At 38.6% G+C, this 272,288-nt stretch overlaps 1 long non-coding RNA gene across 1 annotated transcript; it reads right to left on the bottom strand.

Moving 5' to 3' along the window:
- Window positions 1–87,554: 87,554 nt before the first annotated feature.
- On the bottom strand, window positions 87,555–240,440 carry LOC122684394. The gene is made up of 3 exons (XR_006338023.1): window positions 240,332–240,440; window positions 222,399–222,525; window positions 87,555–87,658 (listed from the first exon to the last, which is right to left on the bottom strand). It is a non-coding gene; the product is annotated as an uncharacterized LOC122684394 (long non-coding RNA).
- Between the last annotated feature and the right edge of the window lie 31,848 nt (window positions 240,441–272,288).

The raw sequence follows: 272,288 nt of genomic DNA on the forward strand, positions 1-272,288 counted from the left end.
TCTTTCCACAAAGACTATTTCTAGAGCCTCTGCCTTCTTCCTAAATGATTTAAAACTTTTTCTTTCCTACCTTTTATTATTCCTCCCTCCACTGAAAAACCAAAAACAAAAATTTGACCAGCACAGAATAATATATTTTCCCAATTACCCAGGGAATGAAGATGAAGATGGGTGTCTAATCCTGTGTAAACAACCACTTCTGCTGTCCATGGTGAATACTCCCAGGGGTCCTTTCAACTTGACATCTTTGTCTCTAAGTCTTCGTCTCCAAGTGTCTCATAACTGGATGGTTCATCACTGCTCTTCCCATATCTCCATGTCGCTATAGGTTGATAGGCTCCTTCCAGCCTCTGAGTCTTCCTACATGTTCACCTACAGCCGAGAGCCAGGGGACATCTAAGGGGAGAAGCTGAATTCAGTCAACAGAATTAGGAGGAATAAGGCCCATATCATTCTTGACACTAAATCACACTTTATTTTTTAACATTTAAATTCTATCCAACTGGGCATTCCATTCCATTTCAAGTGCTAAGCTTTTTCTCGAAGATAAATTCTAGATCACTTTGTCCTCCTTGTTGTCACAAGAGTTAAGTGTTTTTGGTTCTAAAAGGGGCCATTTGAATAAAACATGTGCCTCCTTAGGTAAATTGTATGTCCTCTCTATGGACTGCATTGCAGGCTGCAGTGTCCATCTTCTACTTTTTTATCTCCTCTTGAGGAGTCATATTCCTTTTTTGGAAACCATGATTTTTTTGAGAAATTAGAGCGGATTGAGCTGTTTTCTCCTGGCTATTATCAAGGCTCTAAACTATATTCAATGAGCTATCTTCTGATCTGTGGGTCAACTCTTCATAACTCCTTCAGTTTCATGGTTTTAAAAAATGTTCTGTACTCTAATTCAAATCTTATGTTTTATAAATAAGAAAAACAAGGCCTCTAAATTAGGTTAAGTGACCTACATAAGATTACACAGCCAATTTGTGGAAGATAGTGAACAGTACCCAGATATTTATTATTTTCATTTACCACTCCATAAACAAAATAATTTTCCTATAGTTCCACAGATAGGTATGTGGAGATCATGAACATCCACTGAATATGTTTGAACCCACTTTTGTGTTGGGAAATCTCTCATGTTTGTACAACTATGGCACTTTCATCAGAGGACAGCAGTCCACCAGCATCACGATAAGCTCCTTATCCTCTCGTTAGTAAAGATAGCTGACATTTGCACAGTATTCTACATTCTTCATATAAAGGGCTTTCACACCCATGCTGACATTCTGCCCTTACTCTTACCCTACGAAGTTGATATTATTAATATTTCTGCTCTATAGATAAAGACTCCAAATATTCCCAAGTAGAAACCTACTTATTGCTCAAGTCATTGCTCGAGTCACATAACTTCACATTCAAGTAGTCCTTGCTTTAGCTTAGGATACATTTAGGCCTCCTGCAAAACTGATAGATATGTCCGTACCCTCTTAGCTGGAGTACCCTGAGAGAGGAGTTCTAATGGTTGAGAAACAGTAACAGCACAATCTGACTTCATATTTTTGCCCCACCCAGCAGAACTGGCCAAGCATACATATGTGCTTAGAAGTAAGTTTTGATTAAATGGTGCCATAATTATTGGCCCCCAAGTCTTTACAGTGATGAATCCTACATTGTGGTACTCCAGACTTTAAAGTTTAAATTGGATTTGAGTAAAAGCAGCTACCATTCCTATTAAATTATTTCTGACAAAACATTTTATAAACAAATAAGCATCTAAATAAATATTTGTTTTAACTTCTAGTTTATGAATCAATTAATGCACACAACTCAGCAATTTTTCCCCCTCAAGATGACTTTTATTTATACTTTTACATCTTCAAGAAAGTTTTCAGCTATTTATAACTACATTTTATAAAATTGCTTTGCTGCTAGAGCCAACATAAAAGTGCATGTGATTTATCTTCACAATATTTTCTTTCTTTCTTTATCCATATGAAGTCTGGCTTTTCAACAGAGCTGTTCTATCATGAGAGGATAATCTGATAATTCTATTGAAGTGTACAAAAATATGAATATTTTTTAAAATAAAAAATAAATATATTGAGGGCAGTTTTCAACGTACATTTTGCTAGTGGTGCACATTAATGGTTTGTGCTAATCCTGAGAAGAGACTCATATGTGGTCACCTGACTTGAAAATAAATAAAATCTCTCACTGCTCTAAGGTACCCAATGTAGAAAGAAATTTTATACTCAAAGCATTTGAAAAATCACCAGGATATCATTAATAGAAACACTCTTTGCATAGAGCCATCAAGAAATCCCATCAGCATGGAGTTGTGAGCATTAAAGAATCACCTGGGTGAGGCACAGAAAGATGGAACCCCAAACAGACCAGGGGGAGAAGGATCGCCTGGGCAGAACTGCAAAGAGAGTGGGGTCTGGCCTAAGCGTTGCTCACCCACCCCCCTCCCCTACCATCCCTCCTGTGAGTATTCTGCATCCACATGCTGCCCATGAAAGTCACCTCCTAAACATCATTTCGTTTCTGCTCTAGTCCTCACCTCTCCTTTAGATGCTAGTCCTGGAGGCAACCGCTCTCAACTTCCTGACTCCTTAGAAAGCAGTCTGTGCAATGAAGTTCTCCAAGGGGTTCATGATTGATCATTCGGTCAACTGATCATTTGCCCCTGATCACAGACTCCCCATGAAATGCGATGCTTTGGCCCAAAGCCTTAGCCCAAAGTGCTGGCAAGGGTAGAGAGAGGTTTTGACTGTTAGCCTTGTTAGTTGTGGTAGAGCAAAAAAGCTCTAAAAAATCCAGAGATCTGGATTCAAGACCTGGTTTACCATCAGACAACTTTCCTCATTTTAGATCTAAAAGCCACTTGCCTTGCCGTCATGTTTCCATCTAAGAAATGAAGACTTACAGGTTGTTTTATGAGAGAAAAAAGTAAACTGCATTATTTATATTACTGCCAGCATTACAGGAGTTTAAAATCATGTTTGCATCTAGTGCATTTGTAACACTACTAGTATTGCTTTCACATATTAATAATACCAAATGTACAAGCAAATCAGGATAAATTAATTTTCACCCTTTTTTTCGGTTTCTTTTAAAAGCAAAAGATTCATATATAATGAATACTGTCAAATGTATGTCTTGGTCTTACAGTTGGTTCTTGTTAAAGGACTATGCTTAGTCATTCAGTCATGTCCAACTCTCTGGGACTCCATGGACTGTATTGCCCGGCTCCTCTGTCCGTGGAATTCTGCAGGTAAGAATACTGGAGTGGGTGGCCATTTCCTTCTCCAGGAGATCTTCCCAACCCAGGGATCGAACCTGAGTCTCCTGCATCATAGGTGGATTCTTTATACTGTCTGAGCCACCCAGGACTAGGAAGACGCAGATGCATGGAAATGAGGAGCTTGTGTCCTGCATCTCCCCAGCTCCTTCTGTAGCCAGGGGTGGATGCAGGGCACAGTGGGCTTGGCAGAGCTTGCCAGGCAATGGAGAGTCTACCCGCAAGCTCTGCTGGCTCCCAGGCCTGTTCCTTCCCCAGCTGTGCAGTTCAAAACTGCTGATTCATGCCCCTGCTCCCAGCCTAATGACCATGAACACGCTCTGATTTTTTTTCTTTAGGCACATTTTCTTGGTAACCAGGCGGATGATGTGCTAATGCAAATTGGCAGACTTGAACTGAAAGTACAGAAGCTGGATCTGCCATGTGGAAGAACAAAAGACAAAAGAAACTTCCAGGCTGCCCTTCTGCCTTGGGTTTCCATCTCTGGCACACAATAAGTGCTCAACAGAGACGTGGTATTCAGGGGAGACCTGTGGTAACCGCTAGGATTTTAAAACACGATGAGCCATCACTCTTTTACTTGAAAATAAATTTTCTTTGAGCCCTTTTAGTAACCTTGCTTTCAGAGACTCTCCTGCTAATTTCTCTCTTTGTGTGGAATAGCTCTGGGTCAGCAGCCTCTACTGAATTCAGTGAGGCAGAAAGTCCAAATTTGCCTTTTCTCAAAATCCATCTTGGCCCCAACCTGGCCGCATCTCGCTTCTGAGTCATATAGCAAAGGTTCATTGGAGGTCACCTTAATTCCATGGACTAATTTGGAGCTTTAATGTATGGCTGTTGAAATAATGTTTAATCTCTTCTTGTCAGCTGGCTGGATGATACAATAATATTGTCCTGTGTTGCTGTACAAGTGATTAAAGAACAAGAGCAGAGTGAGGCCTGCTTTTCTACTGCTGCCTCACAGGAAAGCACAGAAGGTATTGCAGAAAGAACGAGCCTTCTGCAACATACAGATATTCCCAGAAAGACAATTCCAAATCCAGCTTATTGCCTGTGTTTTCACTGCATTGCTGAGTGAAATGCCAGGCTGCGGGCTCCTGTTTTATTAAGGTTCTCTTCTAGCTGACTGAGACTCACCTATTTTCTGACCATAGACTTGGAATTTGTTGTAAAGTGAGGGAACTGATGTGAACCAATTGAAATTCTGCAAACAAATTCAGCTCAGATTTGCAGTTGTTGTTTCTATTCTGAAATGAGCTTTTTCTTTATTATCCAGGAACTTGTCAGTTAGGTGGGTTGGGGTGAGTCTATTTTAAGATGTTAAAACTGGTAAATAAATCACCTTGGGTAATTTCATGCTGAAAACGAAACCTCCTGTTGATGAAAAGGAAGATGTTTGGTTTCGATTGGAAAGGTCACGGTCGGTTGCTCTGCTAAGCTGATTTTAAAAGTGATATGGTGATAGGCCCAGGAAAGGGTAGAAAATCCTTACAAAGCAAAATGAAGATGAGGCTTTTTCTAATCACAAGGGAGTAAGATTCAAACCAAAGTCTTAAGAAGGAGATCATCTTAAGATCAGAGAATTAAAGGTTGGCTCTAATGAGTTTGAGTTTTTCTTAACAGGTTATAACTCGTTGTTTCCTTAATCAGTTAGGCACCTAGAACAATCTTGAGATAGTTATTACCACTCTATAATAAAAATACTAGCAATAAAAAGTTTTATTTTTTCCTCTGTCCTGCAGAATGCCAAATCTTAATATCATCCAAATAACTAAATGCCTACTTTACCTTTTGAAGTGATCCACAGCTGATAGTATACCATAAACCTGTATTGTTGATAAGGATGGTTGTCAGATTAGCCCTAGAGATCTCATTGGATGAAGAGCCAGGAGGAAACAGCAACTGCAATCCCTCCAAGTCCCTAAGGTTGTCAATAAGTGGCACCGTGGGCTTTATCTGAAAGCCAATCACCATGAACCTGGAGTGTTCTAAGCACCATCCACAAGGAGTATCCGGAAGATTAAAGGGGAAAATTATATTAAAATTACTATCTCCACTATACAGATGAAAAAAAAAAAAATGAGCACATCAGTAACACCTCCCTATCCTGACAATCAACTGAACTTGAATCCATTTTTTCTATACTTGTGCCTTAAATTGAACATCTATCAGATCATGCCACTTCTTTTGGCCTAGGGAAAAGAAGAAATAGAAAATTGGATAAACAAGCACAAAAGCTGCATTCTGAGGTTAAAGAGAAAACCAAGTTGACACAATAGGAGCAATTTTCCAATGACCTGTTGTTTGAAGATTGAGGAGTAGACATGGGTTCCAAGGAAGCACCAAGAAATGAGTTCCATTTAAAAAGTAATGCTTGACTCAGAGCAAGGATATTGAACAAAATTCTGAAAAGTTGATCCTGACATGTGTTTCTTTCTTCTGGGTTAACAAAGGAATTAAGTTCCTTATTCTTCCCACTAAAGGAAAAGTAAATTCACCTCTTCACAAGTGTGTTCTCATATTCCAAGTGGTTGAACAGCAACAACTGATTAACATGGAAATGGTCAAAACAGCATGTGTTTCATAATTCAAAAACATGACCAAGGGAAGAAAAATGTCTTGGATTGAAATCGTGCTTGTTTTCAGACAGAATATGTGAGAAGAGAAACAATAATAAAGGCAAAGATTAGGAAAATATGGAAAAGACGGCAATAAAAGTGGACAGGGTAGACCTAGCTTTGGCCTGGGCGCATTGACCTCTCTGATTTTGCCCTTGACAATGGCTACCTTGAGACCTTCTGTGCCCTAGTCCAGTGAATTCATTGTTTCCTGGAAGCTCTTGTTACCGTTAGAGTATTGGAGCTGTGGCCTAGCTCCGTTCAGAAATCCCCACTCCATGTCCAGTTTGTAAAATATGTAGAAATATAACAACTGAAACAGCCCACCAGGTAAGTGTTACTAAAATTAACTCTGGAGAACTGACCAAGACGTGAGAAAGAGAAAGTACTTATTTAGCGTTTTACTGAGCAAGTACTGTATGTCAGTTATCATACCAGAAACCTCCAACCTGTTTTCTAATTGAATATTCTCAAGAAGCATGTAGGCTATGGAAATATACTAGAAACTGAGAATCAGGGAGGTTCAGTTACTTCCCCAAGGTTATACAGTTGTAAGTGAAATGACTGGGGTTCATTTCCACATGGGTTTTAATTTCCAACTAATACAGATACAAGTTTATTAGTTGGAAATTGAAATGGACATGAGTTTGAGCAAACTCTGGGAGATAATGAAGGACTAGGAAGCCTGGCATGCTGCAGTCCATGGGGTTGCAAAAAGTCAGAGGAGACTTAGAGACCAAAGAGCAAAGATACAAGTGGAATTTCAGCACATGTAATGCATGTATGCAAATATTTCAAAATGTATGATAATTACTAACATCATTGTTATAAAATTGTAATGGATCATCCCAGGCCAGAACTTAATGCGGCAAAATTTCCCATTGAGGCATCTATCATTTTAAGTACAGTGAGATATTGACAACTAATTCTCAGTGAGAGAAGTTGGGGTGACTCAGGGGTATAGAATCTGCCTGCAATTCTAGAGACATGGGTCCAATTCCTGGGTGGGGAAGATCTCCTGGAGAAGGAAATGACAACCCACTTCAGTATTCCTGCCTGGAAAATCCCATGGTCAGAGGAGCCTGGCAGGCTACAATCCATGGGGTCACAAAAGAGTCAGACACAGGGACTAAAACAACAGCAATACGATGGTAGTTCATTTGTGTCACACACAATTTTACATGTAAACAATATTCTCATAAATATGAATGTTCACATCTCTCATTTGTTTCCCTGACATATTCTGCATGTACATGTATACTAATAGTGCCATTAATGTACTGACTTCAGGTTAGATCAAAAATAGAGAAAATTAGTTGGTAAGAAAATGTCAAAACCCCTAAAAATGGTATAGCAAGTGATTTCAATGGATCTGCCTACTATTATCATCTATTCATTAATTTATTCATCTATTTACTACTGAGTGTCTACAATAAGCCAAGTTGTTGGCTCTTACAGCTAAAGTAGAATTTACCCCTTTGTTGAGATAATTAATAAGGTTATGTTGGAGAAATCTCTTTCATAACAAGGATGCATTAACTGATTCTGAAGATGTTTGAAATTATTAGAGTAATTGTTGGCTCACTCTTGAGTGACTCTGTGCTTATTGGAGATTAAGCATTCATGCTTTTCAGGTGACACTTTCCAGATGTCAGCAATTAGTAATAATTATTAGCAATAATTTAAATCACTATCATTTATCTTGCTATATAGGTTGAAATTTGAATAATATTTGGTTGTTTAAACTCTAATGGAAGCATAATGAAATGGACCCTCTAGACACCACCTACTTAGTGGTGCTACTTGGGGAATTCATAGTAAAACCCATCCATGAGGGAATCGATACCAGTAGCCTGCACTATATACTACCCAGGACCCCAGAAGAATGGGAATACATAAGGGAATGGCAACCTTAAGACCTGCATCCAACTCTCAGTTTGCAAGTTCACTCAGCTCTCTGAATTACAGCTTCTTCACCTGTAATAATAATGACTTTGCTGATATCATTGGGATATTACAAAGATCAAATAATCTAGGGTCAATGAAAATGCTGCAGACACTGTAAAATGATATATTAATATAAAATATTAGTTTTGTGAAAATGCTTCAGGAACAGTAAAATGAAATATTAACATAAAGCATTAACTTTGCAATTAGACCTTAAAATTTTATTTTTCACTTTATAAACATATTTAGGTTTATTTAACATAATCTACTTGCTCATTTTTTTTCTTTTTTTTTCATTTATTTTTATTAGTTGGAGGCTAATTACTTTACAATATTGTAGTGGTTTTTATCATACATTGACATGAATCAGCCATGGATTTACATGTATTCCCCATTTACTTGCTCATTGTAAGCAATCTACAAGATTCAGAGAGGAAGTAATATTATATAAAGGCAAAGATCCAAGACTGGAATTGGTTAAATTTGAATTCCAGTCACAGAATTTATTGGCCAAGAGTCCTTAGCCATGTTACTTCTCTGAACCTGTTACTTCATCCGTAAATCCCACATGACAATACCTACCTATGTCAAAGGATAGTGTGTATGCAAAGCATGAGGTTCAGTCGCTTACTATGTAGATACAATTAATGAGAATTACTACCATCCAGTCTCATCTATGGCAAATAGATGGGGAAACAATGGAAACAGGGACAGACTATTTTCTTGAGCTCCAAAATCACTGCAGATGGAGACTATAGCCATGAAATTAAAAGACGCTTGCTCCTTGGAAGAAAAGTTATGACCAACTTAGACAGCATATTAAAAAGCAAAGACTACTTTGCTGACAAAGACCCGTCTAGTCAAAGCTATGGCTTTTCCAGTAGTCATGTATAGATGTGAGAGTTGGACCTTAAAGAAGGCTGAGGGCTGAAGGCTTGATGTTTTTGAACTGTGGTGTTGGAGAAGACTCTTGAGAGCCCTTGGCCTGCAAGGAGATCCAGTCTATCATAAAGGAAATCAGTCCTGGGTGTTCATTGGAAGGACTGATGTTGAAGCTGAAACTCCAATCCTTTGGCCACCTGATGCAAAGAACTGACCCATTAGAAAAGACCCTGAGGCTGGGGAAGATTGAGGGCAGGAGGAGAAGAGGGCGACAGAGGATGAGATGGTTGGATGGCGTCACCGATTCGATGGACATGAGATTGAGCAAGCTCTTCGAGATGGTGAAGGACAGGGAAGCCTGACATCCTGCAGTCCATGAGGTCGCAAAAAGTCAGACACGACTGAGCAAATAAACAACAAAAACAATTTCTGTTACTACCAAGTTATAATAGTCCTTATTCTTTTCACTAACCATAGTTACGAATGTCCATACGGCTCAAAAATTGTATCATATTCTTCTAGTTTTGCAGTCTGTTTATTTTGCTTTTCTGATCTCCTCCCAAAAGCAGGGAATTTGCCACCACCATAATTGTGATGCAATTGTACTGGGTGGGTGATTAACAGGTGAGTATTACAGGTATTTTTTGTGCTAGAGGCTATGTCCCACAGAGATATCTGAACAGCGAGTCTGGTTTGAAAGGTAAAACAAGGAGAAGGTCATGCATGGTTGGAGACATGTGCTTGTTAAGGTGCCTCTTATCAAGGTTACAGCCTGAGTTTTGTATTTTATATTTTCTTTTTCTTGAAATAAGTGTTTTGAAAAATATTATCCCACCTGGAGGAATCTGGTAATTGGTAAAAGGAAGGCCTGTCTGAGAAACAAAACACTGCTGCAAAGAATCTAATTTAGTATCTTGACTTTTATTCATTTTTAATATAGAATTTCATGGCTCATCAAGGAGTAAGCCAGTCTATCATAAGAAGGTGTCTTTTTGTTCATTTTAGAAATGTTCCTGCTGTTATGTGTGTGTGTGTTTGAAAATTCAATACAATTTACACAGAAGAGGACTGACACTCTGTTCTCTTTCCCCTCCTCTCGTCGAAGTTCATTGTCTTTGCCCTGAAAATCCCTCTCACAGTTTTACCAATTCCTTCCTGCAGCCCACATTGAGTGTCAGAGCTTAGCAACAATCATCATTTCATATTAAATTTATAGCTCAGCTAATATGATGGAATGATCTACATGCCAGAATCTCTTAATTTCTTTTCCTTTCCTTTACACAACTGCAGACGGGAACCAAATGCTCAGTCAAATATCTTTGTTACATAACTGACAGGAGGTGAGTGTTTTCCTGTTTCTCTTTTCTCGCTCACCCTTATTCTCTGTGTCCCTCTCTATTTATAGAACCAGCTTTAATCATAATTTACCAGTGTGCTGAGGGCACATCAGTGATCGTCCAGATGGCTCAAACCCACCCGTGAGAATACATTTCCTTTCACATTTGATCTTAGAATAGCCAATATGTTGCTAGCAAGCACTGACTAAGCAGTTGTTTAGACAGTTGATCTGTCTCTTTGCAGTTCGTTTCCATTCACCTGCTTTATGATCATGAATACTAATATTCCTTGATATTATATGTCCCCTATGAATCTCTGTATTTTCCCCTTTTAGATTTTCCCTTATGCTTAATCTGTGGGTCAATATGAGGGAAGCCTTTAATTATAATATTAAAATACACACACATATATGTGTTATTATTTAAACAAGCTTTTCCTTCCAACATATGTTATAGATTCTGTAATGAAAGTCTTAAACTTAATGTCAAAGAGTGCTGGGTATTTATTCTAGAAGCATTTCTGAGAAAGTGAAAACTATATCTATAAATAAATGAAGAGAAAGATGGGGGAGAGAAAGGTATTCTATTTCACATGTTCTTCCATTTCCTATGAACAAATTCACTGCCAAAGTGTTTAAAATAGTTATATAATACCAATTTGGTTACTGTAACAAAGTACTCATTCTATCAGTGCAGATTCTGCATTACTTTCATTTCAGAATAATGGTAAACAAATGCTCCAGAATGATGCTAAGAACTGTAAATAAGTCAGTGATGGCAAGGTGTTTATTATTAATGGTAATTTGCATATACATAGTAAATATCATATGTATATATTGTAGGGAGCAGTATATGATAAAAGATTCTCATCCTATCACTTTTTCTGATCTAAAACCAATTAAACAAAACAGAATAATATTTTATTATAGGTAAAAATACTCTCTCTAGCTTGTTTGAATTGTCATTTTTTTATTGGGCCATATTGGAACCATGTACATGGAAATACTATGAAAATTCTAACAGAATTTAAGAATGTTATGATATTTATGTTCATATGTAAGGAAATATAAAAGTTTTAGTTTTCAGTGCTACTCTAAGTGTCCATGGTAATTCTGTTCTCTACTATTTACTCACTTATTTTTTCACCTGATGTACCTCCTTTGTCCAGCACTATGAATGTGTTTTCAGGGTGGGAGTAGGTAAAAAGAAAATTAAAGTAATGCTGAGAAAATTTCAAATGAATGGGGAGATAAAGCATTCTGCTTCATATGGTGATTATCTTGGTTCCTTCCACGTAGGAAGAGGGTCAGAGTTGATGTAGATAAAAACAGAATGTAGATGGTTTTCAATGCTATACTCAGGAACTTGGATTTTGCCCATTTTCTATAGGTAAATGGGAAAAGTGATATTTTTTTGAGCAGTTAAGTATCACATGTTATTGAAATTTCCTTACATATTTACAATAACCAGTGTGAAGGGTATCATAAGAGAGTGTGAAACTATAGACAAATACATTAGGAGACCATAAGCATAGTCAAGGTGACAGATGAGAAGGGCCTGAATTAAGACTAGAAAAGTAGGAATTTAAGTAGATACAATTTACAAGACTTAGGAATGATTAAATATCAAAATCAGAAGAAAGATACAAGTCTAGGTTGACTCTTGGCTTTTTGGCTTGAATGGCTTGCTGAACTTCTAAAATCAGGAATGCAGGAGGAAAGGTAGGTTTGTGGAAGACAATGAGGTCAGTTCTGGACATGTGAAGTATATGAAACATGTCTCCGAGGCAGATAGTTGAGACACAAACGTCTTAAGCTCACGAGGGAGAGACCTAAGATGGATAAAAAAAATTTCTTGGGCAGATTTGATAATCATTGGCATAGGTGACTCTTGAAACTCAGAGAGAAATGATCTTGCCCACAGAGGCTCACTGGAGGAAAATCAATGCCCTGGAGAATACAAACACTTAATCCATCATTAGAAGAAGAGAAATTAGGAAAGGAGGAATTTTCAGATAGGACAGAGGACTACCAGGAGAGAGTCATGATTCAGAAGGGAAGGGAAAAAGCAATTTCAAAATTAAATAAGATAAGGACTGAATGATAACATTGTCTTTGCCCATAATTATGTCATTGGTAAACTTTGCCAGAGCTAATTAGTATGGTAGATTGCAGAGGCTATGACCAGTAAAATTTAATATGCACCAATTTTATCAATGGATCAAGTCATCACTTCTAAACATTACACAGAAATAATTTATTCAAAAGAATAGTTCATTTAAAAATGAAAAAGTGGGGGGGAGGAGCCAAGATGGCAGAGGAGTGGGACGGGGAGACCACTTTCTCTCCTACAAATTCATCAAAAGAATAACTGAATGCAGAGCAAACTTCACAAAACAACTTCTGATCGCTAGCTGAGGTCATCAGGCGCCCAGAAAAGCAGACCATTGTCTTCCAAAGGAGGTAGGACAAAATATAAAAGATAAAAAGTGAGACAAAAGAGCTAAGGACGGAGACCCGTCCAGGGAAGGGAGTCTTAGGCGGCCTTGCTTGGGCTAGGGTCCGGGCCTGAGTGCCCTGAGGACAATCGGAGGGAGCTTCTGTGAGGTGCCAACTTGAACTGTGGGAGACCAAAAGAGAGAGAGAAAATTAACCGGCCGGAACACACTGCCGGCCGTTCGCAGAACAAAGGGACGGAGAAAGTCCTGAGAAGAGCTCGCAGGCTGCGGACCGGCCCAGCCCCGCCGGAGCCAGGAGGCAGGGGGGAGGGGAAGGTCGCGGCGAGACACAGGGCGCAGGCACCCGACCGGCGCGGGCGGGGACTGGGGCTGGGGACGCGGAGGGCGGAAGGCGCGCGCGCCCGAGTGGCGCCAGCGGAAACTGAGTCTGGGTCCGCGGAAGGGAGTGGGCGCGCCACACCTGGGGATAGCGCGCCCATCAAGCCCCTCGCTGCCTGGACCGCTCTGACGGGGAAGGCACAGAGAGCAGGCGCAGCTTTTCCTTCCGCGCTTTTGTGTAACACCCGAGGGCTGGAACCTAGCGCAGCGCGGGGCGCGCTCCATATAGAACAGCCGGGAGCCTGAGCAGCGCAGACGGAGAAAGCAGCGTCAGCCCCTCCCGGCAGCGCCAGTCCGCCCCCGCAGGGCCAGCCCCTCCCCGCAGCGCCAGCCCCGCCCCACAGCGCCAGCCCCTCCCCGCAGCGTCAGCCCCTCCCAGCAGCGCAACGGAACTAGCTACCTGAATAAGAGTCCACCTCCGCCGGCCTGTGTCAGGGCGGAAATGAGCCTCTGAAGAGACCGGCAAACAGAAGCCAAATAAACAAAGGGAACCGCTTCAGAAGGGACTGGTGCAACAGATTAAAATCCCTGTAGAAAACACTGACTTCACCGGAAGGGCCCTGTAGATATCGAGAAGTGTAAGCTGGAACGAGGAGCTATCTGAAACTGAGCCGAACCCACACTGACCGCAACAGCTCCAGAGAAATTCCTAGATATATTTTTACTTTTTTTTTTCTAAGTAAGGAAAAAAAAAATTTTTTTTCTTTTTATATTTTTTCTTTTTTATTTTTTCTCTTTTATTTTCCTTTAAAATTCCCTATTACTCCCCCATTACTCCTTAACTTTCATTTTCATAGATTTTTATGATTTTTTTAATTAGGGGGAAAAAAAATTTTTTTTTTCTTTCTTTCTTTTTTTTGTTTTTTTTTTCTTTTTTTTCTTTTTCTTTTTTTTTCTTTTTTCTTCTTTTTTTTTCTTTCCGTTTTCTCTTTTATTTTCTATTTTTCTTTTTCTCTTATTTCTTTTAAAGTCCTCTAGTACTCCTCTACTACTCTTCATTTTCATTTTCACTACACTATAACCTTACAAAAAAAAAAAAAAGAGAAGCCCTATCTTTAAACCGAAGATTATTCTCTCCCAATCTTGACTCTCTGTTTTCTACCTCAGAACACCTCTATTTCCTCCTTTCCCCTTCTCTTCCCAATCCAATTCTGTGAATCCTTGTAGGTGTCTGAGATACGGAGAACACTCTGGGAACAGACAGCTGCGTAGATCTGTCTCTCTCCTCTTCAGTCCCCCTTTTTCTCCTCCTGCTCATCTCTATCTCCCTCCTCCCTTTTCTCCTGTTCATGTAACTCTGCGAACCTCTCTGGGTGTCCTTAACAGGGGAGAATCTTTTCGCCATTAACCTAGAAGTTTTATTATCAGTGCTGTATAGTTGGAGAAGTCCTGAGACTACAGGAAGAATAAAACTGAAATCCAGAGGCAGGAAACTTAAGCCCAAAACCTGAGAACACCAGAAAACTCCTGACTACATGGAACTTTAAGTAATAAGTGACCGTCCAAAAGCCTCCATACCTACACTGAAACCAACCACCACCCAAGAGCCAATAAGTTTTAGAGCAAGACATACCACGCAAATTCTCCAGCAACACAGGAACATAGCCCCGAATGTCAACATACAGGCTGCCCAAGGTCACACCTAACACATAGACCCATCTCAAAACTCATTACTGGGCACTCCATTGCTCTCCAAAGAGAAGAAATCAAGTTCCACGCACCAGTACACTGACGCAAGCTTCCCTAACCGGGAAACCTTGACAAGCCAATCGTCTAACCCCACCCACTGGGTAAATCCTCCACAATAAAAAGGAACCACAGACCTCCAGAATACAGAAAGTCCACTCCAGACACAGCAATCTAAACAAGATGAAAAGGCAAAGAAATACCCAACAGGTAAAGGAACATGAAAAATGCCCACCAAGTCAAACAAAAGAGGAGGAGATAGGGAATCTACCTGAAAAAGAGTTTAGAATAATGATAATAAAAATGATCCAAAATCTTGAAAACAAAATGGAGTTACAGATAAATAGCCTGGAGACAAAGATTGAAAAGATACAAGAATTGTTTAATAAAGACCTAGAAGAAATAAAAAAGAGTCAATTAAAAATGAACAATGCAATGAATGAGATCAAAAACACTTTGGAGGGAACCAAGAGTAGAATAACGGAGGCAGAAGATAGGATAAGTGAGGTAGAAGATAAAATGGTGGAAATAAATGAAGCAGAGAGGAAAAAAGAAAAAAGGATCAAAAGAAATGAGGACAACCTCAGGGACCTCTGGGACAATGTGAAATGCCCCAACATTCGAATCATAGGAGTCCCAGAAGAAGAAGACAAAAAGAAAGGCCATGAGAAAATACTCGAGGAGATAATAGCTGAAAACTTCCCTAAAATGGGGAAGGAAATAGCCACCCAAGTCCAAGAAACCCAGAGAGTCCCAAACAGGATAAACCCAAGGCGAAACACCCCAAGACACATATTAATCAAACTAACAAAGATCAAACACAAAGAACAAATATTAAAAGCAGCAAGGGAAAAACAACAAATAACACACAAAGGGATTCCCATAAGGATAACAGCTGATCTATCAATAGAAACCCTCCAGGCCAGAAGGGAATGGCAGGACGTCCTGAAAGTAATGAAAGAGAATAACCTACAACCTAGATTACTGTATCCAGCAAGGATCTCATTCAGATATGAAGGAGAACTCAAAAGCTTTACAGATAAGCAAAAGCTGAGAGAATTCAGCACCACCAAACCAGCTCTTCAACAAATGCTAAACGATCTTCTCTAGACAGGAAATGCAGAAAGGTTGTATAAACGTGAACCCAAAACAACAAAGTAAATGGCAACAGGACCACACCTATCAATAATTACCTTAAATGTAAATGGGTTGAATGCCCCAACCAAAAGACAAAGATTGGCTGAATGGACACAAAAACAAGACCCCCATATATGCTGTCTACAAGAGACCCACCTCAAAACAAGAGACACATACAGACTAAAAGTGAAGGGCTGGAAAAAAATATTTCATGCAAATGGAGACCAAAAGAAAGCAGGAGTCACAATACTCATATCAGATAAAATAGACTTTCAAATAAAAGCTGTGAAAAGAGACAAAGAAGGACACTACATAATGATCAAAGGATCAATCCAAGAAGAAGATATAACAATTATAAATATATATGCACCCAACATAGGAGCACCGCAATATGTACGGCAAACACTAACGAGTATGAAAGAGGAAATTAATAGTAACACAATAATAGTGGGAGACTTTAATACCCCACTCACAACTATGGATAGATCAACTAAACAGAAAATTAACAAGGAAACACAAACTTTAAATGACACAATGGACCAGCTAGACCTAATTGATATCTATAGGACATTTCACCCCAAAACAATCAACTTCACCTTTTTCTCAAGTGCACACGGAACCTTCTCCAGAATAGATCACATCCTGGGCCATAAATCTAGTCTTGGAAAATTCAAAAAAATTGAAATCATTCCAGTCATCTTTTCTGACCACAGTGCAGTAAGATTAGATCTCAATTACAGGGAAAAAATTGTTAAAAATTCAAACACCTGGAGGCTAAATAACACGCTTCTGAATAACCAACAAATCATAGAAGAAATCAAAAAAGAAATCAAAATATGTATAGAAATGAATGAAAATGAAAACACAAGAACCCAAAACCTATGGGACACTGTAAAAGCAGTGCTAAGGGGAAGGTTCATAGCATTACAGGCTTACATCAAGAAACAAGAAAAAAGCCAAATAAATAACCTAACTCTACACCTAAAGCAATTAGAGAAGGAAGAAATGAAGAACTCCAGGGTTAGCAGAAGGAAAGAAATCTTAAAAATTAAGGCAGAAATAAATGCAAAAGAAACTAAAGAGACCATAGCAAAAATCAACAAAGCTAAAAGCTGGTTTTTTGAAAAAATAAACAAAATTGACAAACCATTAGCAAGACTCATTAAGAAACAAAGAGAGAAGAACCAAATTAACAAAATTAGAAATGAAAATGGAGAGATCACAACAGACAACACTGAAATACAAAGGATCATAAGGGACTACTACCAGCAGCTCTATGCCAATAAAATGGACAACTTGGATGAAATGGACAAATTCTTAGAAAAGTATAACTTTCCAAAACTGAACCAGGAAGAAATAGAAGATCTTAACAGACCCATCACAGGCAAGGAAATCGAAACTGTAATAAAAAATCTTCCAGCAAACAAAAGCCCAGGACCAGATGGCTTCACAGCTGAATTCTACCAAAAATTTAGAGAAGAGCTAACACCTACCTTACTCAAACTCTTCCAGAAAATTGCAGAAGAAGGTAAACTTCCAAACTCATTCTATGAGGCCACCATCACCCTAATTCCAAAATCAGACAAAGATGCCACAAAAAAAGAAAACTACAGGCCAATATCACTGATGAACATAGATGCAAAAATCCTTAACAAAATTCTAGCAAACAGAATCCAACAACATATTAAAAAAATCATACACCACGACCAAGTGGGCTTTATCCCAGGAATGCAAGGATTCTTCAATATCCGCAAATCAATCAATGTAATACACCACATTAGCAAATTGAAAGATAAAAACCATATGATTATCTCAATAGATGCAGAGAAAGCCTTTGACAAAATTCAACACTCATTTATGATTAAAACTCTCCAAAAAGCAGGAATAGAAGGAACATACCTCAACATAATAAAAGCTATATATGACAAACCCACAGTAAGCATCACCCTCAATGGTGAAAAATTGAAAGCATTTCCCCTGAAATCAGGAACAAGACAAGGGTGCCCACTCTCACCACTACTGTTCAACATAGTGTTGGAAGTTTTGGCCACAGCAATCAGAGCAGAAAAAGAAGTAAAAGGAATCCAGATAGGAAAAGAAGAAGTGAAACTCTCACTGTTTGCAGATGACATGATCCTCTACATAGAAAACCCTAAAGACTCTACCAGAAAATTACTAGAACTAATCAATGAATATAGTAAAGTTGCAGGATATAAAATTAACACACAGAAATCCCTTGCATTCCTATATACTAACAATGAAAAAACAGAAAGAGAAATTAAGGAAACAATACCATTCACCATTGCAACAAAAAGAATAAAATACTTAGGAGTATATCTACCTAAAGAAACAAAAGACCTATACATAGAAAACTATAAAACACTGATGAAAGAAATCAAAGAGGACACAAACATATGGAGAAACATACCGTGTTCATGGATTGGAAGAATCAATATTGTCAAAATGGCTATTCTACCCAAAGCAATCTATAGATTCAATGCAATCCCTATCAAGCTACCAATGGTATTTTTCACAGAACTAGACCAAAGAATTTCACAATTTGTATGGAAATACAAAAAACCTCGAATAGCCAAAGTAATCTTGAGAAAGAAGAATGGAACTGGAGGAATCAACCTGCCTGACTTCAGACTCTACTACAAAGCCACAGTCATCAAGACAGTGTGGTACTGGCACAAAGACAGAAATATAGACCAATGGAACAGAATAGAAAGCCCAGAGATAAATCCACAAACCTATGGACACCTTATCTTTGACAAAGGAGGCAAGGATATACAATGGAAAAAAGACAACCTCTTTAACAAGTGGTGCTGGGAAAACTGGTCAACCACTTGTAAAAGAATGAAACTAGAACACTTTCTAACACCATACACAAAAATAAACTCAAAATGGATTAAAGATCTAAATGTCAGACCAGAAACTATAAAACTCCTAGAGGAGAACATAGGCAAAACACTCTCCGACATAAATCACAGCAAGATCCTCTATGACCCACCTCCCAGAATATTGGAAATAAAAGCAAAACTAAACAAATGGGATCTAATGAAACTTAAAAGCTTTTGCACTACAAAGGAAACTATAAGTAAGGTGAAAAGACAGCCGTCAGATTGGGAGAAAATAATAGCAAATGAAGAAACAGACAAAGGATTAATCTCAAAAATATACAAGCAACTCCTGCAGCTCAATTCCAGAAAAATAAATGACCCAATCAAAAAATGGGCCAGAGAACTAAACAGACATTTCTCCAAAGAAGACATACAGATGGCTAACAAACACATGAAAAGGTGCTCAACATCACTCATTATTAGAGAAATGCAAATCAAAACCACAATGAGGTACCATTACACACCAGTCAGGATGGCTGCTATCCAAAAGTCTACAAGCAATAAATGCTGGAGAGGGTGTGGAGAAAAGGGAACCCTCTTACACTGTTGATGGGAATGCAAACTAGTACAGCCACTATGGAGAACAGTGTGGAGATTCCTTAAAAAACTGGAAATAGAACTGCCATATGACCCAGCAATACCACTTCTGGGCATACACACTGAGGAAACCAGATCTGAAAGAGACACGTGCACCCCAATGTTCATCGCAGCACTGTTTATAATAGCCAGGACATGGAAGCAACCTAGATGCCCATCAGCAGATGAATGGATAAGGAAGCTGTGGTACATATACACCATGGAATATTACTCAGCCGTCAAAAAGAATTCATTTGAACCAGTCCTAATGAGATGGGTGAAACTGGAGCCCCTTATACAGAGTGAAGTAAGCCAGAAAGATAAAGAACATTACAGCATACTAACACATATATATGGAATTTAGAAAGATGGTAACGATAACCCTATATGCAAAACAGAAAAAGAGACACAGAAATACAGAACAGACTTTTGAACTCTGTGGGAGAAGGTGAGGGTGGGATGTTTCAAAAGAACAGCATGTATACTATCTATGGTGAAACAGATCACCAGCCCAGGTGGGATGCATGAGACAAGTGCTCCGGCCTGGTACACTGGGAAGACCCAGAGGAATCAGGTGGAGAGGGAGGTGGGAGGGGGGATCGGGATGGGGAATAAGTGTAAATCTATGGCTGATTCATATCAATGTATGACAAAACCCACTGAAATGTTGTGAAGTAATTAGCCTCCAACTAATAAAAAAATTAAAAAAAAAAAAAAAGAAAAAGTGTTTGCATATGCAACATTAAAAATTGATTTTGAAATTACATTTTCCAGATGAAAATTCCTTCAAGTTAAAAAAAGTCTGATTAAAATAACTGTATTTTGGGAATATGAACCCCCACATTTGACCACCACACATCAACTGAAGAAGGACCATCTCTCCTTCTGTATACAACTAGAAAGGTAAACAAACACATAAAATAATGTTTTCAGACATTAGACATCAGGCAACATAAGGCAGTCTCTCCAAAGGAGGGACACAAGAAAAATGTAATCCTTGTGATGTGTGGGGAAGAGACTTTGCAAAGGCAATCCAGAGTGCCTGAGAGTTAAACAAATTTAAAGGATTTTAATAGGTAGAGAAAGGGTCACTGTAATTTGGGAGAATGATATAAAGTGATATGAGGCAAGAAAGCATATGTGCAGCAAACAGTACAATATCACTTGGGTTCATTTCACAGACTTTTGGGGCTAGACTTAAAACATGTTGTTGTTGTTTAGTGACTAAGTCATGTCCGACTTCTTGTGACCCCACAGACCCCTACTGCCCATCAGACTCCTGTGTCCATGAGATTTCCCAGGCAAGAATACTGGAGTGGGTTGCCATTTCCTCCTCCAGGGGATCTTCCCAACCCAGGGATCAAAGCCAGTCTTCTGCATTGGCAGGCAGATTCTTTACCACTGTGCTACTTGGGAAGTCTTTAAGAGGCTTAAAACATAGATGATGTCATAACCATGGAGCACCTTCACCTCGAAGTGAGAGAGTTTGGATTTTATTCCATAAGCAGTTGTTACATTAATGAAAGTTTCTGAGCATGAGACTAGCAGAGTCAAAAAAAGATTTTGAAATCTTGATCTCATAAAAGCTATTTGGACTGGAGGGAAGAAAGTTTAGTGACAGAGAAGATAGGAAAACCCTGCAATGGTCTGGTATGGTTCTTTGGGAGTGGAAAGAAAGACACAGTGCCCAGAGGAACCTGAGGTTAGAGTCAAAGGACAACAGCCACAAACCTAATCACATTTTATAAATATTAAGATTAAAAATATATAATCTACTGCAGACTATACTGTCTAAGCTCAGAAAGAACCTGAGCTGGGGTAGAATTTTACTAGTAAATTCTTACCTATATGAGAAGATAAATATTACTTCCATTTATGACATGCAGAGACATTACTGTGCCAACAAAGGTCCATCTGGTCAAGGCTATGGTTTTTCCAGTGGTCATGTATAGATGTGAGAGTTGGACTGTGAAGAAAGCTGAGTGCCGAAAAATTGATGCTTTTGAACTGTGGTGTTGGAGAAGACTCTTGAGAGTCCCTTGGACTGCAAGGAGATCCAACCAGTCCATCCTAAAGGAGATCAGTCCTGGGTGTTCATTGGAAGGACTGATGCTGAAGCTGAAACTCCAGTACTTTAGCTACCTCATGTGAAGAGTTGACTCATTGGAAAAGACCCTGATGCTGGGAGGGATTGGGGGCGGGAGGAGAAGGGGACGACAGAGGATGAGATGGCTGGATGGCATCACCGACTCGATGGGCATGGGTTTGTGTGAACTCCGGGAGTTGGTGATGGACAGGGAGGCCTGGTGTGCTATGATTCATGGGGTCGCAAAGAGTCGGACACGACTGAGTGACTGAACTGAACTGGACTGATTGGTATGAAAAGACCTAAATTTAGTCCCAAATATCTGTGCATAAAAATTATTTTAGGAAAAAGTCAGGAAGCCCTCTCCCACAATTTCTAAACTTGAAATTTTTTGTGTTGTTTTTAGGCACTCGTTCATGTGACCCCATTGACTGTAATCTGCCAGGCTCCTCTGTTCATGGGATTTTCCAGGCAGGAATACTGGAGTGGGTTGCCATTTCCTTCTCCATGGGATCTTCCTGACCCAGGGACTGAACCTGCACCTCCTGCATCGGCAGGCAGATTCTTTACCACTGAGCCACCAGCTAGGTTCAAGTAAATTTATAATGGGAAGCAACTAACATACACACTGCATGTTCACTAAATTTTAATTGATTCTAGGAAGTTAGATGATTCAGACATGATCAGTGCTTATTAAATCAGATATATTTAATGATAGCCATAGTTTTTATTATTTTGCTCTCAACATGAAATTTGACTAATATATTTTTCTCTCCTCAATTAACCAAAGTTCATGTACACATATCTCTGAGGTAGCTTCTAATCCCCTGTGTTTCTCTAGTGAATGTTTTCAAGGGACTAAGGCAGACAAGAATTTGATGTGTTGTGATTTTACAGCAGTAAACAAACCACAGTAAAGAAAGCAGCAATTAACATTGTGAAATTGTTAACACCACAATTGATATAAAAGAATTTTTATGACAACCAGCCTGAAGAAAGACTTTCTATTTCCATGCTAGTCTTCTTTAAACCAACAAACAAAAAAATCAAAACAAACAAAAAATGCTTAATAAAGGACTAGTCAAGACAGGAAGGATTATTCTGAATACTTTCAGAGTTTGTTCATTTGGCTGAACACAGATAATATGCCCTCTTCCACGCATCCATTTGTTCAGCAAGCATATGCAAAGCACTGCTCTCCTGGACATTGTGCAGTGGTTTGAAGTGAATGAGATCCAGAGTCTGCCACAAAGGGAAGAAGAACATGTACTCATATGACTTCAGAAAATACTATAGGCAATACTACAAGCAAAAGATTCCCTTAAAACATCCCCCCATGCTTGCAAACAATGATTTTCAAACATTGTGGAACGGAACGAATCCATAAAATCCTAAAGTTTTTGTTTTACTACTTATATAAAATTTTGTTAATTTTAAATATTTCCCCTGCCTGATGCAAATGTCCTCTCCTTAAGAACTAGTATTGCACAAATCTAGTGAGCATTTACTGTCTGACAGATACAATTGTGGTAAGAGCTGCCCCTTCCTGGATAAAATCAGTCTAATGGTTGGACACCTATTCTCAGGTGGTGCTAGTGGTAAAGAACCTGCCTGCCAATGCAGCAGAGGTAAGAGATGTGGGTTTGATCCCTGGGTTGGGAAGATCCCCTGGAGAAGGAAATGGCAACCCACTCCAGTATTTTGCCTGGGAGATCCCATGGACAGAGGAGACTGGAGGGCCACAGTCCATAGGGTCACGAAGAGTCAGACATGACTGAAGCGACTTATCATGCATGCGTACCTTGTAAACCAAGTGGGGATGGGTGGGCTATGACAGTACCAACTGCTTAGTCTGAGGCGGGAGAGGTAATGGTTAACAGACATAACACACAGGATTGCACTACTGTGAGGCACGCGTGCGTGCATGTTAAGTCACTTCAGTTGTATCTGACTCTTTGCAAGGCTTTGGTCTGTAGCCCATCAGGCTCCTCTGTCTATGGGATTCTCCAGGCAAGAATACTGGGCACATGATCTAACAGAGATGTGTGCATTAGTCAAAGAATATCTGGTTGACTTTACCTGGGTGGTGAGCAAGATCAGAGAAAAGACATGTCTGAGGAGACAGCTCCTAAAAATTGGTTGGTTACCAGGCAGCAAAGGAGTTACAGTAGGTGGTTACTGCAATATGTTGATTTCCAAAGCATTCAGAAGTACATCAAAAGGGTAAAATGCTTGAAGCAATTTAAATAAAGAATTAAATATTTTATTTTACTATTAAAATATTTCAAGCAATTATCCAACTAATTGATCACAGGCTCTTTTCTCCCATGAGTTTGAATTGCTAACAAACCATCCACAATCCACCAAGTATCGTGAGAAATGGGGGAAGAGGGCCTTGCTGCAGGAAGAGTGGGGAGAGTAGCTCCCATTAGGTAGTAGATTTTTTTTTGTTTTTGCTTATATCCTTTCATTGAGCTTTCAAAACAACTCTGGCTGGTGCTTTGCCCATTTTACAGATGAGAAAATAGAGGTCTAAAGAATTGTCACCAGGAAGTATACATCTAAAATCTGAATCCAGACAACTTTGTCTGATTCCAAAGTTCATGCTCTTTTTTACAGGGTATTCTTTGCTTCATTCACCTTGACCTTTTTTCATTCTAACCTCTTCAGTAAATACATATACAAAAGTTCCATCAGGGACCTAAAAGAGCTACCTGCAGCAATACTCAGCAAACCTTTGCTCGAGATTGGCCAGCGGAACCTTTGGGAGAAAAGTCAGTGGATTACCAACTCTCTCTCCCTCCTCCTGCTTTCTCTCAGTCTTGGTAAAATTTGGAGCAAGGTGTTCCTCTTGCTGCTGTGGTCTTCAGCCCCAGAGATCTGATAAGGGTCAGAGGACCAGGGAGGACAGTGGAAAACGAGCTACTAAGAACTAGGCTTTGTGTAAGGTTTTAAGAGAAAGGAGAAAAGATCTTGAGGCTTCTACTTTGCCCAACTTTGCTTCTCTAGGCAGAAGGTAAAGAAGGTTACAAAGCAAAAAGATCTCAAGAAAAGGTCTTGAGGCTTCTACTTTGCCTACTTTGCTTCTCTAGACAGAAGGTAAAGAAGGTTCCAGAGCAAAAGCCCCAGGTAGGAAAAAGTATGAACTTCCTTGTATTAGCACCTAGGCACAACCGGAAGTGGCCGGATAAAGCACAGGACCGGTAGAGCTGAGGGATCCAGGGTGTGCATCGTCAGAGGGAGGGACAGTTGTAGCAGCAGATAACGCGCAGCCAGTCTTCCCAATCAGGGAAATTCATGAGAAGGATGCCCATCCCTAGGTCAAGGGTAGACTGTTTTTATCGCTTCTTATCTGGTCTCTTGGGGGCTTCCCTGGTGGCTCAGGGTGGTAAATAACTCGTCTGCCAATGGAGGGACCATGTCTTCCATCCCTGGGTTGGGAAGATCCCCTGGAGAAGGAAATGGCAACCCCCTCCAGTGGACAGAGGAGCCTGGTGGGCTATGGTCCATGGGGTCGCAAAAAAGTCAAACACGACTGAGCGACTAACAACAACAATTTGAGCTCTTTCTCCAGCGTTCTCTCTCTCTTCTTAACCAGGACCAAGACACTGTTCTGAAACCTTCAACAGCTTCTTTTTGTTTACAGAATGACCCATGCATCCGGCAGGCTTTCTGTATGCTCTATGGGGTGGCACAACTTCTTTCAAACTAGCGCCCTACTCTTGCAACACGTGCTCTCCACCACATTAAATTGGTGTATGTTCCACTTCTAAACATTTTTTGCCCTTTCCCACCTCCATGTTTTCACTCTCTGTATTACCTCTACCCAAACATTTCTCTTTTATTTCCCACTCTCCTGTTCTCTCTGAACCTTATACACAGTATAGAGCACACAGAAGTTGCCCCATGGAAACTGCATGGGGGTTACACATTCATGTCTTATCTCCTTTATATATATTTTGTAAACTCTTGAAGGCCAATAAAATATCCATAAAATCCATTATTCCAAGACATAATTCCTTGTACATAATACATAATAAGTAGTCAATATATAACCCATAAATGAAAATGTTAGAAAGAAATGATGACAACATTAACTAAGCAATTTGAAAGGGTCATTTGCCAGCCTCTAGTCGAGTGGCTTCCAAATCCAGGAAACCAAATTCCAAAGAAATTAATGATCTTAATCTGCATGAGAACTAGTTGAACCACAGTCAGGACTAATAGTAATAGCTAACCTCATTTGATTACCTATCATGTATCTGGCACAGCTATAAGATTTTACTTATTTTGACTCTTTTGACATTTTAACAATAATATGAAGTACTTAAGAGCTCATTTGATAGGCAAATAGAGTCGCACAGAAAGATTGAGTAATACATGCCAAGTCAAATAGCTTTGTAAATAGCAGAATCAAGATTTGTTCAAACTCAGACTGATTCCAGAGTACCCATACTTAACCATGACTCCACTCAATTGAACCTTCTATTAATCCAGTATCCATCCTACTATGCCATTTCATCCCCACTTGTTAGTTCAATAGGGCATAAAGATATTGGCTGACCCACAATCTTTCTGTAAAAGGAAAGGCTTGGAAAGATCACACACATATCTGTATTTACTGGTAGGTATCACCAATAAAGCTAATAAAAAAATGAAGTTAGTTCAAGCTAACAAGTGATGTGATTCCAGCTGAGAAATGAAGTATAGACCCTACTTAACAAATTTAGTCTTTTGGTCTTCCTCACAATAGGTAATAAGCAGATCTGTTCTTTGCTAAGACATGACTTGGATTATTTTATTGTTGTCTACTTTACTTTGGCCACTTGATGCAATGAACTGACTCATTGGAAAAGACCCTGATGCTGGGAAAGACTGAAGGCAGGAGAAGGGGATGACAGAGGATAAGATGGTTGGATGGCATCACCGACTCAATGGACATGAGTTTGAGCAAGCTCTGGGAGTTGGTGATGGACAGGGAAGCCTGGCATGCTACAGTACATGGGATTGCAGAGTCTGACACGACTGAGTGACTGAACTGACTTGAGAGGGAAAACAAATTATACTAATAGTGCTTGTGGAGGTGTTGGGGTTTATGTTTTTTTTGGTCTTGATGGTGGTGGTAACCATATCTTAATTCCAAATTTTTTCTGTGTATGAGTAAGCTTATTTTCTAGAGCTTCAGAAACTAAAGTCTGTCTCAGGGAAGACTGTTTTGAATTGTTTTATGCTTAGTTTTCTCTGCTAATTAAATTCCAGTTTATAATTTATTAGTGTTCCATTTTTGCATTCACTGTATTTCTGTGTGAGCTATTTACAGATTAGAATTTTGAAATTTTCTCAAGGAAATATAAACCTTGCCTTTCTGTTAATTATAAGAGCAACTGTGACCACAAGATAATTCTGGAAAGGCAATTAAGTAGTGCTTCAATTTCCTCCAAAGTTGGACATTTGTAGTTAAAATCGACAAGTCTTGGAGATTATTCTATCCAGACTGCAGCTCATTGGAATCACCCTCTTCACAAGATCTTTTCTGTCAGCCTCTGCTGTCCCAATGTGGCTAAAGAGATTCTCCAAAAATATTAATGCTAACTTGCTCCTGTCCCTCCACTTAGAGCCCTTCTGTGCTCTCATCCACCATCTTTAACATGGCTACCTCTTCACACGTAGACCTTTTTTATCCTCACGCTGCATCTCTCACCACCTCAGGTCAGAGCATTCAACTCACCACCATGCTATAATTTTTTCAAATGAAAGTCTGGAGAACAAAATCTAATGCTTCTTCCTCATGACCATCTCTCAAATATTCAAGTGTAGCTATTGTGTATTACCTAGTTTTCTATTTTCCAGGTTAATTTCTCTGAGTCTGGCCATTCTTCAATAATTATACCCTAATGTGTGCAACTCTTGGTAAAATCCGATAAAACTGAATCCAATATTATAATAAGGTCTATGCTGTTCAGAGAACAGTGAGCTTTTACTTTCCTTGTTCTGGGCACTAAATTTTATTTATGCGAAACAAAATTTCATAAGCCTTTTCATCATTCACATCCACTCAATTTGCCCTGGCCAACTAAAATCTTACATTAATTTGCATTATATTAAAGTTCCCCAAATCTGCACTTTGCACTTATTGTTTTAAACAAAGATATGGTCATTTATATTCATTTTTTTTGTTGCTGCATTGCATCTCATTAATTTTAATTCATTATTTTATGCTACTAAGATGTTCATCTTTTAGAATCTTATGTTTATATCTTTCAAAAGTTGAATAAATTGGCTGTCTGCATCATCATTCAAGTTATGGATAAAGTTCAAAAGCACATATTCAGTTTGAAGGCAGCTGATATATGACCAAAGTCATATTTCATTGTCTCATCATGAAGAATTTTAAAGACTATATTTATAACAAATATACTTTACTCAAGAGTATCAAATCACATGACATATTCTTGGTGAATCCATGTTAGTTCTTTGTGATCCAAAAATATCCTCATAATCCTATTTGAAAGTATATTAAGCATTGAAATCACATATATGACCCCAGCAGCCCTTTTCCCTTTTAGAAAACTTAAAAAAGAAAGAAAGAAAAAAATCTGAGGAATCTCCTCTATTTTCTGTAAGTTTTTGAAGATAATTTATAATGGCTTCACAATCGTATCAGCAACTTCTTCCTTATGAGAAAAATATGCTGTAATCATCTACTCACCTAGATTGTTATTTGATATTTTTCTTAACCACAGTGACTCTGCTCTTCCTAATGTGAAAATTATTCCTCTTAATAGAGAAGATGGAAGTAAAGCAGGAATTAGATTTCTAAAGTCTGAATTGGTCCTAATGTAGTTTTACCCATATTTTCCTAAATCACACTAAATGAAAGCTAAAGAATGCTCAAAATTGTTATTAAAAAAAACAAACATTATTTTTCTAACTCAGTCCCCTCCAGCAGCACTTCAGAAAGCCATACCCTGTCTTCCAGCAGGTCCAAATTTACCCAAACTCATTAAAGAAGGCCCTGGGATGTTTCGAGAGAACAGCATCGAAACATGTATATTATCTATGTTGAAACAGATCACCAGCCCAGATTGGATGCACGAGACAAGTGCTCCGGCCTGGTGCACTGGGAAGACCCAGAGGGATCGGGTGGAGAGGGAGGTGGGAGGGGGGATCGGGATGGGGAATACATGTAACTCCATGGCTGATTCATGTCAATGTATGACAAAACCCACTACAATATTGTAAAGTAATTAGCCTCCAACTAATAAAAATAAATGAAAAAAAAAAAAGAAGGCCCTATGGATTTTCCATGAGCTTCTGAATGTGTGAATGGATGAATTCCTTGATGGTGAGTGGGCAACGGTGATGCTTTCTCAGGGTCATTCCTGCTGCCCTGTCCTTCCTCGGTTGCCCCTGTTATGATGACATAGTCTCTGCATGCCACCCCAAAGCCTTCTGCTGCCCTGCCGCGAGTTCACTGCCCAGGTAACCATGCTTTCTCTGGCTCCTGATCCTGACTGCTCTAATGTCACTTGCTGCTTCCTTGTCTTGTCTCCTTGACACAAAAAAAAGTTACTTTGCTGAAGGGGAGAAATGCCTTTCACCCACAACAAGCTGTGAGCATGCTGTGACTTCCTCCTCTTTCTGAGGTTCTAACACAAATCCCTGTGAGCGAAGGTGACGACAAGCTGAATAACACACACCCAGGCACACTCCCAACTCTCCCTCTGAACTTCTCTGGTGGTGAAGTTGATAAGAATCCTCCTGCTAATGGAGGGGACATGGGTTTGATCCCTGGTCTGGGAAGATTCCACATGCCAGCGAATGATAAAGTCCCTGGATTCAGATACTGAATCCAGACTCTAGAGCCTGTGCTCTATACAGAAGCCACTGCTATGAAAAGACTATGCACTGTAATGAAGAGTAGCCCCCACCTTCTGCAACTAGAGAAAGGCTGCACAACAAGAAAGACCTAGTGCAACCAAAAATTTTAAAAATATAATAAATAAATAAAAACCAAACTGTCTCTCCCATTGGACACAGATTCATTATTTTTCAGCACTTTCCAGGATCTAAATTTTCTACTACATTGGGCCAAGACTAATCCAAGATAATCTCCCTACTTCAAGGTCAGTTGCTCACCAAATTTAGTTCTATCTGCAACTTTAATTCCCCTGCCACATTACTTATGAGGCCACTCCACCTGCCATCCAGTGGGCCATATCCGGCCAGAGGAAACTTGGACATGACCAGGCTCTAAGCTCCATCAACATTCAACTTCAAGGAACATATTTCTGAGTGGTCCTCTCCAGAGCACCCATTATATCTCTAGGAGACCTATTATATTTCTCCTACCTCTTAGAAATAATGACCTTGTAGAACATCTCTCCAATCTCTGACCCTTCCTTGTGATCCTTGTCCATGGCTGGTGAGTTCAGAGTCACAAAATCATTTCTGTAGCATCTTCTTTGTAAAGTCTGCATAAGGAGATCTACTTTAAAACTGGCTTGGTATTTAAATTTTATTTTATTGTCGTATTGGTAGAAATTTTGCTTTTTGTATCCTGTTACATGGTCTCTTCAATAGTTCAATATTATACATGATTCTGCAATGAGTGTTCTTGTACTTATATAATTTCATAAATATTCAAGATGTTAGATAAGTATAACAAGTGGAATTAGTGGCTAAAGAGTCCCCATTTTGACTTTTGATGGATATTGCTAAATTATGTCACTTTCTATTCCTACTTACAGGTATACACTGATTTACAGTCTCAGAAGCAAACAATTAAGGAAGACTTTTTCCACTCTACCACCAACTAGGCATGATGTCTATCATTTGTGCTTTGTCTATTACATTGATGCTAATTTTTTATTGCATTTCTCTTCTTGTGATTAGAAATGGACATGTTATATTTGTGAGCTATTTGCAATCATCGGGGTTTCCTGGTAATTTTAACTGACTTAAGAACCCAAGTAGCATGAAGCCAAGTGTGGGTGTAACTAATATTGAAAACCTTCCCAAGAGAGAGAATCAAGAAAAAACAACGTGAGGCAATGAGACTCAGTAGCCAGAACCATGAAGCCCCAGACTCTGCTGACACTTCCTGATCCTTAGAGATTTCACTCTGACCATTTACAGCTTGAAGAGTGATGATTGTGAAGATCTTCTTATGACTCTAATGCTGTCTCTTCTCTCAGTGGAGGATATAGAAGCAGAGGCTCCATTCAATAAACCTAGAAGTCTCCCTTTGATTGGGGCTGTGTGAAAAAGGAAGAGTGAATATTACATAATCTTGAATTAAGAAGGATTATTCCTAAGAATGATGACCTACAAGCAATCCTTAAAATGTGTCAAAACTCCTAATTACAAGTTCATTGTATTTAAATGTTCAAAATGGATGGGAAAGATACAACCAAACTAATAGTTCAGACTATTTCCAACCTAAAAACATTAAGGAGTCTATAAATATCAAAATAATATTGATGCCTACTTACAAAGCCTTAAATTTTGTGTTCATTCTCAAGTTGGATAAAATGACTATAATACTCTCTGTTATTTCAGATGAACATTGACATTCAGTGCCCTTTACTGTGAGATCTTATACAATTCAAGTTCTATATTGAGCATATAATTTATGTCCAATGACACGCTCTCTTGAACTGCTTAAGGAAAAAGAAAAGACTTCTTCAATTCCTTTCCCGTGAAAAATATAGGGCCAGGAAATGAGAATGCAGACTTCAGGTATTTTGATCTATTTAGAGAATCCTCAGTTCTGAGTAATGCAATAAATACAATTTTGTGACAGTATTTAATGGTGATTAAATGCTGGATCAAGAAATATCACAAGGATAGAATAATTTGCTATGTTTGAATAAAACTTTTGTTTTAAAGGCTCTTCCTCAACCAGCAAAATCATTTTGCTCAGATGATTTTTTCCCACCCTCTTATTGCATTAGCACTGTCTGTCTTCAAAATAGTACAGGTAGTCCTTACTTTGCCCAGTAGTCCAGGGCCATATAAATGAGCATGCAAGTTGAGACTACACAAAGTGATCTTAATCATTAAAAGATAATTTTAAAAAAAGATTTTTAAAAATGCTTGTCAAAACTTTAAAACTCTCTCACCATAGTTCATAAATGTATAGGGAAATATGCATGTGTGCTCAGTTGCTCAGTCACATCTGATTCTTTGCAACCCCATGAACTGTAGCCCACTAGGCTCCTCTATCCATGAGATTCTCCAGGAAAGAATACCTAGAGTGGGTTGACATTTCCTCTTCCAGGGGATCTTCCCAACCCAAGGATTGAACCTGTGTCTCCTGCATTGACAGGCAGATTCTTAATCACTGAGCCACCGGGAAGCCCATAGGGAAAGATGGTGGTGGTGCTTTAATCTAAAAGTCATTTCTAACTCTTGTGACTCCGTGGACTGTAGTCCACCAGGCTCCTCTGTCCACGGGATTCTCCAGGCAAGAATACTGGAGTAGGTTGTCATTTCCTTCTCCAGATCTTCCTGACCCAGGAATCGAACCTGGGTCTCCTGCATTGCAGGCAGGTTCTTTATCGACTGAGCTACAAGGGAAGCCCAAGGGAAAGATAAAAGAAAATAAATATAATATTTATTCAGTACATTGTATTTAAAATATTAGAACTGTTGAGAATTTAAAATTATTTCTTTGGGCTTTTATCAAGAGTAGTTTGAACAGTGTTTGCTTCTCCTTGTCATGAAATAACTTTAGATAAGTTATTATAAAGAGCATTTTCCTGCTTTTGGGAATTGTCTTAGCACTAAGTTTTGATCAGCTTCAAATATTTTAGACTTTGTGATTTCAATATTGCGAAATATCACTGAGAGTTCTTTTTACGTGAGGAGGTCACTCTCTCTAAGATCTTTATCCTTTTTTGTCACAGCTTTATCCTTTTTGTCACACTTTCTTCTTTATGTTGATAAGATCACCTTCACTAAGTTTTCACTCAGTTACTCTTGCATATCTAGTCTCTTCAAGTGGGCCAGTGTCAACATTCCCCACACCCTGCGCTTTCTTCTAGAGCCCCATTTATGCTCATTCAGTATGCTATGACTTGTCTCTTCATTGCATTTTCATATTTCTGCTCATTATCCATTTGTGGAAAATGTCATGTGGGTCTTTCACTGGGAGACAAGGAAGCAGCACAACTGCATGCTTTGCTGAATAATGGACACGCAGTGATCGATCTCTGACAAATTCTGAAAGAAGTACCATGATTGGTTACTCATCGGGATGGGCATCTGTTCAGTGAGTGCGGACTGAAGGGCAAGCAGGAAGTCTGCACTCTGCGCCTGCTCAGCTAACACGCTATAGTAACTGAAATTTGAATCTTGTTGTTGGAGACCTAATGCTAACTAAGCCATGATTATTTGAATCTTGTTGTTGGAGACCGAGTGTTAACTAAGCCATGATAACTGAACTCTGTACACAAGGGAACTGGGAAAAGCAAGGACTGACCTACTATATATAGAAATGTTGTATTTATTTCTTAATTCATAAGGCCTGTCTTTTGGTAGCAATTAAAAAGCTTCTTTTAAAAATATTGCACAACATCCCTTGGAATCTGAAAAGAAATGATACAGATGAACTTACTTAGAAAACAGAAAGAGATTCATAGAGAATGAACTTATGGTTGCTGGGAAATGGGGGTAGGGGCGGAAAGGGATAGTTAGGGAGTTTGGGATGGACATGTACAACTGCTATAATCAAAATGGATAACCTACAAGGAGATGTTATATAGCACAGGGAATTCTGCTCAATGTTATGTGGCAACCTGGCTGGGACATGAGTTTAGGGGAGATGGATACATGTATATATATGGCTGAGTCCCTTCACTATTCACCTGAAACTATCACAACACAGTTAATCGGCTATCCCCCAATACAAAATAAAAAGTTTTTTAAAAGCTCCTTTTTCAAGGTGTAGTTTAAGAAAAGGGGTGAAAAGAAAAGTGGAAAAATACTAGGATGTGACAAGAGGTCAATCCTATATACATTTGTACATTTCACTTTATCAGATGACGTATATAATATTGATTCTGTCAGGCACTTTCCAAAACTTCACAAACATCATTCCTTGTAACCATCTTAACAATAATGAGGACGTTACTATTATTTTCATCATCTTAAAAGTGAGAAAAATAGGAAAAGGAAGATAAGTCACTTGCCTAAGACTACATACTTGTCAATGGCAGAGCAAGATTCAGACCTAAGCAATCTGGCTTTGGAGGCTGTGTGTTCAATCACTGCACAATGCTGTTTCTGCCATTAGCCTGTGTTACTAAGTCTGCAAAGTAACGCATTAACAAGTCATTGCTCTTCCCGGTACAGTTAGGTGTATCTCATTTATTGTAGTTTATGACTATAGATATAAAATTCAGTATACGAAGCTGATATTATTTACAACAGAGATTACTAAAGCTCCACAGACCTTAGGGGAGACATGGTGCTTCTTCTTCTTATTTTAGGGGAGCCATGAGTGCAAAGGGAATGATTTGGAGGAAAGTGAGACATCTCATGCTCAGAATCAACTACATCAGCAGGTCAGAAGGTTGAAGCTCTTATCATGAAGCTCTACATGACGGTAGAAAAAAAAATCACTGGGGATCATGAAATGAATAAATTACTACTCCATTTCTACCCAGATTACAAGGGTCTCCTTAGGGAAATATTTGAGCCAACATTACTGAAATTTAAATGGCACAGATTTTACTTTGCTTTGCAAACAACCATCCACCTTCCCGACTACTAAGCCTGAAAATTATAAAAGTAAATTTTAATGAACCTGAAAAACATTGAAAAGAAAAATAACTCTATTAAGTAAGCACAACTGATACAGCACTGCAAGTTCAAAAACATTATCCCACTTCTCTTGTCAAATCTCTGTTTGGAGAATACTAGTAATCAGATAACTTAATCGGCTTCATTGGAATTGTGGTTAAAGATTAAAATGGCTGTTTATTTTTAAATGGTTTTTGTCTGTGTGTGTGTTTCACGGCCACTTCCTGAATGTCTCCTTGGTGCCTAGCAACTGCCAACCATCCAATTTTCAGTGCTAACTTTTTCTCTCTCTGACAAATAAAAAGAAAAAACCAAAATGTTATGCAGGTTGTTACTAGAAATAACTTTGCTTCATAAAACAATATGAGTGATCTAGAATAAGCCATTCATGAATGTAAGGTCATGGTGAAGAGCACAAGTGGAGGGTCTGTTTCTCAAGGACTTTTTCTTTTCAATTTCCAAGAGCCAGGTCCACTAGTTATAAGAATAATTTTATTATCTATACAAGAGATCCTGGGTTCCTGAGTGAGTTCAGTGAGAAGGAGGAAGAAAGGAGAAATTCAGTACTGAAGAATGAAGTGATTTGGGAATTATCCATTCTTTGGAATCTTCTGTCAGTCTCTTCCTCTTCCTTTGAATAATTAAAAATTATCTGAATCTGAAAATAAGCTTGTATGATTTTAAATAAACAGTTAACACATAAAAAATAATTATATGATATGATAGAGGTGTTTGTTAGCTAACACTACAGGGGTATTCATATTGCAATATATATGGAATCACATTAACACATTGTACATCTTAAACTTACACAACATTATATTTCAAATGTATCTCAATAAAAACTTAAAAAAATTTTTAAATGATTACAAAAATTACTGAGGAAAAAATTGGTAACCTTGTGTGCAGGTGTGGGAGAGCCCAGTAAAAAGCATACAAACTGGAAAGAAGAGACAGGCTTGTGTCCCAGGCAAGGAAGCTAATCAATGAAGACAGCAGTTTCCATTAAGATGAGAAAATCGAGCTATATGATCTCTAAATTCACTTTAGGCTCCAAATTTGAATAATACTACAGAAGCGCTTTCATTATTTCAAGGTCATCCAATAACTGTAAATCCATTAGTTCATGCCACTTCATGCTGAAACACTTCCATTGGTCTTCCATTTCTCTTAGAATAAAGTTCAAATTCTTTACCATGGCCTGAAGCCCTGAGTGATCTGTTTCACCCCATTCATGCCATCATCTGTTCACACACCCAGCTCCGTTACTCAACTTGCTAAGCTTATGTCCATCAAGAAACTTTTGCCCATCACTTTCTTTAAACATTCTATGCTCCGCATTCAGGCTTATCAAGACTGCCACCTTCTTATCCTTCAGACCTAAGACTAAATGTCACCTTCTTTTCATAGAGTCTTTCTTTGTCCAGCTGAGGCTTTCCTTGTCCGGCTGACCTAAGGGAGATTTTCCCCAGTTAATCTTTATCACCTACCCTGTTTTAATTTTTCCTGTAGCACTTTATACAACTTGCAATGATCTTATTCATTCACTTGCTCTTTATCTGCTTTCTTTCATACAAAAGCATAAACTATGGGAGGACATGAATCTTCCCCATCTTATTACCCCATGTATTCTCTGGAACAGTGCCTGGCAGAGAGCAGACACTAAGCAAGTATTTTGAGAATAAATTAATGATCATATATCATTTACTGATGCACTGCCAGTGCCAAAACACAATGCTAAATATACTTTTTTTAAGTGAAAGCATAGAAATTTTTTTTTAATAGAAAAACATACATTCCATAGACTGAACTCAGTCCATCTCAGAAGATAAGGCAGCCCTGGAATGTAGGCGTGGTTAGTTTTTATGAGCTGGGTAATTTCATGGGCTAATAAGTGGGAGGATTATTCCAACTATTTGAGGAAAGGCACAGGTATTTCAAGGAATTGGGCCACTGCCCACTTTTTAACCTTTTATGGTAGGCCTCAGAACTGTTATAGTGCTTGTGGGCACCATTTAGCATATGCTAATATATTACAGTGAGCACATAATAAGGCTCAATATGTTCTTCATGTAAGTGAGTGAACTTGATCACCTTATAAAGGTGTCTGTATGAATTATTTATTATGTGTTCTGTATTTCTTTCCTAGCACTGCTATAACAAACTAACATAAGTGTGGTGGGTTGAAGTACCACAGTTATTATTTTATAGCTCTGAAGGTCAGAAGTCTAACACAAGTCTCATGGGGCTGAATTCAAGGTATTGGCAGGGCTGCATTCATCCTGAGATTCTAGGGAATAATCTATTCTCTTGCTTCTTCCAGCTTCTAGAGGCTGCCTACATTCCTTGGCTCATGGCCCCCTTCCAGCTTCAAAGCCAGCAATGGCCAGTGAGTCTTCATCATGCTAAGTCACTCTGACACTAATTCTCCTGCCTCCCATTATCATTTACCAGGGAACCCTGGGATTCTATTGGGTCTACTTGGATAATTAGTCTTCTAATTATCTAATTATCAGAATAGTCTTCTCATCTAAAAATCCTGAATTTAATCACATTGTCAAAGTCCCTCTGCCGTGTACCATGAAACATTCACAGGTTCTGAGGATTAGGACATGGACATCTTTGAGGGGTCATTCTTCCGCTTGCCACCTTGCCATTTGGTGTGATTCTGTACACAAAATACCCTTGTCTTGGGTACTCCTACAGAAACCTCTTATCTTTCAAACACGTGCTACGTGGTTGCATTCTGGAGAGGAATTCCCCATAAATAATCTTGTCTCTTATTTTCCCACCTCTGTGCTGTGGCCTAAGAATGTGAGTAATACTCACTTCATATAACTTGAGCAAAGGGTTTTGACTGCTACCTCTTGTGCATATAAACAGCCTAAAAATGAGCAGACTTAGCAGACAATGACATCTCTGGGCAGACTAAACATCCATTTCTGTTGCTGGTAGAAGATAATTACGAGAAAAGAAAACACATTCCATTCTCATCACCAAAATTAGAAGGACAGCACCACTGTATATTGTAAGAAGATAGAATTCACTGAGAGTCAAGCAAATTGCATCATTATGAGAAGAAGCCTGGGAGGAGCAGGATGACAGGCTCCAGAACCAGCATCAAGCTAAAGCAATTCTCTTCACTGGCCCAGGGTAAGTCAGCCTGCACAATTAAGCAAACCCAGGGGCCTAACACATTAACTTGCCATCGATATATCCTATCTGCCTTGGCACAAGCTAGTGTTTCTGGCATTATTTATGAAGGCAGTCTTGCTATATGTGCACGGCATGCAGCATTGTTCATAGCAGGCTACTGATTATTGTCAATGAATAATGCCCCAGAAGCTCCTAACCCTTTGTGCTTATGCCTAATAACTAAATCAGCAATAGCTGCTTCTCTGTGCTCTGCTTAAGATGCTAGCACAGCCATAAATAAACTACCAGCGGCAGGATCCATTTGGCGTTAGTGTCTACCACCGCCTAGTTACAAGTTCATATTTTTTCCCTGTTATACTATAAACAGTGGTCACTGCTAAGACTTTTTTTTTTAAGGTGATGAACTCTACCTATGGATATCAGAATTTTCTGAAATCTTATATTGCTTGAATTATCCAAGCCAAAATAATACATCAGGCCTTGTTTGGGAATTTACCCGGAGGGATGGGAGGCCTAACCGCAGCAAACTGGGAATTCCTACAGTCATTCTCTCTGAATTATTAAAAACTGCATGGACATTTATCTTCTAACATTCAGAGGGGGCTTGGACCTTTTTCTCCTGCCAACCAGCACACCTTGTCAGAGAACTTCAGAAGAAGCCCGTGGACCTCAAAATTTGTACTTCATAGCCCAGTTTGATAAAGACTAATATCCCTCAAAGACAAATATCCCTTTCCCTCTTCCTGATGACCACATAGAAACACTACCAAATTAAAAGGAAAACTGGTACTCCTTTGGCTAAAATACCATGAGGGTAATCTCTGTGCCTGATGCCTTGTAAACGTCCCTAATGAATATCATCCAAATTCATGCAAGAAGCAAGCATTCAAAAAGATGTATGCACCTTTTCCATGAGATCCCTAAAGGCACTGCTTGATTTATGACTCATGCTTTATGAAGACAGTGCAAACAGCGGGCCACGGATGTTAAGAGAGGGAAGCAGAGCCGGAGTCCCAGACAGAGCAGTCCTGTTCGTCAACTGCAGTGATGAGGGCTGTCACCACTAAAGGGCCCAGGAGTGCCCCCTCCTTCCCTGGACTTTCTCTGACCTTGTCACCTGATCAGGGTGAGTTAGTTTCCTGAGATGCCAACACAAATGACCACAATCTGGGCGACCTGAAACACCAGACATTTATTTTTCTCATAGTTCCAGAAGCCAGGAGTCCAAAATCAAGGTGTCACAGGGCCATGCTCACTCTGAAATCTCTAGAGGAGACTCCTACGGAGGCAGGAGATAGATGGCTCCAGGCTGAATGGTTTCTCCCCTGTGGCCAGAAACTGCGTAATAGCAAAAACTCCATAAAAGCAGGATGATGGAGGAGGCTGAGCCCTGCACAGATAAGAGATAAAAGACTTCATTTTCCTCATTCTCAAAGTCAGGAGATCTCCCTAACTACACGTATGCAGAAAGACACTTTAGAGGTCAAAAAGAGAGGGGGCGTCATCTCATAGTAAGTGATATGAACTACCCATAAACCTTTTCATTAGAATCCATCTTGGCTAAGAGATGTGCGTGCACACACAGGAGGACTCTGAGATACACCAAATGTGGACTCAGAGTCAGGCAAATCAAAATGATTGGCCAAAGGAGACCTGGAAGAAATGTCCCATTAAAGTCATTCAAAATGCCACAAGGGTGTAACTCAGCAGCTCTCTCTCTCTGAGCCCACACATGTGTCTATCTACACATACTGTACTCTTTTTTTTCCCACCTAATAAACACTTTGTTTCACTACTTTCCATCTTTTGTGGGAATTCTTTTCTGCAAAGCCTAAGAGCCAGGGCCTTTGTCACTGACCATTGGTCTACTACACATGTTGCTTCCCACTCTTTTGAATCTCGGATGCACAGAATTGAACAAACTATGCACCACTGACTCAATGGACATGAGTTTGAGCAAGCTCCAGGAGACGGGGAAGGACAGTGAAGCCTGGCGTGCTGCAGTCCGTGGGGGTAGCAAAGAGTCAGACATGACTGAGCGGCTGAACAACAATGAACATAAAGACCGGTGAAAACAACACTCAAGAATTAGAATTTTTTTAGCTTGCTCTTCGCACATTATCTGTCCTAATTATTTCGAAAACTAATAACTAATAATCTCGAAAACACATTTTTAAAAATTTTAATTGGAGGATAATTGCTTTATAATATTGTGTTGGCTTCTACCGTAGGGACAAATTGAGAAAGTCTAAAACACATATTTAATGGCTGCTTATTATTTCATGTTATACATGCATTGTGATTAATTTAGATCATCCAATCTTATGGACATATAGACAAGGTCCAGTTTTAATAAAATAACAAAGCAATGTATAACTTTATTTATAAATCTTGACTATTTCTGATGTTACATCAAAATACATTTCTTAATCAAAAGACAGAGATGTTTTGAAGTTTTTGATACATAAAACTAAACCTCCAGCTTATAGCAATTTACAATTCCACCATCTGGTTCATTATTCTCTTCAAACACGATTAACTGTGTCAACTTTGACAAACTCAAAAGACAATGTCACAGCATTCCCATTTGCATTTCTTTGATTGCTAGAGATGTTTGAGAGCCTTATCATATATTTATGAATCATTATACTTCTTTTCAAAGAGTCCCTTCAAATTCTTTACCTATATATTTCTATCGGGATATTTATCTTTTCAGTAATTCATTTGTTCATTTAACACATTTCTGTTGCATATCAACCATGTGCCAGACAGTTGGCTGGATTGAGGGAAGAGAATGTTAGGGTCGGAGGCGGGGGGAGATGGTGTGCTGGTTTCTACCTTCATGGAAAATTACATTCATTTTCTCATAAATTTACAAAGTCTCTTTACATATTAAGGCTACTAACACTTTGTCATGTGCCACTAATATTTTTGCTAATGCATCATTTTCACATATGGTAAGTACCATTTTATGGAAGTTTGGGGGAGAGATTATTTGTAACTGGGATCAGGGTGAGGGAGGAGGAAGAAAGGAATTTATTCTTTGAAAGAATGCTCTCATCAAAAATGTCGAGCTATTATTCTTCTCATTCACTGGTGTTTTCACTCTTTTCATGTAATTTTTCCATTTGGTCTTTATTTTGATTTATGATATCAGGTTTAGGAAACTTATTCTTTTCCCAGTCCCTTGTATTAATGATCGGCCATTTTCCCATTGTTTAGAAGCTCATGTTTATCATTTACAATATTTTATTTTATTTTATTTTTTAACAGTAGCAACTCTTTTATTTGGTCCTCATTATACATTTACAATATTTTATAAACATCTGAGTCTGTTTCTAAGTTTTCTGTTCCATTCCATTGTTCTGTTTTTCTTAAACCAATGCCACAGTATGCATTATTCAAGTTTTATAATATGTATAGTACAGGACAGTGCAAATTATAGCATTTTTTTAAAAGTTTCTTGGCTATTTTCACTCTTTTCTTTTTCCTCATCCAGGATAACTTTATTATAAACACCAAAAATACACAAATAAAAACCTCCCATGGAGACTTTGGAATTGTCATAATTTCCCTTTAGACTGTAAACCATATAAAATGCCATTCACTTTCATCCTCAGTTGCTAAGCAATTCTTCCTAATTATCCTTTATTCCACAGTCCCTTAATATACCTGAGGTTATGGCTCCACCTCACAGGATCACACTAAATAGAACTGTCAACTCGGGTCATTTGTTTCAAACTCAGCTTCATAAACCAGGAGAGTTGTAGGAAGAAAGGAAAGTTGCTTAGAAATTAAGAGGGGGAAAAAAAAGACAGCTTCAAAAGCAAATTGTATAAGCAAGGTAAGTTTATAAATCAAGAAAAATAAAAATTCACTTAACCTTTCCTTTGTACTGATTAAAATAGTACACATATTTTGATATATTTTACTGAAAATGCAAAGTATTTTAGATATTTTTTAATTATTAAAAGATTTGCTGGCTAGTCTGGTCCAATATAGCATTGCTCTAGAGAACAGAAGTAAATAGAACTTCCCCAACATTCTTATTTATAATAAACTCTAAAAAATGCACTGGGTTCAGATAACCATCTCCCAAAGCCTTTCACTAAGAACACCTATGCAAGTTTTAATTCTTTCTGAACTTTCTACTTGTCCCACGTTGTTGCTGTCCCCAGCTGTACGATATTTGACATTTGCATGCATACAAGGAAAATGATTGTTTCAATCACTTCCTTATATACATGCTCACAAAAGTACAAAGTATCACAAGCAAATGTATGTTACCATTTCCATGAGTCTTGGGGAAAGAAATTAAACAGTGAACTCACTTAAAATTCCCAGAGAAAGTTCTGGAAAATCAGTGGATAAAAAAAAAAAAAGTCCAACGAAATTTTACTGTTGCTGTGTTCTATTCAAGAACTGGATTGAAGCAAATCAGGTACCTCTTAGATAAAGCATTCAAGCTAATTCCAGTGGAAAATAAAGGCTGCATAAGTCTGCCGTGAGGCAGAGAATAAAGGACCAGCCATGGAAACAGACAAACACTCTCTGAACCCTTCTAAGTGCTGTGTATGTTCTCATACACACTGATCTCAACCTAAACCCCCTGGTTGAGTACTTAGTTTCTCAGCCCCAGCCCCTCTGCCTCTCTGGTGTTTAGCATGAGACTAGGACTTTGAAGGGTGAAGTGCAAGTATTGAAGAACTACCCCCAGCTCCTCTATATTTCCGGGCAGCTCTTACATAGCACCAGGAAGCCTAGTCCCATCTCAGAAAAAATCATAACTAGGGATTCCTCCAAGGGTCTCAGGACTTGAGCATGCCTCTCATGTGTTGTGGAGGGGTCCTTTGCAAACACTGTTGTTGAAAATATCCATGTAAGAACTGAAGTGCTTAATGACCTACAGAATCATAAAGTCCCTGATCAAAAAACCTGCCTCAACCATGTAGGCATCAGACTGAGGTTGTAAATATGCAATGGTCACTAGACCCTTAATTCCAAGTAGCTCCTCTTCAAAATTCTCTTTGCAAAACTTTTGAAATGTCTTATTCTCCCCAATTTCAAGTGACAATCACTCTATAAGTGGCTTTAATTTAATTTATATGTAAATGAAATTATATTTTCATTTTCATTTATGTTTCAATTGAAGCTGGAAAAAGTCACTATGTCAGGCTTATTAAAAGCCAAAAGATTGAGTCTTCTTATGCAGACTAAAGACAGAATTTTAAATTATATTTATACTTTCCAATTTAGTAAGCTGATTATATTAAATTAGACTTGTGACATTTCCTAAAATGTCTAGAGTTTTCTTATTCAGCAAATTTTTCATTCACATTGCTTATTAAGAGCTCATGAACTTATTGTTTCACATTTTCTTTTTTTCTGATTCCACACTGAAATCACAGTCATCACAGATTTTCTTGGAAATTTCAGGAGATATCTGTTCCTTTTAACACTGCCTTGTTAAATACAAACCTTACCTGGACTTCATGGATTCACTTATGTCTTATGGTTGCTTTATTGATATTTCAAGTCATTTTTACAGTTCTTACTTTTCCCTACATCTTTGTCATAGAACATTTTCATTCCCCTGGTGTGATATTCCAATAGAAGTTGACAAAACTTGGAATGACATAAAGACTCCAATGTACAGGGTCATGCAATTACAATTATGTATACTTCTGACCAATTAAATCATAAATGCTCAGGAATACATAATTTATTACCTTTTCATGCACTGAATCAATTCAAAATAGATGCCTTGAGTTCAATGTTATTTATAAGTAGTCTAAGGTTTTAATTTTTTTTAAATAAATAAAAACATACCCAAAAATTCAGGTAGGTCTTATAAACAATAACTAATATTTATACAGCTTTTTTTGATGTACCAAACATTTATATTATCTTAGTCCACTTAATCTTTACAACGACTTGAAGTTAGACATACTTGAAAGTGAAAGTGAACGGCACTCAGTCATGCCTGACTCTTTGCGACCCCATGGACTATATAGTCCATGGAATTCTCCAGGCCAGAATACTGGAGTGGGTAGCCTATCCCTTCTCCAGGGGATCTTCCTGACCCAGGAATCGAACCAGGGTCTCCTGCATAGCAGGCAGATTCTTTACCAGCTGAGCTATCAAGGAAGCAGCCCTCTGTATTTGCAGAACCATTGGAGATGGAGGGCTGACAGTGTTGCTATTTCATATAAGGGATTTGGGTATTTGCCAACTGGGGTATCCACAGAGAGCCTTGGAACTGATCCCCTGCAGATATCAAGAGATAACTGTACTACTATCACAGCTTTCACAGATGATAGAGCTGAGGTACAGGAAGGTTATTGCCCAAAGTCACATAACTCCAGTGGCAGAATCCAGATCCAAATTCACATCACCTGACTCCAAACTCATGTTTTTAACCAAAATGCAAAGTATATTCCCAGGCAGTTTCCATTCAAGTATTACCCAAGAGCCTGACCTTGCTAGACTTCTATTATCAGATGAGCTATGACTAATTCACATAGTTATGCAGTATGGAATTCAGTCTTGCAATAATGTCCGAAGCTCTATCTTGGCCTGAAAGTAATAACTGACATGCAGAAGGTCCTAAGCCACAAAAATTGTAGGGTTTAGTATATAGAAATATAAGAAGCCCAGTTCAGTTTGGTTCAGTCGTTCAGTCGTGCCCAACTCTTTGCGACCCCATGGACTGCAGCACACCAGGCCTCCCTGTCCATCACCAACTCCCTGAGTTTACTCAAACTCATGTCCATTGAGTCGGTGATGCCATCCAACCATGTCATCTTCTGTCATTCCCTCTCCTCTTGCCCTCAATCTTTCCCAGCATCAGGGTCTTTTCAAATGAGTCAGCTCTTCACATCAGGTGGCCAAAGTATTGGAGTTTCAGCTTCAACATCAGTCCTTCCAATGAACATTCAGGACTGATTTCCTTTTGGATGGACTGGTTGGATCTCCTTGCAGTCCAAGGGACTCTCAAGAGTCTTCTCCAACACCACAGTTCAAAAGCATCAATTCTTCAGCACTTGGCTGGAAGAAGCACAAGCTGGAATCAAGATTGCTGGGAGAAATATCATGACCTCAGATATGCAGATGACACCAGCCTTATGGCAGAAAGGGAAGAAGAACTAAAGAGCCTCTTGATGAAAGTGAAAGAGGAAGGTGAAAAAGTTGGCTTAAAGCTCAACATTCAGAAAATGAAGATCATGGCATACAGTCCCATCACTTCATGGCAAATAGATGGGGAAACAGTGGAAACAGTGCCTGACTTTATGTTTTGGGGCTCCAAAATCACTGCAGATGGTAACTGCAGCCATGAAGTTAAAAGATGCTTACTCCTTGGAAGGAAAGTTATGACCAACCTAGATAGCATATTAAAAAGTAAAATGCAAACTAGTACAGCCACTATGGAAAACAGTGTGGACATTTCTTAAAAAACTGGAAATAGAACTCCATATGACCCAGCAATCCCACTTCTGGGCATACACACTGAGGAAACCAGATCTGAAAGAGACACGTGCACCCCAGTGTTCATCGCAGCACTGTTTATAATAGCCAGGACATGGAAGCAACCTAGATGCCCATCAGCAGATGAATGGATAAGGAAGCTGTGGTACATATACACCATGGAATATTACTCAGCTGTTAAAAATAATTCATTTGAATCAGTTCTAATGAGATGGACGAAACTGGAGCCCATTATACAGAGTGAAGTAAGCCAGAAAGATAAAGAACATTACAGCATACTAACACATATATATGGAATTTAGAAAGATGGTAACGATAACCCTATATGCAAAACAGAAAAAGAGACACAGAAATACAGAACAGACTTATGAACTGTGTGGGAGAAGGTGAGGGTGGGATGTTTCGAAAGAACAGCATGTATATTATCTATGGTGAAACAGATCACCAGCCCAGGTGGGATGCATGAGACAAGTGCTTGGGCCTGGTGCACTGGGAAGACCCAGAGGAATCAGGTGGAGAGGGAGGTGGGAGGGGGGATCGGGATGGGGAATACGTGTAACTCTATGGCTGATTCATGTCAATGTATGACAAAACCCACTGCAATGTTGTGAAGTAATTAGCCTCCAACTAATAAAAAAAAATTAAAAAATTAAAAAAAATAAATAAAAAGCAGAAACATTACTTTGTCAACAAAGGTCCATCTAGTCAAGGCTATGGTCTTTCTAGTAGTCATGTATGGATGTGAGAGTTGGACTATAAAGAAAGCTGAGCACCAAAGAATTGATGTTTTTGAACTGTGGTTTTGGAAAAGACTCTTGAGAGTCCCTTGGACTGCAAGGAGATCCAACCAGTCCATCCTAAAGGAGATCAGTCCTGGGTGTTCATTGGAAGGACTGATGTTGAAGCTGAAACTCTAATACTTTGGCCACCTGATGCAAAGAGCTGACTCATTAGTAAAGACTCTGATGCTAGAAAAGATTGAGGGCAGGAGGAGAAGGGGACGACAGAGGATGAGATGGCTGGATGGCATCACCGACTCAATGAACATGAGTTTGAGTAATCTCCGGAAGTTGGTGACGGACAGGGAGGCCTGGTGTGCTGCAGTCCATGGGGTCTAAAAGAGTCAGACACAACTGAGCAACTGAACTGAATAGCTTTCTTTAGAGTCCAACTGTCACATCCATACATGACTCCTGGAAAACCCATAGCCTGGACTAGATGGACCTTTGTCGGCAAAGTAATGTCTCTGCTTTTTAATATGCTGTCTAGGTTGTCCATAACTTTTCTTCCAAGGAGATAGGAAGCCCAAGCAAACCTGATACATAGGCAAACACAGCTTTTTTTTTTAATATACATACGTTCAGACCTCTTATATGGTTATGTCCCTACATCCTCTCTCCTCCCAACCAAACTGCTCCCCTGTGATAGCAACTCCTCAGGCCCAGTGCCTAAGCCATGTGACTGAGTAGTCTGAATTACAAGATAACCCCCATCCAAAGGTTTAATCCATTTCTTTATATTTCAATTGAAACCTAAGTCACAGAAGCTAGGGTATTTGGATGCCAAAGCATGAGCAAAATCTGTCACAAACTCCAAAGCATCATTCTCACTCCCACAATTCTCCTGGTCCCGAATTCTCAGTGTAATAAAAATATTCAAAACTTCATATTAAGAAGAATATCTTTCCCATTCTATTGCATTCTGGGTACTCAGTTTCAATCATAAGACATAAAGAGCTGATGGATATGGTCTTTGAACATCTGAGGACAGAATTTAGTCCTGGAATCTGTGTATCTGATAGCCTTAAAGCCTACACTGAGAATCAGGCCAAAATACAGGATTTCATGTTAAATTAATTACAGGGTGAGCTTCCCATTACTGAGTTCACAGTGGCCTTGAAAAATATTGTCCTTCGGGGTATGCCAAGTCAAAGTCATGCAAAGTGCTATTTAATTGATGCATTGAGCTTAAAAGCAGCCAACTCCATCATATTAACCCTGTGTTGGTCACATCAGCAATTGCTGAATAAATAACTTGTTGGCTGATTGACTGAAGGGATATTGGAAAGGTACTGGGTGATTCTTTCTACTATGTAACAAGATGTCCTTTGCAAAGATGAACTCAGCAGGTCAAGAGAAAGCAATTGGGGGAGCTGCTGAAAATTATTCATAAGAGCCAAAAAGGAAGAGAAACACATTATCTGCATTCTCTGCTGGTTGTATAAGCACTGGAAATGGAGTTGTCACAGCAGTGAGAACAGAGGATGTGGCACAGGATTGAGAGGAGGCTTGGATTTTTGTCCTCTGCCAGTAACCCTGTGGGAGGCCATGGAAAAGTTCATGCAAGTTCTCTTTGAAGGTTCAGTTAAACATTGTCTAAGGTCACTTCTGTTTTTTAACTTTTCTCCTGACTCAGGTTTCTATGCATTTGAGCATCAAGAAATTTTAGCTTCCTGCCTCTTCTCAAGTATTGATTTGTTGTTTTCATTCTTCAACTTCCTAAGTAGATTCCATACTTGAAAAAAATGTCAATTTCTTATGAATATCCCTACTGCTAAGTGAGTTCAGCTAGCTAATCAGTATAGCCCTAGAGGTATGACACAATCAATCCTTCTTATAGCCATTCACTCTTTTAATTCAGTGAATGCTGAAATTATAGTCAGTAAATATTTAATATGTATTAAGGACCAACTACATATCATGCACTGAACCAGGTTGCCATTTCCTTCTCCAGGGGATCTTCCTGACTTAGGATTGAACTTGCATCTCTTGCATCTCCTACATTGGAAGGCAGATTCTTTACCACTGAGCCACCTGGGAAAACTTAATCAGTCAATATTTATTATTTATTAAGAACCAATTACATGTTATGCATTGAACCAGGTGCTGGTGAGAAGATTGCTACTCTCAAAGAGCTTTCAGTCTAGGTGGAGAAATAGCAATGTAGACAAGAATTTCACCAAATTGCAGAACATGCTGTAACTGCAGTGTTTACAAAGAGTCGTGGTAGGCTAGAGGGAAGGTCACCATCTCCTATCTGAATCAATCAGAGAAGTCGTGCGCTGAGCAGAGACTAAGCTGAATCTTGAAAGATGAGGTTGTCAGAAGAGCTAAAAGAAGCATTCCAGGACGAAAACACAAGATTATTTTGCAATAATACACACAACTGATAAAGGCTTGAGGGGAAAGGGAGTTGGGGAGGCAAAAGAGGCCACATCAATAGCTAAAAATCTCAGAGAGGAGAGAAATGAAGAATCAAAGTAGGAAAATCATCAAAACGTATTAAAATAAGTATCTGTGTGGTGGGTTTAATTTTCTTCATCTGTTACTATTTTGGGAACTTCATTTAATACCAGTTAAATTTTGATTCCTTTTATCTAAAGCATATAGAGTTTCCAAGAAAACAACTCTCTGAATATGGTTTTCCACATTTTCCATATTTATGGAGCAATACTTTGGGAAAAACAACAATTCTGATTCAACCCTTTGCCTAAATTCGTAACCTTTCTGAGCTGCAAAAGTACTTAGTAGTTCTTATGTTACTGTACAGTTTTTTTATTGTTAAAAAGTTAGGTACACTTTAAAAGAAAATATCCTATTACAGTAGAAAAATAGAAAATTGCTGATTGGTAACCTTCTTATGAAAATTAAATTGTCCCAATTGGCATAAAATCTCTGGGAATCTATCAGTACCCAAACGTCTAAGCCCTTTATGGGCCTTTGATTTGTTAATGCTATAATTTCTAATTTGTACCCATTTTAAACAGAGTTTTTAAAAAAGATGTAAAAAAATAAAATAAAATAAATATGTGTGTTTGTGGGGCAAAGCTTGAGGGGAGATTAAGAACATGAACCCCTGCCTTATAGAAGGTCTCACTAAACTGCACAGAGAAGGCCACAGTCATCGACAAGTCAGTCTTTAGAGCTGGACATTTGGTTATAGCATCAACCAATGAGTCTGTATTGAGTCTCCCATCTTCCTTAACACTAGGTCTTCACAAAGCTTACTTTCCCATGACCCCCAAACTAAAGCTAGTGAGTTTTACCCCTTCCTTCCCCAGCAGGTACTCTCCATTATGTGACCCCATCAATTACAACTTGTAAGTACATTGTCTATTCACCTGTTTATTTACTTTGGACTTGAAAAAATATGGTTCCTTCCCACTGATTCTATCATTTGAACTTTAGTTTCTGTTCTTGGGTAAAGAATTAATTACTGTGCACTCCAAACCTGGCAGTGCCTAGACCAGTGTTTGGCATATCAAAACCAAAAATCCCTTATTAATATCTTGGAGCAAGAACCATATATTCTCCTTATACTGCACTAACCTTCACAACACTTCATATTCCCAGGTGTTTTGGGGACCCTTCTGGTATAACCTTTGGGACACTTCAGGTCTGACCCTTCAAAAAATAGTGGTGAAATGTGTGATTTCATGTTTGTACTACCTTTTGCATTTTGAAAATCCCTGAAGTTGCCTCTTAAATCCTAATGAAACCTCTTTCCCTCTATGTTAGAATGAGTTAAGGTGCTGGAACAGACACAGATGGGAAAAAACGGTATAATTAGGAATCAGCAGAATGGATGGCTTTCCTATTTGTATTTTATGGTTCCTTTCATTGAGTATATAATGTATGAGCCTTGGTATAATAAGTAATGTGATCATCAATTTTAATTTTGCCAGCCTTTCATTTGACTATTGCTGTCATTCCTCTCCAAATCTTCAAAGAGCACTGCCAAAATAATTATCCCAGGCACCAGATCTTTCTCCTATAATAGTATCACTGAATCTGATCAACCTATTTTCTTTGCAACTTAGAATCATAGGTGAAGAGCTGTTGCACTCACTCTGATAATCATCTTTCTCCAAAAGCACAGATTTTAAAAGTGGTAATTACAAGTTGCATATTCTGTATATAACATTGAATACAATAATTAATAATATGAATAAACAGTCTGTTCCACACTGAAATTGTTCTAGAACTCCTGCCTCTATTCAGTAAAAGCACAGTTTACATCTTAGTTGAAAACATAGGAAAAGAAAGCATTCTCAAACTTGGCCATTTTACCAAAGGATCTCTCTGATGTTTAAATGTTTCACCTTAAAATAACTCTAAATCAAGAGTCCACTGAACACTGAAGAATTGACGCTTTTGAACTGAGGTGTTGGAGAAGACTTGAGAGTCTCTTGGACTGCAAGGAGATCCAGCCAGTCCATCTGAAAGGAAATTAGTCCTGAATATTCATTGGAAGGACTGATGCTGAAGCTGAAACTCCAATACTTTGGCCACCTGATGCAAAGAACTGACTCATTTGAAAAGACCCTAATGCTGGGAAAGATTGAAGGCAGGAGGATGAGGGGATGACAGAGGATTAGATGGTTAGATGGCATCACCGACTCAGTGGACATGAGTTTGAGTAAACTCCAGGAGTTGGTGATGGACAGGGAGGCCTGGCGTGCTGCAGTTCATGGGGTCTCAGAGTTGGGACGACTGAGCAACTGAACTGAACTGAACTGAAGAGTCCGCTTCTTTCCTCTAATGTTGTATATTGCACATTTTTATTGCACACAAACTGAGTTTATGCAGAAATCAGTAGTTAGTGCTGGAATTCATGAATAAATGTTATTGCAGTAAGTTTTTTAGTTCAAGGGAGATGCTTTCAACACAAATTTATACGGCCAGATTTGTTGAGTTACCAACTTCAGTGAATGTTTATAGTCTCAGATTTTACCTGAGATTCCCAAAGTAATAAAAAGGCAAGGCATTTTTTATTAGGCTGGTGGTTATTCCCTTTTCTCTAAAATTTGAAGAAATTAATTTAATATCTGATTATTACTTTCTTACCTGATAGATGTCTTTCCCCTGGATCTTTCCCAGTTATACCAATGAAGTTATAAAGGAAAACTATGCAAACTGTGAGTTCTTGATTTTTTACATAAATTCACAGGGCAATAGACAGAATTTCTATTTTGGCATCCTTGGTGGCCCAAATCCACGTCACTCATCATTTTCAGGTTATTGTTTTCCTCACCTAATCCTACCACGCATATAATTCATAAAGGACCCCACATTGCATATTGCCTCATCTGTGCCTCTGAAATGAATTTATTATCAAATTTATTGCATTTAGTGACAGTACAAAATCCTAATCTAAATTCATAGTTATTGTGAATATTACTGACAACATACACTATACAGTTCAATTCTTTTTAAACACTTTCAGACACATGCACATGTGCATACACCATGAGATTATAAACAGTGGCATTTCGCACGGCAGGCAATTATTTTCTGAATAATCAGTGCCCATTAATATTCTCATAAGTCATTGTGTTTACAAATAAATGCAACAATAAGTTAACAGTATGAGTCCCCAGCTGACATGCAGGGCAGTAAAGAATTCTTATTCACCATTTATCCAATGCCTAGAACAGTGTCTGAATTTTAAAAGTATTTTTTAAATGAAAAAATAAATTCTCTATAAATATTTTATATTTAAATATTTATATTTATCATATAATTATATAAATATAAATATATTTATTATGCATAAATTCTCTTTAAATATTAAGAATTTCGCTTTTGAAATTCTTTTCTAGTAAAGCAATGTATAGGATGGTATGTTTGGCTTAAAAAAAAACAAAGTTTGACACATTCGTTTGACACAGAAACAGTAGCAAGATAGGAAGGATCTAAGGTGAACATTTCCCCTCTATAGGAGAATCTATAATTACCTAAATGTTGAAAAATCACAGTGATTTACATGTGCTGGAAAACCTTACATGCAGTAAGTTGTAGTAACCAAGGAGATCGGAGTGGACTAGCAGACACGAAGGGCAGAGTGAAGGCAGGTGTGTACCCTAAACTGAAACTGTCTTTGGAACATGCGTCTGAGGATGATGCTCTTATATGCTCAGCTCTAAGGACCACAGTTATCTCTTTGCTTGAAGGTATTTGGTCTAACATATCAGTTTGTGGGGGCTTCCCAGATGGTGCTAGTGGTAAAGAATCTGCCTGCAAAGCAGGAGATACAGATTTGATCCTTGGGACAGGAAGATCCCCTGGAGAAGGAAACTCCAACCCACTCCAGTATTCTTGGGTGGGGAATACCACGGACAGAGGAGCCTGGCAGGTTACAGTCTATGGGGACACAAAGAGTCAGACACGACTGAGCACAAACTCGCACACATCAGTTTGTGAAGAAGAGCATGCAGTGTGTCTGGTTCATGGAAAAACACAGTTTTTCACAATTTGTTAACTCTTGGCCAGCTCTGCACTGGATCCACTGTTACGGTAACACTCTCATTTTCTCTCTTAGGCTGAACATGTCTGAGGTCTACAACTTTCCCTTTTGTGTGCGATGAGTATGAAAACAGAATAATGGAAACATGTGACACATTTGTTCTAACAAAGCTTCCTAGCTAAGTAATTCATGACATAAAACAAGGAACTTGATTTTCCTGTTTATTCTGCTCACCCTCAGCCTGGTCTGATTCCAAAAGTCTCAGTGAGGTTGACCCTTGTGGTCCAGGCTAACTCTTTAATCTACAGTCCAGGCCCTTTTCTCAGATCTGCGGCAAGGGTGTCGCTGGGGTTTTTATTGTGCTAAAAAGAAATTCTAGGTGGATAGGGACCACTTTCAGATTTTTTAACTAAACCGGAAGATGTCTGCTTGTGGACTCAAAAAATTATATTTCAGAACTGCTAAAGAATCCCATGACATCTTGGAACGTAAAGATAGGTATATGGGGTGGGGGGAAGAAAGATAATCATAAAAGAGAAAAGTACGGTGGAAAAACAGAAGTCAGAAGTTCACACTTCGGGGTTTTTTCCATCCTTCAGCTGTTTTTACTTGCTAACTCTTCCATCTATTCATGGGTGCTGCGTAGCTCACAGCCAGGGTGATTTACACTATGCTGGTTGCACTGTCAGCTCTGGTTCCACATTTCCCTTCCCAGTACAGCTAGAAAGGTGTCACTGGAAAAACTAAAATACTGCATGTGAAAGTCAAAAAGGAAAGCACTAAGTGGGACATCTAGCCTAGGGGAGGGAAGGCCAAAGAAAAGCCAGGTAATAGTATTCAGACAGGTGCGAGGTGCCTGCAAGTATCTGCTGACCTATGTTTTCAGTAAAGATTGAACTAAACTGAAGCCTGTCGTTTCACCAATTGAAGGAACTTTGGAATTTATCTGGCTCAGCATCCTTACTTTAAAGCCAAGACATTTATGGTAGAGACATAACCCTTAGAGGCTAAAAAGCTGAACTTGACAATCCACATCTATCCCACAAAGGAGATTGATGTACTGAGGGCATGGTCAAACTAACACTTTATAAATCTGTTTTCTATTATGCAGGTGATTTCAGGTGGTACAAAGGCAGACATATATTTTACTAGTTGTGTATTTACCTCTCCCATATATACTTTGAAAAATAGAATCAGCATGGCAATTCAGTAATATATAATTTCCTGTAAGTGAAAATAAACAAATCCCATGATGTGCCACGCTCTCGGAAATGTGGCCTAGAATTTGTCCTTGATCTTCATTGCACCATCCCAGCCACCTCCTTAGAAGTGAAAAGGGCTGGAGTGGAGGAAATAGAGCTTCTTTGAGAAGCCAACAATGGGGAAGATTTTCTTAATATCTGGGGTCTTCATTTTAAGGGAAATTGGGTTACTCACTGAGGTCATAGGAACTCCTCTGAAGGTATCCCAGGAAATGATTAAATCAAGCCTTCCTTGAAACTATGAGACATTTGATGAACTTTGTCACATTTCCATCCATAAGTGTCTGTTATTATTGAGAAAATGTGAAACCCAATAGTACTGCCAAAACAGTAATGCTACATTTAATATCTCACGTGTATCAAAGTGTTAGTCATTCAGGCATGTCCAACTCTTTGCAACCCCACAGACTGTAGCTTACCAGGCTTGGCAGACAAATCAAGTATTAATTAAGCCTCACATTAGATGATCCTAATTTCTCATTACAATTTATTGATTGGGTAGCAGTAAAACAAGAAAAGAATAAACAAACCATGAGAAAAATCTAGGTTTGGGAAAAATATTTTTATCATTATTATTTATATAAACTACACAGACTAACATTCCCCTTAAATCAATACAAGCGTTAAATAACAGTATTTCAACATTGAGCTTCAGCCTGTCTGTAGTTAAAATGAGTGAAGAGGAGAAGCACCAAAGTTAGGTCTTGTTTCTTTTACCAAAGCTAAGCTTGACCTAAATACTCTGTGGCACTTACGAAGACATGGTTCCATACGAAAGTCAGCTCGACTGACTGTTTCCTACCACTGAGCTTGGAAAGGAGTCCAGCAGTAACTGTGGACCACTCTTCTGTGTGTGTGTGTGTCTGTAGCCCAACAGGCTGAGCAGACAAATCAAACCTCACATTAGATAATCCTAATTTCTCATCACAATTTCATCATCTCATCTCATCGCAGTCTCAGACACAACACTAAATTGTGTCTGATTCTTTGCAACCCCATGGATTGTAGCCCACCAGGCTCCTCTGTCCATGGGATTTCCCAAGCAAGAATACTGGAGTGGGTTGCCATCCTCTTCTCCAGGGGATCTTCCTGACCCAGGGATCAAATCCAGGTCTCCTGCATTGCAGGTGGATTCTTTCCTGTATGAGCCGTCACGAAGCAATATGTCTGTATCCCATCCTCCAACGGATCTTCCTCAGTGCAGTGGTGTCAATGTACCTGTGCTTCTTGCCTATGAATTCCACTCAATCACATTAAAAGAATCAATACTATTTGGCTACTGATTTTCATAAATGACTATAGAACTTAGTTTTTCAGACCTGAGAGATTCGTGATGGACTCAGCCTACTCTCAAAAGATGATCAGAATCCATAAGTTCCTGCTTAGTCACTTCTCAAGAACATCAGTTGCCTTCTAAGATTTATTCCAAATCTCCTGGCAGAGGATACACTGCTATGCTTTTTTTAAAAATTAGTTTTAGGCCACTAAATATAATTTATACCCAAGCTCTCAGGCCAATTACTCCTGGAAAAGTTTTCTGTTACCAAGATAATGTGTCAACTGTCTTCTAAGATAACAGTACAATTGACCTGTCAAAATACACCTTGTATTTATAGAAAATATGTTACCTTATTAATGGTTTAAATTTAACTGACTTTCCCACTACTCACTACTCCCTTCTTTATTAATGTGAGACACAGGACAGTTTAGGAGCCTATGAAGTCTGTAAAGGGTTTTATGTCTTTTGAAGAGGTAGCTCAGGGGTTACTTCGAAGATCAAAACTTTCAGTAGAGTTAGCATAATAAATTCTTGGGTATGCAGTGAAAAATTTATAAGTGAAAAAAAAAGATTTGACTTAACCTATAGCCACAAATTATATCTATACATAAATATATATATAAGATACTTATATATATGTTTATTATTAGGCAAAAGTCATCAGTAAAATTCTGTGATCATGCAAATTATAAAGACAAAACCAGAGACATGGTTAAGCACGTACTTTTCTCATTTTCCTTTGTACAATAGTCTCTAATTTGGAACAGTAGTAATAAGTCAGGCTAATCAGTTTTCTTACCAAAATAATAAGCATTGATTGAACTGAAGAATTTTCTATTTATGACTCACTGTGCCTGCTTTTAAGCATTTTGAAAAGCAACATGTTTCTTGCAAAGTCATCATTTGATCCAGATGTTAAACGGATTCTCTAGGTTAGATCATCCAGCCATGTAATTGAAACTTGTTTTACTTTACAATTCAGCTCATCATATTTCTTTTCTACTATCTTTGGTTTCTTTGACTTGATGTCAGTTGACATAATTATGAACATTGCCTTCAATTGCGTATATGAATTTTGTCTGTTGGGATCTCAACTCGACAAATTCTAAATACTGGAAAGTGAAATTGAAGTCGCTCAGTCGTGTCTGACTCTTTGCAACCCCATGGACTGTAGCCTACCAGGCTTCTCCGTCCATGGGATTTTCCAGGCAAGAGTACTGGAGTGGGTTGCCATTCTTTGATCGTATGGCCTCAAACACCTGCTCTGCACTGGGCTTCGATCCCTGGGCTTGGAAGATCCCCTGGAGGAGGACAGGACATGGCAACCCCCTTCAGTATTCTTGCCTGGAGAACCCCTATGGACAGAGGAGACTGACGGGCTACAGTCCTTAGGGTTGCAAAGAGTCGGACACGACTGAGTGACTAAGCACAGCACTGTACTGGTGACTGGCAGACTTCATGTCCACTCCACCCTTTCCCTTGAAACACAGGTCTATATGCAATTGCCCACTTCACATCTCCATCTAGATATACATTAGGCATTACAAACTTAATATGACTAAAACTAATGACTGATCTTCACCGTCCTACCGAATATCTTCTCCCCCTCAGTTCATTGCAACTCCACTCTTCCAAAGTCTTTGCCCCAAATCAGTGGCTTCCTCTTTAAATTCTCTTTCCCTCACGACCCACATTCAAACCATAAGTAAATTCTATTCATTGCTGTTGTCCAGTCACTAAGTCATGTCCAACTCTTTGCAACCTCATGGACTGCAGCACTCCAGGCTTCCCTGTCCTTCACTGTCTCCAGGAGTTTGCTCAAACTCATGTCCATTGAGTCGGTGATGCCTTCCAACCATCTCATCCTCTGTCATCCCCTTATCCTCCTGCCTTCAATCTTTCCCAGCATCAGGATCTTTTCCAGTGAGTCGGCTCTTTGCATCAGGTGGCCAAAGTATTGGAGTTTCAGCTTCAGCATCAGTCCTTCCAATGAATATTCATTCTACCTTCAAAATAGTTTCAGAATCTGGGAACTGTTCACCAAGTATACTGCTGCTGAGCTAGTTCAAGTTTCCATTAGCTCTTGCGTGGATTATTGGGATAGCCTCCTGCATGGTTCTTTCTTTAATCCTTATGTCTTACAGTTTATTCTTACCATACAATAGCCAGATGGATCCTTCTATAAGTTAAGTCATTCTATGCTCTTCTCTGTCTCCAAAGCTGTAATGGTTTTCCATGGCATTCAAAGTAGTGGACAAAAACCCAATACAACCTCCAGGGTTCTACGTGATCTCTCCCCAACCCCTGCCCTCAACCGTTCTGAGCTATGCCCTGCTACTCTCACTCCGGCAGGGATCCAGGTATCTGGGTTGTGAAGAAGGAGAGGATTGAGGAATGAACCATGATCATAGGCAAAGTGTTTAGATTCTATGGAGGGCTTTTTTTCCCCAATGAGTTTTCTGCATGTCTGATTTATGATGACAGGGAGAAGCTTGGTTACAAAGAGAAGCAGCACAACTCCTGGCCATAGCAACTGTGCACTCACTGCCTCCTCCCAGGACGAAGATTGTGTCTCTCATGTTTGGCATTGTGTATACTAATGCAGCACCTAACATATAGCAAGAAACTAAAACAGATGCGACGTACGCTAAATTGCTAGAGAACACACAATTCTTTCAATAATTTTGGCAAATAGCCTTTTGGAAAAAATCATGTCAGTGGTATGCCATACCCAGTATCCATTACTTTCATGCTAGTTAGGGATGGGCTCACCAACACCACAACATCCCTAACACTGTTAGCATGGTAGTTCCTAGGTTCCCTTGTTAATAATCAGGACATTTAATTTAATGCTAAGTTATGTAAGTAGTTGAGAGACCTCATGTCTAAGCTTCGTTTTCAGGATTTCTGAATGAGAAACCGTCCCAACACAGCCCTTATTTGTGAAGAACGTGTTCTCCATGTCTTCGAGTTTTCAAGCAGTTTCTTGGTAAAAGTTTCTAAGCCAGAATATCTGTATATTCTCAGTGAAATTTCCCAGAATTTGTTTCCTGTATGCCACTGACCCCAAAGAGAACTCTTTTTCTACATGCTAAAAAGATAATTTGCATGAAGAGCTGTTCCTTTCATTTATGTGACAAGAAATCATGCAGGCTTACTGACTAGAAACTTCTCCTGAGACATTTCAAACATCAAATTGAGAAACACATTAGGGAGTTTCAGCATGAAATTTCATATCCAATATGACCCAGTATCAAGTCACCTAAGAAATAATAGTAATGAAACAGTGTTTGGAAAGGTGATGCAGCTATGAAATAGCATAAGCATCTATTCTTTTTCAGAATATAAAAATCTCTTTATAAATGTTAACCTTCAATCACGACTGGATGGTAATCAACAGTGCAATATCTGTAATATTTCAGCAGTTACAAAAAGTCCCAGTTTAAGCGTGGCCTGAATGTAAAGATTTTATGATGACATATATTTAGGTCCTACCAACTGAAGGAATGTATGTTTTATATTTCTCATTTTTCACATCACTAATTTATTTTACCCCAGGTGAAATAAAAGAACATCAGAAATCAAAATAACTAATCTTAAATGGTACGGACCTAACAGAAGCAGAAGACATTAAGAAGAGGTGGCAAGAATACACAAAAGAATTGTACAAAAAAGATCTTCATGACCCAGATAATCATGATGGTGTGATCACTCACCTAGAGCCACGCATCCTGGAATGCGAAGTCAAGTGGGCCTTAGGAAGCATCACTACAAACAAAGCTAGTGGAGGTGATGGAATTCCAGTGGAGCTATTTCAATCCTAAAAGATTATGTTGTGAAAGTGCTGCACTCAATATGTCAGCAAATTTGGAAAACTCAGCAGTGGCCACAGGACTGGAAAAGGTCAGTTTTCATTCCAATCCCAAAGAAAGGCAATGCCAAAGAATGCTCAAACTACCGCACAATTGCACTCATCTCACACGCTAGTAAAGTAATGCTCAAAATTCTCCAAGCCAGGTTTCAGCAATACGTGAACCGTGAACTTCCAGAGGTTCAAGCTGGGTTTAGAAAAGGTAGAGTAACCAGAGATCAAATTGCCAACAGCAATCATCGAAAAAGCAAGAGTTCCAGAAAAAACATCTATTTCTGCTTTATTGACTATGCCAAAGACTTTGTGTGGATCACAATAAACTGTGGAAAATTCTGAAAGAGATGGGAACACCAGACCTGACCTGCCTCTTGAGAAACCTGTATGCAGGTCAGGAAGCAACAGTTAGAACTTAGAACAGTTAGGACATGGAACAACAGACTGGTTCCAAATAGGAAAAGGAGTTCGTCAAGGCTGTATATTGTCACCTTGCTTATTTAACTTATATGCAGAGTACATCACGAGAAACGCTGGGCTGGAGGAAGCACAAACTGGAATCAAACATTGCCAGGAGAAATATCAATAACCTCAGATATGCAGATGACACCAGCCTTATGGCAGAAAGTGAAGAAGAACTAAAGAGCCTCTTGATGAAAGTGAGAGAGAGTGAAAAAGTTGGCTTAAAGCTCAACATTCAGAAAACTAAGATCATGGCATCTGGTCCCATTACTTCATGGCAAATAGATGGGGAAACAGTGGCTGACTTTATGTTTTTGGGTTCCAAAATCACTGCAGATGGTGACTGCACTCATGAAATTAAAAGACGCTTACTCCTTACAAGAAAGTTATGACCAACCCAGACAGCATATTAAAAAGCAGAGACATTACTTTGTCAACAAAGGTCCATCTAGTCAAGGCTATGGTTTTTTCAGTGGTCATGTATGCATGTGAGAGTTGGACTATAAAAAAAGCTGAGCACCGAAGAACTGATGCTTTTGAACTGTGGTATTGGAGAAGACTCTTGAGAGTCCCTTGGACTGCAAGGAGATCCAACCAGTCCATCCTAAAGGGGATCAGTCCTGGGTGTTCATTGGAAGGACTGATGTTGAAGCTGAAACTCCAATACTTTGGCCACCTGGTGTGAAGAGCTGACTTATTTGAAAAGACCCTGATGATGGGAAAGATTGAGGGCAGGAGGAGAAGGGGACCACAGAGGATGAGACGGTTGGATGGCATCACTGACTCAATGGACATGAGTTTGAGTAAGCTCTGGGCATTGGTGATGGACAGGGAGGCCTGGCATGCTGCAGTCCATGGGTTCGCAAAGAGTTGGACATGACTGAGCAACTGAACTGAGCTGAATCTTCAACTTTTCAAAAAGTCCTCAAAGTAGCCAGTTTTTTCATAGTGTTATCTGCAGTATCCGTTGTATGCATTATCCCCTCTATTTCTAATACTTTTCTACCTTGTTAAGAGAATTCCTACTCCTTCTTCAAGGATTCCTTCAGGTGTCAATCCCTGTTCTACCTCCTCTGAGGAACTTCCCACTCACCACTGCAGCCTTCACTAGGGAATCATTTTCACTTTCCCTTCTGGCCTTAACAGTGTTTATCATATTTATTCCATCCAAACTTCCCAGGTGGTGCTGGTGGTAAAAATCCACTTGCCAATGCAGGAGCTGCAAGAGATGTGGGTTTGAAACCTGGATCAGGAAGATCCCCTGGAGAAGGAAATGGCAATCCACTCCAGTATTCTTGCCTGGGAAATCCCACGGACAGAGGGGCCTGGTGGGCTACAGTCCATGGGGTCGCAAAGAGTCAGACATGACTGAGCAGAGAATCTTTCTTACTAGACTGTGATCATCTGGATGCCAGAGACCATTTCTTTTAACCTCCAAATTCTCAGTGCAAAACAGACAAAGCGTTAAACAATGTTTGTCTAACAAGCAAACAAACCTTCCCTTTTATAGAATCTATGCTCTGCAATCTTGAATATGTAGTGACATACCACTGTGATCTGAGCCACAGTCAGAATGGCTCTGCTGATGAGCAAGTCACGCTCACTGTGCATTTTCTGGCATCTGGGCTGATGTTCCTGGCCAGAATTGACTTCATATAGATCGAGGATGGCCTTTATAGGAGAAGCTGCCCTATCAACTTCAGGAGCAAAGAGTATTGATCTTTCTTAAAAGTGGGATCACACTATCTGTTCTCATGTAGATTATTTCTAGCAAAATCCCATCCTCACTGAGACTTGCCGGACAGTGGAGAACAGAAGGGGTCATCAGTAACCATTTCCCACCCATTTCTTTTGTAAGAAAATTACCTTAAACCAATTATCTTTAAATCGCTGCTGACCTCAAACCAAAGCAACAAGGTGACCGAAGCCTTGACCCACCACCATGCTCCCAGCGCACAGAAACTCTAGACTGTGGCTTTACATAAGCATTGACCCCAAAGGCACAAACCAGTAAAAGGATGGCACTGACTTGAAAATCAGAGACAATGAGTTTAACTGGTACAGATACTAATTTCACTACTCTCAAGAACATTATTTCATCTCAACAAGTAAATATGTGCACCAAGATGCTTTCTTGACTTGGTATTCCTGCTCCATCTGAAGCACTTTGCAAAGGCCAGCAAATACTTTGGCCCTGGGAGGGCGCGGTAGTAGTGGCTTTAAAAATCCTAGATCAAGCTGGTGAGGAGGAGACAAAGAGGGTGTCTTTGGGTCAGGCTCCAAAACACAGGTTCATTTTGTTAGTGTGACTGATATGTTGTGATTCTATTAGAAACACTGAGAAGGGGGATACTGGATTTTTCAGGAGTCTTCACATGCTAATAATTGTTCACCACTGACAGTTGAACAATTTAACGCATTGGAAAATAAGTCTGTATTTCAAATCCTCTACGCTGTGGAACTTAGTGTTCCCAGCTTGTTCTATTTTTGCCGTTGGACCATTTCATTTTGGAGACACACTTGGGGAAGATGACAGCATTAATTTAGCTAACAACATTCATTTTGTTTTCATTAGTTGTTTTTGTAGTTTCATATTTTGATGCTGAATCTGATAAATGTATAATACCCAGAGGGTGCCTCTGTTTGTATTAATAAGAGCATCTCATTCACACTTCATCAGTGATAGAACAGCTCAGCTCCACTGTCAAAGGAGCATGAATCAGAAACAGTTCATGAGAGGAGAGATGTTTATCCTGCAGATGGAAACCACAGGGAGGGTGAGGTGAGGTGGGAAGTGCAAGGCACTCTGTAGGGAGAGTAGACATGGGTATTCAAAACAGCTGACGTATGCAAGTCAATGAAACCAGCTAAACCTCAGTCATTTCATCTGCAAAATGGGTATGAGTCAGTTATGCTATAAAAAATCTATGATTCTATAACTATATACTTGCATACATTGAGTTTATAATGGTATAAACACTATTTAATTGAGCAACAACGACCCTTGTGATAACCTAACAGAAAACATTAAAAAGGAGAAATGTATGGTGCAAATAAATTTTCTAAGTCAATAAATTATAATAACCATTTATTGAATGCTTGTGTGACAGACATTATGCTTTTTATTCGTGTTATATTACTTAATCACCAGTATCAGACTGGGTAGCATCACCGACTCAATGGACATGAGTTTGAGCAAATTGTGGGAGATGGTGAAGGACAGGGAAGCCTGGCGTGTTGCAGTCCATGGGGTCTCAAAGAGTCAGACACAACTAAGCAACTAAACAACAACAACAAATCATATGGTTCTATGGGTATTTCAACCTTATTTAAAAAATTCAAAAATCTAGCCTCAAAGGTTTTAGGTAGCATGCCAAGTCATATAGCTAGAACCAAAAGTCGAATCCAGAACTCTGTCTTCCAAGCCCAAGCATTTACCTACATCTCCTCTGAGTTAAATTCCACAGCAGCTACATTTATAAAGTTTCATTTTTCAAGGGTACATTGCAATCACAAATGCCTATCACCATGCCACACAATTGACACACCATTTTGTCATCGAATTGAATGTCCATCATATAATTTGTTCTACTACACTACACAATTGCTAGAACAAGGGGGGAAAAGGTAGCCTTGGAAATAAAGGCTTTGGGAAACATTCTAAGAAAGAAATAATAAGTGCTTGAATTTATTTTATCATTTGTTTATGACTGTTGACTCAAAATGCCTATGTCTGGGAAAGCATGTCTATCCTTCCTTTAATACCCTCAACACACTAGATGAAATCATCTTTACCTGTGTGTTTACCTCACTAGACTTAATATTTCTGAAAATGAGGGCCTAAGACTTATTTATCTTTAAATTCCCAGTAGGTAATCCAAGTTATATATAGAATAAACAATAAACATTGGCTGTATACATAATTTAATGAAAAAGCATTTTCCCCAAACCAATTTATCCTGAAAATTCACCTTGGTATCTCTTCCTTTGTGTGTCTCTCAAAAAACAAACAAAAAAGTAAAAAAAAGAAAATGTTTAATTCCACTTGCATAGAAAAGAGAAAGTAGCTAAGGCAGAAAAGGAAACTGAATATTTAAAATAAGGTTGAGCTTCCATGCAGAGGAAACAGTGCTATCAGCCTGAAAATAAACCTTACTGAAAGTGAGGTAACCTGAAAACTTTTTTTTAATGCATATGTTCCTTATTTGATATAATTTATAGGAAAAATTTTAATAGTGTTTTCTATGAGATGACTTATAATGACTTCGAGTAATTTATCCAACTCTACCAAAAGAAATTTTGAAAAGTAGGCCGCCATTGTTAAGATCCTGATGACTGATGGGAACTGAGCCCATTAGCAGCTGAGTGAGCTTGGCCTGAGAAAATACCAATGAACCCATTAATTCTTAAATTATGGTGTGAAGACTTAAAGGTGTGAAATGAGATCAGAAATAAGAGTTCTGCTGTCATGGTAGGATCCTTATCTTTGATTATCTTGGGGGCAGGTAGGCTGTCTTGCTCTCTTCCCCACTCCCCTTCCTCATCAGTATCCTAGAGTAAATAATATCCCAGTAAAGTAAACATATATGGAAAATAAATCTACAGTTATCCCAGGTTACATTTCTCATATATTTAGAGAGCATGTCGACGTCAGTGGCCATGATTCATAAATAAAATGACCATTGCTCCTTAACCATGCTCTTAAAATTGTGTACAAAAATAGCTACTTTAGTTAAATCCCTGCTGAGACCTTCTGTTGTCTTTGATGATTCAGAAGGACTGTTTGGTGTTTAAAATCTTCAATGCCTTCTTTTCTAGTCTTTTTTTTTTTTTATTATTGTTTTGCATGGGAGAATAGAAAAGTCTAAGTCGTACTGCCAGGGACTCACATTTGCATAATTTCTTTTTTCGATGCAATTTAAAGGTGCCATCTTATGATGAAGAAAAAAAAATGAAATCAGTCTTTGGCACAATGGGAATAATATTGTGTAATCCATAATAATTTTGCATAAAAGTATTTAATTTTAAGTGATTGTGATAACATCAAGTGGTACTATCTTTGTATTTCTCCTGCTTTCATTAAATTGCTCTTTTAGCTGTGTCACTAAACAGACAGAAGTATTGATAGGTATCTGAGCTTGTAAAAAATCAATGAGCAAAACTCATTGTGGTTTTTTCCAGTTTCTCCCTGCCCTAGATCTCTCCTCCCTTTGCTGCCTTTCTCTGTGGCCCAGGAGACAGATCTTTGCCCTTGCATCAGTCAGGCTCCAGTTAGTCCCTAGAGGGGCAGTCAATGGGAAGCACTCCTCATAGCAGATTAAAGGAGGAGAGGGGAGTAAGAAGGTTGGGAAAATGTTTCCCTCTCCCTCTCTGCTCTGAGTGGCACCCCCAGCCCAACAACTACAGCTCCTTCTCATTTATCAAGCTCTCTCTCTGATTCCAGATACATCATTTTCTCCCCATTTTCCTTTAAACCAGGGTGTGGTATCAACTTCCCGCTGTTGCCACTCTCTGTGTCTAATACCCTTCCCCTTTCTACCCAAGTAAGTTACATCCTGCATTAAATTCTCTTTTATTGGAGTTTAATCTGTTTCCAACCAGGTCTTGACTGATCAAATTGTGAACTTGAAAGTAGATCAACTTAAACTTTTCCCATTCCAATCGCTTAACTCTGTTGAAATAGCTATGAAAATAACACCCCTTCTTTTTGTGTAATTGAGGCTGAAGTGAAACAGGTCAACAGTAATGTAGCCAGAAGGGATCCTTAATATTGGTAATCAGGAAGCATACTGATGGTCGTGAATGTTGTACACTGGAGAACTGCATCTCCTTGCTCCCACTTTGGGGTCACCCTTCTTGCTAATCTGAATGGGACATCATCTGCCCTTTTACTGTAGAGAGAACAGAGAAGGAAAGAGCAATACTCAAAGGTTAGAGAGCAGTGCCAGAGAGGTAATACCTTGGAATCTGAGACAAAAACTCAGTAACACTGATCAGGTCTTGATTGAAAATTTTTTACATTTTCATCAGAAATTTTTTGCATTAAATTGTTAAAATACTGCATTTTAAAATTATTCATCTTGGTTACTGAGTTTTTTGGTACCCCCTTGTATTTTATACCCAAAGTGAGTGCCTCATTCACCTCCCCCTAGTCCAAACCTTTTTAGAAATCGCATGAAAATGGAAAGTTGTTGCAAATTGAAGGACAGCCAAGGTTAGACTGTAGTAGTTATTAAAGATGCAAATTTGGAATTCAGACACACGTGAATTTTTCCCCTACCACTTACTAGTTATGACCTTGGACAAATTTCTTAAACTCTCCCAGCCTCAATTTCCTCATTATAAGTTGAAGATAATAATATAGGTCAACAAACCCTAATCTATATTACAACATGTAAGGAGTTCTTAGAACCAAATGATCGTTCATACCTTTGGCACAAACTAATTTGCAGCAAATTCTGACTGAATTGAAGTAAGGCAATTCATAGTCTGTATTTATCCTATACATAAAGCAAATTACCTATGGGGTACTGCCTCAGATCTCACTGGGGGTGATAAAAGCTAATGTTAGACTCACCATTTAGCCTGTCTGAAATCTGAAATTTCTGAATTCAAACACTTAGATGAGGCCAAGTGTTTCGGATAATGACTGTGAACCTGTCATAGCTCTCTGTGAGGATTCAATGAGATGCCACATGAGAGGACATCAGAGTGGACCTCCTGCTGACACGTGCTGGAAAACGAACTTTCCCAGAACCCTGGAAACTCAGAAGCAGAGATTCCATTTTAGGCCCAGACACAGCTTGCTGGCAGATGAGAACTTGCAGACACTGAGTTGGGTTCTAGAGGCAAAAAAGTTATAAAAATCCTTCCAGAAAATGACGTAAACCCTGACTATTAAAGGGCAGTGACATGGCAAGAATGAAGATGTGTCCTCTTTGTGTGGCCAGGGCCCCAGGCAGCTATAGGCTCTTGTTAGATTTTGGGGGGAAGCCAAGGAAGCCATGCTGGCGTATGCTGTGTCTGCTCCTATCCTGGGTGGCTCCCTCCCTTCTGATCAGGTTTGCATCTTTGGCTAATTAAATTAGGGACTTCATCTAACTGCGCAGTACTGCAGTATGTGCCTTGGGAGTGGGTCTCTTCCTATCCATTGTAACCTGGCTGAAGCACTGCAGTGCTCAATAAACATGACTTATTAATGTCATCTTAATCATGATTGTTTCCTAACTGGCAACAGGCATTTTTCAAAATTGAAGCTTTCTTAGAAATCAGTTGATTTACTGTATAATCTTTGAGCAATTGCAGATGCAGAGACTAAAATTTCACTGTAATTATGACTAAAAGCTTGATTGAAGAAAGTGAAAACGTCATCCCAGCCTGGGGAGGGATGGGAACTATATCAGCAGACCATGAATGATGAAGAGACATCTAGACTGGACTATAACAGAGACAATTCCTTTAATGTTAAATGACTAAGGATTTTATCAATTTCCAATAAGAATTAGAAATTAATTTCAAAGCCTGCTGTATATTCTTCAGAATTACTTATTTTTAATTATGCTTAAATTAACTGGTAAGAACAGTATAGAGTTTTTATTTCACAGGATGAGTTTAGTCACTCTCATTTTTTTTTTTTTTTTGCCTATCCATTGTCTTCATAATTTTGATGATTAATCTGATTGAGGGCCCCATCTGCAACTTCAATCAGAATTATAGTGCTCAGAATGGGCAACACAGATTAGAGTGACTCTCAATGGTAGCCTTGTATCAGGCAGGAGAATTACTTGTGAAGATGACTCAATGCATGGATACAAACACCCCCTCAGATTTGCTGCTGATGTTAAGAGGAGTTTGTTTTCTTAACAGAGTCATCTGACAAGATGAACAATGGAGCACATCACTTGACTTACTGTCCCTCAGCTTTATTTATAAAATTAGGAATTTGAACTAAAAGATATTTTCAATTTATTTTCTTTTTGCAGAACTCTTTCCTTGCATTACTTTTAATTGGGAAGCCCAAACATAACATAAAAATAGAGGCTTTCTGTTTGAAGTGGAAGTTGAGGTACAAGTGACCCTTCTTATCCCTAGAGTGTCCGCCTCCTCTTAGTATAAGGTTCCAAAAGGTCTTATGAGAATCAATGGGCTAGATGGTTCCTAAAAAAGAATCCTTTTTGCTCTAGCACTCTCTAAATTCACAAACCTATGAGACTCTAATAGTTACCATTTACTACATGTCTAATGTTTAAGGCCTGTAGTAAGCATTAATACGCAGTATCTTAATTGAGCTTTAGATAGACCTTTTGCAGGGAGAAATATCAATATGGTTGGATGGCGTCACCAACTCAGTGGATATGAATTTAGCAAACTCTGGGAGACCGTGAAGGACAGGGAAGCCTGGCGTGCTGCAATCCATGGAGTAGCAGAGTCGGACACAACTGAGCCACTGAGCAACAAGAAGAAAGACTTTGCAAGGTAAGGATGATTTATCCCCTGAAACAGAGTAAGGAACTGAGGCTGTAGAGTGAAGTCACACAGCCGGCAGGTGCATCTCCAGGATTCAAGCTCCGATCAGCTGGTCCCCAAAGCCCATATGCAAACCAGCATGTCTATCAGGGAATCTGAAAGAGGGAAAACCAGCATGGTGAATAAATCGCTGGAAAGAGTCTGCCTGAAATTCATCTTAAAAGAACCTGGTATTTATCTTTCAATGTGTTAGTATGGTATATCACATTGATTGATTTGCAAATATTGAAGAATCCTTGAATCCCAGTGACAGTTACTCAGTTTCACCAACTTACACCCTACGAATCCAGATAGCAAATGATTAGGACACTGCTTAGGGGCCGTTATCCATCTCCGACCATTTCACTGTGGACCCATTTAGGGGAGCAGATAAGGGCATAATATGGCTGTTCCTGCTGCCACTGGCTAGCAGTCCTCAGGCAAGAAAAAATGGGAAAGTACTGCTACTTTGAACAAAACATTAGACGGTGAGTCTCTTTTACAGAAAGATGGTCCCAACTGGATTTGAAAAGGATGGCCCTTACTTCTATTTTCTCATTGAAATTCTTAACTATTAAGTACCTGCTTTGGTCATGCTTTATGAATATACAAAAATCTGGAAGTCCAAGATGGTAATTTTATTTAGGGTTTCTATCCAAGTAGTACTTGGACAAATGACTTCTATATTAGTTCAGTTTTGTTTGTTTGCTGGTTGATTGTGTTTAATGATTATCTTTAAAGAGCTCTTGGCAGATCTGCCCAGACAATATTTGTAATTTCAAGTGTAAATCCAAACATTAGAGAGATCAGAACATAAATACTAACAATTTTCAAGCAGTGGCCTGAGGTTTTACATAGTTTTATGTAGGTTTTAGAGAAGGGAATGGCAACCCATTCCAGAAGATTTTAGGGCTTCCTGGGAGGCGCTGGCGGTAAAGAACCTGCCTGCCAAGGCAGGAGACATGTGGGTTTGATCCCTGGGTCCAGAAGATCCTCTGTAGGAGGGCATGGCAACCCACTCCAGTATTCTTGCCTGGAGAATCCCCATGGACAGAGGAGCCTGGTGGGCTATACAGTCCATAGGATCTCAAAGAGTCAGACATGACTGAAGCAACTTAGCACACACACATGTAGGTTTAATGTAGTTTATGTAGGTTTTTCATGTAAAGGCCATTTGCTCCTCTCTATAATTCTTTAGGATGGTGGTCCAGACACCGTTATGTCATTCCTCTTCTGTGCAAGGAGAAAGTATATCAAAAGGTTAAGAAACTTGTTCATAATTGTGCAAGTGACAGCATGACTTGAACTCAGGTCTCTGATTTAGAGTCAATATGCTGAGGTTATCTGCAATAATTTGCCCTAGCCATCAGAAAGTCTCCATTTTAGTCACTGTCATTTCTCTGTCATTAGTTCCTAGCTCTAACTAGATAAACACATAGTGGATGCTCTGGAGGTCTGACTGCCCCATTCCTTAAAACTGATCACGTGGCATTTCCAGGTGGCGTCATTAGTGTTGTAAGTTCTAGAAATGCAGCCTATCTTACTCTGGGGCATCCGGCTACAGTTAGAGAACTTCTAGGTCTGGTCTGTTTGACAGTCCACAAGGTGGGCTATGAACACCTGATCCTATTAGGCTCACTGTGTTTTATAGATGTGGGGGAGTGATGGGGGGAGAAAATAAATGAGAAAAAAACCCACAGATTAGGCAGTATATCTTATTTGCAATTTTCTGCTTTCTTTACTCCCAGTTCATCTCTTGTAGCTGAACCAACAATCTATCTCTTTCTAAATGAGGCTATTTAGCCAGCATACCCAGTGATATTTGTGCCTCATATAATAAATCCTCTGTTCAGAATGATCCTAATAATGCAATCTTTTCAACTTCGGGGGAGGAAAATTAGCCTTTTGTTAGAATAGGCATTTCTATAATTCGCTTTCAATCATTTGACTGTCAGTAACCACATATGTGGGCTTCCCTGGTAGCTCAGCTGGTAAAGAATTTGCCTGCAATGCAGGAGACCTCGGTTTGATTCCTGGGCTAGGAAGATCCCTTGGAGGAGAGCATGGCAACCTACTCCAGTATTCTTGCCTGGAGAATCCCCATGGACAGAGGAGCCTGGTGGGCTACAGTCCATGGGGTCACAAAGAGTCAGACATGACTGAGCAACTGAGCACACAGCACTACCATATATGTGCCTGAATCAATTTTGGATCAGACCTTAGGGTGGATCATTGGGAAGGAATATCAGGATGATGAAATAATAGAACAAACATAACCACAGCTCAAATGTATAACACTTTCACCTCTCTCTTCTTAACTTTTCAAACCCAGTTTTTGTCCCTATCAATGAATACCAAAATAGCATTATTAAAAGAGATTATTGACCTCCTAACCATCCAAACAATGGCCCTTCTTCAGTTCTTACTATTTTTGAACTCTGCATAGCATATGACTCTGGTAATCTTCTTAAAAATGGTCTCCTTCTTTGAGTTTGGGAATATAAAGCTATTGCATTTTTTTCATCCTTCTCGAAGTCCTGAGTTTTTTTGTATGTTTTTTCTTCACTTGCTACTAATGTTAATTGTTTTTCCTTTTCTCTCTATTTACCATCTATTTCAGATGTCACATCTAGTTTCTAGCTCAAATATAGTTATATGGAAGGCCTCCAAATAATTATAAATTTCCTAGCCCAAAGAAATAAAACAATCGGAAAAAGATACATAGGCAGTGAGTAATCCACACACTGCTAGTCACTCACTGGAAAGAGAATCTATGTGTTTCCTGGGAAAGGTATAGATTAGACTTAGAATTTATGAACTGTTCAAATTTTTATTCTTTGTTAAAGCTAATAGTGACTCCCTTCTGCTTTTGGAGTTTGGGCAAGTTTCTTAAATCCTCTTTACATAAACTTTGCCTCTTTTTCCTCATTCTGAAAACATAGGGACTTTTATTACCTGGATTTGATATCTACATTAATATTAGAGTTATGGGGTTTTGAATATTGACTCATTTCTTCCATGTCATGCTCCATAGAAGTAGGCCAATGCCCAGACAAGACTTAAGCAAGAAAAACTTACAAAAACTAAATATGAACTCATATGAAAAATGTTAAAATGGAACTGTTTATGGTGTTTTTATGGATATACTTCCCAAACCTTTACTTGAATAAAGATTTTTTAAATATATAAATTGAAACATCCATGGTAATTTTGAGCGAGAGAGTACTGAAAGGAAGATGGGTCCCCCACAACTTTCTAGTTCAACCTCAGTTTCCTTAATTCTGAAACAGAATTATTATAAATGCCTGTTAAGGTTCTCGGGGGTACTAAATGAAATGATGTAAAATGCTTAGAACATTTTAATTCTTATAAACATTAGTTAATCTTATAATAGTGTCTCCATAATAGAAGAGGAGGACCAGGAGACTAAAATAAATCTAAATGATATAAAAGAAATCAGACTGTGATTTAACTGAAATCAGGAAGCCAAGTTCAAAACAGATCAAGATATCCTGTACTGTACTCCTATTCAGTATTGATGACAAGTATAATTACAACTATTGTGTAAGTTTTCTTACTTGTGTAATGGGCTTCCCAGGTGGCGCAGTGGTAAGGAACCCCCCTGCCAATGCAGGAGAAGCAAGAGATGCAGGTCCGAACCCTGAGTCAGGAAGATCCCCTGCAGAAGGAAATAGCAACCCACTCCAGTATTCTTGCCTGGAGAATCCCATGGACAGAGGAGCCTGGTGGGCCACACTCCATGGGGTCACACAGAGTCAGTCATGACTGAGCAGCTGAGCACACATCTGTGTAATAAGGAAACGAGCTAAACAATATGGCAAAATCCAGAATGGTTAAAAGCTCTCATACATGCGACAAGAAAAGTTAAGAATTTAAAGGCTGCCTGGGTGGTTTGTTGCTCTATGCAAGGTTGTCAAATAGGTTTTTGTATACTTGCTTACTTGCACCACTGGATTATTTGATCTTAGCTTTATGGAGTGTGCTATTAGCCTATGAAATATTGAAAAGAATTTAAAGCCTGGATATGAGCACAGGATAGTTATGAGAACCTGACCAGTGAAGCTTATCAGGTTTAGATGCAGGAAGGTAGGGGTCCGGTGCTCTGTATCTGCCATCCGTGGTAGTCGGTGGGTACTCAATTGCATTTGCATAACTGTATGGGTAGGGGTTTTTTTTCCCCCAAGTCTCTCTGAAACAAACCTGAATATAAATGCTTTCTGCCCCCTGAGAGTCTTAGTAGACTCAAATCTTCATGCAGTGAAAAGATGTTTCCCCTGCTTCAGAAATCAATCACTGCAAACAGCAGAGGGAACTTAAACTGCCTCATGTTGGTGTCAAGCTTAAAGAAAAGAAAAATAAAAATGTTGATACCTTGCTCCATGAGGATGAAAAGCAAAATCCTAGCAACTGACCTTTGACTGAGTAGTTATAGGAAAATGCTCTGTTTGCTCCCCTGAGCCAATTGAATCACAATGCTCTTTGTATCCTGGAAAAATATCAACTTCAGCTAGGAAAAAAAGAATAACTGAAGAGAATGTTTGAACAATGAATGGCTTCCTTTTAACCATATCTTTAGCAGGATAAGCCTAAAAGAGTAGGCCATTGACAAAACCCACATAACAGCTAACCTGTATTAGATTATTCCTAGAAGGTCTTGGATACATCTCCTAGAAAATGAACAAAGAAATCATGACACTATTTAATCAGTTTTCAATTATCTAAAAGTTGATAATCCTATTTGTGGATGGTTCCTATCTCTATTCTCCTTCTGCTGTCTCTGGCTGAATGCCTTTTGGCTATTACAGTGTCCATTTGCACTTTCATGTGAGGGGGCAGGGAGAGATGTCAGCAACATATAAACTGAGAGATCTGCTAAATGAGGCTTATGTATTAACTGTAGATCTAAAAATTCCATGCTTTTCCTGAAGTCATATTATGATGTCCTGCCAGCTCAAGGCTTTGTATTACCAGCATTCGATAAGTATTACTATGAAGAAAGTATAGTATAGTGATAGAAAGCCCAAGGCATAGAGTTGGGTTACCTCTGTTCACATCCCATCGCTAAAGTTCAAGTTGAATGACTGACTTGCTAGACCACTTTATGCCTTCATTTCCTTATCTGAAAAATAGCATTGTAATAGATTGTATTGTTCTCAAAGTACCGATTGAAGGGGTAAAGTATGGAAATGAGAATGAGCCAAGGGAGAGAGACTAATTAAATTCTGCCATATTCACAGCTCCCAACCAACAGTAACAAGGGCAGCTATTTATGGTGGAGAAAATATATACACTTTCCCAAACAGAAAGTTCACAGACCATGTGACATTCTTCCCAAGCACCCTTTCATTAATGTGATTAGTTCACCATAAAGAAAGTTTATCAATAATTGTTGTATGCTCCTTGGCAGGAAATAAATAACAAATGGGTCAACAGTGTCTTCAAAGAGGAAATTAAAAAATACTTTGAAATGAATGAAAATGAAAATATAACTTTCCAAAACCTATGGGAAGCAGCAAAAGCAGTTCAAGAGGAAAGCTCACAGCAATATAAGCCTAGCTAATAAAAAAGAAAAAGGTTAACAATCTAATTTTACACCTAAAGAAATAGAAAAAGGACAGGCAAAGCCCAAAGTTAGTAAGTAGAAGGAAGAAAATAATAAGGATCAGAGATGAAATAGAGACCAAAACAATAAAAATGATCAATGGACTTAAGAGCTGGTTCATTGAACAAAGAAAACTAATAAACTTTTAATAACACTCATCAAGAATGTGTTTTGGCCCAAATAAATATAAGCAGAAATGAAAAAGAATTACTGATATAATAGAAATACAAAGAATCATGAGACTACTACTAACGATTATATCAAAATAAATAGGACAACCTAAAAGAAATATATAAATACCTAGAAACTAACAGATCAATTACTAGTAAGGAGATAGAATCAGTAATTAAAAAACTTTCAACAAACAAAAGTCCAGGACTAAATGGCTTTACTGGTGAATTCTACTAAACATTGAAAGAAAAATTAATAACAATCCTTCTTAAACTTTTCAAGATAATAGAAAAGGAAGGAGCACTTCCAAACTCATTTTATGTGATCAGCATTACCCTGGTACTAACCAGTTCAGTTCAGTTCAGTTCAGTCACTCAACTCGTGTCTGACTCTTTGTGATCCCATGAATTGCAGCACACCAGGCCTCCCTGTCCATCACCAACTCCCGGAGTTTACTCAAACTCATGTCCATCAAGTTGGTGATGCCATCCAGCTATCTCATCCTCTGTGGTCCCCGTCTTCTCCTGCCCCCGATCCCTCCCAGCATCACGGTCTTTTCAAATGAGTCAACTCTTCACATGAGGTGGCCACAGTATTGGAGTTTCAGCTTCAGCATCAGTCCTTCCAATGAACACCCAGGACTGATCTCCTTTAGGATGGACTGGTTGGATCTCCTTGCATTCCAACGGACTCTCAAGAGTCTTATCCAACACCACAGTTCAAAACCATCAATTTTTCTGTGCTCAGCTTTCTTCACAGTCCAACTCTCACATCCATACATGACCATTGGAAAAACCATAACCTTGACTAGGCGGACCTTTGTTGACAAAGTAATGTCTCTGCTTTTTAATATGCTATCTAGGTTGGTCATAACTTTCCTTCCAAGGAGTAAGCGTCTTTTAATTTCATGGATGCAATCACCATCTGTAGTGATTTTGGAGCCCCCCAAAAATAAAGTCTGACACTGTTTCCACTGTCTCCCCATCTATTTGCCATGAAGTAATGGGACCAGATGCCATGATCTTAGTTTTCTGAATGTTGAGCTTTAAGCCAACTTTTTTGCTCTCCTTCACTTTCATCAAGAGGATTTTTAGTTCCTCTTCACTTTCTGCCATAAGGGTGGTGTCGTCTACATATCTGAGGTTATTGATATTTCTCCCAGCAATCTTGATTCCAGCTTGTGCTTCTTCCAGCTCAGTGTTTCTCATGATGTACTCTGCATATAAGTTAAATAAGCAGGGTGACAATATACAGCCTTTATGTACTCCTTTTCCTATTTGGAACCAGTCTGTTGTTCCATGTCCAGTTCTATCTGTTGCTTCCTGACCTGCATACAGGTTTCTCAAGAGGCAGGTCAGGTGGTCTGGTCTCTTTCAGAATTTTCCACAGTTTATTGTGATCCACACATATCAAAGGCTTTGACCAAAGACATCACACACACAAAAAAAAATTACAGACCAATATTCCTGATGAAGGAAGAACAAAGGTCCATCTAGTCAGTGCTATGCTTTTTCCAGTAGTCATGTATGGATGTGAGAGTTGAACTACAAAGACGGCTAAGCACTGAAGAATTGATGCTTTTGAACTATGGTGTTGGAGAAGACTCTTGAGAGAGTCCCTTGGACTGCAAGGAGATCCAGCCAGTTCATCCTAAAGGAAATGAGTCCTGAATATTCACTGGAAGAACTGATGCTGAAGCAGAAACTCCAGTACTTTGGCCACCTGATGCAAAGAGCTGACTCATTTAAAAAGACCCTAATGCTGGGAAAGATTGAAGGTGGGAGGAAAAGGGTACGACAGAGGATGAGATAGTTGGATGGCATCACTGACTCAATGGACATGAGTTTGAGTAAACTCCGGGAGTTGGTTATGGACAGGGAGGCCTGGCATGCTGCAGTCCAGGGGATCGCAAAGAGTTGGATATGACTGAGCGACTGAACTTAACAGAACTGAACTGATTCCTGAAGAACATAGATGCAGAATATCCTCAATGAAATATTGGCAAACAGATTCCAACAATACATTAAAAGATTATATACCATAGCCAAGAGAAATTTATTCTGGTGGTACAAGGATGGCTCAATATCCACAAATAAGTCTATATGATACACCATATTAACAAAATGAAGGGTAAAAATTATATGATCATCTCAAAAGATGCAGAAAAAGCACTTGACAAGATTCAATGTCTATTTATGATAAAACCTCTCAACAAATGAGTATAGCTAAGACATACCTCAACATATTAAAAGTCATACAAGACAAGCCCACAGCTAACATCATACTTAAGAATGCAAAGCTAAAAGCTTTTCCTCTAATATCAAGAACAAGACAAGGATGCCCACTTCCACTGTTTTTATTCAACACAGTATTGGGAGTGTTAGAAACACAGGAAACTTGTAAGACAAAGAATTAGTAATCCAAACTGGAAAGGAATTAATAAAACTGTCGGAATACATGATAGAAGAATACATGATAATATGTACGGAAAACTCTAAAGATGCCACCAAAAGACTGTTAGAAGTAATAAATTAATTCAGTAAATTTGCAGGATATAAAATTAATATACAGAAATCATCAAGGAAATGCAAATCAAAACCACAAAGATATCATCTCACACCTCTTAGGGTGGCTACTATCAAAAAGACAAGAAATAGGGAGGTGGGAGGGGGGATCGGGATGGGGAATAAGTGTAAATCTATGGCTGACTCATATCAATGTATGACAAAACCCACTGAAATGTTGTGAAGTAATTAGCCTCCAACTAATAAAAAAATTAAAAAAAAAAAAAAAGACAAGAAATAACAAATGTTGGCAAGTATGTAGAGAAAAATAAACCTTAGTGCACTGTTGGTGGGAATGTAAATTGATACAGCCTCTATAGAATCAGTACTGAGTTTCCTCAAAAAGTTAAAAATAAAATGACTACATGATCCAGTAATTCCACTTTGGGTATTTTTTCAAAGAAGTAAAAACATTAATTCAAAAATAATTATACTGTCCAACATTCATAGCAGCATTATGTAAAAGAGCCAAGATGTGGAAACAACTTAAGCATCCATCAATAGATGAGTGGATAAAGAAAATATGGTGTATTCATACAATGGAATAATACCCATAGAAAAGAATGAAGTCCTGCTGTTTGTGATAACATGGGTGGACATAGACAGGATTATGCTGAGTGAAATAAATCAGACAGAAGGCAAATACTCTATGTGATCACTTATATGTAGAATATGAAACAAAGAAGCAAAAACAGTTAATGAAGAAACATAACAAAACAGAGGTTGCCTGAATAGACCCAGGGAACAACTGGTGGTGTCAGACAGGAAGAGAATGGGGAAGATGGGAGAAATAGATGAGGGGAATTATGGGGTACAAACTTCCACTTACAAAATAAATGTCACAGCATGTAATGTACAGCATAGGAAATACAGCCAATAATATTGCAATAATTTGTATGGCAACAGATGGTAACTTGACCTATTGTGGAGACCATTTTGTAAAGTTTAAATTATCGAATCAATATGTCCTACATCTGAAACTCACATGATATTGTAAATCAATTACATGTCAATTAAAAAGCATGCACAAAGAAAGCAGGAAGAAATTAATAAAAAAATAAACAATAAAATGGTGAATTAAAACCGGAAAAACCATAGATTTAACTAGTAAACAGAAGGATGAAGAGTGTGAGGAGGATAACATTACTTAATCACATCCTGAGATTCTCTTCAAAAATCTCTGAAATATTCTTCCTCCTCAAATCTCCAAGATTTTCCTTTCTCCCATTGATACAAAACATAAAATTTTGCTTAGAAATAATACATGTTCCTAAAATGTATTCTTATTTCTAAAATGGGTAGACTGCTCTTAGAATTCAGCTCAGCCAAATTAATGTCACCAGACTCATACTAGGTAAGAAGGACTGGCATTCAAACAGGAGGTCACTGTTCAGTCTAATAAGGAAGAGAGAGCTATACAGAGAAATGCAGTTTTAGGGTAGTCGGCATTAGATAACAGAGTTAAGGAAACAATAATAATAATTTATTGTTTTCCTATTGCAATTGTATTCCTATTTAGACAATTTACTAAACAAGCTTTAGCCAGGAAAAACAAAAACTGAAGTGACACGATTTGAATTAGAATTGTGTATTAATATTGTAAAACCTATGACAAATCACTCAGTTTTCTTGTGCCTCAGCTCCCTCATCTCAGAAACTAGGAGAATGACTATACTCACAGTACTGAGCTCACAAGGCAAGAGGTTCAATGAGATAATGTTCCTGAAAACCCTTTTAAATGTGCTATGTGCAAAAGTTATTTTCATTAACACCATTAACATCAAAGTGTAAATGATTGTGAATTTCACAAGTATATTTGAAGTTCACACTCCCCTGGCTCTTGAAAACCATCTTTAGTCACCATTTTTTAAGTCAACACTTTCTTAAATGAATAGTGTACAAAGGATCTTGATTCCAAATTTAACAGCTGCAATCCTTCATCGTAAAACCATAGTCATACCTCAAATTAGTCCAGTGTATTGTCCAGAGAGTCAAGTTCTTTGTAACATAAATATTGAGGCTCTTTAGGATATGTTGTGCTTACTCTTTTAGACTCCATTATTTAGACATTCATGTTAATCATGTAATTGTAATGTGATTACATAACAATAGAAGTTCTTCAAACTGACCTCAGGTTAACAGATTCTGTTTATCCACAGATTTCTGCTACAAGAGGAATGCTCATGAATACACCTTTTGAATGCTGACATTCTTTTCGCATATTTGAGTGATATGCTAAGAGTCGATGTCTATTCCCAAACTCTTTAGGTGGGTTTTACTGATAATTATAATTATTGCTATGTACTTAAATTTATTAATATTTGAATAAACTGAAAATGTAAGTGGGAGAAATAGAATTGTTTCCACGAACTTGAGGTTGAATGTCTTAGAAAGATTCAAAAATAGGCAATCAATTTAAAAATTCACTATGAAATGAGTTGTGGACAAGATAATAATATATATAAAGTTAAGAGGGAAGAAGATAATAAATCCTAAAGGATTCTGAGCCAGTATTGTATCAGAAGTATCTCACTTAATCTATTTTCAAGAATATGGAGGACTTCCCTGGTAGTCCAGTGGCTAAGACTCTGCGTTACCAATGAAAGGTGCCCAGGTTCCATCCCTGGTCAGGGAACTAGACCTAACATGCTTTAACTAAGAGTTCTCATGCTGCAACTAAAGATCCTATGTGCCACAACTAAGATCTGGTATAGCCAAATAAATAAATAAATACTTTTGAAAGTTAAAAAATTCTCTAAAAAAGGAATTTGGAAATTTAGGATCATACCTTATGACTAATGCAATAAAGTAAATCAGAACTTTTATCCATGGACATGAATAGAGGAAGAATAGAGTCTAAATGGCCAAAGAATAGGCCTGAGTACTATCTCAAAAATTGTTGAATGAATATACTCTTCATGTCTTAAAATTTAACATTTTTTAATGTATGTAGGGATCGTTTTTATGATTCTGTTTTGACTTTTTTTAAATAAACTGAACAATTATGCAGTATTAAAATAATAGTTTGTAAACTGAAAGTAATTCAAAATGAGAACAAATATAAGAACACATACAATTATTTTAAAATTCCACTAAATAAATAAATATTAATTTATTCCCAATTCAGCCTCAGGTAAAATAATAGACACTTTGGGGAATAGAAACATGAGTAAAGTTAAGTAACCACTTTCAAGGCCCCGAAAACTCACAGACCTCTTACAATATGGGAAAGTTCTCCGATCCCTTTGTACCCACTGTAGAACTGTAAACACAGGCCTTTCCAGCTGGCGCTAGTGGTAAAGAATCTGCCTGCCAGTGCAGGAGACATAAGAGACACAGGTTCAGTCCCTGGGTGGGGAAGGTCCCCCGGAGCGGGGCATGGAAACCCACTTCAGTATTCTTGCCTGGAGATTACCATGGATAGAAGAGCCTGGCGGATTATGGTCCATAGGGTTACAAAGGTTTGGACATGACTGAAGTGAGTTACATGCACTCAGAAGTATAAACAAAGAAGAGAGCATTTTTGTTTACTACTCAGTTCTATAAGGATGAAAGTTGCAACCTGCTGCAGTCCTGACCAGCAGTGAGCTGTGAAAAAAAAAAAAAAAACTGAAGATAACAGGATGAAGCACTCTGTGCTTTGGACCAGCAGCTCCCTTAGATGGATGTTTATCTCAGGAAGGATTTTAATGAACCCTGATTATTGCATCTTCTCCTACACCAAAAAGCTCTAAGATCATTAAATTGAGATATTGCTTCTTGACTAGCAGTGATCTTTTACCAAGATGTACACTTGAGGGCAGGCTTCCCCAGTGGCTCAATGGTAAAGAATCCGCCTGCAATGCAGACTTGCAGGAGATGTGGGTTCGATCCAGTGGTCGGGAAGATCCCCTGGAGCAGGAAGTGGCAACCTACTCCAGTATTCTTACCTGGATAATCCCACAGACAGAGGAGTCTGGGGAGCTACAGTCCATGGAGTCACAAGAATCAGACATGACTGAAGGACTAAACAGCAAATACAAGCACTTGAGGGTGTGCATTTCCTAACCAAAAAATCATGTATTAATTGGCTTCTCTCTCTACTTTTCAGAACAGCTTCCTCAACTAAGTGGCTTCATCTGGGCTTCAGTGAACCTCAGTAAGACCCTGAATAAAATTTAACACACAACTTTCATTTCTCTTCACTTCAAATGGCATCTCGCCACATCTTGCACCCAAAAGCAATGTAAACCCTTCCTCATTCTAGTTCAGAATATACGGCCACTGACTCAGGAAATCTAACACACCATAAATTTAACTCATTACCTATTTTTAAAACTACATTCAGGTAACTTTTGAAAAAGTGAAAAGACAAAAAAAAATGATATAAATTCTTTGTCATTTTCAGCTACTTCCCTAAAACTAGATACATTTGCTATTTATCTTTTTTTTTTTTTTTAACTCATAAGCAATTTGAGTTCACTTTTTGTGAAAGAGTCTTCAGGAAAATACTCTGTCAAGGGCTTTGGGACAATCAAGATAAATGACACTTCTACATTTCACTCATACTAATCACCCTTTTATGAATCCGCCCAAAAGAATGCATTTCTCTGTGCTAGGTGGCTCTGTATACAGTCCTAATGGTGCTATCTTCTGAGTCCTCTCTGCTTCATGCATTATCACTTCATGCTCTATCCTGCTGCTTCCTTTCCACCTGAAATTCTATTCTCAGAACAATTCTGCTTGGGATTTTAGATACTAGAGATTAAAATTTTGAAAGAATGACATAACTGATTTTTCATGCAATCTTCCTCACTGTCATCTTGTAGACATTGATATTTGTCTATTTCTTCACTTAAAACTTAGATCATCTGTATGGATATATATATATATCCTCTCCAGTGAAATTGGCTTCTTCAAAGCCAGTTTTCACAACTATAAGCAGAAGAGTTGGATCACATGTCCGCCAAAGTCCTTTCAAATTCTCTGGCACTATGAGCATATCTTTTATATTTGTTCTCCTTAAAAACATTTTTTTAATTCCTACTGTAAGGTTAGGTATTATTCTTGATGTTGGGGAAACAGCAGTGACTGAGTGTATAACAAGATTCTGGCAGGAAAAGAAAACTTTACCACAGATGATATATATATATATATATATCATGGATTTGGAGGAATTTGAGGTTACCCAAATTCTGTTTGCTGTCAATATTTTCCAAAATCCACACAGATAATATGAAAGAAAGGAAATATTAGAATGAAATAATGGTACGGTAAAACTATCAAAGAATATGTTTTTTTATTGGAATATAATTGCTTTACAATGTTGTGTTAATTTCCGCTGTACAACAACATGAATGAGCCATATGTATACATATGTTCCCTCCTCTTGAGCCTCCCTCCCATCCTCCCCCATCCTCTAAGTCATCAGAGAATAGGTCTTTAAACTTTCTCTAAACTAGGCTGGAATAGAAAGGAATCATAAATAAGATTAAAATTTGATTGTTAACTTGATGTGATTGATGTGGTGGGGAAAATGACAAGGTCGGAGCTGACTTCTGGTTTTTCCACGTTTTTGTATTTGCTAGAACTTCAGATAATGAGGGTTTGTTGTAAAAATATATATGGAAAAAAGAACTAAGGGAATTTTTGCTAACCTAGTAACAGATATGTTCTGCACCTCAAAGGAGAGGAATAGAGTTTGAGAATTAGATGATTTAGGATCCAAAGTCATTTTACCACCAACATTAACTTGTCATTCTTTAGTTAGACAATCTCTTGCCAATATTATGACTCAGCTCCTCTCTCTAGTTCTACTGCTGGGTATCTTTTAGTTTCTGCTTAGTCATGACATCTGCACTCTGAACTTGAATGCATTCACAACCTCTGCACATTCAGTCTCTCTTTCAGTCACTACCATCTCTGTTACCTGACTTTCGGGTCTTTTCCAGCATCAGCTTTCATCACCAATTGGAACACTCTCTTTGTATTTTGCACTCAAATTCTCCAACAGAGAGAATCAGTCATCATTTTGTTTAGGCAGAGTTCTCATGCCAGATTTCTCATGGGCTGCTATCAGCCAATAGATGGATCCATAATACAACAGTCTGTTTTCCAACCCTGACCTAATCCGCTGCTGCTGGTGGTACACAATCATGGGATAACTGCCTATGCTGTGTTATTTATGTCCATCTATCAGTACCTAGAGCTGTGCCGAGAGCCCAGACTTCCTCCTCAGTGAACTTGGCTTCCTCGAGGCCTCATTTCCACATCTATAACAGGAAACATTGGATCATATGTCCTTTAAAGTCCTTTAAAATTCTAAGGTACTATGAGTATATATTTTGTATTTGTGCTCTTTAGAAAAATTTTTTTAGTTACTACTGTGAGATTAGGTATTAGTCTCAATGTTGGGGAAACTGCAGTAACTGAGGCACCAAGTGTAAAACAAGATTCCAGCAGGGAAAAAAAAGAAAAACAACCATATATGAGTGAAAGTGGCTCAATCATATCCAACTCGTTGTGACCCCATGGGCTGTAGCTTGCCAGGCTCCTCAGTCCATGGGATTTTTCAGGCAAGAATACTGGAGTGGATTGCTATTTCCTTCTCCAGGAGACCTTCCCAACCCAGGAATCGAACCCAGGTCTCCTGCCTCATAGGCAGTTTCTTTACTGTCTGAACCATCAGGGAAGCCTACCCTATATGATACCAATTAAACTGTTTTCATGAAAGAGCTGCTGAGATTATGTTAGGAAATGTTTAGGGAATAGATGAGGAAAGTTGAGCAGCAAGTGTGAGAAGCCACTACCACATCTAATGTTGAGTGGGCAAGGGGGACACGACACTAGATCAATGAGACTTTGAAACTTAGAGGAAGAGATGCCTGGAAGAAACAATAGTCACAGGAGATACAGATATTGCCCAAAGATAAGGAAACTGCCAGAAAAAGTTTTTCAATACCTCTCCTCACACTGTAGTTTACCACAGTTTCCCACTCACCGAATACAACTGAAAATATGAGAGAAAACGATTCAAAGTGATATAGTCTTTAGCCTCAGAGAGAACAATGCAGAGCCAAGAAAATGGAAAATGGTTGGGGGAGGGGGAACCAAATGGAAAATAATCGGTGCATGGATCTTACTGTCCAGTGGAGTCAACAGATAACAAAATTAAACTAAAATAAATACAAAAGAAAACAATGAACTAACTTTTAGTTTATTATTCTTTTCCCTTATGGCTTACTAGAAGACACTGAATATAGTTTCCTGTGCTATACAATAGGATCTTTATGTTTATCCATTCTATATGCAATAGTTTGCACTTGCTAACCCCAAAATGCCAATCCAACCCTCCTCCCCACCCTACTTGCAACCACAAGTCTGTTCTCTGTGTCTATGAGTCTGTTTCTGTTTCATAGATAAGTTCATTTGTGTCATATTTTAGATTTCACGAATAAGTGGAATATGGTATCTACTATGGTATTTGTGATACCATATGGTATAGTATCATATGGTATTTGCCAGATATCATATGGCATTTGCCAGATATCATATGGCATTTGCCTTTCTCTTTCTGACTTACTTCATTTAGTGTGATAATCTCAGGTTCATCCATGCAGCTACAAATGACATTATTTCATTTTTTATGACTGAGTAATATTCCATGGTGTGTGTATACACACACACACACACACACACACCATGTCTTCTTTATTCATTCCTCTTCCAATGGATAATTAGGTTGTTTCCATGTCTTGGCTACTGTAAATAGTGCTCTATGAACATAGGGGTGCATGTATCTTTTTGAATTATAGTTTTTTCTGGATATTTGCCCAGGAATAGGATTGCTGGATCCTCCAGAAACTCTACTTTTAGTTTTTTGAGGAACCTCCATAATGTTTTCCATAGTGGCTGCACCAATTTACATTCCTACCAACAGTGTAGGAAGATCCCTTTTCTCCATACCCTCTCCAGTTTAGACACACTCTTATCTTTTAATACCTGTCAGTTCTGCATAGCTTTTGAAATTCATAAAATAGAGATCTTATATTCATTCTTTTCAGTCTTGCTTTTTACACTCAATAATACTTTTTAATATTTACCCATGGCGACACACATTGTTGTAGTTCAACTTCACTGTTAAAAAATGCTTCATTTTATGAATACTGTATAATTTGTTTATCCATTTTCCTAAGGACATTGTGTTATTGCCAATTTGTTGCTATTATGATACTGGTGCAAATATTCATCTATCTCTCTTTTGGATACACAAGCAGGTATTTATTTGTGATATATAATGCATGCAAGAATAAAATTGGTATATTATGTAGACTGTGCATGTTAAACTTCAAAAAATAGTACCAACTTGTTTTTCTTACTGGTTGTATCTGTGTATGCTCTCACCAGCAACATTTAAAAGCTTCCCTTAAAAAAAAAAAAAAAAAAAAAAAGCTTCCCTTGATTCCTGGACTCTCTATCATTAGATGCTATGGATTAAATGTTTGTATCTCTCGCCAAATTTGTATGTTGAAATCCTAGACTCCAAAGGGATGCTTACAAGTAGTCCTGAATTATAACTTGAGATATCACCATGATAAGAAAATAAGATGGACACTTGGCCTGACAGCTACTAAGACTTACTATTAATAGAATATCATTTATAATATAAACTAAATTATATTAACATAAAAATAGAAAAATTGACCAACAGATCAAGATGACTGTGAGATGGACTCACATTTCAGAGTTGATTATGTAATAAAGATGGTGCCACAAGTCAGACTGTTTAGTAAATGATGATAGGAATACTGTTCATTTGGAGAAAAATTCGTACATATCACCTACAAGAATGACGTCTAGATTTATCAAATAAATAAATCAAAATAAATCATAAAGGCAGAAGATAATGTACCCAAGGGTACATTCCCTAGGGTTAGGGAAGAACTTCTTAAACAAAATTCCAAAATCATCGTTAATAGCTTTAATCACATCAAATTAAGAATTTCTGTGAATCAAGCTAACATAAAAGCTGTTGCAGAGAGATGACTTTGGCCATGTCTAAAACACAAGGAAATTATTATCTAGAATATACAAGAAACTCATGAATGAAAAAAGCATAAGAATTTCAAATTTCAAATATGAGTAAAAGATATTTGAGTCAATTCAGAGTCAAAGAAGCCCAAATATATAATCAGTGATGAAAATCATTACCAATCAGAGGAATGCAATTTAAACTAAAAAAAAAAGAGAGAGATATTGCTTTAGATCCATCATATTCTAAAAACAGAGTATTGAGTGAAAAGCCATCATATTCCAAATACAGAGTATTGAGTTTAAAAAAAAAAGAAATCCAATGCTATCTACACAAATCACAACTCATGAAATAATTCATAGCTTACACTAATACTTTAGAAAAGAGGAATATACATCAAATATGCTGTGGGGAGTTAGGAATGAGTTGTGGAGCAGAGGCCTTGCAAAGAGCAATGATTCCAGATGCCCAGAACTGCAGAGGATTGATTACTAAGGAGCCTTCGGCTCATTAAAACAAAGCAAGACCACAACACCCAGATGAAATCCTACTGAGTCATCTTAAATTCCCGATTACATCATAAGAGTCCTACCCACCGGACACCCAGCTCAGGAGCTCACCATCACCTGAGCTCTTCGTTTCCCTGGGAATCTCTTGGTTCCTCACAGTCGTAATCATCCTTCTAGAGGCTGAGAGTAAAATGACTCTATCTAGTTTTACAAATATCTATATTCTTATGGAAATATAGACCAGAATAAACAAGTGACAATTTTTTTTTTAAATAACTGAAATTTTAACCAAAACTTTTTTCTCTCATCGCTCCCCACCCCTTCTCCCCATCCATTCACTCAGTAGAATTCATTGCCTCGGGGAAGGGATCATACAGCAGAGAAGCAGAGAAACTTTTTTGGTGTTAAAAGCATAACTATGAAGTCTATAACTTCTAAGCCATGAAACATTATCTTTGGGAAGCCAGAGAGAGAGCCAGGCCAGCCTGTCCTCAGACTACAAAAAGGTGACCAGGACTGTGGGGATCAAGCAGAGTCACAGCAGAAGCTGAGTTTAGATGACAGTCCGTTCCTGAGCCCTGCGTCCTCTCGAACGGTCTCCCCAGAGGGAACTGGGAATCACAGATCCAACAGAAGCGGGCCCCCAGCCCCAGGGGAGCACCTGGAGCCAGCAAGATCCCTGTGTCCGATCCCTCAGCCTGGCTCCCCAGCGTGGCACCAGAACAGGCCTGAGGCCGCCTCACAGAGCACTTTCCAATCATGCAGCAAGAGCTGTGTGCCGGGGAGCAGAGCCGAGAGGGCTGCTCTGAGGGCCGTTCGGAAGTTCACGGTAGATGCACAGCGGTCCAGAGTCAGGATGGGAATAGGGACCCCTCCTATGAGTCTAGGTGGACGAAGAGGGATTTCAAGGAAAGGCTTCCTCCAGCCTGCCTTAAGTTCTGACCTATCTCTTAGACATCACTCTGCAGAAAGGACAGGGCACTCCAGTAAACCCATGGGCTCTCCATGTGGGACTAGCTCACCCCATAGCAGACATCTGGCAATATCTGGAGATCTGTTTTGTAGTCACAGCTGGTAAGTGCTAACTGGAATCTGATAGGCAGAGGTCAGAGATGCCGCTGAACACTCCACGGTGCAAAGAGCACCCCCCAACAAAGAACCACCCAGCCCCAAACGTCAGCAATATCAAGGATTAGAAACTCTTCTCCAAGCTGAGATTAGACCTTGACCACTTGGCACAAGAAAAGATTTATCATGTACAATATAATTGTTCATTTGTTTTAAATAAAGAAAATTACACCAAGTTCATGGACTAAAATGTGGAACCACATGGTCAGGAATATATCCGTTCTCTCATATAAAATAATCAACAATGATCAGTTTTGCATTTAATGAAATGGTTTTGAGTTGGGAAGAAAGGCTTAAGTAGCTATAAAGCAAGATAAAGCACCTCACTTACAAGGAGGAAAGAGAATTAGAGACATGAAGACAGATGCTAGAAACTTACAACAACATCTGAAGCAAATGAGAGAAGGAGAGTGGGAAAGAGGAAAAATAAGCAGGTAAGTCTTCCACGGAGTAACATTCAGAAGAGAAGGATGATATGGGGACCATGAGCATTTTTCAGAGAGATGAGATGGGTTTTTGTCCAGAATCTACAGTCAAAGTTTACTAAGAAGGTGGCCACAGAACTTCAGGTCAACATCAACATCCCATCAACATCCCAGGAAAATATCAGCAAAGGGAAAAACTGGAAGGGCTTTCCAAAATAGCACAGTGAAAGCAAAAGCCAAAAACAATGAAGAGAAGGGGGAAATGCGAAAAGAGAAGGAGGAAGGAAGAGGAGAGAAGAATTAGGGGAAGGGAGAGAGAGAGAAAGAGAGATCCAGAAACAATTTCAATGAGTAATAAAAGTCAGTCAGTCTGATGTTAATGACATGCCAAAGTGCTCCATTTTTATGCAAAAGCAAATAACTGTGAAGTATCCCCAACATAAACACTGATTAAAAGAGATTAAATGTCTTGGGATGAAATGTCATAATATTACACAGTGTCAGTTTGCGGTGTTCTCAAAATGTTAATGACCTCCAGCTTCAGCAGCTTCCATTACCAGCAATCTCAAGGGACAGCAACCTCAGCTCTGGGGCTCCCAGGAGGAGCTCAGAGCCTCATTCCATCTCCTCGCCATTAATAGATAAAATTTCACCGAAAATGATATGGTGACATTTGGCCATAATTCAGAAGGGACCACATATTTTAAAAAGAATTTTTCTTTTATCAGAAAGTGCTTGAGTTTATCTTACCATTTCAATAATGTTCCAGACCTGATTCAGTCAGTCTTCGGTCCTCTTTGGAATAATAGTTTTCTATTCTCTAACAATGACATTTCCCCAGCAACAGTAGCATCTGCAGAAAATTTAGGAAGTGAGAGTTCATCATTTTACAAACTAATTCTGGAGCAAAAGCGTGGGTCAGGATGAATTTATAACTGTTTCATCAGGACTGATCCCAGAATTCTTCATGAAGTGTTAGTGTACTCTGAGGGGCCACGCCCCCTCATTTACTTTAATAAAAATCATTAGTACTTCCGAGCTCCACGACTATTTTTGCCTCCAAGCCAAATAAAATAGGCTAACACCCTGTGGTCACTTCATAGATTAGTCATTCTCTCCCACCTAATCTACTGACCCAGTTTCTCTCACACAGCCGGTACATGTGCCTTTCCATCCAACTGGCGACACTTTTGAACATAGGAACCTCGATGGGTATGTACGTTGCCCAGTAATATCTATGCCTCTGCAGTACAAAAGTGGGCTTTCCTTGTGGCTCAGGTGATGAAGAATCTGCCTGCAATGCAGGAGACTGGGGTTCGATCTCTGGGTCGGGAAGATTCCCTGGAGAAGGAAATAGCTTCAGACATTTATGGTTGGTGCAATTTTGTCTGCCTTTATTCAACAAACGCTCATTGAGTTTTTAGTAAGCACAAGTTTCTAATCAGTCTTTCCTCTCAGTAAGCTTCTAACATCAGGAGTGGGGTCAGGGGTGAGAGAAAGAACAACACGGTGTGGCAGGACAGATCAATGCCTTTCCTAGGGCCAATCACAGCCCTCAGCGGGCTTCCCTGGTGGCTCAGAGAGTAAAGCATCTGCCTGCAATGCGGGAGGCAAGGGTTCGATCCCTGAGTCAGGAAGATCCCCTGGAGAAGGTAGAGGCAACCCACTCAAGTACTCTTGCCTGGAAAATCCCATGGATGGAGGAGCCTGGTAGGCTACAGTCCATGGGGTTGCAAAGAGTTGGACACGACTGAGTGACTTCATTTTCACAGTCCTCAGTAATTAACATATGATGAGAAGTCTTTTAGCTGGAGACTTCAGGGAAGACCTCAGGGTCAGTGGGTTATATAAAATGAACCTTGTAAACTTTGACAGAATGTTGACTGAGACGCACTGGCTGAAACAATCTATAAGCCCTGTCTGAACAGAGTAGCCTACGGCCATGTGTGACTCTTTAAAGTTAAGTAAACTGAAATAAAGGTCTTTCCTGGTGGCTCAGGTGGTGAAGAATTCACCTGCAATGCAGGAAACCCAGGTTCAATCTCTGGGTCAGGAAGCTACCCTGGAGAAGGGAATGGCTACCCACTCCAGTGTTTTTGCCTGGAAAATTCTATGAATAGAGGAGACTGAAGGGCTAAGTCCATGGGGTTGCAAAGAGTTGGACATGACTGAGCACAGCCACACACACACTGAAATACAATTTAAACTCCAGTCACACTAACTCCACTTCAAGTGCTCACTAGCCACACAAGTGACCAGCGGTGACCATATTGGATACTGGAGAAGAACATTCAGTTCAGTTCAGTTCAGTTCACTTGCTCAGTCATGTCCAACTCCTTATGACCCCATGAACTGCAGCACGCCAGGCCTCCCTGCCTATCACCAACTCCCGGAGTTTACCCAAACTCATGTCCATTGAGTCAGTGATGCCATCTAACCATCTCATCCTCTGTCATCCCCTTCTCCTCCTGCCCTCAACCCTTCCCAACATCAAGGTCTTTTCAAATGAGTCAGCTCTTCCCATCAGCTGGCCAAAATATTGGAGTTTCAGCTTCAGCATCAGTCCTTCCAATGAACACCCAGGATTGATTTCCTTTCCACACTGCAAAAAAATTCATCAGACATCTCTGTTCTAAGTCAAAGAAATGGGATAATAACCCAGAGAGACTACAGGCATTTTACAGATATTTAGAAACTAGCAAACACTCCCCATTGGCTGGCATATAGGGTGAGAATAAAACAGTAATGGTAGATAAAACTGAAAAGAGAAGTTGAAGTCAAGTCCAGTTGAGTCTTGAACACATTCAGGTGGAATCAAGGGTTTGTTCAAGGCAGAGGACTGTGACTCAGAGGACTGATTTTTGGTAATGTGTAGAATGATGACCTGGAGAAAGAACTGGGCAAGGATTCAACCCTGGCTGCACATTAGAATCACCTGAGGGGCTTTTTAAAATCCCAGTGCCCAGGCCATACCCGAGAAGAACTAAATCAGAATCACTGGAGGTGAGACTCAGGCAACAGTAATTTATAAACCTTCCCAGGTGAGTCCAACGTGCCAAGGAACTTAGAGATAGCCAATGTTTTTACATGCCAGCATCCATTCTCTCACTTCTGTCAATAATAACCTCTATCTTTATTATGAACTTCCCCTTATCATTTCTGCTCAATCCTGGTGGAGTTGCCAACTCCTAAGAAGTTGACTTCCTGACCACTAGAAGTGGCCTGGGAACCAAATCTTGACAAATCACTATACCCAGGTAATATTGGTCATGGTGATTGGCCCAGATTTAGACTACGGTCCAAGTCAGGCAAGGAAGAGCCTGATCTGGGATTTTACAGACTGCTGGTTAGAAAGGTTCTCAATTCCATCTAGAAAGTCAGCATACTTGGATGATGCTGGTCTGAACATCTCTGTGAATGTGTTCCCTTCTATGCTCCATCACCACCATTACTCCATTGCAAGGTAGAAAGCCACTCACATAAGGACATCACACAATTCATAGTATAAACACAACTACGAGCTCCCTTTTGAATCTGTTTAAAGGATTGATCAGGATTGGGGATCATGGACAGTTCTTGACCTATTTCCCCCTTGAAAAGCACAACCAATGTCCTACTCAATTACTTTGGCCAGTCATTCCCAGGTATAAATTAATGGGGATTTATTGTATTCTCTGTTGATGATTCGTTACCATAGGCCAGTGAAGCAGAGAAAGTATCAGAGGCAGTGAACATAATTGTTTGGAAATGTGGGTGGGTCTTAGGTCTACTCACAGGAAGGGAAAATAAGGCTTTTGATGAGAAAAGACAGTACCTGGTGGTGTAGGCATTCTTTCCACCCCTGAAATCTTTCCACTGCTGATGTTTCCTGTCATTTTTACCTGAGCATCCAACTTTTACCTTACATCACCTCAGGCATTTTATGTAACTTAATTCAGGCAATTTTCAGATGCCAGTCTCTATAGGATGTGCTCTGTATTTTAAAGGAATTTTACAATATATTTCCATTTATAGCATTTTAAGATGTAGGCTTCTATGACATGTAATAAAGAGAAATCTCTTCCCTAGTGGGAGGTTGTTCAAGATGTCTTTACAAGCCCTCTTCCAGTTCTAATAGTGAATGAACATATTTAGCAGGTGTACATGTTCTGTGAAGGTAAAAAAAAGAAAAGAAAAAGACTGAAAGGTGAGAAATTAAAGGTCCAAAGTAGAGAACTTTGTTCTTCCTAGTGAGAAGATCTTTCCATTCTACGAATTCATTCATTTTTTTTCCATTTATTTTTATTAGTTGGAGGCTAATTACTTTACAATATTGTAGTGGTTTTTGCCAAACATTGACATGAATCAGCCATGGATTTACATGTATTCCCCATCCCAATCCCCCCTCCCACCTCCCTCTCTACCCGATCCCTCTGGGTCTTCCCAGTGCACCAGGCCCAAGCACTTGTCTCATCCATTCTATAAATTAATTCATTTTTTAAAAAATGGATCTGGACTTCCCTAATGGTCCAGTGGTTAAGAATCTGCCTGCCAATGAGGCACACAGGTTTGATTTCTGCTCCAGGAAGATTCCACATACAACAAAGTCCATGTGAAACAACTACTGAGCCCATGATCTAGGGCCTGAGAACCACAACTTCCAAGTCAGTGTGCCGCAACTACTGAAGCCTGCATGGCATGCTCTATAGCCCATGTTCCACAACCAGAAAAACCACCGTAATGAAAAGCCCACACACTGCAACTAGAAAGTAGCCCCCACTCATCACAGCAAGAGAAAGCTGGCACACAGGAACAAAGACCCAGCCAAATATAAATAGATCAATAAATTATTCAGTTTTAAAAAAGGATCTTACCCTATACCTAAGGACTTCAAACCTCCTTTTTAAAGAAAACAGATGTCCAATATGGAAATCATATAGAAGATCCTACAGGGGCTGGGGGAAACAGGGCTCTTTGAGTTTTCTCTTTATAGTCCCTACATAATCCCTGAGATGCCAGTGAGCAAGGCTTGAAAACCACAATACCAAATTATTTCCATCACTGGCTGCTAAGTGTGGCAACCCTGTACAGCATAGCAGCCTTGCCCAAAAGGCCTGAAACAGAAATTAATTTATTAGAATTAGGATGGCTTTGTATCTCCCAGAGTCTTCTATAAAAATGCAAATGTTCCTGGGAAGAGAAACATCTTAAGCAATCATGGAGTATTATTTTATCAATTCAATTTGCAGCTTGGAAACTTAGCTGACAGCAAAGCCCTGTAGGACTGGGCACAGATAAAGGAATTGAAACAGATGTAACCAAGGAAAAATGTCTTTACTTCCTGAAGTAGTACAGGACCCACCTAGCAGGCTATCAACAGGCTTTAAACAAAGAAAATTATAAAATGGTAACATCTGAATATATCTTGAATATCAGATATTCTTGCAAGTCTCAATCTATGTTGTAGCTCATTTTATGTATTTCTTGACTCTTTTATGTAATTAACTCATATCTGTATTCCTTACAAAAACTACATGATGAAAATACAATTTTTATACTCAGTATTACAGGTAAGGAAACTGAGGCACAGAAGAGTTAAGATCATGCACCTGATAAGAGGCAAGATTCAAGCCAAGCCTTTCAAGTCAAGATTCAAATCTGAACAATCTGACTCTAGGGACTGTGATAAACTCACACAATTGTTCATCTTCCAGAGGTGGAAAATTATTTCAATTCACCCTGGCATCTCTAAAGGGTGGCCTTCTAAACTTTAACTCTCTAACCTCTGGGATTCTCTTGAGTTTGGCTGACTATCCCAAAGAAAACAAGAAGGATGAATTTCCAGGAAACTATGTGCTTATTGATATGGGACTTATCTCCTAGTTTTGCATGCAATCTAACCAGTTCAATAAGGATTTCACTCGGTTGAGGCCAGGTGTTTTCAGGTCTTCCATGGACTACAGCAAGAATTGTGCTGCTCAACTCAGGAAAATGAAACATATAGAATTTAACTGAATACCATCTTCTAAATTTGAATTGTGAAAACTGGTGACCCTAGGAGTTTGGCCTTTGCCAATATCATTAAAGCATCGCTGTTTTCCTCTAGGAGTTTTATAGTTTCAAATCCTATGTTCAAGTATTTAAGCCATGTTGAGTTGAATTTTTTTGAGTACTGTAAGGTAAAGGTTCAATGACACTCTTTTGAACATGGCTATTCAGTTTTCCCAGCACTGTATATTAAAGAGAGTACCTTTCCCCCATATTCTTGGCTCCTTTTCTGAAAATTAATTGATCATATATGCATCAGTTTATTTCTTGGCTCTTTATTCTGTCCAATTGATCTATGTACATGTTTTTATGCCAATACCTTACTTTTTTGATTACTATAGCTTTGTGATATAGTTTGGAATCAGGAAATGTGACATCTCCAGCTTTGTTCTTTTTTCTCAAGATTGCATTGGTTATTTGGGATATTTTGTAGTTCCATACACATTTTAGGATTTTTTCCCTAATTCTGTGATAAATGCCATTGGAATTTTGATAGTGATAACATTGAATTTGTAGATCACTTTGGATAGTATGAACATCTTAACAATATTAATTCTTCCAATCCATGAACTTTACTAAAATCATTTATTGGTTTTAAGATTTTTTTGGTAGAGAGAAGACAACATTTTAAATATAATTTCCCCCAACTAATATAGATTCAATCTATATTAGCTGAGCAATCCAATCAAATGCTCATCAGTCATTTTTGGGAACTGATAATCTGATTATAAAACTGATGTAGACTGGACAAAACAATTTGGGAAAAGATAACAAAGTTGAAGGACATCCTCCACTGGTTTCAAGATTTGCTTTACTGCCTTAGCAACCAAAATAGCATGATATGGTGTAAAAATAAACACACAGGTCAATGGAAGCAAATAAAGAATTTAGATACAAACTCACACTTATATGGTCAATTGATTTCAACAATGGCTCCAAGGTAATTCAGTTGGGAAGCAATACGCTTTTCAACAAATGGTACTTGAACCTTTGAATATCAGAGGACAAAATAAATGTGCTCTATTTTTACATCATACCATATATAAAATATAACTAAAAATACATTATAGACTTACAAATTGTGAGGTAACGCTAAAAACTTCTGGGACAAACAGAGAAGAAAATCTTTGTGACCTTGAATAAATCCAAATTTCTTAAATAGGATTTTAAAAAAAAACTCAAAATGATAAATTGAACTTCATTTGCAAAAAATTGCCTTTCAAAGATATTTTTAAGAAAATTAAAACACAATCCACAGTCTAGAATATACGTAAAACATTCCCACAGGCTGTAACCTGCCAGGCTCCTCTGTCCATGAAATTCTCCAGGCAAGAATATTGGAGCAGGTTGCCATTCCCTTCTCCAGGGGATCTTCCAGACCCAGAGATCAAACCTGGGCCTCCTGCATTGCAGGAAGATTCTTTACCATCTGAGCCACCTGGGGAGTGCCCTTATAAAACATAGATCTATTAAAAGACTTGTCTCCATAGTATATAAAAAATTCTTACAACTTAATAAAGAAAACAAAGCTATTTTTTAAATGAATAAAAGATTTGAATAGAGAGCTTAACCAAGATATACTGATGGTAAATAAACACACAAAAAAGATATTCAACATGATTAACCATTAGCAAATGCAAATTAAAACCACTATGAGATACTACACACTCTCCAGAACTGCTAACATAACCAAGTGTTTGAAAGAATGTGAGGCAATTTGAGCCCTCACACATGATACATGGGAACATCCTCTAGAAAACAGTTTGGCCACCTCTTAAATTCTTATGAAGATAAATATACACTACTGTACAACCCAGCAATTTCTTTTTTATATATTTACCCAAAGGAAAGAAAGCATATGTCCACACAAAGATGTATATGCAAATGTTTATAGCAACTTCTCTTATAATAGCTCAAAATGGAAATAATCTAAATGTCTATCAACTGATACAAGGGTAAACAAAATGTGATTTTTCTCCTAAAGTAGAATACCACTCATCAATAAGAAAGGAACAAGATATAGATGCACTCAACAATGTGGATGATTCTCAAAAGTATGACATTAAGAAATACAGAGGTTGTACACTCTATAAATTCATTTTTTAATAGATTCTAGAAAAAGCAAAATTGTAATGATGCTAAGAAAATCAGTGGTTGCCTGGGGCTAGAAGGTTGAGGAAGGGACAGCTTCCTGCAAAAAAAAAACAGCTGGAAATTTTGGTGTGATAGAAATATTCTATATAAATGATGTTGATGGATTGCACAACTGTATAAAACTGTCAAAACTCATCAGATTAGACACAATTGGTAAATTTTATTGTATGCAAGTCAATAAAGCTGACCCCCCTTCAAAAAGAAGTTGACCTCTCTATTAAGGAGTTATACATTTTCCAGAAAAAGAAAGTAAGAAATGGAGAAAAATTAGATGCCCTTAAAGAAAAAAAAGATGCTTTCAAAGATATTTTGTTTTCTATAATAGTGTGTGTATTAGGGTTCCAGAAAAACAGAATGAATAGTGGATATTAAAAAAACTAAGATCATGGCATCTGGCCCCATTACTACATGGTAAATAGAAGGGGAAAAGGTGGAAGTAGTGACAGATTTCCTCTTCTTGAACTCCAAAATCACCATGGAAGGTGACTTCAGCCATGAAATCAGAAGATGATTGTTTCTTGGCAGGAAAGCAATGAAAAACATAGACAGTGTGTTGAAAAGCAGAGACATTGCTCTGCTGACAAAAGTCTGTACAGTCAAGGCTATGGTCTTCCCAGTGGTCACATACCGTTGTGAGAGCTGGACCATAAAGAATGCAGAACGCTAAAGAATTGAAGCCTTCAAACTGTGGTGCTGGAGAAGACTCCTGAAAGTCCCTTGGACAACAAGGAGATCAAACCAGTCAATCTTAAGGGAGATCAACTCTGAATATTCCCTGGAAGGAAAGATGCCGAAGCTGCAGCTCCAGTATTTTGGTCATCTGATACACACAGATGACTCATTGGAGAAGTTCCTGATGCTGGGAAAGATTGAGGGAAGAAGGAGAAGAGGGTGTCAGAGGCTGAGACGGCTGGATGGCATCAACGATGCAATGAACACGAACTTGGGCAAACTCTGGGAGATGGTGAGGGACAGGGAGGCCTGGGGTGCTGCAGTCCATGGGCTTGCAAAGAGTCAGACATGACTGGGTGACCGAACAACAACAACAACATAGAGGAAAAAAAAATAGGAATTGGTTTATGATATTTTGAAGGCTAGCAAGTCCAAAATCTGCAGGGTCGGCCAGCAGCTTGGAACCCACAGAAGAGTAGCAGTTCCAATCTGAAGGGAATCGGCTGGTGGAATTGCCTCTTCTTCTATGAAGTTAGTCTTTTTCCTCTAAAGCATTCAAGTGATTGGAGGAGGCCCACCCTCATTATGAAAGTCCGTATGCTTTACTCCAGCTTCCCAGGCAGTACAGAAGTAAAGAATTTGCCTGCCAATGCAGGAGAAACAAGAGACGTGAGTTCGATCCCTGGGTGGAGAAGAGCCCCTGGAGGAGGGCATGGAAACCCACTCCAGTATTTTTGCCTGGAGAATCCCATAGACAGAGGAGCCTGGCAGGCCACAGAATCACAAAGATACGACTGAAGTGACTTAGCATGCATGCATTATACCAATTATCTCATTTGTTCCTCATTATAAACCAATTAGATAGAAGTTACAACCTCTACCATATATTGAGAAAGAAACTGAAATTTCAGTAAGATAAATTTTTTCAATGAGCTAAATGACTCCTCATTTCCCACTGCTGGCAAAGCCTGACTCTGGAATTCAGGGCAATTATCCTGTCTCCAGCTGCATGCTCCTTTGACCACAGTGCCCTAGAGAAAGACAGCAAGAAGAAGGGATTAAATACATCCTTTGTTCCTTATGAATTTCCCCTGGCATTTATTCAAGCCCAAGACATTTAAGGGTTACATAATTTTTCATGTTCATTTTTAGAGTTAGTAAAATCGATGATATATTTTATAAAGACTTATTTCACTTTTATCCCATGACAAGATGAAGTTAACAAAGCAACAAACCACTGATTAAATAGAGGCAGAAAGAAAATAACATCTGAAGATGAAATTCCTACTTGCTTTCTCTTGCTATTTATTCCAAAACAGTATTATTAAAGGGGTGGGAGAAAGTCATGGACTATAAAAACCTGCTAACAGATGTAGAAAAGGAAATGTAAGAAAAGAAAAAAAGACTGTAAGATGATAAAACATGGGTCATCTAAACTCATTTATTTAATTGGCATTTTCCTCAGCAAAATGCAGAAACAACATATAAATGCATGTTTAATAAATAACATATAAAAAACTTATTCAACAACTCTGTCATTTTTTATATTTTCAATTTAAAGGGACAGAAATTTCTTCCACTTCAGTATAAATGAAAAGCTCATTCACTTCTATGTAATTTTAAATTCATTTTGGAGCTACATACAAAGAGTCGTTTATTGAGCCCTTATGGAGAAAGATGGAAGAAATCCCTTAGGCATTATCTTTGCCCTTCCACTACCTGACCATGGAGAGAGCAAGTTTAGCACCATAGGTAACCAGCTGCAAAAGTAGTATAATATCTACTTCTCAGAAGTGTTAGGGGAAAGATGCATAAATAAGCATCTAAGCAATTGGGCAGCTACATCAAAGCATTACTACCCATTCTCCTGTGCTGTGCCTTCCCAATGCCCCTCAGCAAGGCCTTCTCATGGCACAGCACCATTGCCCTTCATCCCAGGCCAAAATCTAGCCTATTTTCTTTTTTGTCTGCGTAGGAGGTCTTCTCATTCCCACTTCAACTGGGGCTTCCAAGTAAGAGATAAAAGAACGCAGGTGCCTTCTACTCCTTCAACACCATCTATTCAAGGTGAGCGGTATCCAAGAAATCTCAGAAAGCATTAGCACAATGGTTCATATGTAGACAAACTTTCTCTCTCCTGGTGGAATTACACAAGAATCTGTTAAAAAGCATAATATTGACAGCCAACTGGAAATGATCCACGGAGTCAAATATTATCAACAATATCAGTGACAAACTATTGTCTGTTTTAGTGAGTGTTGTTCAAGGCCATGAACACTGTCATTTAATCCTATACCAATTCACCAAGGAAGGTATTTTTAGTACTACTTTACAGATAACAAATGATTTACCATACAATTCAGAGACATCACTCCTGAGCATATATCCAGGAAAGATGAAAAGTCTAATTTGAAAAGATACAAGCAACCCAATGTTCATTGCGGCACCATTTACAATAGCTAAGATATGGAAGAAACCTAAAGGTTCAATGACAGATCAATGGATAACAAAGATGTGGTGCATATACACAATGGAATATTATTCAGCCATAAAAAACAATGTATGCAGACCTAGAGATCATACTAAGTCAGAGAAAGAGAAATATCATATAATATCACTAATATGTGGAATCTAAAAAATAATACAAATAGACCTATTTACAAAGCAGAAGTAGACTCACAGACTTAGAAAACAAATTTGTGCTTACCAAAGGAGAAAGTGGGGGAGGGAGGGATAAATTAGGAATTTGGAATTAACAGATATATCCCAGTGGCTCAGTGGTAAAGAACTCACCTGCAATGCAGGAGACACAGGAGATGTAGGTTCAATCCTTGGTTGGGAAGATCCCCTGGAGGAGGAAATGGCAACCCACTCTAGTATTCTTGCCTGAAAAATCCCATGGACAGAGGAGCCTGGTGGGCTACAGTCTCTGGGATTGCAGAGTCAGACACAACTGGGCAACTGAACAGGAGCACTACTATGTATAATATAAATAAAAACAAGGACCTTCTCTACAGCTATATAGCACAGGAAACTATTTTCAATATCTTGTAATAGCCTATAATGGATGAGAATCTGAAAAAGAATGTATATATGTAATACGAATGTGTATGCATGTGCTCAGTTGCTCTGTCATGTCCAACTCTTTGTGACCCTATGGACTGTAGCCCATCAGGCTCCTCTGTCCAGGGGATTCTCCAGGCAAGAATACTGGAGTGGGTTGCCATTTTCCCCTCCAGGAGATCTTCTGACCCAGGGATCGAACCCACATCTCTTGCGTCTCCTGCATTGGCAGGTGATTCTTTACCCCTGAGCCACCTGGGAAGCTCCCAGTACGTAAATACACATACATATAAAATCTGAATCACTGTGCTATACATCTGAAACTAACACAACGTTGCAAATGAAATATACTTTAGTTAAAAGAGAGAAATTTATTAGAACTTAAAGAAGTTAAACAATTTGATTATAGCTATTAGAGTCAGGATTTGAACCAATGTGAAGGAAGGGGACCCTATACATTCATTCATCCTTTAGGACCTTGCACACAGAATAAAAGGGAGCACAGACTTCTCAAAAATGATAATGGGTACAGGTTGTTCCAAAAGAAGATGTGAGAAGCTATAGCTTCTTCATCCTGACGCCATGAACCCATGCCAAGACACCTAGTGGAAAAGACTGAAGGAAAGACAAAGAGGGTACATGCATTGAGATACAGGGGTACCTATTCTCTCCTGCACTCCAACTCCCAAAACACTCATATCTGACAAACAGCTTTTATTTCCTTCCATACCTTTCCAACTTAATACCATTATTAATCAGCACATCCTCTGTGCAAAGCTTTCTTTTGGAAATTGATGGGAAGTAAGTAGGTGGGTGAGGCAGCAAGGAGAAAACACACTAAGAAGAATAGGTGGTAAGTGGGTGGATGAAGGTCACTGAAGGAAAAAAAGAAACCAGAAATATATTCATCCTCGCTTGGAAAAAATGACTAAGTAAAATAAGTGTGATCATTTGAGGTAGTCAGTCAGTCTGACCTTTATAGAAAGAGCAGGATGGATTCTTCTTTTCCCCCACTCCAAGTCATTTTAAAGCAATCCATAAGGGTTCACTTCCATCAGAAGGCAGTGAGATGCTGTTGCATAGCTGTTATCTACAGAAACAGTTTCAGATGGGTCAGCTCACATTTTCCCACTTTCTTTAAAGCATAGAGGTGATAGACTCCAAAGAAAAAGTAAATGGTTACTCTTGTTTGACTTTTTTTGGATATAGCATAAACAGAGAGGCCAGGTGAAAACACTGTAAGGCAAAATCTGATAGGAACAAAAGAATAACCTGTTTTATCTTTTTTAACCATGTCAACATTTCATTTCCGGATGAACTCCAGAGATAGAGTCCAGAGGTGCCACAGTGGGCAAGATGGGGCAGTAGTCCAAAGTGACTCCTTAGTAGTGACCCAGACTGAGCAAATACCGGCTGGGAAATCTTGTCTCCCAGAATGAAAAGTTTCTTCTGCAGCATAAGAAAAAATGTCCACTTATGAGGGAAATACAGAACAAAATGGAAGCAGGTAATTATTCATCTTAAAAGGTTTTCAAGTCTGATAATAGGATTTGTGATCTTCAGCAGGGTCAAAGGTTTAGGAGATTCCAGCTCATTAATGCAGAACAGTAAGGCTTGCCCTAAACAAACCTGCATTACTTTCCTTGGGCTGCTAAAACAAAGTAACACACAGTGGGTGGCTTAAAACAACAGAAATGTATTGACTCACAGTCTGGAGGCTAGAAGTCTGAACTGAGTTGTCAGCAGGATCTGCTCAGTCTGGAGCCTAAAGGCGAAAATCCTTTTTGGCTTCTTCCAAATTCTGGGAGAAGCCATTAATCTTTAGCATCACTCTCCTATAGTTGCCTCAATCCAGTCTCTACCTCTGTCCTCACATGGTATTCTCCCTGTATGTTTCTGCCATCACTTGGCATTTTTCTCTTTTTATAAAGACAGCAATCATTTCGAATTGGGGCTCACCCTAAGGCCTGGCGGCTGGGGCTTCCCTGGCTGCTCAGATGGTCAAGAGCCTGCCTGCAACATAGGAGACCCAGGTTCAATCCTTGGGTCAGGAAGATCCCCTGGAGAAGGGAATGGCTACTCACTCCAGTATTCTTGCCTGGAGAACTCCATAAAAAAAGAATGAATGCAGCAACATGGACGGACCTAGAGATTATCATACCAAGTCAGTCAGTCAGACAGTATTCTTGCCTGCAGAACTCCATGGACAGATGAGCCTAGCGGGCTACAGTCCATGGGGTTGCAAAGAGTTGGACATGACTGAGAGGCTAACACTAATGACCTCATCTTAACTTGATTACATCTATAAAGAACTTACTTCCAAATTAAGTCACATTCACTGCAGGCTAAGACTTCAACATATTTTAGGGGAGCCTCAGCAGCTCAAGTCCCCCTCTTCATTCATTCAAGAATAAAACATCTGTGGTGTCTGCCGACTCCCAGAGCAGCAGCTCCACATAACAGGATGAAGGTGGGGTGGGAAGTAGGTAGAGGCAGCATTCAGGACAGAAAGGCTGGACAAAATTCCAGTGCGGGCAGTTTGGGGGGGGGGGGGGGGGGGCAAGACTCAGGTGTGTCAGAAGCAGCAGATTGAGACCAAGAAATATTATCAATTTTGGGTAACACTTTGCCAGAGTACAAAAAAGAAAAAGGAACCAGTAGCAGTGTCAGGTTCCCAGAAAGGGCCAGTGAAAGAAGGTCTGTAAATCACAGCACAATGATCACTTTCTCTTATATTCAGTGCCAAAGTACATAGTTTTAAGGAAAGTGTACAACATATTCTATCCAGATTGAAATTCTTCTATTATAATTAAGCTGTGTATATATTCTTATGAAACCTAGTCCACAAATTTTAAATACTGTATTTCAGAATAATTGGGTGAGGAATGATAAATTACCTAAATAAAGCTACTGAACTATTTGAAAATAGATCTTTTTTCCCCAAAATTCATATGTTAATTAAAACTAGCTTAATACATATTGTCTCTTAGAAGAATGACTGGCTCAGTTGGTACAGATACTACATACACATCAAATATATATAGAAATGCTTGGTAAATATCAGTTCAGTTCAGTTCAGTTCAGTCACTCAGTCATGTCCGACTCTTTGTGACCCATGGACCGCAGTACACCAGGCCTCCCTGTCCATCACCAGCTCCCGGAGTTTACGCAAACTCATGTCCATTGAGTCAGTGATGCCATCCAACCATCTCATCCTCTGTCATCTCCTTCACCTTCTGCCTTCAATCTTTCCCAGCATCAGGGTCTTTTCAAATCAGTCAGCTCTTCGCATCAGGTGGCCAAAGTATTGGAGTTTCAGCTTCAACATCAGTCCTTCCAATGAACACTCAGGACTAATCTCCTTTAGGATGGACTGGTTGGATCTCCTTGCAGTCCAAGGGACTCTCAAGAGTCTTCTCCAACACCACAGTTCAAAAGCATCAATTCTTTGGTGCTCAGCTTTCTTTATAGTCCAACTCTCACATCCATACATGACTACTGGAAAAATCATAGCCTTGACTAGACAGACCTTTGTTGGCAAAGTAATGTCTCTACTTTTTAATATGCTGACTAGGCTGGTCATAACTTTCCTTCCAAGGAGTAAGCATCTTTTAATCTCATGGCTAAGTGTCTTTTAATTTCAAGGCTACACTCACCATCTGCAGTGATTTTGGAACCCAAAAAAGATAGTCTCTCACTATTTCCACTGTTTCCCCATTTATTTGCCATGAAGTGATGGGACCAGATGCCATGATCTTAGTTTTCTGAATGTTGAGCTTTAAGTCAACTTTTTCACTCTCCTCTTTCACTTTCATCAAGAGGCTTTTTAGTTCTTTGCTTTCTGCTATAAGGGTGGTGTCATCTGCATATCTGAGGTTATTGATATTTCTCCCGGCAATCTTGATTGCAGCTTGTGCTTCCTCCAGCCCAGCATTTCTCATGATGTACTCTGCATATAAGTTAAGTAAGCAGGGTGACAATATACAGCCTTGACATACTCTTTTTCCTATTTGGAACCAGTCTGTTGTTCCATGTCCAGTTCTAACTGTTGCTTCCTGACCTGCATACAGGTTTCTCAAGAGGCAGGTCAGGTGGTCTGGTATTCTCAACTCTTTCAGAATTTTCCACAGTTTATTGTGATCCACACAGTCAAAGGCTTTGGCACAGCCAATAAAGCAGAAATAGATGTTTTTCTGGAACTCTCTTGCTTTTTCGATGATCCAGCAGATGTTAGCAATTTGATCTCTGGTTCCTCTGCCTTTTCTAAAACCGGCTTGAACATCTGGAAGTTCATGGTTCACGTATTGCTGAAGTATAACATTTGTTAAATATAAAACTAATCTGAAAGGAAATACTAAGTTCATAAATGAGAGAGTAAATATAAGAGTTGACACCTCTGCCACTGGGAGGAAAAGAAACCATTGGATCCCAGTATAGATCTTGACAGCAAAAGGTTAGGTCTTTAATACCTAGTTTCATTCAGGGACATGAGACATGGAAATAAAGCACTTAAATAAAGCCAAGACCCTAATACAGTCATGTTTTCCATGAAAAAGTGTCTAGAGGTAACAAGGAAGCCTATAGTCTGTTCAAAACACTGAATAGGGAAAAGTTAAATTTCCCAAGAGAAATTAAAATTGTGTACATAATTAGGCATGAGACCTAAATGTGCACTACACAATTGGCACAAGACTCTCAAGCTGGGAAATCAATTTTAAAAAGAAAAGCACACAGAAACTAATGTTTGTCACAGTAATAATTGGACGAAAAACAAAAAGATACAAGTAAAATCCAGATCACATGTGACTTTCTCAGATAAATAAGTGTGAGTACGAGGTAACCCTAAGGAATTTTGAACCATTAAAGGAAATGACTCACTATAAGAAAGTCCAAAATAAGTTACATAGCTAGAAAGAAACAAGAATATGAAATAAAGCACTAGGAAAATTAATGACACTATTCTAAAAGCCAGATTAGTAAAATAATCAAATATCTTTCTAGAAATTAAAAAGACACTGTCAATAAAATCTAAAATTCAAGGAATGAGTAAAACAATACATAAACATAGTCAAAAGGAAGACAAATGAATTGGAAAATGGCTTGGAAAAATTTCCCAGAGCCATAAAATAATAGAAAATATGAATACAAAGTTAAAACATAAAGAGAATAAACAGAAAATCTAGCATACTTCCAATAGGAGCTTCAGAAAGATTAAGAGAGAATGGTGGCAACACAGAAATTTAAGGTTAATAGTGGAGAATTTTCCAGAACAGAAAATCAATCCACAATTTAATCAAATAAAGTGAATTCTGTGCAGGAATATAAAAATAAATTTCTACCAAGTCACATCAGGATGAAACTTCAGAATACAATATCAAAGAGAAAAATCTTAAAAGCAACTTGGAGAAACAGAGATTACCTATAAAAGAATAACAATTAAAATGATTGTAGATTCACATCAGCAAAAATAGAGGCCAGAAGACAATGAAAAAAGTCAGTCTATAATTCTATGCAAGCTAAGTAATTATTCAGAAGAAGTTTTCAAACAAAAATAGAGAAGCTAAGCACAAAATAAAACAAAACATGATAAAACATGATAAATGGAAGAGATAAACTCAGAGGGTCAAAATGAATCCAAATCAGTGATTACAAGAAATAGAAAATATTAATCTCAATGCCAGTTACACAAAACATACTTAATACTCAAATATAGAAGAATTATGTTTAATAAACAGGGGAAAAGATAAACCAAGACACTACCAAAGGAATAAAACCTATGGTGGCAACATCAAGCAATAGGATTTTAGGCAAAATTTAGGTTAAAGAAAATCATTAATTTTAATAATACAGGGACAGTTCTCTGTGAAAATGATCCTGATATACCATATAACATCGCTTGTAAATATAGAACAAAATGGACAGAAATTCATAAACAAATATCCCTGATAACAGTGAATAAAATACTCTCAAATACAATTTATTTAAGAATAAAGATTTATAAAAGTGAAACCTAATTAAAGACCAAGTATCTCCACTGTCATCTTAGTTATACTACACATAAGCTTATGAAATCACAGTTTTAAAAACTCTTGCTCTGTCACAGATTATACATTTTTAAATAATGAAGTTTAAGTATACATAGTTAAGCTTCTTATGTCAAACAACTTTTTAAAAAACAATAATCCTTTTTGATATAGTGCTTTTCTGTGTATAAAAAACTTTCACAAGCATTGATGCTCAGAGAAAGTAGGTCACAAACACATAGTATATTAATAACTAAGAATAAGCATAGAGCTCTTAATTGTAAAAATTGGGGTTCTTTACATGTTACCAAACTGCCTCACAAGCATCTTAAAGGATTCATTAGAAAATATAACCACTGATCCATTTATTTCATCCAGAATTTATTGGTGTGTATACTGTCGAAAAAATGCCTATAGTGAATCAGATATACGTAGACCATGCACATTACCTAAACATTGATTTCTAATCTTTGCATTTGTGGGTTTCCTCCATCTTTCTCATTGCTCCATCTTGGTCTCCATTTTGGGCTACTCTCTTCCTGCTCAACTCTTAACTCCTCTCCACTATTTCACTCTGTCCTGTTGCATTCCTGGTCTTCTACATACTCTGATTGAGCCATCTCATTATTACATTTCCCTCAAGTATCAAGCATTGGTTAATCTGATGACTCTCAAACTGGTAACTCCAGTCTAGATCTCCGTTTTGAACCCAGGGACAAATATCCATTTCATATTGGATCAGTTCGGTCCGTCAGTTCAGTCACTCAGTCGTGTCTGACTCTTTGCGACCCCATGAATCGCAGCACGCCAAGCCTCCCTGTCCATCACCAACTCCCGGAGTTTACTCAAACTCATGTCCATCGAGTCGGTGATGCCATCCAGCCACTGCATCCTCTGTCGTCCCCTTCTCCTCCTGCCCTCCAATCCCTCCCAGCATCAGGGTCTTTTCCAATGAGTCAACTCTTCGCATGAGGTGGCCAGAGTATTGGAGTTTCAGCTTCAGCATCAGTCCTTCCAATGAACACCCAGGACTGATCTCCTTTAGGATGGACTGGTTGGACCTCCTTGCACTCCAAGGGACTCTCAAGAGTCTTCTCCAACACCACAGTTCAAAAGCATCAATCCTTTGGTGCTCAGCTTTCTTCACAGTCCAACTCTCACATCCATACATGACCACTGGAAAAACCATAGCCTTGACTAGACGGACCTTTGTTGGCATAGTAATGTCTCTGCTTTTTAATATGCTATCTAGGTTGGTCATAACTTTCCTTATACTCCTACCTATAAAAATTCTAGTTATTCTCTCAACTTACTCATCAGCTGAGGGTTACTAAAGTAGGTTTTGTGTTTCTGTTTCTTGGATCTCTACAAATTAATTCTCATCTCCTATTCCTTCCCCAATATTGCCTTGTCTAAATTTCATCAACACCAGTAAAGGCAGTGACCTTAAAAATGGACTCATCACCATCAGAGCAAAAGGATGAACTTAGCTACCTGTTCACTGGAACATAAAAGTTACTCTTTGGTTGGCCAAAAAGTTCATTCAGGGTTTCCTGTACAACTTATGGAAAAACCCAGATGAACTTTTTGGCCAGACCCAATACACATTAAACTTCCTAGCCTTCCCTCTTGTCCTCTCCCAATTTCCCACTATTACACCCACTGGCTTCCATTCCCTCCTGACTCCTGTTGCAGAAGAGCCTCTTTTGCTTACAGAGACATTCTAGTAAGGCAGATGGGGGTGTCAGCAAGATACTCTTCATAACTTCAAGTCTGCATGCTGAGGATGAAATTGGGAGAAGTGTAATTAATGAGATTAGCCATCTGGACAAGATATGTCCCTCAGTAATGACTGGCTAAAGTGATTCAGGAACATCCAGGCTCAGCAATCTCAGTGTCCTCAGAAAATCATTAGCTTATCTAAGCTTATAGTTAATCAACTGAATCATAAAGACATGAGATTTGGAGACAGACAGATAGTTTAAATTCAAGCTAATCTACTTCTGTAATTTTGTTCAACCTATCTAATTTTTCTATGCCTCAGTTTTCTCATATGTAAAATAAGGTTAGTGGTACTTACTTCACATAATTACAAAGATTAGGTGAGTGAATTTATACCTAACCTGTACACAGAATGTCTGGAGAAGGGAATGGCAATCCACTCCAGTGTTCTTGCCTAGAGAATTCCATGGACAGAGAAACCTGGTGGGCTACAGTCCATGGGGTCGCAAAGAGTCAGACACGACTGAGCGACTAACACACACACACAGAAAGTATCAATTAAGCATTATGGAGGCTAGAATTATAGCTGGAGAAATAGTACTAAATGAGGTAGAAATTCTTTGTCATTGATTGTTTTAATGTGCATATAAGAATTGGCATGAAGCATAAAAAATGATGTCTAAGGGCAGGATGACCTATTTATACTATAAAACTGCCCCCAACATGTGTAGGTCTAAATGAGATAGTTCTCTTTCTCTCCTTTTTTTCCTTTTTAAATTACATACCAATGACTTATTTGTTTTATAAATGGAAGTTCATACCTTTCACCTTCTTAACTCATTTTGCCCACCCTCTATCTCTAGTAACTACGAATCTGTTCTCTGTATCTGTGAGTTTGGTTTTCTTTATTTTTCTTTTATTCCACATATAAGTGAGATCATACAGTGTTTATTTTCCTCTGTCTGACTTATTTCACTTAGCGTAATGCCCTCAATGTCCCCTATATTGTCACAAGTGACAAGAATCCATTCTTTTGTATGGTTGAATAGTATTCCATTGTATAGATATACCACAACTTCTTTATCTGTTCATCCATCAATGGACATTTAGGTTCTTTCCATGAGCCAGTTGTCTTGATATATAGATTCCTACATTCTTCTTTGGGTTACCATAGCTCAGCAACCATGAAAATCATCCAATTAACTCTTTTTATTCTGATTCTGTGATCATCAACCAATGTACTATGTGTAATTTGACTTCTAGGGAACCTTTTTATCTAGAGAAAATATGCTGAATATCCCGCCATCCAGTCCTTGTGACCTGTATACATTCTATTATAAAACACTGGCATTCTGGATTAGGCATCAATTTATTGTGAATTGATTTGGTAGAGTTCATCCTTGAGAGACTGGTTATCTGTGTACAAATTGACACTGTGACATAAGAAATATACACAGGTATCCCTTGGAGATATTGCAGGTTTTGTTCCAGACCACAACAATAAAGTAAGCATCAGAATAAAGCAAGTTACATGAATGTTTTTTGCTTACCTAATGCATAGAAAAGTTATGTCTTTGCACTATCATCTATTAAGTATGCTATAGCACGATGCCTTAAAAACATATGTATACCTTAATTTAAAAATACTTCAGTGCTAGAAATTTAACTATATCTGAGAGCATATAATAATAATGAAAAAGCTTGAAATATTGCAAGAATTACCAAAATGTGACACTGAGAAGTGAACTGAGTAAGTGCTGTTGGAAAAATGGCACTGATATATTTGTTTGATATAGGGTTACCACAAACCTTCAATTTTTTAAAAACACAGTATCTGTGAAGTGTGACAAAGCAAAGTGCCAGAAAACAGGTATTCTTGCATTTGGTCTTTGCCCTCCCCTTTCTGTTTCCTGGCATACAGCTCCAAAACCCCCAGGAATCTCTGAAACGGTGTGTCTTTTTGTATGTTAATGAGATGACTAGTGGCTGGGGGCCCCTGGATAGCTCCTAGAGATGGAGAGATGGTTGCCAGGGAAAGCAACCAAGTGATTAGAAGGTTAAAACTTCCAAGTCCATCTACTGACCCCCTGGGAGAGAGAGAGGCTGGAGACTGAATTCAGTCACCAAGAGCCAATAATTTAATCAAATATGTCTAGGTAATCAAGACTCTGTAAAAATCCTAACTAATGGATTTAGAGAACTTTTCCACTGGTGAACACACAGAGATGCTGGGAGGATGGTGCTCTTAAAGAGGGCATGGAAGATCTGGACCCCTTCCTCGTTCCTTGTCCTATGCATCTCTTAAATGGCAACCCACTCCAGTACTCTTGCCTGGAAAAACTGTTTTCCTGAGTTTTGTGAGTCATTCTAGCAAATTATTGAACCAAGGAAGAGTGTGGGAACCTCCAATATATATCCAGTCATTTAAGAATACAGGTGACAGCCTGGGCTTGCGATTGGCATCTGAAGGGGTTGGGGAGGCAGAGGCAGTCTTGTGGGACTGAGCCCTTAACTTGTGGGATCTGACACTAACTCCAGGTAGAAACGTCAGAATTGAATTGAATTTTAAGTCATCTATGTGGTGTCAGTGATCAGAGTGGGAAAAAATCAACAAAAACAAAACCCTAATACAGACATAAAGTTCTCCCTTTAAATGGATGATAATCTTACCCTAAACTTAACCTTACTGAAACAATACCAAAGTATCTGACCAGTGTCATTCATGCCAAATCCATGTCCTAATCTTTCATGTTCAGTGAAATTCCCCCTAGTCTTGGGATATCAAGCCTCTTTAGTTTCTTCTAAGATTCTCTCTTTTTTTGTGTGAAATTGTTCTTTCTATTTTCTCTATCTTCCCACAAACACATCTAAGTTTCCTCTATTCTAGATATTTTCTCATTTACTAGTTTTTCTTCTCAATGTTTTTCCTTTATATTTTTAATTGCATATCTTCTTTAAGGAGTAATTTAAGTATGGCTGATTAAACATACATCGACACAACATCCTCTCTCCTCAAAATATTTAAAGTTACAGAAATAGTTTTGTTTTGTTTTGTTTTTTCTTTTTTTAAATAAAAGTAGCTACTTGAGCTCCATAGAAAAAAGAGGGACTTGGAAAAGCATAATGGACAAGCCTTCAAGAGACAGACAACCCCAATCTTATACTAGTTGTTCTAGAGAAATAAAAAAAATAATAAAAATCATTTACCTTGTTTTATTAGGCCAACAAGTCCAGATATCAAAACTGTCAGAGTATAAGAAAATAAGCACATTGGCCAATTTTACCTACAAAATATACATTAGTAGCCAAATAAAACATTTGCAGATCAAATCCAATAGGTTATTTGAAAAATGTGCTCACAAACATGTATTTTTTTATCCTTTCTTAGAAAACGAGTGACTAAGAAGTAAGAAAACTCAATCAACAAAATTTACCCTATCAACAGATTAAAGGAGAAAAGTCATTTTACTACCTAAATACATTTTTAAAGCTCACAAGCATGTGGTAAACCTCAATATTTATTTCTGGTTTTTAAAAAACTGTTAAATTATAATTAGAAGAATACTGTCTTAACCTGAGAAAATGTATTTACAAAGATCTTTATAGCAAGCATTATGTTTAAAGATGAAACTTTGAAAACATTCCTTTTAAAGTCAACTATAAAAACAACAAAAACTCTGCATTATCACTTCTGCTATGCAGTATTGTATTGATGTTCAAGTCAACATAATAATATAGCAAAAGAGAAATAAACTAGAAATAATGAAGTAGGAGAAATAAATCCCCCCTTTTTCAGATTGCATGACCACCCACATAGAAAACCTAAGTAGATTAGACGAGATTTATAAAAGTATTCAACAAACTTACCAAATACATAAAAAATATATAAATTCCTTGAACACTGTCAGGGTCATGATCACAAGTGGATGATGTCACTGTGACAGGGAAAAGAGCATCATCAATGGACATCCACTTATCTGCTTCCTGTTTCTTCCATTTGCTGAGACCGATCACCTAGCTCATCTCCCTTCCTCACCTGTGTGACTAAGTAAGCTGGCATCACTTCAGCTCCCTTTGCCAAAAAGCTGGCCTGAGTGTGAAATATCCCCAAATTTGCATTTGTACAGAGACAACAGGAGAGATTATCACTGGCCTTAACTATAAACTGCATATTCCAAATGAGCCTCATCAGAACTCAACACAATAAGCATTGACAGTAACCCAACTAATAAAGGACATCTTGTTTCCCATTTAGTCCTTTGGGAATGTCCAAAATTTAGGCATTCTTTTTTTTGGAGGGGTGGGTGGTGAGGGTGATGTAGAGATTGTCTTCTGTTTGTTTCTGCTTAATTAACATAGTTGTAGAGGATCAAACGATCACCTTGAATGCTTATGCACACTAACTTCCTTTTGTGCATTCTCAAGTTCCAATAATTTTGCTCATGATGTTCATTTCCTCAACTAGGAATGAATTCTCTCTTCCCCAATCAAAAATTTATTCTTCATAAAAATTCTGCTCCAAAGTGTTCTCTATGAAGCTTCCAGACACATCCCAGTTAGCATCATCCTTGTGTTTATACATGTCCATGTTTCTGTCTGTGTCTGTTTATGCATCACTGTGACATCAAGCATTGAATAGGGAAGTACCCTAACAATATCCATGGACCACAGTATTACAAAATTGATCCTAGTGTTGTCTAACAGCATTTTCTCCAATAAACAGAAAAGTTACATATCAGAATTCTCCAAAACTATAGTCACTATCTGTATATGGCTAATAAGCACCTAAAATGTAACTGGTATGACTAAGGAAGTGAGTTTTAAATTTTATTCCAATTTAATAAATTTAAATGTAAACAGTGGAGTTTGAAAAGCTTTCTTGTGATAGAAAATGAAAGTCACATAAACTAATATGACATGCTATTTGACTTAGCTGGCAAATAACTGATTCAGAAAACCAAGATCATGGCATCTGGTCCCATCACTTCATGGGAAATAGATGGGGAGACAGTGGAAACAGTGTCAGACTTTATTTTTGGGGGCTCCAAAATCACTGCAGATGGTGATTGCAGCCATGAAATTAAAAGACGCTTACTCCTTGGAAAGAAAGTTATGACCAACCTAGATAGCATATTAAAAAGCAGAGACATTACTTTTTGCCAACAAAGGTCCGTCTGGTCAAGGCTATGGTTTTTCCAGTGGTCATGTATGCATGTGAGAGTTGGACTGTGAAGAAAGCTGAGCACCGAAAAATTTATGCTTTTGAACTATGGTGTTGGAGAAGACTCTTGAGAGTCCCTTGGAGTGCAAGGAGATCCAACCAGTCCATCCTAAAGGAGATCAGTCCTGGGTGTTCATTGGAAGGACTGATGCTGAAGCTGAAACTCCAATACTCTGGCCACCTCATGCGAAGAGTTGACTCATTGGAAAAGACCCTGATGCTGGGAAAGATTGAGGGCAGGAGGAGAAGGGGACAACAGAGGATGAGATGGTTGGATGGCATCACCCACCTGATGGGCATTAGTTTGAGTAAACTCCGGGAGTTGGTGATGGACAAGGAGGCCTGGCATGCTGCGATTCATGGGGTCACAAAGAGTCGGACACGACTGAGTGACTGAACTGAACTGACTGAACTGAAATTGAATTAATTTCCAACTTCAGTTATCATCTTAGGTGTTTGGTAGCATCTACTTACTGGTCTTTAGATCTACTTGATGGTCTCTAGAAAGACACCATCTTTGGTCTCTGCAGTTGGAGGAGACCTCATTAAGGAAAGAAAACTTAGTGCTGGTTTTAAAGGAATAGTGACCCTTTCACAATGAATGTTAGAAATATTTGAGACATGAGAAATAAGGACCATAGAAGTATGGAAGTGAAATTGTCCCTTACTGAAAAAATTAATTTACTTGAGGACAAATTGTGGAAAGTATAGACTAAGACTTGCACTAAGACTTGTACTTTCTCTTGAAGATTGTATCCCATCTAATCTACTCCTAATATTCTTCTCAAGGATATTGTTCAGTATCTTGTCTCTTTCTCTCCATTATCATCAATTATTTGGTATCTGTTTATTGATGACTTCCCAGTAGATAATGAAGCTATTATTTCTCACATCCAAAAGAGGGGAAAAAGCACTTCCTTTGGGTTCCTTTTCCCCAGCAATGCCCATCTCATCTCACCTCATTTATCTCTTTCATTTCTCAATGATGAAGCATCTGATTGATGTTTCATCAGCTGATGGGCAATATTTGACACAACTGCTTAGAGCAGATATTAGTATCCTTAAGAAAGCCAGGATTCAGGATTCAATAATTCTCAAGGAGACACAATCTACAGGGCTTCTGGGACTCCATCCTATCTAGCTTTTCCTCCTATCTGTCCAGCAGTTCCTTCTCAGTTTCCATTATAAACAGCAGTCAACTCATCCAGAGAGGTCAATAACTTATCATGCATGTGCTAAGTTGCTTCAGCCCTGTCCAACTCTTTGTGACCCTATGGACTGTAGCCACCAGGCTCCTCTGTCCATGGGATTTTCCAGGCAAGAATACTGGAGTGAGTTGCCCTGCTCTCCTCCAGGGAATCTTCCCAACCCAGGGATCAAACCCACATCTCTTATGTCTCTTGATTGGCAGGCAGGTTCTTCACCAGCAGCACCACCTGGAAAGCCCCAATAACTTATCAAAAGGCCATAATTAAAAATTGGCATACCTGGACACCAAACTCCATTCTCTCTTATTTCCAAGCCAGTGCCTATTATAGTAATGTTAAATACTTTTATAGGCTATTGGATAGAGAAGGTCCCAGAAAGACATTTCCCACTTGACTATGCCCTAGAGAAGGGAAAACACAGAGATTAGAGAAAGATTGCTTCTTAGACATAGTTGCCTCATCTAAATCTCATTTGGTGTACTCATGCATTGCATGATATTTCTTAGATCACCAAATTAATAATATTATGTGGTCCATCCTGGGACACAAAAACTTTACAATTATGGTCACTAGCAACTGCTGTAGTCCACAGCTTCAGAAAGAAAGAGCTGAGGAGGGGGTGGATTAATTTAATTCATTTGTTTTTTGTTTAGTCAGTAAGTCGTGTCTGACTCTTTGCAACTCCAGGGACCATAGCCCACCAGATTCCTCTGTCCATAGGATTCCAGGCAAGAATGTCAGAGTAGGTTGTCATTTTCCTTTCTAGGGGATCTTCCTGACCCAGGGATCCAACATGTGTCACCTGCATTGGCAGGAGGATTGTTTACCCCTGAGCCACCTGGGAAGCTCCAATTTAATTCATAAAATTAAATTAATCAAGCAAATGAATACTTGTACTATGGAATCATTATTCTCCTGGTTGGTTCTTCCTGGGCTGAAACAGACTCACAATTACCATATGAATTACCTGCACAAGGATCCAATTCTAATAACTTGTATTTGTGTAGTATTGTTTGCTTTGCAAAATCTTTATATTATCTTACTTAATTAATGTAAGTGGCAGTAGACTAAGTTGATAAGAAATACAATATTTGCAGCTTGTTTGAAAATCACTTAGAAAAATTTTAATTAGTGTACTGTATTGGCCTCACACCTGTGGCCTGCAATCTGCCAAATGATTACCCTCCAGGTGTGAACCAAGGTGTTGATGATTAATCTGTGTGGTCTAAGAATTCCAGAATCCAATGACCTTACAGATGCTTTTCTCCCTGTATGCTGGTGAAAACTTCTAGAATTGAATATAGTGGATGATAAAACAGTGTTTCTTCTATAAAAGTAATGGAACTCTGAAATCTTTCTCTTCTGGTCCAAAGCACACAAATAAACTAGCAGTCTAGGGCATTAGACAAAGTCCATCTGTTTAGTAAGGCATTTGTCCAAAAGGAGACAAAGATTTTATATTCTCTTACATGGATTTTTTTTTAAATTTAAGTATTCCTTCTTAGTAAAGGAAACTGAAATCGAGCCATGATGGCTATACTTGAATGTGCTCAAGAATGATGCCCCTTCAAAGTGTTTTATTTCTAAATGTTTCCATACTCCACCTAACTACCATGTAAACAACTATTTATATTTGTCTCTAGATATTGAAATTAATCTGTTCACATTGCATCTCTCTTCAAGATTTTACAGTGAAGAGAGAAACTTTCTGTTAGATTCTTTTTAATATAATTTTATTTACTTATTTTTGGCTGTGCTGGGTCCGCATTTCTGGTGCACTCTTCTCCAGTTGTGGCAAGCAGGGGCTACTCTTTGTTGCGGTGCTTGGGCTTCTCGTTGCAGTGGCTTCACTTGTTGCGGAGCAGAGGCTCTCGAGCACCCAGCTTCAGTAGTTGCAGCTCCCAAGCTCTGGAGCACAGGCTCAGTAGTTGCGGTGCATGACCTTAGTTGCTCCAGAGCATGTGGGATCTTACCAGATCAGGGATCAAACTCATGTCTCTCAAAGATTCTTTACCACTGAGCCACCAGGGAAGCCCCCTATTAGATCCTCTAGCTCTCTGCTCTTATTTACGTCTTCAGGGAATGCCTCCCCTTCTGCACTGTAAGCTCCAAGAGTGTCAGGGCTGATATGACCCAGGGCTGATATGCAGGGCTTCCCACTGCATATCGGCATCCAGAATGGTATCTTGACAAATAACAGTTTCTTTTCCCACAAGAAGTTTGCTCACTACTCAATAGTAAATGTACAGTTGTCAATCCTGTCAGAAACATTCTAAATGTGTAGATAAATATTCACAAAAATCCCACAACTTAAGACTATTCAGATTTCCAATGTTGTTTTCCTGACTGTATGAAGATGAAGTACCATGCAACATATCACACCACCAAGCATCACTCATGACTTGAGAAAAGTCTGAATGCATAATGTGTCTTGTGATCTAACCATGATGGAAAATGAGGATGGACCGCCCCCCTGCCCCTAACTGAAAAGTAGCACTAACCTACAAAAAATACAGTACTTACCTAGCAGGGTATGGGCAGTATTTTTTTCTGATGTAGAGTTGTGATAAAGTTGAAACAATAATAATATGTCATCACTAGATGCCAACCAAAAATCGGAGGACACAAAAGCTCTAATATATCAACACTGTTAGTGCAACTGAGGCAGATAAACTCTACTTGTACTGAAAGCTCACACCCATCTCCCAACAGGGAAACTGAGTTAATGCAAGAAAGAAGGGCAGTAAAAGGAAAGGAGAAAAAGAGAAAAGGAGGAAGGGAGGGAGAAATAAAGGAAAAGAGGGAGGAAGATAAGAAGGGAAGGGTGCCGCTTAAAACAAATTTACCTTAGATTCTTCTTGCACTAACTGGAACATAACAACTAATGTATTTCACAAAGGAATGCACTTTTTGCCAACACAAATGCTTAGCTGACAATAACATGTTGAATTAGCTTGGACCTATCTTGTAAATGCAGTAAGATTCAGCTATATCCAAAGGGCAAATCTGAGGGATTCTGGAACTGCTGCCCAGCAGTTAATTAGCATGAAAGACTTAAATGGCTCTTGGGAAGGAACCTACCTTCAGGCTAAAGAAGAGCAGCAATTTCCAACACAGCATCTAACTGATATTCAGATATGCCCTCAGCCCTCCAGAGCCCATGAACTTGGCCCAAGTCTATTATAAATTACTGTGACTAAACTAAATTGTCTGTGAGCCATCAGGAATACAAATGGCTCTGACCTGAGACTAGGGGGTACGTACACCAGGTAGAAGTCTCTCCATTTAGTAGGACACGTGGCACAATGTAAGGGCATCAGTGCTTAGCTCTGAAAGATTAGAACAGCTTCGGACTTCCTTATAGCTGCCACTTTGGCATCCACAAAGAAATGCAAGCTATAATCTTGGCAACAGCAAGAGGCACATTTGCAGAAGTTTTCTAGAACCATCTCCACCATCATGGTACCAACACTAGAGCAAGAGACTGCTCTTGAATATTCTGAGACACTCATAGAGGGGAACTGAAATAAAACTCACCCCCCTCTAGTTGGTACCTAGAGGATTCTTTAGAGGGGAATTATAGGTTTCACGATAGTAAGGAGAAATGAGATCAGAGAAACACTAATTCTATAACTGTACATCTCTCAACTCTTAACCAGTGTGATCTGGTGAAAAACAAAATGCATAAAATCTTGAAACAACTAAACAATTTTAAAGCTTCCAAAAGGCCAATGCAAAAATATTCTTATTTCTATGTTAAATGTTTCTGGTTTCTGAGTCAGTGCCAAGAGCAAATCATGCACACATCACATAGAGCTATCAAATGAACCACAAACAACTGCAAACTTGTCAGACAGCAAGTGGTTCAACTATGGACCAGCTTCACACATCACCTCTCCAACATACACAGCAGCTGTACTGCCAAGAGCACGTTCTGAATGAAATCTTAAATATGTGAAAAATAGTACAATTACAACTGGGATCAACTCAATAAGATAACTTGAGTTCCACGGTCTGTCTTCAACATAGTCCAAAACCACTAGTACATTCTTGAAATCATGAATGCCCAAGACTTTCATATAACTTTTTTAGTGAACTTATTATTCCAGATTACAGAAGTCAAGATTAAAATGAGCTCCAGATTATTATATATTTGGTTTACAGAAATAGAGAAGTATCTAGAAAATTCAAGCCTAAATACCTGATAATGGAGTTAAAGAGCTGATATTCCTATATTGGATCTCTAGTTGCTCAAATTTGCTAAGCTTGTGTAGACCATAGACTAGTAACTTCAGAAAAGTTGGAATTCAGATAATCTCAGGCAGACACAGTATGAAAGAAGGCTCCAACAAATGCTTGTAAAAGTCTGTAGTTTGCTTTTTTTTTAACCTTTTCCTATTGACTTCAGTAAGTTAAGTAACATTACCAGAATTGGCTTTAAAATTAGACAGATTTGAGCTTGGTTTCCAGACCTACCAATTACTAACTGTAGCCCTTAGAAAAGTTACCAGCGTCCTTGAGCAAGTTGACTGACAATGTAGTGATGACTACTAATACTCCATAGAGTTTTATAAAGATAAAGGCAATACTCTGTGTATCATATCTAGCATGGTACCTGGTATACAATACACATGTAAATGGTAGACATTACTGTAACTGTGACTGATGCTTTTGTATCCACTACTTTTACTGTCACTATTACTTAATGCCATTATTACTACTAAGAGGGGCTTCTCGGGTGGCTCAGTGGTAAAGAACCCGCCTGTCAATGAAGGAGACATGGTTCAGTCCCTGGGTCAGGAAGATCCCCTGGAGAAGGGAATGGCAACCCACTCCAGTATTCTTGCTGGGAAATCCCATGGACAGAGGAGCCTGGCGGGCTACAGTCCAGGGGTTCGCAAAAGAGTAGGACGGGAATCTGCGACTAAACAACAAAACTACAGGGACCAAGGATGAAAACTGTGGATATGAGAGCAATAAGTAGAGTTCATTTATTTTCAACTATAGAAATCCAAGAATAAAAAAATGAGTATAAAATCCCTGAATATCAAATCATCTCTAATAAATTTTTCTCTATGGTCAGGATAATGGAATTAACATTAGCTTGTTTAACTAAAACACAGAGGGAATCCTCTCTCTTTAGCCATTTTATCCTTTGGAAAGCCTATCCAAAAATACGCTAAGATACAAGAACTACAAAACAGCTTCAAATAGTAATGGGTATCCTTTTAAGATTTTAAATAGCTAGTGATTGCCAATTGGGCTTCCCTTGTAGCTCAGTCGGTAAAGAATCTCCCTGCAGTGCAGGAGACCCAGGTTCGATCCCTGGGTTGGGAAGATCCCCTGGAGAAGGAAATGGCAACCCACTCCACAAAACAAAATAACATGCCAGTGGTAGTTTTCAAAGCATAGAGTATATTTATGAAGTCCACAGGATGTTGTAGATCCTTAGGCTTGTACCAAAGAGACCACCAGTAAGGTAAGGTAAGATGTCTAAAGTCAAAGAACTTATTATTATAGAAAAAGCAAGAGTAAACCATCTGAAACATTTCATCTTCTAAAGGCTGCAGAAAGATGTGATCACTGAAGAGTGAAACAGTCACATAAAACTACATGAAAGTGGTCAGAGATGCTTGAACTGAGCCCTGACGGGTAGCAGAGAGCAAAGGAAAGAGTTTGCAGCAAGAAGTTTATCATAAACCAAGTCATGGAAAAAAGATTGAGCTTTAAATGTTTGCAGGAATAATGGAGGCCACTGGTTTGCAAAGCATTTTGCCAAATAGTGGGACCTAAAACTGTATATAAATCAGCAAGTGGTAACTTGAGAAAATCTGTTTAGGGAAAATGAGTCTACATCAGAATGCCACATGATTTGTGGACGGTGAAGACTGCAGACAGGAAAAATTTGTAGGAGGTTGCAATAATCCACAGTCTGTAAAAATGAGGCAAGAGGGTTTGGGCAGAGTGATTACAGAGGAATAATAGGAAAGAAGCAGTATGAGAAAGAGTCTAAGCGAAGATGGACAGGATGTATTAACTGACTGGATGTGGGGATATGTGTCTACTGGGTTAAAAAAAAATGAGTCCAAGGTTAAGCCTGGATACTTAAAAAAAATAAATAAATAACATGAGATTCAACAGAAATAGAGTCCAGGACTATAGAGACTAGGCCAAGAAGAGGGGAGCCAGGTAAAAATTACACCAGACAGGTTGAGATAAGACTGTGTCAGGGGAAAACATTTAGGGATGGATTTGGGTACTACCAGCCTTGAAGTATGGGGGACCTGTCAGAGCAGAAGACATCCAGAGAGTCTGAGGACAAGAACTTGTTCTTGAAGATGCTCATAACTAGAAGACAATGAATCATAGGAGCCAATGGTGAAGGACTTCCAGAAGGAGAAGTGTCTTTAAGAATTTCCCAGAAATCATCTCTATGAAACAAGCTTTATATGTCTTCTGAATTACATATATGATGGAAACTGCAAGTTTGGATTTAAGCAATATATTTTTATAATGTGTGTGCAGACACAGTGCAGGCAATGGGGAAAGAGAAAGCCAATGAATTGGAAATGAGGGCCTCAGTCTCTGCCTCCTATCCATTCAGAGTCATGGATTCTTGACAAGGACCACCCAGCCTCACCCAGTTCCAGTGAGAATCCAGACCAATGCAGTTAGGATCAGGAAGGCAAGACCCAGAACCAATCTTGCTACAGGGAAGCTGATACCTGGTGTTTTGAAGTTGATACTTAGATGTATCCACACTCAGAACTTTCCCCCATCTCCAAAGTTTATCCTTATTTTATATTAATACTTTGATTATAACCAGAAACTGTTCCGTCTAAAGACAGTGCAGCTTGGATTACTGCTAAATTTCTCTGCATTCAATCTCCCTAGAGAAGAATTATCACCACTAAATTATTGTTGTTCAGTCTTTAAGTCATGTCTGACTCTTTGTGACCCCATGAACTGCAGCATGCCAGGCTTCCCTGTCTTTCACTATCTCCCGGAGTTTGCTCAAACTCATGTCCATTGAGTCAGTGATGCTATCCTACCATCTCATCCTCTGCCACCCCCTTCTTCTCTTGCCCTCAATCTTTCCCACTAAATTAGGCTTTTCCAGATTTCTTAACTTCCCTACATATAGTCACTCAGAGGAATTTTTAATGGATACTATTTTAAGAGGGATTTGAGAGTAGTAAAATTATACTAAAATGTCTCCAATTTCACATATATCTCAAGTAAAATATTCACTAACAATCTCAAAAGAATCTTCATTCTTTCAATGCAAAGGGTAGCCTCAGGTTTAACTTTCTAACTGAAAACTGAGCAAAGTAAAAGGATTCTCCAGCTCCAGGGAGGTCCCAAGACATCAGAGTCAGTGAACTTCCATCAATATAGTTCTAATAGAATTACATCTCTCCTCCAGCAGTGGTTTGTTCTGTTTATCAGGGCTTTCGGTCTTCTGCCCCTGAGTAGCAATTGCTCTTTTTTGGTCCCATGCACTCTTTTTCAAAACTGAAACTGGAAAAGAAATGTGTAAGAAGACATCCAAAATGACAAAAGAAAAAAAAAACTTAAGTAGTTCCAAAACATCAAAAACCAAATAAGAACAATTCTTTGTCTAGATGTAGTTAGGATTTACCCTTGCATTAAGAGTCAAAATATTGCCTCAAGCTGCAAATCAGATTGCAAAATTCAAATTTCATTTACTTAATCAGCAGTTTATACTATTTCAATAGCAATGAGTCTAGTTTCCAACAACCAAGGAAGTAAAATATAAGGGCAATGACTTCGAGTGACAATGTTGTCTACAAATCATTGATATATTCACTAAGTGGGTTTCTTTCTTCTGATTTTTAGACCTAGTCTGAATTCAAAAGAGATTTAGTTCCGGGTCTCTTATATCTGCTATATTGGTCAGCAGGTTCTTTATCACTAGCACTATCTGGGAAGCCCTCACGAAATATTAATGCATAATTAGATATGCAAATATGAATAAGGCTCAATAGCCCTAACCTCCAGGAGTTCTATTAATTATGAAAGTGTTAGTCACTCAGTCGTGTCCAACTCTTTGTGACCCCCATGGACTGTAGCCCATCAGGCTCCTCTGTCCATGGAATTCTCCAGGCAAGAATACTGGAGTGGGTTGCCATTTCTTCTTCCAGGGGATCTTCCCGACCCAGGGATTGAACCGGGATCTCCCACATTGCAGGCAGACTCTTTACCAATTGAGCCACCAGGAAAGCTCAAAGGGAACTATGGCCCATACAGGGACAAATTAATGATGAGGTCAGATCAAAATCTTAACAAATCAGGGATAATGGCTGGGAGGAATTGAAGCAACAGAGAGGAAGGTCGGGGTCAAGAAAGTGAACTTTATCCTGTGTGCTTGGAGGAAGGGGGAGACACTGAACTATTTTAAGCTGGGGCGTGATGGGATCCAATCTGCATTTTAGACAGATCACTATGGTGATGATGGGCTGGAGGCAGGCCATTTGGGAGCAGGGAGAATGAGAGGGGAGAATTGCAGGCACAGCAGTGGCCAAACAAAACGGGGTTGCTGGGAGAGACAGATGAGAAGTATTAATAGAATCTGATTGGATCTGGCTGGAAAGGAGAGAGGAATCCATCTCCTCTGAGAGTTCTTTCACACAGCCAACCGCATTACCGGTCCTGAGGGCCCTGCACTCCAGAGGCGAGCAACTCTCTGCCCAAGGCCCCGCCCCTTCGCCACCTCCTTATTAGGCTGGCCCCTGTATTCTAAGTCCTAATGGCAGCCGGTGTGAGCTAGGATGACCCAGTCTGATCTTCACATCTGCTACAAGTGAATTTACTCTCATTTTTTCTTCACTAACCCTGATGCAATGGAAACAACAAAACTGGGGAAGTTTCATGGTCTTGGGATTTCAATATCGGCTTAGATGATAATGAGATGTGTGTGACCTTGGGCAAATTACTTACCTTCTCTGAATTCATTTTGTTTATAATTCGGGGTTACCTTTGCCGTCTGTCTAGTCAAAGCTATGGTTTTCCCAGTAATAGTCATGTATGGATGGATGGAGAGTTGGACCATAGAGAAAGCTGAGTGCCAAAGAATTGACATTTTTGAACTGTGGTGTTGGAGAAGACTCTTGCAAGTCTCTTATACTGCAAGGAGATCAAACCAGTCAGTCCTCAAGGAAATCAATCAGTCCTGAATATTCATTGGAAGGACTGATGCTGAAAGAGAAGCTCCAATCCTTTGGCCACCTGATGTGAAGAACTGACTCATTTGAAAAAAACCCTGATGCTGGGAAAGATTGAAGGCAGGAGGAGAAGGGGATGACAGAGGATGAGATGGTTGGATGGCATCACTGACTCAATTGACATGAGTTTGAGCAAGCTCCGGGAATTGGTGATGGACAGGGAGGCCTGGTGTGCTGTAGTCCATGGGTTTGCAAAGAGTCAGACTCAGCTGAGCAACTGAACTGACTGAACCTCAGCTATAAATAAAAGCCTTTCTAGACACATCTGTCATTCATCCCAAGTAATTCTGTTCTAGTTTATCCACCAGTTATTAGTACCCAAAGAAAATACTGATTAACTCCCAAAGCAGTTCAGATAGGTTATATACTAAGTGACTTCTTAAAAAAGAAAGTCCCTGAAGCACAAAAGACAGAGAAAAAAACATAGACTTTGAATTAAAACAAAAACATCAAGAAAGCAAAACAATTCAATGGGGTTTGATTGCTTGTTCCGGTTGTGAATTAAATATCTATCTAATATCTTAACTAAAGAAAACAACCCAGTGAGTTTAACTGGCTGGCACTAAATCTAAGGAGAGGAGTGTGCCACTTCTGAACCAGGAAATCCCTGTTCCCTGGTTGCTCAGTTACTTCTAATTCTCACTGGTCATCTCATAAATTCTCTCTCTCTTTTTTTTTTTTAGTGAAGCATGCTGTTCATTTTTCCTTTTTTTTAATCTAGTAGTCTTCTCTTTCTCTGAAAACAGCATCATTCCATTCTTTTACGGACCAGCCTCATCACCCACTCAGACTCTTGTCGAGAGTGGCTATCTTACTCCATAGCCTTGACTCCTTTCTTACAACAATTTGACCATTCTTTGGGTTTCTGACCTAACCTGACCACTGTACTTCTTTAAGACTTTCCCTGTGGAAGTGAAAAATAGAATCCTTTTTTTCCTGATGTTAAAACTGAAAAGATACAGCCTTCAAGCTGTCAGTGGGAGATGTTCTGCTGAGGGGAAAAAAAAAAGGTGGGGGGGAATGAGAGAAGGAAAGGAAAAGTGTTCAAATGTCAGTCCTTAAGACGCCCCTGGAATTGCTCCCTGCTTTTTCAAAATGTCTTCTTTGAGTCTTAAGCTTGCCAAAACTACTTCAAGTGGGTTTCTATATTTTGCAATCAGAGAGGTCCTGACTGATGTAGTAATTTTCACCACAAGAAGAAATATGGAAAGGAGTGATTTAGATCAGAGATTGAACCTGGGTCTCTGGCATTGCAGGCAGATTCTTTACCATCTGAGCTACCAGGGAAGTCCCATGTCATCATCATCATGACTAGAAAAAATTTAAGTGCTCAATTACAAGTGACATGTTAATGATATCATCTTTAAGTATATTGAACAACTATATATATATATATTTTACATATATATAATTACATACATACATATATATCTGAAGTACAGTACTTGCCGAGCCAAACAAACACAAGAGTCCTTGCAAATAAACAATAAATAAGGCTCTGGTTTAGTTATTACTACTGTCGTCAAAATGCAAAAACTCATTTGCATTAAGTCAATTGCAAGAAGTTTATGAATTTTCTTTTTAGATGCTGTTGATCTTCAGTAAAATATGTAGAAAGAAAAATCCATGTGATGTGTAAAGCTGGGTGCATATGTAGATTATAACCTCACAGGACAACATTAGGGACAATGTGGCAGAGGGCATGTATCTACCCATCAGTGAAGGCCATCTGGACCATGCCAAGGGAATACAATAGAGCTACACTGAAATGACTGGTCTGTCCACCACTCAAATTGATTCTGGGAACAAAAGAAATTAAAATCATTTTCCACCTTCAGGAAAAACTTGGCTCAAACAGCTGGAAAAAAAAAAGATAGGGGAAACCAAAATAACTACAAATCACTTTTCATGAGAGTCACTTGCTAAACTTGAACAGCTGGGCCTTGAAAGGCTTGGGACATATTCAACAAACGAGTGTTAAATTCATTATGTTCTCACTTCTGCTTTGTGGTAAACCAGTTTGACAAAGATCATCTTCACAAATTGATTTATTATCAGATCAAGTATGTAAATTGGGGGAAAATGAGTTCCCAAGAAGATAGGAAAGATAAAAGACAAATTATCTTAAGAAATGTGGAAACACAGATACATGCACAAAGAACTGTAAAGCAAGATTCTTAATCTTTCTGTTCCATAGGGCCCTTTGGCAATTTTGTGAATCCTCTGGGCCCCTTCTCTATCTCAATAAAGAGTAATAACACTTCCCCAATTTAAGTCAAATATTCAGAAACCCTTATTTCCCTTAACCACAAACTCAAAAATAAGCTGTCAACAAATTCTGTTAGCTCTGCCTTTCCCTGTCCTCCAATGCCTTCACCATAGTCAAACCCACCAGATCTACATTACTACAAAGTCCTGCTAACCATTCAGCATCTACCCAATCCCTTCCCCATACTCCAATCTATACATGGCAGAAAAAAAATATAAAAATTCTGATCATGTTAGCTCACTCCTTGCATAAAATACCCCCAATGACTTCACAATTTAATTTGAAAAAAAAATAAAAATACCTTACTATGGTCTATGAGACCCTACATGATCTGAATTGTGAACCAATGATAAGATAGCAATGGCTAATCTTTATTGAGCACCTACACATCTCAGACCCTGGTCAAATTGCTTTTTCATGTCTTGTTTGACATCTTTCAATAATTCCATGAACTGTAAATAATTAGGAACTTGAGATACAGATAGGTAATTTGTGCAAAACCAAATAAATAATATGTGTCAAGTTTTTTATTTAAACCTAAGGCACAAGAGGCTAGGATAAAAAAAAAAAAAAGTCTTGAGTCTGGATTCTTACACACTACACCATTTCACTTCTCACCTCCTTCCATTCCCCTGCCTTTGCTAACATTGTGCGCCAATCCCTCATCTTTCTCTTCTTTGAATATACTGAGCTAGATCCTACACTCAAGGGTTTGCATATGCTAGTTCCCTTCTCTGGAATATTCTTCCTTCAGATCTCCATATGGTTGACTCCTCATTACTCAGGACTCAGCTTATTATAGGCACTGATAGTTGCCTGTCCAAATCTAGCTCCTCTTTTGTCCCTAATTTATTTGTTTTTTCACCTTCTTTGGTCATTCTTAAGAAAAATGACTCAAGCTCCAGGAGTGGAATCTTAATTTAAAAATCTAAGTCTTAGGCTTTAGGCCAGTCATAGGAATTTCATTTCCCATGGAGGTGACACAATTTTGGCCAATAAGATGCAATATGAAGTCTGCTGGGAACAAAGAGTTTCTTGCTGATAAAAAAAAAAAAGAAAACAAGATTTACAGGAAGAAATTGTCCCTTTTCACTACAAGACTTTGCCTAAAAGTGTGAGGATGGAACTCCTAGAAGTGATGTGGCCATCTCGTAAGCAAGGCAGTAGGTAGAGGCCACATGCTGAGACAGGCATATAAGAACTGATGTTCTCTTACACCCACCGCTGCTGCTGCTGCTGCTAAGTCACTTCAGTTGTGTCCGACTCTGTGCGACCCCATAGACGGCAGCCCACCAGGCTCCCCCGTCCCTGGGATTCTCCAGGCAAGAACACTGGAGTGGGTTGCCATTTCCTTCTCCAATGCATGAAAGGAAAACTGAAAGTGAAGTCACTAAGTTGTGTCCAACTCTTAGCGACGCCATGGACTGCAGCCTACCAGGCTCCTCCGTCCATGGGATTTAGCCTCTGATAATTAATCTAAAGCCCTTCTATCTGAAGACATATTTTTTTGTAAGACAACAATTTCTTCTATTGTTTAAACTATTTAGTGTTCAGTTTTTTGTCACTCTCAGCTGAAGGCATTCTGGCTGATCCACAGTTAGCCACCTCTCCAGAGAGACCTTCCTAGACCATCTTACAAAATTATTCTCCTCCAGTCACTATCACATTGCCATGTGTTTTTCTTCATAGTACCTAACATCTGAAATTATCCTGTGTATTTATTTACCATTTGCTTTCTTCTCTGGACTGTACATTCCCCAAGGGGGAAAAAAACTTCCTCCACTCTTGTCCATTGCTAAATCTCTAGTACTTCCTGGTGGTCAGATGGTAAAGAATCCACCTTAATTCGAGAGACCCAGGTTTGATCCCTGGGTCTGGAAGATACCCTAGAGAAGAAAATGGCAACCCACTCCAGTATTCTTGCCTAGATAATCTCATGGACAGAGAGGCCTGGCGGGCTACAGTCGATGGGGATGCAAAGAGTTGGACACAACTAAATGACTAACACTTTCCACACTTTCCAAATCTCTAGCACACAGAATACTGTCTCACTCTTCCTCTTAAAATCTGTGACTTTAGAGAATTTTTTAATATCTCTGTGTCTCAGTTGGAGTATAAAGATCAAATTTTTTTTTTAAAGATCAAATTTATTAATTCATGGCAAGTGCTTTAAAAAGCATTACCACACTGTTAATGCTCAACAGCTTAGTTATTGTTATTGCTATTCTTAGGCACCTAATAGATATCCATTGAATGAATGAGAATATAAAAAACTGAATCTCAAAGAGGTGATGAAATCACCCTCTATATTGGAACATGATAGGAGGACCTGTCTCACTCAAAAGAAACACATTTTTAAGAGAAAAAGAGGAGCAGTGAAAAAAGGTCAAGAACATTAACCTCTGCATAGAAATCTTCATTTCCTGAAGAGAGAACACGGAGTATTAATAACAACAATGGTGGCCATTATGGAGCATTCATCATGGTGCAGGAATTAGACGTGAGCAAGACAGGTGAGGTGCCTGTCTTTAGCCAGTGAACGAGTCTTCAACTATCCATGAATAGCCCACACATTTTATTTGGCTAAAAGCCAACGATACAACAGATGCTCATATATCATTAATGAAATTTAATCTCTAAAGCAACAAGGAAACTATGGAGGAAATGACCCCTTTGACCTACTTCTGAGGACAAGAATAGACTGGTAAAGTCAAAGAAATGTGAATCTTAAAAGAAAGTGACCATGTTATCCTGAATTTTATTTTTTCCAAGGACAGCAAGAATTGTACACTCTATGCGAATGTCTTCAAAATGTTTAGAGAAAAGATATGCATTATTCATGGCATGAGAATCCTAAAGAGATTATGACTCAAAAGTGTTATGATGTTCTCAAAAATGCAATTTTGAGTGCAATTGCAAATGATAAAATAAGGAGAAGAGTAGAAAGATAACTAAAAAAAAATGTAGCTGCAGATATTTTTAAAAGAAAAAAATACAATTGCAAAGTATCCATCTCCATCTTACTCATCATCTTGGTAAATGCAGTGCCAAGAACCTAGCAAAGAGTCAAAAGGTATTATCAAATGAATGAATAAATTAATAAACAAATGAACATGGAATATGAGAGTAGTAGGGCTAGACACACTCATATCAGAAAGATTAAGGTCTCAGATGAGCTGAGATTTGAGAAAAAAAATTAAAATAGCTAAGTGTCTTATGGTTTTATTTGGTGCAAGAGAAGGCCATAAGTTTGAGCTAATGATATAATACTGATACAATATTTTTCAACCTCCGAAACTCAGAAAAAACACTATTAGGAAGAAACTGAAGCCTGGCAAGACTTTCTTGGTCAGCACCTAAATGAAGGCATAGCTTCTGATGATAATGCATTTCAAACGACATTATGAAAATAATTTTCAATTGAAGAGTCTGGGTGTTAAGAAGAGTATTAGAAGATTAGGACTAGATGAAAAAGCCAAAACAGTTAATTCTCAAAATCTGAAATGAGGTGAGCCATGGTTGATTCCTGGTGCATTGTGAGTGACTGGTCAAAAGAGCCAATACACTCATATTTCCTCCTTTGATATCATCATTAACCAGATAGGTCACTACTAATCTGGTAGATCATGTGGGCTTACACAAGAGGCTTTACATCATTCATGTGTAAATGCCTGTGAGACAGTCTGAAATACTAAGATTTGGAAACTAGTTGAACTTGATAAATTAGCCATTGGCTCCATTGATATACCCTTATATCCTCGCAGTAAGGTGACTTCCCTGATCACCTTAGCTAACGACTATAACAGCTTTCCCCCCATGTTAAGTCACTTCAGTTGTGTCTGACTCTTGAGACCCTGTGGACTGTAGCCCACCAGGGTCTTCAGTCCATGGGATTTTCCAGGCAAGAATACTGGAGTGGGTCTCAATACCATTCTCCAAGGGATCTTCCTGACCCATTTCCCCCACCTACATCTATTATTTTCATCTTAGTTTATTTTTCTCTCCCAAACACTCATCACTCTCTAAGGTACTCTATATTATTTATCTCATATATTTTCTATCTTCTCCAAGTAAATGCAAATTCCCCGAGGATAAGCATTTTAACCCATTGTGTTCACTGCTTTATCCTCAATATTGAGTATTATATTCTGAGTACTCAGTGAATATTTTCTTAACTGAATGAATAAATGAATGATCCTTGAAATATTGAGTCATAAGTGTAACAATGAAGAAGGATAGGCCCATTGAATTTTTTTTGGGGGGGGAGTCACTTGTGGAACCTCAAAATATGTTCCACAAAGAACGGAAGAAAAAAAAGAGCATTTTTAGCCTAGGGGAGAGGTGACATGAGGGAGCAGGAAGAGGATGATGTAAGTTGTTTGACATGGTAGAAATCTTCCAACATCTCAGGACTCTATTATGAAAAGGGATTATCCTATTGTTTCTATTTCTAAATGATCAACTGGTATAAATAAATGGACTCTACAGGTAGGTTTCAACTCTATTTTACATAGTCCAGGCTTTCTAGTGATGTCCTAGGTGCCACTGAGGAGGCACATTTCTCCTTCTTGAAGGTTTGAAATGAATGAAAAATCCATGAGGATGATGGTCAGACTAGATAACCTTAATACTGCGCCAGACTATGATACATTTATTCTGTGAATAAAATCATACAGCTTCCTTGTACTGAATGTATCATTTGGACAAATGGGTACAGAGCATATATTTACAAATGAAGCAGAAAAACTAAACTCAATAGCTTGTAAATATGAACCTTAGTAATTTTTCCAGCTTTCTAAGTAGGAAAACTTTTAAGACCAGTTAAGTGCTCCATTATATGAAAAAACATTCCCAATTTCTCGCTCAATTTTTTGATGCTAATCTTCTGTGCCCCTCTTTCCTTTTTTCTCAACACACATACACATGTAAATTGTAATCACTGTAAAGATTACTGACTCATATTTCTATAATTCCCTCAGTTCTTTCCCAGATTTAACTGAAAAACAAAGGCTAAGAGTTGCTGATGGAACATCTCTTCTTGGTATACAAAAAAAAAAAAAATGCAGATTTGAAAAAGAGTAGTATGCTAGTCTGGTGTCAGTCACTCAGTCATGTCCAAATCTTTGCAACTCTATGGACTGTAGTCAGGGGCTTGTATCAATCTAATTTTCTCGATTACAGTTTCATATGTAACACATCACCTATGATCATCTTTTTCCCTTCAGATCTAGGTAAGATTGAACCAATTCCCATTCCACATCCTACTGAAAGTCTAATGTGAGCCTTAAGAAGCAGGTAAGGTGGGGATGTGTGTTTGGGATGAGGAGGGTAGGTTCTTTTGTTGCCACCAAATTCTTACTTCTGCTAGATCATCTCAGCATGTGATCCACTTATAGTCTCCACAAACTGCCAAGTTCTACTCCATATCTACCACATGAATGAATCAGCTCCTTTCCTTTATTTCCACCAGAAAACAAGAAGGCAACAAAGAAACAAAAAGGAATGTTCATACATATATTAATACATTAGTGAAAGTGAAAGTATTAGTCGTTCAGTTCACTCTTTGCCATCCCATGACTGTAGCCCACCAAGCTCCTCTGTCCATGGAATTCTTCTGGCAAGAATACGAGAGTGGGTTGCCATTCCCTTCTTCAGGGGATCTTCCCAAACCAGGGATCAAACCCTGGTCTCCTGCATTGCAGGCAGATTCTTGACGGTCTGAGCCATCAGGGAAGTCAGGTAACATTAATGCTCTACCATATGTAAAAGAGATAGCCAGTGGAAAGCTGCCGTATAACACAGGGAGCTCAACCTGGTGCTCTGTAACAACCTAGTGGGGTGGGATAGGGTCGGGGGTAGAAGGGAGCTTCAGGAGGGAGAGGACTTATGTATACCTGTGGCTGATTCATGTTGTTGTCCAGCAGAAACCAACGCAACACTGTAAAGCAATTATCCCATTAAAAATTTTTAAAAAGGAGTGTTCACATATTCTTTTAGTAAAGCAGACTTCATAGAAGTTTTGGAATGACGGGGAATTTATATTATAAGAAAACACAGATGCACACAACACACATACACACACACCCCTCAAAATGGAATATTAGACATCTTTCTTCAAACGTTCCTTTCCACTAAGTGGGTCCCAGCTTCTAAAAAGTTCTATAGGTCTCCCCTCTTTGTTTTCCTTCACTCAGAAACTCCTTCTTATTTTTAAACAGAGCAGTATGGCAATGTTAACATTTATTAATAATCCAGAAAAAAAAAGTCATCTTTGATATTTCCTTTCCTGTATTCCCTATAACTAAACTGTCCCCAAATCTATTTTTGTTCTTCAGACATCATTCAGAGTGAACTTTTCTTTCCTTCTACCTGTTCTATAGTCCAAATCCACTAATCTATCACACCGTTCTCTGTGTCTCCCTGCAGTGTCAGTCAGTTCAGTCACTCACTCTTTGTCTGACTCTTTGTGACCCCATGGACTGTAGCATGCCAGGCTTCCCTGTCCATCACCAACTCCTGGATCTTGCTTGAACTCATGTCCATTGAGTCAGTGATGCCACCCAACCAACTCATCCTCTGTCATTCCCTTCTCCTGCCTTCAATCTTTCCCAGAATCAGGATCTTTTCCAATGAGTCAGTTCTTTGCATCAGGTGGACAAAGGATTGGAGCTTCAGCTTCAACATCAGTCCTTCCAATGAATATTAGGACTGATTTCCTAATATGACTGGTTTGATCTCCTTGCAGTCCAAGGAACTCTCAAGAGCTTTCTCCAACACCATAGTTCAAAAGCATCAATTCTTCGGCACTCAGCTTTCTTTATGGTCCAACTCTCACATCGATACATGACCACTGGAAAATCCATAGCTTTGACTACTACCTGACCAAACACATGAAGCTATATTTGCTCATACTCCTTACTTAAAAGTTTAAAATGTGCTGGCAATTCTTAACTTTCCACCCAAAGTTTAAGAGGCCTCTTATACTTAGACCAGCTCTGTGTTTTTCCAAGTTAATTTCCTAACACAGGCCTCACAACTCACACAAAGCATCACCACTGCCCATACCGTCTTGCCTTTGTTCTTGATAATTCACATTCTATGGCAGTTCCCTGTATCTCTTTTGTTTATTCAAATCTTACCCCTGTTTGAAGATCCCACTCCCAATTCCATCCCCATCTTACAGATTTCAAACTTAAGCTTCTCCCCCACTTCATCATACAACTGTTCAGACAGTGACACGTGGGTAAGAATACAACTGCTTCAAAGATTTTTATTTGTTTGCTTGTATGTTTGTTTCCTAAACTTGACTTGAACTCATAGGAATAGAGAAGATTCTATTTTATGTGTCATTGTGTCCAATCACAGAGCTAAGGCTAAGTAAGTCTGGATATATAGAAGCTACTTGGGTTTATTGAACCAGATGGCAGCTAAGAACTTAGGCTGGGGATGGCCACCACTTACTCAGTGTGAGATGTCAAGCAACTTTTAAAGTTTCTTCAGGGTTTTGTTTGTAAATGTGAGTAACTGGGTCACCATGAAGATTAAGTGATATGAGACATATAAAGCACTTGAGCATAATGTCTTCGGCATTTTCAGTTCAGTTCAGTCACTCAGTCATGTCCGATTCTTTGGAACCCCATGGATTGCAGCACACCAGGCTTCCCTGTCCATCACCAGCTCTCAGAGCTTGCTAAAATTCATATCCATCAAGTCGGTGATGCCATCCAACCATCTTATCCTCTCTCGTCCCCTTCTCCTCTGGCCGTCAATCCTTCCCAGCATCAGGGTCTTTTCTAATGAGTCAGTTCTTCGCATCAGGTGGCCAGAGTATTAGAGTTTCAGCTTCAGCATCAGTCCTTCCAATGAATATTTGGGACTGCATTTTACATTTGGCATTTTAGCCAGACAATTTTTAATGATCAAGTAAAAACCGCATTTGAGGCAATATACTTTCAACACATCCACTTCACAAATAAGAATATTAAGTTTCAGAGAAATTAATTAAACTGAAAGACTAGATTCTTCTTCTAGGAAAACCAGCTAGTGACTTTCTCAAGGAACTTATTGGCTGGGGGCTGACCAATGACCCAAACTCCTGACTCAAAGCCCATTGCTCTTTTTGCAACTTTCCAATGCCACTAGGATTAATTTGAAAGTTTAGAAACCTTCAGTCGATTTACAAAAGTTTTACATCAGAGGTTGTACTTGGAGTATCATGAAAAACTCTAGAGAATGGCTTTTAAGATGGCTTTAGATCATTTTAAAAACATTTTAAAAATTGATAAAGAATTAAAAGATGTTATCTATATTTTTAAAAAATTAGAGGACACAATTCTTCTCCCTTAGAATAAAACAAAATGGATTTTAATATTTACCCTCTCAATGCTCTTATACCTCCAAAATATCATCATAAGTTTTTAAAAGTATGTGTGTATGTGTGTTCATGCTCTAAAACACCAACAAAAGTGTGTGCACACAATCATAAACCTTTGCTTGTTGAGTGGGGAAGAGAAATCTATATCACCTGTTGACTTGGTTTCTACACTGACATCCTAACTCTTGATAACCCCAGAACTGACAAGGCTCCACAATGAAAACTGGGTAAATTCAGGCAGAATGTCAATTAGAGGAATCCCCTGTAGCTCACCTCTTACACAGAAGGATTTCAGACACAGTGGGTGACTTCAAGAGGCCATCAGGGTGCCATATCTCCTATGGCACAATCTCTAATGGTTACATCCCACCAGGCAGTACACGGTGGGAGTCTGCTGTTTATATCCACCTGTATCATACGTATCATCTTGGGCCAGTCCTCCTTCTCCCCACCTACACCCGTGCCTCCTCATACACACACACACACACACACACACACACATGCACATACTTGGAAACCTCCAGGATATCTGCCTGTAGAAACTGTATAATGGTTGTTAGAGCAGAGTCTCACTGGGAGACGGATTCATTTCTTGGGAATTCTGAAAGATAGAAACAAAACAAAGCCTGCCTCATCTATGCTCAGACCTACAAGGAAATTTTAGAAACTAGCTAGCATTTACCAAATACTTTTCACATTCCATCTATTTTTCCAGGGAATCTAACGTGGACAATATTGTTTACTTCTGTTCTATGAACAATCCTGTGCCGATATGCTGCCATAGGACCCAATAGATGCTCAAAAAATACTTAGCAAATGACTTCTAAATGAACTTGTCCAAGGTCCCACAGTAAGTCAAACTAAGATGACATTGACTCCAAAGAACATATTCCTTAGCTAGTAAACTATACCACCTCACAGTGTGTTCAGTCGCTCAGTTGTGTCCAACTCTTTAAGACCCCATGGACTGTAGCCCACTAGGCTCCTCTGTTCATGGGATTTTCCCAAGCAAGAGTACTGGTTGCCATTTCCTTCTCCAGGGGAGCTTCACAACCCAGGAATTGAATCCATGTCTCCAGCACCTCCTGCATTACAGGTGGATTGTTTACCACTGAGCCACCAGGCAAGTCCCAGAATTGTATGCATAACCCCAACATAGTCAAAGAAAAGAAAACTGTGTTTGTTTGTTTGTTTTTTTCTGGCAGGCTCTACTCATACCACTTCTCACCCCCTGCTCCAACTGAAACTTTAAATGGGAAGGAGAGGCGGGTAGATTGTGACAAAATATTCAGTGTTATTATACATTCAAAATAGATATTAAAAACATATTGATGGAGGAATGATTCATGATTTGGATAACAGTAAGCTAAATATCAAAGCAGCAAAACTGTTTTACCCCAAGCATTCTTTTTAACTTCTACTTTTTTTACATAGCAGACAACAGAATCTACAAAGAAATATTTAAACGCATACAGCAGAGTGTGGAGTTGAAAAGAGATTTTCACAGAGCACTGTGAAAATCTTACAGGCCCCCTCTCTGGAATTTAGGAACTTTGGACAGCTCCAGAACCTGTCCAGGACTCCTGAGCAGTACACATAGCTACTCTAGCGCCCAGACTAGGAAAGCAAGATGAGGTCAAATTCCTCTGGGAACCTTTCAGAATGGCCTCCACTTTGGTAAAAATAGCTGAAGGTCATATATAATAATCTGGCACTACTGTGGAAAGATTGCTTGTGGTCTACTGGTGCGAACCATTGCAGTTTGTTCCATGGATATTAGGCTCCAGATTATTCACCACAAGGTCCCCAAGGCCTTATTTACAGTGGAAACTCAGTAAATCCAACTTCTCTGCATCAATAACACAATACTAATTAGACAAATGCAGACAAGAAATCTGTACTTGCCTAGAAAACTCTGCTTAGTATTGAAGAACACGACGGTCTGAAATTAGGATCTCACTAAAATGTTTCATCAGGCAGACCTAGTTTTGCTATAAATAAGCTACCTCCCACATGTATCTGAAACTTATTTATTCCTCCCCCAAATTGCTGGCTGGCCATAATAGAGTCATCACTGTAACACAGAATGGATCTTGCGCAAAGACTTCCTCCTGAAGCATATTCACCAAATGGTCACAAGATTGTGGAATGTTAGGAGTGACAGACAATCATTCAGTTCAACTCTTTCATTTCAGAAACGAAAAAACTGAAGTCCACAAGTTCAAATAATTTACCAAAAGTCACGCAGGTAAGTGCATCCTGTTTTTCCATCTTGTTTATTCCCTATTTTCACACAACTCCATCTCAGCCTGCCTCCCCTCTCTTCTCTGGCCATGGCCCTTGTTTCACTATAGCCCCAGCGGCAGACCTCAAAGGAGGTGACAAACCCAAGCAACCCTCTTCCTGCAAGCAGATTCTCACCGGAAAACTGGCGCTCGGTGCCTTGGCAGAGAATTGCTAAAAGCAGGAGCAGAGAAATGGCCACCATCTGGACAGTGTGTTGCTTGATGCCAAATGGGCCCCAGCCATGGGGAAGGAGGAGAAAGGAAGGGTGTCACCCGACTGCACACATTTATTTTCATTTCGAGGGGATTTGTTAGTAACCACGCTGCTTGAGAGGAAGCTGTTGTAGGTGGTTCTGATGGCTGACAAATGTGTAGGCAAGGATGAATCAAGGTGAGGGGTAGCCAGGCAGTTTGCAAATGATTTGTGAGCCAGAAATTGTCAGTGGTATCTGATTACCCTGTACAAATGAAAGGACACATTTTTGAAGGGTAAAACAGTATCAGTGCTTTCCCCTCTTATATCCCCCTCTTCCTTTTTAGTAAGCATGAGAATTTCTCTGACAGTACCTAGAAAAAAATCTTTTTTTTTTTTTTAACACGGGCTTCCCTGGTGGCTCTGTGGTAAAGAGCTAACCTGCAATGCAGAAGATGTGGGCTCTTCCTCACTGAGAAGATCCCTTGGAGAAAGAAATGGCAACCCACTCCAGTATTCTTGCCTGCGAAATCCCATGGACAGAGGAGCCTGGTGGGCTACAGTCCATGGGGTCACAAGAGTTGGGCACAACTAAACGACTAAACAACAACAATCCACCAACATTTCTCTCTTCTTCATAAATTTTAATCGTATTAACATTTTCCTATGTTTCAGCTATGTTTCCCACCTGTGAAAACCACCCTGATGTACATAATGGTTTTCAGTGGTCAATTAGCAGCATCAAAGTGGCTGCAGAGGTTTTCCTCTTAGCGATCCTGACTTCCTATGTACATACTGGTTTGGGCAATAGTGTTCAAGTAATGTGGACTTAATTATTATTGCCCATGTTAATTAAGAAGATAGCTTGAGTGAACTACATGACATTGAGGGCATGGGTGTTTTAAAGTGTCTTCCCTGCTTTAAGAATTATATTGAATTTTCAATCATATATCCACAAAACATCATCTCCATTGTTGGGCATTTTAGTTTGCAAAGCACATTCACATACGTGATGCCATTTTAATTTTGACCCCAATTATCTGATGTTGGCAATTATTCCTATTTTATAGAAATACGAAAAAGTTTACCAAATAGAACTCAATGCCTGAGAAGCATTGTGGCATGTGGATCAAGAACACACACTGGAATCACGTGCAAGCAGACTTGGATCTCAAAACCTCTTGTAACCCAGGACAAATGATGACCCAGATGAATGAACATCTCCACATTTCAATGGCAGCAATTTCTGCCTCTAAGACTCACGTGCGTCCAAATAAGGTAATAATAGGAAGATCCTTGGCTTCCCAGGTGGCTCAGTGGTAAAGAATTGGCCTGCCAGTGCAGGAGACAGGGGCTCAGTCCCTGGGTCAGGATGATCCCCTGGAGGAGAAGATGGCAACCCACTCCAGTATTCTTGCCTGGAGAATCCCATGGACAGAGGAGTCTGGAGGGCTACAGTCCATGTGGTCTCAGAGGGTCAGACACGACTTAGTGACTGAGCATGAGCATGAGGAAGATCCTTGATGTGGAGGCACCTGTTTATGCCTTTTCCTTTTTTAAACTAACTTCAGGTCTCATGCTTTTCTATTACAATGTTACCTTCCCTTTCCTCTTTCTTTTTTTTTTTCTGACATCTTTATGATCAGTGAGACACTTTCTGAGATATTTGTATGAGATTATAAGAATAAAACCTTTAACTCTGGAACTCAGCCCTGAGGAATAACAGAGAAAAAAAATATGCTCCAAACTTGAGCTAACCAACCCAATCAACACTATTATTAATGGAACAAAGTTGGAATCAGACATAAATTTTTAGTGTATTAAAGCCTCTATCTCCCAAACTTAATGTGGTCATTTTCCTTTTATTTTTTAAAGGGCTTTTAGTCTATAACCATAAATAACCAGAAGGTAATGTTTCTTTTTTCTGTTTTACAGTGATTTAAATTCATATTTAGTAAAAGTAGGCTACTCATAACCAAAATGCTGAAGTCTAATAAGCTTCTTCTATAATGATTTTTATCTTATTTGTTGCTGCAGTAATATGAAATCTAATGACGAAGCCAAAAAAAAAGGCAACTGCTGCAGCTGATTCATTCAAAGTCTGTTCAAGCTCGAATGAGAGCCTCAAGGCAAAATCCTCAGTACTTGGGAGTATCCTTTTGGTTCATCAGGATTCAACGTCTGTGAATTAAAATCTGATGCCTTTAATAGTTAATTCTCCAGTCAAGGAGAAAGCACTGCATCCTTACTAATAGAAATCCATTTGTTATACTGTGTGTTTCTTTGAATACAACCTAGGGTGGATGACCACACAATTTCATTATTTTTTAGCAGACCATAAGTTCTACTCGCAAACTGCAGGCAGAAGAGATTTCCTCCCCACCAGAAAGGGATGCTGCTGCCACTTATCCTGTTTCCTTCCATGCAGAGAGGGCTACGTTATTGTGACTCTTCTAGGCTCTCTTCTTCCCTTCACTCCTTCTTCCCAAGGAAGTAGGAATAATGCAATGCATTATTCTTAAAGGGAAAATCTGGAAAGTACAGTCCAGGCTTACTCCTCCCATTTTCTCTTCAAGAAATGACTTTTCCAGTAGCCTGTAATCTGGCAACACCTGACACCAGGGACATAGGATGTTGTTTCATAGCTCCAAAAACATGTGATGCATCTAGATAGAATTACCAAAACCTGGCAATTTACCAAGTGATTACAACGTTTTTTTAAATTGGGGTATAAAATTGAGGTTGCTTTACAATGCTGTCATAGTTTCCGCTGTACAATGAAGTGAATCAGTTGTATGTACACATATATCCTCTCCTTTGTGGGGCTCCCTCCCACCCGACCCCCACCTCACCCATCTGGGTCATTACGGAACAAGCTGAACTCACTGTGCCATAGAGCAGGGTCTCACTAGTTGTCTGTCTGACACCCTGGTAGCATATGTATGTCAACCCCAATCTCCCCACTGCCTCCCCAACTGTGTGCTAAGGTTTGCAATGATCTTTATGGCTATAATAGGATTAATATCTACTTTTTTTTTTCTGTGCTTGACTGCTTTTTTTTTCATTTATTTTTATTAGTTGGAGGCTAATTACTTTACAATATTGCAGTGGTTTTTGTCATACATTGACATGAATCAGCCATGGATTTACATGTATTGCCCATCCCGATCCCCCCTCCCACCTCCCTCTCCACCTGATTATCAAGTGTAGTACCTGTTCTTATCAGTTTAATATCTACTTTTGAAGGGATAAAAACACTCAGTATTTAATATATCTTTTTATACATTTACTTAATTGAATAAAGCCTACTACTCCAACTCCAAAATTACAGAAAGGAAACCCTAATTAAACCATTATTAATTTTTAAAGCATATTCACAATCTAACCCAGTTGCTCATATCATCAAATCTAATTATATATATTACAATTTATAGTATGTATATTTTCTATAAATATGTACATTTATATAATATATATTATATAACTAGATTTGACATGATATATACAGAAGTATACATATTCATGAAGAGAAAGAGATGAAAATGTTGTCTATTAAATTTGAATATACATAAATCATGAAGTACGACATTTTATTCTATTCTACCTTCCCAGTTGATGTTTAGTATGGGATGAGAGAATTTAAAAATCAAGTGAAAATTTTGCTTGTTTTTTCTATTTATTTTAAATTTTTATTTATTTTTTAATTAGTAGAAAATTGCTTTACAGTTTTGGGTTGGTTTCTGCCATACAACAACACAAATTAATCATAATATATATATGTGTGTGTGTGTGTGTGTGTGTGTGTGTGTATATCCCTTCCCTCCTCAGCCTCCCTTCCCTCCCCCATCCTACCCCTTTAGGTCATCACAGAGCTCCAGGCCAATAAACACATGAAAAGATGCTCAACATCTCTCATTGTTAGAGAAATGCAAATCAAAAATGCAATGAGGTGTCACCTTACACCAGTCAGAATGGCATCATCAAAAAACCTACAAGCAATGAATGCTGGAGAGGGTGTGAAGAAAAGGGAACCCACCTGCACCGTTAGCAGGAATATAAACTGATATGGCCATTATGGAGAACAGTATGATGAGCTTGGTCTCCTCAGTCATGGCCAATTCTGTGATCCCACGGACTGTAGCCTGCCAGGCTCCTCTGTCCATGGGATACCCCAGGCAAGAATACTGGACCCAGTTGCCATCTCCTCCTCCAGGGGATCTTCCTGACCCAGGGATTGAACCCGTGTCTCCTGTGCCTCCTGCATTGCAGATGGATTCTTTACCCACCAAGCCATGTGGGAATGTAAACTGATCCAGCCATTAGGGAGAACAGTATGGAGATTTCTTTAAAAGATAGGAATAAAACTACCACACAACCCAGAAATCCCACTACTGGGCATATACCCTGAGATATTTTAGAATACAGTAGGATAAACTTCCAAATAAATATTTATAAAACAAAGGAATTGAGCCACTACAGAAACCAATCCATCCTCCATATGCCTAAAAACTCCCCCAAATATCCCAGACACATGGGTATCATGAGGTACATTACTTTAAGCCCAGCAAATTAGGTTATGAAAGAATAAGCCAGAGATGCTCTCGTGTGTTCAGGCACTTGATGTTTTCATTGGTGGCAGGTGGCTCTTCCCCTCCCTGGCCCTGGAATGCCATCCTAAATCCAGGTCGTCTGCAAAACCTCAGGCCACTGGCTCTGTCCAGCCTGCTCTTCTCCAAATCCAGTAAGCTCCCGACTTGTGTACCATGTCCTTCCAGCCTCACTTTCCCTAACCTTCCAGGATCTTTTAGGCCATTGCAACACTTTATTTACCCTTCCTCAGTGTCTCTTCAGAATTCTAATTCAAAGCTCTATTTTTTTTAATTTTTAAATTTTAATATTGGAGTAAAGTGGATTTACAACATTCTAGTAATTTCTGCTGTACAGCACAGTGGATGAACTATAAGCTTTACACATACCCCCTCACTCTTTGTGTCTCTCTTCCATACTCCAGTCCAGTCCTTCTAGGTCATCACAGAGCATCAGGCTGAGCTCCCCGCACTATACAGCAGGTCCCCACTAGTTACCCGTTTTATACACGGTAGTGATAGATGTCAATCTTACTCTCCCAATTCAATGCACCCTCCTCTTCCCCCATCCTGTGTCCACATGTCCATCCTCCATGTCTGTGTCTCTATTTCTACCCCATAAATAAGTTCATCTGTACCATTTTTCTCACTTCTGCATTATGCATTAATACACGATGTTTGTTTTACTCTTTCTGACTTCACTCTGTATGACAGACTCAAGAGGCCCATCCACATCACTACAAATGATCCAATTTTGTTCTTTTATATGACTGAGTAATATTCCATTATATTTTTGTTTTAACAACCTTTCCCCCATTTATGAAAAAAATGTGCAGTTTCATATTAGCCAAAAGGAATGAAACACAATATTTCTCCCATATTTTGGAACTATGTACAGTTACAAGGTACATCATGTTCATAAAGAACACAATAAAGGGTTACATATATCTGAACACATTGCAAAGAAATTGATTAAAGAAAAAGCCATTAATTCAGATCTGATTTTGTCAGAAATTTTGGTGAGTTTATATTCTAAATTTCCCTTTATGCTATTTACATATACTTTATATTGATAAGTTCAATAAGAATATTTACTTCAAAGTCATTGAGGAAAACAGATGCTTTAAGTTTCATGAAGAGACTACAAAGCTCATCTGCTTTTATTTGCTGCATGTTTTAAGTCATTGTGATCCATGTGTTATATAATGCCTTACTACATGGTCATCCTAAATATATTTGTGTGGTTAGATTATATTTTCTATGAATTTTATTTCAGAATAAAAAGGTAGTCATTACAAAATATTTGCTATAAAATGGGGCCAGAGGATTGATCAAGCTGAGGCCCACTTCCCTACAGGGTTACCCCCAAGACCTCCCAGCCTCCTGGCTCAGCCCAGACCTTCTGTTTTCCTTGCTGCCTCTCAGACACGTCATGCTTGTTTACCAAGTGACACTGACACGAGCTAGTCCGTTGCCTGCACCACTTCCCCCAGAGTTATCCATCTGGTTCACCTCCTGCAGCTGGGTCTCTGCACAAAGGTTACTTTATCAGGAAGCTATCAATGATCATGATCATAAAACAGCTCTGTCAACTCACACACACTGACAACCCTCAAACCATATCCCTTTAGTCTACCTGCTATGAACTGAATGTTTGAGTTCCCCCAAATTCATGTGCTGGAGGACTAATCCCCCAGAGAAGCTGTATTTGGAGATGAGGCCTCTAAAGAAGGAAGGATAGTAAAATGAGGTCATAAGTCTGGGGACTTGATAAGACAGGAATAGTGTTCTTATAAGAAGGGACACAAGAGTTCACCCCCGGCTCTGTGCAGTCACAGAGAAAAGGCCATGTAAACACAGCGGGCTGGTGACTGCCTACAAGCCAAAAGAGGAATGAAACCTTCCCTGCTTAGCACTTTGGTCTTGGACTTCTTTGCCTTCAGAACTGTGCAAAATAAATTTCTGTTGTTTAAGCCACCAATCTGTGGCACTGTATTATGACAGCCTGAACAGACAAATATACCATCTTATGAAGGTAAATGAAAGCAATGAAGAAAAAGATGTCTTCAAGTATGCTAATAAAATATATCTTCATTACACTTATCATGACCTGTCTTTGTTTTTCTGCCTTTGGTGCATCTCCTCTCTAGAAAGGAACGACTGGGAGAACAAGGCCGTTGTCTCTTTCCTCACCAAATCGACAATGGCACAGATATTCGTTGGACAAGTGAATGTTAAGTAGTGAATTTTAAAGTAATATTAAATCTATTGTCTATGATTTTATTATCCCTTTCTCTAGTGTGTCTGAAATGGCAAGATCTTTCAAAAACAAAACCCCCAAAAAATGCATTCTGTGTCTTTTCTGGCTTGTAGTAATGAGACATAGCAAAAATATGAAGCCTAGTTCTCTAGTGTCCAAAATAGAACATGCCATCACCTCCTGTGATCTCAAAATGAGGAAGAAACAAGGGGGAAAAGAGCAAAAGAAAAGCATGAACATTTCAGAACCAAACAGGGAAGTCATTCCAATCTAAAAATATGTTGATCATGTATACTATGCTCGATAACATGAGAAAGGAGAAGATAAAAATACACTCCTTCTTGCTATTTTGGAGGGACGAGCAGTTACATTTGCTCTTACAGTTGTCAAATATGTTCTTCTCGTATTATGAGGCTCCATGATGGCCAGCTAGAAACTGTGGGCTGATGGTTCTATTGATAGACCTGAGCCACACACTGCAGTCTGTCATGCTTCACATTTACATCTTAGACTCTAATCTGTTTTTCTTTCCTTCATGAAATCAATTCTGTAGCAATTAAATAACCAGCCTACAAGGCATTTTAATATCCCAAGCCTTTATCTATATATAGCTTGGGAAAGGAAAGGTAATTAGAAGTGACCTAGTCTAGCTGGTGAAAGGAGGCGGGTTAGACAAATCAGTACTTCATCATTACTCTAAGGAGGTATCACTAAATCTGCCTCATTCTTGATTCATTCCTTCTCAGTGACATACTGTTGAGCCTTTTATTTGATCCCTGGAGGACACAGACTCTAAAATGGGTGTCATTATCTGGGATTTTGTTTCATTTTCTGTGAGTTTAAGGCATCGCAGAAATAGACTCTGTTTTTAGCTGTGGGATGATACCGTCACATGCGCACAGCGCTGGATGAAGTAGGCTTTGAAAGATATGAAAAGGCTCAAGGAAATGACTTTCCAAATTCTCATCCATTTGAGTGTTTTGAGCTGAGCCCTGAAGGTTGAGAATTTCTTGTCTAAGTGATTTTTCTAAAATGATAAGAAATTGTCACAAGATCCAGGCAAATTTTATTGGTCTTTCTCTTTGAAAATTTAGTTTACTACTTCATATCCATAAGCTTGCATATATGAGGCAGCTATCAGCTCAGTTCAGTTCAGTAGCTCAGTCGTGTCTGACTCTTTGTGACCCCATGCACTGCAGCACACCAGGCTTCCCTGTCCATCACCAACTCCCAAAGTTTCCTCAAACTCATGTCCATTGAGTCAGTGATGCCATCCAACCAGCTCATCCTCTGTCATCCCCTTCTCCTCCCGCCTTCAATCTCTCCCAGCATCAGGGTCTTTTCCAAGGAGTCAGTTCTTCGCATCAGGTGGACAAAGGATTGGAGCTTCAGCTTCAGCATCAGTCCTTCCAATGAATATTCAGGACTGATTTCCTTTAGGACTGACTGGTTGGATCTCCTTGCAATCCAAGGGACTCTCAAGAGTCTTCTCCAACACCACAGTTCAAAAGCATCAATTCTTCAGTGCTCAGCTTTCATTATGGTCCAACTCTCACATTTGAAAAAACCATAGCTTTGAATAGACAGCTAGGGTCTAAAAAGCATGGAATTTAGCTTCAAAATACTCAAGTCCAATTCCTGTTTTGCCTCTTACCAGCTACTACTAGTCATCAAAATCCCTGAGCCTAGATCTCCTTATTTGTATAATGGTTATTAAAAGACTATTCTTTGACTATAATATGCATATTTTTCCATTTTAGGAACTGAAATTCAGATGCATATTACAATGTATGGCTGCTTTCAATAATCCACATCAGTGTTTTGGACCAATCTACTGCTTAGGGCCACTGTGGACTCCAGAAAGACTAGAGCTGAGCCACTGCTAAGCTGAAGACACGGTCATGATCCTGTCACCACCTCCTCAATGCATCTCCCTGGCTGGATTCACATAGTCCTTTTGTTCCAACCTCTCTCTCTGCTGAACCCAAGTTTGGAAGCCTCTAGACTGAAAACTCAGGGATTTAATGTGGCACAAACATGGCACAGAGCAAGGCAGATGTCCTTGATCTATTCCCTAGTTCTATTACCTGTCTGTTATGATAATGCACCTATTACACACACTTCAAGCCAACAGTCAAAGAGAGTACCTGGTGAACTCATTTGGGGCTAAGGGAAAGACTCAAAGTACATTCACGGTAAGAGCAAAATAAAATTTCTAGGTGATTAGAAAACATTTTGTCACAGTTAAGTAAAAGAATTTTTTGCTTTAATAGTGGTACATATTAACAGAGCTTTTATAATCTATGGTATGTTAGAGTCAATGAAATAGCACCAACAGCAGGGTTAGGTGAGAAAAAGAAGGTGAAGTGCTTTGTAAATGACAGAAGCCAATATAAATGAAAAATATGATAATGACTCTATGTCTTTTAAGCTGAAAGGAATTTGTCAAAGTTCCTACAAAATCACTGGGAAAATCGAAGATGAGGCTCTAGACATTGCCTTCAAGAATTACTCTCAGGATGCCAATGTAATACTGGGCTATCAAGACATTTGCAATCTCTGTGACAGAATGTTGGGACATCAAGAAATCATCTCTGCAAGTGTTAAGTCCCAAAACATTCTATCTTAAGTACAATCTAGAGATTAGGAGACTATTGTTCACTGCAGAGTCAGCCATAAATCAGATAAAAAGATGCCTCATACCACATGACCTGCTTCTTCACAAACACAAAACTAATGACAGGTAATAGAGACCCGTGTTAACACAGTCACAGAAACACCCACTGCTTCTGTGACCATGTTTGACAGCAAGAAATGGGAGAAGCAAGAGAAAGACAACCTCAGATTTACATTTTCCCCTTGTATCTCATGGAGTACATTTAACTAGGGAAACTTAAGTTACACCTAGAACCTTGGCTGCAAGGAAGCTTAAATGGAGTTTTTAGTTTTCCAGCATCTGAACATAAGGAGGCATACGAGGATGGTGGTGGTTCAGTCACTAAGTCGTGTCCAACTCTTGCAACCCAATGAACTGCAGCCGGCCAGACCCCTCTGTCCATGGAAATTTCCAGGCAAGAATACTGGAATGGGTTACCATTTCCTTCTGCAGGGGATCTTTCCGACCCAGGGATCAAACTCAGGTCTGCTGCATTGCAGGAGAATTCTTTACTGACTACGCCACCAGGGAAGCACAGTATATGAGGATGAGGAAAGAATAAATGCACAGGGGCAATTCAGGGGATCTAGGGAATATCAGAAGACCATGTCTTTCTCCCACCCTTAAGATGAGAAGAGCTACCAGTAATAGTATTCTTTAAAATCCATCCCAGAGCTGAGAAAGTAAAAAATCAAAATGACTTAAATTCCAAAAAGTGACAAACCTTTCTCAAGAGAGACCATTGGTTGCTTTCATTCTGGAGGAGGAGGAATTCAATTTAATTCTGTGAAGAGGAGGAATCCACATCGATGGGGCAAGGAGACACCTGCCAAACTCTAACAAACTACAAACAGCCACACACGAACTAACACAATGGACTGGAATCTTAGGAACTCATCACAGGGTCTGAATCTGCACCCACTTGCTAGCACTTTCCCAGGAGCTCCACTGATGCATGGGCTGGCATATCAAAGCCTGGGATGGAAAATGAGAGTTGGAAGAAACTCCTCTAGGGTGCTCCAGTCCTGCCTGCTCCTAGTTCAGCCAGAAAGAAGCCAATCGTGGGCAGCAAGGGAGTCAGGAGAACTAAGAGTAATCTCTTCAAGGCACTTCAGATCTCTACCAAGTGCATTCCAGAGGCCCTTCACAGTCTGGGGACAGAGCATCAGAGTGATTTCCAAAGGCACATAAGGCCAGGGCTGGAATGATAGAGCAAAGAGGAGTCCCCACAGAATCACAAGTCCTAAGAGAATACATGGGAAATTCAGAGAAATGCTCAATCTAGAGTTTAAAGTTTATCTGTCTAGGATAGTAAGTACATAAATGAGAGTGATAGGGTGTGTTTTAAAGTTTTTATAAGTAACAGCTGTATACTAGAAAAATTAATTATGACAACCATCAATTGGTAGAGGTCTACATTGGACATGGATTCAGAAAAACATTATTCCTCAATGGATATTTGGTACAAGGGCTTTACAAGAGGCTTTAAATTCACTCTAGAATCAATGGAGAAAAAGAGACTCATACAGTCCAGGAACAACCTACATTCTGAAGGCATTCTGAACACCAAGCTCCACCACCAGCATCCACTCCAGTATCTGAACATGCTCTTTACTCACCAATCATCTATTGAGACCTTACTGGGTATTTTACTGGTAACTCAGCTGGTAAAGAATCCTACTGCAATGCAGGAGAGCCTGGTTTGATCCCTGGGTTGGGAAGGTCCCCTGGAGGGGGACAGGGCAACCCACTCCAGTATTCTTGCCTGTAGAATCCCATGAACAGAGGATCCTGGCGGGCTACAGTCCATGGGGTCGCAAAGAGTCAGACACAACTGAGCAATTAACCTCAGCACAACACTAGGTGCGCAGCAGAATGTGAGACACTTCAGAAACAGCATGCAAAAAGGACAGGATACTTGTTCTGGCTCAGGGAAATTACTTTGCCTCTTAATGTACTATGATTGAGACTTCCACACTCTAGGAAAAAACAATCAAGTGAATAATAATGTATTCACCCAACACTATCTAGCAAAGAGTCTTCAATGATCTTTTCTCAGAGCCAAGAGGAAAATATCTCAACATGGTACATTCTACTGCATGTGTCCTTGGGTGTCTCAAGTGGGTAAAAATAAGCAAGTCATAAGTAATATGTCATGATCATTAGCACCTCTGTCTTTTCAAATACCATTTCAACTACCTTTCTGGGTGAGGGCCCTCCTCTTGCTTCATAGACAACTGCCTTCTCACTGTTACCCTATATGATGGAAAGAGAAAGCTCTGGTCCCTTAATTGACATATAAGGGCACTAATACCATCCTGGGATCACTATGCTTATGAAATCATCTTAACCTAATGGCTTCCGTTGTGGCTCAGCTGGTAGAAGAATTCGCCTGCAATGTGGGAGACCTGGGTTCGATCCCTGGGTTGGGAAGATCCCCTGGAGAAGGGAAAGGCTACCCACTCCAGTATTCTGGCATGGAGAATTTCATGGACTGTATAGACCATGGGGTAGCAGAAAGTCGGAAACAACTGAGCAACTTTCACTTTTCAATGACCTCCCAAAGCCCCCACCTCCAAATAGCATCACCCTGGGGATTAAGGCTTCAACATCTTCATTTGGAGGGATACAGACATTCAGTCCACAGCATATACGAAAGATATTTATTAGTTGTGGGACCAAGGAGTCTAGGAAGCCAAGGAAGCTTGGGAATGTAGTAAGATCATGAACGACACTGTTCACACTCACAGAAAAGTGGTGTGGGAAGATTAAAAGTTCAGCCTTTTAGTTATTGCATTCTTACATAACTTTCATATGTTAATATCTTGAAGACAGTTAGAAATAATATTATGAAATTCAGATGACAGAACTACATCAGAGACAGAGTTTTGAATGACTGAGTTGGCACTGTAAGGGTAGGTAAGATCTTTGTGCTCAAGGTGGGAACCTAAGGAACACTCATGGGGCAAGAGAATTAAGTTGCCATTGAAAAAGACTAAGGAGTGATTGCAATAAGAAATAACCAGAATAAAATGATGTCTCATGATAGACACGAGAAAAAGGTGCAGCAGAATAATCACAACCAATAAAAACTGAGAAGTGCATATTGCATTGGTTACTAGATGGTATCAACAGAATATTGCCACCTGCCTCCCAGAGTCTAGAAAGTAGGGAAGTGCAGAGAGAAAGTAGAGGCTTGTCAGAGAATTATATTATAATCATTAAAAAGGCTGTATATTTAGATGGCTCTGGCTTTGAATCCTGGCTCAGTCCTTTATTTTTGATGTGACTTAATTAATTTTTCTAGATGGCAGTTTCCCATCTGTAAAATGGAAATGATACCAATTATATGTAACTATTATGAAGCATTCATAAAATGATAGTAAGGTGCTTAATAGATAGCAAATATTTAATAATCAATATAAATTACTAGTACTAGTACATCAAACTTGCAGGCTTATAAGACATGATTATAACTACTAATGGGCAAGATCAAGAGAAAAACAATGTTTTCAACTTTGAAAATTAAGCATGTTTATAGACTATCAACTTGATGTTTGTAGAAATAGAGCTTGTAATTGATCAAGTACAGTCCTGGAGGATATAAAAGAACGAAATCAAAAATACAAATGACAAATTAGAGTCGACTTTTAAAGAACTGTCTACAAGTGTGTATGTATGAGAGAGCCATGGTGTGGGAGAAGAATCAAAAAGAGGAAAAAGATAACGGAAGATGAGGGCGTTCCATCCAGTTAGTAAAATTATGGAGAAAGTTGGGTTAACACTTCCCAAGGGACCAATCTATAGGAGGAATGAAAACGTCACTGGAGAACATTATTTTTACCTGACCTTCTCGCAAAAAGAGACTGCAGTATTCTACATGACAAGGAGGCAACTTTGATCGCTCCTTGAGGTGGGGAAAAGTGAGACAGCAAGTTTTCGCAGCTAGCAAGGCTCATGCAGAAGTGCTCACAACAAAAGGTGACTAAACTACTTTCTATAAAGGGGAGTTTCTGATGACATGCAGAGGGGTTGCTCGGCCTAGGGGGGTGTGCAAGGCTGAGGCCATCAGGAATTGCAAGGAATAACAGAGAGGACCTGAGCTCCACATCAGTCCTTCCCTCCTCCTTCACCAGTCTAAACAACACTGGTTTGAAAGCCTCCATGTCATCAGTCTCCATGAGGCACTCACATCTCGGCCTTGGTTAGGAATGGAAATAATCTAGTGAGAATCCGGGTGATGAGGAGGAGGTTAGGGAATTTGAAGAGTGGTGGAAGTGATGATAGAGTCTGTGAGAAATGTGAAACCAACAGGCAGGGAAGATAGAAACTGTGCAAGGGGCTGATAGAATGAGAGAAAAGGGAAAGACCAAGTGACTAGAATTCTCTAGAAGGCCATGTATGTTTCTCTTCCTTTTCTTTAATGTCTCCCATTTTGCCAATTCTTTATGCTGACTTTGAAATTCTGCCCTTCTTCCTTGCCTCTTCCTTCCTATCTTCCCCACTCTGCATCACCTTTAGCCTTTATCTTAGCTCAATATTCCCGAGAGCATTGCTTTGCTAGCTCTGTAGGTAAACGATGGCGTATTTGATCTTATTGGCAGGATGTTACACTTTTCATTATGGTGGGGTGAAAAGGGATGTATATAAGTCCCAATGTCTATGACCAAAAAACGGAGTCCAAGGATTTAGATATGCTTCCCTTTCCACATGTACACAAGTTTTCTCTTCTATTTTGCTCTAGAGAACTACAGTCAGCGCCCTTTGTAAACTTTATCACAGCTCATTCAGTCCATCCAGTACAAAAGAATTCAAGCAGATGGCTTTAAATATGCATATTCAAGCCAGAGTATTAACTTCAAAATAAGACATTTCCTAGGAATAATGACTGTTGTAGTTAATGACCTGTAGTTAATGACCTTGGTCCATCAGCTCCTCCCAGCTGGTTAATACTCCCGAGGAACTGTCCAATGTCTCAGTCATTATTGATTAATTCGTCCATCTTTCCTGGATGTGTCTGTGTTTTGTGACATCACACCTCCAACAGCTGTGTTCAGTTATCCGCTAACCAAATGCTGTGGTCTCATTTCGGCTCCTTCTATACCAGCACTAAGTCATGCTCTAGTTTACTTTCACACAATTTCAGGAACAAATGGAAGGAGAATATAAAATGTGACCTCCAACACAATGCAGACTTTCTTTCTAAGGTAACTATCTGCTAGCTCTGGGATACTAAAGATGTTAATTAATCTCTTTCCTACTTCATCTCCTTATTTCTAAAATGAGGATAATAATAGCAGCTGCTATCATAGGAATCTCTTAAGAATTAAAAGATGAAGCAGAAAAAGCATACAGGACAACGTATGATAAATAGTAGGGCTTCCCTGCTGGCTCAGTGGTAAAGAACCTGCCTGCAATGCAGATGTGGGTTGGATCCTCGGGTCAGGAAGATTCCCCTGAGGAAGGAAATATGGCTTCTATTATAATAATGATACTAAAAATGATAGCATTCCATTTGATTATGACCTTTAAAAACTTCTTTTATGTATTATCCCATGTTGTTATCCAAACCACATGGCATATAAGTAGCTAAGAATATTATTGCCCCACCTAACAGGAAAAGCTAAGAGAAACCAAGTCTTGACTTAGTCTACTCTCAAACTGCAGTACAATGCTCAGTCAGCACTCTCACATGACCTCGTGCCCATTTCACTTCCGCAGAGGTCCACAAGGCACCCAGAGCCACCCAGAAAAGCAGGCCAGCAGAACTCTCTGAACTCCCAGTTCCACCTGCATACTAAAATGCACTGCAAGACCAAAGAAAACAGAGCGAGGATGTACAAAACAACTGCTCTTTTCTCCTTCATCAGAAGCCACCAAATGTGGCCACTGACATTGAGAGATTGACATATACACACAACTATATATAAACTAGAGAGCTAATATGGACTGACCATCCCCGGAGAAGGAAATGACAATCCACTCCAGTATGATTGCCTGGAACATCTCATGGACAGAGGAGCCTGGTGGGCTACAGTCTGTGGGGTTGCAAGGGTCAGACACGACAGTGACAACCACCACCACCACGGAGGCCCTATCATATAGCACAGGGACCTCTACTCAATACTCTGTAATGACCTAGATGGGAAAAGAATCTAAAATAGAATCCAAAGAAGAATCTAAAATAGGGTGTATATATGTATATATATATATATGATTCACTTTGCTATATACCTGAAACTAACCCCACATTGTAAATCAATTATACTTCAATAAAAAGTAACACCATCAACAACAAAAAGATGTGGCTACTGAAAGTGGTGAGTGAAGGGTAAGAGAAATCATGAGGTCAGGTCAGGGTTCTGATGTTTTTTCAGACACCAATGGCTACATGCAGACCAAAGAATTAAAATACCTGGGCCAGGGATTGAGGCTGCAAACCCAGTGGGAAGGCAGCAAGGGACCCAGCTGGCTGGGTGCCTCTGTGCTGGATTAAGGCAGAGCTTCCACCGATGGTTCCCCCAGAGGCAGCCATGGCCCCATGGGGAACGCCGTCTTGGGAGTAACAGTGCCCTTTGAAATTGGAACGCTGTAATCTCTACAGGCCCTCCCCAGGTCCCTCCCCTCTCACTTTCATGTCATCTTACTTCGCCTCTCTAAAATCAGGTAGAAGAAATAACAGCCTAGCAACTGAAAAGTAAGATCAAACATGCCTCATTGAATGTGATCTGTTATATGAAGGATCAGAAGTCAATGGTCTGAGCGTTTCTTTTCTTAATTTTCAAAATCTTATTATACCCTTTAATAGGGTTCTTTTGTACATAAAGATGATTCAGTGCTTTTAAGTACAAGATTCTTGCTGCTTATAAATATTAGCTAGACTCACACAAAGGGAGGAAATTATGAACATGAAAATGTGAAAGTAATAGGCTTCTGATGAGACCATGGAGTTGTACATTTTCTTAGCCCTGGAAACAAAAACATACAGCTCTTTATTATACAATCATAATAAATTCAATCATAATAATTCTCCCTTAGGTTATCATTTTAACATTTTTAAGCCAGTATGTTGAAGGAAAACATGCTATAAAATATTTTTTGTGCCAATAACATAACAGAAAGTAACAGTGCCACACTCACTAAAATGTTTGAATATCACGTTTCATTTAGAATGTCCTCCATATCTAAATATCAGGTAGGGTCACAAAAGAATTACTGAACAACAAAAGCCTTGATTCCCATTTCAATTTCTACATGAAACTCCTGATAACTTGAAAGTTTAATTGAAATAGGAAAATGAGGCTTGGTCCCAGTAATGGCAGGAGAATTGTGCAGCATGACATTTCAAAAAGTGAAAAACATAATTTACTACCATAAATATCTAGAAAATTGGGATCTGTACTAACTTGCTTTAGAAAGAAGGGAAACCTTAGGAAAAATGTGCTGCCATGAAGTTTTCTGTATTGCTCATCAAAGTGATTTCATAGTTAGCCTTGCCGTATGCAACATGCCCTTCCCTGAGAAACACCAGCCCAGGAACCAGCTCACTTCCAATAAAGCTGATGCAGTTGTTGGATGTACAGAGGTGCTCATAAGGATTCCAGAAGCAGTAACACCATTTATGTGGCATGCCGGCAGAAGGGAAACTTTCATTTAGATGCTTAGATCACCTAAGATTTACCAAAAAAGCAATGGTGGCACCAGAAACTGTCAAGATCAAAACAAAGCGATGTGGGATGCATTTCACATCAAGGCATGCCATCACCACACTGCAAGAGGCCCATGAGAACAGACCAGTTATATTTAGGAACATGTGACTTTTCATGATGGGTCAGCCAGGGTCCATCAAACTCAGCCTTTTCCATCAAATCATATGTCAATTGATAATCTATGTGAGAAGACAGCTTGCTTCTCCATCATTAAGAGGAAAAGATTTTGTATTCACTACTCCAACAGTGGCTTTATTCAATTGGCATACGGTTTTTGTTGTTGTTGTTGTTTTTTAATCATAGCATAACCGACTCGGTGGACATGAACTTGAGCAAATGCTGAAAGATAGTGGAAGACAGGGAAGCCTGGTGTGCTGTAGTCCATGGGGTCGCAAATAGTCAGACATGACTTAGCGACTGAAGAACAATGACAAATAACCAGAGTAATGATATGAAAGGAACAAGTGGTCTGGTCCACACAACAGTCATGAAAATAAGCCACAACTGTTCTGGATTTGGACCCTATTCAATTGAGTTGACCATCCTCCTTGGAACACAATACCCACTATCTAGGGCATGAAATTTAGTACCTTTAGCCTGCTTTTCAAAAAAAAAAAAAAATTCATTAAGCTCTCAGTTCCCTAGATAATGTTGTGCATTGTACAGAATTTAGATTCCAGACTTAGATGAGGAAACAGGCATTTCTTCTGGTCGAAGATGAAAGAAGTGCATCCTTCCTCTCTATGCCAATGCAGCACAAATTGAAAAGAGGTCACAAAAGTTGCTTTTCCTGTCCCACATGCAACATTATGAGAAGATGCCGACTTGTGGGCCAACCTTCGTGAACTTAAGTCCTGCTTATTCCTAATTCATGACAGGGAGCCCCTGAAACAAAGAGATGGAAGCCTTCTAAATGGAGACTGTGCCTCGACTGGCAGAAAGCTTGCTGGCAGAGTCAAAGGGCAGATACTGCATCTTCGTCTGCTCTCAAAAGGAGCGACTTATTTATGCGAGACACCGATTAACTCCCTACCCAGCAATGTAAGTGAACCAGAACTGCAAAAATGTATAAAGAGACACATTGTTTGGAGGACATTTGAAGACATTAACCTTTACAAAAAGGAAAAAAAAAGAAAAAAGAAGAAAGAAAGAAAAGATTTCTTCACTGTTAAGGGCCTGGAAAATTGTCACAGAAATTTACCCTTAGCAAATCAGTCACTTTGAAAAGACAGTTCTTTTTCAAATTGGCCTAAATACCACCTTCTCTGGGGCCAATTTATACTTCATCTTTACCGTGACTGAAACCATGACTTTGATGCTGGCTGTGAAAAGTTTGCTTAAAAACTAATGCAGAGGATATGAATGGGCACAACAGTATAGGATTTATACTAAGGTTTAAAGCTTTGACTGGAGAAGGAAATGGCAACTCACTCCAATATTCTCGCCTGGAGAGTTCCATGGACAGAGGAGCCTGGCAGGCTATACAGGCCATTGGGTTGCAAAGAGTCAGACACAACTAAGTGACTATCACTCACTCACACTTAAAGCTTTGAACAAAAACTCTGGTCCCCTGCAGGAAGAGAAAACCCTAATCAGCTAATTATTTGGGGACTCCTTCAAAGTAATAAGAAGAAAGGCCAAAAGGATGGGAAGAAAGGATGGGACAGCCAATCAAAAGAGCAATATCTCCAAATCTAGAAGAAATAAGAACAAAATTTAAAGTAAAGGTAATTTTAATTTAAAAGCTTTCTACCAAAGAATCACATTCAACAGCTGCCCTTATTCATCTTAGTCATCCCCAGACCTTTCTCACTTGAAGCTCCAGGAAGATTTAAGGCTTAGTACCTTAGGGCATCTTAGAGTATATAACGAGAGGATTAATTTTTCTCCAGCATCTGGAACACTAGTCACATACATCCTTGGGAGAACCAAGAAAATGATGATTCAAGTAGTTTTCTGTTTCTGTGATTCCAATGAAGAATTCAACCTAAAAAAATAATTTTCTGTAATAGTGGTCCCCAAACATACAATCCCTCTCCCTCTCTCCACCCCCTGCCCCTGCTTTATTACAATCAACCTAAACCTAAATAAGCTACTCTTTGTGACCCCATGGACTGTAGCCAGCCAGACTCCTCTGTCCATGGGGTTTTTCCAGCAAGAATACTGGAGTGGGTTGCCATTTCCTCCTCCAGAGGATCTTCCTGACCCAGGGACTGAACCCCTGTCTTCTGCATCTCCTGCATTGGCAGGTGGAATCTTTACCACTGAACCACTGGGAAGCCCAAATAAGCCACACATTCTCTCAACCCCATGACTTGGAATCCTTTCTATCCACATCCCTCCCCTCCTTTAAGGTTGCATCTCCTGGAATCTCTCCTGACCTCTCCCAGGCTGTTTTACATGCATTCTTGTACCTCCCCTGGTCTCTCTCCTAATTTCTCATTTTAGCACTCATCATTACGTTGCCATGAACTGTGTACTGTCTGTTTCTCCCCTTCGTTGAGTTCAGGGGAAGAAGCTTAGTTTTGCAATTCTCGATGACTGATTCGTTTCTCAAATAAGAGGTGTTTAAAAGTGACTACTGTTTGATTTTAAACAATTTTATCTATAATACCAGCCTAAAAGCATCTTAATGGAAGAAAAAGCCATAATGTCTTTTGATATTCCAAATATTTAATTATCTTTATAATCTGTCAAAATGTCTGTCAAATTCTATTCCACTCAGAGTCTTCAGGATTCCTTGGAAGAATTTATGGTCTTTTACCTGTACTTGCTAAGTAAATACTGAATAAATGAGTGACTGAACAAATGAATGAATGAATGAAATATATAGGTTATGTGAAAATTAGTATATTGGGTCTTAGGCACTTCAAAACTCTTCAAAAAAAGTAAAGGCGTAAAGTAATTAGCCTCCAACTAATAAAAATAAATGAAAAAAAATAATATCAAAAAAAGTAAAAGAATAAACACATAAAACATCTTTGCTTTCTATTTTTATAGTTTAATTGCTTTGTATTTTGTAACTACAAATTTGTAATTTATAATGATCTATAAACGTTTTTATCTAATAAAATTTTAAGGTTCTTTATATCTTAGACCACATCACAGATTATTGGATATTCCCAGCATTCTAAGCACGATGATCATCACAGAACAAGTGCTTCATAAATTCATTAATAGCAGCATTAAACTGAAATAAATATAAATTCTTCTTTTTATAAATGGTGTATTGAATTGCTTCCCATGTAAAGAGTATCTGCTTCTAATACACTCTCAAATAATACTTATTTTGATCATCTCACAACTCATACCACATCTAGAAATTACAGTAAGTTAATTACAATATGGATATGTCGCCATTCCCGCCCTACTAATAGTTTCATGAGTATTATTTTTCTAGATTCCACGTGTGTGTGCTAGGTTGCTTCCGTTGTGTCCAACTCTGCGATCCCATGGACTGTAGCCCTCCAGGCTTCTCTGTCCATGGGATTCTCCAGGCAGGAACACTGGAGTGGGTTGCCTTGCCCTCCTTCAGGGGATCTTTCCAACCCAGGGATCAAACCCAGGTCTCTAATGTCTCCTGCATTGGTAGGCGGGTTCTATACCACTAGCACCACCTGGGAAGCCCTTAGATCCCATATATGTGCATTAATATACGATATTTGTTTCACTCTTTCTGACTTTCTTAGCTCTATATGACAGACTAGGTTCATCCACCTCACAACAACTGACTTGAAGGAGAGGGGTAGGACAAATTGAGAAAGTAGCATGACCATCTATACACTACTATGTGTAAGATAGATAGCTAGTGGGAAGCTGCTACATAACACAGGGAGCCCAGCCTGCTGCTCTGTGATGACCAAGATGGGTGGAAAGGGATGAGGAGAGGCTTTAGAGGAGGAGGCTTTACACATAAATATAATATGGCTAATTATAATTGGCTAATATGGCTAATTTGCACTGTTACACAGCAGAAACCAACACAACATTGTAAAGCAATTATCTTCCAATTAAAAATTTTTAAAAATAAATGAAGAGCATTTTAAAAATTATGATATGTAATTTTTAAATTATATTTCCAATACATTGTACTTTCTAAAATTCTTCAGTTGCTTTTTTTTAGATAAAGGAGATAGAAGTGACAGATGAAGTAATGAGAAAATAATAAGGAAGACAAGAATGACCTTTAGTGGACAACAGATGTCAGGTTAAGGCACTGTGTCTTAATTTAACAGGAAGTGAGGGAGCTTTTTAAAAAGGCTTTTAAACAAACTTTCGCATAAAATATGTGCTTATATTCAAGAAAGCCAGAAAAGTTCATATGACAACATTTCACCTAAAATCCCTAAGAATACCAGTTGGTTCCACAGAAATCATTGTACAGCATCATTGCTGGGAACAGAGACCTGGAGCCAGAGCATCTGAGTTCAGGACCCAGCAAACCCGCTTACTGGCTGGATAACCATGGGAAGTCACAACCTCCTGGTGCCACTGTAGCTTCCCCATCTCTAAGGTGGAGACAGAAATAAAACCTGCCTCACAGAATTATTGTGACAATCAACTGAGATACTACATGTAAGACACCTACCAGTGACTAGCACGGAATAAATGCATGTATATGTTAGTAATTAATATAATTGTAGGGATGATATCTAAAAACTATTTTGGTATCAAATAGAGGATTAAATTCAGAGGAAATGAAGATTTTTAATGTAGGAGGTTCACTGTTACTTTTCCCCAAATGTTCATTTCTCACTTCCTGTCCCCTAAAGGCTGTCTCTTCTATGCGCCAGGAAAACTTGAGAGGATGAGAAGCGGAATAGAAGGTTTTATCTAATGAAATTCCAATCAAAAAATTATTTACAAGCATTCAGAAAGAGGAAAAAATATGGGAAATCAAAACCAAAACAAAACAAAAAATCAAAATGGAAGAGCTGCCCAAGGGACAGGAAGGTTCCTCATAAAAAGAGAAATCCACCAAAGTCCGTTTTTCTTCCATTGAACCCTCCCCGTGTGCTCTTGGGCCAGCATCCACAAACACAGCTTCCGTCTGGAAGTGTGCACTTCACAACCCAGCGCCAAGACCAGATGGCCCAGCATGGAGACTTCATTCCTGATTGCAAATGATTTCGTAAATCAGAAGAGGAAACCTTCTGAGTGAACGTGATTTCCTAACAGGATTAAGCAAACCCGGGGCTCCGACCCACAAGATAAAAGAAAACCAACTGCCTCGGTGCACCCACTACATGTCTGGTCTTATTCGCAGAATACACCAGAGAAACATCTGAGAAGATAGTTTCAGGTTAAGAAAAAGAATGTAGCCAGGGAATGGAGAGCACATATAGAAATGGTGATGGCATAGCATCTGACTTCACACTGCAAAGCACTGAATGAAGAAATTCTTTCATTAAGAAAATATTTACTGAGGGTTTATCATACAGAACACAGTTTATCTAGGTAGCAAGCAGTAGTAGACAAACACCTCTGCCTTCATGGCACCTACGTTCTAGATAAGAGAAGATACAATCCCATGGCAAATAAGTGAATTATCGTATACCATATCGATGAGGAAAAGTCTGAAGATTAAGGGGAAATGAAAAAATAGTACAGCCACTTTAGAAGACAGTCTGGTGGTTTCTTACAAAATTAAACATACCCTTATCAAACAATTCAGAAGTCATGTTCCTTGATATTTACCCAAAGGAGTTGCAAACCTATAGCCACACAAAACCCAGCACATGGATGTTTATAGAACCTTTATTCATAATTGAAGAAATTTGTAGGCAATCAAGATGTTGTTTAGTAGGCAAATGAATAAATAAACTTTAGTACATCCAAATAATGGAATATTATCCAGCACTAAAAAGAAATAAGCTCTCAAGCCATGAAAAAATAGGGAGGAAACTTAAATGCACATTACTAAGTGAAAGATGATAGTTTGAGAAAGCAACATACTATATGATTCCAACTGCATGACATTCTAGAAAAGGCAAAACTATGGAGACAGTAAAAAATATCAGTGATTTCCAGGGGTTGGAGGGAGAGAAGAAATAAATAGGTGGAGTACAGAGGATTTTTCAGAGTAGTGAAATGCTCTAATGATGGATACATCATACATTTGTCCAAACCCATAGACTGTGCAACACCAACAGTGAGTGTTGTGAAGTCTAGATTTGGGGTGGTTATGATGTGCATGGAGGTTCATCAACTGTAACAAATGTACCAGTCTGGTGGGGAGTGTTGTTAATGGGGGAGGTGAGATATGAGTGAGCTTAGGAGTTTATAGCACATCTCTGTACTTTCCTCTTAATTTTGCTTTGAGCATTAAGTGGCTTTAAAAACTGTCTTTAAAAAAGGTTAAGGGGAGCTGTAAATGTGGCAATCATCAGTGACTCCTCAGTCACCAGTGTACAGAGCCAAAACCACCTGGTAGGTTCATAAAGACACAGCAGAATGAGTGTTCCCATAAGAGGAATGGAGATCAGAAAAGTATGCCTCTCAAAGGTGAGCAGGAAAGTTTTTTTTTTCTGATATAAACAACTTTTAATAAAAATGTACATGTATAAAATTTTAAAAGCATTAAGAATACAGTCAACGAATTGTGGCAAATTTATCACACCCATGTAACCCCGTAGATGTAAAGGATGCTATATATGCCACTGAAGTTCGTTTTTGGGGAGTGAGATATTTATCCCTTCAGTTGCCAAGAGTGTTGGTTCCTCAGAACTCACATCTGAGTGGCTCTTGGCCAAAAATCGCTATCTTTTTTTAGGTTATACAGCCTCTCTCTGGGACAGAACTTATCCAATGACAGGTTGACAAATGAGTACACAGGCCCAATGCTCTTTCCTTGAATAAGACAAATCTCAGAGGTAAAGGTTGAGCAAGAAGTTTTTTAAGGCGAGATCCAGTGTTAGTCATATCAGAGCCAAAGTGGCTTGCCCAGGTACATAGCAGCCTTCAATCCATGTTTACTGGATGATTGGATTTATTAATTTCATAAACCCAATTCAAATCATAAACTTCCTCAGGATCTCCTGGCCCACCAAACACTAAAATTTTTGGAATACAATTTTAATTAACGACAGCGGAGACACCTTTGAGGCATCCCAAATGTGGCTCAGACGGTAAAGAATCTGCCTGCAATGCAGGAGACTTCGGTTCGATCCCTGGGTTGGGAAGATTCCCTGGTGAAGGGCATGGCAACCCACTCCAGTATTCTTGCCTGGAGAATCCCATGGACAGAGGAGCATGGTGGGCTATAGTCTATGGGGTTGCAAAGAGTCAGACACGACTGAGCGACTGAGCATGCACACACAGACATGCACTCTGACATGCATGTTTTATGGATTGTTTTCATTGAACCTCACTAACCAAAATATGTGTTTGATATTACTCTTACACACATTTTACAGATAATATTGAAATAGGACATCGAAGCCGCATCTCCTGCATTGGCAAGTGGATTCTTTACCACTGAGCCACCTGCAAAGCCCAGGACATAATTTAGATGGGTTCAAAACAAATGGAACTGCAATTCCAACCCAGGGAGTCAGGTTCCAGGAATACTACTCAAAGCACAACTTGAAAACAAGCTTAGTCAAGGAAGCATAGGAAACAAGGCATCTGAGGGAGCCTAGTGCAAAAACTTACAGCCCAAGTCAATCAATTAACTCCTCAAAAAGCTCTGCCCCCCAAATCAATGGATTGTGTCAGTAAGTGGAATACAGGTGAGAGTATTAGCAGTAAAATCCTCTGTACATCTTAGACTAAGTGATACTGTGTAGACATTAGAAAGACATTGATTAGCTAAAAAGGCAAATGTCTTAATTGATAAACCTATTAAGAAATACAGAAGTTTTGCAAATAAGATCATCTATACCATTTTTCTAAATTCTACATATGTGTAGTAATATACAATAGCTGTTTTTTTCTTTCTGACTTATTTCCCTCTGTATGACAATCTATTGCTCCATCCATGTCTGTACAAATGACCCAAACTATAAAATGGGTAACTTAGGAGAACCTACTATATAGTACAGGGAACTCTACTCCACTCTCTGTGGTGACTCAAATGGGAAGGAAATCCGAAAAAGAGGGCACATGTATGTATGTATGGCTGATTCACTTTGCTATACAATAGAAAGTAACACAAAAGCATAAAGCAACTAAACTCCAATAAAAATTCATTAAAAAAAAGAAATACTGAACAGGGAACCTTCTTGCTGGTTTTCTTAGTGGCTGAATCAATTCACATTCACACTAACCACGTATGAGAGTTCCCTTTTCTCCAAGTCCTCTCCAGCACTTGTTATTCTTGCTTTTCTGATAACGGCCATTCTAAGGGTCATGAGGTGGTATCTCATTGTGCTTTTGATTTGCATTTCCCTAATAATTATTGAAGGAGTAGGAAATGGCAACCCACGCCAGTATGCTTGCCTGGGAAATCCCATGGACAGAGAAGCCTGGCAGGCTAGAGTCTATGGGGTTGCAAAAGAGACAGACACAACTTAGCAACCAAAAACAACAACAATCAGTGTTGTTGAACATTTTCTCATGTGCCTGTTGGCCACCTGTCTGTCTTCTTTGGAAAAATGTCTATTCTGATCCTCTGCTCATTTTTTAATCAGGTTGTTTGATTTTTTTGTTTGTTTTCAAATTGTATGACTTCTTTAAGGGGAAAGCAGCAGATTCAAAGACATTATTACTTGAGATGCCACTAGCAGACAGGTAAATGCTGGCACAGAAGCCAAGTCAAAGCAGGTCAGGTGCTCAGAAGGGCTGGCCTCGTGCCTCCATTGTTGGAGCCACCAATGTGCCCAGCACACACTTGGTAATGGAACACTGTGGCAGGAACAGCCAGGGATAAATCCAAGAATAAGGAAATAGGGCACATATGCTGCACAGACTGCAGTTGCCCAAAGCTTTTACAGAGAATGCTTGTAAATGGGAACTGAACAAGTGTACTCAGGAAACCAGATCAATGAGAGATAAACTACTGTAAATTCTTTCTGTATTTTGACCAGCTGTGACAGGAGAAACCGGTGTAGGCAATGTTTTCTTAGCAAGAGAAACAGCTTGCCCCAGGGAGATATCTCAGAGAAATGTTCCATTTGAACCAGTATGTTCTGTCCTATTTAAAATATGTTTCCAGCAAGTCCTTAACCTTACATCTCGTGCAAATAATAAAACCCAGGAGAACCTCCTGCTCTCTTCCTCTTTTCAAGCAAAGACCACATGTAACTGCTAAGCCTGTCTCCTTTTAACTGTTAAATAGAATTATGTTTTACTTAATTAATTACTTAGCACTTTATAGCATACGAACCACTTTCACAAATATTAGGATGCTTAATCCTCTAATGCCAGTTGTTTCTAGTTCCACTTTCCAGATTAAAACTAGAGAGGTCCTAATTCATCTACCTTGGGCCAGAACTCAGACCAAAGCTTCATCTTGTGAAAGTGAAAGTCGCTCAGTCATGTCCAACTTTTTCAACCCCATGCACTATTCAGTCCATGAAATTCTCCAGGCCAGAATACTGAAGTTGGTAGCCTTTCCTTTCTCTTGGGGATCTTCCCAACCCAGGGATCAAACCCAGGTCTCCTGCACTGCAGGTGGATTCTTTACCAGCTGAGCCACAAGGGAAGCCCAAAAATACTGGAGTGGGTAGCCTATCTCTTCTCCAGGGGAGCTTCCTGACCCAGGAATTGAACCAGGGTCTCCTGCATTGCAGGTGGCTTCTTTACCAACTGTGCTATCAGGGAAGCCCTCATTTCATCACAGATAACCTTATACCTCTTGGTCGAGTAAAAATTGTCACAGTTTAAAATTTTGAGCCAGTTTTTTTGTCAATAAAGGAAGTCAGCTTATTAAAGAGTTCTCTTCACAGGTTAAACACGGCTGTATAGGAACCTCCGAGAAGCAAAATATGAAGAGAGTAAAGAAAGACTGGAGATAAAACTTGAGAAACATACAAAAACACCGGGGAGAAAAAGAGACAAACTAGAAGCTAAGAAACACAGGAAGAAACCTTCTCAACGTGAAGTTGATTTGGCAGGGGGCCTCTGGCCCTTTCAGATTCAATCTCTTTAACGTCTCTGTATTTTTCCATTTTAGTGCCTGCTTACTACTCAACTATCTGAATCCCTGGTGCTTGATTTTAGTGGTTTACCTAAAACTGGCAATAAAAGGTGTTTATGTGCTATGTCATTGAGAATATAAGGAACAGTCGATTATTAGAATTACTAGAGAAGTGAGTCCTGATTGCTGGAGTAGTAAGGCAAGGAGTCCCTGTAGAGAGTTGCCATTTGCAACCGCCCAGGCCAGTGGAGCACAGTGAGGTGGGAAGAGGGCGGATTACCATGAACCTCTTGAGAAAAATAGCACTTGCTTTGAGTTGTCAGTGAAAAATCAGGAGAGCCATTTTTATCACAGTAAAACAACTCAAAATTGGAATAAATCTGCACAAATTCAAAGTTGCTGCTGCTGCTGCTAAGTCGCTTCAGTCGTGTCCAACTCTGCGAGACCCCACAGACGGTAGCCCACCAGGCTCCCCCATCCCTGGGATTCTCCAGGCAAGAATACTGGAGTGCGTTGCCATTTCCTTCTCCAATGCATGAAAGTGAAAAGTGAAAGTGAAGTCGCTCAGTCATGTCCAACTCCTAGAGACTCCATGGACTGCAGCCTACCAGGCTTCTCCGTCCATGGGATTTTCCAGGCAAGAGTACTGGAGTGGGTTGCCATTGCCTTCTCCAAATTCAAAATTACACCCATGAAATAGAATCAGATCATATTGTACTAACTTTTCCAGAGAGAGCTAACGAATACACAACTGGACATTTATGGCTTCAAATTCCATCAATACTTTGAAAATGTAGCAGAACCTACTGAACCTCAGAAGAACATCTGGGGCAGGGCAGGGACAGGGGCTGCTATGATTAATTTTTAGTAAGAACGTAGAGAATTCTGCCTGAGGTCATGCTGAATGTTAAACAATCAATTCATGCTCACAGAAAAATGTGGCAAAAGTTAACCATGGATAGATGAATTTAGGACTTGTTTTAAGGTTGAATATATGTGTCTCAATATAATCACCAATTAGAGGTTAAATGGTGTTATCAATAAGATTTTAAAATCACAGTGCAACACTTAAGTCAAGAACTGACAAGTCTATCAATTGTTCAAATAATAAAAACCAAATAAGCTATGGCAACAGAAATGAAAAATACAAAAAAAATCATAGTTACTAATAGAAACATCATCATTTTCTTAAAATGCAATTTTCCTAATAATTTTGAAATTTTTTCATCAGAAAATAACTACTACATAAGTGAAGCAGTCAAAACTCCACTTAACCATCTGTAGGCCCAGCTTCTTTATACTTTGCTGGAATCCCACTTATGTTCCCTTCATGACCTCCTGTAACATATCTAATTGTTTGAATTAATTATTTTTTAAAATGATATATATGCCCTGCCTTGATTAGAACACTCTTGGTATCTAAGAGCAGGAGTCATGCTTTCCAAAGGATCTAGTAAAATAATTTATATGTAGCCTTTGTTAGAAAAGTGGGTTGACTAGTAGAGGTCTAATTGCCTTTTTGGTTTGTCTAAACTGTAAGAAAATGAAATTCAGATTATAAAGGAAGCAAAAGCTTTTGGATTTAGGTTAAAACATTCCTAAATCAAGATGATATTTTTTATGCCAAATCTGCATGTCAGAATGGCATTCTGATCTTTTGGAGAAACCAAAGTATGCTATGAGTGCTTTTGCCACTCTTGCTCATTTTTCCTAAAATACAGTAAACTAGTTTTCTAATTTATCATGGTGGTTATTGAGATCAACCTGATTTGTAACAGTTTCAATGCTTCAAGTGTGTTAAGATCACAGTTCATTTTCTCTTTAAGCATTTCTTGAGCCCCTATTCCCGGTATGGAAGGCTTGAGAGAAGAGTTATTATTTGCACAGCAGTTTAGAGTTTGCAAAATCCTTCCCCACACATTTTCCCTTTTGACCTGCAGGGCAACCCTGAAAGGTAGGGCAGGTATTATGGGTGAACTTTTACAGGGAAGGGAAATGAAAAGAGATCCAATCCAACACCACGGAACCTGTAAGCAACAGAATGAGAATTCAAATCCGTCATGGGAATATTTCCCACTTTATCTCTGGACCTTTGATTTTTAAATAAATCCGTAGGATTCCAGGTGACTGATTTCTAAGAAGTCTAGGAATTTAAGGTCTTAGTGTTTTCATATCAAAAATGTTTTGATCTGTTGTTCTACAGCAACGTTATCACTTATTGACGGTTCACTTAGTACATCTCGGGCCTTCCGTGCAGCTGTTTGACAACATTGCTTCATCACTTTCCCTGAGCTGTCAAACATCCTGCAAACCTATCTCTTGCCATAAACATGCATGAATGGTTGACTGGAGTCTGTGTACAAAAGCAGCTGAATAATGAAACATGGCATACACAGAAGGTCAAAGATAACCGAACCAAATTAGACTGCATTGTTTGCAGACTGGTGACTCTGTTAATTTTAGTAATTTTCCAGCATAAATAAAGGTCATGCCAAGCGGGAATCACACTCAGCAATCCAGCTCACTCAACAAACTGGTTTGTTTGTATTCCTCAAAAATGACAGCTCCCATGAACACTGAGTCTATGGTGGAGTCAGCATCCGGAAGAGGGACAAGGAAGAGGGTGACATGATGGAATACGTGAGACTGGAGTGGGTGTTAACTCCCCAATTTCCAGTTTTCTTTTCCTGTCCCAGAACTAAAAGATAATGGTTGTTGGTTCACTCCTGGGAACACAGTATACGCAATTCCTTCCTGGAGTGAGCCTCTCAACAGCCCAAGAAATGCAGAATTCCTTCAGTAGGCTTTGGGTTTCAATTTTTGAGTCCAGCAATAAATTGTGATAGGTTTCAGAACTATTTTTTAATATTATTTGACTTTCATTTAAAATTATATTCATCTGATTTTTCTTGCTAGAGGTTACTTTTCAATGTTAATAATGTCTGCATGTATTTTTTCTGTTTTTTTATCTCCAGTTTTTTTAAATTAAAGTAACAGATGACCTCCACATACATTTTAATTTTAAGGTATGTAGCAAGTATTTGACACTTCTCTGATTCGACCTTACCATCCTCCAAATAGTGCAGTTTGACTGTATCACATATGTAATATTTTCAACAGCATCAAATATATTTTACCTGCCAGGGCTTACAATATCACAATATTCTTTGGTGCTTTTTATCTTTTGACTTATTAATACATTTAGGGTAGGCTTATTTATTGCTGAAGCAGCAAGACAAGTCCTGGCTCCACTGGAAATAAAATTAACATGGCACTTTACTAAGACAATGGAGCCTTCAAATGTCCTGCCATGAAGACAAACACGAGTGCTTAGAGAAAGGGCCAAATTGTATAAAATACCTGTAATACCTGAAAACATGTTAGACTCAAGGAGGACAGGGCTGATACAGTCTGGCTACTCAGGGAGCTGAACACTTTAGCAGATTACTGACCAGAAGAGGAGTTGCCCCATAACCGCACAAGCATAGGCTTGATGGAGTGAAGTCATTAGCAAACTGGGAGGACTGGCTGGACCTGAATGTACTTGGGATCATCCTCCATCTGAACTCGTGTGGTTCCTTACTTTCACCCTCCTACGGCACATTGGCTTTCCACCTTTTATTGGAGTGATTGGTAAACACATTTTGGTCTCCTACTAGATATTAGGAGCATTCACAGCAGGACCATGAGTGACTCAAATCTGTGTCCGCACACCAAACCCAAAGCCTTGCCCAGTGTGTGATCAACAGGCATTTGTTAGCCAACTGATGCCTCATATCCAAGCTTCAAGCCTCATATCCAAGATCCAAGGTCTTGGATTTTCTCTTGCAGGGCCTCTCCTGGCTGCTCACCTCATCCATGGAAAGTGGGAAGAATGAATGTCTCTGGGGTGCTATATCATTTGCAAGAACCCTTATTAATGAAAGATGCACTATCATTACAGGTTTCCCTGGTGGCTAAGTGGTGAAGAATCCGCTTGCCAATGAAGGAGACATGGGTTCAATCCCTGGGTCGGGAAGATCCCCTGGAGAAGGAAATGGCAACCCGCTCCAATATCCTTGCCTGGGAAATTCCATGGACAGAGGATCCTGGTGAGCTATAGGCCATGGTGTTGCAAAGAATCGGACACAACTTATCATCTGAGCATGCACGTATGATCATTAGATAAAGGCAAGTTGTGACTGTGTTCGTCCACTCTCAACTTCTCCTTTCTCTTGTGAAGAGAGAGTGAGGATAAGAAGTTCTCTTCTCCTCAAGATCTGTGTTACCCTGACATCAGGACAGCCAGGAACACTGAGTGAACAAAGGAGGATGTTTATACATTTCCCAGAAGACCTAAATGATTAGCAGACAGTGGCTTAGACAATATTAAGTACAGAGCTCATTTCATTTCTATTATGAATCTACTGAAAATAGAATTTCATATTTTATCCATTCTGTTTCCTCATAATCATAGACACTGAGGGCCAAATTCTGGGCTTTAATGCACACTCACAGTTGCTATTAAATTAATCAGGAGCTGTGTTCATGCATTTGGCAACTGCATTTGCTACCATGGAATATTCTTGACTTAGGGCTACATTTCTACATGTTTTAAGCTTTATTCAAGGAGTATAAATGCTTCTAATACAAAAAAATATATAATGAAAGGGAAACTAAAAACCTAAGCCCATGGTCAAGTATTTTTTAAACAAATTGACAAGTCAGTCACAGACTAAGCTGAATATCCATTTTGTTTTTTATTCTCCTTAGGTCCTGGATAATGTTTCTTATATAATCCTGTTAAGAACACAGGACCTGCTGAGTCTTCTAGAGAAACTCACTCTAGATTAACAAGAGCAAGCACTTCCAGCACACACACATTTGACAGCTATTGCATACCAGCCTTTTCTGAAGACTGGTTCTCTTAGCATCCTTCTCATCAATTTACTCCATGAAACCACTATTTAAAAGTTTATCTTGGTATTTAAGATAAAACCCATTTGCCACCTTCAATCTAGACCAGTTCACAGCCTTTTATGAATCAGAAATATTTGTGAAAATTCAAGAAAACCATGAATCCTCTACCCAGAAAAATTTACATAGACAAAAAACTATTTTCATACTACTTCAGGTTTTTTTTTGGCACTCCCAAAGTTTATCTGTTAATCTTCTTCAGATCCACTGACTCATGGGAATAACTTCTACTCTAGACCAGTATTTTCTAAGGAAATTCAGGAAATAATAGAAAGTCTGTGTCAGGACAATAGTACTTGATTTCTCACTTTTGTCCTCAAGTTCCTCTTCCCCTTCTCCCTTCCTCTTTCCCTCCTAAATAAACATATTTGTCTCAACATTTAAGATTACACCAGTTTCTTTCTAAGTGGTGACTAGCCAAAGAATGAGTCAAATTCTCCAAAAGTAGGTAGGCGTATCTTAGCCTTGATATTCTCTGAAGCATCTCCTACGGAATCTCATCGGGGTGGAGGAAACTCTGTGGGTGGACAACATAGCATGTTTGTGGTATTAGGCTGACAATTGTAAATGACCAGGTAAATACCTCTCAGGGATATCAAAGACCTTAGTTTTCATTGTTGTTGTTTAAAATGCTATTCAACTTTCTTTCTTTAAAAATGCAAAGTGAGTGTTATCCTAGATACAGATTTACCATTTAAAAGTATCACAAGGGCTGTAAGAAAACTCAACTGTTTCCGTCTTGAGACTTTCATAAGACCTCAGACCTTGTCCTCGATACAGAGGTGCTAATTAATACATTGGTAATTTATAGGCTAACATGCAAGCCGAGATTCTATAGATAAGTAGTTTGTATTAGTATTATATTATTAGAATGTAAACTTTGCCCAAGTGGCTCAAATATGAGTGCTCATTACTAAAGTCTTGACTGTGTTGTGTTTCACCTCTATTAAATTTCACATGACATGCAATACTAAGCTTTGAGGTTTATATTAAAAACCTCGACGCTGTTGTTTATGAGGTGCTCTAGAAAATATTCAGCCTTCAATTATATATTCTATTTTCCTTTGTTGTTGCTATTTTTCTTTCTCCTTCCTCATTCCCATTCTTCTTCTGAAAATCCTCTGTTCTTAGAAGATTCTCTCTTTTTTTTTCACATGGTCTTTCTCCAAAGCAACACAAATGATATGGTGACAGGCCAAAATTCACAATAATTACTAAGATTTCTCCCTGACCCCCCAAAAGTTTCTTGAGGCTTCTTCTACCCTTTGAAGAGGCCCTCCTTTCCTAGTCTCTCACAGGGTATCCTTTTGCCACAAAGAAAGGACACAAACAAATACAGAGATTCTAAAATCTACTAATGTTTTATAACCGGTTAGATTCTAGATATGCTTTTAAACAATCCCAATGGAGAGCATAGTCTTGAAAGTCACGTATATACAATTTGAAAGAGACTTTTTTTCCATCCCCCCCGCTTTTTTTTTGGGAGTGAGAAAGGAGCATTTGTTGAAAATCCAGGAACAAAAATCTAAGTCACCAGTGTTAAAGCTATACAATAGAGTTGAAAACAAAACAGGTATATTTAACAGCAATTTCCCCGTCCAAAATAAGATAAAATCAGGAGGACATGGCATAAGGATAGATATGGAGACCAATGGAATATGATGAAGGGTCCAGAAATAAACTCATATATCCATGGCCAATTGATGTTTGACAGGTGTGCCAGTTACATTAGAAAAAAAAAAAAAACCAGTCTCTTCAAGAAATAGTGTAAAAACAACTACATTTTCACTTGTAAAAGAATAAAGCTGGGTCTCGACTTCATACTGTATACAAAAATTAACTCAGTTGGATCAATGATTAAATATAAGAGCTAAAATAATACCAACATAGAAGAAGAAAGCATAAATATAAATCTGATTACCTTAGATTTGGCAAAATATTCTTAGATATGATACCAAAAGCACAAGCAACAATAACAACAAAAATAGATAAACTGAACTTCATGAAAATTAAAAGAACATTTATGTATCAAATGACATTATCAGGAAAGTGAAGAAAACAACCAGCAGAATGAAAGGATATATTTTAAATCACATATCTGATAAAGATTTAATATCCTGAATATATTTTTTAAACTCAACAACAAAAAAAGATAAACAATCCAATTAAAAAGTGGGCAAAAGACTAAAATCAATATTTCTCTGAATAAGATACTTAAGTGGCCAATAAGTACATGAAAGTATATTCAACATCTTTAGATGCTAAGGAAATGAAATCAAAGCTCCAGATACCTCTTTCTATGTACTAAGATGGCTATAATAAAAAAATAAAACGGGAGTTCTCTGGTGGGCTGGTAGTTAGGATTCGGTGCTTTCACTACTGTGGCATGGGTTCAATCCCCAATCTGGGAATTGAGATTCTAGAAGCCATGCAGTATGGCCAAAATATTTTTAAAATTACAAAACAAGTTCCAGTGAGGATGCAGAGATACTGAAACCCTCCATACACTGGGAACGCTCAGTGAAAAGCAGCTTGGTAGTTCTTCAGGAAGCTAAAGGTAGAGTTGTAGTTACCATAAAACCCACCAATTCCAATCACAAGTATATAACCCAAGAATTGAAAATAGAGACTTGAACAGATACTTGTATGCCAAGATTCACTATAGCATTATTCACAATAGCCAAAAGGTGGAAACAATGCAAATGTGCATCAACAGAAGAACAGATAAACAAAATATAGTATATATGGACGAGGGAACTTTAGTCAGGAATAAAAATGGATGAAGTTCTGTTACACACTACAACATGGATGAACTTGAAAGCATTGTGCTTAGTGAAATTAACTAGATACAGAGGGACAAATATTGTTTGATTCCACTGAAATGAAAAATCAAGAATAGTTCACCTGAAATTATAACACTGTTAATCAGCTATACTGCAATATAAAATAAAAAGTTAAAAAAAAAAACATAAAAAATAGGCAAATTCACAGGGACAGAAAGTAGACTGTGGTTTTTAGGAACTGGGGGAAGGGATCCAGAGCTCAACTGGAACTCATTTCCAACTTGACCCTTGACAACTGGGGCTCAAATCTGGGGCCCTGACTCTGCAGAGAGGAAGGCGCTAGGTGAGAGGACCACGAGAAGGATGGGCTACCTTTCTAAAGAGGATGCTGTTCCTCTCTTTTTTCTTCCACTCAGAGAAGCTCTTCCTACTTTCATGTCTGAGCCACCCAGGAAAAACACAGCATCATAGGAAATCCTTCATGAAATAGTACTCCTAGCTGAGGGAGGTAAGAACTTCACTCGATAGGTTTCTCACATGACACTAAAGCTGAGGGCAGAAGATGATTCCACGGCCATGCACTGCCTCATGTATGAGAGGACACATCTGGAGAAACATTCTGCACAGGCACCCTGATGCCATTTTCTCGGGAAAGTAATGACTAGAATAGGTCGAAGGGGAGTGCTCTCTGCAGGGTGAGAAATAATCACCATGGAGTTAAATGTGGAGAAATAAAATTCTGTGAAAATCAAACATTTTCTTCTCAGCATTTTGCTGACTGCCCTGCAACCTCTTATCCACTGAATCTCTTGGGATGTGTTTCCTCAGTGGACAGGTAGACAGAGCTGTGAACATGAGTCAACTGAATTTACAGATTTTGGAACTCTTAGCAAAAAAAAAAAAAAAAAATAGTTTTGAAAGCCAAGGTGTTCTTGATTGCAAGAATCAAGCTTTTATTGTTAAAGAATAAGGTTTTTAAGTGCCAAAAGCTTGGCTTCAAACATAAAGAGCCCCAATACTGAAGACTGAACATAAATAGAGACTGAAAGAACAGTTGCCTCTTCAGTTTTTCCAACTTCCAAGGGACAAGATTTCTGGACTCGTGGAGGAGAATGTTCAGAAATGGGTGTTCATTGCAAGGATTGATACTGAAGCTGAAACTCCAATACTTTGGCCACCTCATGCAAAGAGTTGACTCATTGGAAAAGACCCTGATGCTGGGAGGGATTGGGGGCAAGAGGAGAAGGGGACAACAGAGGATGAGATGGCTGGATGGCATCACCAACTCGATGGGCATGAGTTTGAGTAAACTCTGGGAGTTGGTGATGGACAAGGAGGCCTGGCATGCTGCGATTCATGGGGTTGCAAAGAGTCAGACAGGACTGAGCGACTGAACTGAACTGAACTGAACTCTGGCATGGTCTCTGAGAGAGAGGACCATTCCCTGCAGTCCCCATATAAGAGCTGAGCCTAGGTTGTGGAAATAACAGAAAAACCAGTTAAATATGTTGGTATCCCAGAATAGAGAAGATACATGCCTCCCTTCCCAAGAATGTACTCTAGAGAAGCTTCAGACTTGGTGAAGGACAATGGCACCAGAATAGTCAAATGGCCTCTGCTGACTAAGCCATCTAGACAGATGAACCCACAAGACAAAATCATGGACACCTGGCAAAATCTTGGACACCCACAGTGTTTAAGAGCTTCCCTAGTGGCTCAGATGGTAAAGAATCCACCTGCAATGCAGGAGACTGGATCAGTCCCTGGGTCAGAAAGGTCCCCTGGAGAAGGGAATGGTAACCCACTCCAGTATTCTTTTGGAAGAGCCTGGCGGGCTACAGTCCATGGGGTCACAAAGAGTCAGACACGACTGAGTGACTAACGCTAAAGGCTTAGGAAAGTGGTTCCCAAGACCCCAAGGAGGAAGTAGGTAAGGTTGAGAGTGGGTCTTGCAGTTTGAGAGAGTCAGCTTCAGAGCACTTGGACCTAGAATTCAGTAACTGTGCATAGCATGAAGTGAAAAGAAAGTAAAAGTCTCTCAGTCATGTCCAAATCTTTTCAATCCCATGGACTGTACAGTTCAGGGAATTCTCCAGGCCAGAATACTGGAGTCGGTAGCCTTTCCCTTCTCCAGGGGATCTTCCCAACCCAGGGATTGAACCCAGGTCTCCTGCATTGCAGGTGGATTCTTTACCAGCTGAGCCACAAGGGAAGACCAAGAATACTGGAGTTGGTAGCCTATCCTTTCTCCAGCAGATCTTCCCAACTTAGGAATCTAACCGGGGTTTCCTGCATGCAGGTGGATTCTTTACCACCTGAGCTATCAGGGAAGTCCGTGAATAGCAGTGAATAAATAGCAGGAGTAGATGCCAAAACTCAACAAAGACCATTATGACCTGGCCAAGTAGACAGAGAATGCTCACAGAGTGGATCCCCTCTCTTCTGCAATGCTGTGGTCCTAGCGTAAACCTCCTGGAACTTAAACACAAGCCAATAAAGAAAAGCAAGAAAAACCTTGACTTGATTGAGTATATGATCAGAATAGTCATTATTTGACCAAGTTGTCCAATAGGAACAAATTTCATGTTCTGCTATCTAATGGAATAAGGGAAAAAAAAAACACTCTGATTTTATGGAAAAATTAAGTAACAAATTGGAACTTGAATTTCACAAATCCAAGTTTTTTTCCTGTGAAGTTTCCACCAACAACATGTGATTTCCAGTCCCAATTAAATTTCAGTCCCGAGCTTATTCTCAGATTATTTTGTTCAGCATTTTGTGTATTCCCACACTCGTAATCATACTTGCAGTCTCTTGGTTTACTTCCCCGAATATTCCCCAAAACATAAGCACCATGTGGTGATTTCAGTCATTAAGTTTTATGATACTAAAAGTCAAAGTGTCAGTTGCTCGGTCGTGTCCAACTCTTTGTGACCCCATGGACTGTAGCCCGCCAAATTAAAAGAGTTATCCAATACTTTGCAATCGGGGGTTGGAATTTTCTGAGTAAAGATGCTACAAGATATCTGAACAAATATGCTTTGTGGATAAGCAAAAAAAGAGGGTAGGGAACAGCTGGCCTAGTCCTCCCCAGGCAAGCTGGAGGAGAGGACTAACCATGTTTCTTTTCCTGTTGTTTTTTAAACCTTGCTGTAGTGCTTAGCACAATAAAATTGTACATTATAGATGTGCAATTAATAGCTATCTGTAGAACTGGATTGAAAGAAAATTTAAATAAATTTGTGCAAATATGGCTTGTTTTCACAGTTTCCTGTATTTTGTCATACAGATATAAATTGTACTTGCAGGTAATTTACTTTTCCCAAACTCATCAAATGGGGCTTCCCTAGTGGCTAAGAGGGTAAAGAATCCACCTGCAATGCAGGAGACCAGGCTTCGATCTCTGGGTTGGGAAAGTCCCCTGGAGAAGGGAATGGCAAACCCACTCCAGTATTCTTGCCTGGAGGATTCCATGGACAGAGGAGCTTGGTGGGATACTGTCCATGGGGTCACAAAGAATCAGACACAACTAGGTGACTAACCACACCACAAGCTCATCAGATAAGTAAATGGCCAAGTCCAGAAATGGTGGGGGGGGGGGGGGGGGGGTAAGCTTGAATAAACATGGATCATAACCTCAGTGTTGCAGGGGGCTTTGCTTGACTCCTAATAGTCTATAAATGGCTTCTGTTTTCTAACTGGAGGAATTCCTTGAATTCCTTTTAGTCCTTGATCCTCTCAATTCTTGCTGAGCATCCTGAGATGTTAACCTTCAGGCATGGTTGTTATATGAGGCAAAATGAACACAACCTTCAGAGTCCCAGTATTCAAGGCTTACTTCCCTATAGGATGACCTTCAGAAAGTCCCTCAATCTCTTGAGCTTTGGGGTCATTATTTATAAAACAGAAATAATATTACCACCTCAGGTTGCTGTAGATATCAAACTAGATTAAAAAAATTTAATGCTTAGTGCTTTGTTTCATCTGTAATGTGCACAGGAGGAAAGACATTCAGTAGCTGATAGCTTTTCATGACATTATTACATCAGAATACAATGATCAGGTGCCATTTTTTAATGTCTCAGGGATGAAGGTTTTACTGGTCTTTTCTTGAGTATTTGATGTGAAACAAAGGCAAGTTTTCCTCCATTATATATCTTATTTTATATACATCTACACATATTCTGAGGCTTCCCCAGTGGCTCTGTGGTAAAGAACCTGCCTACCAATACAGGAGATGTGGGTTCGATCCCTGGGTCAGGAAGATCCCCTGGAAAAGGAAATGGCAACCGACTCCAGTATTCTTCCCTGGGAAATCCCATGGACAGAGGAGCCTGGTGGGCTACAGTCCATGGGGTCGTGGAAGAGTCAGTCACGACTAGCGACTGAGCACGCACACATACCATATACTACAGCTAAAAGGGATGTGCTCATATTCCAAATAATTATCTCAGTATCCCCAAAGGTGTTCAGAAATCATTATTCATCATATTGTCATTAAGCAAAGTCATTCAACCGGCACACCTCAGTCTGTCTCTCAGTGCCATGCAAACAGATGGATCCCTGTCCTCCAGGGGCTTCAAACGAAAACTGCCCAACACCAGACTACCACACACAGAAACAGCGGAACAAACCCTGAGTGAAGGAACAAATGTAAAAGCTAAATAAGGAGAAAGCACGTTAGCCACGTGTTAGCAACACTCAGCACAGGGACACGATCTTCTCCACAGGTTACCTTGTAGGAAACAAAACAACTCAACATCCCCTTCGCTGCTCAAGAAAATATACAAGGAACAAAACATGTGTGGTTTGACTCTACTGAACTCCCTTTAATCCTTATATTTCAGCTCTGAATACATCATGGGCATTCAAGAAACACAAAGAAATTTTAAAGAGTTGGGCATATTGCTCTATCACTGATCATTTGGGAATGCGTGTTGGTTTTCATATCTTTTTTTTTTTTCTGGGAAAATGTTGAAAATGATGTAAAGCATTATGCCAATACAAAGCCCTATTATTTTTATTATTTCATGAAATTCAGCAATCTATATGCACATGCCAGGGGCTGAGACTGTTTTTACAATCCAGAAACAGCCATAGATGCTATAACTGCCTGCTTTTTTGCATACATATCTCTCAGGTTGGCCTCATTTCTTAAACATGGCAGTTACCGAATGGCAAAGAATCTGTATAAAAAGTGAAACTTATTCAGTCATCCAGATGTTCTCGTTACATGACACCAAACAATGGAGTGATTGAGTGATTAACTGAACCTCCCCATTGTATTTAAATTTTTGGCATTGTGTATCACTAATTTAAACTTAATCTAACAATTGCAATATCGGCATTCCCATGAATTGTAGCTTGTCCATATATACAGAGATAGTAGTATATGTCAGTGTCACCATTTGGTTAGACACTTGTTGAGGGCATAAAGATCATGATCTACTGAAAAGCTGCAGTTTTCTTATTTTCTGAATAAATGGGTATGTCTCTTTTGGTTCATATCTTCACCATTTATCAGGCCATCCAAACAAGAAACATTCACTGTTGCCACCTCTTTTTCCCACACATTCTGTAGTAGTTGTATATTCCATTTTACCATTCTGTACACATTGCCCTATTTTAAGATCTCATGATCTCTATCTTAGACTTTGCTTTGGTTTTGTAGCACTTAAGAGCCTGGACTCTGCCATCAGACCAACGGGTTCCACTACCTGTTTTCTACAGAGCCTGTATAACTCTCTCATCTATAAAATGTGGTTAATAATAGGACCTACCTCTTAGCATTATTTTATGTAGTTAATGTATGTCAAACCCTTAGAATGTACCCAAGAACAAAGCCATTGGACTCTCTTTTGTTGTCATCCTCCTCCCAAATTCAATTATCTTTCCAAAAGAAGTATGATCACACTTCTCAGCTTGGAAAGCTGTGAAGTCTCCTTCTGTCTATAAATAGCACCATTCAAGCCTTTCACCTCATTGCCTGAAGGTAATGGTCCAGCCTTATTCCAACACACTTCCTGTGCTTCGGCCACAGCAGGATTTGTGATACTTTATAAATCCATATATTTCTGGTCTTCTATCTTTACTCGCATTATTTGCTCTGATTAAACTATTCTATCTTATTCTTTACTTAGTTCTAGTCTATGTTCCCTTCAAGACCCAGATCAAATGACAAGTTCTTCATGAAATCTTCCCTGAAACAACCCAAGCAGAAAGAACCATTCCCATGTGACCTCTTCCATGGAATTTTCTTCATCAGTGTAGGACTCAACATATCCTATTATCATTACTTGCTTAAGAAAATATTTTCACCCTTAGGTTTCTGTCCCTTGAAGACAAGGATCATGCCCTAATGGTCTTTATTTCTGGATAGTCTAATCTAGTGCCTGGTAAACTCTAGGTGCAAAATAAGTGAGTAGGCATTTGTTGAGTGAATAATAGTCACTTATCAGAAACTTCACTTTTCTTTTTCACAAGATTCAACCTGAATTCTAATTCCTTCAAAAAATTCCTTCCATCTTTCTCAGCGCAAATGACTTCCCTCACTCTGAACTTCTCTACTGTTTTTTTAATCTGTCATTAATCTGACATGTATAATACATTGCATTGAGACTTCTATTTCTTTTTTAAGTATCTGTAACTCAGATGTCAGCTTGAGCCCCTCTACCCACTAAGATCTATCTAAGTGTGTTTCAAACCCCACCCCTGCCAGTCCTTGACACACCACAAGATTCTGGTGAATTCCTGGGGAGGGAGGTCTCTGGTGTTGACAGTTATCTCTAGCTCTGAACCCTTCCCTGCGTGCACTTAGTTCAGCGAGCAGCTCATCTTCCTCTCCTGAACTTGCTTTCCTATTCTGTCCTTGGTCAATGTGGAAGTTAAAGTCAGCCCATTTCCCTGATGTGATAAAACAAAATCAACCAATGATAAGCAGATAAACCCGAGTCATACAAGATTTCATATAAGTGACAGACTAAACCACAAGTTTCAAATTTATATCACAATTAAAGAAATATCTAGTTGGTGTCTGGCACCATACTCATTCAGAAATGTGTGTGTGTGTGTGTGTGTGTGTACAGTCATTACTGAATCACTGAGGAGATGGAGCAGGGGTCTACATTCCAACAATTTAAAAAAAGGCAACATAATTAATTAAAACCTAGGGAATCACACTGAGGGTTTCCGTGGCCATTTGACTCATGTAGCATCTCAGATTTACTTCACTTCATTGGTTTCTCTCTTTCTCCTTTCACCTACCCACTCTGTCACCTTCAGTTCCTCCCCTATCCATTCTGGAACACCTTCAAGAAATTTTTTTCTGTAATTTTTTTCATTCTGTTAGACAGAACAATTCAATTCCCTTTAGTCCTTACTCTCAAAATCAGCATCAGGCCTATATTTGCATATGCAAATTCAGCGAGATATACCACCAAATAAAATGGTTTCTAATATTAATGGAATTTATTCTCCTTGAAACACTGTTACGTTTTAACCCAAGATTTGTTTTTCCTCTTTATATACATATGTTTTATTCTGCTAATTAGATTTTTAAGTCCCTAAGGACTAAGATAACCTATATGCTTTGATTCCTCAAAATATAGCATCTTCAAAACCATTCCTTCATCCATTCAATAAATATTTATTGGGGAGTTGTTATGTAACAGGTGTTTTAAAATAAACAATCACTGCTCTTACCCTCAAGATGCTCCTAGGAGGTGGTTTACACATAAGAACAAAGGATAACAATGCACTTTGGAAAGTTATACAAGACTAACGTGCAGACTTTATTCTGTGGAACCCCAGAAAGGGACGTCTTCTCATAGTTTCAACCTTGTCTCTGCGCCAGCGTTTCTGAATCCTTTCTAGTCTCCAAATAAGATCAAGAACTCTCCATAGCAGAGATTCTTGCCCTCCATGGGAGCAAATCAGGGAGAATTTCCCTTTCCCCTTAAAAGATGGAGCAGAATAGAAGCAGGGAGGAACATGGCGATTTTCAAAAAGACTTGTAAACATCAGTGATTCTGATAAACCTGCTTGGGGAATGTACCCTTTGAGACTCACTGGTGTAAAACTTTAAAGATACAATTAAATTAGAACTCAATTTTTCAAAAATGCATTAATTCCATAAAATGAGGTACACTGGGCATATTTGTCTAAGTGCAAGCAACTGGTTAATGTATCTGCATAACAATCCCTGTGCCATTTGCTTAACTCACTAGCAGCAAGGCATAAACAACTTGCTGCAGGTCTGTTTGTAATGGCAGTATAATGAGGTCTCCGGGGCCCTGAGCTGAAAATGACTTGAGATTTCTCTTTGAGAATATCCTTTATTGGCTGAGAACTAGGTTTGCTTTATGCCACACTCAGAACGAGAAGTAAGAAAAAAAATCATTTTATAGCTACTTTTTTTCCAAATGGGAGTACAGTCTTAGATATTTTTAGATCATTGTTCTAAATCCCAAATACTGTTTTATTATGTTTCTTTCAAATAGAACTAGGCGTCTGTTGAAAGCTATTTGTTAAATCCTTTCTCAAAAAAAAAAAAAAAACTAGCAATAAGCATATATCCTCCAGAGAACAATTTGCTTTCAGATTGAAATCACCTGATAAAACCATCCAGCTCAAGTGAAGCAGAAGTTTGTTCCCTTTTAGATCATGGAGCTCAATGCAGAGACGAGGGAGGTAATCACAATTCAAATCCAGACCACCTTTTGACCGTTAAAAGAGGAAACAAGATACAAACAGAAAAGAGGAAGAAATTTTTCTCTGAATCTGGTGAATCTTTTGTAACTCAAGGATGCTTATCTGAATGACAACTCAGGCCCTCTGCTTGGGTTTCTAACCAGATACCTATATGTGCTAAAGAAGAACAAGCACCAAGTGAAATTTCTTAGAACATATATTTACTGACAGTTGCTAATTTATGCTTCCCTGGCGGCTCAGACAGTAAAGAATCTGCCTGCAATGCAGGAGACATGAGTTCAATCCCTGCATGAGGAAGATCCCCTGGAGAAGGGAATGGCAACCCACTCCAGTATTCTTGCCTAGAGAATTCCATGGACGGAGGAGCCTGGCAAGCTTGAGTCTATGGGGTCGTAAAGAGTTGGACACAACTGAGCAACTCACACACACACACACACACAATTTATACATAGTCATTATCACATAGCCAAAAGGAATACTCACTTTTTATTACAAATATTAATAATTGTTTTAAAGTATGCAGCCCCTTGGGCTTTATTATACATGAATACTCAAGTGAAGAATCAAAACAATTTTCTGAGCAGCCTAGATCATAAGGGAATTTTATCAGCTATATTCAGCAGAAAAGAGAAGGAAAAAAATGGAGTAAAAATGTTATTTTGCCATTCCTCTGCCTGGAAAGTTCTTCCTCCCATAAATAAGCATGACTTGCTTCCTCAAATCTTTTCTCAAATGTCACCTTCTCAGTGAGGCCTTCCTCCATAAGGGGAACTGTAAACCTCCCCCTACCTCCAGCTCTTTGAGCCTTCCTTGATTTATTTCTCTCCATAACTCTTATGTCTTCTAATAAGCTGTATACACACTCAATCGCTCAGTCGTGTCTGACTTTTTGCAGCCCCATGGACTGTAGCCCCCCAGGCTCCTCTGTCCATGGGATTTCTCAGGCAAGAATATTGGAGTGGGCTGCCATTTCCTCCTCCAGGGAATAGGCTGTGTAATGTACTTATTTATTTTGTTTGTTATCTGTTTCTCTCCAAAAATTGTAAGTTCCAGAAAGGCAGGATTTTCAGTCTCTTCTTTGTTCTGCTCTATCTACAGGTCCCCAGATCACTGGACGTGCTCAAAAAAAGAATAAATAAGCATATGGATCGAATGATGGGTGCCCCTTAATTGATAGAGGTCTGTCACTGTGGGCTCAATTCTATGGGCTTTTTCTGACTCCCTTCTGCAACAAAAGTTTACCCACTCTATGTCTAGTTACCCTTGCCCATTAGTCCCTATGAATTGCCCTATAGAGCACCTACCTTTATACACTACATGATAACATAGTAGATGAAGTTTTCAGAGAAAGTTGGCAGAGTGAAACTATCAGATTCTCTCCCACCACAACTAAGGAACTGTATACACTTTAAGTAAAACAGACATAAAAATAAACCAGTAGCAACCAAACATAAGAAGAGACACAGATTTATCCTTATGTTGTGAAAAAGCTAAGCTGAAAAGGAGAGTGAGAGATTATTCCAGGAACTAGTACTGCTACTAATAGTGAATGAAAAAGAGAGAGAAAGAAAGAAGGTAAAATCGGTAGAATAATATGTACACATATACACACACACATACATGTGTATGTATGTATATAAGTACTCCCAAATCAACTGTACTTCCATTTAAATTTAAAAAATAAAAAGAATAATCCCAACTCTTCTTCTTGTAGAAGGCAACAAGTGTAGAAAGAACGAACAGTTGGGATGGAGGAGGTATTGAAGAAGGTGAAGCTTGTCTTTATGCAAAGATCAGCGTTGAGGATCCCCCCTAAGTCGGGTATCCCCAGGCCTTGGACATGTCATCACAAGGTTTTAGTAAAGTCTAGGCAGGACCCTGAGTCAAACTGGAGTAGCGTGTGCAGAGACCAGATTCATGAAACATAGCTTTCCACAATCCAAACGAGCTGTCCTCCTTCACTCTGTCCCTCCCACAACAGAAAACAGGCACACAATACACTTCACAGGCTCCATGACCCCCTCTAAAACATATGAACGGGTTTCACATATGATGGGAAATAAGCTATCAGAGACGGCTGAAGGTCTTGTAATACCAATGACAGCTAACATTTCTTGTTTACTGTGAGGCAGGCACTAGGCACTGTATATATGTTTATGCATTGAACCCAACAACAGCCCAATAAGATAGCTACTGTTATTGGTACACCATTCATATTTGAAAATTCTGGAGTCAAACATGTCTTGAAATTTGTTTTTTGTTTTGTTTATTTTCCCTTAGATTTTAGAAATGGAATAAAGTATATGTGCCTATAAGATATAAAACTCACAGGTCTCAAAGAAGCACTTTGTATTCAAAATGTAAATATTTTGCAGTGAAATCTACGAATAGTCCCACTAAGTCAGAAAAAAAAATTGTGTAAATAACTCATATCAATTCAAATCAGACCAAGTTTTGCCACTAAAATGAGTTTGTGTCAAACCTACAAAAACATAGGGTTTTCAGAGCATTTTGGATTTTGGATTCACGGGTAATTGTTTAGATGTGATAAAGATATGCTGGCTACATTAAAAGGAAAAAGTCTTCAGCTATTGGACATGTCAAGATAATGTGATGCCTGGGATCTTTTAGAAACCTCCAAGGGATGAGGGTGGGGGACAAGAGTTAATGTGGTTAGGCAAAAAATATAAGCGAAATACTGATATTTGTTGAAGCTGGAGAATGAGTGCATGGGGCTCATTATCACCGCTCCATTTCTATATGTGTTTGAAATTTTTTCAAAATAGTAACTTGTTTAAAAATGATTCCATCTATCTATCTGTCTGTCTATCTATCCTCCATAAGTTCCTGCATTGACTGCTAAGTCACAATGGTGTATTAGGTTTTTAGTGATCAACCTCAACCCAGGGTCAGTATTTTATAACATATGAAAGGTCTGATGATTTTCCTCTGCCCAATGCACAGTTACCCTATAAATGCCCTGTGGGGAATGCTTAGAGGAAGACTTTTACAGTAAACATGAGATTAAACAGTCCAATCAATATCTTAGTAGATTACACATCCATTTCATTGCAATAGCTCTGTGAGCAACTGACCACCACCACAGATCCCAATGTGTCAAAACAGCTGGTCCCTTTGATCCTTCGTGTTGTTACAGAAGCTGTGTGCACTTTGTCTCTCTAAGCACCCCCACCTGTCCTCTGCCTAACCGGGATTTCATTATCCTGGTTAAAACTGGGATCCCAGGTCTTCCCTGGCAGTCCAGAGGTTAAGAATCTGCATGCAATGCAAGGGACTTGAGTTCATCCCTTATCCAGGAAGATCCCACATGCTATGGGGCAGCTAAGGCCGTGTGTCACAACTACTGAGCCCGCACGCTAGAGCTCGGTAATCGCGGCTACTGATGCCCATGTGCCCTAAAGCCCCTGCTCTGCAACAAGAAAAGCCACTGCAAAGAGGAGCCTGGACATCACCGCAAAGGTGGTAGCCCCCACGCGCTGCAGCTAGAGGAACACTGTGCGCAACAGCAAAGACTCAGTACAGCCAAAAAAGAATTAAAAAAAAAAAAGTGGGATCCCAATTCAATGGCGGCACTTCCAACCATCATCTCCAGGTTCTGGAGCGGAGGTCAGCAAACTCTTTCTGTAAAGGGACAAATTGTAAACAATTACAGCGTCGAGAGCCCATCTCTCACGACTGCTCATCTGGTAGCACAGAAGTAACCATAAGCAAATAAGCATGGCTGTGTTTTAATAAAGCTTTATTTATGGACACTGATACTTGAATTTTATGTAATTTTTATGTGACATAAAATATGGTTCTAAACCCTTAGAATTCATTCTCTTATGGACTCCCTAGAGTCTAAGCATGTCTAAAAGAACTGAAAAGCACTTTGATTTATTTACTGTCTCCCCCTGGAAATGAATTTACAGTTGTCCCCTGTGCCGTGATGTGATTTAACTCTACTTATGAGCATAGAAGTCTTGTGGGTGCTAGAAAAACAGGTATTCCCCCCGAAAGGCAACTGCCTCGGGGAGTATCATTGAAAGATCTCAGTGAAAGAGGAGGGTGATCTCCTGAGACAGGGGAGGAGGGACTGTTTGCTGCTGCAGAGGAGGCTAGGTGATTTGGAGATTCCAATCGTGTCTGCACAAATGTCCTTTTCTGAAGTCTCAGAAGATCCTTCCTGCTCAATCAATGCTCTAACCTTAGCACAAGAGACCTTCAAAGGTTGCATACTTAACTAGAGTCGTAATTCTGCAACTGAGCAATTCGATGTTAGGTCTGATCCTTATTCATGTCTGCTCTGCGGCTATAGGCAATTAGGGATTTTCTTAAGGCCTCCACAGGAGCTTTCTGATTCTCTGCTTTTGTCTTGAACTGAAGGTAAAGCAATATATTTGTTGTTACACAAGCTTCCCTGGCACAGACAGAAGCAGGTAACCTTCCCTATAATGTTTGTTATCATCATAACATCAGAGAGTACGACCACCTGATGATCTTCCAAAGCCTCACCCTCACTGGCTCTCCTTTCTACATCACCATGAGAGCAACTGAAGTGATCTTTAATGTCACGGCATGTCACCTATTGCTTGTGTCCTATGTTCCCAGGCATGGAGGTCATCCATGAACCTGCTTGCTATATTAGCAACCCAGTCTGAGAATTCTATCACTAGGGCTATCTCTGGTCCTATAGACCAGTGGTCCCTGACCTTTTTGGCCCCAGAGACTGGTTTTGTGGAAGACATTTTTTCCACAGATTGGAGGTGGGAAATGGTTTGGGGATGATTCAAGCACATTACATTTATTGTGTACTTCATGTCTATTATTATTACATCAGCTCCACCTCAGATCAGCAGGAATTAGACCCTGGAGGTTGGGTGCCACTGCTATAGACTGTATCTTTCAGGATCCTGGCAGGGAACATGGTTCACCCCAGATATTTCAAATGAAGAGACTTGAATAAAGGAACTACTTCGAAAGGTAGTCAGGGTTAAAGGAACAATTTGAAGACAAGTGCAGTGGCATATCTTTAGTGCCTGCTGGACGAGGAAGGAGAGGAGACCGTCTGGTGAGAACTGGAGCTGGAGAGGAGTGGCCACAGACAGGGACTGTCCTCATAAGGAGTGCAGAGGGAGCAAGCAAGAAAAAAAAAAAAAAACCATTTCTCCCACTCCCACTCCCACCTGATTTCCTGCAAGCCTAACTTTCCATTGGCCTAATCCAGCTGGAAGCCAGCCAGCCACGGAGCCCAGATGATGCAGAGAGCAGAGGTCAGCCTCCTGGGGTACCGAAAGAGGCAGAGCAGAGCCTAGAGTAAATCCGGGGCAGGTGCATGGTGGGGCCAACAAATGGAATAAACTGGAAGATAAGGGTCCCCTCTCAGCTTCCCTGGTGGCTCAGATGGTAAAGAATCTGCCTGCAATGCAGGAGACCTGGGTTCGATCCCTGGGTTGGGAAGATCCCCTGGAGAAGGAAATGGCAACCCACTCCAGTATTCTTGCCTGGAGAATCCCATGGACAGAGAAGCCTGGTGGGCTACAGTCCATGGGGTCACAAAGAGTTGGACACAACTGAGTGACTAACACTTTCTTTTAAGGATAAGGAAACGTGAGCACAGTTTCTTGTTCAAGGTCACATGGTGAGTGGCAAAGCTAGAATTCAATCCTAGGAAGACCTTCACACAGAGCTTAAACTCTCAGCAACTGCACTAAACATCCTCAGGCAGACGCTACCAAACACTGAAGCATTTAGGAACGAGAGCTCACCAGCTTCTTGAAAAAAAGTTAGAAAAATGAGATAACAAGAGAATCCACGACAAAAAGATTGGTGATGAGTAACAAATAAATGTATGGGAAATGGTTATGGAGGAAAATGCTATGATATGATCAATTTAACAACAGTAGTACAAAGAAAATGTGGAGTTAGTGGCAAAAGGTTGTTTAAGGACATGAACATTTTCATCTTTTTTTGTGAGCAGTCAACAGTGATAAAGTTGATGTAAGAAATAAAATTTTTCTGTAATTTCTGTACTTTTATTAGTCATATTTTTCCATTTTTTTTTCAAATGCTTATACATCTTATTTTAAAATTTTTGTTTTCCTAATTTGTTCATGGGTTAAAAGAAGATGACTTAAAAAAAAAAAAAAAAAAGAAGATGACTTAATGTTACCATCACTGGGTTTCTGTCCATTTTTGAACATATTTGTCCATTTCTGTCCAAATGTGTTTCTGCTATATTTCCTGATTTTTACGCAAGAGATAGTCTTGATGTCGGAGTAAAGGAAAATTCACAGAAAACATGAGCATTAAGAAAAGTATTCTATCTGCAAAGCTTTCCAGAGGACCAGTTTTCTTAAGTAAAGGATGTAGCCAATATTGAAAGGATTAAATATAAAGTTGTAGTTTACTTATTCATTATTCCCACTGGTGGTAAAAGGCCATTTCCCTCCCATGATTATCCTGTCTGCAAGAACTGCTGCAGATCTTCAGATGTCAGAGATAGCACTGCTCTCTCCTGGAATCAGCAGCTTTTACAGAAAAGGGCTTTGAGGCTTTGTTTCCAGAGGAGGCTGAAGAATTCTTGCTTTGTTTTTTGATTGTGTATGTGTGTGTGTCCTTTATCTCAGAAAGGTTTTTGCCTTGGATGGTGGTATGGAATATACACATCTCACTGTGATGGCCTGGCCCAGCATCAATTCTGGTTCCTGATTTTCATATTTACTGCATAAAGTTTAAAATAGTCACATCCATTTGTGATTTTTACTCTTCATATTATTCTTAAATCACACTTCCTTGTCTCATTTAACACTGCATGGGCTGATGTTAATGTCAAAACTACATCGTTTTTTGCTTATCATTTACCTTCTATTTCCTTGTCTGCCTTTTATATCTTTCAGAATTACTTTTTAAAAAATATATCCTTGGCATTGAGCACTTAGTTTGATTTTACATCCAACCTGAAAACCAATTTATGACCAGTAAGTTTATGTTACTTTTATTATTTACATGTATTTAGGTAATAGATAAATTTAGCCAATCTTTTCATTGTGTTTTTTTTTTCCATTTATTTTTATTAGTTGGAGGCTAATTACTTTACAATATTGTAGTAGTTTTTGCCATACATTGACATGAATCAGCCATGGATTTACATGTGTTGCCCATCCCGATCCCCCCTCCCACCTCCCTCTCCACCTGATTCCTCTGGGTCTTCCCAGTGCACCAGGCCTGAGCACTTGTCTCATGCATCCAACCTGGGCTGGTGATCTGTTTCACTATGTGTTTTCTATTTTCTAATTTCTTTACTCTCTGTGGTTATTCTCTGTGATAGATGTTTAATGGTGAAAAAATAAAAACATTCTCACTAAAATCAGGAGAAAGAGAAGGAGTCCAACACCACCACTTCTATTTAATTTTATGTAACATTATTTCCTGGAAATAACCAGTCAATGTAGTAAAGGAAGAGCAAGAAATAAAAGCTAAATATATGACAGAAGGAGGAAACTTTTTCAATATTTTCACATAGCAATATAATAATTCTGGAAAATCCAAGAGAATCAACTGAAAAAGATTAGCAACAAATAGAGAATTCAATAATGTGCCTAGTTTCAAAATCAATATACAATAGATCTATAGTTTGTATCAAGGCAAAGAAAAAGGGAGAATATATAATAAGAGGAAGGATGATAGTAATAACAGCAACCAAAAGAAGAAAATGTCTAGGAATCAGTTAACAAGAACTATATAAGTCTATATAAGGAAAACAATAAAATGCTACTGAGGAACATAAAAAAAGACTCAAAGTCATCAAAATAAAGCTCTTGTTCTAGTTTGGAAACTGTATTATTATAAAAATATCAATTATCCCCTACACTGATCTAAAAATTCCAAGAAAATTTAAATTCAATTAAACTTTTCTTTGAAGCTTTATAAAATAATATTAAAGTTAAACAGGAAAAATAAGAATTCCAGAAAATTCTTATGAAGAATACAAAGGTAAAACTAGCTCATTAAAACATATTACAGAGCTTTAAAGCTAAAGTAATTGGGTACTGTTTTACCAACAGAGTAATAATACAGAGTTTGGTAAAAGATCTAAGTACAGGTGGGAGTAGTACATTTAAAAGGTTACATTTATAATCAATAAATCATGTTGGTACAATTTGAGAATTTATCATTTGAAAAATAATTAAAAGCTGGACCCCCAACCTTTATGTTCTATTACTTCCAGGTTGTTCAAAACTTTAAAAAATTTAACAGCCAGAAAAAAAATCATAAAATGTAGCTGTGTTTTTCCTACATATATGAAATTTGTATTATAATTTCCTTTCTAATCTTTGGGTAATTTTAAAGTGAATTTTTAAAGTTTCCAGATAAAATTTTAAAGCTATCTTTCCTTAGTTCTAATCTAAGAGATTCTACCCTCTGTGATATCAATTTTTTAAACTTTGTAGAGATTCCTTTACAGAATGTCTTGATTCATGGTCAGTTTTTGTAAATGTTTAATGCACAGTCAATGAAATGACTGTATGTTCTTTAAAATTGAGTATATGAATCAGCCTTGTCAATTGTGTTATACAGATTTTTTAACCCTCATTAATTTTTGGCATGCTTTGTTTCCATCTGAGGAATATATACATAAATAATCCAGCAAAATGTAGATTTGTCAATATCCTCTATTATTAATTTATTTTTCATATGAAATGTTTATAGCAGCTTTATTTATAATAGCCCAAATCTGGAAACAACTCAAATGCTCATCAACAGACAAACAGCTAAATATACTGTGGTATAGCCATCAATGGTACACCAATCAGCAATAAACAATAACTGTTGATATAAAAAAAAATGAATGACTCTCAGAAACATGTTCAGCAAAAAAAGCCATAAGCAAAATAATAAATACAGTATAATTCCACTTATATAAAATTAAAGATTAAGAAAAAAATCTGTGGTGACAGAAATCAAAATAGTTGTTGTCTATAGGAAGCGGAGGGTAGGGACTGACAGGAAGAGGAACTTTGGAACTGGAACACAGGAACTCTGAGGAGTAGTGGACATGTTCTGTATCTTGATTGCCATGTTGATTATGGGAGTCTCTATATTGGTCCAAACTCAATATCTCCTTTTAAATCAATTTGCACTTTGTGTGGCCCGAGGCTCTTATGTTAGATGTATATAGGTTCATTATTCTACCTTCCTTGGCGTAATGTTCATTTGTTAAAAAATCACTTTGAGTCATTCTCTTTAACTTTTCATTGATTTACCTTAAATTCTGTTTTGTCTGGTATTATTGTTATATCAGTTTTCTTTATGTTGGCATTTCATGATATATCTCTTTTTATATAGTTTTGTTTTAGGTATATCTCATAAATAGGGTTTCCCAGGTAGCTCAGTGGCAAAGAATTTACGTGCCAATGCAGGAGACGCAGGTTCAATCCCTGGGTCTGAAGCCCCCCCCCGGAGAAGAAAATGGCCACCCACTCCAGTATCTTTGCCTGGGAAATCCCATGGGCAGAAAAGCCTGGCAGGCCACAGTTTATGGGATCATAAAAGAGTTAGGCATGGCTTAGCAACTAAACAAAAACACAACATCTCATAAATAGCAAATAGTTAACCTTTAAAAAATTCATTCTGGGGAACTGCATTTTAACAGGAGAATATGGTCTATTTGTATGTTTTATAAATACTAATGTATTTGAACTTACATATATCATTTTATTTTGTTTTCTATTTATCATCTTTTTCCTTAACTTTCTCTTCTTTCCTGCCTTCCATTGCATGTGTAATATTTTTATTTCCTCATTTTTCTTCCATTATCATAGAAGCTATGAACCATCTTTATTTTAATTGCTAACCTTTAAGTTTTATCATTCAAAGTTATACATTTTTTAAACAAAATCAACAATTATTTAGTGTTTTCATTCTCCTCCTGACAAATCCTTAGTTATCCAAAGGAAACCAAAGCATTCACCACCATCTTTCTTTAAGGGTTTTAGTTTTATCCATTTAAAAAATACTTATGTTTATATTAAATGTTAAGTCAATGAACATATTTTCATCAGCTGCATGTTCATTGTTTTCTATTGCCCATGCATAACTTCTGGATTGACTTCTATTTAACATACAAAGGGTTTGCTAATTTTTGTTGTCATTGGCAGAATAAACGGTCTTAATCTTTGTATGTCTGAAATATTTGTATCTGCTCTTCCTTCACCCACCAGAGGAGAGAGCCTGGTTGTGTTTCTCCACATTGAATTGAATGCATTTGGCTGCCTATACTCCACAAGAGAGTTAATCCCCACTGGGAACAGGAGACCGGGCTGCTTGTCCTTCCACCCTGCCTGTACTTTATGCTCCATCCAATTCTGCTTGATGGAGATATCCATCTTGTTTATAAATCCAGCTATGTGTCTTTGCTTTCTGCTTTTATGTATTATCTTTCACTGCAGTGCGTTTGGTGGAAAGGGGCTGATGGAAATGGATTCACTCTTTCCCCCATTTTCAAACTCTTGCTTTCCATGAAAAGTTACATATCCTGGAATTTCTGTTTGTTAGATTATAAATTCTGAATAGGATGATAAAAAATTTCTCTTCTGGCATTGACACTGATTTTTTCCCCTAGTAAACTCTCATTATGTTAATAATTAATTAACATGATTATGTTCATTAAGAACCTATTGTGTGTATCAAGCTTGTTATCCCTTTTTATTAAGTCAAGGTTTTTGGACGTTTAGACAGTGAGCTATTAATTCTGACTAGGATTAGAGAAGGTTTTACAGATTAAAGGACATTCGATCTGTGTCCTAGTAGATGAATAGGAGTTTGTCATACTAACAAAGGATGGGAGGTTTAAAACAAAACAGCAGGGGTCAAACTGCCCCACAGGGACAATTTGTCTCGCAAAATGGTTTCAGAACATGAGCCAATATTTTAAAAACAAGAGACTTCAATAAAAACGAGGATTTCCAGCTTCTGATGGGAGAAAAACAAGTAAAAGTTTTGGCAAAACATAAAAGTTTGCTCCCACAGGACTGAAGCTGAGTAGTTCCACAAGTTTTTAACAGAGGTCCCCATCCTCCTCCACCTGCTGCTCTTCTCTTCCTTGTATGACCTGCTTGTGGGTGGCCCCTGCAGAAGTCTTGGCAACTTCAAAGGTACACAATACATTTAGAAAAGGTTTGAAAATAGGAAAGTGATATGATACAATCTTTGTTTTCATGAAGCAACTCTGGAAACGAAAGGCCCTGGGTAGATAGGGAAAAGAGGGGATGATTTCAAAGCAGAGAAAACAATTAGGAGGCTCTTGCCATAACAGTTCAGAAGATGACAAAGTGCAAACCCAATCAGCAACAGCAAGACAGCAGGGGAGGGCACAGACTTGGAGAATTTTTAGAAGTAAAGACTTGGAATTGGGTTGAAGGCCAGTTGTGAGGGAAAATGTGTCAAAGATGATTCAAATGTTTCAAGATTTGGGGACAGTATGTTGCCATCAACTAAGATATGGAACTCAGAAGAAACTGAAAATTTGGGGGAAAAAATAATTGTGGGGCTTTTGGTGACCTCTTTGGATGACAGGCTGGATTTTAGTTATCGTTGTGTCCCCAGCCTCTAACACACCTCCTGAAAGGGATTTAATAAATAAATGTTGAATTGAACTCAATTAAGCTTATAGATTTTTAGTTGTTTGTGGGAAGGTCATCCAGGTGGAAATGTCCAGAAGTCAATTTGTCATTTTAGAGCTGGAGAGAAAGGTTAAAGCTGGAAATAAATTTGAGTGTTGTCAGCATTTTTTAGTTTCCTGACTGATTTCCTTTCATGAGTTGTATTTTATTAAGGCATACTTATTGATAGTATATTTTGAGTAAAAAGGTTATGATTTTATTTACAATTGCCAAATGTGCTTAATACATCACACTAATTGAGGAGATATTGATATTTTCACTTTCTTTTTTGCCTTTAGAAGGTATATATATAAACCATGAGAAAATATTTTTAACCAAAAAGATATTTCTGATAGACTCTAAAACGCCAACAAATCTAACTTCTTATAGAGTCATCAGACAATGTGAAAGGAACTTGAGTGATTTAAGTACAAATAAATCAACTCTAACTTGACTAAAGTTTCAAATAGAAAATAAGTTCAGGAAGAAAAATGATCACTCAAAATGATATAAGCATTCATGGCCAGGTTTTGTTCAGCACCACTACCAACAACAACAAAAAAATGATATAAGCTATATTCTAAAGAAAACATCCATTGTTCATTCAAAGGTGGTGTGTACATAATATGCATCTTTAAAATCAAGCAGTCATTGTTCAAATTGTTGAGTTAGTTTTTAGCTTAGCTTTGCTATATTCACCGAAAAAAGAAATATGTTCTCCACTGTTAATTAAGTATGTCAGGGAACATCCTTTTCTGGGTTTATCCTTCCTTTAGAAAGCATGTAAGTAGGTTTTTTTTTAAAAATGGAAATGGGTACACAGCTTTTTTCACAGTTTCCTGTGGTCTCCATCTTCTTTCACAGTTTCCTGTGGTACCTGGTGATTCAGCACTTAAAAGACTTCAAGGGATCCTGCCCTCATCACTGTACCACGTTCCCTGCCTGGAGACACAACAGAAAGGTGACCACTGCAGAGGAGGTGAGCCCTGCCCAGAGCAGAGCACAGAAACACTTAGGGTGACACAGAAGAGAAGCTGGAATTCAAAAAGGAGTGCTCTATTTCCCATTTTCCCCCCTCCTTTTCTGTTTCATTGACAAAACTAAAGAACACCAAAAAAAAAAAAAAGTGGAATATGATTTCCCCATGCACCTGTCACCCAGCTACAAACCCTTCAACTCGGGATTCTGCTTCTTTCATCTATTCACCATCTGCTTCTTCCCTTCCTCACGACAATGGGAATCTTTCAAGGCAAATATTTGCTATGATGTTATTTCATCCATAAATATTTCAGTACACATCTCAAAGTGATAAGAACTCTTTTTAAAACATAATCAAAATGTCATTATTCTCTTGCCCCAGCCCCGCCAAAGAAAGGAATATTCTCTGATGTCATCACGTATCCAGACTGTTTGCATTTCTCTTACTCTGTGTTTATTTTTACCACTGAGTTGGTTTGGAAATGAATCCAAACAAGATGCACAGTTCTTATATTTGTTTGATAGGTTCTTTATCTCTTTTAATTGATGAGTCCCTCCTCCCTCAATTTTCTACTGGCAATTCATTAGCTAAAGAAACCAGGTAATTTATTCCTAAGATTTGCTGATCGCCTTTATATCACATCATTTGACATGTTCCTATAAATTGTAGGTAGATCTAGAAGCATGATTTAATTCAGTTTCAGATTTTGGGTAGAGTGTTTGTAGGGGTGCATAGTATGGAGATTCTTACTTGGAAAAGATTGGGGTGAATGGGAGGGCTGTTTCTAAACCCACTAGGGAAGTGATAGTGAAGAGTTACAGACAAAAAAGGCAAATGTAAAGAAAATATGGAACTTTAAAACAGCATTATGTGAAACCCTGGTGACCTGGCATTGCCATCAGTCTTCCAGTTTGAAAAAGAGTGTCTTTTTAGTGAGACCAATATGCTCTTGTTATATGTCAACTCTCTCTACAGCTATACTCACCTAATTTTCTAGTCAAGAAAATTATATTCCCTCTCTTAAATCCTTCCTCTTTCATTGCACCACAACTTCTCACTCACTGTCATTACACAAGAACAGTCCTGCTCCTCATTCATTATTCAGAACACCCTAAACAGCTAAACTTTAATGTTGAGTAAATCACTTTAATCAATGAATGATTTCATTTACGAGTTCTAACAGGCAAATAAACCAAAATAACCTTTCCAAAAGTGCTATAAAATATAGGCAAAATGCCATTTAATCTAGAAACTTTTCATGACAACTATAAATTTTCACTGTGATTTTAAATTAATACCTCACTCAATAAATGCAAAATAGTGAATTATCTATATATACATACTTCTTTTTCCTAAAGAGTTTTCAGATTAAGGATTTTCTAAAGTGAATTGTCACCGAAGGTCCCACCGCTAGAATTCTCCCTACATGATATCATATTTGGCTGGACTGAGAGATCAGCTGCATTTTTTAGAAACCCTACTCAACTTGAAATCATAAGACCTAGATTTGAGCCCTGGCTCTGCTACTTCTAAGCTGTGCAAAATTGGACATGCCACTTAAACAGGATTAAATGAGAGAGGAAAGCTATGTAAGGGCAGTGCCTGGTATTCAGTTGGCACTTAACAGGAACAGACATGGCATATCATTAGATCTAAAGCATTTAACAATTAGGAGTGAAGTGTTGAGACATGAAAGAGAACCAGGCTCCAAATCTAATTCTGCCACTCACCAGCTTTGACTGAACCCATCCAGGGGACCCTCTCAGCCTCAGTTTCCTCCTCCTCTAAAGGAGAAACATCAGTTCCCACCCCACAAAGTGAAAGTGAAGTCGCTCAGTCGTGTCCGACTCTTTGCGACCCCATGGACTGTAGCCCCCCAGGCTCCTCCGTCCATGGGATTTTCCAGGCATGAACACTGGAGTGGGTTGCCATTTACTTCTCCAGGGGATCTTCCCGACCCAGGGATTGAACCCCGGTCTCCCACATTATAGGCAGACAGCTTTACCGTCTGAGCTACCAGGGAAGCCTATTCTTACAAACATTAAGAAATATAATCCAAAAAAAAAGAAATATAATCCATAAGCAGAACTTAACACATTGCAGTGCTAACACACTGTGTCTAGCCCATTGTAAGTACTCAATAAGAACTTTTGTTAATAACTAGTTAATGTTTCAGAGAGATGCCTTAGTGATTCTAAGTTTTTGTAGGTTTTAAATACTAGGATACTGAAGTAAAATATTTGAGCTACTTTGTTTTTAATTCAAATTAATTCTAAATTATCACAGGCTAAAATCTGAACTTTAAAAGGGGTATGATATTAGTAAAAATAAAACATAACCAAAAAAGAACATCAAAATATTTTACTACCAGAATGCAATACGTAGAGGATACATCCAACTCATATTCTTTCTCTAACAGTACTAGCAAGATGCGTTTTTACGGGAGGATTATAGGTAAAGGCACATTCTAATACATATTCATTTTACTATTTCTGTGTCACTGGGATACTATTTCCCAAACTGTCTCCTGTTTCTTGGTTTCGATATTCAGCCACAAGAGAGTTAGTCCTTTGACTGAAAAACATATTCCCTAGAAGGAAGACAATGTGCTATCAGAATGAACATCTAAGTGTAAATGAGGTTATCAGAGGCATTCCAAAAAAAAGCATGGATTCATAAATATTAAAAACCATAAAGAGTAACAATCCAAAGGGAAAACAAAGGTAAACAGATGCTATAAAGACAAAGTTCACTTTCTTCCCAGCTAACACTGTCTCCAGCACTGGCAATCCTGGTGGCTCAGCTGGTAAAGAATCCTCCTGCAGTCCAGGAGACCTGGATTCCATCCCAGGGTTGGGAAGATCCCCTGGAGGAGGGCATGGCAACCCACTCCAGTGCTCTTGCCTGGAGAATCCCCACGGACAGAGGCGCCTGGAGGGCTGCAGTCCATGGGGCTGCAAAGAATTGGACACGACTGAGCGACTAAGCACGGGACTGGAAGGGGGGAAACTAGGAACTTTTTCTAGATTAAAAAACTGCTTTTATTTAAAAACAAAATCATATATGTCCTTACATCTGGGTAATTGTGAAAAAAAAATCTGATTAAAAAATTCCAAAGGATTTAGGCTCCTTTTTTTCTTTTACATTCTGTCAATGATCCAGATCCTTGTGATAATTTGCATAAAAGAACATGCTACTTTGACAGAAAACTGTCTTATCAAAGATGCTTTTATAATATCCATTGTGGAGTTATAATTTTACTAAGGATGACCCAATGAAATGGAAAGCTTTTAAAAAGAAATCACCTATTTTTAGTTCTTGCTTACACATAAAATAATGTAAAAATGTGCATGAGACTGGCAGGTCTGTCTTTTGGCAGCCAAAGACACAGTACCAAAAAAGTATAATTATAAAATCACTCAAAAACTATTTTGTCATGTAGTAAGGCAGGTAAATAATGGTTGTTTTAATGTGAGAATTATTTAGTACCCCATTATGCAAATGTAGGCATTTGTTCAAGAGAAGGTTAAGCCTCTGAGAGGTAATGGCTAATATCCCTTGCGAATATTCTTTATTCTCAATAAAGGAAGTATAAGTTCTTTATCTTGAGTACTCTAGAACTATGTACTTCTTTATTGCAAAAGTATTGATAAAATTCAAAAACAAATATGTATTTATTTTTTAATTTCAATATACAGAAGTATAATTAAAATATGAATATATCACATTATCTACTCTCTTTTAATTCTGTCCTTCATATATTCTTTACATCCGTATCTATTTGTGTACATGTTTATGTACAGAGAAACGACACAGAGAGGGAAAAAAAACATTCTTCATACTTTATTGCCCATGTTATCAAATTCTAAGATGGAAATTTTATGACAGCTAAAGATGGATCTTTACAGATGTGGGAGCCTTCTGAACTAGGATATTTTTCACCCTCATCTCACATAGGCTCTAACTGAACCAACTGTCTTATGAAATCTTGAAACTGTTCAAATTGGAATCATGGATATTCATAGCCCTGTGCTGTTCCATTCAACATCTCACAGTTCTAGCTGCTAGAACCAGAAGGGGCAACAATAGGCAAACTTTTAAAGCTTTTGGGGGTTCAGTTTCAATATTTAATTCCTATTTTAGATAAGCTTCCAAAGGTTGCTCACTTTTTAAGAGTCTTCCCACCTAACAAATGGCAGCCCACTCCAGTGTTCTTGCCTGGAGAATCCCATGGACAGAGGAGCCTGGAGGCTACAGTCTATAGGGTCGCAAAGAGTCAGACGACTGAGCAAGTAACACCACATCTAACAAATGGCAATAATCCTGATTTGTATCTCTGTGCGCTAGACTGTAAACTCCTTGAGGAATCTTTCTCTCTCTGGTCTCAATGACTAACGCAGTGCAAAACATATAATATGACCTCAATAATGTTGCCATATAGGGGGTAGTGGTTAACAACACAAACTCTGGAACCAGTCTGTTAGGGTAAGTATTCTGGTTCTCCCACTTATTAGCTGTGTCACATTGAGCAAATTACTCAAACTTTCTGTGCTTCCTAGGTTTACCATGAGGATTTTAAATAAATTATAGGTACATTTCTCAGAATAGTGCCTAACACCTCAGGATGCTCTATGTTTGCTGTTACTATAGTTATGATGATTTTGATAATTATGCTGCCCCCCGCCCCCACACTAACTTTAGAAATACCTCATAGCATCAGAACACGTTCTCTGCCACATCTGGTGTCTACTGATCCTCTAAGAAACTAAGATGGTTGCCCTTTTAAAGTCCTAATAGATTGTGAGGACTAAGCTACCAAGTAGAATACCTTACCTCACTGCAGTTTCTGCCCCACAGAAAAAGAAACTGCCAAATGCCTCTGCTATGGTTTCAATGGGCAAAATCAAGTCTTTTCTTGCTGTTTTGTGAGCAACATCCAAACATGATCAAAACTGTGGCATGTGTGCTTTATTTAAGAAAATAACAACGTTTTCTAAATTACTGGGTAAATTATATTTACTAGTGGCACTAATGGGGTTTTGGTATCAAATTAGAGTATTCAGAAGTAAAGAAGGCACAATAAACCTATTCTCTCTAAAAATCAATAAATAATGCTTTTAATTCGCTTGATGACTGGTTTTGGCAGGAGAATAATTGTGTCATGAAACTGACACTCAAAAAAAAAAAAAAATCATTATGCCAATAAAAGCAAGTAAGAAGAAGCCAACAACTGAGCTGCAGAAAGAAAAAATATGCCAGGAAGTAGTTTCCGCCACAAGATGAGAAGCGCAGCTTCTGCCAATGTCCTCGGCGTGAGCAGGAGCAGTTGTCTTTTGCAAATTGCCCTCATTGCAGCCGAATGATATTATCTCCACCTGTGCAGCAATTCTTTCCGCCAACGGTTTCCAGAAGCAATGTGAAAACTGCATCCACCATCTCCTTAGTAAACAGCGGGAGTGGACGAGGTCACATTTGCATCAAACGGAGTCGGCGCTAGATGCCTTTATCGTGCGGACCGGACCAATGACTCACGTTTGGGTTCTATCTGGCCTCATAGTCATTCTAAAATGCTGAAGGAACAGCAGCTCTCTCCTCTGAAAGGTGTTAATTGTTGCTAATTTCAGTTAACACATTTCAGATAAAGCATCCTTTCCCCCCACCCCCCTTTTTGTTTCCGGGAATCTATAATAAGAGCATCCCAGGTCAGGGGAAGAGTCCCAAGAGGCCCCTGCCAGGGAAGAAAGGAAGGAGGCTGCGCGATCTAGCCAGGGAGCCCTATTCAGACGGCGGGCTTTGATTTCCACACATTTGAGTTATAGGAGAAAATTCACTGCCCCTCCGGGGCCTCAATTTCCTCAGCAAAAGTACAATCTGTCTGGGGGGGTTATCACAATTTAACAAAATATGTAAGCACTTGTGCTTAGGTGCTCAGTCATGTCCAACTCTTCGTGATCCCATGGATTGTAGCCCACCAGGCTCCTCTGTCTGTGGAATTCTCCAGGCAAGAATACTGGAGTGGGTTGCCATGCCCTCCTCCAGGGGATGTTCCCAACCCAGGAATGGAACCTAGGTCTCCTGGATTGCAAGCAGATGCTTAACCGTCTGAGCCACCAGGGAAGCCCATGAATACTGGAATGGGTAGCCTATCCCTTCTCCAGGAGATCTTTTCAACCCAGGAATCCAACCGGGGTCTCCTGCATTGTAGGCGGATTTTTCACCAGTTGAGCTACCAGGGAAACCCTGGTAAGCACTTGGCACACAGTATAAACACAATGAATAATAGATACTATTATCAAAATTATCTGGCAAAATGACTCTTTTTTCCTTGGCCTTCCACATGTAGCAGAGACCTCAGTGTAAAAGGATTGACGTCAAACTGGAGTAGCCCTTGGAAGATGAAATGAAATCATCTGGAGTCTGGAGATGACCCGGACACCGTGACCCTTACGGGAGGTTTGAGACCTGGACAACAGCCGCTTGAATGGGAATGAGATTGTCACATGTGAGGCAGTCACAAGGGCCCAGAAGTCCCTTCTTAGGCTCTCCTGTCTTTATTTTTATTTTTTAAATTTGTACTCTCCTCTCTTCATTACAATATGCTCTCACTTGTATAAACATTGCAAAAGGAAATGATTGCACCAATGCTATGGCTGTGGAGGCTTCCGGAGAGGCTTACAAATAGGCTCTGCTTACTGCAAGCTTCCTGACAGCTCTCTAGCAATCACCATTCTGCTTGCAGTCCTTTTGATGATTCCTTTAAACATACAGAAACTTACAAGCCTGGAGCAAGCATGTGCCTCCAGCATGCGCACCTAAGGCTTATTCACAAACTTGGATGGAAAGAGAAGGGCTTGTTCTCATTTCCTTTCCAGATTGTTATTACAGTAGCTGTGCCCACCCTCTGAGACTGAAGCATCACATTCATCATTCACAAACAGAGAGACAAAGAACTGTTTCACATGCCTCTCAAGTTCAAGAGCTAAAAGAGAAACGAAGGGTATGCAGTTAGAAGCAAAGAACTCTCACTGAAACATGAGTCACTCACAACACACTCTTCCACGAAGAAGCACAACACGGCTCAGTTCTCTGCTCATCCCTTTGCCCCAGGAATACCCAGGAGGACAGAGTTTAGCAGGCCTTGGGCAGAGAAGAAAAGCCAAGAGAGAGAATTGTTTTTCTCTTTTACTTTCTCTCTTGGTTAATCTCCAAGGCAAAGTGAGCTCCCAGTGGCTGACAATGAATAAGGCTGCAGACAGGTTTTATTTCACCTCTTTAAACTAGGTTGAATAAAACTCCTCCCAGAAAACCTCCTCACAATGTATCTACAGCTAAGAGATTGGAAGATCTATCTACATTCACAGTCAAGCAGCTACCAGCCTTTCCCATCCCTCCCCTCTCCTGTTGAATGCCCAGAATATGTGGGAAAGAACAGAGAGATGCCACCATGTTGACTCAAAATTATTTTTTTTTTCAATCAACTGGCTGTAAAAACAATCTCATCAAGAAATATGCACTATATATGTCAATCCCATTCCCCCTTTTCCCCTTGGTGTCCACACATTTGTTCTCTAGGTCTGTGTCTCTATTTCTGCTTTGCAAATAGGTTTATCTGTACTGTTTTTCTAGATTCCATATATATGCATTAATACACAATATTTGTTTTCCTCTTTCTAACTTACTTCACTCGGTTTGACAGTCAGGGAGTTGGTGTTTAATAGGAACAGGGTTTCAATTTAGGAAGGTGAAAAATCCAGGAGCTGGATAATGGTGAGAGTTGTACAACAATGTGAGTGTATTTAGTGCCATTGAACTGTACAGTTAAATATGGTTAAAACAGTATGTCTTAGGTGACTTTTACCACAATAAAAAAACCATTTAAAAAAAGAGGACTATGCACTAAACACATCTATAATGAGCTACATCTCACCGCTTCATTCATGCATTCCCTGACAACACAGATTCTCATCACCAGGAGACACGGTTAGTACCAAACAGTTTAGCACATTGCAGTCTTGGCTCTGTGCTTCAGGGGAGTTGTTGAGAGAATGGGTCTGAGCACATGCAACAAAATGAAAAAGAGGTGAATTGGACTTCACTAAAATTAAAAACATTTGTGCACCAAAGGACATATTCAACACAGTGAAAGGCACCCCTCAGGATGACAGAAAATATTTGCAAACTATATATCTGATAAAGGATTAACATCCAGGATCTATAAAGAATTCCTGCAACTTCATAACAACAAAACAACCTTCTTTAAAAATGGGCAAAAGACTTGAATAGAAATTTCTCCAAAGATTTATGAATGGCCAATAAGCCCATGAAATATCCTCAACGTTACTAATCAGTGAAAGTGAAAGTCACTCAGTCCTGTCCGACTCTTTGCAACCCCATGTACTATATAGTCCATGGAATTCTCCAGGCCAGAATACTGGAGTGGGTAGTCTTTTCCTTTTCCAGGGGATCTTCCCAACCCAGGGATAGAACCCAGGTCTCCCACATTGCAGGCAGATTCTTTACCAGCTGAGCCATTAGAGAATTGCAAATCAAAACCATAATAAGATGCCATAGGATGGCTGTTAGGAAAAAATATTGACAAAAACTTGAATAACCTGGAACCCTGGTGCATTGCTGTCGAAACATAAAATAGCGTATCCACTATGGAAAATAATATGGAAATTTTAAAAATTAAATATAGAATTACAATTCCACTGATATATACCCCCAAAAAATGAAAGCAGTAACTCAAACATATATTTGAACCCTTATGTTCACAGCACCATTACTCACATTAGCCAAGGATCCACCAATGGTTGAATGGATAAGCAAAATGTACTATAAACAATGGGATATTATTCAACCTTAAAAAGGAAGAACGTTGAGACACGTGCTACCACATGAATGAAACCTGAAGATCTTTTGCTAAGTGAAATAATCCAGACACAGAAACATGTTTATGATTTCACTTACATGAGGTGCCTAGAGTGGCCAAACTCAGACAGGAAAAAAGAATAGCGATTATCAGAGTCTGGGAGGAGGGAGGAATGGAGAGCTATGACTTAATGGGTGTGGAGTTTCAGTTTAGAAACATGAAAATGTTTTGTAGACAAATGTTGGTGATGGTTGCATAACAATGTGGACACAATGACATTGAACTGTACATTTTTAAATGGCTAAAATGTGAATTTTGTAAGATGTACATTTTCCAATAAAAATATAAAAATTAAGAAAAGAAAGGGCATAAAGACTGGAATCAAAGTGCCATGACTGATACCCTAGTTACCCTCACACTAGCTGTGGCGCAAACAATTCAGCCTTTCTGTGACTCCCATTTTTCTCATTTGCCAAATGGGATAATCAGAGTGCCTAAGTCATTATGAAGTATCTAAGAGATGATAAAAAAGAAAATTCTGACACATATTGAGTGCATAAAACATGTTAGCTGTTGTAATTATTTCTTTGATATATATGATAAAAACTCTTTGATGCCACGGACAAATATTTCTTCCTTTTCTGCATCCCCCATAAAGCATAGTGTATATACTTCTAAATACTTATTGACTGATGTATACATTTATACACAAAGATGAACCTATTGACTATCAGTGGTTGTTTCTCCAACAGAAAATATAAATTAATATTGATCCATTCAAATTCTTGAATAAGCCTCTTTGAACCAAAGATATTCATTTAGACAGCTGGCTTAAGTGGAGGTATTATCTTGAAAAGGACATAATTCACACAGCTATGTTGCAAGGCCAGGGGAAACATGAGGTCTTCCCCTTGCTGCTATGTTATTCTGAACAACCTATAGAACTAGCCACAGAATACAAAACCACATAATTGGTTGGGACACCATCACTTAAAGAGTCAAAGTAAGTTAAATAGATGGTAACATCCCTGAGCCCCAGAAGCTGATATCTTAAATCTTTCCACATCACTGACAGTGATTTGAGGTATGAAGGACATTCAGACCACTGTTAGTAAACTCTGGCCCAGCTGAGGTTAAAGACCTCTATTACATTTAAAGGCAAGTGTATCTGAGGATAGTATTGGTTTCAAGCTGATAGCAGGTGATAAAGGCATGCATACTAAGTCTCTTCAGTCGTGTCCAGCTCTTTGTGACCCTATGGCCTGCAGCCCACCAGGCTCCTCTGTCCATGGGATTTTCCAAGGAAGACACCGGAGTGGCAAGAATACATGCCCTCCTTTAGAGGATTTCCCGGCCCAGGGATCAAACCTGTGTCTCCTATCTTCTGCATTGGCAGGTGGGTTTTTTACCACTAGTGCCACCTGGGAAACCCAGGAGATACAGGGCATTTGCTAAAATTCTTTCCCTCCTAAAAATGCTATAATAAAATATTAACATCCATTCTCAGAAATAACAGGTGGTTTCTGAAAAGTACAGCATTTTCACAAGCTCTCCCTATGATGGATTTTTCAAAACCTTGGCTGATGCTGGTTTCTAAAGTGATCTTCTATCAGACTGAGAACAAATTCATTTAACGGTTTATTTCTCCAACAGTTTGAGTGACTATTTCCCCTAGATATCTTTTTCAGAGCCCACACCCTAAAGCTTCATAATTCCATTAAATCAGTGCACAGCTGGGCAATTCTTTCCTTGCTCACATTATAGTGATCCCTGGGGAATTTATGTAAATCTATGGAAATTCATTTTCAAGTCTGTACTCTGTAAAGGAGGATGCATCCTCATTAAGTAAACGATTATATCTACAAACAAGCTAAAAGCAACATGCTGGAGAGCTAAATTAAACTTTCCATCAGGAAAACAAAACCACTCTCTTTCACATATAGTCTTTACCTAAATGCCACCAAAATTATATGACGAGACTTTTATGAAGTCCAAATAGATACCAGTGAAAGTGTGGCTCAGCCACTACTGCAGCGCATAGCCTCTTTTCTCATACAACCACTTCATTTCATGCTGTGAGGATGAGTTCAGCCTTAGAATTCATGGGCTCTCAGGAAAGACTTCTCATATAAAAGTAGAAAGAAATGACCTCCCTTAGTCCTTCAAAGGACACCTAAGTCAACTTCAAGAAACACTGATAAAACCAGGTCATCTGAAAATTAAAGGACAGATATTGTAGGCTGGGTTGAGGGCAGAAGGGGACGACAGAGGATGAGATGGTTGGATAGCATCACTAACTTAATGGACACAAGTTTGAGCAAACTCCGGGAGTTAGTGAAGGACAGAGAAGCCTGGTGTTCTGGAGTCCATGGGGTCGCAAACAGTCAGGCACGACCTAGTGACTGAACAACGATTACAGGCTGGAAAGAGGAAAAGTTTTGTTTATAGTTAGACTTCTCAATCCAATCTTTGCTCCTTCATTTATTAGCTGAGTAAATCACCTAGATGCCAGGGTCTCAGTTTCCTCATCTGTACGTTAGGGATAATAATTCTTTACAATGTTATACATTTTTAATGAGGTAAACTATGTAAAGCCCTTCACCCAATACCTAGAACATGACTGGTGCCAAATGCTCTCACCTGGACCAAAAGATGAGATCTGAAAAGATCTAGGCTACAGAAATGAGGAATTCCTCCACTTAAATGTTTTGGGTCCTCAAACATCTATGGTGCCTTCCCATATTAGTAGATCTGCCCACCTCTCCTACTGCTGGGAAAGTAAGGCTGAGGGATCCCTGGGAACATTGACTCAATATGACATATCCCTTTCTTCTTAAGCCATTCCAACATTTACTCCTTTGAGTGTAAACCTTCTCATGTCTCAAAACTCCAGACTCTGCTGTCTCCATCATTGGCTAATTCCTCATGTCCTTAACTAACCATATTCCTCATTGCTTTCTTATAGACCAGCCATCATCTCTTGGCCTCACATGTCTTTGTCTCACCTACTGCTGCAGCAACCAATTCTGCATGAGTGTGGAATGATTTGATCCAGGTAAGACTTGGCAGAACTTATTTTAAGGCCATGTCCTTATGCCTCTCATCAACCCCAGGCTTTCTTGTTGACACTGATGTGTGGATGGTCTTACTTAGTACCCACAAATACAGTCTGGAATTTCAGGGATGTCCCATCCCAGTAGAGCAAAGCTTAAACCAATGGCTGATAAGAAAAATAGATAAATATATCCCCTTTCTCAACTATATGTGGTCCTGAGACGTCCTTTCATAGGACAGTCCAACAGCATGAAGCAGTCTACATTAGTGCTACTAGTTCAGCAACACACCTTCCGATCAGCTTTCCCTCCTTCCCTATGTTGATTCCTTTTCACTCACTCTGGTCTCCCTTCAGAAAAACAGTAGCCTAAATTCTTATATCAGACTCTGCTTTCTGGGGTACTCAAGCTAAACCACTTGCCTGCATCATGGGCCCTTATTAAGGGGACACAACCATGCCTGAACCATGTAACGCTCCCACTTTTCAGGAGAAGACTGAACAGGGGTAAACATCTAACACAAAGGCTGTCAATCCACGCCCTAAGCTAATAAGCAAGGCTCTAGACGTCATATGAAAAGATGAAGTAAACAAATTGAATTCTTCTCTAGGGAAGCTGGTGGCTCAGATGGTAAGGCGTCTGCCTGCAATGCAGGAGACCCGGGTCCGATCCCTGGGTTGGGAAGATCTCCTGGAGAAGGAAATGGCAACCCACTCCAGTATTCTTGCCTGGAAAATCCCATGGACGGAGGAACCTGATAGGCTACAGTCCATGGGGTCACAAAGAGTCGGACACAACTGAGTGACTTCACTTTCACTTTCACTAGGGAACTGGGAGATACAAAATGATAGGTGAAGCTAGTTAGCAGATTGTAAAGAGAGAAGGTACAGAGCAGCCACGAGGGTCTAAGGGCTCCATTTCAGTGGGGAAAGAGGAGGAACTGTATTCATTCATCATTGTAAGCCAGTACCTGGCATAGGGCCTTCCATACATAGGAGTTGAATATATTTTTTTTTGGTAAATGAAAAATGACATTTTTCTCCCACTTTTCTCCTTGAGTTTAACACTCTGCACCCAGTCCTTCCCTGAAGAGACAAGAATCGCCTAGCATTTCCTCAATCCCATCAACACTCCACTACTTTACTTCCATTCCACATAGCAAACAGTAAACCACACCTTAAACCTCACCAGGTCTCTTAACTGCATCCCCTTCAGAAGCCTCCTGAAATGCCTCTCCCTGATTATCACATGTTGTAGTCTCTGTCATCTCACCGGTCCCCTCACTTCTGGGCATGATGAGGAAAACCTCATCAATCCTCCTTCATCACAGTCCTTCTTTGCTTTCCTGGCCTTCCTTACTTCATGCCTCTCCATCCAGTCAGTACCCCTGTGGTTAATTATTATAATAAATACTTCTATTTCTGTGTTTAACTAATCCTTTTATAATACACATACAGGCATAAAAATAACAGTTCCAACATTAACAGACTACACTGTCTGTTTTCCCCTGTTCCTGATATAATAAGCACAACTAGAAAACATCACAGGTAACTTCAGTTACACCTTCCACACAAATGAAATTACAAGTGTTTTCCCTTGTATCCCATGATCGTGTTCATACTACTTCAATAATTTCGCCTTCTGTAGTCCATACCTGGTAAACAACAAGACCTCAAGTCTTTTTCACGATTCTCTATGAGTTCATAAACAGAGAGCTTTTTCATGTTCTTTCCCAATGGACTCACGGATACCCTGAAAATCAGGGGATGTGGCTAGATGCTAGGCATCCATCTAACTCCATCCACTAGCATATCCAAGCCTCGGCTATGACCCAACCAAGACTCCTTGTCAAGTAAGTCAGTGACCTTCCCTACTCACTGTGTTACAAACTTTTCATATGTGTTTAACCTTAAAAATAACTCCATAAGGTTCTCATCACAGTTTCCATATGAGGAAACTAAGGTCCAAAGAAGGTTAAGTAAATTTCCGTAGGTCACACAGTTAATCAGTGGCGGAGTTACTATGAAACCCAAGCTTTCTTATCCCAAAGGATGTTCTTTCAGGACTACTATAATATAAAGATGCTTAGCATTTTTTTTTTTATTCTCAATGGTATCAAAATAATATTAAGCTTTCAGGATTACATCCTTGGATAACCCATAGTATTAGTATTAGTATTACTGGCATGTTGCTTCCTTCTCTCTCCAACTCCTTAAATGCTACCAACATTTATGAAGTCTCTCAGAGAATAGCTTTCCTTTCCAGCTCCTAGTCATTATTTTAATTCAGCCCTTTGCCATCATGTCTGATTAATTGAAAGAAAAGGGCTTCTAATCTGTATTCCCTGATCTCAGTATCTTCCTAACTCAATTCATATTATTCATAATTGCTATCCTTCTTGAACAGTTTCATCATATCATTTTCTCTTCTATGAGAAAAGTTAATAACTTTTCCTTTTTTGATAAATGTAACATTAAGTGACTCCCCTCCTCCATCAATCCATCAATATTAAACTCAGTTTCATCTTTTATGCTCTTTTCACTAGGATTTCACCCTCAAGCCTTATTCTTAAAACACAATTTATGGACTTCCAATTCAAAGAACGCTAGTCTGTCTTATTCGTTCAACAACTCTATATTCCTAAAACTATTGAAATGACCCAAGAAAAAAGTTTTAAGGGTAAAATATGTATCTATGTTAGAAAATATGGAACATTTCCCTTAAAAGTAGAAAAATTTGACAGCTTTTATAAACCACGGTGCATGCCTGATCAGATAAAGGGAAGAAATGACTACAATTCAAATCAGCCAACAAAGGGACTGGAGAAAGTAGTATGTCAAGATAATCTGGTTGATAAGATACTAAAACTAAAATATATCTGGTTATTTGATAAACTACAGCCCCTTATCTGGAAAATATTCTTCTGGACCCACAAGAAAGTAAAGAAAAAACCTCAGGTTTACATTACCAGACAGAGAAAGCACACCATGAGTTGAAGCTGGAGAGGAGTAAGAAAAATTAAAATCTAGAGTTATTATAAAGGAAACCTGATACTGAGATACTAAGCCTGCCTCAGGATTGGGTGAACAGAATCTTAAACTCCAACATTAGAATGAGATCCCTGATGGTGAACAAGATGGACCTAGGTTAGTAGCAACCAGAGAATCCAGGTGTACTAAACTCAGTCTTCTTTTGTGTACGTGCTCAGTCATTAAGTCGTGTCCAACTCTTTGCAACCCTGTGAACTGTAGCTCACCAGGCTCCTCCATCCGTGGGATTTCCCAGGCAAGAATACTGAAGTGGGTTGCCACTTCCTCCTCCACAGAATCTTCCTGACCCAGGGATCAAACCCACGTCTCCTCTGTCTTCTGCATTGGCAGGCGGATTCTTTACCACTGAGCCACTTGGGAAGCCAGTCTTGTCTAGAGGAAAGCATTTCAATTATAACCCCAAGAATTTTCATAGATCATGAAATCATAAGAAAGGAGATAGCCTGCCTCAGGAATGAATCAGCAGAAAAAGAAAAACAACATATTTAATCCCTCATAACTTCAAATTGTAGAATTATCAACTATAAAATATGAAATAATTTCAAAAAAAATATTAAAAGAAAGAGAGAATTGAAAAAAAAAGGAAGCAGCAAAGATGGGATTATTTTCAAAAGATCAAGTAACTTTCAAAAATACAGTTTTTAGAATAAAAACATAATCATTGACATCATAAAGTTCCTCAGTCAGTAAATCAACAGCTTAGATAAAGCTGAAGATAGAATTAGGTAATTAAAAGATTACCCTAAAGGAATTACAAGGAATGAAGCAGACAGAGAAAAGACAATGCAATATATCGGGGGCGGGGGTGGGGGGGGGGGGGGAGGGAGGTAGATAATCAGACTTAAAGAAATGAATGAAAATGTCTCATAAAGTAATAATAGAAAGATTGTAGGAGAGGAAATAGTCAAAGAAATAATGTTTGAGAATTTCCCAGAACTGATAAAAGATTCTGGAGATATATGTGAAAGATATCCATTCCTACACATATTATAGTAAAAGTTCAGAACATCACAGCTTAAGAGATCTAAAAAATTGTAATTTCTTCTGCAAAGAAATGATAATTAGTCTAGAAGCAGACTTTGAATAGCCACAGTGAAAGCCAGTAGCAATAGAATTATTTTCAAGAAGTTATTTCAAGAAAATAACTGTCAACCTATTTTGATTCCATCAAAATTTCTTCAAGATTGAGTGAATTAAATAGTTGATTAAATATATTTCAAGCAGTTTATATGAGCAAAATCTGAGAGGAAAAACAGTGCACTTTCATAAGAAATTTTTAGAAGATATACTGCTGGAAAAAAAAAAAAAATGATCCCAGAAGGAAGACCTAAGAGAGTGAGAAGAAATTGGTAAACATATAGATAACTCTATATAAACTTTGTCTTACAAAATGATAAATAAAATGTCTAAGGAAATTAAATGATAGAACTTAAAGAGTAATAGCAGCGATGTCAGAATAGATGATTAGAAAAATTGGTTCAAAATCCTGGTATTGTTCCGAAAGGGGAGAGTATAAATGGTTAATTAAACTTAGTTATTGTTAAGTTAGTGGACACCCCTTAAAATGTCAAAATTTTAAAATAAGTTCGAATATATCATTTCTAGTCAGTAAAGTGAGAAAATCGAATAATAAAACAAGCAAATTTGAAAGAAAAAGAAAAAAATAGAGGAAGAAAAAGAAATATAGTAGAAATTAAGATTATAGAAATATGTAAATATATGACTAATCACAATATTTATATTATACTCCAAACCTGCCACTTAAAAACAGAATTTTAAGGCCAGATAAACATAATTCTATATCAGACACACCTAAAAATATAAAGAGGAAAGGGTTGAAAGATATGTCCAACAAATAGCTCAAAGAAAGCTGGGAAGAATTATATTAATATAATAATAATAGTCTTTAAGATAAAAAACATAAATTAGGAAGAAAAGTGATACTATCTGGTTTCAAATTATCAGTAAGATTGAGCAACTAGATATGGGGTAATGGCCCTATCTCAAATTACACAAAGCAAAACAGTCAAGAACTCCAGAAAAAAATGACAATCATCATAATAATATAAAAATGAAAATGAAACATATCTTTTTCAATTACTGATAGTTCAAGCAGAAAAAAAGTTTATAAAATATGAATATTTTGGACTACCAATCTTGATTTAATGTTGATAGGTGATAGATTTCTTAGCACACATGATACACTTTTCAAAATTGAATACATTAATCTATAAAGCAAAACTTATCTTACATACATAATACATATCCTTGTGTGAACATACATATGCTTCACATTATACAGAGAGAATTTGGTCTATGTGGTGTATGTTTTTGTGTGCTTATATATGTGTTACAGTCTCTAGCCACAATGAAATTAAATCAGAAATCATATTTAAGGAGATGAGTTTCTAATATCATCTCATGAAAAATGAAATGAAAAATTTCCAACACACACAAGAGCAAATGAAATAACACAGAATGCTCATGTACCATGAATCAAGCTTCAGTGGTTATTCAACTCATAGTCAATCTTTTATCATCTATATATCCACTCCCATCTGAATTTTTCTAAAGCAAATTCATCCATAAATACTTGTAACTCTATAAAGGAAGGACTTTTTTCTTTAACATAACCATAATACCATTATATATTTTTTAAAATACATAAAATTCCTAAAATGTCCAGTGTTCATATTTCCTTATGTTACATTTTTTCTTAGTTTATTCAAATCAGGATCCAAATAAGGATCATACATTGCATTTTATATATATGTTAAGTCTCAAGTAGATACTTATTATTAAGAATCCATATGACTGAAATTCTAAAAACACACTTCCAAATAACTCATAGATCATAAAAGAAATAAAATTGGAACACTGAAAATACTTGTAACTGAACAAAGAGCAAAATGCTAGCATAGTTTTACTTTGATATGCAATGAAAGCAATCATTTGAGGAAAACTTTACACTTTAGTGCTTTTATTAGAAGAATAAATGGTGGAAATTAATTATTTAAATATCCAACTTAAGAATTTCGGTGCGAAGGCAGAATGACAGACTATAAGCAAAGAAAACAGAAAAGAATTTAAAGAAAGAATGGACACTGAAATAGGAAACTAAAATACAACACAAGATCAAGGTGATGGAATAAAGTGAAAGTGAAGTCGCTCAGTCGTGTCTGACTCTTTGCAACCCCATGGACTGTAGCCTACCAGCTCCTCCGTCCATGGAATTTTCCAGGCAAGAGTACTGGAGTGGATTGCCATTTCCTTCTCCAGGGGATCTTCCCAACCTTCCCAGAGATCCCTGCTGCATTGCAGGCAGACGCTTTACCATCTGAGCCACCAGGGAAGCCCTTGATGGAATAAAGATAGCCCCAGTTCTTTGACACTCATCCCATTGATAGGAGAGGTCTATTTCTCTTCCCCTTAAATCTTTGTTCTGCAACTGCTTTGACCAAGAGTAGGGTAGAAGTGATGCTTTGCCAGCTCTAGGTCTAGCCTTCAAGAGAATATGTAATTTCCACTTCCTATAGAACATTCTTAGTGTTCCAAGCTACAGTGTAAGGAGTGCAGATTGGAGAGGCCTTGTGGAGGAGTCCTGTGCTATGTAAATAGAGGGAGAAATCCAACTGAATTCATCCCTCTAGTTTTCCTTGCCGAGGCATCAGGCATGTGAGTGAAGCTATCTTGGACTCTCCAGACCAGACGAAGAGCCAACTGAATACTACCAAGTAAACCCAGTCAGTACCACATGATGCAAGAGAATGAGCCAGGAAGACTCTTCCTGAATCCCTGACCCGCAATAAGTTTCGAAGGTTGTTATATAGCAAAAGACGATGAGAGTAATAAACAAAGTCATAAGTTGGTTCCTTGAAAAGACTAAAAAAATTTGTCTCTAATCTCTAATGATATTTGTCAAAGGGAAAAAAGAATAAAACATTTAAAAAAAAAAAACAAGATACAAAGGGCTTGGTTGCTAACTAGACATATCACGGGGTTCATTTTGCAACATATACAAATATCGAATCATCATGTTGTACACAAGAAACTAATATATCAATTATACCAATTGATAAAAAGACTATATATCAGATTATATTCCAAGGAGGTGACTCTGGATTAAAGCCTTGAGGCAGGATTAAGATAATGTGATATGGTAGAACAAATAGTTGTTTGAGGTTTGGATTCTTCCACTAAATAACTTTGGGAAAGTTATTTAAATCTATTAGACCTCAGTTTGGGCTTCCCTAATAGCTCAGTTGGTAAAGAATCCGCCTGCAGTGCAGGAGACCTGGGTTTGATCTCTGGATTGGGAAGATCCCCTGGAGAAGGGAAAGGCTACCCACTCTAGTATTCTGGCCTGGAGAATTCCATGGACTACAGTCCATGGGGTCACAAAGAGTGGGACATGACTAAGTGACTTTCACTTTCACTTTCAGACCTCAGTTTGGTAAAAACAGACTAAAAAGTTCTTTCCATAATTTTAATTCTTTGACATTGTGATTTTTTCCTAATAAATTTATTCTCTGCTCTTTATAGGGGCTGTACTTAAGAAATGATGAATTTAGAGTAAGGAGTAAGTAAGTTCAGTTCTGGAGGTAACCAATACTACTTGTCCTCTTTGCTTAAACAGGGGAAAAATTTTGGAGACTAACCTGCCTTTTCTTTTTTTTTCTTTTTACAGAATTTCACTATGTCTATGCAAGTTCTTTTTGTGTTAATAAGTCAATAAACATGTTATATTAAATTCACATGAACACACAGAAGTTTATTCCCTAAAATAAAAGAAGTATCACGTTAGCTAGTTTGATAGGCATAGCTTATGAAGAAAGAACTAGTTTTTATCCTTATATATTGTGTACAAACATTGTATACTAAATTCTGGCTTTTTTAAAGATTTTGCAAGACTTTGAGACTGCTACAAATGACTAATGCTACAATATGACATGGAACTCAGGTGCATTTAAGTGCTTAATGAAAATATGGCCACAACTTTTATTATACTTGGCACTTCATTTTCAACATTAACTTAAAAGTTGTGTAAAAAGTGAAGGAAAGTGAAGTTGCTCAGTCATGTCCAACTCTTTGCGACCCCATGAACTATAGCCTACTGGCTCCTCCGTCCATGGAATTTTCCAGGCAAGAGTACTGGAGTGGGTTGCCATTTCCTTCTCCAGGGGATCTTTCTGACCCAGGGATCGAACCCAGGTCTCCCGCATTGCAGGCAGAAGCTTTACCATCTGAGCCACAAGAGAAAATTATTGTTTTTTTTTAACGTGGTTTTTAACAACCAACATAGTTGGTTTTTAACATGGAATTTAGATGATGAAGTTTTATAGCAAGTTAAATTTCTCCTGATATTTTGGAATGATTTTGAAGCATATGGATAGAGGGGGTGGAAAGGGCCTTAGTTCTATCAAAATGTTCTAGCTCATCACCTTAGAGCAAATAAAAAGCTATACCATACTTTCAGCTTAGTTTCTGGCAACAAAGTTTATTAGTTTAAATGCCTTTTCAAATCCCCAACTATTTTTATCTCAATTCTGAAATATAGTGTACAAAAAGGAAAGTTAGACCAGTTGACATAATGAACAGGTTACAGGCTTCAATGAAAACATTAGGCCATTGTAAAAAAAGATATCATTAGGATTTTTTGAAATCTCATTTTAAATCAGCAAAACTATTTCACATATTCAGTTGTTTTCTAATGAGGATAAATATTTGCATGATAAAATTAAGAAACATCTATGATTTAATGTATACAATATAAACATGAGAAACACCATACTCACTAATAGATACAGATTCCTCTTACTCTGAATATAGACTATTTAAAACATCTTTAAATAGATAGCTAAATAATATGATATATTTATATAAGAGTTCTTTACATTCTTATTAAGATTAGGGCATCAATCTTGACCTTTATCCATTACTATTTCAAAAAAGTAAAAAAATCCTAGCTACATGCTTTTTTATTTCAAAGTGTCTTCTTTATCTTTGTGAGCTAGCTAGGTATCAACTACAAGGCATTAATAATTCCTTTCTTGCCAGGTTATTTTTAGACTGCTTTAGCTTTATTAAGATGTCTACCAAATGCTAAAACGTTAAATAATGAGCTTTCTCTTCTATGCCTACCCCATATATAGGACATTTCTTGTTTCAAACCTCAGTGCACACATGTAAACACAATTACTCAAAACAAGGCAACAAGTGAGAAGCAGGATTAAAATAAGAACTCAGACATTCTAACTCACAATCCAGCATTCAACCCCCTAGAACTTGCTGTTTTCCTTTGTCCTCTTTGCTGTAAACCAAGATACTTGTTCTTTAGCAGGGTGTTTCTGCTGCAAATCCAGTTACTACTGCATTATGCAATGAAGTCAGAAGCCTGAGCTTGTGACATCAATGTAGGTTGCTATGGTAACTCTTTCCATAAGTATTACAGGTTCATTGTAGGCTCAAAAAAGAGGACTTCAGCAGAGTAGCAAAATAGCCAGTATTATTCAGCCTAAATTACAATAGTAATTGATGCAAAAAAAATGTCTTACACTAGCTATAGTAAATGCAGGTTTTTATACTTGTTTTATGTCATTATTGAAAGTCATTTTCTAATTTTTTTTAAAGCAATGAAAATTCTTCAAAAGAAATAACATTGCCACTGACCTTCTGATAGAAGAAATCCACATGATCCAGGCAGAAGAGAGTACTACAGGAACATGGCTAATTATTCCATGCATTGTGTCATTCCAGAAGTCAAGTAATGTTATACACTATCTGTTATGAATACACTCATAACTGCATGGTTCCAATCCAGTTTTCTCATTACAGACATTATAAGAAGGTCCCACAGAGCTGTTTGTATGAAAGCAATTTTAGATAAGTTTTCCCAATGAATGTGCCTATTTTTAACCAAACAATAGAAAAAAAATCACCTTTTTATTGCACATGTTCATCCTTATTTCCCCCAGAATATCTTTGCTAACGCCTCAGTTTTAATGGTTAAATCCATCTCCCTGTGTAGGAGACATTGGAAAATATTCTTTCTCCATTACATTCTTTTTACCTGAATTTGAAGCACATGGCTGATGGTTGCAAAGCCAGCACTCCTTTCTTCCATAGCTCCTTTTCTTGATCACCTATCATCATCAACATGAGGATTTTCCTTCAAGTCTGCAATTACGCTCAAGCACAGCAGAGGGGTTGCAACGTGTCAGGCATGAGGTATAAAAAGCATGAGACAGTTCCTTCCATGAAAAGTTCATACTTATAGTAACAGCAACAACTCTAATAATATTTACTGGGTACCTGCCATGTGCCAGACACCGTCCTAAGCACTTTATATCCATCTGCTCATTTAATCTTTACAACAATCAGGAAGAGGAGGAGTTACTACTATCCCCATTTTTACGCATTCGAGAATTGAAGCTCAGGGAAATAATCACCTGCCTGAAGTCACAGACATAGTCAGGGAACAACGCTGGCATTTGAACTTAGATCTGAGTCCAAGTGTTAACGATCTTTTGACAGAAATTAAGGAAATTTCTTGTTACTGTGGTAAAATTAAAAATTGCATCATAATCCTACTGAGAAAGAATTCCTACACATATACTTCACTGAAGAAGAAAGGCAATGATAGTCTTCAGATTGGCTTCATAAATACTTTTGATGACTGACTTTTCTGTTTTTGTAACACTCAGCAGTTCAGAAAGTGTTTGTCTGAAGACATTTTTATTCCCTTAGGTTATAAATGAAAATATCTCTCAAAAAGATTGGTCTATAAGTTTTCTTAGACAGCTGCATTGATATTCTCATATACTCTAAGCTACTGGACTTTTTTCAGCTCAGATAAATATATTAATAATGTGTAGAGTGTGAAGCTGTTTACAAATCATACTAAACATTCACCCATTCAGCACATATTCATTGAACCACTATTATGAGTCAGGCACTGTGCGAAATATTAGATATGAAACTACAACAGAAAAATGAAGTGGTCTGCAAATTAAAGAAGCACATGATATAAAATGAGAGAGTCATTGATCAAAGAACAACATAAGAAATGTAAAATAAGGATTGTGTCCAGACAGTAGAAAATAAGAAAGGCTGAAATAGATAATTTAAGCATTCAACCTTGAGTAGTGTAAAGAGAACAGAGGAAACACAAAGAAGAAGGAAGAAAACTATAAAAAGAAAAAGAGAACCTAGGGAAATGTAATGCAACATATGACAGGAACGTCAAACAGCCAACTTGGTTCTTTGAAAAGATAAATAAAATTGACAAACCTCTGGCAAGGTTGATCAAGAAAAGAGAGGCAAGGCAAAAGTAAACAACATTTGAAATGACAAAGGGAACACAATTAGAGATACAACAGAGATTAAGAAGGAAACAAGATACCATGAACCTTATGTCAATACATTTGCAAGCATAGATAAGGGGGACAAACAAAATGATCAAGAAGAAACTTTAATAGACTGAGAAACACCAAAGAAACTGAATTAGAAATATAAAGACTTTCCAGATCAAAAGCATGGATGGTGTTACAGGTAATGTTATCAAAATTTAAGAATAGATAATTCCAATCTTACAAAGTCTTCTAAATAATTTTTAAAAGAGGGAAGTATTCAAATGAATTATTTTATGAATTTAGTATTAATATAACTTGATTAAACTAAAAAACTCAACAAGAGCAGTATAAGAAAAGAAAAATAAAGAATATCTCCCATGAACATAAATGCAAAAGTTCTAAATAAAGTACAAAATCTAGCAAATGTAATAAAAGCCTATATCCCTCTTCTTCTTCCAAACTCAACCATTAATTGGCCTTTTGGATCTATTATTCTCTACTTCTTATTTTACATTTTAGTAATAATATTGAACTGTGGCATTTCCATGGACATACCTTACATTTCTCACCTCTGGGCCTTTCCTGATAATACTTCTACCTTGACATCCATTTCTCATTTAACTAGATAATTCTTATCTTCCAAAAATCACCTCATCTCTTTCTCCTTCTGGCCTGAACTTTTTCTTATGATTTACTTTTTTTCTGGAAAGAATGTGTCCCTTTCTGCCAGAGGACTGACACCTGATTCCTAAAAGATCATTACATTTTTTTTTTATTATTATTCTGGGATTCTAAGACACATCTAAATACTCAGAATGGATTGTTTACCCATACCACATAGTTAGGTTCACATGAAAACATTCTCAAATACCAAGAAAGTGTTTTATTTTAACAACAATTAATAATTTATCTAATGTCTAACTTTAAGGAGTCTGATGGGAAGCACAGTGGAAGATTCTTACCAAGGTTCTGGAAGAAGACAAAAACATGACGTGAGTCATAGTTGGGCTCTAGATTAATTACCACATTAGCAAGGAATATACAGAACTGAAAAGTTAAACATTTGCTATATTCTTGAGAAAACTGAGAATGTGAATAAAATGTATTAATGTTGAACACTGCAGTTCCCTTTAGGGGAAAAGGCATGAATAAATACGCTCCTCAAAACTTACATTTTCCAGACTGGTGGGGCTTGAGGGATGTTCTGAGCCAGAAGAACAGTCACTCCTATGCGCCCTCAGGGGGAAATGTCTGGCTTTTAGTAGAATTTAACAGAGTCACTGATCCTGTTGCTGGATTTGATACGCTTTCTTTCCTTTCTTCCTCCCTTCCATCTACTGTCCTTCTTTCCTTTTTAATATAAACACATTTTCTATTAAAGTAATGCATGTTTGAAGTTTTAAAGAAGCCCCATTGTTTTATGCACAGAATTACCCAAATGAAGAGCATTTTGAAGCAGGCATCCTGTTTCTTATTTTCTCAAATCTGAGTATGAATTTAGAAGCATAACGTATTGGTTGAGTACATGTTTCAGAGCCAAATAGCCCTTGCCTTCAGTTAACAAGTTTTCTTATTTACTTAGGGACTAGTACTTAGCCGTTCTGTGCTTCCTCATTTGTAATAAAGAATGAAAACTGTTGTCCCTCCATCATGTGGTCTGTGAACCAAAAGAAGATTCTACCTGAAGAGCACATAACATAGGGACAAACACCTGGTGAATACTTAATACATGTAAGCTAATAGTTATGCTTACAAAAAACACCAGTTATATGACAGTCTGGAGAAGTCAAAACTATAGCAATGGTAAAATGGTTAATGGTTTCCAGGCATTTGAGGCAGGGAGAATGTTAGCTGAAGACAAACACATGAAGCACCGTTTTAAGGTGATACACCTATTCTGTATGTTACTATAATGGCAGATATATGATAGTACACATTTGTCAAAATATATCAAACTTTGTAACATAAACAGTGAACCTCACTGTATGCACATTAAAAAAAAACAAACCTGTATCAGATGTCTGAGTATCCCTGGGTGGCATGTAGAAAGTAGGAAGTAAAGAAACACCTGGAGTAACAGGCAAACTTGGCCTTGGAGCAAGAATGAAGCAGGGCAAAGGCTGAGTTCTGCCAAGAGAACACACTGATCATGGCAAACACCCTCTTCCAACAACGCAAGAGAAGACTCTACACATGGACATCACCAGATGGTCAACACCGAAATCAGATTGATTATATTCTTTGCAGCCAAAGATGGAGAAGCTCTATACAGTCAGCAAAAAAGAGACTGGTAGCTGACTGTGGCTCAGATCATGAACTACTTATTGCCAAATTCAGACTGAAATTGAAGAAAGTGGAGAAAACCACTAGACCATTCAGGTATGACCTAGATCAAATCCCTTATGACTATACAGTGGAAGTGAAAAATAGGTTTAAGAGACTAGATCTGATAGACAGAGTGCCTGATGAACTATGGACGCAAGTTTGTAATATTGTATAGGAGACAGGGATCAAGACCATCCCCAAGAAAAAGAAATGCAAAAAAGCAAAATGGCTGTCTGAGGAGGCCTTACAAGTAGCTGTGAAAAGAAGGGAAGTGAAAAGCAAAGGAGAAAGATGGGAAAGATATTCCTATCTGAATGCAGAGTTCCAAAGAATAGCAAGGAGAGATAAGAAAGCCTTCCTCAGCGATCAATGGAAAGAAATAGAGGAAAACAATAGAATGGGAAAGACTAGAGATCTCTTCAAGAAAATTAGAGATAACAAGGGACCATTTCATGCAAAGATGGGCTCATTTCTGTCCTTACTGAAATGGTAGGGACCTAACAGAAGCAGAAGATATTAAGAAGAGGCGTCAAGAATACACAGAAGAACTGTACAGAAAAGATCTTCACAACCCAGATAATCACGATGGTGTGATCACTCACCTAGAGCCAGACATCCTGGAATGCAAAGTCAAGTTGGCCTTAGGAAGCATCACTACAAACAAAGCTAGTGGACATGATGGAATTCCAATTGAGTTATTTCAAATCCTGAAAGATGATGCTGTGAAAGTGCTGCACTCAATATGCCAGCAAATTTGGAAAACTCAGCAGTGCCCACAGGACTGGAAAAGGTCAGTTTTCATTCCAATCCCAAAGAAAGGCAATGCCAAAGAAAGTTCAAACTACCGCACAATTGCACTCATCTCACACACTAGTAAGTAATGCTTAAAATTCTCCAAGCCAGGCTTCAGCAATATGTGAACCATGAACTTCCAGATGTTCAAGCTGGTTTTAGAAAAGTCAGAGGAACCAGAGATCAAATTGCCAACATCCGCTGGATCATCGAAAAAGCAAGAGAGTTCCAGAAAAAACATCTATTTCTGCTTTATTGACTATGCCAAAGCCATTGACTATGTGGGTCACAATAAACTGTGGAAAATTCTGAAAGAGATGGGAATGCCAGACCACCTGACCTGCCTCTTGAGAAACCTATATGCAGGTCAGGAAGCAACAGTTAGAACTGGACATGGAAGAACAGACTGGTTCCAAATAGGAAAAGGAATACCTCAAAGCTGTATATTGTCACCCTGCTTATTTAACTTATATGCAGAGTACATCATGAGAAACACTGGGCTGGAGGAAGTACAAACTGGAATCCAGATTGCCGGGAGAAATATCAATAACCTCAGGTATGCAGATGACACCACCCTTATGGCAGAAAGTGAAGAAGAACTAAAGTGCCTCTTGATGAAAGTGAAAGAGGAGACTGAAAAAGTTAGCTTAAAGCTCAACATTCAGAAAACTAAGATCATGGCATCTGGTCCCATCACTTCATGGCAAATAGATGGGGAAACAGTGGAAACAGTAGCTGACTTTATTTTTGGGGCTCCAAAACCACTGTGGATGGTGATTGCAGACATGAAATTAAAAGATGCTTGCTCCTTGGAAGGAAAGCATGACCAACCTAGACAGCATATTAAAAAGCAGAGACATTACTTTGTCAACAAAGGTCTGTCTAGTCAAGGCTATGGTTTTTCCAGCGCTCATGTATGGATGTGAGAGTTGGACTATAAAGAAAGCTGAGCACCAAAGAATTGATGCTTTTGAACTGTGGTGTTGGAGAAGACTCTTGAGAGTCCCTTGGACTGCAAGGAGATCCAACCAGTCCATTCTAAAGGGGATCAGTCCTGGGTGTTCATTGGAAGGACAGATGCTGAAGCTGAAACTGCAATATTTTGGCCACCTGATGCGAAGAGCTGACTCATTTGAAAAGTCCCTGCTGCTGGGGAAGATTGAGGGCAGGAGGAGAAGGGGATGACAGAGGATGAGATGGTTAGATGGTATCACCGACTCAATGGACATGGGTTTGGGTGGACTCCCGGAGTTGGTGATGGACAGGGAGGCCGGTGGTGTGGTTCACGGGGTCGTAAAGAGTAGGACACAACTGAGCAACTGAACTGAACTGAACTGATGGGTTACTACACACACATATAACTCCTTGCTCAGTCAGTAGAAGTAATGACACCTCAGTAGCAACAAGAACACCTACTACTCAGATCTTGCTTTCTAATACCATTTTCCAACTAAAAATAAAAATAAAAACAGGGCCCCTTGGAGATAGACAGATTCTAGGACTGAGACAAAAAATACACAAGATGATCCTAGAGCATCTTTTAGTACCAGAAAGTAAAAGAAATGCTTTTTAAAGAAATAATGGAACATGCAAAGGGACCAAGCAGAGAACTGAAAAAGTCCCCAGTGGTCAAGCTGGAAATTTTTATCAACAAAATAAGTGGTATTAGCTTATAATCCAAAACAAAAAATAAATCAGTGAGTCCATACAGATATAGATAAATGATTTAAAAATAAATAAGGGAGAACAGACAAATCTCCTAGACAGAAAATTTACAAATAGTTAGTGTCAGTACTTTGTCCTCAAGGTGTGAAGCATAAATTCTCGCACACTGGATGTGAGCTGTTCATAGTGACTTTCTTCGCAAAAGTACAGTATAGAAAAGCAGATAACTTTATAGTAATGTTACAGTAGAGAAACCTGGCAAACACTAACTCACGCAGTTGACCAAGGTAAATGGAGACAATGATAAGTCATGTTGAAGTACGTACCCTCGACATGATGTGATGACAATGCCCCTTTACCTCTGTGGTTTCCTCCATAAAACCCACAACCCCAGTCTAATCATTGAGAAAAAACATCAGACAACTCCCAATGGAGGAACACTGTACAAAATAGTTGAGTCCTCAAAACGCTCAAAGTCACTGAAAACACGGTAAATTTGACAGACAATCACAGCCAAGAGGTGCCTCGGGACTCATGAGGACTAAATACAATGTGGTAACCTGGATGAGATCCCCAAAGAGGAAAAGGACATTAGGTGAAAACTAAGGAAATTAGAATAAATTATAGACTACAGTTAAAATAATACATCAAGACTGATTCAAAAGTGCAACAAATAGCCCGTACAAATATATGATGTTATTAACAAGGAAAAAATGGTATGGGCTATACAGAAACTCTGTACTGTCTTAAACTGTTTTAAAATTTAAAATTTGCTTTTAAGAAGAAAAAACTTAAAGACAGATTATTATATTCAACCTAAAAACAAAAACATTAACCAGCATTACTAAGTATTATTTTTTTAATTTGGTTGACTATTAGTACAAGAAATAACTAGCAATTACAAGGTCTTATGAACTTGAATGTTTTAATCATCACTCCAACTAATCCTGGTCTAATTCTTATACTCAATTCAATTCAGGTTGAATCTCTTCTAAAAATTAGACCTCCCCTTGAAGTTGACCTGTTATATTTAAAACCTTTATCACCCATTTTAATTTGCCAACAAGGAAATCTTACAGATGTCAGTGACTTTTACATTCAATCTGCAGTTCCTAACACTCTAAATACGCCATTACTTAGCACTCCTTGATTTATAGCTCAAAGCACAATTTGCCCTTTATAATCCAGTGAAAAATTATTTAAAAAGTAATAGATCAGTCACAAATTACATTAGCTAACTAGTAACACAAATGCAAACATGGTGATTTTTCCCAATATTAATTAGGTTTCATATCACTTATGTCTCCTGGGTTTAGTTCTTGGCTTCTGAAGTCAGAATTTACATATTCAGCTTTTTCTCAAGTAACTCCTCATCTAACAAACTTCCCCATCCACAATAGACTTTCTGTTGTACTATTTTCCTTTAAAAATGTGGAAGTGCAAAACAATCACTAACAGTTTTCTATATACTCCCAGAAAGTCGTTCGCTCCCTCGCTACTGTTGATAGAAATGTACCTCTCTGAATTGAAGACTTTTGTGAAGCCTGTGCTTTGGGATCTTGAAGGTAACTATGAAGAGAGAGATGAGAAGAAACAGTAGAGACAGAGAACTGAGCTCCCCCACCATACAGTTTTTGAAGGAGCTGTTTGCCTATGTTTATTCATTCCATTTATCTCTCATCTGCACACTCAAGGTTATACCCTATAATCTCCCTATCAGTGTTCTTAGCTCTTGCACCTGTAGAATCTGATAGGAGTATAAGATAAGCATAAGTTAGAACTTTCTGATTCTTCACAAGGTCCTAAAACACCTAGAAACAATGGCCCTTGACTTAGATGAGGCAAGCAGAAATGCAGATTAAAGCAGAGAGACTGAAAATTTTTACCACTTCTCAAGTACCACAAACCATCTTATTTACTCCCCAGTCCAGTGGACCTTCCCCCAACATTACATATCTCCATGAACATACCACACTGAACAAACTTTAATCTACATTTGGAAGATGTGAGCCATTATTCTATTCAGTGCGAGTATCTCCTTTTTGCTTCTTGGTGAAGTATAAAGTCATGCGGTAATTTGGTGATCAGCTCAGTGAGCCTGTTTTGTTCACTGGAAAGAAGAAACTTCCTCTGTTGACTGGTAAAGGGAACCAACCTGGTACCCAGATTGAAACTCTAACTTGAAAATCCCTCCCCACCAAAATTCCAGCCTGCCCAAATTCCTATATGGCTTCTGAGTGAAATGGAAAAAGCAAGTGGAACCAATTTCTATGCTCTATACTTCTTTAATATATTTAGTAATTCACAAATCTTACAAAACCTTATGCAACTGAAAGCTTGGTGTCTATGGTTGTTTGTGTGTCTAAGTGTTGAGTTATGTTGCTTTTTTATGTGCATGAAAGTCAATTACAAAAGAAAGCTAAGCTATCTTGTGATACACAAATTCTTTCAGCCATAGTACTTGTGATAACTGCTACTGCATGTTTTATCAAATGTCATATAAACTTAAAATGAGTTAACACATTTTTAAACTGTAGGGTCTCTTTCAAATTAAATGTACAGACAAGGTTATATATATTGGACATGGTAGATTCCCATGGAACCATGAGACAACATGATACAGAAGACAATATAGCTATTTACACCTTACCTCACCTCCAGTTCTGGGAGCTGGCTTAATTCCATAACCAATCCTGATTGTGTCTGGCCAAAGCGATCTTGTTCTGCTCCACAGAGGCCCTCCCTGGGAATCTGACTTGTCCCTGGTCCTCTTCATTCTATAATGCCGAAAGGAAGCCAGATTACGTTAGAGTCAAACCTCAGAAACATGTCTGCCTTGGGGCGAACCAAGCAATCCATTTAACAACTTAACTTTCCCAACCAGACCAGAGCTAACCTAAAATTAACCCTTCCATAAAAGTGACTCAAATCTGGTGGCCGAATATAGGACTTTTAAAAGACTTGTCTAAGGGAAGGTGTAAGACTGAACTATTCTGGGCACTCACAACCCTTCTTTTCTCTACTAGAGCCCACTTCTGTGGTCATTCTAGATTGGTCTACTGAATGCACAATTCAAAACAGAGGCTCAGAAATGTGTTCATAAAAATGTATTGCAACTTTAGGTCACAATCACACGATTAATTGTTGTATTTTGTTCAGTTCCCAGCCAGAGTAATTTTATTTAGTTCACCAAAGTAGGCCTTTGCAGTTTCAATTGAACTCCTTTTTTTTCATTATTAAATAGAATAGCCAAAAAACTATACGTCTGCTAGTTTTCACCCTACAAATAGATATAGTTTTGGTAAGTGATGCTTTACCCTTTCCCCACCACAGATTCGATTCTTGTACTAACCATTTGGACAGTCCAGGACCTGCAACATTGTCAGTGTCGTTCAGTCTAAACCCTTTAAACTTTAAAAATTATTATTCATCTAACACACTGTTTTTCCTGTCATGCTATTGCTCAGCAAAGTGGTATTAGGAATGAATAAGTGATTATAGAAATGAGCAAGCGTCTCCAAAAAGAGGAAACATAAAAAATAAAGGTGACATTGAGAAGTAGAATCTCATTTTTAAAGCCCAAGCTAAAACAAACTGAAAACGGCTCATCCCACTGTGAAGGGCTACTAAGTCAAACTGGGTTTCTGCTTTTTTATTCAAGATTGTATCATGTGTACTAAATTTATAAGGAAACAGCCTCTGCTTTTATAGAGCTTGAGAGTCTTTGCTTTATCACAGGAAGAAATCTGCAGACTGTCAGTTTCTGAACAGCTGTGGCTTCATTCATTGGCTAGAAGGCAGCATGATGACAATGGACCAGGGCTGTCAGGCTCTGGGAGTAGTAGGAATAAACAACACTTCCTAATATCTAGTCATGAATAAGGTCTTATTTAGTCTTTCCCCAAAAATGACCTCTTGTCGCTTTTCCCATTTATGTCCCACTCCCCTATATAAATCCTAGTTATTGTAACTTTTACTTTTTATAAATATGCTCAGGAGAAGACTTGGTTTTAGAGAATCATTTCCCTACTCATCGGTGTCTTTATAAAATTTTAGACTAGTAGAAATTCAGTAAACTAATAAATGACAGAGTCATGTCTACTACAAAATGACAGAGTCAAATCTCCTGCTCTGTTACTGAACAGAAGCAGGGCATTACCTTGACATTTAGTGACAAAATTTTAGCAAGTGGCAGTTCTTAGCCTCAGAAGAAATATTTTAAGAAGGAGTGAATTTTGAAGGCCTCTCTAAGAAGGAGAAATCTTCCAAACATTATATATATAAATTTTACATGTAGTCTTGAGCTCACAAAAAATTACATAATAGATTTTCTCTTAGTCAACTGTTAAAATATGTTTATTGAGTATCTACTACATGCCAGGAAATTTCTAGGCACTAAGGATGTAGTGGAAACAAGGCAATGTCCCTGTTCTCAACAGCAGCTCTTACATTCAGAAGAAGAAAGATAGAGGATAAACTTGTAAAAACACAAGATTATTGAGGAGATAATAAGTGCTAGGAAGAAAATAAAGAAGTATTAACTGGGGGTGTTGCTTGAGCTAGGTGGTCTGGAAAAAGTCACTTATGAGATGGCATTTGAACTGAGACCTGTTAAAGTCATATACATCTGTGATCATGTCTTTATAAATGTAGTTCTGAAACTGACTTTCCTACAGGGTAAATTTGAAATGGAGTTTTCTGGATATGGGCCTTACATTCATATTTCTATCAAGGCATCATTCTTCTTCTTTTTTTTGTTTTGTCTTTTTCCCTGTTTCCCAATCTAACCTTCCTCTCTTTCTACCTTTATACCTATGGATCATGCTCCTTTTTTTCCCTCTCTCCTCTTCCGCTTTTTCCCTATATCTCCTCTTTTGCCTTCTTCCTACCTCTTCCCATCAAGCTCATTGTGCTCTCTCTGAAAGGTTTTCCTTGCTTCTTAAAAAACGTGTCCATCTGGCCCACTGGGGCCACCTGAATTTCTGTTCTAACATCTTCCTTCTTACTCTACTTACTGTTAAAACAGACACAAGCCAAACTCTTTGTATTTCTTGTGGAATTTAACAAACATGTCTTACAGTGGTTTCTCTAAAGTAGTTATGTCTTTTTTAACTTCTTTTGACTCTTGAGTTCTCCTTCTGTGCCCTCTACTAGGAAAAAAGTAAAATTAGATATGAAGTGTTATCCCAGGTCAACAACATGTAAATATTTGAAATTTTTTGATCATTTTAATTCTCCTGAATACATGTAAATTTCAAAACACAGCGCTATATTTTATATTTGGAGGAAGTATGTGCTCCAGTTTTATGCTTTTAACTGCAATCCCATCGATGTGTTTCAATGATTTTCTCCACAATAAAAGTATGCAATTATCTATACTTATTATAAAAGTCATCTTAACAGAACTTTTATTAAAACTGGGAAGGCTTAATGTATCCATAATAAGACACACTGCAAATATTTATTTTCAGCTACAGCCTCATAAAAAATGTACTTTCTCTTAGAAAGGAACTCTGCATGGAATTGTTTTGTGTTAATTTAACTCTAATAAAATTGAAGTATGTTTTACAAATTAATACATACATTAAAGTAACACATTCTGGTAGGTTATTTCTAATTTTTGTTGTAATTTGTTTGAATGAAACTATAAATTTTAAGCTATCCACAAAGCCAAAAAAAAAAAAAAAGACTTGAATAAGACTAGGTAAAGATAAGACAGCACAAAGACATAATCATTTAAACAATGTTGAATAGGACACACTCTAAAGATAGTTCATCCCCATTACATTCTCATTTCAGAAATATGCTAAACACTGGGGATTCCTTGGTGGTCCAGTGGTTGGGACTCAACTCACTGCCAGGACCCTAGTTCAATCCTTGGTCAGGGAACTAAGATCTTGTAAGCTGTGTGGCAGAGCCAAAAATTTTTTTTAATTAAATTAAAAATATTTTTTTAATGTTAAGGAAATCTGGTAAAAACTGTATGTTTATCTGGTAAAATATCCAGTAATAAGACAAATCCTCGAACTGATGAAACTCGTCCATATTTAGAAGATTCTATTATCGCTGACATTGTTCCCAGGCCAATGCTCACACAGTGACCCATCTTGCTGCCAGCTTTGGCCTGGGGAGGTTATAGTCTGGCCTCACAGCTTAAACAGGAATTTTTTACTCAAATTTACAAAATGGGATTATATTTTTGTCTTCTGCTTTTAAAGAAAGGCAGACCCATCTTCCAGAAAGCAAAATATTCCAAAGAGGAAACTATAGTGTGAGGGCCATAGTGAGACATGAGCACCTTTGGAGCCCAGGGATGAGGCAGAGACGTGGAGCATCTTCTACTCAGGGTTTGCGTCAATCTGCACCGAACATCAATCATCTAGGACAGACTGAAGTGTCAAACAAAAGAGTTTTTCATCATGTTCTCAAGCAAAATACCTATTAAGTCTTTTCCACTTCACTCTTCTGACATAATTGCTCTTTGCTTCCTTTTTCTCAGTTTGAAAATGAGAATAGGATAAATCCCATAGTGTTGTTATGGGGATTGAGTTAGTTAATTCAGTTAAAACACTTAGAATCTTACCTGAAACATATTTATCATTCAATTAATGGTAACTATTATCCTTGCTGCCACTGTTGCTGTTATTGTGGTAGTTAATAGTATGAAATGCAGATATAGTAGTACTTGTGTAGTTGTGGGACTTAAAAGAATTTGTAAATCAGAAATATATATGCAGCCTAGATGCTAGAAACATCCAAGTTTACTGTCTTTTTCTAAGATCCTTGTCAGACATCTTTCATAATTAAACTCATCTTTCTAATTACCTAGAAAGTCTTATAAATCTAACTTTATTTATATTTTAGGAAACTATGCTTGAAAATGTTTTAAGGAATAGAGAAATCAAATTCAAATTTTGCTCCTAGTTTTCAGGGAAACAACCAACATAAGAGACCATTATCATCTGTAGGAGAGTCATTTGGAAACTATGGACTTGATCACATAGAACAGATTAAGGAGGACTTACTTTGCACATTTTGGTAAAGTGTTTGCAAAAATGGCTGAGTTAATATCACTCTCTGTACCATGGAGAGTCCCCTCCTATGATGACTTTGGGTCTGGTTATGAGACCTGCTTTGGCCAACAGAATAACAGCAAATGTGGTACAAGCCACAGAGTGAAAGGTGCTTGTATTAATCAAGGCTCTCAAAGAACTAAAGAGCCTCTTGATGAAAGTGAAAGAAGAGAGTGAAAAAGTTGGCTTAAACTCAACATTCAGAAAACTAAGATCATGGCATCCGGTCCCATCACTTCATGGCAAATAGATGGGGAAACAGTCTAAACAGTGGCTGACTTTATTTTGGGGGCTCCAAAATCACTGCGGATGGTGATTGCAGCCATGAAATTAAAAGACGCTTGCTCCTTGGAAGGAAAGTTATGACCAACCTAGACAGCATATTAAAAAGCAGAGACATTACTTTGTCAACAAAGGTCCATCTAGTCAAGGCTATGGTTTTTCCAGTGGTCATGTATGGATGTGAGAGTTGGACTACAAAGAAAGCTGAGCACTGAAGAATTGATGCTTTTGAACTGTGGTGTTGGAGAAGACTCTTGAGAGTCCCTTGGACTGCAAGGAGATCCAACCAGTCCATCCTAAAGGAGATTGGTCCTGGTGTTCATTGGAGGGACTGATTTTGAAGCTGAAACTGCAATACTTTGGCCACCTGATGCAAAGAGCTGACTCATTTGAAAAGACCCTGATGCTGGGAAAGATTGAGGGCAGGAGGAGAAGGGGATGACAGAGGATGAGATGGTTGGATGGATGGCATCGCCGACATAATGGACATGGGTTTGGGTGGACTCCGGGAGTTGGTGATGGACAGGGAGGCCTGGAGTGCTGTGGTTCATGGGGTCACAAAGAGTCGGACACAAGTGAGTGACTGAACTGAACTGAACTCAAGAAAAAAAAGAATTAACAAACTTTCATTTTATAGACAATATTAATATTATATTATTATACTAAAATACATTATCATATTAAAGCATAATATCCAATAATATATAGGTTTATATAATTCAATAATATATATATATCATTATATATGCCATAATGATAATGTTTATAATATGTGTGTGCTAAGTCGCTTCAGTCATGTCCAGCTCTTTGAAACCCAAAGGACTGTAGCCCGCCAGGCTCCTCTGTCCATGGGAGTCTCAAGAATGCTGGAGTGCATTGCTGTGCCCTCCTCCAGGGGATCTTCCCAATCCAGGGGTGAAACCCATGTGTCTTACGTCTCCTCATTAGCAGGCAGTTCTGTACTGCTAACACCACGTGGGAAGCCCAATGTTTGTAATATATATAATATAGAGCCCAATATTTGTAATATATATAATACAAATATATATTATTTGTATATATAAAATCTATTAGTTCTGTTAATTGGGGGAACCCTAACTAATACAAGAATCTTTCACTCCTCTGACTGCATCACATTTCTCTCACACTCTATCTCTGTACAGATAAATATAGAGAGAGAAGGAAAGAGAGAGAGATTTATTTATTCTAAGGAATTGGCTCATGTGATTATGGAGGCTGAGATATTTCATGATCTGCCACATGAAAACTAAATACCCAGAAGGGCTGGTGGTGCAAGTCCCAGTTTGAGTACAGAAGACTATCCTGACTTGAAACCAGTCAGGCAAAGAGAGCAAATGCGTTCTTATGCTACCTTTTGTTCTAGTCAGGCCTCCAAGGAATTGGATGAGGCCCATCCACACTGGCGAGGGTAATCTTCTTTACTCAGATTAACAATTCAAAGGTCAGTCTCATCTCAAATACCCTCACAGACACACCTACAATAATGTTTAACCAAATATCTGGGCACCCGTGACCCCATTATGTTGACACATAAAGCTAACCATCAGTGTTCATCAGAGAGCTCACCCTCTTTTGCTGCTGGACTCTTTCTCCATCAGGTAAACAAACCCAGGTAAGCCTGCCGGAGGCTGAGGGACCACACGAAGGGACTGCAAGGCTACCTGTCTCAGCTGACATCCCAGGTACATGAATGAGATCCCCCTCAACTAAACCAAAGCAGACTGGCCCGCACAAACATGACAAACAATAATTGCTTGAAATTTAAACTATTAGGTCTTGAGATAGCTTTTTATACAACAAAAGCAAATCAATTTGCTAAGTGGACACAATTTTATTAATAAAAGCTGATGTCACACTTAAAACCAAGGCCATATTTTAATCTATGCTTAATAAATTTCAGTCTAAGAAAATTCTAATCTATACTTACTGCTTGGACACAGAACATTTGAAATATGTAAAGCTACTTCCATTGTTTGTTATTAGCATCAAAAGATTTATACAATTTTTTAAAATAAAAGATTAAAGTTTTAAAAAATCATAGTTGAGTAGACATATAAAATGAATGCCAAGATTAAGTTACAAAAAATGGCAAGAAGCAAGTTAAATTTCATGTGAGTATTAAAAATACTGGAAATACCATTTCAGTTCTAAAATAATGACATAAACATTAACTTTAGGCACATTCAATATCAAATAGTAAAAGATTTTGTCCTATAACTCATATTCTATAAAATTCACTAGAATGTACCATTCAGTGGATTCTAAAATATTAAAGTTGTGCAACCATTGCTACTCCTAAACACCATAATATGTCACCCCAAAGAGAAACCCTGTACCGGTTAGTAGACATTGTCCTCTTCTCCCCGAGTCCCTGGCAACTACTAATCTACTTTCTTTCTCTACAGATTTGCATATTTTGGACATTTTACATAAATGGAATCCTACTATTATGTGGCCTTTTATATCTAGCTTCTTTCACTTAGCCTTGTGTTTAAGTTCATCCATACTGTAGCCTTTATCAGTACTTTATTTCTTTTTATTGCCAAATACTATTCTACTATACGGATATGCCATATTTTGCTTATCCATTCATCAGTTTATGGGCATTAGGTCATTTCCATTTTTTAGTATTATGAATGATATTGCTATAAACATTTGTACACAACTTTTAATATAAATATATATATTGTCAAGTCTCTTGAATATAAACCTAGAGGTGAAAATGCTGGATCATATGTCAACTGTATTTTCAATATATTGAAGAACTTCCAAACTGTTTTCCACAGTGTTTGCACTATTTTTTATTCTGGTCAAGAATGTATGAGGGTTCTTGTGTTTCTTCATCCTTAACATTTGTTATTTTCCTTTCTATATTTTTATTATAACCATCTTAGTTGATGTGAAATTATATCTCATTTTGATTTTGAGTTCCTATCCCCTGATAACTAATGATGTTAAACATCATTTATATGCTAATCTTCCATCTGCATGTCCTCATTAGAGAAATAGCTATTCAAATTATTTGCTCATATTTTAATTAGGATATTTTTGTTTTTATTCTAGAGTTGCAAGAGTTTCTTATATATACTAGATGCAGCATTCTTATCAGATACACAGTGTGTGAATGTTTTATGCCATGTGTGTGTGTGTGTTAGTCAGTCAGTCATGTCCAACTCTTTGTGACCTCACGGACTGTAGCCCACCAGGCTCCTCTGTCCATGGAATTCTCCAGGCAAGAATACTGGAGTGGATTGCCATTCCCTTCTCCAGAGGATCTTCCTAACCCAGGGATCGAACCCTGGTCTCCCGCATTGCAGGCAGATTCTTTACCATCTGAGCAACAGGGACATCCTATGCTTTATTCCATACTATGAATCATTTTTTCATTTTCCTGATTTTTTTGAAGCACAAATATTTTTAATGTTGAGGAATTCCAATCTATTTTTCATGTTGTTCATGCTTTTTGTGTTACATTTTTTAAACTATTGCTTAAACTAAGATCATGAACATTTACTCTGATGTTTTCTTCTAAGAATTCTATTACTTTAGCTCTTAAAGGTTTTATTCATTTTGAGTTAATGTTTGGAGATAGTGTGAAGCACAGTCCAATCTCATTCTTTTGCATGTGAATATGAAGATGTACCAGCTTCATATGTTGAGAACACTATGCTTTCCCTCATTAATTTTCTTGTCAAAAGTCAATTGACCACAGATGTGTGGGTTTACCTCTGGACTCTCAGGTTAAATGCTACATGATCTATGTGTCTATCCTTATGCAAATACCACAACTGTGTTTTTTACTGTAGGATTATAGTAAATTCTGAAATCAGGAAGTGTGAGTCTTCCAACATTGTTTTATTCTTTCAAGATTGTTTGGGCTATTCTAGGTCCTTCACATTCCTATGCAAATTTTAGGATTTGCTTGTGCATTACTGTAGAAAAGGGAGTTTGAATTTAATAGGGATTATGTAGATCACTCTATGGAGAGGGCAACTGGCAACCCACTCCAGGGTTCTTGCCTGGAGAATCCCAGGGGCGGGGGAGCCTGGTGGGCTGCCATCTATGGGGTCACAGAGAGTTGGACACGACTGAAGCGACTTAGCAGCAGCAGCAGCAGCAGATCACTCTAAGGAATACTGCCCGTTTAACAATAGTAAGTCTTCCCAACATGAGCGTGGGATGTCTTTCTATTTATTAGGGCTTCTTTAATTTCTTTCAACAATAATTTGTGGTTTTCAGTGTGTAAGTCCTGCACTTCTTTGACAAATTTATTCATAAGTATTTTATTCTTCCTGATGCAATTGTAAATAGAATAATTTTCTTAATTTCATTTAGTTTTTTTATTGCTAGTGTACAAAAATACAATTAAATTTTGTATATTCATCTTTTATTGTAAGTTTCAACTTCACTAAACTCTTATTTGTTCTAATACTTTGTGTATTTGTGTGTGTGTATGTGTATACTTAGTATTTTATATGATATATATTATCTTATATATTTATGATAATGTCATCTGCAAATGGAGATGACACTTCTTTCTTTCCAATCAGGAGGCTTTTTGTTGTTTTTTCCTGGCTAGCTGCCCAGGTTCATACATCTAGTACAATGTTGGATAGAATGGATAAGAGTAGACATCCTTGTCCTGTTTTTTATCTTTCACCTTAACTATGATACTAGCTGTATCTTTCACTTCTTTCCTTCCAATCAGGAGGCTTTTTGTTTCTGTTGCCTGGCTAGCTGCCCAGGTTCACACATCTAGTACAACGTTGGATAGAATGGATAAGAGTAGACATCCTTGCCCTATTCTTTCTCTTTCCCCTTAACCATGGTACTAGTGGTAGGGTTTTGTAGATGCCCTTAATAAGACTGAGGAAGTTCCCTTCAATTTCTAGTTTGCTGAAAGCTTGACCCTGAAATAGTGTAGGATTTTGTCAAATGTCTGTTTTGTCAGATGTTCGTCTTGAATTTTTATCTACTGTGATGATCATTTTTTTCTTTATTCTCTTAATATGGCATATTACACTGATTTTCATATGCTGAAACAAACTTGCATTCTTGGGATAAATTTCACATGGCCATGGTGTTCACTTTTTATATATTTTGGACTAATTTGTAGGTTTCTGTTGAAGATGATGGTATATTTATTCATAAAGGTCATTGGTCTGTAGCTTGCTTTTCTGTGATATTTTGTCTGGTTTTGGTATCTGTGTAATACTGGTCTCATAGAATGAGCTGGAAAGTATCTCTCTTCTTCTTTTGCTTTTTTTGAGGGGGGATTATGTAAATAATTGGTGTAAGCAATATTTTAGATGTTTGGTAGAATTCACCAGTTTGCTTGATATTACTGAGCTAATTTTGTAAAGGCTCTGTTCTTTGTCATGTATGGCTACTGAAGTCTCTGTTCATTTATTTTAGGAATCAGTTATGATTGAGCAATTTTTTAAATTCCTGGAACCAATAAATCTACTATTCTTTACTGAGGAACTTTGTACACACGTTAAAATAACCTCCAACATTCAGTTTAGAGATGTCTTAGCTTCTACTTCCTGGTTGGCTGCTTCAAGGTCAGCCAGAGGTGAGAGCTTAGGACTTTCTCAGGTTCTTTCTGAGAATGCACACAGCTCTACACAAGTGCATGAACTTTTAGATTCCCAGGAATACATCCAAACTTTCCAAAGCCCCTGTGGACACCTCATTTTCTTTTCAAGCTTTTCTGGTTAATCTGTTGTTTATGTCAACTGTTAACTGTCCCCTCAGGCACTACGGTTTTGAAACATTTGCCTGTAAATATTTTCCATAAATGCCCCTTGAGGAGAGGCTTTTAGCACTGGGCAAGCTTGAGTCAGATCAAATACGAACAAGCTTTTCCAGTCAGAAAACCATTCAACACATCAAATAAGATCAACTCTTTGGAAATGCAGCTTTGAAAGAGCCCCAGCTCTGTCCTGCTTCCTCAACTATCGAGCATGCAAGCTCTTCTTCTTCAAGGCTACTGCTGAGTTGGGGAGTGGGAGGTTAGAGTTGCTATCCTTACCAATATTCGGCAATTTTTCTTGAATAAATGCTTCGTAGCTTGCTACAAGCCTTTGGTTAATTTCCAGAGTTCTTAAAAAAAAAAATTGATTCTATTTCATCAGTCTGTTGTTGTTGCTATTGTTGCATTTATGGAGGAACCAGGGTCTAAACTGTGAAACATGACTGCAGATAGTGACATAGGAATATCTTCTGCAAACATGAAGAACAATTAAATATAAGCTACTTGGGTGACTACTTAAGAAAAATCACTATCCAAGGGCAGCTCCAGGACCTTTAAGAATAAGTCAGAATTTTTAAAATTAGGACAACAAATTATAAGGAGCAGTTAATAAATTCAGAGTAAATTCTACTTGTAGAGTTAACAAGATGAAAATAAAGGCTCTTTATTAGAAACTGCATGCATAAGAACATTAAACTCACATTGTACTTAAACTCTCATCAAGGATGATTGATGATAGAAGAAAAAACCAAGAAGAAACATATTTTGGTGACTGTACTTCTATTTGCTGACACTACAGAAAAACCAAATCTTTACTACACAAAGAATGAGTTCAGAATGGAAAAACACTGAAGCATCTAAATTTGACTGTCTACTGTACTAAGTCAAAAACCAACTCAGAAAATGCTCTACATGAAAACAAAGTTGTTTGCTAATCATCATATTGGCAATTTTGCATTTTATTTCAGCTAGAGGTTTATTTTTAAATTTAATCTCCCCTGATTGAAATGAGGTTTTTTAAAACTCATATATTTCACATTTGTCCTCACAGCAATTGATGAAGTAGATGAGATAAATAGAACTATTCTGGGAGACACAGAATTCTAAATTAAATGATAAAATAGGTCTTAAAATGACACGGACTAAGTGCTCTTTCAGTTGGATCAGTATTTAAGAGGCCACTTTAATTTGATACCTTTGGGGGTACAGACAACAAAGACACTTAGTTAATGACTGTGCATCATTATAGAAGACAATTTAGAAGTGTATACAGAGCTAAATCTTACCTATAAAGTCATCCCAAACACCTAGCTTAACCAAGAGGACTGCAATCATCCTTCAAATTGTATCACTTGGCTTTAAAGAGTGAACGTCCCTCTGAGAGTTTGACTTGTCTCATGAGAGTGGATTAATTTTAATCTCACTTGTCTGACCTCCCATGGCAATTACAGTCACTTCTACAACATGAACAATTTATTGTCCATTATTAATAGTTTTCTGTGTTTCAACATTGTCTTCATATTTAGATAATATGTTCCAGGAGTTCTTACATTTCTATGTCACCTTCTCTTTCCTCCTCTTCTCTCTTCTTTCACTCATGAGGTCTCCTTATTCCATTCCATGCCAGCTCTTTGCTGGGCAAAAAGTGCCTCGATGTTTCTCTCAAATAGAGCAATTCATTCAAACAGTTTTGAAACCCTACAATCTTACCTAATTAACTGAAAGAAACATTTCAGTTTTACAATGTTTCTATCCTGTCTAAATATGATTTTGAGACTGCCTCCTATTTTATTCCTCATTTTCAAAAACTCATTGTCCAGCCGTGTGTCAAGAGAGGGTTGCCTGTTTTACCATCCCCATCCCTCACTGAAATACAGGTTCTATCTCAACTATGCCACTGCAACAATTCACACTTTAAAGACTTCATCTAACGGGAAATTGCTGTAGCACTTGAAACTGACCACACTCGCTTTATTAAACATTTTTTCCCCCCTTTGGCTTCCATGATACTAAATTGTCTTAATTTTTCTCAGCCTCCTCCTCAGACCCACCTCATATGCTCAGTGCTTGTTTTCGTCTCTGATCTCCTAAAGTCTCTTCTGTTTTTATTGTATATACTCTTAATGGGTGATTTCATCTCTCCCTTGGCAAAAATTTCTAGCTTCAAATTCATGATTCCCAAGTAATCTTTAGCCAGGAATTGTCTCTACGGCTTCACATCTCCATAATCAACTGCCTTCCGAATGTCTCCATTTCTATGTTTGATAAGATCCAAAATGTAACCCACTGAAAACTGAACTCACTTTTAGTCCCATCATTTCTACTTCCCCTCTCGCTGTCTGTATCCCAGTGAATGCTGCCACTGGACAGCAAATGTAACTGGATGCCTCCCCGAGTCCATCCTTGCCCTTTCCCTCCTTCTCAATAAAACCACAAGTTTGTTCCAGATTTTCACCCTCCTCCACTAGACCCCTGGGCTCTAGCCCTGGTGTGTCTTGATTGGTTCAAATGACTTCAAATCAATAATGATAGAATTTCCCTCGCCAATAAGTAGGTTTGCGTGAGCATGTGATAAAATTCTGGCCAATGAGACAAGAACTGAAATGCACTGAGTTGTTTCTGGAAAAGGGTTCTCATTTAATACAAGACACAGGAAGAAACTCCCCCCTTGGTTGCGTTTAAACTGTGTTGCCATGGATTGTTACCTGAAACTGTTAGGCATCCTGTGTTCCCAGCCAGAATTTGCCTAAGAATTTGCCTGAGGACAAACACATGATACAACAGAAGACAGAATCAAAAGAATGGCAAAGAAGCAGAACTAGAGTCCCATTCCTCAGACTGCTCTTCTCTCTCTTTTTTTAAACTTTTTCTTTTATATTAGAGTATAGCTGATGGATAATGTTGTGACAGTTTAAGGTACACAGCAAAGTGACTCGGCCATGTACACGTATCCATTCTCCCCCAAACTCTCTTCCCATCCAGGCTGCCACATACCATTAAGGTTGCTTTTCTCTCGAATGGTGATTCAAATCAGTGGTTTTGGTGATTCAAATCAGTGGTTCTCAAACTTAACCTGCAAAAACTTCTGAAATAGATACTGCTCAATTCCAATTCCAGAGATTTTCATTAAGTAGGTATACAAGTGGGACTCAGGAATTCACATCTCTAACATGCTCCCAGCTGATGCTAGTGCTGTTTGTTCAAGAAATGCCCTTTAAGAACCACTGAGTTAAAATCACTGACCCACGTTTCCGACCATATGCAGCCAAACACAGTTTAATGGATAAAGCTATGCACTTCACTGTCAAAATCAGAACCCTGTGTCTCATTCTAAGCTCTCTTTTCTCCACACAAACAATCTATCCCAAAATGTTATTCATTTTACTTTCTAAATATTTCCCATATTTGCAGGCTTCCCACCATGGTGAACATTGTTTTCTAGTTCAAGCCATTATCATCCCTCTTTTGGATTAGGGCAGTACTTCAACTAGCCTCTAGTCCCACCACTCTGTCCCCTTTTACAGTTCACCACCATCAGGGGAAGTTTTCAAAAATGCAAATTTTGTCATGTCTCATTTGCTGAAAGCTTCACAGAGGCTTCCCAGGCCTTCCAGTCCTGGCCCCACATTCCACAGTCTCACTCCTGGTCACTCTGCTTCTTACACTTGCCCACAACAGCTTTCCAGAATGTCTCTAGTTCCACAGAGTCTTGAGTTCACTGTGCTCTTGATTCCTCTGTACCTTTCATAGGCGCTTCTATTCTCCTCCACCCTGGGCCCTTCTCTATTTGCATTGCACTTATTTATTTTGAATTAAAGGTTGTGTTCAGATATGTCTTTCTCAAAAAATTTTCCCATGATCTCCCAAGTGTGGGTCTGAGACACCTCCTGCAAGCTCACACAACACTCTTTGCTTCCCCTCCGACAGCATGTTTTTTTATTGCCTTGTGGTGACCTATCTCATCAGCACATTTTTAGAGATCAGGGACCATGTCTATCTCATCTGCCTCATAATCCCTCACATAATGCTTAGGACCACATTGTCATTATCCTCATTCTCATCTTCTTCATCATCTTCATCATGTCATTTTCCTTCTCCTCATCTGGCAAACAGAAAGTAAGCTAAGGGCCTTACATATTTAATGTTCTACCTGCCATATTTTCCCATAAGGAAAATTAGGTTCAAAGACACAAAGCAATTCACTCCAGGAGGCAGTGAGCAATGAAAAAGCACAATTTGGATCCAAAAGGAATCTAATCCTAGAATTCCCCCTCCATTCCTCCTTCTTCTGGTAACGGTATGACGATGCCTGATTTTCTTCTAGAAAATCACCCCTTCTCCACCTCTTCCCCACCTCCCTTACCAGAGATTTCAATTCTTCTATTGTCAACCATCTCCCCACCCCCAGCAGCATACCCACACCACATGTCCAGTGGCCTGTGAGAAGAGGCTTAATTGCAGTTTGCCAGATGGGTGCAAAACCTGTCACTGGTCCCATTCCCAGTTCACCCAGGTAGCTCTTCACCACTTTCTGGGGAATGACTGGCCAGTGATCCTTTTCACTACACAGGTAAGACTGGGCATATATTGGAGAGAAAGGGCCATCCTTTCAAGTATTTAAGTCGTATGCCCAATCCAAACTCTGAAAACTCTAGGTTCTAAGAGGAAAAATAAGTGTTGACAGACTTTTTAGGCTTAATAAATTAATAATGCTAATGGAAAAACAAAAAAATATTCTGAAATACAAAAATGAAAAATCCAGCTCTTCATAAAGCCCATCTCCAGGCCACTCCTAACAATAGCACACACTTCAGTGGCTAATCTGTCTGGCTCTATGGCTTATGACAAATTCTGTGAACTCTTGAGTGCAAGGACTGTTTTTCATCCCTGGATGCCCATCACTGAGAACAGTTACTGACATAATGGTACTCAAAAAAAAAAAAAAATGAGAAAGCTGTTGTGCATATAATCCAATGTTTTCATCAAAGGTCTCTTCCGTCTCAGCAAGATAGTTTTAAAGAGAAATTTGGTTGCATAATTTTGAACTTGAGTTTTAATCTGTCTGACCAGATGTTAGTGCTAGTATTTCAGAATTGAAATGAAAAGTTAAGTTGTCCTCGATTCTGTCACCTCCAATTCTCTTGAGGCAGAGAGATTTACATAACTGTCACCCTGCCCATAGTCCAGCCAAACTTCATTTTGCTACCACGCGTGGCCCCTCTGACCCTGCAGTAGCCCTCTCTTATGCCTCAATCCACTTTCTTCGCCCTGGGGCAGCCTGCATGCAGCCTCTCATTTTCTGCACAGGCAGGCATCTTGACCCCATTCAACATTCTCTGGTGACAAGGCCACATACGATAGAGCAGCAGGAAGGGCAAGGTGAAGGACAGACCCCAGGGCCGGCCTGCCAACACTCCTGGTTCCTTAGCCAGGCAGCGGCTGCCCCGGAGAAATAGCGCGCAGATGCCTGGCAGCCTACTGGAACAATCTATTCTTGACACTGATGAATTTTTTTCTAGTCAGCACTATAATGAGCAGACTCAGAGCCTCAAAATTAAAGTTCCTGAGAAAAGAATATCCTGAAGATTGTTTGCCCTACATTACTGAAATTCGCCTTAATGGGTAGTGACTCAACCTTCTTTGTTCATTGCAAACGTAAACAGGGCTGATTTTTTAGGGTGTGCCTGGTTAAACATATTGTAGACACCCTCTTTATAAAGACTAACACCTGGTTAGAAGCTGCTGTTTATTTTGTGGAGAGTGTTTAGTTTTCACATAGAATAGCAATTGAGAAAGAGGTAGTTAAATGAGACTGACAGATGCAAGATCATGAGTGTCCTTCTAGAGCCTTCATTTTTACCAAAAAGGACATTAGCAGGACATTTGGCAAAATTTTGAGTGCAGTATGAAGATTAGAGGGAGGTAATGTATCATTGTTAATGTCCTGATTTTGATGGTTGTATTATGGTTATCTTGTGCATCTACCATATGCAAAAAAATGGTGAGGTGCAGAATAAAAAGGACAAAAATTGTCCCAGGTTGCTTACAGCCTAACAGGACAGATATCAGATGCATGTAAGATGACGGAAAATACAAAACACAATTCCACAAGGACCAAATATCACACAAGAACAATGGTTCTTGCTATTTTCTCCACCAATAACATTGATCCTAATACTCCTTCTTCAAACTTTATGGAGGTTGAGACCCAAGTCACTGTGAGCTGGATCCAATTCCACTCCATTCTCCTCCATTAAAGGAGCAGGGGGCTTTCTTGGTGGCTTCACATTATTCTAATACTGGTTTTTAATTTATTCTAATTTAATTTTAAAAGGTAAATGAGGGACTTCTCTGGCGGTCGAGTGGTTAAGACTCTACTGTCCCAATGCAGGGGGTCTGGGTTCAATCCCTTGTCAGGGAACTACATCCCACATACCACAACTAAGAGTTCTCATGCTGCAACTAAAGATTCCACGGGCTGCAACTAAGACCCAGTGCAGCCAAATAAATAAATAAATATTCTTAAATAAAATAAAAGGTAAATGATTCACCGTCTTGAGGACATCATCTCTAACTAATTCATCTCCAAAACAGTTCATTATTATCTCTCAGATTAACGCAAACTAATTTTTTTTTTGAGTATGGCTAATTGTTAAATGTGCTTCTCAGGGGGCTCAGTAGTCAAGAATCCACCTGCCAATGCAGGAGACTCAAGAGGGCTAGGTTCAGTCCCTGAGTTGGGAAGATTCCCTGGAGGCGGAAATGACAACTCATTCCAATATTCTCTCCAGGAAAGTGCTGTGGACAGAGGAGCCTGCCAGGCTGCAGTCCACAGGATAACAAAGAGTTAGACATGATTGAGCACACACACAATTTTTAAATGAGACCACAAGTACAAATCCCACCCTTCCCACTGTCCCCCCACCATTAAGAAGTATTTCCTGCCCACTCTAAGAGCAGCAACCACAAACCTTACCTAGTATAACAATTTGGGAATCTTAACACCTGCCACTTTCTCAATAGCTCTTTGCATATCTACCAATAACACTGTGATAATAGATTCATGGACAACTCAAGTTTACTGCAAAATTGTGGAGTGTGCTAGGTGGTGAGAGGAATACAGTTCCTCAAGATGCTTGTAGTTTAGAATAGGGAGATGATCAACATGACTGAACTCTTTAATACAGACAGACAAAACATGTACAAAGTCCCTTTCTCTCCCTCACACTACAAGATTCGGAATTTTTCATCTCACCTTCTCTCTCCACTGACTTGTAACAGAATGCCACTCTCTCCCAGCAACCCCACTCCACAAACAGGCAAATTTCACTTCCCTTGTTTGGGAAAGTTCATTTTTCAGGGGCCAGGGAGATGTACTTTGTGGAGACAGCAGTTTTCCTTACTTCCCTGAGTGTATTTCCACATGTATAAGTCCAGGACATGCACACCCACCGCCAAGTCTGGAGACAGGATGAAGTGTGATCACGCACATGGACACACCTGCATTAGAAGGATTCCTCCCGGCTCTCTTTGCTTCTCTCAGGATGAATAAGTCTGGGCCTAGGAATGCAGGGGACAAGTAAAAAGAAACTGGTGATGACAAAAACAGACAAAGAAGGGAAGGTTAAAGACTCCTCTCTTCCACCACAGCTTTTTGCGCTCCTAACCCGAGTTCATTTCTTCAACTTCCACTCTTGGAGAATAGATAAGAGCCTCTCGAATGCCTAGTCTTCTGTCCTATGCAACAGAAGTATCAGGCCACCTGCTCAGGTCCTTTTCAGTATCATAGCGCAGGAGAGCAGGCTCACTCAAGTTGATGTTGATCTTCTTCCTGGGGACCTACGGATCTCTGAATTGATATCTTCTCAGAACCCTCCATATTCCTTATCTCAGCACCCTCCAGTGCTGGACCCCAAGCCATGGTCAGGTGCAAGAAGAAAGACTCCTCTGTACTTCCTGTCAAGCCACCTCAAGAGCCTGGAGTCCCCCAGTACATGGCCACCTGCTTGTCCCAGTGCCAACTATAGCTCTGAGCAGGATGGATGGATGGGCTGGATATTGGGACTAGGTGGAAAAAATGATGATACAACTATGTCTCATCTTTCCAAATTCATCTGCAAACTCTCAGTGATTCTCAGTTCTTTTTTTTTTTTTTGATTCTCAGTTCTTGAATCTTCCTTTCTCTTTACCCACTTTCACCACACATGAGAGTTACTTGTATGACTTTCCCAACTGACTGAACTGCCTGAGCGCTTCTCACTCTTCTTACCTCACAAAAGCTAAATGAACCCTCCTTAGAGAAAGGCATAAAAGAAAAGGAGAGAGACACAGAGATGAAACCAGGAAGAAGGTGAAAACTGGGAATATTCACGCAACATCAAATTTTGATTCATCAGAAGTGTACCTCTCCTTCCCCCTTGACTTCTACTAACATCAACCCCAGATCCCCACGTAACCACAGACTAGTTCTCCATTCTGGAGGAATGTCCCACCCCCAGAAGGACAACACCAGGAAATAGTTAATAAACTTCCGAGAAATCATTTTCAATGAATCAGATGGAGAAGGAGTTGATCAAGGACTTACATTTGCCTTCTTCAGAAGTTTCTGGGCATCACCTCAGGCACTCCTGAGAAAAGCCTTTATATAGTTTCTGAGCCAGGGTTTTTCTATGGTCCATTAGAATCTTTCCTCAGCTGTTTTAAACACTTGATTCTGTTATTTTGGGCTATTTTGAGAGACTTAAAGTGTTTGGTTTGTTAAGTTGGGAAAGAAAATCTCACCTACTGTATTTTAGTGGTACATTCCCCACAGCTTATCAGTTATTCCTTTATTTACCTTGCTTTTCTAGGAGAAATGTATAGAATTAAAACAAACTAAAGGACCAGCCTGTATAACTATTTCAGGAACCTCAAATTTAGAGCCAAGGCTCCAATCCTTACTCTATTAATAAACTACTTGCTGTGCAAATTTTGGGAAACAGTGACCTGTCTCTCTCATGAGGTTGTCCTGAGGAGCCTATTAGATGATATGTAAAAGTAGGTTGACAAAATATAATATGTGGTGTAAAAATAAGGTGTCATATTTAAAGAAGTTACTAAAACAAGAAGATAAATGCAAAGCCTATATGAAAAAAAAAAAACACATGAGACTTCTTTTTGCTTAGAATTGCCTATTTTCGCTAAATACTTTAAAAGACTTTTGGAGTAGGGGAGAGTTTCTGAATATTAAGTGCTTCTTTAAGAGATCTAAAGGGCTTCCCTGGGGCTCACACAATAAAGAATCTGCCTGCAATGTGAGAGACCTGGGTTCGATTCCCGGGTTGGTAGGAACCCCTGGAGGAGAGCCTGGCAACCCACCCTGGTATTCTTGCCTGGAGAATCCCCATGCACAGAGGAGCCTGACAGGCTACAATCCATGGGGTTGCAAAGAGTCGGATGTGACTGAGAGCCTAAGCACAGCAAAAAGAGATAAAAGTCCTCTGCTACCGTGTGGCATTTGGATTGCATTTATAAGCAAATTTAACCCAGTAGGTGCTAGACTATGTTCTTTGGTGGTGGTGGTGGTTTAATCACTCAGCTGTGTCCGACACTTTGTGACCCCATAGACTATAGCCCGCCAGGCTCTTCTGTCCATGGGATTTCCTGGCAAGAAGACTGGAGTGGGTTGCCATTTCCTTCTGCAGAGGATCTTCCCAACCCAGAGATAGAACTGGGGTCTCTTGCATTGTAGGCAGATTCTTTAGCGACTCAGCCACCTGGGAAGCCCGTGGTTTTCATTACTTGGCATAAATGTCCAAATCAAAAATTGAAGTGAAACTCTTCTCTCCAGACAATTTGATCAATTATTTCTTAGAACTATTTAGAAGTAAGGTATGACATAACCAAAAGACCAACTGGCTATGACTAACAGACTTACATCCTACATCAATGTAGGAAACATAATTGATTGAATAACTTGGGCTCAGAGTGGATATGAGAAGGTAGACTCTATTCATTTTTTTTCTGTGCACAGAGCTTAGTTCATACCTCAGAATTTCACAGCACTGAAGTCACTCACAAGAGAATAAGATTCTTACTCAAGTGCTTAGGACTTTGTTCCTGCATCACAGCATAACCATGTAAGTCTTACCTCTCATCAATATATCCTTTAATCTCATACAGCAAACCCTTACATTTATTATCAAAAAACCACCATATAACACCCTTTATTCTATGTTGCTATTTTTTAAATGTGATGCTTATATTCTCAGACAGAACTACTTATTTTGTAGCATATTTTTACAAAAGTAAAAAAGATTGAAAACTTTTTTTTGGTCTATATATTGAAGACAAGTTCAATAAGGTAGTATAGAGTGGACGCGTTTTCTAAAAATTTCTTTCATATGTTCTTTGCAGACTGCCCAAGAAAACAGATAAATACTCCACCAAGTCACATCATATTATGAGTAATTTGATCACTGGTAGATTCGTCTAGTCAAGGCTATGGTTTTTCCAGTGGTCATGTATGGATGTGAGAATTGGACTATAAAGAAAGCTGAGTGCAGAAGAATTGATGCTTTTGAACTGTGGTGTTGGAGAAGACTCTTGAGAGTTCCTTGGACTGCAAGGAGATCCAACCAGTCCATTCTAAACATCAGTCCTGGGTGTTCATTGGAAGGACTGATGTTGAAGCTAAAACTCCAATACTTTGGCCACCTGATGCAAAGAGCTGACTCATTGGAAAAGACCCTTGATGCTGGGAAAGATTGAGGGCAGGAGGAGAAGGGGATGACAGAGGATGAGATGGCTGGATGGCATCACCAACTCGATGGACATGGGTTTGGATGGACTCCGGGAGTTGGTGATGGACAGGGAGGCCTGGCGTGCTGCGGTTCATGGGGTCACAAAGAGTCGGACACAGCTGAGTGACTAAACTGAACTGAGCTGGCATGCACAGCAATGAAAATGCAGTTTAAAAAAAATTAAATGCTGAGCTTGTCGCACCCAGTCACCAGGCAAATATTATAAACACAACTACTGTGATTTTTACCATAAGGAGGCTATTTGTCTTATTTATTTCTAGCTTCTAGCACAGAGTCTGATCCTAGTAACCATTCAATAAAATATCTGTTTAACATAGTCTGGTAAAATAGAAATAGCCAGAGAAAATAGCTGGAAATAAAGATTATGGTAAGTTTTCCTCTTTGCTATGCTTTTCCTTCCTTTCTAGAAGCCAAAAGTGAATTCTTTATAGGTAAGTCACACCAGCAACTCCCTTACAGCAAATTTCCAAGTAACTATAAGTGTCTTTAAAAGGATGCATAGAAAAAGTCCCTGTTCACGGTGGTTAGAAAGCATGTTGATAAGACAGACCGCAGCTTCTGAAAAGGATATGAAGTAACCTGAGCCTGCACAATAGTCTCTTACCCCAGACCACTCTATATACAACTGCTTCTTACAACACGGTTTGCAGGAGTCAACAGTCACCAAGGAAGAATAAAGTGAACATGCAACCATTTCTCAAAGCAAGTTATTTTATATTCTGTTAGTGTTTGTATAAGAGACACTTTCTAATTGCTCTCCAACTCTTCAACATAAGCACTGAACAATAAACCCTTGTATTTCATTTTCTAAACAAAACGTAGAGACTAATAATCTATACTGGTTGTGGAACTGATTCGTCCAATGACACTGAAATTCTTTCATTTTCTTCCCATCTCCCTACAAAGTGCTATAACCCAAGAAGCATTTTCAGCTTGAACATCATTATAACTTTAGGGGACATGGTAGATACAAATGACAAATCTGAATTTAAATGATAATATAGACACAAGGTCTGGAAAGCATTGTTTGTCTCTTTTTAATTTGTTTAAGTGGATGTGCTATATGCTGTAAGACCAGGGAGGAAACAAGTTATCATGTTACAGTCAGAAACTGGGCAAGTTAAAAGCTTTTGACCAGACAGGTATGGACCAAAAACATCCAGAGGAAGGCTTTTTTTCCCAAGTTTTGAAAGTACTGGTGCAAGAAGAAAAGAGTACAAGAAACAACTAAACTAGAAAATTCAAAGATGATGGGTATAAGAGACAGTAATACAAAGAGGGTGTGAGAGAGAATAAGAAGATAGAAGAAAATCAGAGAAATATGTTCATTTTAACGTACTTCAAGAGTTTTAAGAATAGATACTTTGACATGGTAATTGTGTTTCTAGGAGTATATAATAAAGGAATACTGCTAACTTTGAATTAATTCATAAGTTACTTTAATAAAAAAAACAGAAAACAATCTTATACAAAGAAAGGAAATATCAAGTCAATTATGAAACACTAACAAGATGGAATATTTAAGATGTTTAATGTCTGCATAGAGTATTTCAATGACCTCAGGAATTATTGTGGCATAACATTAAAAAGAAAGAATAAAATTATAAATAGAATATAATATCAACTTTGATATTAAAATATTTTATTTTTCTCAAAAATAGAACAGAAATAAAGTTTGAAGTAAATAGTTTTAAATAGTGGGAAAAAAAAGAGGTAAATATGTCCATTCCAAAGAGAAATTCCTGGGACCAAAGACAATGGTCCCATCTACTACACGGCCAAACACTTCTTAGCATATCTTCAGATTCCCAGGAGTTGACCTTCTCATGATTCTTTGTCCCCAGCCCCTGCATCTACTCAAACTATTTACCCCATGTCAACTTAATCTGGAGCCCTCAGGATCAAGCATTATCATCAATTTTCATAAAAAATGACACTCACTTTGAATATTTCTGAGTTGAGTAGAAATCTAGTGATGATCTAAACCAACAGGGATGACTGACAGGAGAACAAATGAAGAGATAGAAATCCACTTCACATTATTTCTGCATTTTACTGGCCTCATTCCATCTTATCTGCTCTTTCTTTTCAGGACTTAAACATAAAATCTATTTTCCTGTCTTCCTGTTTGATCTTAGCAATGCCTCTGAAACCTCTGCACCAGCAATAATTAAGCATCTGGATATATATAGATTGAGGGGAGAGTTGTGGAGACTGACTTTCTACCAATAATTGTCAATGTTTTCTTCTACTTAAATTAAAATTTGAATATCATATTTTCATGTCATTGCAAATAACTTCTTAGGGATCTTATGCAGTCAATAAGATCTTATTTTCAAATAACATTTATGAATACAAAATGCTTATGATATGATAAATGAGGCATAAGGATATATATGTGATATGATAATTTATATAAAAGTTAGATACATTTATAGCCTTAAAAAAACAGAAAAATACAATAAAATATGTAAAGTATTTGGACAGTGAAATTGTATGTGATTATTACTTTCCCTTTTAGAGTCTTCAGAAGATATTTTATCATATGAAGAAGAATATTTTTCATATCAGGAAAAAATATAACATATTTAAAGATGACTCAGGGTCATACTCAGTAAAATTGTTTTTATATTAAAGTAATATCTGATTAGTTAGAGTTACAGAAAGCAAGTTTTCCTTTAAATGTGAAATATTAATACATACTTCACTTGTCCTTGAAACTTAAGCCATTTGATTCTTTGAGACGCTACGGATTTGACTTCTCCTTGTGGCTTCCCTGCTGGCTCAGACAGTAATTTGCCTGCAATGCAGGAGCCCTGGGTTTGATCCCTGGGTTGGGAAGATCCCCGGAAGGGAATAGCTACCCACTCCTGTATTCTCAACTGGAAAATCCCAAGGACAGAACAGCCTGGCAAGCCATAGTTTATGGGGTTGCAAAAAGCTGGACACGACTGAGCACCTAACACTTTCCCACTTTGGGGAATTCAATCCTTTCCAGAATTTAAGTGATACACTAACTGAAAAGAAAGGGAAGGAGAAAAAGAAATTGTAAAAATAATATATGAACTAGAGATACAGTTACATATAATTTTTAAAGTATTCCTTTCAATAAAAATTTTCGTTATGAAGGATTTAACCAAGTGTTTTAGTTTGAAGAGTTGGCTATGATCCTCTGAGGTTAAGTGAAATGATGGAATTCTACCTGAGGGCCAACTTTTTAAAAAGTTGCTGATAATGATAATGAGATGAATAAGAAAAGTTCCTGTCCTTAAGCACTTCATGTTCTTTTGGAGACACCCAAGATGCTGGTAGGAAACCAAAGTTTATACAGTTCCTTTTTGCTTTGAGCCTTTAATTATAATAATGCCTACTTTTTACCTCTGAAAAAATATTGTTACTGCTTTGAAGGAACCATACCCAACTTCCTCCTCCTTCCTCCAGAAAAAAAGAATGTAAACTATCTCAATGATTTTTTTCATTCATTACATGTTGAAATGATAACATCTGAAATATAGTAGAATGAATAAAATACATTATTAAAATTAATTTCACCTTCTTAAACTTACTTTAATTAGGCTGGTTAAATTTTAAAAAATTATATATGGCTCACATTATACACTAGTACATGTTCATTGCACTAAATGGACTCAGTTTATTTCTGTGGAGGAAAAAATAGAGAAGACCACTTTTCAAGGCATATTTGTATAAAACATACTTAACACTTATGCTTCAATTTTAGTAGTCAATTAGGAGTGTCAGCCAAAGTGAAGAAGTACACAAGATTTAGCTAAAAAAGAATTGTATATGAGCACTGAGAGTCTTTGTGACTATATTGTGATGACTGTATAACACAGTGGAAACTAGTGGCTCACCTCTTTCATCTTTGGGGGTAGAGTGGAAAAGCTCTTTTCCAACTTGGCAACTTGCAACTTGTTTTATAAGATTGAAAACAAGTACTTTATTTACAAAACTCATCAATAGATGCATTCTCACAGGTTCTATAATTTAGTCTTCTTCAAAGGATTATTAGATACTTTAAGTACAAATTCTACATCCATCTAGATATATCTTTATACCAGAGAAGAGCCTCTTATTATACACCCAATGACCACAAACACTGTAAGAATGAAATTAGCCCTTCTATATTCTCAAGAGTTGAATAAATCAAATTCTCTTCCTATTTGCTGTGAGTTAGTATTTGCAGTTTCTCAGTTAAATGTATGGAGTTCAGTGAAATGTCACTAGAAAGTTTAAGACTCACAATCCATTTTTTAAAAAAGACATTTTTGTTCTTCTCAGTATACTTTCATAGACATCAAGAAGGTATGTTTAGAATTTATAAATAAAAATTCAGAATTGCAACTTCTTAGAATTCCTCACTAGAATACCTAGTTCAAGGCAGAATGACACACACCCATTCTCTTCCCACCTCAGGGTCCCACACACATGCACAGGCTGCTCCTCGCACATACGTGGGCATTTCCACAAACAGCTCCTCCCTCGGCTGCCAACCCTGAGGTCTAGGAATAAACTGCAGAATTCCTCAGTCTCTCAGCAATTTTCTTCAGATTTCCATCACCTGATGTCTTATAACATTACAGGATTTTTTGATGAACATATACCTTCACATCTAATATTTGCTAAACATTGTTTACTAAACATCTTTGGTTTTGTTTTAGCTTCTCAGGTGGTGCCCGTGGTAAAGACTCCGCCTGCCAACGCAGGAGACACAGGAGACACGGGTTCAATCCCTGGGTCGGGAAGATCCCCTGGAGTAGGAAATGGCAACCCACTCCACTGTTGTTGCCTGGAAAATTTCATGGACAGAGGAGCCTGGCAGGCTACCATGCATGGGCTGCAAAGAGTCGGACATGACTGAGCACTCACGCACCGATAGCTTTGGTTATGTAGGATTTTATTTCCTTTCTTTTTATGTAACATAAATAATAACATATGTCGATCTTGAATTTGTTTCGTTGCTCTAGAATAAGTTTTGGAGATCTATCCAACTTTACTGTGATTTTGTCCTAAAAAACCATAGATATTATTGTTTATGTCAGATTGAATGTACAACAGACCATATAAATGGAACTCTGACGCACAATCTGAAGCACCCAGCTCAGGAAACCAACCCCTTAGCTAGAGTAACCAGTCCAGAAAGCCAGCCTGCTATCTGTAAGTCAACCTTGTTTGTTGTTACTTGTTGTTGAGCTGCTAAGTCGTGTCTGACTATTTTGCCATTCCATGGACAGTAACCCATCAGACTCTTCAGTCCATGGGATTTCCCAGGTAAGAATACTGGAGTGGGTAGCCATTCCCTTCTCCAGGGAAGTCAGACTTGTAGGAACCAGCAATCAGCTGACCCAGGGAGTCAAAAAACAATCTCTAAAACAGCCCCAAATGGCAAGAACTTGATTCATAACTGACAGCTTCCCTGTTATCCTGGTTTCCAACTTAGGGCTGACTAGAGGAAGCAAATAGGCACTCTTAAACAATCTGGGTGCTTCCCAGCTACTCTGGGCTTCCCCGGTAGCTCAGAGAGGAAAGAATCTACTGCAATGCAGGGGACCTCAGTTGTATTCCTGGTTCAGCAAGTCTCCCTGGAGAAGGGATAGGCTATCCACTCCAGTATTCTTGGGCCTTACTGGTGGGCTCAGATGGTAAAGAATCTGCCTGCAGTGTGGGAGACCTGGGTTCGGTCCCTGGGTTGGGAAGATCCTCTGGAGGAGGGTATGGCAACCCCGTTTAGTATTCTTGCCTGGAGAATCCGCATGGACAGAGGAGCCTGGTGGGGTACAGTCCATGGGGTTGCAAAGAGTCAGACACGACTGAACGACTAAGCACAGCACAGCCAATGGCATAGGATTCCCCAATCTTCTCAACCCATCTACAGCTTTCCTATACCAACAGTCTTCCATCAGAGCACACCTGAAGTCTTCCCTCTTATTCAGTATAAATCTTTCTGGCTCCTCTGCTTGTCTTTGATTCTCTGCCAAACACAAGTACTGGTAGCCAACTCCTTTGCTATAACAAGCTCTGAATAAATAATCTTTGCTTGTTCTCATTTGGTTAGTCTTTATTCCCACACATAGCAGGCAATGATAGCTTTCATGCTTAATATTATTTATTGTAATGAAGCAGTTGGCAAATTTAACTCTAACACATGTTAGTTAATATTTATTTTTTTTTAATTTACTGAATTAAGTAAAGAATTTAACAAATAATTATTTCATGTTTTACCACTAAAATTTCAGTTGGATTTGTTTCCTTTATAGAGCTAGCTGTGGCTCTAGCAAAAATGGAATTTAGATGGCTTAAGGAAAATATTCACAAGGTTTTATTCATTTCCAGAGTTAGCAATAAAAGCAAACTTCTCAACAGTAATTTACCCAGTGAATGACAGATTCTTTGAGTTCTGCACATACGGATGAGTCATCACCAAAGGATGTATCATATAGTGAAAAACAATGCTTATATCTATAAAGACTTTTTACATAATTTGCTTTAAAAAAGGATGTTAAATCTGAATATATAATTGATTTTGTTATTGCAAAAGCATTTGGTAAATGGAAGAAAACAGTGTGATATTTAGAGTGGTAGAATTCCAACTCATCACAGGTTGAAAATTAAAGTTCCCAGATATCTTCTTATAGTAAGCTGTTTATGAGGTCTGTGACATGAAGCTATTTTAAAATTCAGACCATAAATCAGAAGTAGTCATTTTGAAGACAGAAAAGGAACTGGTAAACTCTAATTCCAGTTTTTCTGTTTTCTGCAGATAGTAGCAAAGCATTTCCAAATTGCAACCATCTATTCTTCTCCCCTTCACTGAGTACACATCTTTCTCCAGTCTCCCAAAACACTCCCAAAGTAATTTCTTCAAACTTTTCCTTCTCCCAGTATCCAGTAATTTCTCAAGGTGAGGATGTGAGATTTTTCCATCAGAATCATCAGAAGGGGCCTGTCAAAATAAAGATTCCTGGGCTCCACCCCAGACCAACCGAATCAGAGTCCGAGGGAGTAGGGGCTGAAAAACGTGCATTTTCACCAGCTCTCCAGGTGCGTTGGGAAGATCCCCTGGAGAACGGATAAGGCTCCCCACTCCAGTATTCTGGCCTGGAGAATTCCGCAGACAGTATAGTCCATGAGGTGACAAAGACTCGGACATGGCTGGGCAACTTGCACGTTCACCAGGTTATCCCACTGCACATCTGGAGTAGGGGTTACTGTTTAAAGCAATGTCTACCTCAGAAGTCTCATCAAATCTCATTAAATATATATTAACATAATATATATAATATACATATGTATATATAAACCTTAGACTCATTTTTGAAATTGTTTGTTTCTCTAACTTCTGATAAGCAATATTTCAGCTAAAGAAAAATGAAACCAAATTTGTCGTATTTTCCACAAAAGAATCTCCTCAGCTTCTTTTTATCAGTCTCCTAGTTACCAACTATTTAAACACTTAAAAATAAGAGTCACCTTAGGACACCCCCGACAGTCCAGTGATTAAGATTCTGTACTTCCAATCCAAGGGGCATGAGTTCAATTCCTGGTTGAGGATCTGAGGTCCCACCTGTCATTCAGTATGGCCCAAAAAGTATTTTAAAAAAAAAATCATCTTTGGCCTTTGTCCTCACACTATAAATCAAATTTGTCACCAATCATGTATCTTCTTCTTTCATTAAACATCTGATTATAGCCAGATTTTATCTTTAAGTCAATTGCTATTACCTGAGCCCCTACTATATGCTAGGAAGTGGTGATATAAAGGATCAGACCTGATCCTTGAGGAGGAAATGGCAACCCACTCCAATATTCTTGGCTAGGAAATCCCATGGACAGAGGAACCTGGTGGGCTACAGTCAACACGACTACATAGAGCTGGACATGACTTAGCAACAAAAACAAAACAAAATAAAACCTGATCCTTGCCTTGATATGCTTACAATTGAACTAGCATGAGAATCCAACAAATAAATAATTCTCTGTGCTGAGTGCGTGTGTGTATGCTAAGTTGGTTCAGTTGTGTCTGACTCTTTGCGACCCCATGGACTGTAGCCTACCGGGCTCCTCTGTCCACAGGACTTTCTAGGCAAGAATACTGGAATGGGTTGCCGTGCCCTCCAGGGGATCTTCCTGACCCAGGGATCGAACCTGCATCTCTTATGTCTCCTGCATTGGTGGATGGGTTCTTTACTGCTAGCTCCACCTGGAAAGCTCCCTATGCTAAGTGCTATGGTGTAAACATGCCAAAACGATCCCTTTGGGGTCTGTGAAAGGTCTAAAAAGGGGGAAACGTTTCTTTTATGAAAGATAAGTAGGCAGAGAGTGAGAAAAGCCCATTCAAGAGAGAAAAACGGGAGCAAGAACACAGTGATATAAAAAAGTGACATAAAAGTTTATACAGAATAGTTCTTTTTTCTAGTACATGCTAGGGAGTGATTGTGGTATAGCCATAAAGGTGAGCCTTGCCCAAGTTATAGTGTCTTATTTGACATGCCCAACAGTTTGGATTTGTTCTGTAGGCATTGAAAGTCACCAGAGAACTCCATTTTCTTTGTAATCAACTTATTATATTTATGAAAAATATATATGTAGGAGTTTAAAAGTCATATATTATCACAAGGCTTAAAATAAAATCAGTATGTTCTCTATTCCATCCCTCTCCATCCGCATGTCCTACCTTTCTTATTTAAAGGTGCTACTCCTAGAATTTGCAACCATATTTCAATGTAAGATGGAGCATTGAAGAAATTTCACTGTGAAATAACAAATATCTGTGAAATTACAAATATCAGTATCACTGAGTCTATTTTTTTCAGCTGATCTCTTCTGCAAGGAGAGGTTTTTCTGGTCGCCTGCCCAAAGGAGGAAGGGGAACCACGCTTGACTGTTAGTTACACAGGCTCTGACTCATTCATCTCATGTTCTACATACTTGACTTTTCTCTGGACAGCAGTTTCTGATGCTTAACATGACCAGAAGACTTCCTTTAATCTTAAGTTATGCCAATTACTTGCTATCAAATAAATTATTACATTAGTTTTAGCTTTATACTTTGAAGATTATAAGTTACCTAAATTATATATAGCAACTGTACCTAGTTTCTATGAGACAGATGAGGAAACTGAATAGAACTGCAGTAAGAGTGCAGATTGGGAAATGCTGAAGTCTTCTAATGCAGATGTCAGTAATCTATGGTCCATAGGCCAAATCTGCTTCAGCACTCACTTTTCTACAGTTCACAAGCTAAGAATGGCTTATATTTTGTAAGTTGTTCAAAAAAATTCAAAGAAAGAAAAAAAAGTGAAGTCGCTCAGTCACATCTGATTCTTTGAGACCCTGTGGACTGTAGCCTACCAGGCTCCTCTGTCCATGGGATTCTCCAGGCAAGAATACTAGAGTAGGCTGCCATTTACTTCTCCAGGAGATCTTCCCCACCCAGGGATCAAACCCAGGTCTCCCACATTGCAAGCAGACACTTCACCCTCTGAGCCATCAGGGAATACTATTTCATGATGCAGAAAAATTATATGAACGTTAGCATTCTTTAACGTAATTTTATCGTTTGCCAAGTTTTATCGAAATATTGCAGTGTTCAATTTTTACATATTATCTGTGGCGCCTGTTATGTTACAACTGTGTATCTGAGTAGTTGTGACAAAAACTGCATGGCTTACAAAGCCTCAGCTATGTCCTACCTGACTCTCTTTACAGAAAAAAATATTTACTGACCCTTTTCCTTGAACAATTAGTTGGAGCAATGTAAAGAGCCTCAGGTATGAGGATTAAGCGCAGGTTATCTGGATAAAGAAAATAGATCAGTAGTAGAGAAACTGGGAGGAAATAAATTAAACTTGTTTTCTGCCTCAAGTTTTTTCTTCAATGATTTCTAGTAGTCATCATTCTTCTGGTTAATGTTAAGTCACAGAGCATTGTTGTTGTTCAGTCGCCCAGTCATGTCCGACTCTTTGTGACCCCATAGACTGCAGCAGGCCAGGCCTCCCTGCCCCTCACCATCTCCTGAAGTTTGCCCAAGTTCATGTCCATTGCATCAGTGATGCCATCCAGTCACATCATCCTCTGATGCCCTTTTCTCCTTCTGCCCTCAATCTTTCCCAGCATCAGGGACTTTTCCAGTAAGTTGGCTGTTCGCATCAGTTGACCAAAACGCTGGAGCTTCAGCTTCAGCATCAGTCCTTCCAATGAGTACTCAGGGTTGATTTCCCTTAGGATTGCCTGGTTTGATCTCCTTAACTATCCAAGGGACTCTCAGGAGTCTTCTCCAGCACCACACAGCATTAACCCTGAGCAAATTTAAATCATTAATATTTCTCCATGGAACTCTCCATTTGAGCTCCCCATATCATTACTGTCTATACTACTTACCAATATATCTTTAATTATCTGCATCAGTTCAGCTCAGTCACTCAGTCATGGCCAACTCTGCGACCCCATAGACTGCAGCATGCCATCCTTCCCTGTCCATCACCAACTCCCAGCACTTGCTCAAACTCATGTCCAAGGGCATCGAGTCAGGGATGCCATCCAACCATCTCATCCTCTGCCATCCCCTTCTCCTCCCGCCGTCTATCTTTCCCAGCATCAGGGTCTTTTCAAATGAGTCAGCTCTTTGCATCAGGTGGCCAAAAGACTGGAGTTTCAGCTCCAGCATCAGTCCTTCAAATGAATATTCAGGGCTGATTTCTTTTAGGATGGACTGGTTGGATCTCCTTGCAGTCCAAGAGACTCAAGAGTCTTCTCCAACACCACGGTTCAAAAGCAATTTTCGGTGCTCAGCTTTCTTTATAGTCCAACTCTCATATCCACACATGACTACTGGAAAAACCACAGCTTTAACTAGATGGACTTTGTTGGCAAAGTAATATCTCTGCTTTTCAATTTGCTGTCTAGGTTGGTCATAACTTTCCTTCCAAGGAGTAAGCGTCTTTTAATTTCATGACTGCAGTCACCATCCGCAGTGATTTTGGAGCCCCCCCAAAAAAAGTCTGTCACTGTTTCCACTGTTTCCCCATCTATTTGCCATGAAGTGATGGGACCAGATGCCATGATCTTAGTTTTCTGAATGCTGAGTTTTATGCCAATTTTTTCACTCTCCTCTTTCACTGTCATCAAGAGGTTCTTTAGCTCTTCTTCGCTTTCTGCCATAAGGGTGACGCCATCTGCATATCTGAGGTTATTGATATTTCTCCCGGCAATCCTGATTCCAGCTTGTGCTTCATCCAGCCCAGCGTTTCCCATGATGTACTCTGCATATAAGTTAAATAAGCAGGGTGACAATATACAGCCTTGACGTATTCCTTTCCCTATTTGGAACCAATCTTGTTCCAGGTCCAGTTCTAACTGTTGCATATTTACATGCAAAGGACCAGTTTTTCGAACTAACTGTAAAGCTTCTGGTGTTTTTTGTTTTTTTTAAGGGAAACTGCTCTACCCTCTTTCATTTTCTTATATTTCTAAGACCTGGAATGAGGTTCTTATTTACCATGCTTATGAATGTTGAAGGTGATAATGATCTCCTGGACGTTACTTGTACTTTTTTCTCATAGGAAAGAAAATAAATCCTACAAAAAATATATTTCCAATTATAAGAATTCCAACAAGACAGACTTTGATGGAGCTGAAACTTTCAGAGGAATAGCACAGTCTGGGAATTTGGAAAGTATCCAATAGAACATGTGTTCTTTGGCTGAAGAGTTGATGAAAAGAGACCTTGAAGCTCTGTCTTGATTTCCTTTCTTTGGGACTCCAGCCGCCCCCTAAGACACACACACACACTCTTCAATCATTCCATCCTACTGTATTCGAAGTCAGAGAGAAAACTTTTTGACAGTGAAATGAAAGTAGAGGAGCTTTAAAATGAGCATGCACTAAGATGTGGAGTGAAAAGAAAACAAAATCCAAAAATACTTCAGGCTTGTGTCTCTGAATTTCACCCAGGATTCTGAGGAAAGAGTGAGCTGCAGTTTTCATTTAATTCAATAAGACACCCATTTGGCAGGGTTAACCTTTTCCCTTTTGTGTCTTCATTGTGACTTAGTTGATACAAATTGCTTTCATTAGGGCATTAACAGGCTTCTGGCTGTAGTCTCAAATGGAACCTGTTGTAGGAGTTCAGTACACAAGTGGTCAGGATGCTGTTAACTGTAGTTTAACATTGGGAAGGAAGAGATGCAGGCTTATAAATGATTGCTGAAAGTGTCTGTCTGAATGGAAATTCTGGAACCTTAAGGGATCAAAACAGAATCATAGGTTACACACCTTTCTAGTCTAAGACAAGATCACTGAAGACCTTCTCAAACTTTCCTCAAAGACATCAGCTATATACTGTATATAGGAAGGCCTGGTATATTTGATGCTAATATATTTCTCTAATGTGACCAAGTAAGAGTAAAGTTGGAAGAAATGGAAACAAAATGTGCTACATGGGCTGAAGGATTTGACAAACGGAACACAACAGAATGCCTAAGGCTCTGAGACAGACTTTAAGGAGTGATAGGCCAGAAAAACAAACTGGCAATTTTTCAGAAATTATAATAAAGATTAAACTCTCATCATCTCTTCCCCCATAATGCCAGCCGACTGACGATGCAGAGATGCCAAACTGCTTTGGAGACAGTTCTCCTAGCTTGACTCACAAACAGAGGATGACATAGATCCAAGATGTTTGGCACTTTGCTACTAATTTTGGAACTCAGATGTAAGGAAATACTTCTTCAGTTGGCTCAGTAATCCCACTCAAAACACAGATTATAACAATGGATACATTGAGCATCCTCCATCTTCATAACAACTGAATATCCCTCATTATTTGAACCATGTCTAGGCTATAAACTACAATAATGAAGCTGAGAACTTGGCATGTGCTAGGCACTTGGTAAATATCTTTCCAACAAATGTATGGATGAACTACTAGCTAAATAACTGGAGGTCTCAGTATATGGCTGCATAAATCCTGTCAGTGCAGATAAAACAAAGCCTAAAAGAGTTATCACAGATAAAGGTAAATATTTTAAAGATGAGGTCCAAGCAGATTTGCTTGTAGTATTCTATATGGGAGAGTTCTCGGTGAACACATTTCTAATTGTGATAAAAATATCAGCAGCACATTAGAGAGAAACATTCATTTATTTCTCATCCAGTAGACTTTACCAAATTAGTGTCTGTTCTAATCATTACTGTTTGATAGATCCTGTGTATTAAAAAAAAATCAATGATTTCTCCTTGGAAAGAAAGGGATTTGGATATTGCTATGGAATCTTTCTTCTCTTCATTTGGGTAACATTTTGATCTTCTTTGGAATAACACACATCAAGCATCAGTTCAGTTCAGTCGCTCAGTCATGTCTGACTCTGAGATCCCATAAACTGTAGCACACCAGGCTTCCCTGTCCATCACCAACTCCAAACATAGCATGGAAATATTTTTCATCATTTTATGGTGTGAATGGTACCTAGAATTTGGAAAATATGCTATTCTACGTGAAAGTTGAGGAACTTGCTTGAAGATACACAGAAGAGTACAGACAGGACAAAATTATGTGTCCCAAGATTTTAATCTGACCCTAAATTCTTTTGCTCAGAATAATGCTCAGCACTAAATCCTTTAATTCTGAGGAATAAATACCCATCTAATCTAAAAGCCACCTTTCTGAAATATCCTTTTATAAGCTTCATTAATTATTTTATTTCCACTCCTGGAAAATAACGCTGTTTCAAGCATGACAAAATCAAATGTATACAGGGGCCAGGCAGGTAAAACACATAAATGAAGTGATGTGACCAGTGGTAAGCGACCCTAAGCCCTGGTTTCTGGGAGATGAAGATGATGAGAACTCTGAGAAGCTGGAGATTCAAACCCAACGTTGAGGATCCAATTTTCTAAGAGAGGGCAGAAATTCAGATTTGTGTACAAGGCTTTTCAGTTTCATTGTGTTTATTTGGGGAACTAATTAAAATGTAAAACACTGTCCAGGCCAAAACCGCAGACCAAACTAAGCATGTCTGTGGGCTGCATCTAGCTAGAGGGACAGCTCACTTCCTTTTTATATTGCCAGATTGAGCTGCTGGGGGTATTTTGCTTTTGGTTTAGATTGGCTTCTAATTTATTGGCAATAAATTAAATTAAGGAAAGCACAGGAATGTATTCAGTAATGCCAACATAGATGGACTTGTACAGTCTCCCAGGATGAATACACAGCAGGAAAACACATTTGAAGTTGAGAGGTAGTGTTGTGTGCTAGTTAAGTAGATTAGCTCTGGATCCAGCTCTCTGGGATCTTTGACTTACCAGCCATGAAACCTTGGGCAAGAGATGTAATTTCTGCATGGCTCAGTTTCTCATCTCTAAGATGGACATAATGACAGTTATCATGACAGTTACATGAATACACACACACAGTACTCAAAATCTAAGTTGCGAGAATGCGTGCTCAGTCACTTCAGTTGTGTCCAATTCTTTGTGACCCTCTGGACTGTAGCCCAGCAGGCTCCTCTGTCCATGGGAATCTCCAGGCAAGAACGCTGGAACGGGTTGCCATGACCTCCTCCAGGGGACCTTCCTACCCAGGGATCTCCTGCATTGGCGGGTGGGTTCTTTACCACCAGCTCCACCTGGAAGCCCAAAATCTAAGTCAGTGCTATCTACTTATTTGCTATTATTTATGAATCACAAATCATAGCACTGTTGAAAAGTAACAAATGTTTACAGGTCTATGTCGCATTAGACAACTGCTTACTCCACAAGTGGCCTCAGGAAAGTTTCTTCCTCAGACAGAACAGGTGTGAGAATCAGGCTGCTTGTGGTAAATTCCCACTATTTTGTCCTTAACACCAGATGCCACCACTTCTTGGAAATGTCATAACTGCATATTTCAATGAGAGGAAGAAAACTTTTGAAACACCAAAAACACTAGCAGTTAATAATGTTATCTTTTCACTTTTCCCTTTTTTTTTTTTTTTGGAGATCACCCATTTTAAAGTCAGAGACATTCTATTCTGTTCCAGAGTTGAAAGGCAGAAAAATCAAAGGACTTTATTTTCCTTTTTCAGGTGATTGAAGCATGAAACTTATGACAGATGCTTGAGTTGGATAGAAGTTACCATGCTAATTCATTCAAGACTGTTTTCACATTCTGAAGGTTTTTGTCTTTTTAAAGTGCACCCCCCTCCCAATTTTTTGGAATGCCTAGAAATAGAGAAAACAGAAGGTCACATGATATCTTATCCATGTTACTGAATCAAGCATATTTTTTTAAATTTCTTTCATTTATTTGGCTGCACCAGGTCTTAGTTGCAGCATGCTGGATCTTCAGTTGCGTATGTGAGCTCTCAGCTGTGGCATGTGGAATCTAGTTTCCTGACCAGGGATTGAACCCCAAGCCTCTGCATTGGGAGCATGGAGTCTCAGCCACTGGACCACCAGGGAAGTCCTAATCATATGTTTTTGAATAGTGAATGATGACACAAAACTCATTTTCTGTGGCACAAGCACATTTGCTCACCAAAGAAATTGAAGGTACACTACCCTTTAAAGATTGCATAACTTTGCTTTTTATTTCCTATATTCCTGCAAAGAAATTAAAATTGCCAGGTCCACCATGTTTTTCATGCTATCAAATTCTTTCTTCCAAAGGCAGGAGAGAGAAGTGTGAACTCTCAGAAACGATGCTGGCCAAATTTATCAAGACTGAGAACATCTATTTCCACTCTGATCTTCTCAAGTGCTGCTAGGCAGTGGCCTGATGCTCATGTGAAACCCAACCCAGGAGCCAAGAAAAGCAGATGTGCTGAAGCACAGAGCCACATTATAAGATGGGAAGGCACATTAGAAATAATAGACTCCACACACCACCTAACCCTGCACTTAACAATGAAGTTCCAATGCCCAAAGAGAGATGCAATTTACAAATGTGCAGCTAGACATCTGGGGGCTGGCAGACAAACCTAATATTGCCAATTGATTAAAATATTTTTTCTATCCTATACTGTGTCTACATGTTTCTAGAAGTGTATTAAAATTAGAGATGTATAATGTATAACAACATTAACTGTTTTTCCTCTCAAAACTATTTGAAAATTATCAGTTTTTCTCAAATATGATGGCTGGATCACCTGTATGCAAATCACCTGATGTCTATAGAAATGCCAGATCCCCCAGCTCACTCCAGATCTACTGGGTGAGGAGGAGATTGGCTACGTGCACTTTCAGTACACAACTCAGGGAACTGTTATAAAAAATAAAGTTTGAGAATCATTGATGTCTGTGATCTGCAATGTACATAATCCAGGTGGGATGGTCAGAATAAGGAAAAACATTCCTACTTAATTTATTCAAAAATTGATACACTTTAAAATCTCAAACTTGAGTGGTTAAACTTATTTAAGGAAGAGCTGTTTTATAAATTCTAAATGTGTTCTCGCCTATGTGTACTTAGTGATTTTTCATAGTCACTTGCTCACCTGGCTTTGAATTCTGGGGAGGGACCCAAAATGAGTCTTCTTACTCAAAAGTCAATGAAAGCAGTTGGCTCATATTAGGTTGCATGCCGGGGTGCTCAGCTGTGTCCAACTCTTTGAGACCCCATGGACTATAGCCAGCCCGGCTCCTCTGTCCATGGGATTTTCCAGGCCAGCATACTGGAGTGGGTTGCCATTTCCTCTTCCAGGGAAATCTTCCTGACTCAGGGATCAAACTCCTGCGGCAGGTTCTTTACTGTTGCGCCATCTGGGAAGCCCTATATTAGGTTAAGGAGTTGTATTTTCCTGCACTTAAAACAGACCTACAGCTCAAATTTAATACTGTTTCTGAAAGTAGAGCGTACATACAGGCCAGGGCATTTCAAACCCAAAGAATGGCATAGGAACTATAATCTAAAGATAATGCTTCTGTAACACACTGCTTTTCTTTGTAAGTAGAAGTGTTAGTTGCTCAGTCGTGTCCAACGCTTTGCAACTCCATAGACTGTAGCCCGCCAGGCTCCTGTGTCCATGGAATTCCCCAGGTGAGAATACTGCAGTGGGTAGCCATTCCCTTCTCCAGGGGATCTTCCCGAACCAGGGATTGAACCTGGGTCTCCTGCATTGCACTCAGATTCTTTACTGAATGAGCCACCAGGAAAGCCCACGTTTCCTTTTAATTCAGTCCTTCATGTAAAAAGAAACACCGTAATTAAAATTGAACATTTACACAGGTTAGAGTTTAAATTGTATATCAAATTTAGAAACATGACAACTTTTAAAACACATTAAACCAGCAAGTGGCATTTCAAATACAGAAGATCCACAGACCAACTTTTAGAATTCGAACTTAAATTTGGCTCTCTTCTTTGTCCCTCAGCCACTATTTCCCATCAATATCATTCAGAAGAGATTTGGCACTCTATGGGTGAATTAGGGTGGGGGGTTTTTTGACATTCTAATTTAAGACCAAAAATAAACAAATTTTGTTTTAATTTAAAACAATAATGACTGGTAAATCCCAAGGATGTACGCTCAGTGTTTCATTATAAAGGAGCTATTTTTCCTTGTTTTCTGAAAATGAATATAATATTACATTGTTTTGCTATTCATATTATGGTAAAATCTCTCTATTTGTTACATTTCCAGGATGCATAGTTCATTTTTATTATTTCCACATTAAACTAGAGCTGTTTTCTTGATGACAGCTATTCCATTTAGACAACTAGATACTCGGCACTCTTATACCCCTGATATTTATATCTTTTAGGAAACAAAGATATTCAAAACAATAGTCAAAACTAATTTAACAACCATCTAGAAAAATGAAGGAAGTGAAAAGTATCTTTCTGAACTACTATCACCAGTCCATTTAAGATGATGAATATCTATAAAGTAGGGTTCATTGTGTGCAATTTTCATCACTTTTTCCATGCATTGCTTTATGTTGTCATATAAAGCTACAGCCATCTGTAATACTGTGACAGTTAGAACCGGACATGGAACAGACTGGTTCCAAATTGGGAAAGGAGTATGTCAAGGCTGTATATTGTCACATTGTTTATTTAACTTCTATGCAGAGTACATCATGCAAAATGCCAGGCTAGAAAACTCACAAGCTGGAATCAAGATTGCCTGGAGAAACATCAAAAACCTCAGATATGCAGATGATACCACTTTAATGGCAGAAACCAAAGAGGAACTAAAGAGCCTCTTGATTGAGGGGTAAAGAGGACAGTGAAAAAGTTGGCTTACAGCTCAACGTTCAAAAAACTAAGGTCATGGCATCCAGTCTCATCACTTCATGGCAAAGAGATAGGGAAAAAGTAGGAACAGTGACAGTTTATTTTCTTGGGCTCCAAAATCACTGCAGATGGTGACTGCAGCCACAAAATTAAAAGGGGATTGCTCCTTGAAAGGAAAGCTGTGGCAAACCTAAATGGTGTATTAAAAAGCAGAGACATCACTTTGCCAACCAAAGGCCATCTAGTCAAAGTTATGGATTTTCTAGTAGTCATGTATGGATGTGAGAGTTGGACCATAAAGAGGGTTGGGTGCCAAAGAATTAATGCCTTCCAATTGTGGTGCTGGAGAAGACTCTTGAAAGTCCCTTGGACAACAAGGAGATAAAGCCAGTCAACCCTAGAGGAAATCAACCCTGACTATTCATTGGAAAGACTGATGCTGAAGCTCCAATACTTTGGCCACCTAATATGAAGAGCTGACTCATTGGAAAAGACCCTGATATACTGGGAAGGACTGAGGGCAAGAGGAGAAGGGGGCGACAAGGATGAGATGGTTGGATGATATTACTGACTCAATGGGCATGAATTTGAGCAAACTCCAGGAGATAGTGAAGGACAGAGAAGCCTGGCAAGCTATTGTCCATGGAGTTGCACAGAGTCAGACGTGACTGAGTGTGCACACATGCATATCTAAAATTTTATTGGGAAATGAGGGGCAGAGGAATTCTATCTGATTGGCTGACATTTAGAAGAATTAAGACCAATAATAAACCAAAATGCAAGGATCCAAACCCTTCCATATCTGAATTGTTACATTAATGCAAAGAGATGACTTGCTGTGAAATTCTACACCTGGGACCACATTTCTGCACCTGGTCAGCCTCACACTTCTAATCAGTAATCTCTCCAAAGTTCATTCCAGATTAGAGATCAAAGCTAACATTTACTTCTACACATACCATTCTGTGGGCCCTTATTTTGTTTCAGGAGTTGTACTAAAGTCTTTACAATCCTATTAGCTTGTTTAATTATAAATCCCATTTTACAGTTGAGAAAACTAAGAGTCTGTGCCCTTAATAACTGTAGCACATAATTGGAAGCATCTATTTTTGTAAATGTTTTATTTTTTATCCATTTATATTTGGTTACAATTCCTTTTCTTTTGCTAAAAATATTACCTAGGTGAATGGACATAAATATATGCTACCATATTGCAGATAAATAATGTGATATATCTCTCTTAGGTTCCAAATGTAAACATCTGTATCTCTCTAGGAATGGAAAGTATGCTTTCTTGTCGTTGTTGTTCAGTTGCTAAATTGAGTCTGACTCTTTGCAACACCATGGACTGCAGCATGCCAGACTTCCCTGTCCTTCACTATCTCCCGGAGTTTGGTCAGACTCATGCCTACTGAGTCAATGATGCCATCCAACCAACTCATCCTCTGTCACCCCCTTCTCCTCCTGCCCTCACCCTTTCCCAGCATCTTTTCTTATGTAAACAACACTAGTGACTAGGAGTGTGATACCTTTGGACTGAGAAAACATTCCAGTCAATCCTAGCGAGTATTCCTCTACTGCAGAACATTAGTAACAGCTTGTTGTCTATAAACCCTTAACGTTCTCCAAGTGGACATTTGATAATTCCAATTCCAAGGTAAGCAGCAAAGAGATTATGATCTTTACTTTAGAGAGGAGATAACTGAAAGGAGGGGCTCTCTAGTCAACTGATTTACTCAAGATTATATAGTTAAATAATGGCAGAGTTTTTTCTAGAACCTTGGCCTTCATGACTCATTCAATGTTTTTCCAGTAGAATGTCCCTCAAATAACATTTAACTCTCTGACTATTCAGCCTTTATAGCTCACAACCTTTAGGGATTTGATAATTTTTCCAGAAATAAACAACTTTATAAAGAATACAAAATTAAGCTGAACAAAAAAAAAGGCATGGCAGTACAAAACAAAGATGTAATAAATTCCAAACCTATCATAAACAGTTATAAAAATATTTTCTGGAATATTGGATTTGAGCTGTCAAAAAATTTATTCTACTCTCTGAAGATGTAGTTTTTTTTTTTTTTGCTTATTAAAATCCTTGTTTTTCTGTGTTCTGTCTGTGGTTTTGTATCTATTTCTTTTTTCCTTTCTAAGGTCCTAAATTTTCATATTTTACAATTCTAGCATTGATATTAACCACCCATAGTTTTGTCTTTTAATCCAAATTCTCAGTAGGTATGACAAATATACTCAGTCCTGTCTTTGGGCATGTTTCAATCAGATAATGATAAATAGGGTTAATATATAAGTAAAAATATATAAATACATACATACATACATATATATATATGTAATATATATTAATATGTTAATATGTATTACATATATATAATATAATATATAATATAATATATAAAATAATATATATATATATATGTAATACCACCGAAGCCCACCAAGTCAGGATAGCGGACGGGCCAGGCAAACATGCAAAACACGTCTACTATATGTTAATAAACGTTTATAGAACATTATCCTTGTTGCTACAATAAAGGAAAACATACAGCATTATGGATGTACATGAAACAACACTTAAACTAGACCAGAAAGCATAACGGAAAGTTCCTAGAGGGGTAATATATGAGCTGAGATTTGAAGGATGAATGGTCAATAAGAGTTCAGAAAAGATAAGGAAATTGTGTGTTTAAAGCAATAGAATCAACACGTACAAAAATAAGATGTATCATAGACTTTGACATCTTAAGGAACTGTAGGTATTGCAATATGAATAAAGCAGAGGGTTGGAAGGGGACAATAACAAGAAATAAATCTGGAGGGTTTAATAGGGACCAGATTAGAGAATATTAGTCAGGCTCATTAAGGGGAGTGATTTTATCCAAGAAGCAGTAATACTCTTTTAAGGGATCCTTTAAGGAATTACAGGATTATTAAAGGAATAATAATCCTTTAAGGAATTTTAAGAAGAGTTATGATATGGAAATGCTAATAATAATGTTAACAATGGCTAACTTTTTTGAGTACTGATATATTTCAGGAACCATGCTAAATGCTTGGGATGTACCATATCAACTAATTATCATAAGAATTCCATAAGGATATTATGAGTATCTGCATTTTTCAGATGAAACCGTTGAGATAGTACTTACTAGCTCAATAAAATCATAGCCTAGAATGAATTTGAGGGGAGCAAGATTAGAGATAGATAAAGAAGGTATAGGGTTGCTGCATGAATCCTAACCTTAGATGACTGGGACTTAATCCAAAGCAACAGAGAAGTTAAGGAGAAGAAGGGCTGGAGGGGAGAGTGATGAGAGTCAGAACCAAGAAGTCATTCAGATTCCATGTGGGCAAAAGGAAAAGAAAGTAGTGGATAAGAACTCCACGCGTAATGGATAAGTCATCTGGGATGGCAATGACGCCAGAAAGAAGCAAATTTGCAAAGAAACACGTTAGGCTTGAGACACCTGTGAGATACTAAGGTAGAAATATCTAGTGAGCACTTGAATACACAAGAAGGGTGCTCAGGAGAGGCACCCAAAAAAAGGTAATTGCTCAAGCAATTGGAAAATATTTCTCACTCACATGAAATTCTAGGACAAGTATTTCGGGCTGGTGGCTGGCTCTTCCTCATGCAGCTATACAGGGGCCCTGGCTGATGGTAGCTGTTCCGTGTTCAACTTGTGGTTTCTCTAGTCACTCTGCTTAGAGAAAATAGTGGAAGTTTGAGGCCAGATATTTCCTCTTAAGCAAGGAAGAAGTTGAATATGTAACTTTTAATCATCTTCCCCAATGCTAGAACCATGACATGCCCATACCTATTGCAATAGGGCTAGGCAATGCAATCTTTAGTTTAGTGGACACAAAGCAGTTAAAATTCTACAATTGTGGAAGAAAGAACAGCTATAGAAGTAGTTGGAGAGTTTAGCACCATGGAAGTGAGTTAGATTACTTAGGAAGAATGTTTACAGTGAGAGGAAAAGAAGGCCAAGAATGGGATGGACAGATTAATAATCCTTTTCAGTCTATTCAAGAGCCATCAGAGAGATTTCCTTGTCTTTTTGTAGATCTTGAGTCACATTTCTTATATCTTGGCCCCCTGCTTTTTGAGCACTTGATTACCTGACTCTTATTTATTTCATAACATAAAATACTATGGCAAGAAATGACCCCATATTCTGTTACAATTTCAGGTTTATCACCCTCACCACCAACAGTATGCTGTAATCTCAACCATCTGCTTTATCTGTGGAGATCAACCAAAGCATATAGAAAGCATATTATAAAACATTTGTATAACAGATAATTTGTAGGACAATTAATATATTACCTACGCCAGGGTTAAAGGGGCGTAAAGGGAATGAATGATGGTCAAATGAAATTTATCTGATGATCAGATGAAATTTCACAGGCAAACATACAACACAGTTTCAAAAAACTAAGTTTATAAGAAAAGAGGTATCAGATCTTGCTTGGCAACAGTTAACATAAAGACCTCAAGCTTTATTTGACTACAAGATCAATATGCAGGAACACTGGGCTACAGACGCTAAAAAAGTAAAGCAATCTTAGGCTTTAGTAGCTGGTTTGGCACACACAACAAAAAATGTTGGTACATAAAACATTTTACACTGCACAACTGGGAGGGCCATGCTAGCAATTACAATGTATATTCACCTTGAATTCCTCCTCTCCCTTCCACTTACATTCAATTAACATCAGTTCAGTTTAGTTCAGTCGCTCAGTCGTGTCTGACTCTTTGTGACCCCATGGACTGCAGCATGCCAGGCTTCCCTGTCCATCACCAACTCCTGGAGCTTACTCAAACTCATGCCCATCGAGTCAGTGATGCCATCCAACCATCTCATCTTCTGTCATCCCCTTCTCCTCCCACCTTCAATCTTTCCCAGCATCAGGGTCAATTAATATCAGGTCCCACCTATTCAACATTTTAAATATTTTTTGACCATTAGGATATTGAATTGGAATTGGCGATAATGAGTCTGAACTCATTTCTATAAATACAGACATGTATACACATAATGCATAGTATATAATTTTACAGGAAGAGGTATAAATAAACAGGCTAGGGCAGGAAAACCATAAAATAAGTCTAGAACTTTTCATTGTACCAGAAAGTACGAAACTATTAAAATAGGGACATGTCAAAAAAGACAGAGGATCCAGCCTAATGAATATTAAAAAGAAGGGATGAAAGTTTGACAAGCATGAAAATACACAGTTTGAGAGTAATTGCCACAAGTTACTTATTAATGACAAAGAGAAAAAAACAGTAACTTTATAGTAAATTAACCTAAAAACACAAATTTATTAAAGTTATCAAGATTAATGTCACTCATAACAAAGGCAAAAATGATATTATGTGCTTCCTGATGTGATACCCTGAGAAAGACACAACATAACTGCTATGCTATTACAATAAAAAATATGAAATCTGAAGCTGATATCAGGAAATATCAAAGAAACCCAAACTTAGAATATTCTGCAAAGTTACTGGCTTTACTTTTTGAAACCATTAAGACTATGGGAATTCCTTGGTGGTCCAGTGGTTAGGACTGGGCGCTTTCACTACCAAGGGTGCAGGATTGAAACTGCAGAGGAGGAACTAAAAGCCTACAAGCCACGTGTGGCCAAAAAAATGAAAAAAAAAAAACAAAACAAAACTCAAAACACATTAAGACCATGAAAGAAAAAGAAAGGTTGAGGAACTGTTTAGGATTAAAGAAAAGGAAAGAAACATGACAATTAATACAACAAGTGATCCTGGATTGTATCCTGGGTGAGAAAAAAAAGCTACATTATTTGAATAAGTTGTGAACTTTGAACAAAAAAGTAAGAATTAGATAGAACATTGGACAAATGTTACATTTCCTGATTCTGATAGAGGTACTTTGGTTATGTAAGAGAAAGTCCTTAGGAAACACATATTAAAGTATTTGTGCATAAAAAGAAGATAGATGAAAAGAACAAAACTGAAGTAAATGTGGCAAAATATTAAGAATTGTTGAATCTGGGTAGAGGATATAATAAGAGTTCTTTGTAATATGCTTTCCAACTTTCAGTGAGTAAGGAACTGTCTCAAAATTAGAAACTAAAAACGTAAACTTCTGAATCTGACCCAAGTTATTAGCAATAGATTGTTTTCTAACTGTGATAAATATTTCCAATGCAATCTAGGAGGGAGATTCCATCTGCTATGTACAAAGAAAAAAAAATGGAAAAGTATATAAAGCCTTTGGTTTACATTAACCCTGTTGTTCAATATGCCTATTAAAACATACCCTGTACCAGGGAAATCATATCATTATCCAGCAATCATCGGAATAGTCAGCTTTCAATAATGGAATTTCAAAAACTAAGAAAAGTATAAAACTAGATGTAAAAGACTGTTTTAGGACTAAGAGATCTCAATGTAAAAATATGCCAAAGGTGTCACATTTGGGCATTTTCACCTTCAGCATGTGTCTGCTAGAAACAACACTGAATGCTCAAAAGAGAATTCTCAACAGAGTGCTTTTCTCTGTTATAATTCAATGTCACTAGTTACTGGATGAATTTTAAAAGATACCACTTACATATTTTAGTATATTTGTATTCCTAACGAGGATGCTATGAATAAAATACTATTATCCCACTTTTACAAATAAAGAAACTTAAGCAAAGAGATGTTGACTAGCTTTCCAAAGTTCACCTGGTCTGCAAGAACTTGACCTGGGACTCAAACACTGTAGCACCACAAAAGATGTTACCATTTCTTCTTTCTCCTCTCTACCTCTACGTAACTGACATAGAAAGACTCCAAAGGGACTTCCTATTGGTCCAGTGGTTAAGACTCCACCTTTGAAAGCAGGAGGAGTGGGTTCCACACCTGGTCAGAGCTCTAAGATCCCACATCCCTCAAGGTACAGCCAAAATTTAAAACCAATATGAATGACTGTCTGTCAAAATATAAATGAGCAAAACTGATGCAAGAAGAGAGAAAATAAAAAATGCCATGAGAGATGAAAAAGATTGTTAAACTTCACCTTTAAGAGAAAAAAAGGCTCTAAAGACACACATGTTCTAAGAGAGATTTTGTTCAGGCATGGTAAGTAGAAGAAAAGCTATATAGAGTCAGCACAGCTATCCTCTCACCCAAGAGTGTCCAAAAACGTTATTCATACTGGCAAAAATACATTCGAAGCAAGCTAAATGTCCAACAATAGAAATTGCTTAAATGAATCACAGTAGTTACAATGAAATATAACATTTTCAGAGAATGCTAATGATCATAAGAAAATGAATGCCATAGAGTGATCATTAAAAAAGAGAAGTATACAGAATTATTTGAATAGTATGATTCACATATACAGACCTAATATTTTGTATATGTGTGTGTGTGTGTGTGTGTGTGTGTGTACACATACATAGGAAAAAGGCTAGAAGGAAATAAATGTTTGTCATGATTATTGCAGGTTTCAGAGGTTTACATTTGTGTAAGAAAGTGTTAGTCGCTCAGTTATGTCTGACTGCAAACCCATGAACTGTGGCCCACCAGGATCCTCTGTCCATGGAATCCTCCAGACAAGAATACTGGAGTGGGTAGCCATTCCCTTCTCCAGGGATCTTCCCAACCTAGGGATTGAACCTGGGTCTCCCCATTGCAGGCAGATTCTTTATCCTCTGAGCCACCAGGGAAACATTTGTATATATTTGTGTACCTTATCATTTTTTCAAAGCTTTCTAATAGTTGTTTCTATTATTTTATAATTTTTAAAAAGCCAATAACCAACACTAAAAATTTTCAATGTAGTTTTTGAGAAGATAAGAAGGACAATCAATAATAGACAAGAAAACCTAAGATTTCTGGGAGACTGAGTCTACGTTCATCAAATAGGCCAGGAAGTGAAACCTAACCAGTTGAGTCCTAACCAATTGTGGGCTCTTTAAAGAAGAGATTTGGTGAGTCACTGACCAAAAGAGAGAGCAAAGAGTATGAGAGAATTTCAGTCTCACAACCACCCTCACGTAGGCTTCCAATGACACTGGTACCATCTTCTAAGTAAGGGATAGCAAAAAAAGTCAAGAAAAGTGTAGTGTATCCACTGTTTATAAAAACATTCAGAGGAAAAAATCAAAACTAATAAGTCTTTGAATTCAGAAATTAAAAAGAAATGAAAATAGAGCCCTGAGGTTATTCTGTACAATACTGTAATGGTGGATACATGGCATTTTGCATTTGCCAAAACCCATAGAATGTACAACATCACAATAACCCTTAATGTAAATTGTGGACTCTGGGGCATAATGATGTGTTAACTTAAGTTTATCAATCATGACAAATGAGTCACTCTAACGTCGATAAGGAAGATGTATGTGTGGAGACAGCATATACGGGAACTCTCTGTATTTTCCACTTAATTTTACTGTGAACCCAAAGCTAGTCTAAGAAATAAAGTTTACTAAGTAAAAAATAAAATTTAAAAAATGGAATTTTCTTATAAAATCCACCTTTCTATGAAACCACTGAAGGAGAATTAATTAGATTGATTTAATTTGAATTGATTTAATCTTGTTGCATTGAATTGAATTTAATTATAATATGTGCCTCTATATTTTATATCTACATTCCTTAGGAAGTAGGAAAATTATTTTTTGGGTGAGTGTGTACATGTGTGCATGTGCAAGTGTGTGGGCTCACATGTGGATACATAAATGATAGAACTAGCTACTAGAGATAACAAAGTTTCAAGGCAAATGTTTGCCCTTTAAGAAGGTGTGGAGTCTAGCAGAGAGGCAGACATGTAGTCAGGGCCACCTCTACTGATAAACATGCTGTGTATTGCATTAACTCCAGGGGCTATCCACAGAGCTGACAGGGAAATGACTATTATAACTTGGAATTGCTTGTTTGTCCCACATAAAGTTACAAAACAAAAAGAAAGATGGGCCATGGGGGCCTCTGTGACTAGGCACCCATTTCTTGGAGGCAGTGGTGGAGGCTTTACAGGCCAAGTGACGTAGGACTTGAGACTAATATGATGAAAGATGGAGGGAACCTTCCAAGCATAAGCCAAAGCAAAATGGGGCAAGAGAATACAGTGTTCCATGTTTCTGGAAAGTAAAATGAAAGATGAGTAGAAACAAGATATATTGGAGAATTAGTAAGGGACAACATGGCGAAGAGTGAAAATTTTACACTGGAGGCAGGGAGTGAAGAGATATGAAGAGCTTTGAATAAGGACATGATAAGATTAGGTTTTTATTTTAGAAAATAATCTTTCCTGGCAAGAAAGGGTTCCATACTAAAAGCAGGAAGCCAGTGAACTCAACACTACAATAAAATAAGGGCAAATAATGAAGATCCAAAGTAGGGTGAGTGGTGTGACAGGGAGGAGAGGAGGAAACAGACAAAGGGCTACTGAGAAGGCAGAATCCTGGGTATCTAACTGAAGGTGGTGGTGAAAGAGAAGATACACTCTCCTGGCCATGTGTCCGGAGAGGACCATAATTCAAAAAGATACCGACACCCCAACATTCACCGAAGCACTATCTACAACAGTCAGGACGTGGAAGCGATCTAAATGTCTGTTAACAGAGGAATGGATAAACAAGGTGTGGTATATGTATGTACAATGGAATATTACTCAGTCATAAAAAGGAACAGAATTGTGCTGTTTGCAGAGATATGGATAGACCTAGAGATCATTATACAGAGTGAAGTAAGTCAGAAAGAGAAAAACAAATTTCATATATTAATGCACATATGTGAAATCTAGAAAATGGTATAGATGGTTTTATTTGAAAAGCAGTAAAGACACAGATGTGGAAAACAGATGCATGGATACCAAGTGGAAGAGGGGAGCGGTGAGATGAACTGGGAGATTGGGATTGACATATATACACTATTACCTATAAAATAGATAACTAACGAGAACCTACTGTATTGCATAGGCAACTCTATACAATGCTCTGCAGTGACCTAAATGGGAAGGAAATTTTAAAAAGAGGGGATATATGTAAACATATCTGATTCACTTTGCTGTACAGTGGAAACTAACTCCACATTGTAAAGAAGCTATTGTTTAGTCTCAAAGTTGTGTCCAACTCTTTTAAGACCCCATGGACTGTAGCCCACCAGGATCCTCTGTCCAGGGGATTCCCCAGACAAGAATACTGGAGTGGGTTGCCATTACCTTCTCCAAGGGATCTTCCCAACCCAGGGATCGAACCGGGGTCTCCCACATTGCAGGCAAATTCTTTACTGCTGAGCCACCAGGCAAGCCCTATAAAGCAACTATACTCCACTAAAAGTTAATTAAAACAATAAATAGCAAAAAAAAAAAAAAAATGAAGA

Source organism: Cervus elaphus, chromosome 26 (assembly GCF_910594005.1).
Source record: "Cervus elaphus chromosome 26, mCerEla1.1, whole genome shotgun sequence".
Lineage (NCBI taxonomy): Eukaryota > Metazoa > Chordata > Mammalia > Artiodactyla > Cervidae > Cervus > Cervus elaphus.